This window comes from Antechinus flavipes, chromosome 2 (genome assembly GCF_016432865.1).
Source record: "Antechinus flavipes isolate AdamAnt ecotype Samford, QLD, Australia chromosome 2, AdamAnt_v2, whole genome shotgun sequence".
NCBI lineage: Eukaryota > Metazoa > Chordata > Mammalia > Dasyuromorphia > Dasyuridae > Antechinus > Antechinus flavipes.
The window spans coordinates 213,459,305-213,663,528 of NC_067399.1; the positions used below are offsets into that span (position 1 = coordinate 213,459,305).

The window sequence follows — 204,224 nt, forward strand, 5'->3', positions numbered from 1 at the left end:
GAGAACTACTGTCCTGGAGTCTAATTTATGCTTATTTTCCCATCTCCTGACCCCCTTTTCACTCTATTCAATATTGTTGCTTCTACCTAAAGCTACTAATGACTAAGGAGCATTAGGCGACAGCTTTATGGCCTAGTCATTCAATGATTCTAAATTAGTGTGAAACATTTCACTAGTCAGTGAGCTTAGTTGTCACATTGATTAAATCACAAAGTCGATAGTAACTCTCTTTTAATGGGATGCCTTTCTTCAACTATAAGTATTTGACCATCCACTATACTGGCAATATTTAATTCATTAATCATCAAAGAAATGTCTGATGTTTTCAAGATACTGTTAGACACTAAGAGAGATACAAAACCAAATAAGATGTGCCTAAATGTAGTGTCAGCTACTACAATCTAGTAACCATGAGTGGGAAATGGCAAGCCACTTTGTTATTTTTGTAAAGAAAACTCTAAATGGGTTATGAAGAACTGTACACACAGCAATAACAGTCATATAGACAGACTTATTCAGATGGGGATAACTGAGATAAAACCATAAGTGTTCAGATTTAATTATGGCTTTTTTTCTAGAAAAATACAATTCTTTATTAAGATCACTTTGTATACTAACAGCACTACAAGAGTAGTATAAATAATATGAAATAAGATTCACCTGAATTCTTAAGTACAACTGCCAGCTTTCTCACATTAAACTTCATTATATAAAAGGACAGTACAGACAACACTGTAATAGAGCCAAAGACTTAGATGTGAGAGGAGTTAGAGAGTATCTAACCAAATTAATTCATTCAAGTCTCTGAGCTTCAACAAATTACATTCCAGAAATGGAAGATATATTTTCAAAGTCACTGTCAATAACCTTTAATAAAATAGAATTCTAGATATAGGCAGATGTTGTTTTTTAAAAGTATGGAAGGGAGACAGGTAGTAAATGGATTCCAGAAACTACAATTAAGAAAAAAAAATCTGGAACATATTAGGAAACAGATAGTACTAGAAGACAACACAGGTTCATGAAGAATGTCACTTTAAATTAAATTTCATAAGGTTGCTCATTCAACAGATAACATTCAGAGACATGATGTATATTGATTTTAGCAAAGCATTTGATAAAATCTCTAATAAATATGCTCATATAAGTGAAACATATAAACAAGAACTAGATATTAAACTAGCCTTATAGTTAAGTCAGTTCAAGAAGCATTTAGGATAAGATATAAAGGATATGGAAAAAAAAAAAAAAACAGTCCCTGTTCTCAAACAGCTTATAATCTAATGGGGGAAAGGAAGGAGAGATAATATCAACTGTGTACAAACAAGGTACACACAGTATACTGGAGATCGCCTCAGAAGGAAAACTCTAGCATTGTGAAGGATTAGGGAAGTATTCTTGCAGAGAATGGGATTGTAGCTTAACTATGAAATATGGAAGCCAGGGGAGAAAGAAAGAAAAATCCAGCCCCGAGGGACATCAGTGAAAATGCTCAAAGTTGGAAGATGTTGTGTCTTATGCAAAGAACATCAAGAAAGCCAGTCTCCTTGGACAACTGAAAGCGTGGAGGGGAGAAAGGTTAGAGGTGGCCAGTTTGTGAAGGACTTTGAAAGCCTAAGAGAATTTTATATTTGACCCGAGGGCTCATAAGGATCCGCTGGAGTTTATTGAGTAGAGGCCTGACATGGCTAGACTTATACTTAAGAAAGATCATGTTGAGAGTTGAGTGACATACAGACGGAGTAAAGAAATAGCTAGGGTGAAGAGAGGCTTGAGAAGGAGAGAATAACTGGAAGGCTGTTGTGTAAGGCCAGTGTGCAGGGTGCTAGCATCAGAACAGACCAAGGACATATACAAAAGGAACTTGGCAAGATATTTAATATGAGGTGATTGTGGGAGAGGGAAGAGTCAAAAATGATATCCATAGCTGTCTGACTGGAAAGATAGTGGTACCCTTAATAATAATAAGGAAATTAAGAGAGGAAGAGGCTTTGGGATAAAAGATAATGAGATCTCTTTTGGGATATCAGTTTGCAATGTTCACATAACATCCACTTTGAGATGTCTACAATAGATAGTTGGAGATACAAGACTGAAAGTCAAGAGAGAAGTTAAGACTAGGTAAGAATAATCTACATACAAATCCCTAAGAGCTGAAGAGCTTACCAAGTCTAATAGTTTTGAAGGAGAAAAAGAAGACTCCAAAAGACCCTTAAAGATAGTGAGCATGACCTAGCTGGGCCAAGGAGACTGAGGAGTGGTGTCCTCAATCTGACAGGTAGGCAGAGAACTAAAAAGCACTCTTTTTCTTTTTCTCTTTTTCTCCCTTTTTCTGTCTGTCCTTCTCTTCCTCCCTCCTTATTCCCCCCCTTTCATTCTCTTTCTCTCTCCTCCTCTTTTTCTTTTTTCATTCTTTCTTCCTTCTTTCCTTCCTCCCTGCCTCCCTCTCTGTCTTTTTTTCATTTTCTCTTTCTCTCTCTCTTTCTCACTCTCTCACCTTCCCTCTCTTTTTCTTCCTCCCTCCCTCTTTCCCTCTCTTTGTCTCTCTCCTCTCCCTCTCTCCCTCCTCCCTATCGCTCTCTCTTTCTCCCTTTCTTTCTTTTTCCCTTTCTCTTTTTCATTTTCTCTTTTTCTCTCTCAATCCCTCTCTCCTTTCTCTTTTTCATTCTCTCTTTCTTTCCCCCTCCTCTCTCCATCCCTCTCTTTCTTTTTCATTCTCTTTCTCTCCTTCCCTCCCTCTCTCTTTTTCTTTTTCATTCTTTCTTCCTTCTTTCCTTCCCCCCTGCCTCCCTCTCTGTCTTTTTTTCATTTTCTCTTTCTCTCTCTCTTTCTCATTCTCTCTCTCACCTTCCCTCTCTTTTTCTTCCTCCCTCCCTCTTTCCCTCTCTTTGTCTCTCTCCTCTCCCTCTCTCCCTCCTCCCTATCGCTCTCTCTTTCTCCCTTTCTTTCTTTTTCCCTTTCTCTTTTTCATTTTCTCTTTTTCTCTCTCAATCCCTCTCTCCTTCTTTCTCTTTTTCATTCTCTCTTTCTCTTTCCCCCTCCTCTCTCCATCCTTCTTTCTTTTTCATTCTCTTTCTCTCCTTCCCTCCCTCTCTTTCTTTTTCATTCTCTCTCCCCCTCCCTCCTTCCTTTCTTCTCTCTCTTTTTCATTTCCTCTCCTTCTTTCTTTTTCTTTCTCATTCTTTCTCTCTCTTTCTTATTCTTTCTCTCCCTCTTTCCTTCTCTTTCTCCCTCCCTCCTCACCTCTTCCCCCCTCTCTCCTCTCCCTCTCCCTTCTCTCCCTCCTTCTCTTTCCCTTCCTCTCTCTCCCTTCCTCCTTCCTCCCCCTCCCCCCATTAAATGATAAACACTGTAATAGGCTTCAGAAATGTCAAGGAAGATAAAGACTCAGAAAAAAACAATTAAAAGATCATGGAGGTGAAAAGGAAAGGGGGATCCAAGATGATGGAAAAAAGGCAATGACTTGCTGGAGAATTCCCCCAAACCCCACCTTTAAATAATGTCATAAAATATCCACAAAGGAACATGGTGAAATAATTTTCCAGTCACAGCCAACTTAGAAGGTCAGTAGGAAAGGTCTGTCATTCCTGGGTGAGAGTGGAGCACAGGCCAAACCAGCACAAACCCAGTCCCAGCAAGCCAGGAGCAGGTTTTGGGAGCCACTGAATCAGCAGTAGCAGCAAATGCTTCCAGAGCTCTCAGCACACCGACAGTAAGGGGGGGGAGGGAGGGGTTGAACAACTGATTAGAAGAAATTACAGGGCTATCTTTGCTAGCACTGAGGCAGGACTCTGCTTTTCCATACTCGGATTCAGGTCAGAGTGCTGGGTGGCAGTCCCAAGTGAGGAGGAGTATTACTGATAAGATCTAGATTTGGGGGTTCCTGGTCAGGGGACCAAATGATGAGATTAGGGTTCCTGGTCAGGGAGTTAAATGATGAGGTTAGTGGCAGGTTTGGGGTTCAGGGAACCAAATGAAGAGGTTTGGCTCCCCTAAATCCCCTTTAGGATTCAGCACATGGGTAGGGAATTGTGGGAACCCCCTTCTGCAGCACAGAGATCCTTTGTAAAGGAATTTATGAACCCGAAAAACTGGACTGATAAAAAGAAGTTTATTATTGCCATTGGGAAGTCAGCCTTTGCTATGCATGAATAGAAAGACTGAACTCCCTGGTGGCAAGGTCCCTGCAGAGAAGTAAAGTTTCTAGAACAGAAATCCCAACAGAGAGGCATAAAGTCTCATTAGGAAAATAGGTGAGGGAGATAAAGAGAGGGTAACGCTGAAAGAGAATATCATTTCAGTGGGCAGAATTTGCTGCTATGCCAGGGATAGCAAATTAGGTCCTCTGCAAGGACTGGGTTTAAAATTGTCTCTCTTATAGTAGAAGCCTTGGCTACAAGCCAAGGCCTGCTCCCGATAGGGGCTGGTGGGTAAAGTTTGAGCTGGAATTGAATAGAAAATCTTCAATTAAATAGGGTTGGAGTCTCCAGCTCAGGACTCAACAAATCCCACCTAAATAACAGAATGAAGCTGTTTGTCCTCGGGTGGGGTCTTTACAATGGCAGGATTCAAGGAGAAAGCCTCCTTGAAGGAGCTTCTCAAGTGCTCTACCTCATGACTCATTCCCAAAGTCAGAGAGAGAGAGAAAGAGAAAGAGTTTTGGGGACTCCCCTCATCATTAGCACAGTAGAGTTTGTGGCTGCAGCGGAGGAAGGACCCTTGTCACAGTTCCAAAATAGAAAAGGGTGCTTGTGGTTGCTCACAGACCAGAGCACAGGCCAGGAGAGCACACTTCTCCTTAGATCATACCACCATGGAAGAAGTGAAAAATTACAGGTCCCTAGAAATATCCCTGAAAACAGCTGTACAAAACTTTGAAACGAGGGATAGTGGATTGTCCCTACCCCATCCCAGAGTAGAGCCCTACTTTAACAAAGAGTTAAAAGTTAAGAAATAGACTGGGAAAATGAGCAAACAATAGAAAAAATTCTGACCACAGAAAGTTACTATGGTAACAAGAAAAATCAAAACACACACTTGAAAAAAAAGATTAAAAAGTCAAAGCTCCTACATCCAAAGTCTCCAATAAAAATATGAATTGATCTTAGGCCATGGAAAAATTAGAAAGGAATTTTGAAAATCAAGTAAGAGAGCTAGAAAAAAAATGGAAATATAAATAAGAATGATTCAAGAAAATCATACACACACAAAATCAGCAGCTTGGTGGTAAAGGAAACACAAAAAATGCTGAAGAAAATAATACTTTAAAAAACAAACTAGACCAAATGGTAAAAGAGGTGCAAAAAGCTGAGAAGAAGAAAAGTGGCTCAAAAAACAGAATTGGCCAAATGGAAAAGAAGGCATAGAAATTCACTGAAGGAAAAAAAAAAAAAAAAACAACTCCTTAAAAATAGAATGAGCCAAATGGAAAAGAAAATACAAAAGCTCACTCAATAAAATAATTTCTTAAAAATTAGAATTGAACAAATGGAAGCCAATGACTTTATGAGAAATCAAGGACCAAAAATCCCCCCAAAGAATGAAAGGATATGAATTATCTCACTGGAAAAACAACTGACCTGGGAAACAGATCCAGGAGGGATAATTTAACAATTATTGCACCATCTAAGTCATAATCAAAAAAAGAACGTAGACTTCATCTTTCAAGAAATTATCAAGGAAAACTGCCTTGATATTCAAGAAAAGGAAAAAGAGAGATAGAATGGGATAAGTTATCTCTAAAAAAGCAAGAAATATATTTTACTAAAGAGGATAAGAAGGGGGAGTTAATGGGTAATTAGTGAACCTCACTCATCAGAACTGGCTCAAAGATGGGATGACATACACATTCAATTTGGTATAAAAATCTATCTTTATCTTTCAGGAAAATAGGAGGAAAAAGGGAGTAAGAGAAGGGGGATGGAAGTGATATGGAAGGGAGGGCAGATTGGGAGAGGGAATAGTCAGAAGCAAAATACTTTTGAGGAAGGACAGGATAAAATGAGAGAGAAAATAGAACACATGGGGTGAGGAAATAGGATGGAGGAAAATACAGTTAGTAATAATAAGTGTGAAAAAAATTTTGAAGCAAGTTTCTCTGATAAAGGCCTCATTTCTCAAACACATAGAGAATTTGTAAACACATGAGCCATTCCCCAACTGACAAATGATCAAAAGATATGAACGGTTTCTGGATGAATTAATCAAAGATATTTATAGTCATAAGAAAAACATGCTCATTATTGATAGAAGAAGTGAAAATTTAAAAATTCTGAGGTACTATCTTATAACTATTAGATTTGCTAATAGAACAGAAAAGGGAAATGACAAATATTGAAGGGAATGTGGGAAAAATTAGACATTAATGCATTGTTGGAATTGTGAGCTGATTCCACCATTCTGCATAGCAATTTGGAACTACATTCAAAGGGCTATAAAACCATGCATACTTTTGACCTAGTAATATTACTACTAGACCTATAGAGATGAAAAACAATCAAAAAAAGAAAAGTACCTAAATGTACAAAAATATTTGCCCTTTTCTGATGGCAAAGAATTTGAAATCAAGTTTTATTCAAGAGAAGAGCTAAGAAGAACTATCAAAGTGATATGACAACTAAAAAAGCTAATTTATACAAGTCATCATCTGTATCATAGATTATCCAATCACAGGAAGAAACAGTTTCACTGTACTTTGTGCATAGTCAAATTATATCTGTATTATTTGTGCTCAATTCTTAGAGATACACCTTAAGAAACCATTTAATTAAAATCAGATAATGATGATATGATTATAAAGGTCCTGGAAAACATATCATGAGAAGGACTGTTGAAGGAACTGGAGATACTTATTTTGCACAAGGAAAGGAAAAAAGGAGCACAATAAATATCTTTAAATAATTGAAGCCTTGTTCACATTGAAGGGGTAAGAGGATTTGTTCTGTTTAGTTCCAGAGAAGTTCTAGAACATAGCTTTAAAGAGACTAGACCCAAAATCAGTGGGTAGATTCCAGAAAAAAATAGCTCCATCTAATGTATAGCATATATTTTGGAGTTATGCACTCATATCTTAACTTATAACATCAGGTTAGGTCATGGTAGATGGCTTCTGCTTCTCCTCTCAAGGTTATAGAACTCCTGAGGGCCTGGGACTAGTTTTCTAATACTGTAGCTCACAAGCCCTCATTGGTGTGCTTCCCCAAATATTACCAGTTAATAATCTTTGAGCCAACCAGATTTAGGTAGCTTTTAGGAATAAATACTTATTAAGGTAAGATAATAAAAATATTTGGGCATAAAACATCTTCCCAAACTGGGGCACACTCTATTATAGATACATACAGAGCACAAGGAAAAGCAGGTTCAAGTTTGGAAAAAAGAGTTACTCAGAGTTCCTAAAATTTCTTTTGATGGAAGTCCTTTTTTCCTCTTTGTAGGACTTTCTTGAGGTTCCCTTCAGCCAGGTATAGTTTTCTTTTGGGCTTCTTGTAGAGTCCTAAAGTTCTTTCCTCAAAGTATTTGGTTTGTGCTCAAGTTTAGATTCAAAGACTATCACCAACTGTTCCAGAGACACTGTTTGGATGACCATGGGAAGTCCAAAATCTTCAACCTTTTGAAGTCCAAAAGGTGTGGGGAAAGAGAAAGGCTCTTCTCCTCTTCCCCCACCAAGAAATTCTCTTTCAAGCGCTTGCCTGGAATTACTCTTTCTCTTTGCTTGCCACTGATATATTGGAATCTGAACTGATTTTCTATGTTAATGCAATACTGAGCCTCCTCAACTCAACCTACTACACTTCCTGTGAGTATCCTTTCATTAAATCCAATAACCTCCTTCTCAACTTGATTAACTACATTGTTCCCACTGAGTTCAACACCCTTGGCTGAATGATTTAGTCACTGGTAAAGATATGTTGTCATCTTATAAAGATATCTTACTGTCCACATCTTCATTTGGGATGGGAGCAATTGATTCAATTGATTTTCCCTTCCCTTATATAAGGAAGGTTTTCAAGTAATTGTACAACAATGGAATGGATTACCTTGAAAAGTAGTGAAGTCCTTATCACTGACAATACTCAAGCAGGCGCTGGATGACCATGTTAGAATATCATAGAAAGGATTCTTAAATTAGGTGAGAGGTGATTAAATTATCATTAAAGTTACTTCCAGATCCAATCTGAGAGGGGGCAGAGAACAATTTTTCTTCTTCATGGGTACAACAAAGTTAAAGTGATCACAAAAACTGTATTGGTCAAACTTTATGAGACATTAACATCTATGACAATTTTGTGGAAAAGGAAAACCAAAAACTATTCATTGACTTGAACATTTTTGATTATCTGTGAATTTCCATGATTGGTGCTATGCCATTTATAGTATCATGGGATTTTCAGCTGGAAGGATTCCAATTCACAAAAGATCAATTAGTGCAATCTCTTCTTTTTATTGATTAAGAAACAGACCCAGAGAAGGGAAATGACTTCCCCTAAACTGGAATAGACAATTAGCACTGGTTGGGATTTGAACCCCAGTCTTCTGGTCCTTCCACTGTACTATGATCATCTTTCTTTCTGTATTAGATGAATTTTAGAGAAGTGGTGTGCAAAGCAAAAATTCCGCAATAGAAAAAAAAATGCCACTACCAGATAATAAAGGTTACACATAAAATGTGAAATTTAACTTCATCGTGGGAGTATTTAGCATTTCTCCATATGAAACTTAGATTCATTTAATTCTCCTACATGACCAATGCAAAATAAATTAGTCATGGAAAAAAATAAATCTTCCTGATCTTTACTTGGGGGTTTAAAAGCATTCATTTGAAACCTCACACTCAGTCTGCTCCAGTTACTCTGGGTGTTCTCACTGACTCAGTACTTTAACAAGTCTATCTTCTACATTCAGATTATTTTCCTCTTGCCTTAGGCAATCAGCAGAGTTGACTCACTAAAGTTGCCAAGTAAAGAAGGGATTTTGGCCAAAACTCACTGGGTTCTGTAGGTTCCCTCTGCTAGATGATGCACTATCATCTCATTATTTTTTAACAGATTTTTAGACACCTTCTACTAGTCTTTCTTAAAATCTATTTATGTATTTATTTTTAATTGGCATTTTAATTTTCCCCCCACATACATTGCAATGAAATTTTTATCATTTATTCTATTTTATTTTACAATTTTTTATTAAAGCTTTTTATTTATAAAATATATGCATGGATAATTTTTCAACACTGACCCTTTCTAAACCTTGTGTTCCAAATTTTCTCCTTCCCCCTACCTCCTCCCTAGTTGGCAGATAATCCAATACATGTTAAATATATCATTTATTTTTACAAGGTTTGAGTTCCAAATTTTTCTCCTTTCTTCCATGCTCTAAATCAGTGATTCTCAAACTTTTGTTCTCAGTATTTTCATGTTGTTAAAAAAACTATCGAGGATCTTTTAAAAAAAGTTTTTGTTCACATGGATTAAATGTATAGGTATTTACTATATTAGAAATAAAAAATAGTTTTGAATTTGTGGACCCTCTGAAAGGGTTTCAGAGACCCAACAATTCTTTGGACTACACTTTGAGGACCACTGCTCTAAATAGTAGGCAATTTTTTTTTATTATAGCTTTTTATTTACAAGATATATGCATGGGTAGTCTTTCAGCATTGACAGTTGCAAAACCTTTTGTCCAATTTTTCTCATCCTTCCCCCATCCCCTCCCCCAGATGGCAGGTAGACCAATACATGTTAAATATGTTAAAGTATATGTTAAATACAATATATGTATACATATCCATACAGTTGTTTTGCTGCACAAGAAAAATCGAACTTTGAAATAGAATGGTAAGCAATTTAATATAGGTTGTACATGTGTTATCATGTAGAATATTTTTATATATTTCCATATTAATCATAGTTGTGAAAGAAGAAAAAGATCAAAAAGAAAAAAATACATGAACAAAGTAAGTAGGAAAAAAGTGGGCTTTGATTTGTATTTAGAGTCTAGCATTTTCCTTAATTTGGATAGCATTTTCCTTAATGAATTCTTTGTACTTGTCATAAATCACTTTATTACTGAGAACAGCTAATCATTCATGGTTGATCATCCCAGCATGTTGCTGATACTGTGTATAATATTTACCTGGTTCTGTTCATTTCACTTTGCATCTGTTCATATACAAGTCTTTCTAGGTTTTTCCTGAAATCTGCCTCTTCATTATTTCTTATTGCACAATAGTATTCCATTTCAGGGGTGGAGCCAAGATGGCGGAGAGTAGACAAGACTTTGCCTGAGCTCTTCCTGGCTTCTTTCAGAATGAATATTAGATCAAGCCTCTGAATATATTTTATAATGACAGAACCCACAAATAATTGGAGTGTAGCAAATTTCCAGGAGAAGATATCTTCAAAGGACTTCAGCACAGGTCTGTCTCAATTGGTCAGGGAAAGATGCAGCCCAGCACAAGTACAGTGCAGGGAGGCCAGGGTGTAAAAGTTTCACATGGAGAATATATTGGGAGGCTCTTAGCCAAAATATAGCCACGTTGGCTATTCTGTCCTGGTTCAGAAGGCCAGTGAATGAGCAGACTAGCTGTGAGACCTCCAACCCAACTACAGAAGGCAAATAGTGAGCTCCTGAATCCCAGCATAATAGGCAGGACTTGAAAAGGTCCACCCAGTGCAGGGAGGAAGCCTGCAACTACAGTAGCCTCAGTGCAGCAGCTTGAAGCCCCTGTCAACCTGTAAAGGAAGCTCAGGATACTCTCCCCTATGGCCTCAGAGCAGACCTCAACCTTTAAAAATGAGCAAAAAACAAACAAACAAACAAAAAGAGCTCTGACCATAGATAGCTATTATGAGGCCAAGGAAGAAAAGAACTCAACCCTGAGGACACTAAAGGCAAAATGCCTCCAGATGAAACTTCAAACCAAAATAGTGGTTTCCATCTCAAAAGGCTCTCTTGGAAGAATTCAAATAGAATCTTAAAAGTGAGTCAGAAGAAAAATGGGAAAAGGTAATGAGAGTTTTACAGGAAATTTTGGAAAATGAAACAAAAAAATTGAAGAAAACCTCTTCTTAAAAAACAGGTTTGGTGAAATGGAAAAAGAAAACAACTTCTTGAAAAATAGAATTGGTAAAATGAAAAAAGAGAACAATTCCTTAAAAAACAGAATTGTGAAATGAAAAAAAAGAGAGAATTCCTTAAAAAAAAAATAGAGTTGGTGAAATGAGAAAAATGAACAAAACAACTCCTTTAAAAGTATAATTGGTCCAATGCAAAAGAAGGTAAAAAAAGCTAACTGAAGAAAATAATTCACCAAAAATTAGAACTGGACAAATGAAAGTGAATGACTCAATGAGACATCAAGAATCAGTCAAACAGGGAGGGAGGGAAAAAAAATTGGAACAGAAACGAGTGTCAATATAAAGTAATTATTAAATAAAAATTAAAAAAAAAAGAATCAGTCAAACAAAACAAAAACAAAAGAAAGAAAGAAAAAAGAAAGAAAGAAAGAAAATATAGAAGAAAATATAAAATACCTCATTTATATCTAGAAGTAATAATCTAAGAATTAGTGGACTACCTGAAAGCCACAATGAAAAAAGAGCATGGACAACATCTTTCAAGAAATCATCAAGAAAAACTGTACTGATATCCTAGAACCAGACAGTAAAATAACCATTGAAAGAATACACCAATCACTGCCTAAAAGAGACTCAAAAATGAAAACTCCAAGAAATACTGTAGCTAAGTTCCAGAATTATTAGATTAGGAGAACACACTGCAAACAGCCAGAAAAAAACAATTCAAAAATCGAGGAGCCACAATAAGAATTACCCAGGACCTACCAGCTTCTATTTTAAAGAATTGAAGGGTCTGGAAGGCAAAGGAGCTTGGACTGCAGCTGACAATCAACTATGCAACAAAACTAAGCATTATCTTTCAAGGAAAAAGATGGACATTAAAATGAAATAGGAGATTTTGAATTGTTTCTGATGAAAAGATCAAAACTGGATAGAAAATTTGATCTTAAAATATAGAACTCAAGAGAAGCATAAGAAAGTAAAAAGGAAAGGGGAAAAAAGCTATTAAAAAAATAAGAGCTTTTTATTTTAAAAATATATGCAAAGATAGCTTGTTTAGAATTTTTTTGTTTGTTTTTTTTTTTTTTGTTGTTGTTGTTGTTTTTTGCTGAGACAATTGAGGTTAAATGACTTGCCCAGAGTCACACAGGCAGGAAGTGTTAAGTGTCTGAGACCAAATTTGAACTCAGATCCTCCTGATTTCAGGGCTGGTGCTCCATCCACTGCACCAACTACCTGCCCCACAAAATATAGTTTTCAACACTCATCTTTGCAAAACCTTGTGTTCCAAATATTTTCCCTTTCTCTTCCTCCCACCCCCTTCCCTAGACAGCAAGTAATCTATGTTAAACATGTGTAATTCTTAAAAGCTATGTTTTTTAAAGATTAAAATGTTTACATATCTATATGAGAAGATGATATGTATATCTCTTGAAAACTGTATCTTTGATACCTTTTTTAGAAGGTATAGGTATAAGTTGATATTTAAAAAAAAAACTAGAGATGAAAAAGGGATTGTACTGAAAGAAGAAGAAAGGGGAGGTAAAATGAATTAAATTCCATCACATGAAAAAAGCACAAGAAACCTGTTACAGTTGATGGAAAGAAGAGAGGAGGATGAATATTATTTGAACCTTATTCTCATCTTATTTGGCTCAAAGAGGGAATGTCATATGTATTTAGTTTCATATAGAAACCTGTTTCATTTATTAGGGAAATAGGAGGGAGAAAAGGAAAGGAAAGAAAGAGGCTAATAAAAAGGAAGGAAGAGGCCAAAGGGGAAAAGGATAAGAAAGGGGAGAAGGGCTGTAAAAGAGAAGGGCAAATTGGGGAGATGGTAGTCAGAAGCATAACACTGGTAAGGAGGGAAAGGAGAAGAGGAAAAGGAGAAGTATAACTTGGGAAAAACAGGATGACAGGATAATACAGAGTTAGTAATTTTAATTATCAATGTGAATGGGATGAATTCTCTTTTAAAACAGAAATGGATAGCAGACTAGATTAAAAGCCAGAATACTACAATATGCTTTTTACAAGAAACACATTTGAAGCAGAGAGATATATACAGAATAAAGGTAAAAGGTTGGGGCAAAATCTATTATGCTTCAGCTGAAGTTAAAAAAAAAAAAAAGGCAGAGACAGTGATCCTGATCTTGGATCAAGCAAAAGCAAAAATAGATTTAATTAAACGAGATAAGGAAGGAAACTACAGCTTGCAAAAGGGTACCATAGATAATGAAGTCATATCAATACTAAACATATATGCACCAAGTGGTATAGCATCCAAATTTCTAGAGAAGAAGTTAAGAGAGTTGCAAGAAGAAATAGCAACTATATACTAGTGAGGGATCTCAATCTCCTTGTATCAGAACTAGATAAATAAAACTATAAAATAAAAAAGTTAAGGCGGTAAATAGAATTTTGAAAACATTAGGTATGATAGACCTTTGGAGAAAATTGAATGGGGATAGAAAGGAATTTACTTTCTTTTCAGCAGTACAGGGAACCTACACAAAAATTGACCACATGTATTACAGCATTAAAAAAAACTCTCACAATCATATGTAGAATGGCAGAAATAGTAAATTCATCTTTTCCTGATTATGATGCATTAAAAATTACCTATAATAAAAAGCCATGGAAAAATAGGCCAAAAATTAATTGGAAACTAAATAATCTAATTCTAAGGAATAAGCGGGTGAAACAACAAACAATATAAACAATAATTTCATCCAAGAAAATGATAATAGAAAAATTTATGGGCTGCAGCCAAAGCAATTCTTAGGGAAAATTTTTATCTCTAAATGCTTACATGAAAAAAAAAAAAAAAGAAAGAGAAGATCAATGAACTGGGCATGCACCTAAAAAAGCTAGAAATTAAAACAACAGCAATAAGCTCATCCCTTAGGTTATCTTCAAAGTGCCATTCTGTTGTACTGATCTAAGATGTGTAGATACATAAGCAGGATGACCATTTTGAAGTTACAACCCTTTCATGATTTTTCATGCAAGAGGGTTTATGGGAATTTGGAGATGGGAGGGAACAGAGTCAAGATGCAATTGAAATTATTAATAATCATTTTCTTATCTTGATCATTACAAGGGATCTCAGAACCTTGTGCTAAAATATGGTATTTAGATAAAACCTATTTATTACTGAAATTAGAATATATCAGCAAAACCTCAGTTGAAAAGGGAGATGAAAAGTCTCCTGGTGGAAGACAAGAGAAATTTCATGTTTTGTATTCATTTGTTTTCAATTTGACAAGCATTTATTAAGCACCCATTATAAGTAAGGCACTGTATGGCATTCTATTTAGAATACAGAGACACACTCAAGAAGCTTACATTTTACTGCAATAGCCTTCTCTCCATCTGCATGAGTTTTGTGAATCTAAGGCTATTACCATTCCATATGAAATATTGGAAGAAGACATACAAAATTACAAAGGTTATATTGATTCATATCCTATTTGCACACATATGGTATAATGAGAGTTACTTAAGCCTGTTAAATTGACTAAATTGTGTGTGTGTGTGTGTGTGTGTGTGTGTGTGTGTGTGAAATAATGCCATGAGAAGATCACTGCATTTTTGAATTAAGGACCAGAGGAATTCCAATTAATTTCAATCATGTCAATACAAGTAGAAGTAATTGTATTGTTACCCCAAATATAAACTGCACATTTTCACCAGCAGGCATCTATGAATTTTATATAGCAATACTTTACTTCTGTGCATTAAATAAGAAAATCAATGCTAATTTAAAAGCATAAGGAAAATTTCCCAATTAGGAACTATTTAAGGAACATGAGCAAATAGTCTTGAAAAAAATAAATACAATTAGGAACCACCTTAAAAATGTTCAAAGTCACTAAAATTAAGAGAACTATCCATTTAAACAATCTTGACATATCATCTTATACCTATTTAAGCTAGCAGAGCTCCTTTAAGATGGAAAGGCTTATAGTTGGGAGGCCTATGAGAAGATAGACATGTTAATTCATCGCTTTTGGAGCTGTATATATTAGTTCAGTAATTATTAAAAACAATTTAGAATTAGTGCTAATAATAATAGCTAACATTTACATAGTGCCTACTATATGCTAGACACTGTACTAAGTACTTTATAAATATTATCAGTTACTAAATTGTTCATATACTTTGACCCAGAGGTCCTATTATTGAGATTATTTCCAAAAAAATATAGTGACAGCAAGAAAAATCCTAAATGTAGAAAAATGCTGATCATAGCATTATTTATAAAGATTAATAGCTATAAATAAAATATGGGTGTACTGGATGACTGAACAAAGTATTACATATGAATAAAATGGAATATTACTGCATGATTAAAAAAGATTTATATAAAGAATTATATAATTAAGAAAATGCATTCATTTTACAAATGGAAAAACTGGAAAAAGTAGGGAAAATAGAACCCAAAATCTTCACCACTAACTCCTAAACTGAGCTTTTCTTGCTAGCAAAGAAAAATAGTTAAATAAAATCAGCTCGTCTGTGTTGGGGAAAGAGGGAGTGTAGTATGGTGGTGGTAGGCTCTTCTGTAAGCCCTCTTCTGAACTACAAGTTCTATGATGCTGTTGGGATAAGCATCTAGTCACATCTATAGCTCATGAGTCCCCATTGTTGCTTCTTTGACAAGATCAGATAAAATAATCATTAATTCAAAGCAAAGACTATTGACTAAAACAAATAACTAGAAAAAGTTGGGAATTGAATCAGACTTTAAATATTCTTACACTTATTCCAAATAACTGTTGTCCTCATGTGTATTCATCTCAACTTTGTATTTGTCTTATTTCTCACAAGAAGAGGGAGATATATCACCTATTAATCAATGAAAATTATTTGGGAAACTCACTGCAGCATGAGCAACAGATCACTGAAACCAAGACAAATTTGGAGAACATTATTTCTTGGAATAGGAACTCAGTGAGGTGCAGGAGCTTTTCCAATGTTTACCCACTTAATTTCTCAGTTTCTTTAATTCTATTTCTCATCCTTTGTGAGATTTTCTGTCTAGGTCCAAACATATGGAAGACTTGACTAAAGTGACACAGAGTGAAGAAGTAAGTAAAAAAATGATCTATCCAAACAATTATTACAACAATGTGCATAAAGTCATCATAAAGAGGCCATAGAAGCCTGACCAAAAGCAATGGTCAGTGTTACCATAATTCCAGTTAAAAGTCACATCCCTCCTTTGTGTTAATAAACAACTTTTTCTGAACCTATGATTTTACTTAAAAAATAAAAAATATAAAAGGAATTTCTGATGAGGAAATTCCTTCTACCAATTCAAATTCAAAGCTGTTTGCGATTGGTAATATTAGAGGGAGCACTAAAAGGTTGTGACTCACTCAGCTTGGAAGCAATATTTGTCAGAGATAAGACTTGAACTCAGAACTTCTTATGTCCGAAGACAGTTATCTTCCGTATCCAGCTGACAGAAACTTGGTTCTCTTCAGAAAAAGTTACATTCCTACCAAAATTCTCTAGGACCCAATTCTCCTCTCATCTCCCTACTCCATGAATGAATGAGAAAACTCTATCCCATGAATTAATGGGGAAAAACCTCCTCATCCCATTAATTAATTAATGAAAAAGGTAATGTAATAAGTGCTTACCATATGCCAGACAGTGTATTAAGAGCTGGATATACATAAAATGACAGTTCCCACCCTTAAGGAGTTTACAGTTTTGTTTTGGGTTTTTTTTTTTTTTTTTTTGGTATTTCCATGGGAAGTTTTTATTTTATTTTTTCTTTTTTATTTAAATAGCATTTACTTTTTTTCTAATTACATGTAAAAAATTAACATTCATTGTTATAATAAAGATAGTTTTCAACATTCATCCTCCCAAAACTTTGTATTCCAAATTTTTCTTCCTCTCTCCGTTCTCCCCTAGAGAGCAAGTAATTCAATATAGGTTAAACATGTGCAATTCTTCTAAATATATTTCCACATTTATCATGCTGCACAAGAAAAATCAGATCAAAGGGAAAATTAAGGGGAAAAAACAAGCAAGCAAACAATGACAATAATAACAAAGGTGAAAGTACTATATTGTGATCCATATTCAATCCCTGTAGTCCTCTCTCTGAATACAAATGGCTTTCTCCATCACAAATCTATAGGAATTGGCCTGAATTATCTTATTGTTGAAAAGAAGCAAGAAGGAACTTACATTTCAATAAGGTGAAACAACACAGAAAGGAGCTGTAACTATGAAAGGGAGTGTGTGGGGGTGGTGAGAAGAATGGGGAATTGAGTGGGTGAGAAGAAGGGAGGGCTCAATCTTTTAATATTAAAATTAACAGATTACAGCAATGCTAATATATTACCGAGGCAGCTAGGTGGTGTAGAGTACTGTTCGTGGAATCTGGAAAACTCATCTTCCTATATTCAAATGTGGTCTCAGGTACTTATTAGCTGTGTGACCCTAAGTAAAGTCACTTAACCCTATTTGCCTCAGTTTTCTTATCTGTAAAATGAGCTGGAGAAGAAAATGGCAAACTCTTCCAGCATCTTTGCCACGAAAACTAAATGGGGTCACAAAGGGTCAGACAAAATGGAACAACAGCATATCCATGTCTTATTCTTATTGTAAATATGATCCAGAACGCTAAAATCCTTTACTATTGTCGTGGGAGAATGTTTTTATGCTGTGTGTACTTTGTACTATGGGTACTCTGCACCCCACCCCTGCCCCTGACTTCAATAGCACTTTCCTTTCCTAGTTATTTTTCTACTTTGTTTACTGCTCCTGGGTATCCTCTGATAGATCATCATCTCCCTTCTGTCCTGGAAGGATATATATTTTCCAGAGATTTGTCCCAAGCATTCATCTTTTTAATCTCTACAGAGATCTAATCTAATTCCTATGACTTCAAGTATTGTTTTTCACATGACTAAAAAGCTCCATATTGAGCCCTGATCACCATCCTAAATGCAAGTCTATTTCCCCAGTCCTCTGCCCACTTATTCTATCTCCATGTGTACCTCATCAAATCCCAGTTCTGGTTTATCCTAACCAGGTCTTTTCCCAATCACCTGCACTGATGAATGATACCAGAAGAAAGAACATGAGTATGTCAGCTGGGTTCATTATACACCTAATAATAGCATCTACCTGTCAAGGTTGTTGTGAAGATAAAGTGAGATAATATTTATGAAGTGCTTTGTAAATTGTATAAAGCCAACTATTATTATCTATAGATAGCTATTGTTTTCTTTCTCTCTCTGTAGTAGTTGATCAGCTTCTTTTTCCTGCTATTACCTTCTCCTTGGGTTTTTATGCTTCTACTCTCTCTTGGCTCTCTTCCTACCTGTCTGACTATTCCTTTTCAGTATCATTTGATATATCAGAGTTCATAATTCCCCTCTAACCAAGTGTATCCATTAGGTTTGTTCCTGGCACTTCACTCCTTATTCTCTCTCATAGATCTCATTACCTCCTATAGGTTATCTACTCTATGGAGATGATACTTATATGTATCTAGTTTTAATCTCCCCTTTGAGCTCCAGAGAGGTTGAACCTACCTGCACACCATCTTTTAAATCTATTCCCTTCTCTCCATTCACTCAGCCATTATCTTAGTTCAGGACCTTTAACTCGCACAATTCTAAAAGCTTCCAAGGACTTCAGCTTTCAGTCTTTTTCCTCTCCAGTATAGTGTCCACACAGCTACCAAAATTATCTTCCTAAAGTTCAAATTTAACCACTGTACTTCTTATTTGAGAATCTTCAGTGTACTTCTCCATAGCCCCTAGGATAAAATGCAAATCCCTCATCTTGAAATTTAAAGTCCTTCCCAGTCTAATTGTAGCCTACCTTTCTAAGATTATTTCATATTTACTCTTCTTTAAGCACACTTCGTTCTAACCAAATGAGCCCACTCACTGATCCTACATTTGGCATTCCATCTCCCACCTGCATACCTTTTTGTTCAAGCTGTCCTCCTGCCTGGTATGACATCTCTCATCTCTGACTTGTCTTTTTTTTCCCACTATTCATCATTATACATATCATCTCCCACATGAAGCCTTTTCTGATCTCTCAAGTTATTAGTGCTTTCTCCTTCAAATTAGCTATCTATATGTTGAAATGCTCCTAATAAAACATAAGCTCAAGCTCATTAAAGTCAGGGTCTGGTTTTCATTTTATCTTTGTATTCCCAGCACACAGCATAGTGCCTTGCAAGTAGTAAAAACAATCAATCAACCACTAAGCATTTATGAAGCACTTAGTATTGTGCTAAATGCTGAGGATACAAAGAAAAATACTAACTGTCCTATCTTCAACAATCCTCATATTCCAACAGAGAAGACAAATAGAAATATAAAAGTACATACAAGACACATACAGAGAAGAAGGGAAGCTTTTGTAGCTGGAAGGGTGAGAGAAGAGGGGGGAAAGACCAAGAAAAGCTTTCACCTAATTATTTCATCTATATATATATTTTTTATCTATCTACATAGATTATGAGGTAAGTGACTAAGGATTCTTCTTTTTCAGTAAGGTTACCTTACACTAGTACAAGACACATAGTAAACACTAAGTGTTTACTGAAGTTAATATGATAGTTTTAGGCAGATTCTGGAAAAAAAACAGTTGGAAAATGAGTATTCAGCAATTGGGGAGGTGAAAAAAATCTCTATTTTCATTAATTTTTGATACTAATCTACTCAAAGAATGGATTTCTTCCTTAGAAACTGCCTATTCATATTATTTTACCAATTTTCAAATAAGGAATACCTCTTATTTATTTATACATTTGAATCAATTTAGTTCCTTATGTTTTGAAAATGAGACTCTTTTCAGAAAAAACAGCAACAAAGATTTTTATTTTTCCATTTACCTCCTGTCCTTCTAATTTTAACTACATTGATTTTCATTTGTACAAAAAAAATTCAATCAAAATTATCCATTTTATCTTCTGTGACTCTTTGTCCCTTATTGGTTCATAACACTTGCCTTACTTATCTTAATTTAGCTTGTCCTTGCTCCTCTTAATTTAGCATGTCATTTTGGATTCAATTGGAATTCATCTTGGTATGTGATGTTAAATGTTGGTAAAATGTTGACCCATAAAGTATTTCCTTTCCCCACAACCTTTTAGAAGACCTTTGATTTAATTTGCTGCTTTTCTCATATAAAAGTGATGCTGTTTAATAGAAAAAGTCACTAAACTGTACATATTCTCAATACTACTACCAAACACATGCCTTAAGGTCAAAATTAGAGGGAAAAGTCCCATAAATACAAGGATGTTTATAATAATCTTTTTAATAGTAGCAAAGAAGGAAAAGAGTGTTCATCCATCATAGAAAGGCTGAAAAATTTGTGACATATAAATATAATAGAAAATTGTTATGTTACAAAAAATGTCAAATATGAAGAAATTCCTGAAACTTGGGGAGAGATATATAATATGATGCTAAGCAAAATAAACAGAATAGGGGGAATAACTTACATAACTATCATGGCAATTTAAAAGAAAAAAACTTTGAGAGATTTCAGAAGTGTGATCAATGAAGTGACCAATAGTAACATCAAAGGGCTGATGATGAAACATTCCTCTCATTTTTTGAAAGAGAGATAGTGGGCCATAAGGGCAGAATTACATATATTTTCAGACATAGCTAATGTGTTTTTTTTATTTTGTTTTGTTTTGTTTGACTATGCTCATTTATTAAAGGGGCAATTTTATAGGAATGGGGAGTTTGGGAAGTGATAGCAATATTTTTTTAAAGAAAGAGCATTAATAAAACACAGAATGGAAAGAAAAGGATAGAAGACAACTCTAGTGAACAATTTTCAGTAGGCTCATGACTTAGAGCTGGAGAAGTCCTAAGAGATTATGTAGTCCATCACCTATGTTTAAATGCAAAGACACAGAGAGGAAAATGTCTTTCGAAAAGTTACATAGACAATAAGAGTTAGATTTCACACCTAGCTCCTCTTGTTCTCAGTCGACAGGTCTCAATGTTCTTTTCACTGAAGGCTACCCTTTGAGTTATTTTTCTAATGATAGCAATAGGTCTGGCTACTCTCAAAATAAATGCAGATATTTCATGATAGAGCAGAATCATTACAGGACACATAAAATGTATTTAAGTGTGTATGGATAGATTGAGGGGAAATATGGAATTTTAGTCAAGAATCTGGTACCTTTAAATGCTTTGAGGTAGTTGTGACATCCAATGATATTCTTAGCTCCATTTCCTATAAGTCTTCAAACAACTGGTCAATCAACAAGCATTTATCAAATTCTGGGTTATGCACTAGGGATAAAGAGACAAAAATGGAATACTCCCTATCCATAAGGACATACATTCTCTCAGGGAAAAATATGTACATATATAGTCAATGTAAAAATAGGTACACAGGTGTTAAAAGGAAGGAGGACATTCACAAGTAGGGAAGTTTAGAAAGGCTTCATGCAGAAGGTGGTCCTTGATTAAAGTTTTGAAAATCATTAGAGATTTTAAAAGATAAGAAGGTAGTGCCTGTCAGGCTTGGGCAAGGGCATGCAAAGACCCCAAAATTAGAGATGCAATTATGCATGAGAAACAAGACAGTTATTTTGGCTGGGTTACAAAGTGAGAGAAAGGGAAAAATATGTAATGTGACTGGAAAATAAATCAAAGCTAAGTTGCAAAAGATGCTCAATTCCAAAAGAATGAATTTTATTTTTGATCCTCACAGTAATGAGAAGCTACTGAAGTTTATCAAAGAAGGACTTGAGATGACTTGACATGCTTTAGGAGAATCACTTTGACAATCATGGAGGATGAATTGAAGAGGGGGAGAGATTTGAGATAGGGAAATTAAGTAGGAAGCAGATGTAAAAGTCCATTTGAAAGGCAATAAGGGCCTTAACTAGGATAATGGCTATGGAGTAAAAAGAAGATAAAGAAGAAAGAGTCATTGTGGGGATAGAAATAACAAGACTTGTTAATATATGGCTATATCATGTGAGTGAGAGGTAAGAGCAAGCAATTTCATCAAAGTCTTAAGTCCCAATGATTTAAAGTCTTGACAATTATAGGAAAATTAAAAAGAAGGGTGATTTGAGTAGGAAATAATTAATTCTATTTTGAAAATGTAACCTTTGAAACACTATAGGATATTCAGTTCAAAATGTCTACTGAGCAGTTTGTGATGTGGGACTAGAGCTCACAAATTATATATAAATCTAGGAGTGTATAAAGATGATAATTAAATCCATGGGAGGTTATTGAGAGGGAAAGGACCAGAATAGTGCCTTAAAAGACATTAAGTTGGTATAGCATGGATGATAATCCAGAAAAAATGAAATTGAGAACAAATAAGAGAACAAAAGAGAACAGTATAAAAAAAATCCAGTGAGAAGAGAATATCCAAAAGGGGAAGGTAGTCAACAATATCAAATGCTGCATGGAGAGATCAAGAAGGATAAGGATTGAGAAAAGATTATTAGTACTGGCAAGTAAAAAAAAAATTACATAGCTTTGGAGGAAGCAGGTTTAGTTGTGAGAAAATGTTGGAAGTCAGGTTGCAAGAGGTTAGAATGAAAATGAGTAAGAGAAGTGGTGAGAAAGGATAGAAATGTTTTTTCTAAGATTTTTTCTTGACTGATATTAAAAGAGAATAGGGATGATGTGCACAAGGTTATAGGTAGTAGAAAAGGAATGGGTAGATAGAAAAGATTAGAAATTAGAGAGAGAAAAAGGGCATCATAATGGGGACAATCTTCAGGGTAAAATGAAAGGGGATAAGATTTCTTATAGACAGAGAGAGAGAAGTTATCATAGGAGCTGATTTCTCTGGCCTCCCTCAGAACAGCTCTTTTGAATTTTGGCAAGTTAATCTCCTGTAATTAAAGACACAACTACAACCTAAGTGATTAAGATTCAGACTAAAAAAATAAAGTAAAAACGAATTCATTATATAGGAATAAATTCTTCACCTGAACCAATAAGAAAATTAGAATAGTGACATTCATTCAGTTCACCAAGTATAGACATTCTCAAGTAGCTCTTTGAGACTAAATGATATGATAGCAGAAGACAAGTGCCCTACAGTCTGCTAGAGACTGTGCTTGCAAAATGAGCATGTATTCAACAGTTTTCTGAATTTTGCCCCATGTGCTACTGGAGAAAGCTACTGACCACCAAATGCGTCTCCTTTCAGTTGGGCATCAATAATTTAGAGATGTTGTTTGTTTATGCCTATAGGCAGTTTTAAAAAAAGATATTCCATTGTCTCAGGGATACAGATGCTGTGCCTTTGGAACCCATTCCTGCTATCTCTAGTATAAAATGCCATATTCAGGCAGTAGAGGAAAACAAACAAGACCAAAGGCCACAATTTAAATGAAGGCTGAGATTTAAAACAAATAAAAAATTTTAATGAGAATTAACATTGGACATCCTCATCCTTCCCTTGCACACATTTTTAGGCTACAATCTGTGAGCCACCCACATAAACAAGAAATACATTTGGCTTGGCAGGACAGCCTTCCTTTCCCATCCAGCTGTGTGGTTCTTTCATTGCCTTTCCAACAACCATTTGGGCAAAAAGAACAGAGCAGAGCTTACTCAGGTAAACAGCAAAGTGGAACCTGGCAATTCTCAAGGAAGGACCAACAAAGAGCTCTCACAGGGCACCCAAATGCAGAATCTCTCCAAGCAGCACAAATGAGACAAACTCAGGCCAGAAGCAACACAACTGGACCTTACCCTCTCTAACTACAAATGCTTTAGGGTATTAATGAGAATCTTGTTTTGTTTTATTTTTAACCAGACTCACCTACAGACTTTCCTTTAATCTCAGTGAGGAAAGGGCTTTGAGATCATCAGTGGGAGTGAAGGCAACCTTTTGAAGGCAAAGGACTGGGTTGAACAAGGACTTGTCTAAAAGTGAAAAACCACAGTGGCAATGAGTGTCTAAGACACGCACCAAGGAAAATAAATGAGAAGACAGAATTTTCTTGAAAGAGCAACGAGTCACAGAATTTTGTTTTTGCCCAAGAAAATGCTTCCATTGAGTTTAGGGAACAAACTGCAAAGGGAAAAGAGCTGGGATTATTTCCAGCTCTGATGACCTAAATGTAAGGCCTTGGAACTCCCATAGAACTTCTTTGACCTTTCAATTAAAGAACATTTCAGCCAAAAGAAAAATAGCACCACATAATCAGTCCTTTCATTGAAGGGACAGCTTCACTGGGCAGTGAGTACTATTTGTAAAGATCTCAGGAAACAAGAATAATTCTGACAGTGTTACTTTTGTCAAGCTAGGATGTCAACACTTGTTTACTTAAATAGGCCATCTCCTTCTTTGGATAACATCACTTTACAAGTAAACCTTGAAAGATAAAATCAGAATATTCCAATAATAATTTATATCATGCAGCCTACTAGGCTAAAGACACTTTGCTGGGATAATAAACAATGTTAAAATATTTTAGGGAAAACACTGATAAACTCGAAAGTGTCCAGAGGAAGCTGATTAAGATGGGGAAAACCCTTGGATCCATGCCTAGGGAGTCTGGATTGAAAGCCTTGAGGAAAAAAAAACTTTGGGGGAAGGGATCATGATAACTGTCTTCAAGTATTTAGAAGTATATATCAAAGAAGGATTCACCCAAAAGTCTGATTGATGTAAGACCAATGAGAGGAAATCACAACTGGTCAGATTAATAATAACATCAACAAGAGCTAGCATTTAAATTTACAAAATGTTTTACAAGTATTTCATTTGGTCCTCACAAAAATCCTGAAAGGTAGGTGCAATTATTATCACCAGTTTTATAGCCAGAAAAAGTGGGACAGGCAAAAATTAATTGACTTGCTCAGAGTTTAGCAAATAGTTTTAAGTCTGAGGCTGGTCTTGAATGCAGGCTTTCTCATCACTCTTGTATACCAATTTCATATTTGGCTTTATTAGATTGGAAAACTGTCATGATGATCAAAATGTGATTTCAGTTTCTTCTTGTCTCTTTTTGTTACATGATTATATCACAATGATTCACAAATCCAGATGATGTTAATCAATTTGCTTAGTGCATCAGAAAACAGTTTCAAACAATTTATAGATTGGGCTGTACTTTATAATGACTTGTATTTATATAACAGTGTTATCATTTACAAAGCATTTTTCTCACCAAATATTGGGTAATCCGTTTAAATTTTATCTCCTCCATTTTACAAATAAGGAACATAAAGACCTGAGGAATTAAATAATTTGGTCAAAATCATACAGTTAGCAAATGTTAAGGTCAGTAATCAAAAAAAAAATATCTAAGTCAAAAGCATTTTCCCATCACATAAATGCTGCTATTAAAAAGCATGGATGGTTACTGGGAGAGGAGCAAAGTGACAAGTTATTATTATATAAATTAAATTTGTCATTTTACAAATTCTTAGTTCTGTTCACTTTGTTCCATATCAGTTCATAGTTATTTCCATTATCTCAAAATTTCATAATTTCTTATGGCACAATTACTTTCCATTATAGACCATAATTTATTAGCTATTCAACGGGTGAATACTCTTTTAGTTTCCAGTTTTTTGACTAGTAATAAAAGATCTGATACACAAAATACTTTTCGTAAGACAAAGATCTGTCCATGTTACTTCATTGCTCAAAAACCTTCTGAGGCTCCCCATTGCCTCTAAATTGAAAGGCAAACTTTATAGTCCGGCATTTAAAACTTTTCCCAATCTAGTGTTAAACTTTTTTTAGAATTTACCTTACATTCCTCCCCTTCATATTCTCTTAGCATATTTGTCCTGGGACTCAGCAGTCTACCTCCAGTTTCCATGTGTTTGGATAACCTATTGTCACTTCCTGTGCTTGCAATGCTAATCTGAAATGCTTTCTGCCCACCAGACTGAGACCTGATCTGATCTACGAAGGCTTCTCTGATGTCCTCAGTAATGAATGCGTTTTCATACTTCAGATTTTCTTAGAATACTATCATCTCTTTCTTGCCCCTTTCACTTTATACTTTGTATTATACCTTAAGTTCCTTGAGATCAGAAGCTGTTTTGTTTTTGTCTTTTTGCTCCTGTTATGTAGAATAATGCTGGCATATAATAGTCATTCAAGAATTCAGAATAAGATTCAATATAGGAAACTATGCATGCTTAGCTATAGGAGAAATATAAGAGCTCTGTTCAAGTATTTCAAGAGGGGAAGGAGGAGAGGATTAGAGATTTCTACTTAGCCAGAAAAAGCATAACTAGCGGCAATGGGTGGAAGTCACAAAGGGGCAAACTTAGGTTTAACCAAATTTGGGTATAAATAAACAGATCTTGTGGTTACAGCTAAGCCAGAGTGGAATATGCTTTCTTAGTGTGTGGTAGGTTCAGTCTTCCAGCAGATGCTGTATATTACTTGCAATAGATATTAAAGAAGGGATTCTTGTACAAGGTATGGGATGAACTAGATGGTCTCTTAGGTCTCATTTGATTCTGTAATTTGTCTCAACCATTTAGAATAAAATGATTTTTCATTTTCCCTTTTGTAAATGGAAGATGAACTGCTCTATTTCTGTTGAGGACCCCACCATTCTGTCAGTCTCCCAGGCTTACAATCTTTCCATTTATCCTAGATTCCCCACTCTATTAATCAGTTGCCAAATTTTGTCATGTCTATTCCCCAAATCTCTCTTGCTTCTGACTCATACAATCATCACTTTAATCAACAAGCATTCATTGAATACTCACTTAAAAGCCAATAGCTATGCTACATTCTGATCACAAGAAGTTTAATGGGGGAAGACAATATATAGGACATAGATAGGTATAAATACAATGCATATAGGGCAGCCAAGTGGTGCAGTGAAGAAAGCAAAATCTGGCCGCAGGCATTTTCTGGCTGTGTGACTCCCAACAAAGCATTTAGCCTCTCTTTGCCCGAGTTTTCTCATTTGTAAAATGGAGACAATAATACTCAAAAGATTGTTGTAAGGATCAAATGAAATCGGCATGTAGTCGGCCCTATATAAGTGTTATTATCATTTATTACAAATGTAAAGTATTGCTTCTTTAAGGTTCTGTCAGTTTGGTGAGATCTAGGGAGAGAAACAGGACTTTCACATAAAGAAAATTAAATCAATTAGAAAAGGGAAAAGCATAGACTCTTTGATAGATGAATACTTGGGTATCTGGAAGGAGAAGAAAAAGAACTTTGGTTTAATGGATATAGTGAAAAATCTGTGTTTAAGACATACTTTTTAGACAGGCTATAAACAGTGTAATTGCAAAGGAGAAAGAAAATGAACTGTAGTATAACTATAATACCTTAAATCACCTTGTAAAGCTTGGGACTTTTGTACACAAACAGTTTTATGGTGCAAAAAGGAAGAGAACATTTTACTTATTAAAGTACTGAAATTAAAATATTTTAAAATGGCAATCAAAAATACAGTGAAAGTCTATACTGAAGTCTATGTTGGAACTTATTAACTCATTTGTATGTAACTGTTTTAATATTTAAGATAAAATAATAATATTAAAGATAATATAATTAGATGGAAGAGATGGAAATATTAGATGTAAAATGTGGATAACACAGTTCTCTCAAAAGGTCTAGAGTTTTACATTGTAAGTGAAAGATGAGTCTAAGTTTGAAGATACTCTGGTTTGAGCCATTTTAAGTAGTATCAAAGAAGCTTGTAATTGCATACTGAAACTGAAGAAACAGTAAAGAGTTTTAAAAGTTTTTTAAATTTTAAAAAGTTTAAAAGAGATACTTCTGTTCAATAAAAGCAGGAGTACCTGGAACAGTTAGCTTAAAAAAGGTTTCTTCATTTGCTAAAGAGAGACTGGAATTCATTGGGCAAAAGCTTTGAAATTAACTAATGCCCCTCAGGGACATCTAGAGTTTGAGATGAAGTCTCTCAGAATTGTACATTGTTCTCTGTTGTCACTCCTGATTTAAGGGGACAGTGGGAAGCAGAAAGGTAAAATAGCTTTTGAAGCTCTTTTTTCTGAGAGTTTTGTTTGTTACAAGTTGATTGGCCAGCATAGCAACCTACTTGAGTGACAAGCTTGTCTGTATTTGTAGTTTTTTGACTTAAAAGGGACTGCTAGTTAAATTAAGACTGTAATATTTTCACAGTACTCATCTCAGAAGTTGAAAGAAAGATGATTTGTCCATATAGGGAATGCTGAGAAAATGAAGGGGTGCAGACTGGGAGCAGAGCAGTTTTGTATGGTGTGGTTCAAGGCATTAAAGCTTACAGTATAGAGTTGTGAGATAGCATGAATACACAGATTTTCTTCACTCACATGTTTTCTTGCCACATTTCATTAAGTGTGTGCCTAATAATTTGGAACTATGCTCAAAAAGTTATCAAACTGTGCATGTTTGTGGCAAGTCTCTTTGTAGTGGCTAGAAACTGGAAACTGAGAGGATGCCCATCAATTGGAGAATGGCTGAATAAATTGTGGTATATGAATGTTATGGAATATTATTGTTCTGTAAGAAATGACCAGCAGGATGATTTCAGAGAGGCCTGGAGAGACTTACATGAACTCATGCAGGACCAGAAGATAATTATATACTTCAACAACAATACTATATGATGATCAATTCTGATGGATGTGGCCATCTGCAGCAATGAGATGAACCAAATCAGTTCCATTTGTTCAATAATGAATAGAACCAGCTACACCCAGCGAAAGAACTCTGGGAGATGAATGTGAACCATTACATAGAATTCTCAATCCCTATATTTTTGTCCGCCTGCATTTTTGATTTCCTTCACAGGTTAATTGTACGCTATTTGAAAGTTTGATTCTTCTTGTGCAGCAAAATAACTGTTAGGACATGTATACTTATATTGCATTTAATTTAAACTTTAACACATTTAACATGTATTAGTTAACCTACCATCAGGGGGAGGAGATGGGGAAAAAGAGGGGAAAAATTGGAACAAAAGGTTTGGCAATTGTCAATGCTGTAAACTTACCCATGCATATAACTTGCAAATAAAAAAAAAAAGTGTGTGCCTATTCCCTTCATAAAATCTGAGTACATTGATGGTAGAATATATGTGGTTTACACATGGATTGTAAAGAACTTATTATTCCTGGATTTGCTTTACTATATGAGTACTTGAGATATTATTATGATTTCTTTCCCATATTGTTAACTAACTGGTTATGTTTAGAATCTAATAGTGACATCATTATAAGCACCCAATTTGTGTAAATGTAAGGGTACTGATGAGGATTCTCAAGACTTAAAATGGTGGAGAGTATATTTCCTCTTACATGATTATCCTTAGAGAATTTGAGTATAATTGGTGGTGATCCTTCTTTCAGAAATTAGATTGCATCTATCCTATATATAATATTTATGCATGTTATCTTTCCCATGCTTTTTGAAAGCAGGGACTTGTTACATTTATGTTTTCATATATATAACATCTAACACAGGCTCTTCTTAGGCACTTGAGTATTCATTAAGTAGCCCTCTTACTTACAACTAAAAGGCCATCTCCTTTAACTTCTATTAATAGAAGAAATAAATGAGGGAATTAAGGGGTTATCCTGTGCCAGTCACTGAGCTAAATGCTAGTATAGAAATACAAAAGCAGAAATTGTCTTACCTTCAAGGAACTTACATTATTAATAGGGGGATACAACACAGATTGAAGACTGATAGTCATAATGGATACTTTGGCCCAATAGAACAAGACAAAAGACTTCTTTATAAAGTCTACATTGATCTTTCCCACCATAAGTGATCCTTCTTCTTGGCCAAATCTATTTCCCCTACACACTCAGGAAATTCTAGTGTGTATTAAGTTCATTTTTGTAAGCTTCATAATTTAACACTCATTTTTCCCTCAAGAGACTGTAATCCTTGATGGTAAGGTCATTCATTCAGAAGGCTTACACAGTATTCTATAAATAATTTTGTTCATGAAAAAATGAAATGCTCAACTATATTAAATCATTAGTGTTTTGAGAACAGGACAGTCTTATTCATATTTTTATCTCCTCTAATACATAAAAAAGGGTTTTTTAAATGAATGATAAAAATGAATAGAATGCAAATTTAGTATTAAGAAAGATGCACCTTGAGAATTTTGAAAGTACTTTACTTTCTTAATCTTTCACAATTATACACTGCCAAAGAATCTTTTCAAGAAAGATTTTAATCTTGTGATGATGAGAACCATCTACAACTAGAGAGAGGACTGTGGGAACTGAGTGTGAATCATAACATAGCATTTTCACTTCTTTTGTTGTTGTTTGCTTGAATTTTATTTTAATTTTTTCTCTTTTTGATCTGATTCTTCTTGTGCAACAAGATAATTGTATTAATATATATGCCTTTATTGAATTTACATATTTATTTTTTACCATATTTAACATATATTGGATTACTTGCTATCTAGGAGAGGGGGCTGGAGAAAGGTGGGGAAATTGGAACACAAGGTATTGCAAGGGTCAATGGTGAAAAATTATCTTTGCATGTTTTGAAAATAAAAAGCTTCAATAAAAAAGAAATTTCTTCAACCTTCAAAAAAAAAAAACCTTTACTTTCTGAACAGTCAGAAATAAAAACATGCCCTTTTTTAAGAGCCTATGAAAAAGAGGTTTAAATGGTCACAACCTACCAATATGGAGACTCATAATCCTCTGGTGTTGCACTTTGTATTTGAAGTGCATTGAAGCCAATCTGGTGAGTTTTTTGTCCATAGACTGCCAAGTGTTTGCAGTTATAAAACATTGCTATAGCATTAACCATGATAAAGAAGGATTTCAACTAAACTGAAAAAAGTTTTATCAATTCCTTATTGAGCCTATTGGTGGATTGCTGGGAAGGTTTGTGTGAGATACGAACTGTAACTTATCTTTGGCTTCTTCCCAATAACCTTTGGTATTATCAATCTACATGAAATCACTTGCTGTTAGAGTGGGCTAGATATTAGATATTGCTGATGTTATAATCGAAGGAAGAATACTGGAAAGCTGGAACTGTGCTCAGAGCATGACAACCAGAATAATGGAAGGACCTGAAATGTCATCATAGCAAAATAAGTTGGAGGGCTAGCTATAGTTAATCTGAAGAAGAAATTTAAGGAAACAATGAATACTATTTTCAATTATTTGAAAAACTGTCATGGAGAAGAGGGAATGCGACATATTCTTTTTGGCCAAAGACAGAGGCAGACACTATCATCTCATTTAGACTTTGTGGAAAATATGAGAAGTGGGGATTCCAGGCATTGTTTTCGTGTTATAGATTGCCCATGCTCATACATGATTGGTGTCAGAGATGGGATATAAAGTTGGACATCAAGAAATACTTTCAGCCAGAGCAGTCCTAAAAAGGTGAGTGGTAGGGGAGAAGAGGAAGGGAATAAGCACTTTTATACCTAAGTGGTATCAGTCTGTTTGCTAAGTGCTTTACAATTAAGTGCTTTTAATTCCCACAACCCTGTGAAGTAGCATTATTTTACAACTGAAGAAATTGCAGCAGAGATTGTGACTTGCCCAGGGTTACAGATTGTGTCTGAGTGTGGATTTGAACACCGCTCTTCCTGACTTCAAGCACAATTTACCACCTAGTTGCCTCTAGGAAGTACAGGAGTCAAATAGCAAAAACTTTAGTGTTTTATTTCATTTCATTCTCACAAAACCCCTGGGAGATAAATATTATCCCTATTTTATAGTTGAGGAAACTGACACACAGATTTGTCCATAATAGATAATTGCTTATTATTGTAGATCTTTAAGAAGTGGTTCAAAGGCAATTTGCTGGGGCTCTCAAGGGAGAGAGGAAGGGAACAAACAATTATTAAATTATTTAATTATTAAATCCCTTCTATGTACCTGGCAGTTATGTGTACTAAGTCCTTTACAACTGATACTTTTAAGTATTGAAGTAAATAGAAAAATTGGAGCTGGGGTGAGGAGGAACGACTTCAAATCTGACCCCTGATCATTAGCTATGTGACAATGATCAAGTCACTTACGATTTTAGATTCCTCAATTCTAAAATGGATATAATAATAGTACCTGCTTCCCAGGGTGGGAGTGAGAATTAAATGACATTTGTAAAGTGCTTAGCACAGTGCCTGATCCAGCTGAAGTATAAAACCAGATGTGTTTCCTTCTTGTATGAGGTAGATGACTTCCACCTCCGACTTTGGAAATTTGTGATTTAGTTTTGTTTTGAAAACCACAGGCATAAAATGTTTGTAGCAGCCCTGTTTGTAGTGGCTAGAAACTGGAAAATGAATGGATGCCCATCAATTGGAGAATGGCTGGGTAAATTGTGGTATATGAATGTTATGGAATATTATTGCTCTGTAAGGAATGACCAGCAGGATGAATACAGAGAGGCTTGGAGAGACCTACATGGACTGATGCTAAGTGAGATGAGCAGAACCAGGAGATCATTATACACTTCGACAACGATATTGTATGAGGATGTATTCTGATGGAAGTGGATTTCTCTGACAAAGAGACTTAACTGAGTTTCATTGGATAAATGATGGACAGAAACAGCTACACCCAAAGAAGGAATACTGGGAAATGAATGTGAACTATTTGATTTTTGATTTTCTTCCCGAGTTATTTTTACCTTCTGAATTCAACTCTCCCTGTGCAGTGGGAGAACTGTTCGGTTCTGCAAATATGTATTGTATCTAGGATATACTGCTACATATTTAACATATATAGGACTGCTTGCCATCTTGGGGGGGGGAGGAGGGAGGGAGGAGAAAAAACGAAACATAAGTGATTGCAAGGGATAATGCTGTGTAAAAATTATCCTGGCATGGATTCTGTCAATACAAAGTTATTATTAAATAAAAAAAAAAAAAAAAAGAAAACCACAGGCATACCTAAATGATTGTGAACAATTTTCTCAATGACCATAAAAGTAAATTCATAACTTTGCATTAGCTTCCATGGTGGTTTCAAGTCTAGTAATGAGGTCCCACATCAAGTCTCAATTTTTATTAGTGATGCTTTTATAATCTGAGAAAATGTCTTATTAGATTTAGGATGATGGTAGCTTCTGCTGAATGACATTCCCTAAGTTGTTTTCCTCAAACTTTGGTGACTAGAGCTGCTCATGGCATTTTAATACCTCTGAAATGTGTCTGGAATCCTTGGTAGTTAGTAATGCACAAGGCAGGGGACTGCACTAGCTGGAACCATGAGTTTTGCAGGTTCTATAACTAAACAAATCCTTAGAAAGAAAGGTAATGGCACAGGGGAGAGAATGGGCTCTAACTAACTCTATAAACAAACCCTCTTATATGAGAGTATCATTTCTGTTCTTTATACATCTTTAAATAAATGTCCTGGTAATTTTCAGCAGCAGTAGAACATGGGACAGCAGCAGACTGGAAAGATGTCTATGGTTGTATTTCACTTAAGTTCAGTATTTTTAGGCTGTAAGGTGCCTCTGACATTTTAGATATGAATCTCAATGTAACTACCATATTTATAACTTCTATGGGTCTGGAAAAATCAGGTCCTTTCTGGCCTTCTCAATGGCAGCAGAGATTCTAAATTCTATGAGACTCTCAAAGCCCTCTTATGATAATGAAGATGACCTACAAAGCATCTGATGATTCATTATTTTTAATCATAGCAAACCTGTACCAAAAGAAATGGCCCATTTTTTAAACCCAGAAAATTACATTTGGATAGCTCATTTTGTTGGATCTCCAGATTAGACCAAGGAGTGTAGTGGATTTAAGGGATCACCTTTTAAAAGGGTTCATGAGCTTGAGATGCATGTATGGGGTTGGTAGGTAGATAGAGAATAGAACACTTTTGATTATTCTAAAACAGCAAAATGTGGAAGAAAATCCAATATCCTGAGTGAAAGATAGGAGTGTAGAGGAAGTTAAGTTTATTTTTAAGTCTATACCAAAATCAATGGATTTAACTTGAAAACAGCTTATGTTAAACACTTGAATGATCCAATTTTAAAACTATTTAGCTTAACATTCACAAAATTTAATATTTATCAGCAGGGGTAAAATGTCTCCAAAAAGTAGCACGTGCCTAACTTAACAAAATATTTTAATTCTCACTGGCTTTCCAGAGAACATATCCTCTCCATAATAAATCTTTCATCTTTCCCTGAGTACAACTAGCACTTAGGGCCACTTACAAGTCTGTGCAATACATGGTTACATTCAGCTAATTTTTTTACTCCTTTTTTTCTATTCCCACAAAATAAAATAGTATATTTTACACCCACTGATAATTCCACTGTTAGAGTCTGGTCTGACATAATTCTATAACAATTCTTGGCACACCTATACCATGGACTCTATGTGCTTACACTTTATTTTTTAAAAAGAGTACATTTAGAGCCACCCAAAATGGGTTTCTTAATTAACTTGCCCATACCCTGAATTTACAGAAGAAAATATTTTCATCATGAAAATGAACATTTGGATAAATTTATAGATAATCTGACTAAATAAAAAATACCTGAAAATCAATCAATTACTTCAGAGCTAACTGATAGGAGGAGAGGATGAAGGATGAACATTTTTTGATATGGAAATCTCAATGAAGAGTTAAGGACCCTGAAAAATCTGTATAGTTTAGAAAACATCTACATACATACATATATATTAGTGATACAAAGAAGCAGCCTTTTCTAACATGGCTCAGATATCACTGACAAACCAAACAAAAAAGATTAATCTATTTTTAACTAGAGGAAAAAAACTAAAAAACAGGAAACTTTTTCCCTAGCCCCAATTTAGGACAAGTTCCAGAGGAAAAAAACTAAAAAACAGGAAACTTTTTCCCTAGCCCCAATTTAGGACAGGTTCCAGATAGGCACTGATGAAATAAAATAGAAAAATGTAGTAGGCTTGGGAACTATGTGGAGATCAAGGCATGAGGAGATGGTGAAATGCAGAATACAAGTATTCATTGATTTTCAATTACTAAAAATTGAAAAAGTAGCACTGTCAACTTAGCAGCTCCTTATAGACAAATCAACTATTCTATTTTTAGAGAGGAAAGGGCAACCAACAGAGACTCATTCCATCTATATCAACAAGGCACTATGGGTTAACTCACTGGTGAACAACAAGAACGAATCCAAGTCAGCATGGGTAGTCAGCAAACATGACACCCAAGTGGTCCCAGAAAAATTCACATCAAAAGCTTGACTACCAAAAATCCAGGAAATCCTTGATTTAAAAAAAAAAAAATTTAAGATGCATAAAAAATTTATTTATTTCTCATTCATTTTGATTCAATTCAGTAATCATGTAATTAAGAGCTTACTGTCTACTATATACAAATCACTGTGCTAAGCAGTGAGTGAAGTCAAATGCAAGAATTGTTAGTAAAATCACTAAAACCTGGTAACTATATACAGGCAGTAAAAGAAAAAAAAGTCAAGAATGGTACCCAGACTGTAAATCTGTATGATCTCCTTTGGTGAAGATTAAAGTTTGAAGGAGTGGGTTTTGGACTATGTTGAATCTGAAATTCAAGTAGAGATTTTTATTTTATCATTTATTTGTATCTTTGCTATTTCCTCCATTAGACTGAGCAGCGACTTTCCCGTTCTTTTTGCATCCCTAGCATTAAGCATAGTGTCTGTCTGACACATAGTGTGCACTTAATAAATGCTAACTGACTGATAATCAGCTAGCCAGTAATATAGGGCTGGAGTTCAGGAGTAACAACAGGACTGCAAACTCAAGTCTGGGAATTATCTGCATAGAAATAATTGACTCACAGCAATTAAGATGGGGGGGGGGGCAGTCAAAAGGAAGATAAGGGCCAGGTTATAGTCTTGAAGGTTGTTCATGCTTAATGGGTAGGAGATAGATAATAATGTAGCAACTACATTCAGGATCTCATAGAACCAAGACAGCAGCAGCATTAAAGTCTAGGTAGAAAACTATATTGAAACCTAGACATGGACTACAAAGTTGCAGAAATGAACACTGGATTTAGCAGTAAAGAAATCAATGATAACCTTGCAGAGGAAAGTTTCACTGATCCTGAATTTAAGCTAAGTGGTAGTTAGTTAGTAGCTAAGTGAGATAATGAAAATAGAAAATAAGAAAATAGAAAATAGAAAATAGAAAATAGAAAATACAGAGTCCCTTCTGGGAAATTGCCTACAAAAAAGCAAAAAGATACAAGCTTTTTAAGGATGGGGAGACCTGGCATGAGTGTAAAAAGCAGGAAGAATCTAATAGCTATGGAGAGACTGAATATAAGAGGAAATGATCAATGACATAACTTTCTGCAGGAGAATGGAGGAAACAAGATCAAATGCACAAACAGAAGAACTATATAACACAAGAAGGGTCAACCAAAAATAAAGAGGGAGGGGGTCACTTTTTCCTTAGAGACTGGTACAAAGGAGTAAAAGAATGGAGGATGATGTGGAAGGATAATGAATAGGAAAGAGATTATGATGGATAGTTTTTTTCCCCCCATTCAATAAAGGAGACAAGATACACAGCTGAAAGGAAAGGAAGGGTTTGAGGAGAGAAGAGATTCAAAGTTACTGTGGAGAATATGATAGTCACTCAAGAATAAAAAGATTTGCTTTATCAATAAAGGTCCAGTTGTGTTAAAGGAGAAATTTGTGTTGGATCTAATTTGCACCAACGTGAAATTTCCAGTGACATTCAGTAATATGTGAATAGGAGTGTATGCATCAAATGGTGGGAGTGATGTGAAGCTGGGATTTGGCTAGGCATGTGTAGTGGTATAAGAGAACAGAGGATTCAAAGACAGAGGAAAGAGAGCTAATTGAACTCATTAAGATCACAAAGGGAATAAAATGAAGTTAGAGCACAGGTAAACTGGGAAAGAAAAGGCATGGAAAAACTAATAGTCTTGCTTAAGACAATGAATGAAGTAGTTGAAAGACAGGTACTTAAGAACCAGAGGGAAGTTAGGGATTATGGAAAAAGAAGGCAGTAGTTATGTGTAAGTACTATTAGATCAAAGGTATGACTGTCCACACTACTGGTGTTGGTGAATGAAGATGAGGATCATGGGAACTGAACTGACATTATTAGGATAAGCATAGGTATAAAATAAGGAAGACTGAAACAGGTTTTGAACTTTTTTTAAAAGGAGGAATAACTTGTACAGTGCCTCACACACAGTAGACACTTTAAATATTATCTGCTGAATGATTATGGATTGAATAGGATTTAGAAACTGGCAGATAAACACAACAAAGGTATGGATTAGGAGACAATAAATGAATGAAACAAACCTCAAAGGAAAAGGGGTTGCTGAGTAATACTGGAAAAAGACAAATTTAGATGTAGAAACAAAGAGCAAAGTATATGTCAATTCCTGATCTTAAGATGTATGAGAGGAGATAGCCATGGAGGTAGTTTCTTCTGGGAGTCAAGTCCAACACAGCATTTGCATACAAAGAAATCAGGGTACTTGAAAAGTGTCACAGAAGAAAAGTGCAAAGACATAAGAAAGATCAGTTAAATGCTTTAACCTTTTCATCTTTCTGTCAAAATGCCACCTATCATATAGAAAAGGACAAACAAGTGGAAAACAAAAACAAGAACTTTTAATGGTTAAGTCAAAATTAGCAAAATAGTATATAATTTTTTTTTAATCAGGCAGATTTCTAGATCCTTTTTCTTAATGAACTTTAGTAATAATCAAGAGATTAAGGCCAAATCATAACAATAAGTTTCTATGAGTTATAATTTGTGGCAATCTCAATTCCACAGAAAACATTTAATAAGATTACAAAAAATGTCTTAACATAGGTGCCATTAGTAATAGCTGTAATCAAAATCAGATATTTGTAAATTATTAAAATAATCTGATTAAATTTCTCTGGAAAGCTCTTTTCAATGATCCTTTTGATACATTAGTTCAGCTTCAACCTTTGGTAAATTTATAGTAGTAATTCTCAAAGGGCAATGGAAAAACATATGGTAAGTACAAGTAGGATATAACATATTACCAAGAATGATTTGAAAGGAAGTAGTAATGGGAATGGCATCATTGATCACATTTATGACCAAGAAAGCAAGTGGGCTAACAGATTTCAGCACACTAGGTAGATTGACTACAGAAGATTTACACATTGCCATGGATAAGAATTATACTAGATAAGAAGATATGAAGAGGCTATGATCTATACTGGTGGAGGGAAGAATATGGAATGGTCATGGATCCATCAGAGTAATGACACTTAAAACTAAGTGAGAAACTTGGTGACTAAGATCTCATACTCATCAACTAAAGACTTATTAACTCTAGTCATTCACAAGCCACAATGAACAAAAGAATTCTAAATCTAAAATTTTATTTGGGAAATCTAGACTGCGTGTAACTTAAATGACAAAATTTTTAGCACCAAAATATATTTGTAGACTGTATAAACCTTCATTTCAGACATAACAAGATTTTCCTTTAAAGAAAAATATGGAGATAGTGATAGAGAGGTAGGTATGGAAGATGCTGTTTAAATGCTTTAAAACTTTCTTAGGATGGGATTTTTAACTTGTCCAGAACTATATGATCTAAAAATAACATTTTGCTAGTTGAAACATATTATCTCCAGTGAAAATTAAAAAAAAAAAAGATAAAATACATGAAGCTTTTAAAAAAGGAACCTTTCAAGAGACATAGTTACCCAAATTAAATAAGGTTCCATCATTTTGTGGACATGCACTTTTTCTTATATAAATTCTAATACAAATATAAAAAAATGAATAGCATAGCCTTTCCTCCATTGAAATTTCTAATTTCTCATAAATATTCTAAAAAAGTGTTATGTAGTACTCAGAAGAGCACAGAGATGGGCTCACACATAATACCCTGAAGACCCACAAATTTAATAAATACAGTAAGGAAACATTAAGGACCACAGTTCACATGTGTGTGTATATATATACACACAATACATATCCAGTATACACATGTATACGTGCATGTATACACACACACAAACATACAAAATACACACTCTTCCCATCATCCTCATTATAAGGCTATATTGTTTTGTGTTTTAAAAGGCACCTCTCCTTCCTTAACTATTACCTTCAATAAAAGATCTATTCATTAAAAAGCCTAAATGTTTAATGTAATATTTTAGAATAGAATTTTTTCAATTCACATTTGAATAGCCAGTTTTTCTTACATATAAATTTTAATAAACTAGGATGACAATCTTTCCAACAAACATGCTGGCCTATAGTGTATATAATATATACAGTAGTTAAAACATTTAAAACTATGTATTACATAAGCAAATAGTACAACACTCATGTCATACTCATATCTTAACCTTTGCAAAAACTACCCCAAAGAACTCAATACATAAAACAGCAAAATGCACCTATGGTTTAATAGATATAGTCTATGTCTATGTGTATATATATGTATGTGTGTGTATATATGTATGTATGTATGTGTGTATATATACACACACACACACATACACTATATATATATAGTCTATATATGTGTGTTTCTAGTAATATATATATTTATAAAATATACATAACTTTTAGGTGTTTTCAAATAAATCTTTTTAACTGCTTCCAAAAGAAATATAACAAGAGTACTAAAGGAATGAAAGTCAAATCCAAGGGAAATTTCTCATGTAAAATACATTACTCAGTGATGCAGCCCATTTTTACCCCCCACCTTTTAAAACAATTATAATGTATTATAAAAGCTAAATACTTTGCATAACGTATTACCTATTAATGGCAAAAAAAAAAATCCTAACCTTGGTCAATAGAAAAATACTGAAGATAATCATATCACTGATGTTAAAATATCTGTTTATGGTCTGGTCAGAATATAGCAAATAAATTCTTATGACATTTCAGTACTGAGAAGGGTGCTGCAAGCTCCAAGAGCACATCTGTGTTCATATCTCATGTGAACAAGGTAGGAGCCTGTCTTTCCTTACCATACTCTATTTTAAGGATAAAGTTCATGAAAAAAACACTCACAAATCAAAAACTATAAAAGCATTTTTATCATTGGGCTGGAATCTTTAGTGCACATTTGCTGAATTCAAGCTAAAGTTGACTGAGACTTACACTGTATTAACTACTTTCTTCAATGTCCACAATGAAGCCTCATAATACTGGAAGAGAATGTCACATGTGTAATCACTCATGGCATGTAATACCAGCTCCCAAATGGATTTTCATCAGTCACTGTTCACACTTGTATACATACCTCAGTTATACTACTTGTGCAAATACAAATATTTTATAGGAGTAATAAGTAAGATGATAGGTGGCTTGGGCTTGAGAATTTCAATGAAATAGGCAAGGGAAACTGAAGACATTAAAAGCAGGAACAGAAGAACAGGAGCTAGAGCATCTCAAATCAGTGATTCTTGCCTGAATTTGCCAACTTGTCTCAATAAAAGTCAGGTAAGCGAGTCACCATTTTCACATCATGAAGAATGTGAGAAGAGAATTTATAGAATACAATTTATCATTCTATTTCTTGGCATCATAAATTCATTGGTACTTTACCACTACAGGCAACAGTTGAAGTCCAATTCATTTGCCAACACAGACTAGACCTGTTAATAAAAATGCTGATGATGTACAAGATGAAAGTACAGATGAGTGAAGAGGGTAATTGTGTCAAAATTAAGATGCTAGCAACTATATAGCATATAGCAATACAGTAGCATACACACACATCTAGCTATGGAAATCAGCATAGGCCATTAGTTTGTATCTAACATGAAATCAAGATACCACAGGAGCCAAGATTGGAAGATATTGTCAGAAGGCTGCACCTTGATTTGTATGCCCCCAGAGTTAGTCACCACCTTCAAATTTCATCCCAAATGTTTTTTTTCTGCAGCCAACCATTCAATGCAGTATCATAGAAGTTTGCTTCACTTTCGCTGCCTAGAACCCAAAGCAAAAGACTTCCATAAATATGATCCATTGATTTATTTAGCCACCTTAAGGCCAGCAAAGTCAATGGGGAGGGAATTCTCTTGTCCTATGCCTGTTTTTTTCAATCTCCAGTAGCACCAGTGTAATTTTATTTGGCCTTGACTCCTAATTCTACAGAATTAGATTCAGCAATGAAGTTACTTTCTATAAGGAAGCCTTAGCTTCTCATCTAATCAGCTAGAATGGGGGAGGAGGGAAGGAAAAGAAAGACCCAGCTTATCTTAAGCTCTTTGGGAACATTAGCACAAAAATATAAGATCACTGGTGAGACTTTCTGAAATAGTTCCAATAGAGATTTCTGGTCCTTCTATTGACTGGAGAGTATCCTTAAGAGCCCCTATAGAACCCTTATTGCAGTTTTAGCTTACCTATTTTGAAGGCTTCCAAAAGAGAAACTTAGGCATCTTTAGAATCCAGTTACCACAAATTCAACATTACTTGGTAGAATGGCTCATTTTATGGTGTTTAGATTTGAGAACAGAATAAGCTCACAGAAAGAGCCTCTGGATTCCTCATGACCAGAACAGTGACCTAGAAGCCAACATGTTCAAATTTCCCCATTTAAGACAATGCCCATCACAATCATTAATGTTATCAAAGGTACCAGCATCCTAGATACCTAGACTAATAATATCCAGGTAACTAATAACTATAATTTCTTATTTCCTAGCCAGATATCTAGATTCAGAGTCCCAGCAGACAAGTGAACAGTAATCTGGAAAAGACAGTAAGCAACAAGCATCCACAGGGCAGTGATATTCCCAGTATCTCTTGCAGAAAGGAATGACATCAGAGCTCAGCTAAAGGTCATGCTGTATTCTCTATTTTTAAGGAAGAGCTGTATGATTTCTTTTTTTTAAATAGCCCATGATCTCTCCACAAAAAGAATAGATGGCATCACCTGGGATCAAGGATTGAGGAAGTATCTGGATCTTTGTTGTTCTAGCATACAAAATAGGGTCTGCAGAGAATCCTGTTCCTCATCTCATACTAACTAGTGACCATATCCCATTTACCCCATAGCAAATTTAAATTAAAACATTAGAATGTTATTTTATTATATATTTTACATACTTAGTTTAATCATAAAATGTAACCCATACCAACTATTCTTCTTCAGATCACTGATGATCACCACAATCAGAAACACCATTGCTTTGACACTGATAAGTTGCATTGATAAGTTTTCAGAAGAGCAAAAGGTTTTATTATGGCCTGTTACTTTTTTTTTCAGACTTGAGAGGCTACTAAAAGCAAAGTTGTCATATTCAGTGATTTATAATTGTTTTCAGTTGGTACCTGATTTAGGTGTCCAAGAAAAGGGATGGTATAGGAGGCAAAACAGCTTTCACTTAGGCAGTAAGAGCAAGGTACTAGAAATCTGAAAAGTATAAAGTTGAGTAGAGGCAGCCAATACACTTGTTTCAGAAAGAAATCAATTCTCAGTCATAGGTTCCAGAACCAACAATTAAACTCATTGCTCTTTACAGAAAAAAAAAAAAAAAAGATATTGCTTTTTCACCCAGATGTCCTCCCTCCTAGCAGAGCTAAAAGGGGTTTTTGAAGGTATACTGCTTGTGCTTTGGTTAGCTTTTTTTTTTTTTTTAATACAAAAAGCAATAGGATGAACCTAATACAACCTTAGCAGATTGCATTTGGGTCATTTTTTTTAAACCAACACAAAGTATGATAGTATTATTGAAGGCTATCAGATAGCCCAACCTGAGGTTTAGGGAAGAAAGGAAGTATACGTAATCTGAAGCATGGTTATGTGAATATAAATAAATGAGACTCTCTCTAAACTTTTTTTTTTTTTTTTTGCTTTGCATCTATCCAGTTGTGAGTTCTTCGATAAGAATGGTTAACCATTTCAATATTATAAACATCACAAGAATAAAACTGAATTTTAACAATAATACAGGTTATTTGTGTCAGAGATCTGTGCTAGTGACTTTCTTTGAACAATAAAGACCCAAAATTGAATGTTTGAATAAGTTAAATCACTTAGTAAGTGCAGATTGTATGAAACATTCTCTTTAAAGTTGAATATCTAATAACTAAACTCTCAGTCACTTGGTAACAACTCTATTTTCAAAAATGTAATATAATATATAATTTTTCCTGCAAACTAAGTATCTGATTGGCATTATTGAATAATATATGTAACATATTATTGCATTCTTTTTTTTTTAATAGGTAAAATGTTTTCCCAGTCACTTTATGTATAAAGCTCATAGACACACTAAACTAAATTTCTTTCAGAACTGCCTGGTTATCATTCACAAAAGGGTTAGTCTAGTGGACATATTAAAAGCCACTGTTTTGACTACCTAACGTGCATATGTTTGACAAAATTTCTCAAATGAAAAACATGCTTAAGTTCCCCTGCTCCCTCCACCCCTCCCCAATAAATCATGTTATTGATGTATCTCTCCCTTAAGAGCACCCCAATTCCTCCATAAGGACTAAATGAACCTTGTTTCAGGTTTGCCAGGCCTGCCTGGTGAATAACCCCCTCACAAATAAAAGCATAAACTTTCGGGAATAATTTGAAACAGTTTTCAGGTTCACAGAACCAGCTGAGCTTGTAGCAACCTGAATAAACCCTGGTATTAGAAAATAGTACATTGACCGCAAAAACTATATTTTAACAAATGTTCTCTGTGCTCCATTGGCAGAATGAAAGGGCAAGAAAAGGTGACTTTCTCCTTTGTCTTCTGTTATCTCTTATGTGCAGCTGATTATACAGAAAAAGTGAAAAGCTGAAAGGGAGGTGTCATGTCATACGAAGACTTTGGCCAGGGCATCTGCTCCAGCACTGGCAATATAACATTTAGAGGGATGGAATGCCACATCATGAATCGATTCTCCAAACTTTTTTCGATGAGCTGTGAATTCTTGGATACACGTCTTGCTTTCTAGGTTCCATAAACGTATTGAACAGTCATGACCTAAATACCAAAGAAGGTGAAATTTAAAAAAATAAATTCGATTATATAAAATCAGAAAGAATATTTAGATTTATGTTTGATGTACTTACTGCCAGACATCAAGTATAGGCCATTAGGATCAACTGCTAAACTTGTAACAGCTTCTAAGTGGGCAACCATTGAATGGATCAGTTTTCCTTTGAAAGAAGAAATTATTATTCATTATTTTTCTCAGTCTGGACAAAGCAAACTCATACTTAACTTTGGGTGGACTATCTAGAAGATTATCTTTGTGGCAGAAGGATCCAAAGTAATTCCCTAAATCATTGATAGTCAAAACTGCTTTCCTTTGTCATTTCCTCCCCTTTCATTTACTTAAACATATATTATAGTGGTTTTCTCAAAACAGCCATGCATATGTGTCTCATTTTCACAAAAAATGTAAGTTTTAAAAAGTGCCACACAATTATTGTCTCTGAAAGGAACAGATATTGGAATTGCCTGTAACTAAAGAATTATGACTTCTTTACTTTTGCAAATCATTTTTGGGTAAAACATCACATGTTGCTTCAAAGGTAATCTACTTTTATGTAGAATTTTTCTTTATAACACCATTTTCCAAAAAGGTTTCAGTGTAGTGGAAAGAGACATGAATTTGGAGTAAAAGAACCTGGCTTTGCCCTTACTTGCTATAAGGACCTCTAACAAGTCACAACTCCAGTTTCCACATCAATAAAATAAGGGGGCTGGCCTAGATAACCTCTAAGTCCTCTTCCAACTCTAAATTTATGATACATAAGGCATTATGTGAAAAGATATTATATTAACAAGGGTGAAAGCTTCTGTGGGTTGTGGGTTGCATATTAAGTCATACTCAGAACTCTACAAGACTTTGCTCTTATCTAGGCCTAAAAGACTGACCCTATATGGGATGAACTATCCTCTTCCAAAATTTAGGACCTCCCCTGTACTTGTTTAAATTTTTTGCTAGGTCAAAAGGAAAAGAACTGCAATTGACTGTAGATTATTTTTTCTTACAAAAAGGAAGAATGGAGGTCCCCAAATAAGAAGAAGTTACTTAAATATACTAGGAAAATTCATAAAACAAAAGGTAGAAATACTCAGTAAATCATAGCAATCAATTTAGCATATCTAGGTCTCTTGTCTATCTTTTCAACTGTTTTACTAAAATTTGTGGATGCCTCCAATGGTCAAGTCATTTAAAATTAGCTGGTATAAAATATTTAGTGACATGTAAGAGAATAAATTGAAGGGCCAGAGTTTGGTGGGGGACTTTTTCTCCTTTCCTCATTTTTAAGTCTGAGGAACAGAAAAACAGTGATGAGGAATAGTTTTACAAAAACAAAGGATTTAGAGTCTAAGGACCTAAAGTTCCAATCCCATCACTGTTCCTCATTACCTAAATGATCTTACGCACATCTCTCTGGGTTTCAGATTCCTAATAAGCAAAAGGATAGGGCTTGATGAAATGACCTCTAAGGGTCTTCAAAGCTCTGTGGTATTACCAGAATCTAACTTAAAATGATTTGTCAGAACAATATGAACACTCTCATTTATATTCATATAACCATGGACCTACAGCCCATTATTTCTATTCAGAAAAATACTGGTCACTGGAAACTCTGTACAACTAAGTTAATTCTTGATTGATCTTGATTAGTTACTAAACTGTAGCCAAAATTGAGGGGGTGGAGGAACACTAGTTGGCACAGTAGAAAAAACTCTAGAGACTAGACTCAGGAAGACCTGAGTTCAAATCCAGACTCTGATACTTCCTAGCTGTGTGACCCCTGAGCAAGTCACTTAATCACATTTGTCTCAGTTTCCTCATCTGTAAAATGAACTGAAGAAGGAAATGGCAAAGAACTTCATTATTGTTGCCTAGAAAACCTCAAATGGGGTCACAAAGAATTGGATACAGGATGAAATGAATGATAACAAGAACAACAAGCCAAAATGAGAAAGTATTTCATCTTTAATCACTATTCTCTGTCCTTTTAAAGAAACCAACGAAGAACATATTAGATAAAAGTTATTTTAGTTTGTTTACTTTCCCAAAAAGAATTAATGTGGAATAATATCTTACCTGTGTTATTATCATAGAATTTAATGTGTCTGTCTTCATGAGCAGTAATACTAATTGGAAGTGTTGGATGGCTGATGACTCTATTTATTTGGCATGACATGTTAGAGGCTAAGGGGGAAAAAAACCAAGAAACAGAAATTAGTTATTAGCATTTTCACAAAGTGCATATTCACTATGTAAATCCTAAAAATCCTTTAATTTGTCATAGTTAAGTCATATGAATGTTTCCCCAGTTTTAAAAAGAAAAAAAAAAGATAGTTAAAATATACTAAGAATTAGAATTATGTCTTGTCATCTATCGTCTACAGATTTGCATTTGGACTTAGGATTTCTGGCATTTCTTTTCCTAGAGCTGAGACCTTAGACATTGTCTCTACTTTACTAATTTCTACTCTCACCACTAACTAGATAACTTTCAAACAAACAACTTAATTCCTTTTAGTCTGATCTCCTAAGCAATAATAATTATTTGAATGGCATTTTCTCTGAACAATATATCAAAGGAGGTACAAGTCCTATTACTATTAAAAAAGTAAACATGTAAAAACTTATTTCTGACTCTATAACTAAGGCTTTGCTTTTATCTAATCCCACTCTCACTTTTAGGTAGCACCACTCTCAGAATAGAGCTCCATTCTGGAATACTGTTGCATTCATCATAATAAAGGCACTTATTATCATTTGATCTTCATAATAATATCGATAGAGAGGTTTAGGGCACAAGCATTATTAATCCCATTTTTCAAATAAAGAAATAAACGAGGAATTGAAGTTCCTAAATTTTGTATTCCTTAGGATGTAAGGTTAGTTGAGTGACAAAAACAGAACAAATTCCAGGAGCTTGTGGCTTATGGTGTAGTACTTTTCTCTCTTTGCCATCCTAGTGGATTACGAAATTCTGATGCCTCCACTGCCAGGAATACCCTAGTCTCCTTATCAGGGATGTCCCTAACACTATCAACCAAGAAAAATGAGATTTAAAAGATTTTTTAAAATGGACTTTAAATATTTAAACCTCTTTCTTTAAATATTGGTTGTTTAATTTAAAAAAGCAAAAAGTTTACATTAGTCCTTAAATTTTATGTTATGGTATAACTAGTTTAAGCTCCAAACTATCTATAATTCAAGATTCTATCTTCCTTTTTGAAAAATAGGTGACAAGTCATGGACTGATTGCATTACACATTTAATTAGAGAAGGGAAATTGAAAACCAAAGAAGGGAATGAGAAATTTTCTAGCCACTATGGAAAGCAATTTAGAAGTAGACTTCCAAATCAATAAACTCTGCAAATTTTTTGGACTCTGTGATATTAGTAATAAAATTAAACATTAAGGAGATAAAAAAAAAGAAAAGGTCCCCTATGTACAAAAAAATTTATAATAAATCTTTTTGTAGTGTCAAAGAATTGAAAATTAAGGAAGTGACCATTAAGTGAGGAATGGCTGAACAAATTATGGTATATGAATAAGTGGAATATTAATGAGCACTACAAAATGAAAAGAATAATTTCACAGAATTATGGGAAGAACTGAATGAACTGCTACAGAGTGAAAAGAACCAGCAGAACAATTTATACAACATTGTAAAGAGAAACAAAATGCAAAAATTTAATATTATGTGTTTAATGTATTGACCAACCATAATTCCAGAGGATCAATAATCAAATAAGAGGTGACAGACTCAAGGAGAACAAGACACTTTTTTTTTTTTTTTGACATAGACACCAGGAATCTGTTTTCTTTGACTTGGCCTATTTCTTGCAAAGGTTTTATTTTCTTTTTATTCACTGGAGGTGGAGAGGGTATCTAAAGGAAGGAAGACAGGAAGAAAAGAAAGAAAGAAAGGAAAAGAAGGAAGGAAGACAGGAAGGAAAGAAAGAAATAAAGGAAAAGAACCAAAGGAAGGAAGGAAGGAAAGAAGGAAGGAAGGAAGGAAGGAAAGAAGGAAAGAAGGAAAGAAGGAAAGAAGGAAGGAAGGAAGGAAGGAAGGAAGGAAGGAAAGAAAGAAAGAAAGAAGGAGAGAGGAAGGGAAGGAGGGAGGGAGGAGGGGAAGTTATCACTAACATAGCTTTATTTTTAATGTATAGAAGAGAACAGAAGGAAGACCAGAAAGTCAGAGACAAGCAAGCAGGACAGTTTAGAAAACTATGTGTTGGATTTGTTATATATCTAAAAAAAAACCCAATTTATATATAACAAAGATTTGCAGCTTCATTCATATACAATCTTCTTTTTTTCTCTTCTACTATGTTTATAGAAACATTATTTTATTTGGTATTTAAATTCAGAATGAAAAAATTCTAAAAAAAATTTTAGGAGGAAGAATATTCAAAAGTCAAAAAATATTCATAATCAGTACCCAATGGCTTGTTTCAGCTTACAATTTTCCATAAGACATCATAGAATTTATTTAAACTGGTACACATACTTGTATCTAGGTTGGCTTCTAAAGTGAGAATGCGCTGTTGTGTTTCCATGTTAAAGATGCTAGTATATCCATTGCTGAATGAAGCTACCATATGGCTTGGATCACTGCTCACTAGATCCACAGAGGCAGGAATTCCCAGTTCTATACCAGTCAAAACATTTTCAAAGAAAACAATGATTAGAATTTTTATTTAAGCAAAATTAAGATGAAAATAATTACTTCATAGAAAAATAAATAATATGATTTCTTAAAGAAACAAAGTTTGTCATTAGGGTTAAAAAAAAAATCCATCAACAATCTCATCAAGTCCCTATTAGAGATCAAGTACTATGCTAGATGTTGGGAATACAAAATTTAAAAATGAAATAATTCTTTCACTCAAAGAGCTTATTATTTGATCAAGAGAGATAGCATGTATATGCACTGGAAACATATAGTGAAAAAATGTAAAAAAAAAAATTAAAACTTTTATTTTATCTTCTTTTTAAAAAGTAAACTATGTCTTGAAGGAAGTAAGGGATTCTTTAAGGCAAAGGAGAGAAATACATTCTAGGGCCGGGGAAAATCATTGCAAAGGAGATATGGGAGATGGAGCATCATGGGTGAGGAACAGAAAGGCTAATTTAGCCAGATCATAAAGTGAAGTAGGAGAGTAATATACAGTGAAGGTGGAAAAAAACAAGTAGGGGTCAATTGTAAAGGATTTTAAAAGCCAAACAGAAATGGTTACATTTTATCCAAGATGTGATAGTCAATGGAATTTATCGGATAGGGAATAGCATGATTAGCTCTACACTCTTTTGGCAGCAGTGTGGAGGACAAATTGGAGAAGGATGTATCAGGAAGAACTCTAGATGGCTACTGAGATTGTCCAGGTGAGAGGTGATAAGGTCTTGAACTAAAGTGATAGTTATAAATAGAGGGGTCAGATGTGACAAATCATGAAGAGAGGGCAAGGTCAAGATGTAGAATATATTAGCTATATGTAGCAAAAAAGATTGCAGAATTGCACACAAATAGCACTATGGTTATGAATCTGAATAATTGGATAAATGGTGGAGTCCTAGACAGAAATAGGGAAGTATGGAAGAGCAAGTTCTGATAGAAAAATAGTGAATTCTGTTTTAGACAAATTATATTGAGATAACTAAGAAACATACAGTTTAACATGTTCAATATGCTGTTGTTGATGCAGAACTGGTGCATGAGAGATTCAAACTGGATATAAATATTTATGGATTTATCTACACAGAGATGAGAATTACAATCACAGGAGTGAATGAGGTTAACAATGAATCAATAAGCATTTATTATATACTACAATTTCTATATTACTATGATACTAAGATACTATACTAAATCCCAAGAATAGAAAGACAAAAATGAAACAATCTCTGTCCTAAGAAGCTTACATTCTATCAAGATTAAGTGTAGAAAAGAGGGTCCAGGACAGAGTCAGTTAGGTGATATGATATGGATGATGAATCAGCAAAGGAAATTATAAAGGAACAGCCAAAGGGATAGGAAAGAGAAAGAGAGAGAGAGAGTAGGGTCACAAAAACATAGAGGGGAAAAAAAATATTCAGGAATGGGTGGTTAATAGTGTCAAATGGTTCAGAGCGGTAAGAAGGATGAATGAAAAAATACTTTTAAATTTTCAAATTAAGAAATCACCTATAATTTTGGAGAGAGAAGTTTCAGAATAGTGAAAATGACTTACCAAAAGTCAGGGTGATAATAAGAAACAAAAACAAGATTCTAACCCAGACTGATCCAAACCAAGTGCTTTTTCTATCTCAATACATTGCCTCTGTCTCCCATTAAGTACCTCATGCTTTAAACCTCTAAAGCTTCCCAAGAAGATACTGCCTTCAACTCTATATAAACAAAATCCACTCCAACCAGCGGTGGTAGTGTGCAATGTACTTTTCTAAATCCCAGGAGTAAGGAATGTTCTCCCTTTATATAATATATCGATTTAGTTTATCCACTGAATTACTAATTCATTAGAACTCAAGTACTCCATATAAACACTATCTCCCTGAGTTCTTGCCAGTCTTTATTTTAGTAACCAGATCAGTTTCCCACTTCTACATTAGTCTATAGACTACTTCCTTAGGCCCTTAAATAGGCCTGGGGAATATCTGGTAGTTGGGTACCCAACAGCCTTAGGTATGTACTTGCTCCTATAACATCCTCAATCCCTGACTAGTGTATTTTATGATTTATTAATGTAAAAGTCTACACAAATGGACAAATCATATTTTTCATAAGCTATAAAATCTCACTATTGAAACATGACAGCTAAATGACATGGGGTCAAGAAAATCTGAGTCCAAATCCCACTTTAGACATTTACAAGTTGTGGGATCCTAGATAACTTATTTAAGTTCTGTCTGCCTCTATGTGTCCATCTGTAAACTGGAGATAACAGCACCCACCTCCCAGTATTGTTGTAAAGACAAAATGAGATAATAGTTAGTTGTAAAGCTCTTTGCAAACTTTAAAGTATTATATAAATAGGACAGTTAAATGGCACAGCAGACAGAGTACTGGCTCTGGAGTCAGAAGGATTTGAGGTCAAATCCAGCCTCAGAACTTAACACTAGCTCTGTGACCTTGAATAAGTCATTTAACCCAATTGTCTCATAAAAAATAGAATCATATAGCTGCTAGTTGCTATTATTATTAAGACTGTATCATTAATGTTCTTAAAACACAAGTTCATATAATACTCCTACTAAAAAACCTTCAATATATCTCCATCATCTCAGAATGAAATACAATTGCATTTTTTAGGTCTCTCAAACCAAAGCTTATTTTTCCATTATTTTTCTTCAAATAATCTTTGCCTCTGATTGGAACACCTGATTTCTAAGTTCTGTATTCCAAGTTCTGTATTCCATCTCTCCTCTTTTTGCCTTTGCACAATAAGTCCTATACTTGGAATTTCTCATCTCCACCTAGAATCCATCATTTCTTTCTAGGCTCAGGTCACACAGCACTAAAAAGTTTTCTAGAAGAAACCTTCCCTGATCACTTCAGCAGATAATCAATTTCTTTTTCTTTATATAATCATTTATATTCTACATTTTTATATGTTTTATATGTTTACATTTTATATTCTACCAGTATAAGAGGCATATTAAATAAAGGATCAGCCTTAAGATTAGGAAGGCCTGGATTCAAGACTTGCCTTTATAAGAGCTATGTAACCATGGTAAATAACAACCTCTTAATGCCTCAAGTAAATCCCTAATGCTACAATATATAGAAGGTGCAAACTTTTATTAGTGAAGGGAGTTTATAAACTCCCTTTGTAGTTTCACCTACAAAAAGATGAAAGAGGGAAAAAAAGAAAGGATGGAAAGGAAATAGGAAGGGGGAAGGGGAGTGAGGGAAGGAAGGGAACTCAGAATATATTGGAATAATCAGAATAATATCAGAATATCTCCTTGAAGGCAGAAACTGGTTTTGTTTTGTCCTTGTATTCCCATTGCCTACTATTAGTGACTTTTATACAGTAGGAGCTTAATAAATACTTGTTGGACTATAATTTTTAAATTACACACATTAAATTATAATTTAAGAAGTACAAAGAATAACTACTTCCTAGGCTTAAAAATCGGTAACTCAAATTTCTGTTTAAGATTTCAAAACCTTGTTTCATGTCTAGGACTGCATGCTTTACAAAAATAATCCATTTTAAGAAACAACAAAAACAAAAATAGCATACCTTGATTATCATTAAATACACTTAGGGCTGGAGATATTTCAGTTGTATTCCATAAACGAAGAGTGCCATCTGCTGAACAGGACAATAAACGTTGATGTGCTCCACTATAAGCCAAACCCCAAACTGCATCTGTGTGGCCCATAAGCGCACCTCTTAAAACAGAAGGGTCTAAAAAGAAACAAAATACAAGATAAACATGCAAATTTAAGAAGAAAGACAAGTTCAACAAGTCATAATAATTACCTAAATTCTAAAGAAAAGAAAACAAATGTAAACAGAATAATCAAAAACACAATTTCTAAATTCTATCACTCTTATGACAAATCCTTGGAAACAAGATTAACAAGTCTCAGAAGTATAGAAAAGAAGATCTTCAAAATTCTGCTTTTATGCTTTGTGTTTGATAAGTTTATCCGTATAGGTAAAATTTTAATTCAAATGTATCCCATCTAATCCTTATCATTCCTATAAGTGAGATAATTTGATATTTTACTTCTGCTTTTAAAGTCTACAAATAATACCAACTTGGTAATATTTGTTTAAGTACTAAGTTTGTTCTGTGTTTCTTGAATTACTTGAGACTCAAGTTAGTTTCAGTATAATTCTAAAATAATTTTCTACTTATTGTAAATATGATAGATGCATTTTTAAAAGCACACTTTTCCCTAATTTAGGGGTGGAAACATAGAGCTGGCTTCTAAGTAACCATTGTTACATGAATCTATAGTTAACAGCTAGTGACAGAAAGAATTAAGATTTCATGGTCTTATATACAAACTAAAAGGAACTTTTAAAAAGTCTACTGGGCTTTTAAGTATTTTTTGTGACATGAACTTTTAAAAATAAGATTTAAATGACCACCTAGACACAGGAGCCATACTATTCCTATTCATTCCTTCTTTGCTTTCACAGTACACTATTCAATAATGGAATCAGAAAACTAAGAAAACATAAAAAAAAACTCTGAAAGTAATCCACAGGAGCTTTAGGGAATGTGGGAATGACAACACTAATTGGCTGGTGAAATATACAAGAAAGAACTATGAAGTGTGAATATAGGTTAACTGGTATATTCTCAAATAGTACTTGATATAAATGACTGTTAGTTTAACATTTGTAATCAATAAAACTAGAAGAAGAATCTGTGTTCTCAAGATAATATTCCTCCTTAAAACATTTAGATGCCCTAAGCTCCTAAATTCAGAACAAATTAAAGATAAACTTGTTCACATTCACACAGGTCCACTATGCATTTTAAAGGGTAATTACAGAAGTTCATATTTTCAAATTATATATATTTTGAGTTAATTTAGGGTAGGTCAGAAAAGAGGCATTCAAAGAACATACCATAAGAGTCATAGGGATCGATGTTTGGGTTTGTTGTATTCCAGCCTTGAATAAGGCCATCTGTCCCTCCACTATAACACTGTTCACCATTGCTGCTCATTACTACACAGAGAACTGGACCTCTGGGAGAGTGGAAGAAAATAAATTTATATTCTACTCATGAACAAATCACATCGATAATAATCCTTTTCAAGGGAAAATGTTTCATGATTCATGTGATAGTCTATTTCTATTTTTAATATGAAATAAAGAATATGTCAAAATTTCCCCTAACTGAATAAATCAATAGTATGAACAAATTCTTTAAGATAAAACGGAAGAAATCTTAAGTGTAACCTTTGAATCAAAAGAAAATCAGTTCCAAATTTTACCCAGATTATTTTGAGGATAAGATGATTTGGGAAAATTTATGCTTTAATCCTTCTTTTTGTTTCAGTATTCAAATATTGAAATTCCACATTTAAATAAATGCAATATAATAAAAATACTGTGTACTAATGTAATGCAAATAAAATATTACTATAATAAATGCCTATACTTTGCAATAGTAAACCTGTTTAAAATATATGTTTTCAGCTTAATTATTTTGTTTACATTTGTAACTAAGTATAAATGAAATTATATATATTCTATATATTTTAATTTACAATTATATAGCATCCAAAAGCACATACTTACTTATGAGCTCTGAATGTATAAATAGGCTCCACATCAAGAGAAGTACTCCTAGATTTTTTTAAAGAAAAAAAAAATTATTTCTTGTGTTACTATATTCCACAACTGTTATTACAAAAACACCTTATGAAACGTTTTAAGTATCAAAAAATGCTAGGGAGAAACTCTTATAAAGGGAATTTTAAGAGATTCATTCACAGTGTGGCACAATATGGAGTGCTAGAAGTGCAGTCAGGATAAACTGGGTTCAAATCACAGCTCAGACAAATAAACTCTCTGAGCTTATTTCCTTAAAAGTAATAATAGGATTATTAAATCTTAGTTTCCACCAAATAGAATTCTTATGAGACTTGAACCAGATAAGGATAGAAGTAGTTTATGCTACACTGGGGCCAAAGTCAGAAAGACTAACTGTATAACTTTGGGCAAGTCACTTAACTTCATTTGCCTCAGCTTCCTCAACTATAAAATGGGGGTAAACAATAGCACACACTTTCCTGAATTATGGGAAGGATCAAGTGAAATAAGATTTGTAATAGTACTTAACACAGTACCTGACACATTGTAGTAATTATATAATTTGCCATCTTAAAAGCAAGTTATAGGATGAGAGGACTAGAACTGGAAAGGACAGAAGCTAGTCAAACCTCCTCATTTTATAAATGGAGAAACGGAGGCCAAGGAAGGTTAATCGACTTGCCAAAATCAGACAAGTAGTAAGGATCAGAATGGAGATTAGAACCTAAATATTCTGACAGCAAAAATACTCCTTCTATAGCACATTCTTCCCCAGAGCTAAGAGCTTTCTACCTCTAACATCTACTGACTGTGTAGACATATGCACAATCTCAGTGTTATAAAGTAATGAAGACAAGAGGTTAATCTATAACCTGCTGATATCAACTGGTGAAAGGAGATCTCCTTCTAGAGTTTTGTATACTGAGGGAATAAAAGATCTACACATATAAACATAAATAAATGGGTAAATAAAACTCCATTTTTATAATTTTTTCAGATTTCTTTTCCCTTCTTTTATTTGAATTTAAATACAATAGGAAAAGAAAAAAAAAATTCCACATGCACCACAGAGCATAAGAGAGGATTCAAAACATAAAGTAATAAATTTGCATTTCAAGGAAGGCTATGTAATAAATATTACATGTTATAGTCAGAGTTGTCCATCTTTTCTTTGCTTTTGTAGGTTTTTTTTTTTGGGGGGGGGTAATCTGCTGTGCCCTTTTTAGTTTATTCTTTCTTATTACAAAACATATATGAATAGCTTCAAACAAAGATATTAATGGATTAACCTATTAATCTCTGAATAATAATCCATTTAAATAAAATTTCTTTATCTTTAAAAAAATACAATCAACCCAGAATACAGAAGTTTTACAGTATCAAATATGAGTAAAGACTGATATTACATTTAACTTCCATTCAAACACTATCAAATCCCTATTTAATTTAGATTTAATCCCTATTTAATATAGATGAAAAAAGTTGCATACATATCAGTATATATACATACATACATACATACATACATATACATATCTTAGAATTCCAAGTTCTTTTCAAAGTACTTCATCTCCTTCCACTTACTTCCCAATTTAACTAATACTAATTTTACATAGTTTGTATATATTCAAGTACACGTTGCTTCCCTAATAAAAAGTAAACCCCTTGAAAGCTGGGACTTTTTCATTTGTTTTTCAAAATTTCTGACATGTTTATTGACTAAATGATACTACTGAATTAAACAGTAATCTTAAAACAGATCCACTTCACTTTAAAAAAGAACAATCGTCATCAAACTTAGATAGGGTTGATCAGATTACAAAGTCCAGTTGACAGTCAATATATATGGTAATATAATATAAATAGATGATAACGACTGACATTTAAATAACATCTCAAGGTATCCAAGGTACTTTATATTGTATGCAAGTTTTTTATTTCTTTAGCTGTTAGTATTTTCCTCCTAAAATTATCTTGTAATTATTTTGTACATGTAACATACATATATCCACATAGGTCTCCTTAGGGCAGGCTATAAACTTTTTGCAGTGAGGGATTATTTCCTTTTGTCTTTGTATCAGTATTACCTAGCACTAAGATTGACATATAAGTAGGTATATAAGAAAGACTTCTTGAATGAATGATTATTCCAGCTGCTACTGTTTCCTTCTCCCCACAAATCACCCAAAATCTATTTGTTATACACCTATATTTGTTCATTTTATGATACATTTAAAAATCGGCATTAGTAACTCTACTTTGCTTTTATCCACCATTTTGTGGAGTTAAGCTTCAATTCCACTTAAGTCATCTGATTTAGGAGTATTCCCTGTCATTCCTGTTACCTAACTTAAAGAATGTCACAAGAATATCCCTTTCTCTCTGACCTCAATGTCTCTTAAATACTCTTCCTCACTAAGAAAACTGATAGCTCAAGCCCTATAATTCTGTGTTTCCTATTTTTCATTCCTTCCAAATTATATATTAACTGACAAATTATATTTTTGGGTCCTCAGCAATTCAGAATTTTGGACCTAGTTTGTTTTTCAGCCTAATGTTACCTGGATGTAATTACTCAATTTTTTTATTCCACCACAACCTTTTGGAGATCAGGAAGGGACTGAGACTTGTGAGACTCCATGTGACCCAGGAATACTTAACTGAAGTAATACTCTTAAGCAGTTTTACTTTGCACTTAAGCTCTTATATTTTGTCCTTAAGTACTGTAAAATTTCTACCCATGGACTACCCATCAGTAGATCTCCATGTGTTACTGAATCAACATTCACACAGCTAAGTACCTGATAAAGGAGACATGGTAACCAGCTTTAGTAAGCCAATAGATATCTTCTTCAGGAAGTCTAGCCTAGAAACAGGGGAAACTTCTCTTTCAGAAGGAGATGACTAAGAACAAAGCTCTCATTTTACATAAAGATTGGTCTAAAATATATAAAAATCTTAATGGGTTCCAAATTTGGTCTGAAGAAGGGACTTTCAATTACTGCATATTAAAGGTTTCGAGATTGCTCTTAGAAAATTTTATATACTGATTCTGTGATTAAACTTTCTTTATTATGTCTCTCTTACGGTTTCCATATTTTTTATGTGGGACAATGTAAAATGAAATCTTTCTGATCAACTTTTCTGAAGTTTAGAAAAAAAGAGTTTCCTCTTTGTCTTCCTAATAGAGAGACAAAAAGAGACAAAGAATGGAATCTTTGTGCTCAGTCTGCAGGAATTTATGGCATTATAAAACTAATGAGAGAATAAATTGATTAAATGGACACTGAGGACACTGATTTAGGTTTCAGAATACTCTCCTGCCCTTCTTCAAGATCCCATTCTTAGCAAAGGCACTAGAATGGTTTGCCATTTTCTTTTCTAACTCATTTCACTGATGAGGAAACCAAGGTAAACAGGGGTAAGAGATTTCCCAAGGATTACAGAGGTAATGGCTGAGGCCATATTTGAACTCAGGAAGAGGAATCTTCTTAATTCTATTTCCAGCACTCTATATACTGTTATGTATCCTCCTTAGCTGTTTCATCAACTATAAAGTAAAAATAATAACAGCATCAATCATTCAGGGTTGCTGTGAGATTTAAATGAGATAATTGTTTTAAGTGCTTGACAGAATGTCTATGATATAAGTACTATATAAATGCTTCTTAGTTTTTTCCTCCCCCTCCCCCCCCAATGTCTAACTCATAATGGTTTTTGTTTGTTTTTTTATTATAGCTTTTTATTTACAAAACATATGCATGGGTAATTTTTCAACACTGACCCTTGCAAAACTTTCTGTTCCAAATTCTCCCCTCCCCCCCCATGGCAAGTATTCCAATAGATATTAAAATATATGTTAAATCCAATATATGTATCTATATCCATACAGTTATCTTGCTGCACAAGAAAAATCGGATCTAAAAAGAAAAAAAATACTGAGAAGGAAAACAAAAATGCAAGCAAACAACATCATTAAGAGTGAAAATGCTATGTTGTAGTCCACACTTAGTTCCTACAGTTCTCTCCCTGGGTGTAGATGGCTCTCTTCATTACTGAACAATTGAAACTGATCTGAATCAATTCTCACTATGGATGTTTAATAAATACTGGATGACTGAATGATTGATTAATCAAGAATATTGGTCCTTTTAAACAATTATACAATATTCAAAATGAAATCAGAATTAGTTAAGTAATCAATAAGCTAAAAATTAGCTAAGTCTCTTAAGTCCTCTGAGTTTCCTTTGGAAATATCAAGTGTCCAAAAGAAATCTCCAACTAATTTGGCCCTAACCCTTTCAATATATCTATACGAATCACTTTAAGTTACTTGTTTAGTAGTCTCTCCTACCTATACACATTACGCACTAATAATTGCATTTAAATGTTATTACTATATTATTATTGTATTATTATATTATTATTTACATATTTCCTCATTTTGGTTTAAGTATTTTAATCAGTGATATTTCCTTACCTGGTCTAATCCTCATTATAACTCAAAAACAAACTGGAGAAATAATCAAAGACACTATTCCTGGCTCTTCATGAAAAAAAAAAAATTCTCTCTGTCAAAATAAACTGGATTAGATGAAGTTAAAAAACCACAGCATTTTATGCATCCAACTCAAGATACTATCCTTGCCTACAAAACAAATCTGGCAGCAGATTTCAGTGAAATTTTCCTTAACCTCTTTATCTTATCATTTTAGTATCTTCAAGGAAGAAAATGATCTATTTTAATTCAGTTTGTCTCTAACTGTCTATATACAACAGATCTTAAGTATACTCTTGCTGAAAGAAAAAATTATTTGAAGTGCTTAGAAACAAAATTTTTCAATAAATGTTAACCTGTATTCCTAAGATTCTGAATGTATTCAAGTCAAAACTTTCTAAAAAGTGGGCACAATATTAAGAAAAATAATGAGTTTACCAGATGTTCAACAAACTGATAAAGTGATTTTTTTTTCTGTGGGAAGAATGAACTCTTTTAATATACTCTTACAGGTTTCTATGGCCCTCATTCAAGAAAATCGTGAGGAGTTTCACTCTATACTAATTCTCTCTTAGAAAGTGACAGAGAATGGGAAGAAGGCAAATAACATTTTGAACTGAAGATTTTATTTCACTTGATGTTGCAAACATGAGCTTTTATTTTCATTTCTGGGCATGCAAATATAAACTCATGAATTAATCTCTAAGAATTTTCTTTTGAGTGCTGAGTATCTGATATCAGCCATGCTGTACCTAAAAGTTCCAAGTCTTGGCTGACAACAAATGGTAAGCAACCCCAGTAAGACTTTCAAGAATGAAAATGATACTTTTTCTTTTGTCAAAATCATTACTTGAAGAGACTGGCACAATTATGCACAGCATAATTCTATGGTAAATATCATAATCACAGAAATGCTAATAGTGATTACATTTTAAGTAGAAAGTATAAAAACACAATAAAGACAGATGAGAAAGGGCTAGCTAGTACCAAATGCAGGATGAATGAATAACCAAAAAGAAAATGGAATATGATTCAGATAATTAAGCCTTCAAACCTGATAATCATAATTTCCTTCCCAGCTACCATTTACTTTTTCATTGTGCTATTTATTACAATGCCACTATCAAAAGAACACAAACCCACAAAAAGGTAAAAGTAAGGATTATGTTAAAAGGAACATGTGATTTAAATGTTCAAATAAAAATGAAATAGAATGTTCTCACTTTTTTGCTGGGGCTGTTTTTTGCAAATTCCACATTTTCAATGTATGGTCTTCAGATGCTGTTATCAAAACTGGCTCAACTGGATGGAAAGCAAGTGCTCGAATTCCATCAAAGTGACTTCTTAATGTAAACTTTGGATTCCAGGTTTTCCTCAAAGCATCTTTGTTGTTTGCTATCTGTCAAACAAAAAAAGAAAATATATAATAAAGTTGAGAGTATCAAAGAAATATTTTGTTTTGTTTCATCACAAAACACACTGAACAATTTTCTTTTAAAATTTTTATTTCATTAAATATTTCCCAATTTTTTGAAATAATTTTTAAAAAATTTTGAGCTGCCAATTCTCTTCCTCCCACACTTCCCTCCTCCTCTAGATAGACTTTGATTTCCATTACACACATAAGGTCATGCCATTATTAACCATGTTGCAAAACAAAATAAAACAATAAAAATAAAGTTTTAAAAATTAAAAAAAAAACTGCACTCGAAGTTTATCTGTTCTATCTCTGGAGATGGATAACATTTTTCACAATGGGATCTTTGGAACGGTCTTGAATCACTGAGCTACTGAGAATAGCTAAGTCTTTCACAGTTCATCATCCTTAAAATACTGCTATCACTGTACACAAAGTTCTCCTGATTCTGCTCACTTCACTTTCCATGAGTTTATATGTCTTCCAGGTTTTTCTGAAATCATTCTACTCATGATTTCTTATAGCATAATAGTATTCCATCACAATTCATATACTTTATTCACAACTTATTCAATCATTCCCCAATTTCAAATTCTCTCTCAATTTCCAATTCTTTGCCACTACAAAAAAAAGTTGTTATAAAATTTTTATATAAATAGATTCATTTCCCTTTTAAAAAAAAATCTCTTTGGGATACAGACCTAGTAGTGATATTGCTTGGTCAAAGAGAATACACAATTTTATATCCCTTTGGGCACAGTTCTAAATTATTATCTGGAATGGCTGGACTAGTTAAAAAAAATCTACCAACAGTGCAATATTGCTCCATTTTTTTCATATACTCTCTAGCATATATCAATTTCTTTTTCTATCCTACGAGCCAGGGGCAGCTAAGTAACACAGGGGACAGAGTACCAAAACTGGAGTCAGGAAACTCATCTTCCCGAGGTCAAATCTAGCCTCAGACACTTAGCAGCTGTATATTTTTGGGCAAGTCTCTTAACCCTATTTGCCTCAATTTCCTCATCTGTAAAATGAATTTTGCTAAGAAAAACCCCAAAGAAGTTGTGACACAACTGAAACAACTGAACAATGTTAGCCAATATGACAGACATGAGATAGTTATTTTAATTTGAATTTCTTTAACCAATAGTGATGCAAAGTAATTTTTCATGTTTGATAGTTTTGATTTCTTGTCCTAAAAACTACTGGTCAATATCCCTTGATCATTTATTAACTGGGGAATAGTGCTTATTTTTGTATATTTGGTTTACTTCCCCATGTATTTGAGAAATAAAGCCTTTATCAGATTGGTGCAAAATTTCTCCTTGGTTTCCTGCTTAACTTCTAATTTGGGCTATATTCGTTTTTTTTTTTTTTGAATAAAAGCATTTTTATTTCATATAATCAAATTAATTGTTTTTCACTTCTTCTCATTTGATCTTACCTTAGATATACAAATCTAATAAGTACATTTTCCCATGCCCCAGTTTACTTATGATATCTCCCTTTACAAGGAAATCATTTATCCATTTTGACTTTATCTTGGGATTATATGAAATAAAATACAAAGGGAAGTAAATCAATTTGGTAACAATATTCCTGGGAGTTTTTATTTGGGGATATCTTTCACATTGCAATTTGTAGATTCTTTTGATTTTTAAAAATATCCTTTGGTTCTAGGATATTGAGGCAGCTTTCCTTAATAATTTATTGAAATATGACATATAGGTTCTTTCTTTGGTGATGGCTTTCAAGTAATCCAAATAATTCTTAAATTCTGTCTCCTTGTTCTATTTTTTGGGTCATTTGTCTTTCCAAAAGAGGTATTTCACATTTTCTTCTACTTTTTTTTTTTCATTCTCAAGTTTATTTGATTGTTCCTTGATGTTTGATGGAGTCATTAGGTTCTACTTGTCCATTCTTATTTTTAAGGAATTATTTTCTTCAGTAAACTTTTGCAATTCTTTTTTCCATTTGGTCAATTCTGTTTTTTAAGGAGTTATTTTTATCAGTGAATTTCTGTACCACTTTTTCTATTTGGCCAGTTTTGTTTTTTAAGGTATTAGTTTCTTCAGTATTTTTGGTGCCTCCTTTTCATAAATTTTTCATTTGCTTTCATTTCTTGTATCTGTTTTTTTTTTCCCTCTACCACTCTTATTTGATTTTTTAAATTATTTTTTAGGGTTTCCAGAAATTCATATTTCTGCCTGAGATATTTTTAAGGTCTTTGAGAGGAGGGACTTTTCTTAAATCCAAGTGTTAAGTATATTTCCTGTAATCTGGCAGATAATAAATTCTTGCCAGTTGATTGATTTAAAATATAAACACAGCATCAAATTTTTTTTTTTTAAGTTTTTTTATTTTCAAAACATATGCATGGATAATTTTTCAATATTGACCCTTACAAAACCTTATGTTCCAATTTTTCCCCTTTTCCCCCACTCCCTCCTCTAGATGGCAAGTAATCCAATATATGTTAAACATGTTAAAAATTTATGTTAAATCCAATATATGTATATATATTTATACAATTATTTTACTGCACAAAAAAATCATATCAAAAAAGAAAAAGTGAGAAAGAAAACAACATAGCATCAAATTTTTTATGACAAATTATAACTAAAGAAATTAAAATGAAAAAACAGTAGAATTTAGCTGAAATTTTTAGTTGACCAGGTTAAGTACTTGGTACTTACTTGGTAAGTAAGTAAAAAATCATAAAGATTTTTAAAACTTTCCTATTTACCAAAAATGATAAGAATTTCTTCATATATTTATCTTTTGATTTTTTCTATCTTTTCTATCCTGTCTTATATAATAAAAGGAATTAAACATTTAAACTTTTTATCCATACATAACCCTTGTTCATAACTAGAAAAATGAAAAAATTAGAAACATTAGAAAAAAGAACCCAACATTAACTTAAATATGTCATGATTTTTGAAACCTATTCCTATCAATAATATTTAGGAGAATATCTAAATCACTAAGATGGGAGAGATTCATTTAAGTATTTTATTAAAGGTATTAATATTAGTCAATGAAAAAAAGTGAAGTTACTTGGTATAGGAATTAATGTGCTGAGACCAGTTTTGTCTCATGGCATAAAAACAGAAAAGACACCTTGGACAAATAACAGAAACAACAAGAAAAGAGTAATTAAAATCCCTACTTTCACAAATTCTTCCTTCCTTCCTTTTTTTTGGGGGGGGGAGGGGAGGGCGGACTTTCTGGATGATTTTTTTTTTCTTTTTAATAGATTTTATTTTTCCAATTATGTGCAAAAATAGCTTTCAACATTCATTTTTGTAAGATTTTGAGTTCCAAATTTTCTTTTCTCTCTCTCTTACTTTCCCTCTCCCCAAGACAGCAAGTAATCTAATACAGGTTATACATGTACAATGATTTTAAATGTTTTCATACACAAAATATTTTCATAAACTGAAAAAGCACCCTACCAAAATATTTTAATGAGACAAATATATTCTCAATAATTAAATTAGAAAAAGAATACAACACTGAAAGAAAACTAGAGATCAACAGTATTAGTGAATACTGACTCAAAAATTTTATACAAAACCCTGACAGACATTTTTTCCTCACAATTTAGTCATTATAAAGTGATTATGTTTATCTTTCACTTTAGATGACACAAAAGTCACAAGAGAAATAATCTTAGGACATTTGAAAGCATATGCAGATATGATAGCCAATAACAACATTGAGAAACCTTTTTCAAAAACAATACAAAGTATATTTTATAGTTGTACCTCTTGTAATTGCAAAAAGAGAAAGGGAAAGGATGAAATAAGCATTTATATATGCTACTATCTTCTGGCACTGTGTTAAGTCATTTGATTTTCATAATAACCCTATGAAGTGTATGTTGTTGTTATCCCCATTTTACAACTGAAGAAACCTAGCAGAAGTTAAGTGACTCACTTGGCAACATACATCTATTATGTGTCAAATTTGATTTCAAATCCTTCCTGATTCTAGGCCCAGTGCTCTAATTGTTGTATTACCAGTTGCCTACACTGTGCCACCAAAAAAACACAAAACAACAACAACAACAACAACAAAAACCCTCTGGAAGTAAATAAAGTGGATGTCCATCACTTAACTAATGGTTAAACAAGTTGTGATACATGAATGTAATGGAATCTACTTCACTAAAAGAAATGATCAACATAATGAATACAAATTGGCATGGGAAAACATGTGTACTGATGCAAAGTGAAATCATTTGAACTAGAAAAATACTATATAAGGCTCCAACAATGTAAATGGAGAGAACAACAACAATAAAACTAAAAAAAATGAATGCTAAAAAAAATCATAATAACCAAACTAGTACTAAAGCAAAGATAAAAGAATTCATCTTCCCCTTTTCATTGTAGAGATAAAAGACTATGGAAATGAAATACTCATATAAAGCTACACTCTTTCTAGCATTATGCTGATTAATTTTGCTCAACTTTCCCCTTCTTTTTTTATTCTTTCTTACAAAAGATATCTTTCTGGAAGAAAAAGAGACAAAGGAAGATATTTTGAGAAACATGAATGACTAAAAAAAATTATGAGAAAATGGAAATGGTACTAATTAAAACAAAGATGGGATGAGCAATTGTTTTTGTTCAGTAATTTTCAATCATGTCTGACTCTGTGACCCTCTTTTAAATTTTCTTAGCAAAAATACTGGAGGGATTTGGGATTTCCATTTCCAATTCATTTTACAGAAGGGGAAACTGAAACAAACAGGATTAAATGTCCAGGTCTCACAGCTAGGAAATGTCTAAAGCCAGATTTGAACTAAAGATGAGTTTTCCTAACTTCAGGACCAGCACTCTACCTACTGCTCCACTAGCTACCCAAGAGCATATTTACCAAATCAAATACATAGAGAAGGTTCACTTAAAAGCAACAAAATATAGAAGCACTGAAAGTTTAATTTATAAAATATCTATAGAAGGGGAAAATACTAAAGAATTAGTATTTTCCCCAAAAAACTGTTTAGGACAATATCAATAGCTACTAATCTATACCTTTTCTTTATATAGAGAATTTTCTTTTCTTTTTTTTTATTATAGCTTTTTATTGACAAGATATATGCATGGGTAATTTTTTAGCACTGACCCTTGCAAAACCTTCTGTTCCAACTTTTCCCTTCCTTCCCCTCACGCCCTCCTCTAGATGGCAGGTCGACTAATACATGTTAAACATGTTAAAGTATATGTAAAATACAATATATGTATACATATCCATACAGTTATTTTGCTGCACAAGAAAAATCAGACTTAGAAATAAGATAAAAATAAGCTGAGAAGGAAATCAAAAATGCAAGTAGACAAAAATAGAGGGATTGGAAATGCTATGTAGTGGTTCACACTCATTTCTCAAAGTTCTTTCGCTGGGTGTAGCTGGTTCTATTCATTATTGAACAAATGGAACCGATTTGGTTCATCTCATTGTTGAAGAGAGCCACGTCCATCAGAATAGATCATCATATAGTATTGTTGTTGAAGTATATAATGATCTCATAGTTCTGCTCATTTTACTCAGCATCAGTTCATGTAAGTCTCTCCAGGCCTCCCTGAACTCATCCTGCTGGTCATTTCTTATAGAATAATAATATTCCATAACATTCATATACCACAACTTATTCAGCCATTCTCCAATTGATGGGCATCCATTCAATTACCAGTTTCTAGCCACCACAAAAAGGGCTGCCACAAATATTCTGGCACATACAGGTCCCTTTCCCTTCTATAGAGGATTTTCTTTTTCTTTTTTCTTTTTTTTTAATTGTTAACAGCTTTTTATTTACAAGTTATATGCAAGGGTAATTTTACAGCATTGACAAATGCCAAACCTTTTGCTGCAATTTTTCCCCCTCTTTCCCCCACTCCCTCCCCAGATGGAAGGATGAACAATACATGTTAAATATATTAAAGTATAAATTAAATACAAAATAAGTATACATGTCCAAACCATTATTTTGCTGTACAAAAAGAATCAAACTCTGAAATATTATACAATTAGCCTGTGAAGAAAATAAAAAATGCAGGCAGGCAAAAATATAGGGATTGGGAATTCTGTGTAATGGTTCATAGTCATCTCCCAAATTCTTTCACTGGCTGTAGCTGGTTCAGTTCATTACTGCTCTATTGGAGCTGATTTGGTTCATCTCATTGCTGAAGATGGCCAGGTCCATTAGAACTGATCATCATATAGTATTGTTGTTGAAGTATATACTCAGCATCAGTTCATGTAAGTCTCTCCAGGCCTTTCTGAAATCATCCTGCTGGTCATTTCTTACCGAACAATAATATTCCATAATATTCATATACCACAATTTATTCAGCCATTCTCCAATTGATGGGCATCCATTCAATTTCCAGTTTTTAGTCACCACAAAAAGGGCTGTCACAAACATTATGGCACATACAGGTCCCTTTTCCTTCTATAGAGAATTTTCAAGATCGATCAATACACAAGATAGTCTTAATGAAAATGAAAATAGATTTTCACTAACACTTTTCCATGGAAGACCACATTGTTACAATCACAATTGAAAGGCATAGAGAATACAAGATCATACTGCATTTATTGCTTGTCAGTTACATAAAAGAACTTAATCCAATATAGCAAAAAACAATCTTAAAAGTTCTTCTCTGTCAACGTATCTCTCATGGATATGGTGAGGTAATTCAAGATAACCTAATAATTTTAAGCACAAAAATAACTTTGTTCAATAATCCTCTATCAATCTTAAATGAGTCATACAACACAAGAAGGAATATGTTTGCCCACTGTCATAGAAGATAATGTGCATAAAATCTGAATGGAAAAGAGATTCCCAATATATGATGCAGTTCTTTAGAATCTTCTATTTACAAAACACACTTTGATGCCTGCATGAAACTACAGCACAGAAATGAACCTTCTTGGAAAAGGACCCATATGTGCAAAAATGTTTGTGGCAGCCCTTTTCGTGGTGGCTACAAACTGAAAATTGAATGGATACCAATTGGATAATGGCTGAATAAATTGTGGTATATGAATGTTATGGAATATTATTGTTCTATAAGAAATGACCAGTAGGATGAATACAGAGAGGCTTGGAGAGACTTACACGAACTGAGGCTAAGTGAAATGAGCACAACCAGGAGATCATTATATACTTCAACAACAATACTATATGAGGATCAATTCTGATGGACATGGCTCTCTTCAACAATGAGAGGATCCAAATCAGTTCCAATTGATCTATTAGGAACAGAACCAGCTACACCCAGAGAAAGAACACTGGGAAATGAGTATAGACTACAATATAACATTTCCATTCTTTCTGTTATTGTTTGCTTGCATTTTTGTTTTCTCAGAGTATTTTTACCTTCTTTCTAAATCCGATCTTTCTTGTGCTACAAGAGAATTGTATAAATATGTATACATATATTTTATTTAACATATACTTTAACATATTTAACATGTATAGGACTACCTGCCATCTAGGGGAGGAGGTGATGGGAAGGAGGGGAAAAGGTGAAACAGAAGTTTTTGCAAGGGTCAATGTTGAAAAATTACCCATGCATATGTTTTGTATATAAAAAACTATAATAAAATTTAAAAAAAAGAAAGAAAAAAGAGAAATGGACTTTCTTTAAAAAGTCTCATAAGAGACTGAATTTAGCAATTCACAGAGGGAGGAAGGAGAAGGAATCAAACAGATGCAGAATATTTATTGTCCAAACATGCATGAGCAGTCAGTTCACTAAGTAAGGCTTTTTATTTTGGAAAGATACTTCATGTATAAATGCATAGATTTATTAAGTATCCATATGCCAGGCACTCTGCTTGGATCTGGGAATGCAAAGACAAAAATATCAATAAAACAAAAATTACTTATAAAAGATTATTTATCTACCAGGGACTAGGGATACAAAGGCAAAAATGAAACAATCCCTGTTCTCAAACAGTTCTATCCTGAGGGAAAAAAAAAATACATGTAGAAATATATGCAAAATACACACCCCTTCCTATTTGCAGTATCCCTAGATTAATCTGTATGAATGAAATATATGAAGCCGCCTTAATGGATGAGCAATGTTCCTGAAGAAAAATTGAATTTTATTTAAAAAATATTTGGGTTGATGCAAGGCAAGCTATTCCTTGTTTCAGTGTTATAAATCTAATTCAAATCAGGATCATTTCTAATTTATCATGAGCATTTACTAAAGGCAACTTACTGGGTACTAGAAGAAAAGAGGGAAGTTATCCAGGAAAGAGGATATAAACTGAGATAGATTAAAAAGGGGAATATTCGTGAACAATTTAAAAGTCTGTCACTCTGTTAGCTGTGTACAAGGCATCAAGTCAAAAAATAAATAAATAAAATGATAGAAATGGTTCAAAGGGGCTTCCATTCACCTAGAAGAATATAGTATGTTCACAGATAAATGAATACAAAGTAATTTCAGGAAAGAGAACACTAACTACTGGTAGAATAAGGTACAATCTTGGAAAAAAATAATATTCTAAGATCCTAAGAGATAATGAAGAAAAAGTTCATTCTAGTTATGGCAGTATGGGCACAAAAGAAAGTAGATGAGTTTGGAGAATAGCTAAGAGGAAGCTATTTTGGCTAGTTCACCAAGATAGGAAGGGAATAAAATGGAATATAAACTTGGAAAAATAGGTTAAAACTTATTCCAGATTATAAAGATTATTAAATGGTAAGCTAAGTTTTATTTTTATTTGAGATTACAAGCAATAGGGAACCACAGGAAAATTATCAGAATTGAATGGTGAGACCTATCCCTTAATTAGATTACTAAATACTATATAAAATGGACTGGGAAAAGGAGAGACTAGAAGCAGGGAAACCAGAGAAGCTTTAAGTTAGAATTTAAGAGCTACTGCTGTTATGTTTCAATTGCACTCCCATATCTGTATTTTACTTACTTGCTGACAAGAATTCAAGCCAAACAATCCAAACTATTCCCAATCCCTAATCACAATGAGTTTTGGTACGTTCATGTAAGCATACTTTTCTATCAATTTAATTTTATAATTTTCACACTGACACAAACACAATACAACTACTACTTACATCATAAGTCAATGAATCAGCCTCATTGGCAACTGTAAGGCCTGCCAATTCACCAAGACCAAGCTCATTTTCAAGGGCTTCATCTGCTCCCATGATAAATGACTTCCCTGATGTAGGAGGAAATGTTAATGCTTCCACTGTAATAGGAAAAAAAAAAAAGAGAGAGAGGAATGGGAAATCCAAAAAATTAAATTTCATTTATTTGCTATACAAGAAATCTTCTGTAATGAGATTGACAATTTGCTTGATTATTTTGTTTAAATACTTTATTAACTCAAGTATAGCAGATAGAAAATTCTAAGATTTGATTACTTTTCTTCACATACTACTTCACTAAATTTCCCAACTGTTTAAAAAAATCTATCTCAAAATGATTTCTTCATTTGTTTTTGGAGGGAAGAACTTAAACAAATCACAAGACAACTGAAACTTGCTGCTCATTTATTTAAATATATCTAGTAATATTAAGCACTATCCATTCATTAGCAGTGCTGTTGCTTTTAGACTTCATTTGGAGTAAACATATCACTCTAGAACTTGTACCAATGTTACCTTAATCCTTGACATTTTAAAAAGTATTTTGCTAGAAATTTAATATTAACTATCAAAAGACAACTGGTATGGCAACTATTTAGAATAAAATTAATTTTAACACATTAACTATTAAAATGAGAAATAGAATGGCATAAGAGATAATTAACCAGAGACAAGAAGACTTGAGGTCAAGTCCTACCCTCCTACCCACCTACAATCTGTGATGGTGACCAAGTACTTAAATTGCTCTATGCTCCAGGAATAACAGATTGAGTAGATAAGAAAAAGCCACAGTAAGAAATTTTTCCAGCCCAGGTCAATATATGAGGCCTGTGACCTCTAAGAAGGCATCAAACCAGTAAAGGGAAGAGCTTTCAGCCCCGAGACCCCAATGAGGCCTACAGGTTGTGTATATAGGCTATATACTATACAAAGAGCAGGATGAAAAGTTGCTGATAGCTGTGTCCTCTGCCCCTGGAGTTGGGTCACAGATGCAACATCTCTAAATGAAAATTTCTGAAGTTGAAAGGACCATGTCTAAAGTGATGTACTGAACAAAGAACAAGAACAGAAGCCAGAAGTTACTGTGTGGTCTCCTAACCTCATCTGTAATTATGAATTAAGTCTAAAGACCTAGGTTAGGGCCTGCAGCTGAAGAAGCAGGGCAAAAAGTTCAGAACAAGAATGAGCCTGCAATTCTGTAACTCTGAACTTGCAGAGCATTAGACAGATAATAAATGATAAAGTCAGTAGTAGATAAATGGAAGTTCAACTCTGGCTAAATCTGCACTTATGTCATGGAAAATCTCAAATCAGGGAGAAGGGAAGGTAGAAGTTTCAACCAGAAAGGCAATGATTAGACTTCATTCTACATGACTTTTTTGGAGCAAGTGAAAATTGAAAGGTTCTGAGCTATATCTGAGATCCTGTAAAAACACAGCACTTATTCATGTCAGGATCAAAAAAAAAAAAAAAAAAAAAAAAGTATGGATATTCCTTCCATAAAAACCTAGGCCCTAAGACAAAATTTATTAAACAAAGTACACATGGACTTGCCACATAAAACACAAACACGCTACTAAGGATCAAAGACATAAATCCAGATAATACAATACATATACACATACAGATAATTTAATACATACAAAGCATCAAAGAAACATTCAGGCTAGTCATAAGAAATGGAAGAATTAAAATGATATTATAAATGAAATGAAATCTCTAATCAGAATTGGAAAAGAAATGAGAGAAAAGGAGTTCTGAAAGAAAGAACTGGGAAAAAGTTAACCTGTATAAAAGGAACAACACCTTACCCAAATAAGACACTCCCAGAAAATGAGAATGGACCAAAGAGAAGAGACTACAAGGAATATTAAGATAAAGACAAAAGACTTATTAGAGAAAATACAAGGTACTTCATATAAAAAATAACTGACATCAAAAACAAGAAATAAAAAAGCCTAAAAATCACTGGACTACCTTAAAGTCATAACTAAAAAATAAGCCTAAAGAATCATATTTAAAAAAAAAAAAGAATACAAGCTGTCCATACCCATTAGAATTTGCAAACAAAATGAAAATAGATTTTCCCTAAAATGTCTTCCTAAAAGAAATCACAAAATAAAAACCATCATAGCCAAAAGCCTAGGTTTCCAAGTTAAAGAAAAAATAGTATAAACACAAAGAAGAGTAGAACTAAGAAGCCATTGTCACGAATACTCTGGATTTGGCAGCTGCAAGTATCTGAAAGGAAAGATGTTTGGAATATAAAATAAAGAATAAGATCTAGACTTACAACCAAGTAAACCAATAAAAAATTAAGTATATAATCTTACAGGGGTAAAAAATGAATGCTTAATGAAATAGAGAATTTTCGAGATGAAAAAGTCAGAGGTAAATAGAGAATGAAATGCAAACCCCAGAAACAAGAGAAACAAAAACTTTTACATTTTAGCAACTGAAAGGCAAGACAAGACAGTTAAAATATCTACATTCCAATAGTAAAGGGAAAAAACAAGTAATCCACAATCCCAACTCCAGCAGAACCCAGAAGTCATCAAGGAATATAAAGCAATTTAAAAAGACAAAGGACCTAAGAGTGATTTTAATGACGTTAAAAGGAAAAAATGGGTGAAGAAAAATACACCAGAGAAGAAGGAGGGAGAAAAGGTAGGGATTATTAACTCATATAAATTGGGGTACACAAATAGAAGACTATAGAAACTAGGAGTTTTGAAAGAGACAGGGAGACAAAGGAAGGAGTAGGCACTGCTCCAACCATTCAGCTGCCAAAGTGATCTCCCTAAAGCATAAATCTATGTCACCACCATTTTCCCGTTTCAGTAAACAGTGGCTCCCTGCTATCTCTAAGATCAAATATAAAATGCTGTGTAGCTTTTATGTAGTTACCTTTACATTCTCCTTCTTCCTTATCCCCTTACACTATATGTAGTATAGTGACAATGGCCTCCTTGCTGTTCCTCAAGCTATTTTCACTGCTTATCTCCCATGAGTACATGGTCTTTCTCATCTTTGCCTTTGGGTATCCTCAGTCTCAGTTAAAATCCCATCTCCTGAAAGAAGTCTTTTGCAGTCTGCCTTAAAAAGATTTTTTTTTTTCTGAAATTATCTCTAATTTACAGTCTGTCTATCCATCGGTTACATACGTATTTAGACGTCTCCTTTAGAATATGAGTTCCTTGAGAACAAGGCTTATTTTTGCTTTTCTTTGAATCTCTAGATTAGTAAGTACTTAATAAATGCTTCCTGATTGACTAAAATGAAATATATTTCAAATACTGTACCAAGATCTTTCATTCTATATTATACTTTCATGCTACTAGGTTTTAAATGTCTTTTGCATGTAGCTAAACTTGAATGTCAAACAAGTTCCGAAAATTTCTCAGATTGATGCGGGGAAAGATTCCTTTCTAGATTCCCATCCTCTCCTAGTTAATAATGTAAATTACCCCTTAACTCACAAATCCTGGTCCCTTTGAATTCCAATAGAAGATCTGGACCTGTCCCAGCCCCACCCGGATCTGAGCCAACTTTGGGGATATACCCAAAAGCCCCTTGAGCTAAATCTCCCATTATAAAAGGGAGACACTGGGACCCCCTCTTTGCAGAGATTCCAAACAGGGTAGCCATGTGAGGACCCTCTGTCCACTAGACCCTTTGTCCAGTGCCCTCCTTATCTCTATCTTCACCTATCTCCTTACTTCCAAACCTAATAATAAACCTCTTATCAATCTAGCTCTCTGGGCCAATAAATGCTTTTATTAGGAATTTGCTCTGCTACTAGACCCCATTTACCGCCGTATCCTTGCGCTGAATCCAAGGGGATTGCAGAGGAGCTTTGCTTGACTCCCTGTACCCCAAACCTGACACTAGACCTTAACTAAACCCTAATCTCATTTAGGTACCCCAAATCTAGACCTCAACAAGATTAATGTATTTGAGGCAGTTAATTTACAGACTACATACACATTAGCTGTAGTTAAATTCAAAGAAACTTTCTTCTGAAATTTGAAAAAAAAAATCAGTAACTTATCAGAGAATAATATTTTCTGTTGGTATCAATTTTAAACTATAAAGTTATTTGTGATGAAAATATGAATTTTAATATAGTGTTTTTATTTTAGATTTTAAATTCTGTACTCTAGTAAAGCAATTAAATGTCTCAATTCAACCATTTATTAAGCATTATGCAAATCCCAATTTTCCCATTATTTAATGATTATTATAGGGGACTTTGTAGAGCTCAGCCATTTTATTATTTTTTTTTTAGCCAAAATCAAAATTTATTAAACAAGTATTTTTAAAAATTTAAAAGCACTTATTAGTATTTTATGTTTTTCCAAGTATATGTAAAGTTTTAAAACTTGTTTTTGCTCATTTGCCTCCTTCCTTGCCAAGACAGCAAACAATCCAATATAGGTTATATATGTATAATATGTTAAACATATTTCTATATGACTAATATAGTTTGATAATTTTAGTTTATGATAGTTTGAGTTTGATAATTTTAAAGAATTAATGATGACTATGTTTAAACAACATGTATGAAATCCCAAAGTAGTTAACCTTTATCCTTTTTCAAATAGAAAACTTTTTGGTACTGGATTGTAGAATTGGAAGGCCTGCATTTGAATAGCACCTCTGCCATTTGTCAAATGAGTGATTTTAGGCAAGATATCTAACTCTTCTATAGGCATCAACTTCCTTATCCATAAAATTAAGATGAATCAGATGACCTTTATGGTTCCTTCCAACTCTAGATATATGATCCTATCAGCTGATTATATTTGTATACACTTCAGTACTATATGCCTTTTAATTCAAATTGATGGGAAAATGCATTCGCTAAATTTGAAATATTTGACTTCTTTGATATAACACTTAAAGTATCATAATTTCCAAGTATCTATGTAGAAGTTTCTTCTTGCTTTAATAAGTGGTCTAAATGAACAGGTATCTGAACAAACTTAAGCCTGATTCTTTTTCTACTCCTCAGTGGCTTAAATACTTGCCTTCATCTGTTCTGTTAATTTCATGCTCATTAAGCCTTGAACTGCTCGGTCTAGAAGGTGATCCCAAAGATGGTTGCAAGGAGGGAAGTTCATCAACATCTCTCAAGTTAGCAAGCATATCTTGTAATTTTGACCTGTTGGGCCCTAGCCAAGAAAAATCAAAATAGAATTGGAATTATACAATTACATCAAAATATGACCATAGGGCTGATCACATAAAAGGTATTTACCAACGTGGGCTTATACCTTTGAAAATAACACTATTATATGCAAATTAACAAGCAGTATGCATTCCAGAAGCGACAACTTTCTGGAATAAAATTAATTTCTTGAAATAAAATCTCATTGTGAATATTTTATTTATACTATGATGTTACTTTTACATAAATGTAAGAATACTGAGATGAAACTTATGCCATCAAAGGTAATATTAAATTCCTTTTACCAAAGAATTAGAAACATTTATAAATTATACTTTAAATTGCAGATTTATGTGACATTCTTTGTAGGGCTAATTTTTACTAATTTACTACTAACAATAGCAGCTATTAAAAAAAAAATCAACTGAGTTTACTGGCTTACATCCTGAAGCTATAGTACACAGGTGAAGTCTCATGCCCTGCTGTACACTTACCTGGGCTTTGATCCATCATTCTCCCACATCCCTGTTTTGACTGTTTTATATAGGATAGAGGCTGAAACAGATCTTCGGTAGTTTTTCCTGTTATAAGTTTAATTAAGAATGGGAAAATATCTTACCCATAGTCCATTATGGTTTTTCCTATACCAGCAAAGAATACAACTATTTTTAAGCAATTTAAACTAAATTGAAGAACTATATTTCAAGACAATATAATTTTGGTACACAATTTGACTGGAAATGTTTGTAAGAGACTTCAATTAAAACATCAAATTTCTGATAAATAACAACTCAATTCAAAAATATTTATTGTGGTTTTAAAACAAATGCTTCTAGCTAAAAGAAACCCTGTGGGCTTTTTGTTTTCCCCACATATTTCCCTGAAATTTTGATTATTTTTTGTTTCTTTTTGATTAATGAATAAAGTTCTTTCAGAACTTTGGCTTCAATAAACTAATATAAAATTTCTAACTCAAAGAAAACTTCCACTAGATTCAAGCTGAAATTTTCTGAAAAAATTACACCATGGTATATGTGTGAATATGATTATAATCCCCACCTAAAAAAAAGATAAATCATTTCTCCCATTTAGGAACACTTACAGTCAAATAGTGCAATTTGCAACATTAAGCACTAGGTTCCAATTATTGCTATACCTTTGTATTAAATAAACTAAAATTTTATCACAATAAACATAAATAAAATCTACACAATTCCTAACTAAAATCTAAAATACCACAAAAGTTTCATGTTTTGAAACATTAATTTCCTGGTAGAAAAACTGCCTAATAAAGTACGTGTTTTATTTAAACCCTACATTTTAAACATTAGAAAAGTTTTAAAATCTCTGGTCTTATGTTCTCATTTATAACTGTACAAATGCTTTCTTCACATAAATTAATTTCTCCCAATCACTTCTTTTTAATACTATAGATAAAAGGAGATACAAGACCAATTACTTAGAAGTCTGTATTTTTTATAAAAGATATTTGGACAGAAAATTTTTAAATGTGGTAGATGAATTTTTCACCTCTTACTAATATCTTAACTGACTCTGAAGTAACTTGCCTTGAGAAAGCAACAATGGATGTTATTTTTAATTGTTCCATTTATATTTTGTCTGCATGAAAACTGGCTACAATGCTTATCTTCACTAAATATTCTCTAAATATAACAAAGTTCAAACAACTTTACATGAAGAGTAGTAAATGTTATAACATTTTCAAGCATCTATCTTGTAAGAAGACTATAATATAAAAAAAGCAACAGGTCTTTCAGAAGAATAAATTTCATTACACAACTAAAGAAAGATAAAGCAGTATCTTTCAACTTTAAAGTTTTCCACTAAGCTAAATTCTGAGCTTGCTTCCCAGTTTCACAAAGTGTCTCGAAGCATGAACCTGAAAGTGAGTAAGGTGGGAACTTGGCCTCTTTTTCCTGGAAAACATTTAATATGTTTTAGCCTTTTTGTTTCAGTTTTAGACAGCTAGCTCTGACAGTTCACTATTGCTTTTTGAGCAGGTCCATAATGGATCTGTCTTGTTTCTAACATATACATGATGCACAGGGCTAGAAATCTCATTCCTGATTTTGTTGTTGACACGCCTTGAATTATAAAAAGCCATTTGACAATATTTTTAAAGTACAAATGGCAAACAGTACTGAATTAGAAAGATTTTTTAGTGTCTTATTTTGCACTTTGTGCCCTGCATAGCATGGTGATGATGAATGAACTGTGTGCTATGAATGCAAAGAAAACTCAGGGGTAGAAATTAACTCAGTTTCTAGCACCTAAAAGGAAAAAAAAAATTGCCAAAAGTGAGCTCATAACCAAAGGAACTTAATATATTCAAATTTTCATTACAGGAAGTTTTTAAAATTGATAATGCAATTTAAAAACTTGTAAGCAATAAGCTTTTGCATATCCACACATTACCATATGATTAATAATGCTCAGTATTGATATAGATTCCAATTTTTTTTCAGCTATAGGCTAGAAATATTATAATTTCAAAATCAGTGATTTATTATTTTCACAAGTAAATGGCATTAATTTCAACCCCTGAGAACAGGCAAATAGGAAAGAGGTCAGGAATAGCAAAGTAAAAGAGTAAGTAATTTTAGGAAAACATTGAAAGAAAAATTTTGAAGGCATGAAATAGGCAAGATTTATGGTTTGAAGATACAATGTTTTCCACTTACTCTTCACCGCCTTTTTCCCCTTTCTCTCCTTTTTGTATTGCTCCTTGAGTTTGGTAATTACTCCCTGGTCCACATTCCAGGCTTCAGGCATGAGACACTGGTCTTCCTTTTCTAAATAAAGTAAAACAAACGAAAGACAACTTTTTTCAATAAAATACTGAACACCATAAGCAATTTTGTCTGAATGACATAGCAATGGCCAAACTCTTCCATCTTACCACTTTCATTTTTAAAATCGGAACTTGTCATAAAGAATGTAAAAGTCATTTAACATGTTTCTTGAGAAACAATGTTCAGATTAATTTCTGGTGTAGTAAGATTACCTTTTTAAAAGAAACCTAGATAGAAAATTTAGATAACTGAATTTTAAAAAGAACAATACTAAGTATTCTTAGTATTACTTCTTGGCAAATTAATCATGAAAAAGAAGCTACAATTCATTTCACTTACAAAATACATGAAATGATATATAATTCTTATAACACTGTTCATTTTTATAATCTACCGTATATACTCTAGTATAAGCCGTTTTTCTGCCCAATTTTTGGGCAGAAAATCCCCTCCTCGGCTTATACTCGAGTCACTAGATAAAACTAGTAAATATCCCTTTGAATGCCCCCCTGCTATGTAGTATACAGCGCGATTTTTGGGTTAAAATTAGGGGCTTCGGCTTATATTCAGGTCTGCTTATACTTGAGTATATACGGTATATAGACCTATAAGAGGTGCAAATAATCTTCAATTTCATAAATGAAGGATTCTGAGGACTGAGAAATATCAATAACAAATATAAGTTTTTTGGCATAAAGAATGGTATGGTAATGATATAAATTAGGCTTTAAAGAATAATTAAAAGAAGATCACAACCCTTTGAAAAGGTAACTCTAAAAACTGGTGTGACTTAAAAAAAAAAAAAAGTGGTGCATGTTATCTAGCTAGTCAGTTTTTAAGCCTTTCCAAACTTAGTAAAACTTCTAGAATTTGTGTTTCCCTGACACAAATTATGAGAACCTGGAATCACTTCCACAACATACTACAAAATAGAAGTATGACTTTAATCGAGCAAACAAATCTTTAAGATTTTAAAAACACAAAAAACACTGATTTTTAATACATGAAATTCCAAAAGGAAATATGTAATCTTTTTGTTTTTATATAAACACAGTATTCAATTTTTGTGTGTTAAATTCAGATTAAAAAATTCAAAGGAAAAAATGGAATTCAGAAATGAAAGATAAATAAGTGATTTCAAATAGGAATGAAACTGAAGTCTTTTCATTTTTCAAAGTAAATAAAATGCAAAGAATAGAAGCTATAAAAATCAAGTAGAATTTTAAGATACTTAAATTTTATTTAGTTGTCTGATGAGTAACAATATTTAAGAATGAGACTTTACACTAGGATTATGGTATACAAGTTAAAATATGTAAAAAAAAGGGCTAAAATGTTTATAAAAGAAAAGTTTATTTTAAAATAAAGCAGAATGATAATAATTAACTCTATATAGCAGATGAAACTGGTCTGTTAGAACAGGAAAAGCTTTCATAAAAATGCTTTATCTTCAAATTCTTCTAACATAAAATATTCATTATCAGAATCATATTAGTTAACTTCTACTATCAAAAAGGAAGGAGATCCACTCAACCCAAATTATAAGTCAAATTAACTCATCTACTAATCAGAAGCAAGCAAATTTTTCAATGTGATTGAGTTCACTATTCTTTGAAATAATCAAAACAAAATTTATCCTACCACCACAATTAAGCTTTAATATTTTGATTATATTGAAATAGCAACATGTAATAGCACACATGTAAGAGCAACAATAACTAGCATTTTTTGCTGGTTGACTTTAAGGAGTTGTGATGATTTATATTTCAAAACCCATCATATTACATTCTAAGGGAAAAAAGATTGCTGATTAAATAAACTACAGATTTAAAAATATACTGGTTATAGACACACATCTAATAGATCAGCATTTCTGAAGCATCAAACCAGTAAGTATCTCATGGGACCCAAAGTAAAAAGAAGCTTAGTAGCCACTAGGTGGCGGAATGGGCAAAGTGATGAACTTGGGAGTCAGGCAGAACCCATACAAACTTTATCTCATGCAAATCACTTAACCTCTCTCAGGCTGTTTATTTTTTTTCTTATGGGGATAACAATATTACATAGAAACAGGCCAGACCACATTAACAATGACTACTTGTATACAAACCATTGGCAAACAATTTGGGAATTTGTTTTGCTTGATTGAAGATTTATAACAAGAATTTTGTTTTTTAGTGTCAGGGATGGAAGAAGTTACAAATTTTTGTTAACTAAAAATATAAATTGAAAACAAGGTATAAAATATAATCAAGTGGACCTATGATTTGATTTAGAAGATCTCTCTGATGAGGTAGATAGCAAGCACCGTAGGGATCACTAAGAACCCCAGAAAGGCTAGGCTAGTTTTTCTTAAAGGTAATGAAACCATCCTTGACATTTAATTGAACAACGGAAATAAGGTTTATCCCATTGATATAACTTCCTGGCAGCCAAAAAAGAAGTCTTGAGAAAGGAGCCAGTTTGGCCCTTATTCTTTTTATTTTTTTAATTTAAAAAAAATTTTTCCCCCAATTATACATAAAAACAATGTTGGGTTTTTGTGACTTTTAAAATGCTTGGCTTAAATACAAAATAGAAAAAAATACGCTGACATTACACAGCCAACTAAAAGAGAATTCAATATAAAATAATAAACCTGCATTTCAAGAAAACCTATATAATAAAAACTATACATTGTTTTCAAAGCTGCCTAAGTTTCTTTGCTTTCTTTTGGTTTTCTTTTGTTCTCTGCTATATGCTTCTTAGTTTGTCCCTGCCCCACTTTCCACCTACCCAAAGAAGACTATAATTAAATATGGAGATACACACACACACACACACACAGAGATCTATAAACCACCATATATATATACACACACATATACATAAATATACATATACACTCATACACAAAAATTTAAGATCATACTTTGCTTATTTCCTTCTTTCATGTTTCTCTGAACATAGCATCTTTTTTCATAAGACCAAATCTTTCCATGTTTTTCTAAATCAAAAATTCATCATTTCTTATACCACAGCAATATTACAACCCAATCATATCCTACCTGAGAGACTGCATATGAAAGCTTTTTAACAATTTTCTGCATTTCTTCTGATTTTGGCTATAGAAGTTTATTTTAATCAAAATTATCCTCCTTAAACTTCAACAATGCTTTCCATCTTCTAAGTTAAGGTCTAACACTGCTGAATCTACTTCCTTTACATCTTTTTTCTCTGGTTTCTTTGAAGTAAAAATAATAATAGTTGCTGACACATAATATGTCACTTTTTCTTAATCTAGTTTAATTTTGTCTGAAATCATGATTACTACTTTTTTTCATACTAAATCTTACTCCTAACCTTTTTAAAATCTTTGTATATTTTTATGCTTCCTGAAAACAAAATAGTCTTAGATTCAAATTTTTAATCTGTTTCTATTTTATGGGCAAAATTGTCCCATTCACATTCTAAGCTACAAGTATTTTTCTCCTTCCTATTTTTTCTCATTATCTTCAACCCTATTTATCTTATCTATCCTCACTTCTCTGCTTTTCTCCTACCTGCTACCTTGCCCTTCTATTTCTTAACCTACTACCCTTCTAAAAGTTCCTCTCTTATGCTCTCACCTTGTTCTCTTTCTTTTTGAATTCCAGATAGATTAGATAGATAGATCTATACACATATTTAAAGATCTAGATATAGTTCCCTCTTTAACTCATTCCTGATGAGAGTAAGGTTCCAGCACCATTTGCCCTCCCTTCACTATCTTCTTCTGTGTCAACTTTTCCTTTTATGCCTCATTTGTAAGAGATAATTATTCCTTTTTATCTTTTCCTACAGTTTTATTTTCTTAGAATTGTCCCATTTTGCTCAGCTCAGCTTAAGCCTTTCTTTCAAACTACCAGAATAATGATGATAATCATAGGAGTACTGCTATTATTTTTACATATATAAAATTTAAAGAAATTTGACCTTATCAGTCTTTAATTTTTACCTTACATTTCTCCTGGATGTTACATGTCAAATTTTTCCTTAAATTCTGGGGATTTTGTCACAAAAACTTGAGAAAGTTTTTGAATTGGCTAAATAAGTCTTTTTTTCCCCCATTTAGGATAATACTTACCTCTGCTGGGTAAATTAGCCTTGGTCATAACCACAGATCTTTTGCTCTTCAGAAAATAGTATTCTAAGACCTACGGTCCTTCAGCATACTAGCTGCTAGGTCTTGTATAATCTGGTCCTCACTCCTGAAAGACACCATGACTGCATGCTATCATGGCAAAAGTGACAGCTGTACCCCAAATGAACTAATATTATATACTTACTGACTTTTCATACTACTAAATTTCTTTCCAAGATGTTAGATAACATATAAATATATAATTTTGTTCCAATAGTGAACATGAAATACCAGACCCAGGACTAGTTTAGAATGACCTTATGGATGAAGTGGTGGAACAGCAATATAAAGAAAGCAGAACCCTGAGAGAAAGCAAATCCTGCTGACAAATAAAAAAAAACTTGTATTCATAGACACTGTGTTTTTTTAATGGTATTTCTGATCACTTTTCTTGAATCCTATCAATAAGACAGGCATAAGATCCCACTAACCCACTAACAAATAAATTGTTTATAGCACTCATAAACTAGAAAAAGATACGTAAGTATTCTGGGTCATTGAGTTCTGTGCCTTGAAGATGACAAATGTAAATTGCTGCTTATTGAATTTGTATACTTTTTTATTTGGAAATACTTGTAATCTCTATATCCACTAGCTATATTAGTCCTAAGGATCTCACTGAAACCTGTGATTATGGCTATCATCTAGGAAGTATGCTGAATGTATTCTCTGAGTTAAATATTTGGACGTCCCCAGAAGCCAGTCTTTTTCAAAATTGGGTATGTGAACATATGCGCTAAATGCATTCCAGTTCATTTGCTGAGGCCATGGATTGTTGCACCAATTTCAAGAGGCAACAATTTCTACTAGTGTTCCAGAACTGTAACTTTCTTTATCAATGGAATTTCCAATAAGGTGTCAGTGAGGCCCTGACAGATTCCACTCCAGCGCAGGTTATAGGTACTTCTCCTTTTACCCTAGTAGAAAAGATGACTGCTCAAAAAAAGCAGTTGAAGTACATATCCTACTTCTGTCTCTGGCTAGCTCCTAGGCTTTGCATCTATTTCTCTTCCTGAGTATAGACAGGCAAACAACAATTCTGAAATGGATATTTCTTAGCTTTGGCAGCAGGCACCATGAGTCCCAGAGACATGGCCAGTTCAGGAAAACTCCTCCTAATCCTTTGTTTCCTATAATCTCAAAGTGAAAAGCTTCCCTTCACTATTCCCAATACATTCCCAAATCATCAATTCCTCTCTATCTATGGACCAAAGGGTATAACTTTTGAGAGATATTTCCCCCCCCCAATGACAGAGAGGAGATGAAACTGTACAATGCCTAAGTACCCATATAAGAAGGGTCAGGACCATTAGGAGAAATTTTTTAAAAAAATAAAAAGAAAAGAAAAGAAAAGAAAAGAAAAAAAAAGAAAAGAAAAGAAAAGGAAAAAAAAAAAAAGGCTTGTTAAACTCCTGACTGTGAGGCTTTTAGAGACTGGCCTCTTGCTAAGTCTTGGCATGACCCTAGCACCAGAAAAGGTTGCATGCAATATCCTTTAGACTACCTTACTACAGATACTCTTAGCTGGTGATGAATGTCAATGCCTGCTAGAAATATTATCGTCTAACTCTGCTCCTGCTGCTTAGTCACATCACTGCTTTCCATTTCCACAAATGATAGCTACTATGTCCATGGCCTTTCACAATCAGAAGCTTGCTGGGGGCTGCAATCCCATAACACGAGTACTGTGTTACTGAACTCTGAACTATTGGTGCCTTTGGGCAGCAGGGTAGCAGCTCTTTGAAAGGTCAGTGCTGGAGTAGGTAACACTTTAATGGCACAGAACTGCCAGTGCTAGCCCAGAGAACTAAGGAACAGAGAGAACAGAATAGGACACCGAGAGAGAAGAAAATTGGGGAGAGCAAGAGTTGGGGCTAAGGTGAGCACAGGGCTGGGGGATGGTTGGATAGCATTCCACTAAGTCTAAGACAAAGAATGCAACATTCAGCTGGGGTTACTTCTAACGAATAATCATCCAAAAGTCATTTGGGGCAGAGACCTAGGCTAATGAACCCTTAACTGCTCAGCACAAGAAAAAGCGGTGAAGTGTTGATACCCAACTGCCAAGGAAACCACCATGAGGTAAGAGGGCAGAGAGAAAGAAAATTAATAAGAGAAAATCAGGAGTGAGGGTGGTATATGGCTTCTGGGGGAGACAGCAATAATTTTTTTTTTAACCTTTAAATAACTTCTTATTGACAGAACCCATGCCAGGGTAATTTTTTACAGCATTATCCCTTGCACTCACTTCTGTTCCGATTTTTCCCCTCCCTCCCTCCAACCCCTCCTCCAGATGGCAAGCAGTCCTTTACATGTTGGATAGGTTATAGTATATCCTACATACAACATATGTGTGCAGAACCGAACAGTTTTCTTGTTGCACAGGGAGAATTGGATTCAGAAGGTATAAATAACCGGAGAAGAAAAACAAAAAGACAGCAATAATTTTAAGGTCTCCTGACCTTAGGGAGCTTTTGTTCTAACAATCTATCAGTGATTTTAAATCTTCTGGCTTTGGAGTCTGTGATCCTGAAGCCCTCTGATCTAAGAATGATACTGTTCTGTCAATGATTATAAAAGTCCTCTGGCCTAGGAATATAATTATATTTCTCCCCTTAGATTTTAAGGAAGATCTATTAGTTATCCTGAGACTCTCTAACCTTAGAATACTATTGTTCTGACAAACTTGTCTGTCAATGATTCTAAAGTCTTCTGGTCAGTGATAACCAAATTCCTGAAGTCACTACTCAGTTCTACATCTAGGCCATGAAGAACTGTATAACGGTGTCTCCTAGCTTCTACCTCTGCTAAATTCTTCAGGACTTTAGCCTGCTTGAATTGGCATTACAATTACAATAAACTTTCCTCTTGACTTGGGAGATGGGTGCAAGCCTGAAAATTCTCGAGACATCTAGCAAACACTGATCTGCAACCCCCAACTTTTAGGGTCCCTTTCCAACCTCAACATCTGGTGGCCCAGAGAATCTGGCTTCCCCCTGCCTTGATTTCTTCCTTGTCAAGGTAAGCGTCCCTCCCCCCCATTTTTTTCTCCCACAATCCTATAGCTGGGATACCACAAACCACTGGGAGAAGGCTTATCTGAGCCATTGTGAACTCCACGCTCAACAAGTTTTCCTTGACTGGGATCAACCAGACTTGGAAATTCTTGTAATTTTCAGCAAAGTTCCTAGGGAGATTTTATCACCTTTTCACCTTCTCTGGGTGCTACAAGATGGTTTTTGGCAAAGATGGACTAGACCTCTTTCATGTCATTTTGCCTGTGTCTGTGCAGAACGTCTATGAGCTAGATTTTGCTATCTGGTAAGATTTAAAACACAACCACCAAGAAAAAACCTCTATGTTGTAGTTAGAATGCTGGGAAAATTTCTTAAAAACCGTAACTTCTTTTTTTATTTTTATTTTTTATTATAGCTTTTTATTTACAAGTTATATGCATGAGTAATTTTACAGCATTGACAATCGCCAAACCTTTTGTTCCAAATTTCCCCCTCCTTCTTTCCATCCCCTCCCCCAGATGGCAGGTTGACCAATACATGTTAAATATGTTAAAGTATAAATTAAATACGATATAAGTATACAGGTCCTAACAATTATTTTGCTGTACAAAAAAAATCGGACTTTGAAATAGTGTACTATTAGCCTGTGAAGGAAATAAAAAATGCAGGCAGACAAAAATATAGGGATTGGGAATTCTATGTAATGTTTCATAGTCATCTCCCAGAATTCTTTCACTGGGTGCAGTTGGTTCAATTCATTACTGCTCTATTGGAACTGATTTGGTTCATCTCATTGCTGGAGATGGCCAGGTCCATCAGAATTGATCATCATATAGTATTGTTGTTGAAGTACATAATGATCTCCTGGTTCTGCTCATTTTACTCAGCATCATCTCAGGTGAGTCTCTGCAGGCCTTTCTGAAATCATCCTGCTGGTCATTTCTTACCGAACAATAATATTCCATAATATTCACATACCACAATTTATTCAGCCATTCTCCAATTGATAGGCATCCACTCAGTTTCCAGTTTCTGGCCACTACAAAGAGGGCTGCCACAAATATTCATGCACATACAAGTCTCTTTCCCTTAAGATTTCTTTGGGATATAAACCTTAACTTCGTTCTATAGACTTCAGCTCTGGCTAAGCTAAGGGCTACACAAAAAAGTTAGCTGATTAAAATTAAAATTGCATCTTAGCAGATTCTCAAAGTTTTGAGAGGAATGATAAAGAAGTTTGGCAATTAGTCGTTTTAAGATGGCAAGAAAAACTCCTGAAACATTGGAGACAATTACAGGAATTTACCCCATTCTGAAAGAAAACAAACTAGGTAAATAGCAACTTTTTGCTAACCCTTCCTTGACTCATATCTTGTCTGGAGTCCCCTTCTGCTCCTTTGAAAAAGAATCCCAGAAAATATTAAGGGATCCTCTGTTACTGTCTCCCAGTCTCTTTGTATTGTTATCATCCTCTCACAATAGATCCCTTCTATTCTGCTGGTAAGAATTAGATCCCCAGCCACTAGCAGGTGGCTCCGTAACAATCTTTTCCACTACCCAGAGTCCTGAGTGTATCTCAGTTGTGGTGATTGCTACCAAGATCAATATAGCCCAAGTCCCTCTGTTTATGAGCCAGAACTTGAAACAAGGTGTTAAGTCACTAGAATTGATAGAAACAATGCTTAAGTTTACACCTTTGAAAGTTCACACATTAGCTCACATATAGGAATTTACAAGTTTGGGAGATTCACAACTCAGAAGCCCACAATCCCACTCTCTCAGAGGAGGAATCAACCTTTGGGTTCACACCTTTAAGAGATCATATATAAGGAGCTCCTGGAGTCAGAAATTAAGTTAGTTGAAGAAACTGAAAGCTAGAAGTCAGTTAGTCAGGGAGATTGAAAAGCCCTCCCCCAGCAGGATCAAAGAATGTTGTGTTTAGGTTGCGGTCTGTTAAGAGTATTGTAATACCGGCTGCTAAAACTGGCAGAGATAGGAGAAGTACTACTGCTGTAATTATCACGGATCAGACAAATAATGGTGGTCTGACACTGGGATATTGCAATTGGGCAGAATCAAGATTCAGAGAGAGCTGGAGGCTGAAGCTGGCAGACAAGCTGTAAGAGCTCTTGGAACCAAGGAGGGAGATAGGCCTCTAAGAAAACTAACCAGGCTATTTTGAAGGAGACAATAAAGAATTTAAACTTTTAACATCTGGCTGCATTTGAGGTGATTATTACTCTGAACCAAAACTAAAGCTGCCTCCAGAACCTCCCCAAGAAATCTGTTCCCAGAGAGAACGATCATATTTTAGAGAAAAAAAGAACACTACATCTCTGTTCACTAACTCCAGTCATTTCAGTTTAAGAAAAAAGAATGCTAAAGTACTGTAGGGAAACTCAAATTCTGCCTCACCTGTTGAAATAGGAAAAGTAGCCCTAGGGACCCATACAACCTTGCCCAAACACCTCACCAACCCAGCTTGGGGGATGGAGTGGCGGTCAGGCTTAATGTATCATTCCCTGAGTCCTGGCACCTGAAACTATCACCAAAGGGAGATCCTGACACCAGTCACCTCAGCCTTCATCAAGATCTGTCCAGCAACTACCTGGGAAGAATCTGGGTACCCCTGGCAATACCCAACATGGCAGCATGAGGTGAGAAAAACAGTCAGCCTCTGCATTTGGTAAGACCACCATTCTCTGTTTCAGTTATGGATATGTATTAGCATATGACAAATGATTTAAAATCTGCCCACTTTTCTGATTTGTAAAAAGAAATACCATGATTACAAAAGTGCTTAGCAAAAAACATGCTATAATAATGTTCACTGCTTTATTGGATAAAATTGCTTCATATTTGATAATTTTGTGGGTTTTTAGATATGACCAGATAATGCCAATGTTGATATAAATGATTTCTCATTTATTATTTGAGATGATAGAAAAAGTGGTTTTAAAGATGCTCTAATCAAAATTCACTAAAGGGATATGTGAATTGTGACCTATTTGCACTGATAGTGTTAACACAAGATTTAAGAGTTTGGGAACTGTAGGAAAACAGAAAAGCAGTTTGCTACCAGTTTAAAAATTCTAGTTATTTAGAGTCAGACTTCTGAGGGCTCTGTCAGTAAAAACTTGTACCTTAACACTTTTCCTGACTCACAAATGAGAAATGATTTGTGTGAGTTGGGAAATAACCAAAGGGCAATTCAGTTTGTCCACAACATTTAATCATAATTTCGGGAATTTCATTAATATTAAGTCAATTTTAAAATCTGTTCTATCTTAATTTTAAGAATTGTCTTGTTCTCTCCCTAAAAGAAAAGGGAAACTTATTTAAAGGAATAGAAATTATAACTAAGACTATTTAGCTATTGCTAAGGAAAATACTACAATTGTTAATTAAGTTATTTGGAATTATTATCATCATGTTAAATCCAAAATTGGTAACTATTGTGTGTACAACAAGAGGAATGAGGCAAAAGCCTTATCAGTTCACCTTCAAGTATGAGATGTGCAATACTTCTTCCCTCTTCACAGAGCAGGGGGAGGTGTCAAACAGCCAGCCCAAGAAAGCACTAAGAATAGCTGGGGTGGGCAACAGCAGGCCCTTCCTGGTGTCTCTGTTGACTCCCTTTAATTTGTAAGCTTGCCAGTTTTCTTTAAACTATCAGGGTAAGCAAGGTCATCAGCCCTGAAAAATGAGCCTATTTAGGATTTATAGATTCTAAAAAAGGAATGTGTTTACTAAGAATCTATAAACTTGTTTAATGATTGATCCTTTGCACAAGGATAAGTTTAAAAATATAAAACATGTCAAACAAAATCTCCTATGTGTATTAAGTCCTGATAAACTTTTAAAATAAGGTATCTCACCATAAGCTGCAATTAGTAGAATTTGCTATTACAGATAAAATCTCTTGGCACTGAAATTGATGTTCTTTTGAGTTCTGAATTTGATTGCCTGATCATTAAGTTAGTAGCCCACCCTTTGAGAGAAATGCCATAAGTTTCTAAGTGGAAGTCTTATCTGGGCATGAGCTAGGATGATAACCACTAGGCAGGGGGCAGCTCTACACTCCTTATCAGCATGAAGCAGCTCCAGAAGATGAGATCTACATCCCTTTGTCCCAAATGAATCTGAGGTACAAACTGCTTGAGAGGGGAAATGATGTAATATACCTTTCTAGAGGAGACAGCAATAATTTTAAGGTTTCCTGACCTTAAAGGGCTTTTGTTCTAACAATCTGTCAGTGATTCTAAATCTTTTGGCTTTGGAGTCTGTGATCCTGAGGCCCTCTGATCTAAGAATGATATTGTTCTTCTGTGATTATAAAAGTCCTCTGGCCTAAGAATATAATAATATTTTTTCCCTTAGACTTTAAGTCTCAGTTTTTGGGATAAGAACGCATTATTTGACAAAAATTGCTGGGAAAATTGGAAATTAGTATGGCAGAAACAAGGCATTGACCCACACTTAACACCATACACCAAGATAAGGTGAAAATGGGTTCATGACCTAGGCATATAGAATGAGATTATAAATAAATTGGAAGAGCATAGGATAGTTTACCTCTCAGACCTGTGGAAGAGGGAGGAATTTATGACCAAAGAAGAACTAGAGATCACTGTTGACCATAAAATAGAAAATTTTGATTATATCAAATTGAAAAGTTTTTGTACAAACAAAACAAATGCAGACAAGATTAGAAGGGAAACAATAAACTGGGAAAACATTTTTACAGTCAAAGGTTATGATAAAGGCCTCATTTCCAAAATATATAGAAAACTGACTCTAATTTATAAGAAATCAAACCATTCTCCAATTGATAAATGGTCAAAGGATATGAACAGACAATTCTCAGATGAAGAAATTGAAACTATTTATAGACATATGAAAACATGCTCCAAATCATTATTAATCAGAGAAATGCAAATTAAGACAACTCTGAGATACCACTATACACCTGTCAGATTGGCTAGAGTGACAGGGAAAGGTAATGCGGAATATTGGAGGGGATGTGGGAAAACAAGGACACTGATACATTGTTGGTGGAATTGTGAACACATCCAGCCATTCTGGAGAGCAATTTGGAACTATGCTCAAAAAGTTATCAAACTGTGCATACCCTTTGATCCAGCAGTGTTTCTACTGGCTTATACCCCAAAGAGATACTAAAGAAGAGAAAGGGAACTGTATGTGCCAAAATGTTTGTGGCAGCCCTGTTTGTAGTGGCTAGAAGCTGGAAAATGAATGGATACCCATCAATTGGAGAATGGTATATGAACGTTATGGAATATTATTGTTCTGTAAGGAATGACCAGCAGGATGAATACAGAGAGGACTGGCGAGACTTACATGAACTGATGCTGAGTGAAATGAATAGAACCAGGAGATCATTATATACCTCAACAACGATACTGTTTGAGGATATATTCTGATGGAAGTGGATCTCTTCGATAAAGAGAGCTAATTCAGTTTCAATTGATCAAGGATGGACAGAAGCAGCTACACCCAAAGAAAGAACACTGGGAAATGAATATAAACTGCTCTCATTTTTGTTTTTCTTCCCGGGTTATTTATACTTTCTGAATCCAATTCTCCCTGTGCAACAAGAGAACTGTTTGGTTTTGCACACATATATTGTATCTAGGATATACTGTAACCTATTCAACATGTAAAGGACTACTTGCCATCTGGGGGAGGGGGTGGAGGGAGGGAGGGGAAAAATCGGAACAGAAGTGAGTGCAAGGGATAATGCTGTAAAAAATTACACTGGCATGGGTTCTGTCAATAAAAAGTTATTAAAAAAAAAGACTTTAAGGAAAATATATTAGTGATCCTGAGACTCTCTAATCTTAGGATACTATTGTTCTGGCGATCTTGTCCTTCAATGATTCTAAAGTCTTCTGGTCTTAGGTCTGCTGAGGCCTGAGATCACTCAGGGGGGAGAGAATCATAATATATAAACATACATTAATAAAATAAAAAAGACTAACTTAAATATGCATTTTTAAAATGAGAGAGCAAACAACTAAACCTAAAATAAGCAAAAAGGAGATATTAAAAGTTAGAAGGAAAACATATTGGAAATAAAGAAACCCACAGAAATAATTTTTTAACCACTACAAGCTAGTTCTTTGAAAAGGCAAATGAAACTGATAAACTCTTAGCTAAACAGAATCAAAGAATAGAATCAAATTCAATCAAATTAAAAAGAGAGCAGAATCTCAAATCAATAAAATAGTAAATAATGAGCAAAGTAAAATCACAGAAAAACCAGAAAAAATAAAAGGAATAAACAGAACATATTATGAATTATATATATTAGCAAAACTAAGTATACAAAGAAATAAAAAATGCTTTCTAAAAAATAAAATACCCAAACTATCAGAAGACTACATAGAGATTTTAAATAAACCAAACCCCAGAAAAGGATAGAAATCTAGCAATAAATGAATTGCCAAATAAAAACCTCTTGGTCCTTGACAGATTCATAGAATTCTAATGAACATTTAAGCAATGGTTATTACCCATACTTCACAAATTATTCTTGAAAACACAATACCAGAATCTTTAATGGGACAAACATAGTTGTAATAGTAATACCTAAACCATAAAAAATTATAAGAACACTGACTCCAAAAATGAAAAAAAAAATTCTGTCAAAGAGACTGCAAAATTTACAAATTAATACAGGAAATCATTCATTATGATCAAGTGAGATTTGTACCAGAGAGGCAAGTATGATTCAACATAAGAAAACAATTAATCACATTAAAAACCAAATCTTGGAATCCCAAACCACATGAACAACTCAATAGATATAGAAAAAAGCCTTCAACAAAGTATAATTTTGAATGCTAAAAACTATACAAAGTATAGGCACAGATGGACATCTTTTAATATCATGGAAAGCATCTATCTACTAAAACCAAATGGGGATAAACTAGAACCTTTCCTAATAAATCATAGAAGTGAAACAAGGATCCCCACTCTCTTCACTATCATTTGATATATTCTGGAAATACAGCAATAGCAATAGAATAAGAGAAAGAAATGAAAGAAATAAAGAGGAGATAAAGCTATCTATTTGCTGATGATAATTTACTTGGAAAATCCTAGTGAAACCAGCAGATACTTTAGATAATTAATAGCTTCCAATTATGGAAAGGTAAATATTCTAAATATCTAAAAAATGAGTAAAATATGAGAGTTCTGACCTACCAAATCTACCAAAACACATACAAATCCACACAAAACATACAAATTCAATTATAAAGTCCTTTAAAAAATAAAAAAAAACAATTTAAATGACTGGAGGAGCGTTCAGTGCTTATGGCTTGCCACCAATGCAACAAAAATGAAAATACTATCAAAATTAATTTATACTTTTAATGCTGTAATAAATTACCAGGAGAATATTTTTTAGAACTTAATAAAGAATTCATTTGGAAAAGCAAAAGATCTAAAATGTCAAGGGAAATGATGAAAAGAACAGAGATGAAAGGGAATTATCACTTCTAGATCACAAATTATAAAGTATCAGTTATCAAAACTATTTAGTAGTGGTTTAAAAAAAGTGATATATCAATGGAACTAGATAAGGAAGAATCAGAAATAACAATACAATAACAGTGTTTGATAGAGGAAAAAAAATAAATTATCAGGAAAAAATCTCATTTGATAAACATTTCTGGGAAAATTGGAAAGTTGTACAGCAAAAATTATTCTTAAACCAATACCCTATATTCCATAATTACATTCTAACTGAATGCATAACCATAATATTCTATTATAATCAGAAAAGAAACAGATCATAAATTTCTTTCTTACAGTTATGGATAGAAGATTAAATACTAACCAAATAAAAGATAAAAATAATTACAAAAAAAAAAGATAATTATGATTACATGAAACTGAAAAACTTTTATGCAAACAAAATTAAATATACCAATCATAAAGGGTTCAGTATCTGAGATATACACACCCATATATACATGTATACACATGCATGGATGTATGTAGATTTTCCCCTATCAGAAATATTTGGATATATAAAGATATGTGTACATATAGAGAAAACTATGCATATATAAAAGCACGTACAAATGCCTGTTTATACATGTTTATATGTACACATGTATTATATACATGTGTGCATACATAGGTGGTTTTTTACATGTATACACACATATAAGTTCCCTAATAGGTAAGTTTCAAAGTATAAGAATCAAAAGAAAAGTTGCAAAGTATTTACAACCACATGAAAGAATGCTCCAAATCACTCAGAGAAATGCAAATTAAAACAAATCTGAATCATACCCTTTAAAACAGTAAAAATGACAACAAGTATATGTAGAAAGGATTGTGGAAAAATAAGTACATTACACATTGTGGTTGGACATATATTGCCCAATAAATTTGCATTTATTATGCAAATAAAATTACTAAAATGTCTATGCTTTTTGAACCAGAGACTTCATTACTAAATTATACCCCTAGAACCAAGTGATGAGAAGAAAGTCTGTCTGGTATACCATAATATTTATAGCAGCACTTTGTGTGACAGTTAAGAATTAAAAATAAAGTAGATGCCCATCAGTTGGTGAATGGCTAAAAGAAATGTGGTATACGAACGTAACTGGATATTACTGTACGGTAAGAAATTATGTGGGGGCAGTTAAATGGCTTAGTGGATAGATCACAAGTCCTGAAGTCAGGAGGATCTGAGTTCAAATCTTGGTCTCAGACACTTAGCACTTCCTAGCTGTGTGACCCTGGGCAAGTCACTTAATCCCAATTGCCTAAGCAAAAACATATAAATAAATAAATAAACGAATAGATGGATGGATAAATGGATATATAAATAAATAAATGATTAGGTAATTAAATAAATGATATGTATAATGAATATAGAAAAGCACAGAAAGATCTATATGAACAGATGTAAAATGAAACAGAACCAAGAAAACAACATACATAATTAACAACAAAGCAAAAGAAAAGAACATTAACCACAAAAATTCAAAAGAAAATATAACAAAATTATAAAGCTCAAGCAAAACTCAAAGAAATATATAGGATACCCCAACACACTTCTTTGTGGAGGTAGGAGGTCCACAGATCTTATATTTTCAGACTTTTCCCAACATATCAATAAGTTGTCTATCTCCAAAAATTTACCATTTGTTCTTTGGGATGGTTCTCTGGATGGCAGAAGAGAAAGAATAAATGGGACAACTAAGAAGATATAAGAAATAGAAAGAGAAGATATCAATAAAAACTTATTTTTAATAAAAAAGATCTTTATGATGTCACCAAAGGATGGAATGTGTAGGGAGCAACATCTATCCTATAAATGCTAACCTAGCTTTTCCCAAAAAAGTAATAAAAACTGTTCAGTAGTCCAGGACACTAAGACTTGAACTATTAATGTATTTTCCAAACAAGTGAGTTAAAAAGCAGAGCCAAAATGTGAAGTCAAATTGATCCTCAGGCATGAAAAACACTGCTGGCTGGGATGGAATCATAGGGGGCATGGAGAAGAGCATGGAAAATACAACCAACTGAATCAAGACTGCGTCTTTGTTGAACAAAGCCTTTGCATGCTATTATCAAGTAAACTTTTTTTTTTTATTGTACACTTAAATGAAACAATGAAGCATTCTTGTTGGATAGCCTTTCTATGCTACTGTCAAGTAAATTTTTTGTTGTGTATTAGCTGATTGATGGACACCTCTATTTCAAACCCAAATTTCAACTACCAGATCAGCTTGAATCCAGCCAGGTACAAAGTAGTAACCCATTGCTTTCTCTCAAAATTCGTCAGAGATGGTCCACTGTAAGTGATGAAGGACTTCCTTACTATTTTCTAATGATTTATAACAACAGGATGTTATAACAACAGAATAATCTGGCTTTCTACCTGTGTGATCCCTTTCTCCTGACATGAAATCTGTCCACCTTCCCTTCCTATTGTACACTTCTTTGATAACATCATTTTCTCTAATTCCTTAAAGTTCACCATTGGTTATGTGTTACAGTCTCTTCAGACCTAATTTTTTACTCTGTGATTTGACTTTTAATCCTTTTGGATTGTTTTCTAAGTCTGTAAAATGTAGAGATATAGTTCCTTAATGAAAATACCTTGGCACATAGTTATTCAAGATCAAGGGAATATTTACAGTCAATTACTGCTGTCAAATTAACAGTACATATGTACAAAAATATGATTCTGGACTCAGGAGTTAATAGTGTGTGGAGAAAGAGTCAACAATGGCTGAGAAAACACGGTTAAATATTCAAGATACTTACTGATGAAAAAGGAATGATAATATGCTTAGATATGGTTCCTCATGGAAAGTTAGTTAATATATTGGCTATATCATAGCCTAAAAATTTTAAGTGAATCAAAAGTTGATCAGGAAGGCTAAAAGAAGAGAAGACTGTTAAGACAATCAGGTATAATCTTTTTTTTTTTTAGTAGATATACAATTAAAATAGGCTAGTTAGGTAGCACAGTGGATTGACTATGGCCCCTGGAGTCAGAAGTCCTGAGTTTAAATGTGGCCTTAGACACTTACTAGCTGTGTGGCCCTGGGCAAGTCACTTAACCTTGTTTGCCTCAAGGAAATAGCAAATCACTCCAGTATTTTTGCAACTGAACTAGTTAGAAATGACTGAAAACCTGATGCAGAGTTGGACATGACTAAAAATGAAAATAACAAGATTATAAGACAGTTTATACAAAAAGGTTAAGATCATGTACAGTAGATATCAGATTCCTTAATGTATTTATATATTACAGAGCATAAGAGAGTAGAAGAATGACTACATGTGTCTGTATCAGGAAAAAACAGATTTGTTTGCTTAAATGGAAGTCTAATTCTATTTATTCTAAGCCAAATGAGTAATATCAAACAATCAGTAAAACATTTATCAGACAATCTCTCAAATAAAATAAATAAACTAAACTTAGAATCAGCAAAAAATACACCAAAAAGAGTAGTCCTACCTCCCCCCCCCCCAAAAAAAAGTGATGAAAATATCCAACAAAAGTCCTTAAGTATCATAAACATATAGTTCCAGCAGCATAACTGACTGACTAGAAATAAACTTTCTAGAAACCTGGCAATTCTGGAATATCTTAAATAACATAAGTGGGACATGTATTTTTCTTTGAATTTTAAAAATTACTTTTATTTATCAAGATATGGCTTAAAAATATGTCTATTTTCACTTCAAAATCAACATTCTCTTAATCAAAATTTTTCTTTGCTTAATAAATAAAATAGTGAAATGGAAAAACATGTTTCTCAAATTTTTCTTGTTGAGTGGAAAAGGAAAAGTGGATTATTTTTGCTTCAGAATTTTTCTCCAAAAATGTTATCACATAGAAGATTATTAGTGTTTAGACCAAAGTTTCTATTAGGACTTATTTTTAAAAAACCTTCAGTTTTTTAATCTTACAAAAACAAAGTCTACAATTCTGTATAGAACTAATACTCAGCTATAGCCTATTATATCACATTTTTAATAAATAAAATTGTGTTACAATAGACAAACTAATAGTAAGCTTCATAATTCTAAATACCTAAATGACCTTTATCACTTTGTGCTCCCGGTTCTTCATATGCCAAATAAAAGGTTTAAATTAGATGATTTCCAAGGTCCTAACCAATGCTAATGATGTTATTGTACAAACAAGGATAAAATACTTATTATTTGAAGGGTATTTTTAGTGTGAACTTTAACCCTATATTAAAAAAATAAAGGTAAAATGAGTTAGATTTTTTAAAAAATGAGTGAAGGCTTAGAAAATAAGGCAGTTTAGCAAAAATTGGCTGCCAAAGCAACAGCCAGATCATCCAGAGCCCACATTGTTGTCCAGTTCTTTGCCACTACACAAAGGGCTGATATAAACATTTTGGGAAATGTGGGTCCTTATCCTTATTTTATGATATCTTTGGGATATAGGCCCAGTAGAAACATTGCGAGATCAAAGGGTATTGCACAGAAAAACTATTTTTTAAAGGTTTATATCCCTACATGGGAAGATAATATTTGGAACTTTTGAGAACTGTATATTTTGTCAGGGCAGTTAGAAAGTATATACAAAGATGGAGGATATGAATATAAGTTGACTTTGATGTGATAACATAAAAAAGAAAAGAAAGGATGGGAAAAGGCTTGGATTGAGAGAAGGGGAAATTATATCACATGAAGAGGCACAAAAGGCTTATTACAATATAGGGAAAGAAGGGAAGAGAATGAGCATTGTTTGAACCTCAATCTCATTGAATTTAACTCCAAGAGGTAATAACATACACTTAGTTTGGCACAGAAGGAAAGGGGAAAGATAAGGAGGAGGCTAATAGAAGGCAGGACAAAAGTAGAAAGGAAAAGGACTAAAAAAAGGGGTGGAATTGATAAAAGGGAGGGCAGATTGAGTGAGGTGGTGGTTAGAAGCAAAAATATTGGTGAGGAAAGAGAAAAGTACAAATGGACAAAAGCAAGATGGCAGGAAATACACTTAGTAATCTTAACTGGGAATGGGAATGGGGTAAACTCTCCCATAACATGGAAATGGATAGCAGAGTAAATTAAAAGCCAAAATCCTACATTATGTTGCTTAGAAGATTTGAAGCAGAAAGAGTAAAAAGTAAAAGGCTGGAGCAGAATCTATTATGTTTCAGGAGAAGGTAAAAAAATTAGGAGCAGCAATCCTGAACTCAGACAAAGCAAAAGCAAAAATTGTTCTAATTAAAAGAGATAAGGAAGGAAATTACAGCTTCCTAAAGGGTACCACAGACAATAAAATAATATCAATACTTAACATATATGCACCAATTTGCATAGCATCCAAATTCTAAGATGAGAAGATAAATGAGTAGCAGGAAGAAATAGGCAGAAAAATTATACTAATGGGGGATTTCACTCTCTCTCTCTCTCTCTCTCTCTCTCTCTCTCTCTCTCTCTCTCTCTGGCCTAAATAAACTTAAACAAAAAATAAAAAAGAAAAAAAGTTTAGTGAATAGAATTTTAGAAGAGTTAGATAGGACAGATCTCTAAAGAAAATTGAATGGGAATAGAAAGGAATGTAACTTTTTCTCAGCAGTGCATTGCACCTACACAAAAACTGACCAGATATTAAGCATAAAAACCTCAAAACCAAATGCAGAAAGGCAGATATTAAATGCATCCTTTTCAGATAATGATGAAATAAAAATTACAAGTAATAAAGGGCCATGGAAAAATAGACCAAAAATTATTTGCAGACTAAATAATCTAATCCTAAAAAATGGGTCAATAAAACAAATCAATAAAAATAACCAGTAATTTCACAAAAAGAATGATAATAATGAGACAATAAAAATTTACAGAATGCAGCCAAAGCAGTTCTTAGGGGAATTTTATATTCCAGACATTTACATGAATAAAATAAAAAAGATCAATGATTTGCTAGAAAAAGAACAAATTTTAAAACTCCAATTAAAAACCAAATTAGAAATTCTGAAAATAAAAGGAGAGGTTAATAAAATGAAAGAAAACTATTGAACTAATAAATAAAACTAAGTTGGTTTTATGGAAAAAAAACTAAAAAATGGATAAATCTTTGGTTAATTTGATTAGAAAAAGTAAAGAAAACCAAATAACCAATATCAAAAATGAAAAGGGGAATTTATCACCAAGAAAGAGGAAATCAAAGCAATGAAAAGGAGCTATTTTGCCCAACTGTATGCCAATAAATCTAACAATGTAAGTGAAATGGATGAATATTTACAAAAACTCCAGCCTGCACAGATTTAACAGAAGAAGAAATAAAATACTTAAAAATGTTCAAAGTCTAATGGATTTATAAGTGAATTCTACCAAACATTTAAAGAACAATTCAAATACTACATAAACTATATGGAAAAACAGGTGAAGAAGTCCAGCCAAAATTCCTTTTATGACACATATATGGTGCTGATACCTAAATCAGGAAAGATCAAAACAGAGAAAGACAACTATGGACCAATTTTCCTAATGAATATTGATACAAAAATCTTATGTAAAATATTAGCAAAGAGATTACACAGCAATTTATCACCAAGATAATATACTCTGACCAAGTAACATTTATACCAGGAATGCAGGGCTGATTCAAATATAAGGAAAACTATTAGCATAATTGATCATACCAATAACTAAACTAAAAGAAATAATAAAACTATCTCAATTAATGCAGAAAAAGTATATGACAAAATACAATATCCTTTCCTAATAAAATATATATGTGTGTATATATATATATATATATATATATATTACACAGGAATAAATGGATGAGTAGCCAACATTATATGCTAGAAGCATTCCCAATAAGATCAGAAGTTAAACAAGTTACCCACTATTATTCAATAATACCATTAGAACTACTGTACTAGAAATGTTAGCTTTAGCAGTAAAAGAAGGAAAATAAATTGAAGAATCAGAGTAGGTAATGAGAAAACAAAAGTATCACTATTTATAGATGATATGACATTGTACTTAGAATCCTTGAGAATCAACTAAAAAAATACTAGAAACAATTAACAACTTTAGAAAAGTTGTAGGATATAAAATAAATTCACATAAATTATCAGTATTGCTATGTTAACAACAAAACCCTACAGCAAGAGATAGAAATTCCATTTAAAATAACTGCAGACATCTACCTGCTAAGACAAAACCAGGAACTATATGAATACAATTACAAAACACTTTTCACAAGTCACATCTAAACAAGTGGAAAAATATCAACTGCTCACGGATATGCTGAGCTAATATGATAAAAATTACAATTCTACCTAAATTAGTCTATTTATTCACTGCCATAGCAATCAAACCACCAAGAAACTAGGTTATAGAGATGAAAAAAAAAGTTTATCTGGAACAACAAAAAGTTTAAAATATCAAGGGAATTAATGAAAAACAAATGTAAAAGAAGTCGGCCCAAATCTAAACTATAGTATAAGGCAGTGGTCAACAAACCCATTTGGTACTAGCTAATAAATAGAGTAGTAAATCAGTGAAATAGGTTAGATATTCAAGACACAATAATGAATGACTAAAGTAATCTAGTGCTTAATAAACCCAAAGGCTCCAGTTTCTGGCATAAGAACTTACTATCTGACAAAAACTGCTGGGACAATTATAAAATAGCATAGCAGAAATTAGGCACTGACCAACTTCTAACACCCTATACCAAAATGAGAGAAATGTGTTCATGGTTTAGACAGAAAGGGTGACAGTATAAGCAAATTGGTAGAGCAAGGAATAGTCTATTTGTCAGATCTGTGAAGAAGAGTACAATTATGTCCAAAGAATTAAAGAATATTATGAAATGCGAAGATTTTGATTATGTTAAATTAAAAAGGGTTTTTTGCACAAACAAAACCAATGCAGCCAAGATTAGAAGTAGAAAACTGAAAAAAAAAAATTGGAGCCAGTGGTTCTGATATATGGATAACTAAGTCAAATTTATGACTATAATTACCCAAATGATAAATGGTCAAAGAATATGAACAATTTTCAGATGAAGAAATATATATAAAAGTCATTTCTAGTCATATTGAATAGAGAAATACAAATTAAGACAATTCTGAGGTACTATGTCATACTTCTCAGATTGAATAAGTGACAGAGAGGAAAAGATGGTGATAAATGTTGGAAAGGATATGGGAAAACTAGGACACCAATGTATTGTTGGTGGGGTTGTGAACTGACCCAACAATTCTGGAGAGCAATCTGGAACTATGCCCAGGGGCTACAAAACTGTGCATATCCTTTGATCCAGTAGTGCCTCTACTGAGTCAGTATCACAAAGAGATAATAAAAGAGGGAAAAGGACCCAAATGTGCAAAAAGTGTTTGTAGCAGCTTTTTCTGTGGTGACAAGAATATGGAAATGGAGTGGATCACATCATTTGAAGAATGGCTGAATAAGTTCTGGTATATGAATGAAATGGAACATTACTGTTTTTTAAGAAATGATAGGCAGCCTGATTTCAGAAAAGTCTGGAAAGACTTACATGAACTGATGCTTAGTGAAATGAGCAGAACCAGCAAAACACTGCACATAGTATAGGCAAGATTACTGTGATAAGACTTGATTCTTCTCAGCAATACAGTGATTCAACACAATACCAATACTCTTAGGATAAAAAAAAAATGCCATCCACATCCAGAGAGAAAACCATGAATGATGGATTTATGTGGATTGAAACAAGCCATTTTCACCTTTTTTTGGTTGGCTGGTTTGCCTTTTCTCCCCTTTGGTCTGATTTTTTTTTTTTTTTTGCATAACATGACAATTATGGAAATGTTTTAAAGGACTGTACATATTTAACCTATATTAGATTGCTTGGTCTCTTGAGAAGGGGACAGGAGAGAAGGAAGGAAGGAAGAGAAGAAATCTGGAACACAAAGTCTTACAAAAATAAATAATGAAAATTATCTTTACATGTATTTGAAAAAATAAACTACTAAGGAGGAATTTTAAAAAAAGAAAACATTGTGTGATGATTACCTGTGAATGACTTGGCTCTTCTCCAAGAAAGCACTGACCAACTTATCCAAGACAAGTACAAAGGACTCAAAGAAAAGTGCTATCCTCATACAGATAAAGAAGTGATAGACTCTGATTACATATCAAAGCACATTTTTTCTACTTACTTTGTTCTTTTTTGTGTTTTTTCCCCTTTTGATCTGTTTCTTCTTTTTTAACTGTGACTATATAATAGCATATGTACAATCTATACTAAATTGTCTTAACATTTTCTGAAGAAAGTGGGAGAGGGAGAAAAATTTGGAACTCAAAATCTTGTAAAAATGAATGCTAAAAATTATCTTGAGATATAATTGGGGAAAAAAATAAATACTATTTAAAAAATAAAAATAAGTAAAAACACTGAATTTTTTAAAAAATCATTTTAAATCTAAAGAATACCCAAAATAAGCAAGTAATTCTTTAACAACTGTAAAAAGAGACTCAAGAAAAAAAATTAATTTTTCAAAAGGATTTCATGAATACCTAGAAGAAATGAAACAATTGCTATAAATGAAAATGCTGGAAGAAAGAACCGGAAGGAGAATAAATAAATAGCTTAGAAAAGAAAGTGGTAAAACTTACCCAAGAAACAGATTCCCTAAAAAAAAAAAAAAAATAGAAGAGACAAAATCTATGATTCCATAGGACAGCAAAAAAAATTAGAACAAAATGAAAAGACTGAAAAAAAATGTTAAGAGCATAAAGGATATCTGATAAAAAAAAATCAACCTCAAAAAATTTGATGTGAAAATTAAATCAGAGATGATTTAACCAGATTCCCTGAAAACCATGACAACAACAAAAAACACATACACTGTATTTCAAAAAGTCACAATTAAAAACTTCTCAGACAATATTCAGACAGAAAGAACCACTGTTATCTGATGAAAGAAAAGCCCAAAACTAGGAAAACCATGACTAAAATTCAGAGCTCCCAAGTAAAATTAGTTAAATGTTCAGTTGACAAGCATTTAAGTACACATTTTGTCCCAGTCACTGTAAACACAGGACAGAGAAGGGGAGGGATACACATATAAATGAAAAGAAAGACAGTTCCTATTCTCAAGGAGCTTCTGAAGAGGGTAGGAGGAAGTATCTCCATGGGAATATGGTGGCAAAGGTAGCAGAGGATTTTTCCTCAAAACAGAAGTTTTTAAGAAGAATTCTCCCATGGAAAAAGGGAGCTGCAGCTAGACAGAAGTAGTTCAAGTACTAAGTGACAATAGTCACCCAAATAGGCTCAAACAAGACCTGACAACTTCTACCATAGAAGAGAAGATTCTGAAATACAGTATTGCTAAAGGTAAAAAACATAGGTTTATAAACAAAAAGAACTTACCCTGCAATGCCAAATATAATCCTACAAGGAGGAAAAATGTAAATTTAATGGAACATAGGCCTTTCAAACATTTCTGCTGAAAATACTAGAGCCTATTTTAATTTTTAATTGAAGCAGTTACTTAACCAAAATGGAAAATAATGTTTTGTAATAAAAATTCCCAATATAAACTTATCTAAATCAATAAACTATTAATGCAAATAATGCTTTATTTACTGCATTTGACTTGTAACTAGATCTTCAATACCTCTCAAATAGTCATACTGCTTTCTCTAACCGCAAAATTAATATTTGAAAAAAACAAATTACTATTCAAACAAGTTCTCAATTTTGGTAAGTTTCTGAAAATTAAAACCAAGGTTCAGTATTTAATGTAGTTTTCAATTCTGTCACTCCAAATTGAAAATTAGAGGAAGATTTTTTTCCACTTTGATATATTTGCATATTCACATATGACCAGTTATTTTAGGTGTGTACATGACTATAAACATAGAATACCAATGCACTTTATTCATATGCAAATAAGCAAATGTTCTACAATATGTTCTTTATTGATACTCTCTTGAGAATTCATGATTTGGCAAATTGTTTTTTGCATAGTTATAAATAGACTACAGAAAAAGCTTCAAGAATAATGACAATTTAAAATTACCTTTTAAATATTCCCAAAGTTTAATCCTATAGGGCTTAAGTCATTTTAGGAAATGGAAAATTTGCATGATACTTATATATTAAGGACTCAAGTTTTATTTCTTATTGACTGAAGTTCATCAACTAAAATTTTAATGGCAAAAACCTATATTCCACAAAACTAAAAATTAAAGATTTGTTAATAAGTAATTAAATTAATATGAACAGTAATTATTCTTCCAGTATTCAATCTTGTATCTCCAACTGTCTTTCAAACATCTCAAATTAAATGTCCAAGAGACAACTGAAACTCAATGTGTTGAAAACAGAACATATTTCATCTCCCCCTATCTCATAACTATTGTCAAGAATAGTTCCTCCAGCTAATAATGTAGGTATTATCCTTAGTCTTTACATCTCTCCTCCATAGCCAATCTTTTTTTCAAGAGCTATCAATTTTACTTTTTTTTACTTCTATTTATTTCCATAAAAAAACTATACAAATATTTTAAAAGAATAAGCACCTTCCTGATATATTTAACCTTGCAAAGTGAAGATATCTATTTCCTTCAGCCAATCCTAAAACAGGTTTTCAAGTTCCCTTGTAACCCTTAGTCACTCTCCTCTCAACAACTTCTAGCTTGTCATCTTGAATTACACTGTACAGAACTGAACTGCTTTATAATTTATTTTTATTTTTTTGCTGAGGCAATTGGGATTAAATGACTTCCTCAGGGTCATATAGCTAGTTAGTGGTAAGTGTCTAAGGACAGATTTGAACTCAAGTTCTCCTGACATCAGGGCTGGTGCTCTATCTACTATAGCAACAAGCTGCCATGTGGTTTTTAAAATTTAATTAAAACTCTTCACCAGAAATTCTGAAAAACAATTTTACATTAAATTTTCTGGACCTAGGATATGTCTAATAAAAAAAAAAATCATCTTTCTTACCTGAATCCTTTCTTCTCTTCTGACTATAAACATATTCTTCTCTTCAACTTTAATAAAAATAAAACTTGACTATATACTAAAACTAGCTCTAGTAATTGTCCTATATTAAACTAAGAAGCAAATACTCTTATCATTGGTTTCCACTAATCATCTTCTTCTATACCTCTTATTCCCAGAAACTGTAAAATCTCTTACCTTTGTTCCCAAACATCTACCCCAGTAGCATAGGAGATAATGAATTTATTGATATGAAAACCATAATGTCAATAAAACCTCTCTGAATAAAGCCATGTGGGTTTTCATCTTCATTATCTAGATATGACCATGTAAACTCATCAACAAAGTAATGCTTCTTAGAAGTCAAAAGCTCAGGATGCTAGGATTAGGTAACCTTCATCTACCTGAGAATTTCTCCACATTTCTCTTTCCAATCTTTCCCTGCCATTTTTTTTTAAATAATCCACTTTGTGCTCACTTGTCTTCCTATAAGTTTATCCCCAGTACTTCCAAAATTCCTGCATTGGGAACATTTATCATCCACCATATGGGGACATGTTAAGCCTGAATATGGCCCTCTGCTAGAGAAGTTATTTTAAAAATATAACAATCACTTGTAAGGCAAATGGTGAGTGTGAAAGGGACGCCATACATTATTAAGCAAGGAAATTAGAAGAAGCACCAAAGAACAGGATATCATGAAGAAAAATCTAGGGGAAGACATAGGGTAAATTATACCAGATAGTCAACTATGATTGTATGGCTAAAAGCAACATTCATATAAACAAGATCACAAATCCATTTCAACATCTGAGTTAGGGAAAATTCTCAGGATCAAGGATTGTTGTTATCTTTCTAAGTTATCCACATCTTTGTAAGATCTAGCCTGATGGTCAGGACTACAGTCCCTTTTTTATTTCAGCTGAAGCACAATAGATTCTGTGCCAGCCTCTTAATTTAACTTTATTTCTGTTTCAAGTGTGTTTCTTGCAAAATATATTTTTTTGATTTTGGTATCTAATTTCTTTTTCTATCTGCTTCTGTTTTATGGGCAAGTTCATCCTATTCATATTCACAGTTACAATTACTAACTATGCATTTCAATTCATCCTGTTTTCTTCTATTTGTTCTTCTTTCTCAATCTTGACTCTCCTCTAAAGTTTGTTTTGCTTATGATTATTGCCTTCTTTTATCTACCTTCCCATTTATTATCCCCTCTTTGAACCAATCTAGATATGAGATTCAAGTATTGTTGCCTGTTATCCACCCATTTTCTCTTCCATTGTAAAAACTCTTCTTAGTAAGCTTCTTTTATGTAAGATAATTTTTCCCATTCTTCCTTTCCCCTACTCATCTCCTAGGGAATCCCCCTTTCTTACCAGTTTAAAAATTTTTTTTTACATCATTTCAATATAATTAATTCACTCCTGCACCCTCTATATGGAATTCTTCTAACTACCCTAATTGTGATAAAGTTCTTAGACGATACATATAAGTATACCCTGAGAAATAACTGATGGGTGTCTGAATACAGAGTGAAGTATACTTTTTTTTTTATTCAGGGTTTTTTGGGTGGGTTTTTTTTTTGGGAGGGGGAGGTCTATGTTTTCTTTTATACTTGAGTACTATGGAAATGTTTTGCATGACTACACATGTATAATCTATACCAAATTGATTATATTTTCATTGAGTTGGGGAAGTGGGGAGGAAGAAGGAAAGAAGAGAATCTGGAACTCAAAGCTTTAAAAAGAACATTAAACAAATATTGGATTATTTGCTGAATGGGAAGGGGGTGAGGGAAAGGAAGAAGAAAAAATTTGGAACACAAGGTTTTGCAAGAGTGAAAGTTGAAAACTATCTGCATATATTTTGAAAACAAAAAAAAACTTATTTTTTCAAAGGAATGTTAAAAAAAATTTTGGGAAAAAAGGTTCATTTATCATTTTGAAAGGTTCACAATTTCACTTTAATAAATTCTTTAAGATTTTTCTTTCATGTTTGCCTTTTTATGCTTCTCCTGAATCTTGTGTGAGAATATCAGATATTCTATTCAGTCTTTTTGATCAAAAATGCCTAAAATTCCTCAATTTCATTAAATGCCTATTTTTTCCCCTAAAAAGATTATATTTACTTTTGCTGATTAGGTTATTCTTGGCTGTAATCCTAGATATTTTGTCTTCCAGAATTCTACCTTTAAATTTTGTTATTCCTTTATTATGGTAGTTGCTAAATCTTGTACGATCTTGATTGTAGTTCCACAGTATCTGAATGGTTTCTTTCTTGATAATTGAAGTGTTTTCTCTTTAATCTGGGAGTTTTGGAATTTAGCTATAATATTCCTAGAAGTTTTCATTTAGAGGTCTCTTTAAGATGGTGATTGATAGATTCTTTCAATTTCTATTTTACCTTCTGGCTCTAGGATATTAAGGCAATTTTCCTTGATTAAGTTCTTGAAATATGATATATAAGTTCCTTCTTTGATTTTGACTTTCAGGTAACCCAATAATTCTTTTGGATCTCTTCATTCTATTTTTCAGGTCAGTTATTTTTCCAGTAAGATATTTTACATTTTCTTCTATCTCTTCATTCTTCTGATATTGTTTAATTGTTTCTTGATGTTTCATGGAGTCATTAACTTTTACTTGCCCAATTCTAATTGTCAGAGAATTGTTTTCTTCAGTGAGCTAATTTTTACATTGTTATTTTCTTCAGTATTTTTTGTGCCTCTTTTTACCAAGAGATTTGTCTTTTCTTAAATTTCTTCCTTTGCTATCATTTCTTTACCTATTTTGTTTTTACTTAACTACTCTTATTTGATTTTGGAAATTCTTTTTGAATGTTTCTAGAAATTTTTGTTGAGCTTATGTCCAATTCACATTTTTCTTTGAGGCTTTGCTTGTAGTTGTTATTTCACTGTCTTCTGAGTTTGTACACCTTGATCTTCCCTCTTACTATATTAGTTTTTGGTTATCAGACTCCTGTTTTGGATTTGCTCATTTTTCCATTCTATTTTTTTTTTTTTTGGAGTGGGGAGACTTTATATTAATATTTAACTCTATTGGTGGCAAGGGAGAGGAGAGGGGGAAGTATCATCATAATCTCAAATGTCAGGCTTTTTCCATGCAGTTGTTTGAAGAACTAGTTCTGGGGACTTTGAGATTTGAGGAAGGGTGTAGTCATTGCTTACTTACTCTGTCCTTGGGTCTTTAACTAGAAAGAACACCTGATCCTCTGAAATTGCAATTTTTACTGCTCCTTAGCCTCTTGTTGCCCTGGGGTCAGGAACATAGCTGTTTCCCAATGTTCTTGTTCCCGTGGGCTGGAAGTGATACTGCCCTTCAGGAATTTCACTCCCTCTGGACCAAAAGAAGTCCTCCATACCCTTGAACTACAACCAAGAAGTGAGCATAGACAAATAATTTTGTCAAACAGTTTTCCCTTAGGGCTCTCATTTCTTCTAAACCAAAAATGTTCTTTTCCATCCTTAAACTATGACCCAGAAATAGATATAGGCAATGGAATTGACAAACAACATCTGATCCTGTATCCAAGACTACCAGGGGGCTTCGATAATTTCTTTCTAACCACTCCAGTTTTCTTGCCCTTTCCACCTGAAGAACTCCTGAAGCTACTGCTTAAGTCACACTACTGATGTTTCATCTTTTTGAGCTTCAGGCCAGCCTCCTCCCCTGACATACACAAATCTCTTTTGACATCCTAAATTATCTTGGTCTGGAAGAATGCCTCAACTCTGACCTTTTGTTAGCTCTGCCACTGCATAATTTGATTTGAGGAGTTATTTTAAAGTTGTTTGAAGGAAAATATTGAGAAAGCTAAGTTGAGCACTTTTTTCTACTCCATGATCTTGGAGAAGGGGAGAGAGATGAGAAATTTGGAACACAAAGTTTTACAGTGGTAAAAACTACCTTTGCATGATTTTGAAAATAAAAACCTATTATTAACAATGTGATTGATTTTATGTTTCTATTTGACTTATTAAAATATTTATATCAGTTAAGATAAAGCTACAAGAATAGTTCTATATTTTCAATTTAAAGTCATAGATCTGAATAGAAAAGATGAGTAGCTATAGCTTTCTGACTTACATTTCTTTCTTCAAACAAGGGCAAAAGACAACTCTAAAATTCCCTACTATGTTTTTATACTCAAATGATACAAAATCTTTATCCACTGAAAGGAAATTTTTTTAAAATTTTGTAGTTTAAATTAATTTTCCCCCAATATTTATCACTTACATTTTAAATAAAGATTAAAGCAAGATTTTTAAAAAGCTCTGAATATAGAAAGTTAATAGTAAAAAGATCATAAATTATCAAGACAATAAGAGTCATTGAGAAATTTTGAATTCTAGACAAAATATCCCTTTGATTGATAATTCAGGTTTCCCAATGGGAACCATCAAACTTCCTTACCCCATTCTGTTCCATCGCCTATGCTTCTAGATTCTCCATCTCCTTCATCTGATGCAACCAAGAAATCAAATTCCTTTAGAGCTTCTTTTGTTTCTCGATCTTCACTGCTATCAGATAACACCCTTTTCCTAACAATCTAATGAAAAAACATTAAATTAAAATACTAATAAGGTGTACATGCTTAAAATTAAGTACATAAAATCCTAATTTAAATTGCTAGTTGGGAAAATTCAATAACCCCCCTTAAAAATGTACATTTTAATTGTTTATTATAGACTGAACATAGTAGTCAACTCAAAGAGAAGGAATTTTATTTATAAAAATGTAGGTACAATAAATTTTTAAAAAATCATTTAAGTTTATTTTTCATTAGATTTTGCAGCTACATGAGAAAACTTGGACTCAGTAGAAGATGAATCATTTTTAATTTAACAGATTAATAGAAATTTGGGAGATATTTTAGCTATATTATATTAGAATTGAAATGCAATGTGGTATAGTGGATAAAACAGCTTGCCTCAAAAATAAGACTAGCGTTCAAGTGCAAGTCCAGTCACTGACAAATAATATGTATGATTCTTGCTAAGACATTTAACTTCTCACTGCTCTAGATCAGACCTGTCAAACTCAAAGAGAAATATAATTCTGCAGACTACATACTGACTAAAAAAAAAAATCTACAAATTAATGTTCTCTATGTTGTACAGTATTTTTATTTTGTTAAACATTTTCAAATTATATTTTAATCTGGTTCTTACTATTCTCTTGAGTCTTGCTGGGCCAGTAAACTTGACACCTGTATTCTAGGCAACTATCCAAGACTATAAAATTGCATGTTCTCATCTGTCAAACGCTATGCCAATGAAAATCCAGCTCCAGTATCTACCACTATACTTATATTAGAATAATTGGGCCTTGTATTTCATTCTTGACTAGTTTTGCATTTTACACAGGAAAATTTTATCCACAGTTAGAAACTTCATAAAATAGTCTCTGTTTTTCATAGTCTTGTTAATAACATAGCTTTATTTCTAAATTTTCTTATGATTTCAATTGAATAGAAATTCATATATTTAGGAATTCATCCCTGTAGACTTATGGAATTTCATACTTAAAAATTTTTACTTATTTCTATTACTTCTCTCTCATCTTACATTTCTTTCCAGATTCTCCCTATTTCTATTTAGCTACCCTATTTACAACTTTTCTATTCATTTAGCTTCTTAAATATTTGAACTCTGAGAAAGAGACTTGGAGACTGGCAAGTCTAATAAAATGCATATTATTTCTTTGCTAAACCCTATTAAAATCCTTTGTGGAGATCCAAATCTAGTTGAAAGAATGAAACTAAACAATGTTTTATGTTGAAATGTTAACCAAAAAAAAATTTTTTTTGAATTACTGACAACCACTAGTTAAGATGGAATTAAGAAAATCACAATTTCTCTAGGCTTCAGGAATTCCAAACTAAAAGAGATAAGAACAAACATGCTCAATTTATATCACAAGTCTGCTATGCAGCTTAAAATGCAATATAAAATAAATGTTCAAGTCTACTGAAAAAGTAAAACAATACTATCCAAATATGAGATGACTTTATAATAGGAAATGCAATAGTAGATAAATTAGTGGGATACTTTCTGGAAGGACATGGATGTCCTACTTGACATCATTCAAATAGTAATAATTTGACCTCCCATAAACTCATATACTTTGAATATGAGAAAAAAATCTATTTTACTTCCAATTAATTCTTAACATGGCTACAGAGCTTCTGTTTAAAGGTTTTCAATTATAAGAACTCTTTTATAATACAACTCATTCCTTTTGTCAGGTTTAATCATTACAAAATTGCTACAAAGCAAACTAACTTCCCAGTGAATTCACCCATTGTTCTAGTTCTGGTATCTTGAGAATTACAGAACAATTTAATCTTCTTGATTTTTAATATGTCCAAAACTTAATTACCATCTTTAGTAGTCTACATCATACTATAGTTTCATCTTGAGTTAATGATCAATTTAAAACTCCCAAATTTTATTTTTTAAATGTGAACTATCAATCCACTTTTCCTTATTCTATAAGTGTATAGTTTATCTTTGGGTTCTAAATATATAACTAATATAAGAATAATGGATAAAATTTATGAGGCTCAATTCGGCCATGTAATCTATAACTTATCCCTCACACCCTTATGTCAAAGGGATATTTCTACATTCCTATCTAACTCACTATTATGGAGACAGAATTGTTTTGCTCTTCATCGTATGAGACAAATTGTTGAAGTTGGGTGTTAAGTCAGTTGACAAGAAAGCTGCTTGGGGCTCTCAAGGCCATAGAATCTACAGTTAGTCCAAAACTAACTGAACATTATGTACATTTCCACCCCAGTGATGGAAAAAGGGTCTCAGAAAAGTGAATAAATAAATAAAAGAAAAAGGATCTCAGAAGTATTTGTCTCAATTAGCCATATTAGTTTGAAAGTTAAAAAAACAAATTAACTATTACAATGTATCATCAGAACTTCAAGAAGAAAATGTTTTATCCATGATGTTTCAGGGCAGTTTAAAATTTTTAATTTACAAAATCAGAAATTTTTAATAGAACCAACCTGAGCAAAATTCTATCAGAATGTTGAGACCACTAAATCAAAATTGTATGTGGGGGGAAAAAAAAGAAGACAACACTAAAAGCACTGTAGAATGACTACAAACTTTCCTCCACTATGACAAGGATTTATTAATCAATACTCCCTGAACTGGTTAGTCATTTCAGTTTAACTAATTTTTAATAATATGATAACAATCTTGATTCTGACATTCAAGGTATTCCACAATTTGTCTCTAATCCATCTCTTTCACTGTATCACATACTATTTCCTTTCACATGGGCTTCATTTTTGATCAGACAAGCTTTTCCTCCACTTTTCATGTGATAGTCTTTTGTCTTCACACTTTTCCTTATACCACTCTCCACACCTAAAGAGATTCCTTTTCAACTCTCTTCCTTTTGATTTTTCACTTACAAAAAAATTCTTCTTTTCTACAGGGCCTAACTCAGGTTTCAGGTATTCAATAAAGTTGTTTTATACCTCAGCAACAAAAGACAAGCGATCACTTTCTTTTGAAATTTCTCAAAGTACTTGCTCTGGGTCTCTCTTATATTTATATTCTCCCCTGTGTCACAAGTTACTTTGTATTCCACTATTGCTTCTCTTTACCCATTAAAATAATTACTTAAGGAGGCTAATAAATAAGGTCCATATATATAAGCTTTATTTATATAACCTAAACATAATTTATTTAAGTGCCTATTATATATATAAAGGCACTTAGGAAAACAAAAACAAACCAGTCCCTACTTTCAAAGGTAACTTACTCAAAATAAATACAATGCTTTTTCTTTGTACTTGTAACCATGCTAGCACATGCCTGGAACATAGCGGATACTTCATAAACATTTTTGATTGATTCAAGAGTTTATTGCTTAGTAAACTTAATTAAATGTACCTATTATTCTAACAATAAAATTTCTTTGATTTTTATTTGGATAAATGACTTTACCAGCTCAATTTTGGGGTAATAAGTTCCCTGTGCTTACTTAGGGTCTTCAAGAAAAGCCTAGAAAAATCATTTATCAGAATGCTGTGATGATATTATTTGTCAAGATAGGAAGGATATTCTATATGTTAAGATGCTTTTCAACTATGAAATTCTGTGCTTCTGTAATAATATAGATACTGAAATCCAATTATGAATATGGAAAAGTGAGATAAATAAAAGTCTTACAAAGATATTTTCGGACTTCAAGGAATTTATAATCTAGTTAGAGAAAAAAGAAACAAACAAAAGAGAATAAATAATTTTATGTTATGTATGTAACCACATAGAATCAATCAACACTCTGAAATTAAGAGTAACCCATAAAATATCAACCTTCATCCAGTGAGAGCTCTGATCAATGCCAAATTTTATATATACTCCATTGCTAGGATCATTCTCTCTGTTGATGACACTGTCATTTGACTCTACACTAAAACCAGGAAAATGGCAAAGGCTGCACTAAGCAAGAACTACAAAAAAACATTTTAGCAATCCTCAAACTTCTGACTGAGGCCCTTAAAATATTTTGTACAATGGATTCCCTTTTAGTCTGATGAAGCCTACTGACTCCTCAGAATGCTTTTAGGCAAATAAAGGTTATGCCGATTTTCAGCTAGTGGTTAGTGAAAATTTTTTTTTATTTCCGCATTGAAGTTCACAAACTCTCTGAAATCAATGTCTATATAATTCAAGGAAAGAACCATTGCTTTAAAGTTAATTCAAGAGAGGGAAGGTTCCTTATTAAAGATATATTATATATGGGTTTACACTTGACCAGATAATATTTACCTCTATCAGGTAGCACAGTATCTGCTATGTGATACAACACTATCACAATAATTTAATATTTAACATTAGTTATCTAGGAATGGTCAGGTGTTGAGTTGATATTGAACTGAATATTAGATGACTGATAATAGTGAAACAAACTAAAATTTTCAAAGGAAAGTTACTATACTGAATTTAAGAGTTATACTAGTTAAAATAATTTCAGAGGGATTTTTAAAAAATAGTTTACAGAAAAAATTTAAGGGCCAAAAAGTGTCACGGATTAATGATTCTTACTTTTCATTTATTTGATTATCTGGATACTTTTATATTTTTTCACTTATATGACCCACCGTTGAAGTATCAATGATGGTTTTCTCTCTCCCATCAATATCATCTTCATCATCTTCATCACTGAAGTCTGCATTTTCAAGGAATTTGAAAGTATCCAGTACAGAGGCAGAATCAGTTAACTCTGGTTTCCTAGTTTAAAGTATACACATCTTAGGTAATTAGCAGAAAGTAAACTTCAATGAAAGCATTAATCCATGACATTTCAAGTGCTCATTCTATTTTTGCTTGCAATGATTCCACAATCCAAATTATAGACTAAAGAGTTCCCTATACAAATCAACAACTTCCAGGAGCTATGGGTTTGGGAAAGTGCAACTACTTCAGACTACTATATTTTCCAATTATTTTGAGATCACATTTCTTAATAACAAAGGCATATTGATGTATGACATTTGCCGGAACCACCATTATATGTTAAAGCAAAGCATAAACTCTAACAAATGGCTCATCACATAAGATTCAAATATAATCATCTAATTACAAAATTAAGCATCTCCTAAAGCAATATTTTTTTTTCCTTGCAGGACCAATATGCCCCAATATTGAGGCCCAGGGAGAAGGAGAAACATACTTGTAGTCTTCTGAAATGAGGGCAATTTTTTCATTCATTACTACCTTAATGCAATTTTAATGCTTTACTTTTTTTTCAATAATTTTCCCATTTTCTCCTGTATAAAAGGAGGAACAAAGTTGGTGTATTCTATGAGAGGAAAAAAAGAAGCAAAGGTAAAACTAAAAAGACAAGCAGCAAAATCCAACCTCCAGCTTGTGAATCCTTTTCCTTCTAAATAATAAATACAAATGTATTTAGAGGTAATGAACTGATATTACCTATGGCTTGAATCTGGGAAGAAAATCATTATCTTTTTGGAAATAAATGAACTCTAAGATACTAGACTCGCTTTCTGTTCAGGAATTTATTATATGGCCTGCAAACAGAAAGGATGCAACTTGTTGAGCAAATTTTAAAATTTAGATGTAAAATAGGTTTCATTCTTATTAAAGTAGTTAGCTACTGATAGACTAAATCTCAGAGATCAAGTAAATCTCATCAGAACACTGTGTTAATTAAAATTTCTATCATTAGTAAAAATATGGACTGATTTGTAAACATCAGTTTACAACTAGAATGGCACTTTCATCCTGGTCAAGTCTGAAGAGAAAGGATAAGCATGAAAAGTCTATATCTAGTCAGACGCCCTCCTTTGGAGGTTTCCATAATAATCTGATTCTATTCTTCTAAATTAAAGATAAAATGAGGAATGAATATGAGTAAAAATAAAACCTTGTAATAACTACAAGGATCTATGGATAAAAAGACAATATATATCCTCAGGTCTGACACTATTCTTTGAAAACATGTTAACATTCTTTAATATGCTCTTTCTGAAAGGAAAGTGAAGGCTCAGGAAACAGAGTTTTGAAGTGTTACTTCTAAGAGAATTAAATATAACTAAGTCCTCAGTACAATTTCTTATGTGAAGACCAACTTTGGTCTTCTTTGAAGGCATAGAAATTATAATTAAAAATATAACTTCATTGATTTGTACCTTTTGATTTTAATTCTAGATCATAGTATTAATTTTTCAATAAAGAATGAAATATAATAATTTTATATATAATTAAAACATAAATTTGGAGTAAATGCTCCAAAAGGAACGTCATGTTAAAATAGGTAGCTTATTTTTATGTAAATATAAAATAGCCATTTTAACCATAAAAGATTTTATTAGAAACAAAAAATGGATTTTCAAACTAGACATTAATTTTATTATTTCAATTATTGTATATAATTTCTGAGTTACAATGAAATTTAATTCTTCCATCATTTGAACTGAATTTCAATGTATTGAGAAGTTAAAATACAATTTTTCTATTAAGGTTTCAGTAATACATAAGCTTGTTTCAATATACTGAAGCCTATATTTAATATTCAAATTTTAAGCAATGTAAAGAAATCTAAATGGAAATCTACAATAATCACTTGAGCAAATTTTAACACTAACAGCATTCTTAAAGCAAACAGATAAAAATAATCAATTTCAATCTCTTCAAACTTAATCAGAAAAGACTGAAATTCAATTCTTCAACAAAAGAGAACTTTAAAGTTCTTTCTATTACACAGTTTAAATCCAAAATTATCCTTAAAGTCAAGCAAAAATATAATTAAAAGATGACTATTTTAATATGAACTAAATATTTTCCCAGGAAAAAAACTTACCCAATCATCACTGTTTCCTTATGAACTTCAGCTTCTGCTCCATTTATAACTGACTCCTGATTTTTCTCATTTTCCCTCTCGGTGACATCACTTGCAAAGCCCAACAAAGCTCGTACCCGTTTTGATTTTACATCTAGTATGGTATCCGTGTAACCAACCTCCTGCAGATACCTGTGTAGAAAGGATTCTTACAATTATTCATATGCTTTCAATATTGTAATTTAATCCTTAAATTCATTGCCTGTACTAAACCCAACACAGTATAGTACTATACTAACAAAACATTCTAATAAACCATCATCCAGCTGCAGATGGGGCTGGTTCTTATAGTACCAGCCTCTAGGGTCACTGAGAAAATCAAAGAACCTAGTAGAATATGTACAATACACTATTCATTATGTTGATCATAACAAGACTTTGTTCCTTTATATACCTAATAGCTCCATTTACCACTGCAATGAGGACAGGGAAGATGGCAGGTAACTTCTTGTTGCTGTAGTTTATCCTATTTTTATTAGAATTATATAATACACACACACACACACACACATATGTGTGTGTTATATAATATATACATGTTATATTAGAATAAGCCACATTTTTCTGTCAAGAGATGTAGGCTGAAATTCTTTCTTCAATAATAATTTTATAATGACATGGATTTCTTATATTATTTAATCTCCTTCACCTTCAACTTTTTCATTTGTAAAATGGGAACATCACCTTGTATTACTTCTCCCACAGGGTTGTTATTATTAAAAGGCTTTATAAATCTTAAAAGTGCTATAAAAACATAGCCATTATTTTCCTGCACTATTGTCTTTAAGACCTGAGGTAAGGATGTAAACATCAATAATTCTCTGCATAATTCCAGTGTGAAGCATTGATTGAGGTCTCTAAAAGGCAAGAGACATAAGAATAGGAACAAGCCCTCAAGAAGTTTCTTATACACAATGATATTTAAGTGGTTGTCTGAACAAAAGGTAGGTCACACTATATGAAATGAAATAATAATCAAGAAATCCAAAGAATACTAACTCCAAAGTATAATAAATGACTGTCTACTCCAGAAATGCACAAGTCTATTCCAAAAGCAATGAAAAAGGGAACCCACCAGCACAAGTATAGAGTAGCCTTCCAATTCAAACAGAGACTACTAGAAACATGTATTGTGTCAGGCTTGGGTTATAGAGGCAGAAAGAGTGAAGGATAGTCACAAGAAAAAGCCAAAGGTAGAGAGACCTTAGAAGCTACAGAGATGTGGCAGAGAAATAAGCAGCACACAATGCAGCACTGATAAAACAGGATATCTCAGTCCCAAAAGCTTCTAGGTCCTAGTACCCTGTTTTGTTATTAACATAGAAAGCCCTAAAAACCCAACAATAATACAAACCCTCAAAAATCCAAGTGGACCTATCCTTAGACATAGAGATCAGCACAGGAACCAAAGAGACTAAGCAGGGCTAACTATCACACCCAAAAGCACAGTAGTAAGGTTGTGTCCTGCTTTCTAGAGTCCCCAAGTTGGGGTGACAAAACATACTGATGCTTTCTAGATCCCCCGCGCCAGGGTGATTAAAATATCGCTTCCTAGTGGAGAAGTGATGAGGCAGGACTCCTGAGGATGGTAGAAAAATAGAGTCCATTTATTTCAAGAACTTTCTGCTTTATATACTGTAACAAAAACAACACTGTGCATATGGGATCTGGTATCACTCTTCCACCTGGTATCACTCTGCTTCAATCTCAACACAGGTTGTCACCACCCCCTGACTTCTCAAGAAGGCCAAGAGTCCTTAGAGTAGATGGGGAGCCGAACCAGACATTGTCAGCAGGTTCCCACTGGGCTGAAGGTCTTATACCTTACCCAGAGTTTCCCCACTGACTATGACTCTCTACAGTAAGGGGCAAAGCTTTCCTTCAGAAGGAAGGAAAGAAGAAAGGGAGGGAAGGGAGGAAATAACAGGCAGTATAAAAATTTATTACAAATCTAAATATTTCCCCCAAAAAGGGGGCAAGTAATTCTGCAATGACAAAACGCAGAGATCCAGAAGAAAGAATAGATTGTTCCAAAAGGACTGCATGAATACTTAAAAGAAATGAAGCAAAAGTCAACAAATAAATGAATGAATGAATCAAACCTTTAAATGGTCTAGAGAACAAAACCTTACTGAAATAAATCCCTAAAAAATAGAATGCACCATACACAAACCATCAAGTAATATTAAGACAAAAAATTTTAAAATTGAATAAAATCTAAGAAATATGATAATAAAAACAAATGACTGAAAAATAGGTCACGGAGAAATAATTTAAGTCACTAGACCCCTTGAAAACCATAGTTTTAAAAACTCTGGACACTATTTTTAAAAGTCATATACATAAAATTGCCCAGATCTATTAGAACCTAAGAACAAAGTAAAGATTGAAAAAAAAAAAAAAACAAACAAACCACAATTATTTCATGAAAAGAACTACAAAAGTAAATTCACAGGAATGTCATAGCCAAAATCTAGAGCTTCCAGATTAAAGGGAAAAAAAATGTTACACATAATTGAAAGGAACTAGTTCAAGAATTAAGAGACCACAGTCATAATTACACAAGATATGGAAACTTCTATATAACAAATGAGAAAAGAAACTGGAATATATGATATTGCAAGAGACAAAAGATATTGGTTCACAACCAAGAATAACTTGGCCTGAAAAGTTGACTATGAGATTACAAGGATGGGAAATGGATTTTTAATGAAACAGAGGACTCTCAAGAATTTATGGTTTAACTAAAGAAGAGAAAGGGACCTGTATGTGCCAAAATGTTTGTGGCAGCCCTGTTTGTAGTGGCTAGAAACTGGAAAATGAAAGGCTGCCCATCAACTGGAGAATGGTTAGGTAAATTGTGGTATATGAAAGTTATGGATTATTATTGTTCTGTAAGAAATGACCAGCAGGATGAATACAGAGAGGCTTGGAGAGACTTATATGAACTGATGTTAAGTGAAATGAGCAGAACCAGGAGACCATTATATACTTCAACAATACTATATGATGATCAATTCTGATGGACGTGGCCATCTCCAGCAATGAGATGAACCAAATCAGTTCCAATAGAGCAGTAATGAATTGAACCAGCTATACACAGTGAAAGAACTTGGGAGATGACTATAAATCATTACACAGAATTCCCAATCCCTATATTTTTGTCCACTTGCCTTTTTGATTTCCTTCACAGGCTAATTGTACACTATTTCAAAGTCTGATTCTTTTTGTACAGCAAAATAACTGTTAGGACATGTATACTTATATTGCATTTAATTTATACTTTAACATATTTAACATGTATTGACCAACCTGCCATCGTGGGGGAGGAGATGGGGAAAAGGGGAGGGGAAAAATTGGAACAAAAGGTTTGGTAATTGTCAATGCTGTAAAATTACCCATGTATATAACTTGTAAATAAAAAGCTATAATTAAAAAAGAAAAAAAAAAAGAAAAAACAGAAATAAGTAGAACCTTTAAAATACAAATATAAGTTTTTAAAAAAGGCAAATTTATTTAAGCAATTAGAAAGCGCTCTATGATGATGTGCTAACATTCTAGTGGGAAAAAAAAAACAAAAGTTCCTTCAACACCTCAATGTCTTCAAATGATATTGAAGCAGCTAAATTTTTAACTCCTAGAAGTGATCCTGGGGAGATTATTAAGATGAAGAGGTTCTGTTCTGAGGATGTAATGATGGAAAAAGATAGACGTGAAGAGAAGAAAACACTTCTGAAGAAAAGAGAGGAGAAAAGTGATATAACTTGCTAATTCTCATAATTACAGAATAAGATTCCTTCCCACTATCCTGTGATGGCTCAATGATTGGTGTATATAGAGGACTGTAGCAGGGACTAGGGAGTGGAGGAAGACGAGCCAGAGTTACTCTTTGTGGTAGAAGAGGAAGAAGGCGGTCACGGAGATTCTGCTTCCATCCTGTTCAATCCTGCATCTAAAGACCAAGAATAAAGACTAAGGACTTTTGCTTATCCTGACTCCGGATGATTCTGGGGTATCCTGGGTGCTAGTGCGGTCATTACAGCCACAGGCCTAGGTATTTTGATTGATGATATGTAATATTTTAGGGTCTGCAGTCTTTTATCACACTTGCTGATAAATCCTGTATTCTAATTGTAGCTTCAGCATATTTGAATTGGGTGGTTTATTTTGTTTTTGCAAACTTTTTTCTTTGATCTGGGGGTTTTGAAATTTAGTGAATGGAAGTTCCTATGTGTTTTCCTCGTGGGATCTCTATGAGGTTATAATTGCTGGATTTTTTGTTTCTACTTTCTCTTCTTCTATCAATTCAGGACAATTTTCTTTAATTATTTCTTGCATTATTGGGTCAAGGCTCTTTTATTTGGTCAGCGCTTTCAAATAGTCCAATTATTTTTATATTTTTTTCTTCTTGATCTATTCTCCAGATCTGTTGTTGTTTTTCTTATAAGACCTCTCACATTTTGTTCTTTTTCATTCTTTATATTTTGTTTTATTCTTTCTTGGTCTCTTATAACTTCACTGCCTTTCCCTTGCCCAATTCTAATTTTCAAAAAATTATTTTCTTCTTTAGGACTCTGGATCTGCTTTTCTAGCTGACTGACTTTATTTTCACAATCTTCTTGTTTTTCTTGGAGGTTCTTTCTATTTTTCTTTTTAGTTTTTCCTCAATCTCTCATTTGATTTTTAAAGTATTTCTTGAGTTCTTTTAGAAATTCTTTCTGGAAAGATTGACATTTAACATTACCCTTTGAAGTGGGAGATGCTTTTTTTTTACTTCAATGTCCTCCTCTGAAGATGAACTTCAGTCTTCCCTTATTCCCATAGTAGGCTTCTATGGTTGAGTTTTTTCTCGTTTGCCTGCTCTTTTTTTTAAATGAGAATTTATTAGTGTGAACACTTCTAATTCTGGGATGGGAACAATGGTACGGCTTCACTTTAGCTCTCTCCTCTGGCCTGGAACTCAAAACCAAAAATCCCACCATCTTGCAAGTGTCAGCCAGCAGTATCCCAGGTCTACTGCTTCTACACTAACTGGATGTGCTGATCCCTTCTTGACCAGGGCCCTGGCCTGGTTTTCCTAATCAGCTGAAGTTCCTTCAATCTTCCCAGACTGAGAGATGAAGATTCTGATACTTCTGGCTGAGGCTTCCTCCAAATCTAGCTAGCCCCAAGGCTCCCCACTTGCTGTTTCTGTGGAGCTACCCTGGAAATGTTTATACTTCACACCACCTGGACCTGAGTCTTTCTCTGGGGTGTTTCTTCTGTCTTCTTGCATTGTCCCAAGAGGCCAACTATTCTGCCCAGCTATGTTCACACTGAGGAATAATTTTCTTTTGTTTGTAGGGAAAATCTGGAGAGCTTAGAATTTTCTGACCTACTCTGCTATCTTCCCAGAATCCTCCCCTCAAAAGCCAATATACTCTAAAACTAAATTATACTTTTCTCAACTTTTTCTCCTCCATCCTCTACTTATTAGTTCTTTCCCTCAATATAATCTACAAATCTTAAATTTTACTAAAAATTCTAATTTTTTTCTCTTCTGAATGTGACCTCAGAAAGATGTTTCAAATTTCTGTGAAAGAATTGGTGCATAATATACTTTAATGGTTTATGATAAAAGTTTAAGCAAACAAAAATGTACAATGTTAATAGTTAAATCTTAAAAAAGACTTCAAACCTACATTATAACATTTTACCCTTTATCTTCCCTTTTCCTACTGAATCATTTCAAAACTTCCTCCCTTTTCATTTCTTTTTTTAGACGATTATTCCAAATTCTCAAAAATCAAGCATTATCAATGAAAGACAAAGGGAAAAAAGTATTTAAAAAGAATATGAAAAATTGTCTTTACTGGAACTTCAAATAAGAACAGTTTGTTCAAGGGGTAGAAAGGGATTATAGAATGAAGTATCCAAACAGGAATATAAGTATTGCATTTACTAAGAATTCAGTATATAGAAAAAAGGAAGTGCAATAAATAATAAGAAAAAGGTACAAACACAGAGGCAAAAATCAAAAAGTCTGAAAATTTGAAAACCAATTTAAAGTTTTAATTGAAGGAAAAAGAAAAATCTACTTCTTTTAAAAGTAAAAAGAATAACTTTTCAGTAAAGAATTGGAGATTTACAAAATTAGATCAAAATTTGAAACTACATAAGCAAAAATCATTCATAAAAAAGAATAGTGGGTTTTACAAGATTTTTTAGTTTTTTAAAAATGAGAAGAGAACAAAACATAAATGCAAAGAGAGCCTCCTATTAAATTCTGGACCCAAGATATTGTACATTTGCTTCACCATTCTAAGATAAACATACTGATGGTCTATCCAAATATATAACAATATGGACAAGAAGCATCTTTCTCAAAACAGAATTTTAGATCTGAAAGAAATTTTAGCAGCCATTCACCCTAATCCATACCAAGAAATATAATCCACGTTACACAATTTCCAACAAGATTATTATTTAACCTCTGCCTAATAAGAAGAAAGCCATTAATTACTGAGGCAATACACTTATTCACTTAGTTTTTGCTTTGTGGACAAACAAAACTTTTACATGATTTTAGATCTCATTTAGGAGGCTCTGCAGTTTTGAAGGTCTTTAAACAATCAACACAATGTCATCCACAAATAAGAACATCTGGAAGACCTCACTATGGATAAGGAATTCTGTTTGTTCCCCTCTCTCATACCTTTGTAATAAATACTCTCAATGTGTGTATAAATTATTATTATAAAATTATGTACAGGAAAAATTGTTAAACTGTTAATTAGTTGTTTTGTTTTGAGGAATTTTTGTGGGTTTCTTTGCAAGGTAATCAGGGTTAAGTGACTGAGGATGGATTTGAATTCCTAATTCTAAGGACAGTATTCTATCATTATTAGTTTTTATTAATACTCTCTTGTTAACAATTTTTAGTCATCAAAATCCAAAATTTTTGCTATGTTTTTGATATCTTCCCCTTCCAGATACTTAGAGAAGCAATTATTCAACACATTCAAAACTCTTTCTTTGTATATGTTATAGTTCACTTATTCTTCTCACATTTGTTTTCTTTTATACTATTAATGCTTCCCCATGCATTACATCTGGCAAACTCCTTGAGAGCAGGGACTGACTGTCTTTTATTTCTTTTTTATATCCTCAGTACTAAGCATAATGTCTCTAACATAGAAAATGCTTAATAAATGTTTACCTACTGACTGATGTTAAGGACTCAATGTCCTTGATAGTTTAAAAAAAAAAAAGGTGCTATGAAAAAATTTTACATTATTTTATCTTTCATCTATTTGTTGTACTCTTGCCAGTTTTTTCTTTAAAAGTCATGGGGATAATTTTACTTCATTGTGGTTTGCATCCATGAAAGCTTTCTTTCAATGTGTGTGTTATTTTCATTCTTGCTATTTTATAAAATGATAATACTCATAATCTTCCACTATCCTCTTCTTTAAAATCTGAAGGATGAGTTTATATCCTAAATCAATGCTGCTCTTTAGTGATCATCTCCTTGTTAAAGGAGGTGCTCAAGTTTTTTTAGAGTTTTCCTTTCTGATGGTATCTTTCATCTACTCTGAATGTGTATGTACCTATCAATTCACATATTGTCTCCTCTCAAAATAATGTCATTTCTTTGAGTTCAGGGGCTATGTTTGTCTTTCTTTGTATCTTAAGATTGCTACAATGCCTGGGAAACAGTTAAAAGTGGTTACTCAAAATTTGTTGATTTATCCATTAGGCCAGTCAATTTCCAAAGTCTTGTGTCCTTTTTATAACAATAGTCTGGCAATATATTTTTTCCATTACCAATTTTTAAGATCAATAGTATCTTTAAATAAGTCAGCTTATTTTGATTATACAGACATATAGTTTCATATTTAGAGTACAAAAAACTAAGCCAATATTTACAAATGCTGTAAAAATTGTGCACTTTGTAGCATTCTGAAAGAAAGGACAAGAAATGAACATGAGATACTAGAAATGTAGATCTAACAAAAAGTGACAGATGATTAAAAATAAGAAATAAGGAAGATTAAAGAAATCAAAGATTAATCCAATTTGGAAATGTTAGATTTCAGCAGCTAGAAGGAAATCAGTTTAGAAAACATCTATAGACAGAAATCTAAAGCTTGGAAAAGAACCTCTGGCTAAGAGAGAACTCTGTTCATCTTCTGCATAAAGTTGACATTTGAAGCAATGAGGGAAACTAAATTGTCAATGAAGACTTCTTATAGAGAAAAGCAGATGCAAAAACTTTGAGAAGAGAATCTAAGGAAGATAACAAAACCAAGAGGATGACTCAGAAACCAAGAGAGAAGACACTATCTACTATTTAGAGATGATAATCAAAAAAGTTAAAAGTTGTAGAGAATTTAAAAAAAGATGAGCAGTGCAATCAAGTAAATGGATTCATAAAATGGTTACTATCAACCCATAAAAAATAAAAGCTGTTTCAGTAAAACTGGGAAAGAACATAGATTTAAAAGGGCTTTTGTTTTTCAAGGGAGGTTGGGGGGAAAAGGGAACGGTTACTTCAACAAGAACAAGGAACCCTGTAACACTGAATTTCAGCAAAACATATGATACTAACTTTGAGAAATGATAATATAAATGTAACTTCCTAAAGGATCAGACACAGAAAAACAATAATATATTGTTGTCAAAAGGTTTCATGTCATTTACTCCTTTCTAAGTTCTAAGTTTCTAAGTTCAAGTACCAACTCCTAAAGGAAGTCTTTCTTGAATTATCCTTCTTATTCTCCCCTTTTTAAAATTATTATGTATTTACTTGTATGCTAACTTGAAAAATAAGTGCACTAAGAACAGAAGTTGTTTTCTATTTTTGTCTTTGTATCCCTAGTACCTTTTGAAGTGCCTTATAAATAATATGTACTTAATAAACATTTTTCAGTTGGAGATAGGCCTCTAGTGGAATTTTTGAGGGTTCTGTACTTCTTTGTTTAACATATTTATTAATTACTTACATGAAAGCATAGATGGTATGCTAATCAAATCAATAGATAACATAAAACTGCAAAGCATAATTAACAGATAACAAAATCAAACTAAAAGTACATGGATGAATTTGAATAAGAGTAAATGTAAATTTTAGAGTAAATATAAATTTTACTACTGGATTTTAAACAAAGCAAATATCTTACGTTTATAATAGGGTATATATTCATGTAAACAATATTTTATTATCATTAGTCCATTTTGTTATATTCATTTTGACTAGTATTTTATCTATAGTTTCACTGATAATTCTTTCTAATCATTTCAACCACCTGCCATAATTATTTTCTAAGTATAATTTATTTTGGCACACAAGTATAAAGTATTTTCCTAAATGTAGTCAACACCCACAAAATTGTAGGTCTTTGAAATACTAACACTGTTTATTTGTATATTGTTTGTATATACTTGACTGCTGTATTTTAAGTCTTACTTCTATAAGAAACAGTGGGTTTCAGTCTTTCACTGCCACAGATTAATCATCTAGTCTTGATAAACCCACAAATTTGTAATATTTAACAACTTAGTCGATAGGAACATAATTCCAAATGGCTAGGTGACCAACAATTCTATGAAATTTCAATGAAATATTATGTCTAGTAAATTATACATCATAATATCTAACATTAGCATTACTAAAAAAATCATTCAAAGGATATAGTCATTATTAGGATCTTCACAGATGAAAGATACAGTGAATAGTTATAATTACTATTATTTTTATTAAAATAGTAATTTTAGTTCAAAAGCAATTTTACTCATCTATTATTAAGCCTTTGTTTTTTAAACTTGACAGAGCAAAAACTTTTGAAATACAAATAACAAAGATGATAATAATACCTAAACTAATCTATTTATTTAGTGCTATACCATCACACTCCCAAGAAACTATTTTACTGACCTAGAAAAAATAACAACAAAATTCATCTGGAAGAACAAAACATCAAGAATTTCAAGGGAATTAATGAAAAAAAAAAAAAAAAAAGCAATTAAGGTGGCCTAGCTGTATCAGATCTAAAACTATATTATAAAGCAGCAGTCATCAAAACCATTTGAAACTAGCTAAGAAATAAATTAGTTGATATGGGGAATAGGTTAGGGTCACAGGACAAAATAGTTAATAATTACAGCAATCTAGTGTTTGACAAACCCAAAGACCCCAGATTTTGGGATAAGAATTCACTATTTGACAAAAACTGCTGGGAAAATTGGAAACTAGTGTGGCAGAGATGAGACATTGACCCACACTTAACATCATACACCAACATAAGGTCAAAATGGGTTCATGAACTAGGCATAAAGAATGAGGTTATAAATAAATTAGAAGAACATAGGATAGTTTATCTCTCAGACCTGTGGAGGAGGAAGGAATTTGTGACCAAATAAGAATTAGAGATCATTATTGAACACAAAATAGAAAATTTTGACTATATCAAGTTAAAAAGGGTTTGTTGGAATCCTTACTAACTGCTAAGTAATTAGAGTTGATCTAATCTTACAAGAAGATGTTTTGGGCAGAACCTGAAACAAGGTACTAAGTAGAACTACCCATAATCCCTCTCTCTGGAAGGAGCATAAATAGGCCAATGGGCCAGTCAGAGACTTCTTCGGAGAGGAAGACGCTACAAGTCGAGATTTCACCGGAATGACATGAAGAGTTGGAGCTGGCTGGAGGCTGAAGAAAGCAGAGGCAGAGGCTGAAGGACCAGACCTTTGGATTTAAAGACATTTGGAGAGAGCTCTTGGAACCAAGCAGAGAGATAGGCCTCTAAGCTAACCGGGCTATATTGGAGATAATAAAAGATCTGAACTTTTATCACCTGGCTGCTTTTTGAGAAGAAAAAGATCACAACATTTTGGCGCCCGAACAGGGACCGACAAAATCCTGATTCCAGGGAAGGCACCCAGAGAGAACTTTTATAATATTTTATAGAAGAACAAGAACCCCGCATTTGAACTCACAACATTTTGGCGCCCTGAACGTGGGACAAACAGATCCCTCAGTGGATTTCAGTGGAAAAGCTCCGATCCTGATTCAAGTGGAAAAGCCTCTGATCCTGATCCAGTGGAAAAAACTTCAACCCAGAAATTAGGGTGAGTGCAACAAAGAAATTTTGTTAGAAGAGTTAAAGTAGAATTTCATCTAAGATGGGACAGATATTTAGAAAACAGTCTGTTTCTGTTCAAGGAAAATGTTTAGAGAGCATTGTCAAAATTATGGAAAGCCAAGGTTTAATTATAAGTTTACAGCAAATCACTGAACTTTTACAAACTGTAAAGGACATATGTCCTTGTTTCTCTCTTGATAAGGAATTAGATCTAAATGAATGGAAATTGGTTGGAGAGGATCTTTGTCAATTCTATGACAAAAATGGGCCTAACTCAATAATTAATACATATAATGTAATACAATTGGCTATAAGAAGTTATTTAAGTGATAGAATGATGAAAAGAAAAGTACAGGAGGAAGAAATGCCAACTTTACTAGGTGAAAAGGAGGACGAATCAGATGAGAATGGAGTTAATTACAATTCTGAGTGTGATACTTCACAGCAGGAGGAATTAGATGATTCCACATCTCATGACCCTCCCCCTGCAATTAACCCTTCATGTGTGGAACAAGGGGGAGGGAGAGAGACAGAAACACAGTCAGCTTCTCCTGTAAAGCAGAATTTGACAAGATTAGAAAAAGCATTAATTAAAGCAAAAAATGAAGGAGAAGATATATCTGATTTTATAAATACATATCCTGTGATTGAAGAGCTCAACTCCTCAGGTCAAAAAGGGAGAAGATACACTCCTTTTAATTTGGAAAAAATTAAAGATTTGAAAAAGGGTTGCACTCTTTATGGGGCTACATCATCTTATGTGAAGATGTTACTGGATAATTTGTCTTATAAAATCTTAACCCCGAATGACTGGAAATCCATCGCTAAAACATGTCTTGAACCGGGACAAAATTTATTGTGGCTTTCAGAGTTTCATGAATTATGTAGGATTCAAGCCCAACGCAATGGGCAAACAGGAACTATTGGACAAATCACTTTTGACCAACTAGCTGGTCAAGGTCAGTATGCAGAGAGTTCAGAACAGATTTATTATCCCATAACAGTGTATGAGCAAATTTCTAAGGCTGCAATAAAAGCTTGGAATTCTCTCCCTGAACAGAAAGATGGAAATAATGCTTTCACAAAAATAGAGCAAGGTCCCAACGAACCTTTTGCAGATTTTGTGGGACGTTTACAAACAGCTGTAATAAGAACCACTGGAGACAATGCAGCAACAGAAATAATGACTAGACATTTGGCTAAGGAAAATGCCAATGAGATTTGCAAGAGAATTATATGGGGGCTAGACAAAAATGCTTCTTTAGAGGAGATCATTAGACGCTGTGCCACAGTGGGCACAAATGCTTATTATGCCCAGACTATGATGAACATGGAAAGACAAGGTCCTTCTTGGCAGAGGAATTCTAGAGAAACTCGTCGATGTTTTCATTGCAGAAAAGTTGGACATTTGAGAGCTCATTGTAGATATGGAGATAGAGTGAGAAGACAGGGTGAGAGAAAACCCAAAACCCCATGTCCAAAATGTAACCGAGGCTTTCACTGGGCCTCTAAATGTATATTGACCCAGAGGAATGAGAGGCAGGGCCCAGCTCTAAAGTATCAATCAAATGACAGGTGGGGCATGATAGCAGCTGAGGTTACACCCAGAGAGACTTTAGAAATTCAGAACTCTGATGTCATCAACCAACAGAAAAGCAATCAGGATTACAGTTGGGAAGAATACAGGCCTTTTAAGACAACAAGACAATATCCAATGCAAACAGCTCCAATGTAATTACCAGATGATGAGGAGAAATCCCAAAAGTGGTAAATAGAAGAGAATTAGATTAACTGCTTGGGGAAGAGGATCTGCTTATATTTCCACAGTTGGAAAAGGAATCAGATGGCTAACAATGAGACTGTCAAAAGAACTTTAAAATCTTCAGCTTTCAGTTCCTGAAAAACCAGCAAGAATCACTGGATTCCCTGAGATGAAAAATTGTTGATGAGACTTTTGCAGTACTTCAGGGCTTACAGGAACTATTGGATTCCTGGCACATGAACTAATGGACAATGGAATCCTATTGGACTGTTTCTAGGACTTATGGACATGTGTAAATTTTTAGGTTGATTCATGTTGTTACATTACTACTAGCCTGTGTTATATTGCTATGTACTTATGTAAATTATGTATAATGCCTCCCATATTGATGGATTTATGTATACCATGTATATCTGTTACAAAGTTCTGGCCCATATTGATGGATTTATGTGTACCCCTTCAGAAACCCCCTATGTTTTAAAACAAAAGAAAGGGGGAGATGTTGGAATCCTTACTAACTGCTAAGTAATTAGAGTTGATCTAATCTTACAAGAAGATGTTTTGGGCAGAACCTGAAACAAGGTACTAAGTAGAACTACCCATAATCCCTCTCTCTGGAAGGAGCATAAATAGGCCAATGGGCCAGTCGGAGACTTCTTCGGAGAGGAAGACGCTACAAGTCGAGATTTCACCGGAATGACATGAAGAGTTGGAGCTGGCTGGAGGCTGAAGAAAGCAGAGGCAGAGGCTGAAGGACCAGACCTTTGGATTTAAAGACATTTGGAGAGAGCTCTTGGAACCAAGCAGAGAGATAGGCCTCTAAGCTAACCGGGCTATATTGGAGATAATAAAAGATCTGAACTTTTATCACCTGGCTGCTTTTTGAGAAGAAAAAGATCACAACAAGGGTTTGTACAAACACAACTAAAGCAGCCAAGATTAGAAGGGAAGCAATAAACTGCGAAAACATGTTTACAGTTAAAGGTTCTTATAAAGGCCTCATTTCTAAAAATATATAGAGAACTGACTCAAATTTATAAGAAATCAAGCCATTCTCCAATTGATAAATGGTCAAAGGATATGACCAAATAATTTTCAGACAAAGAAATTGAAACTATTTCTAGTCATATGAAAGGGTGCTCCAAATCACTATTGATCAGAGAAATGCAAATTAAGACAACTCTGAGATAACCACTATAAACCTGTCAGATTGGCTAAGACAACAGAAAAAGATAAGAATGTTGGAGGGAATGTGGGAAAACTGGGACACTGATGCATTGTTGGTGGAACTGTGAACTGATCCAAAGTATTCTGGAGAGCAATCTGGAACTGTGTATACCCTCTGACCCAGTAGGGTTACTACTGGACTTATATCCCAAAGAGATCTTAAAGGAGGGAAGGGACCCACATGTGCAAAAATGTTTGTGGCAGCCCTTTTGTAGTGGCAAGAAACTGGAAACTGAGTGGATGCCCATTAATTGGAAAATGGCTAAATAAATTGTGGTATATGAATGTTATGGAATATTATTGTTCTGTAAGAAACGACCAGCAGGATGAATACAAAGAGGTTTGGGGAGACTTACATGGACTGACGCTAAGTGAAATGAGCAGAACCAAGAGATCATTGTACACAGCAACAAGAAGACTATATGACAATAAGTTCTGATAGATGTGTCTCTCTTCAACATTGAGATGATTCAAACCAGTTCCAATTGTCCAGTAATGAAGAAAGTCAGCTATACCCAAAGAAAGGACTATGGGAACTGAGTGTGGACCAAAACATAATTTTCACTTGTTTGCTTGCATTTTTGTTTTTCTTCTCAGGTTTTTTTTTTCTTTCTAGATCCAATTTTTCTTGTGCATCAAGATAACTGCATAGACATATATGCAAATATTAGATTTAACATATTTAACATGTATTGGACTACCTACCATCTAGGGGCAGCGAGGAGGAAGGAGAGAAAAATTTGAAAGGGAAGGTTTTGCAAGGATCAATGCTGAAAAAAATTACCTATGCATGTATTTTATAAATAAAAAGATATAATAAAAAAAATTTTAAATATAAATAACAAATTAAGTTGTTAATAACTAATACATTATTAAATTCAAATTTCAATCCAAATAACATACATAGGAGGATCTCAAGAAATTTTTTAAATGCTTTCTTTTCTTTCTCAATTTATAACACTAAACATGGAATACTTACTGCCTAAGCAGCTGTCTTCCTTGTTTCCACATTAACTGGCTATTTTGTTGTGGTTGTACCTCTGTTTCATTGCCTTCATCTGGAAAACATTAAATCATCATAAAATTAACATTTTACATGTGAGAGAACATCTCAGTTTATTAAAAAAAACAGTAAATTTTATAAGATTAAGAATATAAAGCAGCAGTGATAAAGATACACTTAAAAAGACAGATGTAAAATCATTTTAACACTTGATTTCTATCACTCAACTCTAATATAAAGTTTATTATTATTCAACTCTCCTAACAGCACCAGAATTGCTAAAGAGATTTCTTCTCTAACTTACACTGAATTAAGAGATTTTCTTTTCCAAGATGAACACTTAACCAAAACAAATTATATGAATTATAGCAAAAATGCTTGGTGAATCTCACAATCTACTATCAACAAGATGAAAATCACCAAATTAAAAGTCTACCTAAAAAATTGGGTAGACAACCCAATGTGGAAAACAGATTAGGAAAAAAATGACCTATTTAACATCTATTAGATTACCTGCCACTTAGGGGAGGGGATGGGAGCATGGAGGGGAAAATTTGGAACCTATGATTTGGAAGGATCAATGTTGAAAAATTATCATGCACATGTTTTGTAAATATAAAGATTTAATTAAAAAGAAAAAAGATGACCAATATTACACGCTTTCAAACCAAACGTATTATGTTTATAAACCATCAATTTGAAATCAAAAGTATCACACTTTGAAAATGATCCTTGAAGAAACATTTATCCTCTTCAGAACCTGCATTCAATAGTAGGCAACAACTACTACTTTAAGAAAAATTTATTTTTTATTATGAAGGCAATCATTAACAAATATAAAATACAAAGAATGTAAAAGAGGCTTATATGAATATCTGAATTTGTTTACTGTTGTTTTTGTTCTGAAGTTCTGTAGTCACATCTGACTCTTCAAGACCCTTTTTGAGATTGTCTTGGCAACAATACTGAAATGGCATGCCATTTCTTTCTTCAGTTCATTTTACATGTTGGTAACTGTCGAAGGCTAGATTTGAACATAGGAAGAAGAGTCTTCCGGGTTGTAGGCCCAGCACTTTATCTACTGTATTACATAACTGCTCAAACACCCACAAACTTTTGTTACATACAATTTTTAAAAGCTAACAAGTTAATAATAACTTTAACAAGATAGTAGCAAAACTCTGTTTTGGTTTCTCTGATTGCATTTTTTCCTTTTGTTTTTAATCTTTAAAAAAAGGTTTTATTGAAATGTTTTTCTTTTTTTAATATAGGCATACATATCTATCACTATCCACTAGTCTACCATCCACTATGCGCACGCCCCTCCCCGCCCCAAACACATACCCTTTCACTACATAGAGGACAGAACTTTCTTCTCAAAACTTTGTGTATAGTTCAATAAAACAAATTAATACAAATGTCATCTATTAGAATGCATTACTGGAGTTAGGAGGGGAGGGAGAGAAAAAAGAAGCACTTTTCCATAGTGTTTCTGGAGGTTTTGTACTCTAACATAGTTCTCAAACTATGTCATAGAATGAAAGTGAACGCATTTTTTCCTAAGCAGTTCTTAACAAAGCAATCTGAAACCATTAACCTTAATTGTTTCAGTCAGTCAAATGAGTAAGGAACAAGAAAAAAAATTAATTTTTGAAGTTCAATCAATGTATCACTATATTCTAAATAGGAATTAATATACAAATACATCTTTATATTTAAAAATTAATAATGATTATTTTTAACATTTTCATCAGGAAAATAATAAAGAACAGATAAAGTTGGCCAGTTAAACAAAATAGCTATATAATATACAGAAGTAAATAAACATAGAATATTGTTTGACAGACTGCAGCTGCTGGAGTTAAGGAGTCAGTAAAACAAAAATTGCTAGGAAAATAGAAAATACTTTGACAGAAATTAGGCTTTTATGAGGTAGTATCCACCTTTTTTGATGTCATGGACCCCTTTGGTAATCTGATGAAACTTATGCCTCTTTTTGGTAACTTATTTTAAGTATGCAAAATAAAATGTACAGGCAAAAATGCAAAGAAAATAAATTATATTTAAATTGAATTATTAAAAATATTTTTTAAAGATCTTAGATTCCATGGATAAAGGAAAACAATTTGCTTAGAGGTAGTAGGGGATGGGAATCTTCATGCCATGTTTCTGTGATAAAAATCTCATTTCCAAAAATAGGTAAGGAATTGATTCACGTTCATTAAAGAAAAAAAAAAAAAGCCATTCCCCAATTGATTAACTTATCAAAAAGTAATTTTCAAAGGAAGAAATCCAAGGTATCACTACCCATATGAGAAAAAAGTCCCAAATCACTAATAGAGAAATGCAAATCACAGTATAAAATAGGAGATAAATGAAGTTATATCAATATTTATATTTTCAATGAATGAAACAGCACCAAACAGCTGAAAGGCACCACTAAAATAATTTCAAATGAAAAAAAAAGTTTGATTCTTAATTTGAATGAGGTTGTAAACTTAGGTTACAGGAAATGTAGTGATAATAATAGTGAGTAAGAGAGAAAGAGAACGAAAAGGAGAAGACAAATAACCACCAAGGAAATTATGATTTCTTTCAGCATAATTCAGTTTCCCAACTTATCTCTTTTACTTTCTATTTTTATTGCAGCCTTGTCCAAAATTATGATTGCTGCCCTTCTTTTTTTTGTTTACTTGAATTATAATAATCTGTGCAAGCCCTTCATTTTAAATACATAAGAATCTTTATTTTTCAAGTATGTTTCTTACAAACAACATATTGTCAGATATTGCTCATTTATTTTGATCATCCTTTTTGTGGATATATCCATTTCATTGAGATTCAGATGTGAAGGAAACAATGTTTTTTTTTTAAATGTGAAAAAATGTTTGCTATATTTTAAACTAACCCTTTATTACCTATATGCATCTGAGCAAATCACTTTATTTTTCTGGGCTTCAGTATCCCTTCTGCAAAATGAAAGAAATGGGCATGGAGCCAAGCTGGCAGAGAATAGACAGGACTTTGTCTGAGCTCTTCCTGGTTTCCCTTAGAATTAACACCAGATCAAATCTCTGAACAATTTTGGAATGAGAGACCCCACGAATATTTGGAATGTAAAAATTTTCCAGGACAAAATATCTTGGAAGGACTGTAGGAAATGTCTGTCTCTATTTGGCAAGGGGTGAGGGGGAACGTGGCCCAGCCCAGGTGCAACAAAGTCATCCCACAATGAAGAGCCACGCCCTAGAATCTACAGGGAGGATCGTAATCAAAATACAGCACCATTGGCTATTCTATCCCTGGTTCTGAAGGCCAATGAATCAGCAGACTAGCTGTGAAACTTCCAATGCAACTACAGAAGGCAAATAGTGAGTCCCTGAATCCCAGCATAACAAGTGGGATTTGGCTAGGACCACCTAACATAGTGAAAAAGCCTGCATCATCACTGTCCCTATTAGAAATTTTCCTTCTGAGAACTGCCATGTATGCCATGTCAGCTGGTAGGGTGGACCCAGAAGATAAAAAGAGGCTTGGCCTCTGAAGCAGGAGGCTGTGTCTTACAGTTGTTTCCTTGAGATGGTGAGGGATGTGTCCTCTTGCTAGATCTTTTCTTAGGTCATAGCACTAACTCCAGGTGTCTCCCTTCTGTGGATCCACCTACACAGTGCTGAATGAGATAGGCATGGGATAATACCAGAGAAGAGTAAATATAAATAACCAGCTTTGCCACAGGCAGAAGAAGGATGCAGAGAGAATTAGAGAGAGGAAGAGATGTAGAGAGATTCAGGGATGCGCAGAGAGAGAGAGATGCAGAGACATACATACACTTGCTCTAGCTTCCTGCTAATCCCTGCTGAGATTATCAATAAAGGCAGGATGTTTGGCACTTTAACATTGCATAGCCCTGGCAATCAGTAACCTCAGAGGTTATAAATGGCACCCAAAGGACAGGGATGGGATTGGCTAGGGATCTCATGAGTTCAGCTGGTCCGATCATAGGAAGGGAGATGACACCCCAAGACTGATAAAGCAAGCCAAAAGTAGGTGTCATCACAGGAAGAGGCAATGGTGAAAGCAGGAAGTAGACAGAATTAGTTAGAATTAGGATGTATGTTACAGAAGGTAGCAAACGAAGGGAATTAGGAAGCAAGAATTTGGTGTGTTTGATAGTCCCCAGGAAAGAACATGGGCCCTTCAATTGAAGTGGAAGAAATTTAAGGAATTGAAGGAGGCAGTTAACACTTACAGGGTTGACTCTCTATATGTTAAGGAGCTGCTGGCTCTCCTAGCTTCCAGCAGTATAACCTTTCCCTGATTTTGTGGCTCACCTACAGATAGCTGCTGAATGGTTATTAGGTAAAGGAGAAGCAGCTGGTCTTCTTATCAGGAAATTAGCTAGAGAGAACACTAATGCCATTGCTAGAAATCCATGTCCTCCTTAGATAAGAACACAAGCCTTGAGATGATAAAAAGATATGAGAATACTGGCTCCAGTGTCTTTCAAACTTGAGTTCGCAAGTTCCTGTGTCCTAGTGCTCTGTTGAACAAGAACCATTACTTCATGAGGCAGTGGCCCGAGACGTCTGAAAACCTGGGATTAGGCATGCTGAAAATCAGTAATCTCTGAGGGAGAAGTTACAAGTGAGGATTGCCAGACCCCGCAAGGGAAGGTTCAACAGCCTCATTGAGAGACAGGAAGGTAGGAATGCATAATGGGTCAGGGTATAAGTTTGCCCATGATCATATTCAGTGGCTATAGTATATAAGTTAGAGAGCCAGATGGGTAGAATAGAAGTTAAGAGACTTGCAAGAAGAAATAGAAAGCAAAATTATTGCATGGGGGATCTCACCCTCTCTCTGTCAAAACTAAATAAATCAAACCACAAAATAAACAAGAAAGGAGGTAAATAGAATATTAGAAAAATTAGGTGTGACAGAATGAATGGGGATAGAAAGGAATATGCTTTTTTTCTCAGCAGCATATGGGATCTACACAAAAACTGACCATGTATTAGGGCATAAAAATTTCACAATCAAATACAGAAAGGCAAAAATAGTAAATTCATCCTTTTCAGATCATTATGCAATAAAAATTACATAATAAAGGGCCATGGGAAAATAAACCAAAAATTAATTTGAAACTAAGTAAACTAATCCCACAGAATGAGTGGGTGAAATAACAAACCAAAGAAATAATAGATTATTTCATCCAAGAGAATGGCAATAACGAGATAACATACCAAAATTTATGGGATAAAGCCAAATAAGTTCTTAGGGGAAAGCTTATATCTCTAGATGGTTACATGAATAAAATAGAGAAAGAAAATTTCAATGAATTGGGCAACTAAAAAAGCTAAAAAGAACAAATTAAAAGCCCTCAACTAAATACCAAATTAGAAATTCTGAAAATAAAAGAAGAGATTAATAAAGCTGAAAGAAAACTATTGAATTAATAAACAAAAGTAAGAATTGGTTTCATGAAAAACAACAACAGATAAAACCTTTGGTTAATTTGATTAGAAAAAGGAAAGAAGAAAACCAAATTACCAATATCAAAAAGTAAAAGGGGAACTTAACAACAATGAAGAAGAAATCAAAGCAATAAGTAGGAGCTATTTTACCTAACTGTATGCCAGTAAATCTGACAATCTAAGTGAAATGGATGAATATTTACAAAAATATAGCTTGCATAGATTTAAGAGGAGAAAATAAAATATATAAAGTCTCATTAAAAAAAAAAATTGAGCAAGCAATTAATGAACTCCCTAAGAAAAAATCTCCAGGATTTACAAATGTATTCTATCGAACATTAAAAAACAAGTAATTCTAATACTATATAAACTATGTGGGAAAAGAGATAAAAAAGGAGTTCTACCAAATTTCTTTTATGACATATAAATGGTACTGATACCTAAACCAGGAAGGGTTAAAACAGAGAAAGTAAATTAAACAGAGAAAGAAAATTCTAGACCAATTTCCCTAATGAATATTGATACATTTCTTGTGTCTTTAAACTTCCCTTCCTTTCACATTACTAACTTCAGGTCCTTATACCTGCAAAAGCCACATAAGTGATTTTCCTTTTCTAATCTTTTCCATGTTCACATAAGAATCAAATTAATACTACTAAAGCACTACCCTGGTTTTGATGCTTCCTTTTTGCAGCTAGAAAACACAAATTTCCTTATTTTTAGCTTCAAAGTCTTTTACAATTTGATTCTAACTTCTCTTCATTATTAGGTTTCAATCATAATGGTCCTCTTGCTGTTTTCCAACATCATCAATCCATCTCCCAGTTTTTGCACCGACTATCTTGTTTCTGAATGCTTCGCACAGAATGTGGAATTCTTACTACCTCTCATTTTCAGCTGTCTTCTTTTCAGTTCAAGTTTTGGAGGTACCTACTCCCTGAATCCTATCCTGCCCGCCACCCCCCTTTATTAGTATTCTCTCTTCTCCTTAAGTAATATGGCATTTATTCATTCATATACACTGAATCCCAAAGAAAATTTAAGTTCTTTGATAACAGGAACTTTTTTATTAGTATCTTTGCATCCCTAGTACAATGTCACATACATAAATTTTTTTTTAAATCTGTTGAATGAAGAAAAGATTACACTATTGAAACTTTGATAGAGCCTTCCAGAATGATTCATACAAACAATGCAATAGGAAGATCCTGATATAAAATTAACTTTCAAAAATTCATGTTGGAGGTAGAACTAAAATTACTGAATAAAAAAGGCAGGAAACTTGTCTGGGCTCTCCCCCAAACCCCTCCAAATACCTTTAAATAATGACTAAACAAAATTCTAGAGAAATAGAACCCACAAAAACAAAGAATGAAACAATTTTCCAGCCCGAAATAACTTAGAAGATTGGCTGGAAAAAATCTATTACACCAGGGTGACAAAGGAGTGCAATTCAGTACAGACCCCAACCAGCACAGAATGGGACCCAGCGAACCATGAACAGGCCTTGGAGTGACTGAATCAGAGGAAACAATGCCGCTTTCCAGATCTCTCAGCCCACAGGCGGCAAAGGGAGAGAAGAATGGGTCAGGAGACTAATAGGGTCCTTTTGCTGGCACCAGGACTCTGTATTATTGCTTATACTTGGATCTGTATCACACAACTCGATTGCGTTGAGTCCCAGTACAAGAAGGAGCACTGACACAGCAAAATATGCAACCAAAGAGAAGGGACCCCGGCACTGGCAATAATTTCAGGGTTGAAAAAAGTGTTTGTGGTCACTCACAAAGCAGTACACAGTATAAAAGAGGAGTTAACCCATCTGTCCTTAGATTATATCACCCTGGAAAAGCCAAAAACTTATATAAGTCACCAAAATTAATATGGAAAATAGCTGCCAAAAAAATCTGAAGGGGACTGTGTCCCCTCTACTTGGAAAGTAGAGCCATAATTTAACATAGAGTTAAAAAGTCAAGAATAGGCTGAGAAAATGAGCAAACAAGAGAAAAAAAATTTCTGACCACAAAAAGTTACTACAGTGACAAAAAAGATGAAAACACACACTCAGGAGATAAAACAAAGTCAATATTCCTGCATCCAAAGCCTCATAGAAAAATATAAATTAATTTCAGGCTATGGAAGAATTCAAAAAGGATTTTAAAATCAAATAAGAGAGGTAGAAAAAATTGGAAAGAAAAATAAGAATGATCAAGAAAATCATGAGAAAAGAGGCAATAGTTTGTTAGAGGGGGCACAAAAAAATACTGAAGAAAATAACATCTTAAAAAACAAAATAGGCTAATTGGTAAAAGAGGCACAAAAATCCAATGAAGAGAAGAATGCCTTATAAAGTAGAATTGGCCAAAGGAAAAATATATGCATAAAATTTCACAGATGAGAACTTCTTAAAAAGTAGGATTGGCCAAAATAGAAAAGGAGGTACTTAAAAGTTAGAATCTTAGTCTCATCAAGTTAAATCAAAAGAAGAAATACTATTCATATTCAATTGGATGTAGAAATAAATATATTTTGCCACATAGGAAAGTAGGAAGAGATGGGGACTAAAAAAGGGAGAAGAGAGAGCAAGAGCTGATAGAAGGGAAAGCAATTTGGGGGGAGGAAAAAAATTAAAAGCATTTTGAGAATGAACAGGGTGAAAGGAGAAACAGTAGGACAAATGAAGAAAATGGAATGGAGGGAAATACATAGTTGGCAACCACTACTGTGAATTATTTTTTTTTGTAGTGAGTTTGATAAATTCATAAAGATAATTTTTGAAACAGAAAACTGAGTCAAATTTATAAAATTAAGAGCTATTGATAAATGGTCAAAAGATATGAGGAGATAGTTTTCAGATAAAATTAAGGCTATTTATAGTCATATAAAAATGCTATGATTCAGTGCAGATGAGAAAAATGCAAATTAAAACAATTCTGACCTATTCCCTCATATCTGTCAGATTGGCTAATATGACAGAAGAGGAAAGTGACAAATGTGGGAAAATTTTAACACTAATGTACACCTAGTGAAGTTGTATACAGATTCAGCCATTCTACAGAGCAATTTAGAACTATGCCCCCAAAGCAATAAAAACATGCATATCATTTCACCAAGCAATACTACTTCTAGGTCCGTATTCCAGAGATAAAAAAAACATAAACAAAAAGGACTTATCTGGACAAAAATATTTATAGTAACTCTTTTAGTGGTGGCAAAGAATTGGGAACTGAGGCGAGTCCATTAATTGGAGAATCATGTTATGTGATTGTGATAGATTACTATTGTAATTTTTAAAAAATGATGAATAGAAAAACATGGAAAGACTAACATGAACTGAAGCAAAATAATACGAGCAGAACTAGAACGCTATACATGCTAACAGCAATATTATATGATGATCTTCTATAAATCATTTAGCTATCCTCAGCAATACAATGATGCCAAGATAATTCTATAAGACTCAGGATGAAAAGTATGTACAAAGAAACAACTGATAGAGCCTGAAAACAGATCAAAGATATTTTTCCTTTACTGGTTTTATTTTTCTTGGATTTTTTTCTCTTATTTTCTTCCACAGAATAACTTACATGGAAATATGTCTTGCATGAATTTCCATGTGTAACATGTCAAATTACTGGCTTTCTCAATGGGGGAAGGGAGAAAAGAGTAGAGAGAGAATGTGGAACTCAAAATTTGAAAAAAAAAATTTTAAATTGTTTTTACATCTAATTGGAAAAATATGCAATATTACATAATTTTTTTTAAATTTAAATTTTATTTTATTTAATAATAACTTTGTATTGACAGATCCATGCCAGGGTAATTTTTTACAACATTATCCCTTGCACTCGCTTATGTTTCGTTTTTTCCCCTCCCGCCCTCCACCCCCCCCCAAGATGGCAAGCAGTCCTATATATGTTAAATATGTTGCAGTATATCCTAGATACAATATATGTTTGCAGAACTGAACAGTTCTCTTGTTGCACAGGGAGAATTGGATTCAGAAGGTAAAAATAACTCGGGAAGAAAATCAAAAATGCAAATAATTCACATTCATTTCCCAGTGTTCCTTCTTTGGGTGTAGCTGTTTCTGTCCATCATTTATCCATTGAAACTCAGTTAGGTCTCTTTGTCATAGAAATCCATTTCCATCAGAATACATCCTCATACGATATCGTTGTCGAAGTGTATAATGATCTCCTGGTTCTGCTCATCTCACTTAGCATCAGTCCATGTAGGTCTCTCCAAGCCTCTCTGTATTCATCCTGCTGGTCATTCCTTACAGAGCAATAATATTCCATAACATTCATATACCACAATTTACCCAGCCATTCTCCAATTGATGGGCATCCATTCATTTTCCAGTTTCTAGCCACTACAAACAGGGCTACTACAAACATTTTGGCACATACAGGTCCCTTTCCCTTTTTTAGTATCTCTTTGGGGTATAAGCCCAATAGAAACACGGCTGGATCAAAGGGTATGCACAGTTTGATAACTTTTTGGGCATAATTCCAGATTGCTCTCCAGAATGGTTGGATTCGTTCACAACTCACAACCAACACCATCAGTGTCCCCGTTTTCCCGTATCCCCTCCAACATTCATCATTATTTTTTCCTGTCGTCTGAGCTAATCTGACAGGTGTGTAGTGATATCTCAGAGTTGTCTTAATTTGCATTTCTCTAATCAATAGTGATTTGGAACACTCTTTCATGTGAGTGGTAATAGTTTCAATTTCATCATCTGAAAATTGTCTGTTCATATCCTTTGACCATTTATCAATAGGAGAATGGCTTAGTTTCTTATAAATTAGAGTCAGTTCTCTATATATTTTGGAAATGAGGCCTTTATCAGAACCTTTAATTGTTAAGATGTTTTCCCAGTTTGTTGCTTCCCTACTAATCTTGTTTGCATTCGTTCTGTTTGTACAAAGGCTTTTTAATTTGATATAATCAAAATTTTCTATTTTGTGATCAGTAATGGTCTCTAGTTCATCTTTGGTCACAAATTTCTTTCTCCTCCACAAGTCTGAGAGATAAACTATCCTATGTTCCTCTAATTTATTTATAATCTCGTTCTTTATGCCTAGATCATGGACCCATTTTGATCTTATCTTGGTATATGGTGTTAAGTGTGGGTCCTTGCCTAATTTCTGCCATACTAATTTCCAGTTATCTCAGCAGTTTTTATCAAATAATGAAATCTTATCCCAAAAGTTAGAATCTTTGGGTTTGTCAAACACTAGATTGCTATAGTTGACTATTCTGTCTTGTGAACCTAACCTTTTCCACTGATCAACTAATCTATTTCTTAGCCAATACCAAATGGTTTTGGTGACTGCTGCTTTATAATATAATTTTATATTAGGTACAGCTAGAGCACCTTCATTTGATTTTTTTTTCATTAATTCCCTTGAGATTCTCAACTTTTTATTGTTCCATATGAATTTTGTTGTTATTTTTTCTAAATCATTAAAATATTTTCTTGGAAGTCTGATTGGTATAGCACTAAATAAATAGATTAGTTTAGGGAGTATTGTCATCTTTATTATATTCGCTCGGCCTATCCAAGAGCACTCAATATTTTTCCAATTATTTAATTGTGACTTTATTTGTGTGGAAACTTTTTTGTAATTTTGCTCAAATAATTCCTGACTTTCCTTTGGTAGGTAGATTCCCAAATATTTTATGCTATCAACAGCTATTTTGAATGGAATTTCTCTTTGTATCTCTTGCTCTTGGATTTTGTTGGTGGTGTATAAAAATGCTGAGGATTTATGGGGATTTATTTTGTATCCTGCTACTTTGCTAAAATTATGAATTATTTCTAATAGCTTTTTAGTAGAATCTCTGGGGTTCTCTAGGTATACCATCATATCATCTGCAAAGAGTGATAATTTGGTTTCCTCATTGCCTACTCTAATTCCTTTAATCTCTTTCTCAACTCTTATTGCTGAGGCTAGTGTTTCTAATACAATATTGAATAATAATGGTGATAGTGGGCAACCTTGCTTCACTCCAGATCTTACTGGGAAAGGTTCCAGTTTTTCCCCATTGCATATGATGCTTACTGAAGGTTTTAAATATATGCTCCTGACTATTTTAAGGAAAAGTCCTTTTATTCCTGTGCTCTCAAGTGTTTTTATTAGGAATGGCTGTTGGACTTTATCAAATGCTTTTTCTGCATCTATTGAGATGATCATATGGTTTTTGTTTGGTTGGTTATTGATATAGTCAATTATGTTAATAGTTTTCCTAATATTGAACCAGCCCTGCATTCCTGGTATAAATCCTACTTGGTCATAGTATATTATCCTGGGGATGATTTTCTGTAATCTTTTTGCTAATATTTTATTTAAGATTTTAGCATCAATATTCATTAGGGAGATTGGTCTATAATTTTCTTTCTCTGTTTTCAGCCTACCTAGTTTAGGTATCAGTACCATGTCTGTGTCATAAAAGGAGTTTGGTAGGACTCCTTCAATCCCGACTTTTTCAAATAGTTTATTTAGCATTGGAGTTAACTGATTTTTAAATGTTTGATAGAATTCACATGTAAATCCATCTGGTCCTGGGGATTTTTTCTTAGGGAGTTGATTGACAGTTTGTTCTATTTCTTTTTTCTGAGATGGGAGTGTTTAGGATATTTACTTCTTCCTCTGTTAGTTTAGGGAAGCTATATTTTTGGAGGTATTCTTCTATTTCATTTAAGTTGTCGAATTTATTGGCGTAAAGTTGGGCAAAGTAACTCCTAATTATTGCTCTAATTTCCTCTTCGTTAGTGGTGAGTTCTCCCTTTTCATTTTTAAGACTAACAATTTGATTTTCCTCTTTCCTTTTTTTAATCAGATTTACTAAGGGTTTGTCTATTTTGTTGGTTTTTTCATAGAACCAACTCTTAGTTTTATTAATTAATTCAATAGTTTTTTTACTTTCAATTTTATTGATCTCTCCTTTTATTTTTAGAATTTCAAGTTTAGTGTTTGACTGGGGGTTTTAATTTGTTCCTTTTCTAGCATTTTTAGTTGCAAGCCCAATTCATTGACCTTCTCTTTCTCTATTTTATATAAATAGGCCTCTAGAGATATGAGATTCCCCTTATTACCGCTTTGGCTGCATCCCATACATTTTGGTATGATGTCTCATTATTATCGTTTTCTTGGATGAAATTATTAATTATGTCTATAATTTGCTGTTTCATCCAATCATTCTTTAGTATGAGATTATTTAGTTTCCAATTATTTTTTGGTCTACTTTCCCGTGGCTTTTTATTGAATGTAATTTTCAATGCATTGTGGTCTGAAAAGGATACATTCATTATTTCTGCCTTACTGCATTTGAGTTTGAGGTTTTTATGTCCTAATATATGGTCAATTTTTGTATAAGTTCCATGAACTGCTGAAAAGATGATGTACTCCTTTCTGTCCCCATTACATTTTCTCCAGAGATCTATCATATCTAATTTTTCTAGTATTCTATTTATCTCTTTGACTTCTTTCTTATTTATTTTGTGGTTTGATTTATCTAATTCTGAGAATGCAAGGTTGAGATCTCCCACTATTATAGTTTTACTGTCTATTTCTTCTTGCAGCTCTCTTAATTTCTCTTTTAAGAATTTGGATGCTACACCACTTGGTGCATATATATTTAATATAGATACTGTTTCATTATTCATTCTACCCTTTAGCAAGATATAGTGCCCTTCCTTATCTCTTTTGATTAGATCAATTTTTGCTTAAGCTTGATCTGAGATCAGGGTGGCTACCCCTGCTTTTTTGACTTCACCTGAAGCATAGTAGATTTTGCTCCAACCTTTTACCTCTAACCTACATGTATCTCCCTCCTTCAGGTGTGTTTCCTGTAAACAACATATTGTAGGATTCTGGCTTTTAATCCATTCTGCTAACCGCTTCCTCTTTATGGAGGAGTTTACCCCGTTCACATTTATGGTTAAAATGACCATTTCTGTATTACTTGCCATCTTGTTAACCCCGGTTTATGCTTTTCTCCCTTCTTACCCCCTTACCCCCCTTCCCAGTATTAAGCTTGTGAGCACCACTTGCTTCTCACAGCCTTCCCTTTTTAGTATCCCTCCCCCCGCCTTAGAGTTCCTCCCCCTATCTTACCCCTTTCCCTCCCAGTTACCGTATTCCCTTCCACTTAGCTTATTCCTTCCCTTTTCACTTTTCCCTTCTCACTTTTCAATGAGGTGGGAGAAGTTTCACCATAGAATATGTCTAAAATTTTCCCTTAAAGCCAATTCTGAAAGCAGTAAAATACTCACTATATTCATCCCTCTCCATTCTTTCTCTCAGATATAATAGGTTTTCTATGCCTCTTCATGAGATGTAATACCCCCACTTTACCCTTTTTCTGGTACAATGTCCTTTCCACATCTAGTTTCTAGAACAAGGTATATATGTATTCTTTATACATCTTTATAGCCAAAATATGGTTCCCAAGATTAATCTTTACCTTTTTAGATTTCTCTTGAGTTCTGTACTTGTAGATCAAATTTTTTGTTAAGTTCTGGCTTTTTCATCAAAAATAGGTGAAATTCGCTTACTTCGTTGAATGTCCATCTTCTTCCCTGGAAAAAGATGCTCATTCTCGCTGGGTAAGTTATTTTTGGTTGCATACCAAGTTCCTTAGCCTTTCGGAATATCATATTCCAGGCCCTTCGATCCTTTAATGTGGATGCTGCTAGATCCTGGGTGATCCTTATTGTGGCTCCTCGATACTTGAATTGGATTTTTCTAGCTGCTTGCAATATTTTTTCCTTCGTCTGAGGGTTCTGGCATTTGGCCACTATATTTCTTGGTGTTTTGATTTTAGGATCCCTTTCATTAGGGGATCGATGAATTCTTTCAATGTCTATTTTACCCTCTGTTTCTATGACTTCTGGGCAGTTCTCTTTGATAATTTCCTGGAAAATAGTGTCCAGACTCTTTTTTTCATCATACTTTTCTGGGAGTCCGATGATTCTCAGATTGTCTCTCCTGGATCTGTTTTCCAGGTCTGTTGTCTTCCCCAGAAGGTATTTCACATTCTTTTCCATTGTTTGATTTTTTTGGATTTGCTTGACTGATTCTTCTTGTCTCCTCGAGTCATTCAATTCCATTTGTTCGACCCTGATTTTCAGTGAAGTATTTTCTTCACTCACTTTTTAAAGATCTTTTTCTAATTGTCCAATTGAGTTCTTTTGTTCTATGGAATTTTTTTCCATTTCGCCAATTTTGTTTTCCAGTTCACCAATCCTATTTTTCAACAATTTGATTTCTTTATCCACTCTCTCTTTAACTGAGTGGGATGACTTCTCCAGGCTCTTTTGCCAAGCCTCCCTCTCCTTTTGCCAAGTCTCCCTCTCCTTTTGCAAAACCTCCCTCTCCTTTTCCCAAGCTTCCCTCTACTTTTGCCAAGCCTCCCTCTCCTTTTCCCATTTTTCTTCTAGCTCCCTTGTGAGAGCCTTTTTAATTTCCTCCATGAGATTCATCTGTGCTGAGGAACAGATGATCTCCTCCTTTGGGGATTCACCTGGGGACTGTTTGTTTTTAGTCTCCTCAGGATTTGGAGTCTGCTCTTTATCTGTATAGAAGCTGTCAAGGGTTAAAGTCTTTTTCAGTTTCTTGCTCATTCTGTCTAATAATCAAAGACAAATTATCAAAGAAACAGAAGAAAAAAACCCTTGAATGGAGGCTGCTTTCTTTGGGGGAGGGGCAGGGTAGCTGTGAGGCACTGGCCCTACTGTGCTGCGCCTGTGCTCTGAGACCCAAGAGTGTGCTGAGACACTGTGGGGGAGGGGTGGCCAGGTCCCGAGAGACTCCAGCTGTTTGAGGTTGTATTCTTCACCCCCGGTGTTTTTAGCTTCTCTGCTGGGCTGCTGACTTGCTGCCGGAGCAAAGTATCTAATCCTGTAGCAAAGCTCTCCCCGCAGAGACTGCTGCGATCACACCCCACCCCCTCTCCACTCTGCTCGGCTCTGAGCCGCCTTCCGTGCTCTCGCTGCCGCTGCTGTCCTCAGCCTGCTTCCGATCTAATAATCGTCCCCGCCCTTGCGCAAAAACAGACCTTTCTTGACGAGTCTCAAGGATGGTTTCTCTTGGTAACTAATTGTATGTTTTTTTTCAGTCGAGCATTAATTCAGAGGCATGAAATGAAATGGATAGTGAGAGAAAAACGCGGAGGTTACACAGCAGTGTGCCTCCTCTCCGCCATCTTGGCCGGAAGTCTCTACATAAAATTTTTAAAAAGAAAGAAAATTAAAGGCTTCTGAAAAATTCAGTGAAGTTTTGTCAAACATTTCTTGCCAAATGGTTCAGACATAACAACTGTTTTTGAGATTAACTATGATTTTGCTTTCAAACACAAAATATAGAGACAACTCCACTACAAAATGGAAAAATTTTGTTACTCAACTTATGTTATAGTACATTCAGAAACAAAAATATGATGATAGTCCTTCTACTAGTTTATGAAACAAGCATCAATTTATGATTCAATATTTCAACAATACTTTTCATTGTTACAGAATAACAAATATAGGTGTATTGGTTCAGAAATACAGTATGGGATTATGCCAAACATAGCAATGTGGCAAGTCCCTGGATACTAGTCTCAATATTCATTTTACTTCTCTTTGACTGTTTAAAATTCTCCCATCTTCTATAGCAAAAAGAAACAAATCTGTAAGATATTCTTAGTAGCATTTTTTGTAGTATCAAAGAATAGAAAACAAATGAGGGCACACTGATTTGGGAATGGCTGAATAAACTGTGGCATTGCAATATAACATAATTGTTTTTTGCCCTATAAGACATGAGATTGCTAAAGTAACAAAAGTTCAAAAAGTGAAATTACTAAAACTGCAAAAACCACTAATAGCAATGTCTCAGAAAAGGAGACTAATTTAACCAAGTTTAATAGTATCAAATTTTTAGTCAATGAGTTTTCTAACTTTTTGCTGAAATGAGAGCTTTCTTTTTAGTTTTAGAAATAATAAATGGTAAATAATACTTTTAAAAAATGATACTAATAGGTTTTTTATTGTGAGAATCATCACTGTCCACAGTGTGATGCAATCAATAAAAGGTCAGCTTAGATATCAGGAAGACCTGGATTCAAATTCTACCCCTGATACCTAACAATAACATTTAATAGCCAATATTTATATGGAACTTTAAGCACTGCAAAAAAAAAAAAAAAAACCATATATATATATCTTTTAACCCTCAAAACAACTTTGTGACAAGTGCTCTTATTATCAACATTTTTCGAAGGAGGAAAATGAGACCAAGAGAGGTCCAGTAATTTGACCACAATTATACAAAGTAAGCATTTGAAGAGGGTTTCAAAATCCACATTATCATTGCCCCAAGTGAGGTGCTTTAAGACACTAGGACATGCTGTGTGACCATGGAAATGTCACTTAACCTTCCACTGCACCAGGCAACTTTGTAAGCTAAGTTAGAAATGAATTGGTGAGCATATCTAAACAGCATCTTCTTCATTAGGAGTTCACAACACTAACGAAACCAGGTCTAAGCAAATAATTTTTTTCCCACTGTTTGCAAGGTGAAACTAGGTGGTTCAGTGGACAGAGCACTAGGCTTGGAAATTAGGAAGACTCTCTTTATGAGTTCAAATCTGGCCTCAACACAAAGTGTGTAACCCTCAGCAAGTCACCTTGTGTGCTTCAGTTCCTCTATAAATGAGTTGGAGAAGGAAATACTACAGCACTATCTTTCCCAAGAAAACCCCAAATGGGGTTATGATGTACCAGATACAACTGTTCAACAAAGAAAAGAACATGTGCAATCTTCTTATATACGAGAAAAACCAGCATGTATATATGTATGTCTCTCTATTTGCCTATAGGAAAAAAAAAGGTCTACATATTTTCATATATATTTATATATGCATAAATATATATAAAAGACTGACTTCATTTGTAATGAAAGAGAACAATTAGTATATTTGTCAATATCTACATGCTTTTAAATTTAATATGCCAAACATAATACTTTATGAATAAAATCAAAATTTTATGATCCTCTACTAACAAAGTGATTTTAAACCTATAAAACCTATAAAAACTTACAAAATATAATCCCATGTTAAATAAACTATCAAACTTTGATCTCCACATACACACAAAATCTGCAATTTATATTTTTCTAGTTATAACTTCAGACACTGAAAAGACTTTTCAAGCAATTAAAAATGTTAATAACTTATTTCCTATAGTATTTATGTAATCCCCTTCACAAAGAAATGATGCTCTAAGTCATCAGCAATCCTATTCCTACTCAGCAGGGATAAGATTGTAACAATTATAAAAAACAAACTTTGCACATATATAAAATTACTTTTTTTTGATGCCAAATTACCTAGACATTACATAGACATAGCTTTTTAAAAGTTTTGTTACTATTTTTTCATTGTATAAGATATTTTAAATTATTTATAACAAGAAAACTATTTCATAAATTGGAAAATCCGTTTAGTAATGGTTTAAAATATTCTGTTCCAAGTTTTTCAAAAACATATAACCTGTGCACTTACCATTTGCTGGATTTTATTTTTTTAAAGAAAAAAAACTAATAGTACCTAATCATTTTTTAATATGGGAGGCAGCTGGTATAAAAGGAAGGGTACTGGGTTTCTTACCAGACGACTTTTGCCACTAACTGCCTGGATAATCTTAATCAATTCAGTTAAGCTCTCTGGGCCTCACTTTCTTCATCTATAATAAGGAGGGGCTTATCCTTCCATCTCTAATATAGGATCCTACAAATATAATGACTTTAAAACATCCAGGTTCATGGGTGCAGTTTTGTCCAACCAACACTTAACAAAGAAACTCATTACACACTTCTGATGGGTGACTACACTTGATAATCATTGCTTCTACCTTCCCTCTCATCTAGACTGAAAGTTACATGGTTTGGTGCAAAAAGGAGAAAAGCACAGGAAGGAATATGGCAAATGTGAAACTATCTGAGTGTCAAGATTTCACTGCAAAACTAACAAGCATACCTGAAATACATATTGCAATGTGTCCCTTTAAAGATAACCTTCTGTCTCAATGAAGATAAATAGAAAACAGACAATTTTCTTTACACTACTACTTTCTATGATGACCACCACTAACTGGCATTTGTATAGAGTTTGAAGGTCTGCAAAGACCTTTACGTGTTATCTGTTTTGGTTTACTACAAAAGGAAAAATCTCATTTCAATATTTTCTTCTCTCTCTTTTAAGATTTCAATGACAGAATGCTTTAAAGTGTGCATCTTAAAATTCCTCTCTCTGACAGACATCTTGATCATAGATGGATGTCTGTGCTATTTGCTACATATTTGTGCTTGCTTTGCCCAATTAAGGTGCACTAAAACTGTTGTTAAAGATAATATTTAAGAAAATAAAGAGCGAAAAGGAAGAAATGCAAAGAAATAAATATAGTAAATGTGTATCAGGAAGGAAGCAAAAAGAAAAAAAAGAAAAAAATAGTGGAGAGAAATACTAAAGAAAGTATCCAGGATGAAGTATATAGTCATTAGCATCCAAATAGTGAAAACATGACTATACTTCAGACAAATATTTGTTTGTTATTTGTTGTGGGAATAAAGGATCAGTATGATAAATAACAAAACTGTTTTAATTTCTTACCAGAATCGTAACTTGGAGGCTTCATATCTCCCTGATTCAACTCTGTTCCATACTTCAATTTATGATATTTGGCTCTAACAGAGAAATGAGAAAATATAAACCATCTTAAAATATATTTAAATGAATGAGCATGCAATAGCTCTGATTAAACTCTAATGAAACTTAGGAAAAAATTATATCTATCCCAAAGGATTTCTTGGTGCTAAAACCTAGCTAGGGAAGTAAACATGAATAAGACTTGCTTTCCAATCTCTACTTAAAATCTAGTAGGAAAGTTATGGCATGAATATAAATAATTATAATACAAAATCAGAATATGAGAAATGCATGAGGGGTATAGGTATAGTGTTAAGGAGAGTGGATTCAGAAAAGGCTGACAAAAAAGACTGCATCTGAGCTAGACTATTAATGTTTGCAAATAAGGAGGGGAGGAATACATTTCATGACCAAAAACATAATATCCAAGTCTTTTGTTAAGAGAAGCTGCATGGTTTAATATAAAGAACACTAGACATGGAATTTAAAGATCATAAATATTTATTAGATTAGAAACCAAAAAAAACAAACAAACAAACAAAAAAAAAAAACCTAGTCATCCAGTCTAATCCCCTCAGCTTGAAGATGAAGAAACTGAGGGCTTGAAAAATGAAGTGCATTGTCCAAAGGCACAAACATTAGTAAATGGCAGGCTAGAATTTGAATCCAGGTTATCTGACTTCAAATCCACGTCTATTTACCATGCTCCACTTTCTATTGAATTTAGGTTCCCATTCTGCCTTTTAGAACTGTGTTGTTGGGAAAGTCACTTGACATCACAAGCATCTGTTTCCTCCAACTAAAAAATGGAAATAATGACATTTTGTATTATATAACTAGATAGTTGTGAGGAAAGAGATCTATACATCATCAAGTGCTTTTAAAATGTGGGCTACTTGTTAAGGCTAAGTCATCCAGCTGCCTAAAATAAAGGAAAAGATTATATACCATAAACTTATTTCCTGCAATTATTGATGAAAGAAGAACCATGCAAACCATTAACATTAATTTGACTAATCTTATAGTGGAAGGAGAAAAGTTAAACTTCTTCTGCTGGTCAAAATTGTAGAGAAGCCACATCAACTACTTGAAGATTTCTCCAAGCTAAACATTTCCTATAACTCAAATTCATGATATATAAAATGAAGACTTTTACCAGCCATTGCTTCCCGACCCTCTTTATCTTATCCATGGCATTCCTAAAATTAACACCCAAAACTGAACATATTACTCCATTTGTAATCTGACCAGGGCAGATCAACTTTTTAACTTCTACAGGACTGCACACTATGCCTCTCTTAATACAATCTGCTATTATGTTTGTTTGGCTGCCACATAATGATGACTTATAGTAAATTTAGAGTCCAACAAAACTCCTAGATCTATTTTGGATGAACTACTATATGGCCATACTTCTCCCAATTTACATTCCTGCAGCTGACTATTTATTTAATTTTTTTGCTGGGGCAATTTGGGTTAAGTGATTTGCCCGGGATCACATAGATAGGAAGTATTAAGTGTCTCAGACCAGATTTGAACTCAGGTCCTCCCGACTTCAAGACTGGTACTCTTATCCACTGCACCATGTAGCTGCCCCTGCAGTTCACTTTTAACCCAATTATAAAATCTTATCCTTCCACACTTGTACAATATAATTATTTGCACATATCCACATTTATCTCTTCTTGACAGAAAACTCGAAAAGCAAACAGTTTTTGAGCTGAAAGAACAATTTTAAATTAATGTTGTTCACTTAAACATAAAGCACCTAAACTATGTAAATGTCAATAAATTTGAGATGTTTTAAAATTTCATTTTAAAAAAAAATCAGCATTTCCTTCTAATTTTTAACCTAATTTACTATAAAATCTAGTAAGCCAAATGGTGTGATTTTGACAAGATAATTCATGTTGATTAAAAGAATGAATTTCCAAGAATAAATCCCCAAGTTTCTTGATGAGTTACGATCATGGCTATACTAACATGATACAATAATACCAGTTATGTTTCTCCTTGTACCCACAAACCACATACATTTTTTTGGGTCCCATAACATTAACATTATTAGTCATGCTGAAAGAGTATGCATTTTTCTTCTAATATCTATAATCTCAATCTGTTGAAATTAAAAAATGTATATAATGCTTTTCAGGAAGGGTTTTATACAATCAGTTCAACTATTTGAGACATGGCTAAGAACTAAGACAAAAAAGCAGCACTTAAGTAGATAAAATTATTATCACAAAAGTTCATTTGCTTTACTGAGACTCCAAATTTATTTTATTTTAAATAATTTTAGTCAACTTTAATATAGTTTCTTAAGTATATAAAATTATTATCACAAAAGTTCATTTGCTTTACTGAGACTCCAAATTTATTTTATTTTAAATAATTTTAATCAACTTTAATATAGTTTCTTAACCCATAGCAGATCAGAAGCCTTTTTAATCTATAAGCAGATCAAAATTAGAGGGGAAAGGAACTCCTAAGGAAGATACAGAAACAGGACCAGGACCAGGACCAAGACCAGGACCAGGAAGTGAAAATAAAGTTGAAAATAAAGAAAAGGATAGAACAAATGACAAAAAGATTTTCAAGTCAGTTAACCAGAAAAAATTTCCCCCCAGAATTTTTTTTGATTTTATGAAAGATGATGGGAAAAAAGAGGATTCCATTTATTTAATTTTAAATTTCCTTTACTAAAATATGGATTTATTAAAATCATAAAATTTTAGAACCATGAAGAACCACTAGAGACTAACTCTAAGTGACTTCTCCAAAATTAAACTAAATCCTAAGAGTCTTAAGTGACTCATGCTTTATCTCATTCATAGTATTTTGTCATACCGACTTATACCTAGTAGGAATCCAATAAATATCTATTAAATTAATGAACCTAAATCAGGTCTTTTGATTCCCAATTCAATTCTCTTTCCAACACACCAGTCAAAATTTCTTAAAATGCTCCTAAATGTATAAAATTAGAGATATCAATATTTCTTTTATTAGTCAGTCTTAATTAGTCAGTCAATTCTTAATCCAAGACATTTTAAAAATTAATTTTGGGGAAATTCAGGTATCTATGAATATAGGATTTATCTGGAAAATACCTTTGAGGTCAACTAGTCCATTTAACTCTTTTCATTTTATAAATGAGGAAACAATTCAAAGATGTTACATGATTTGTCTAAGCTCAGACAATAATTGACAAGGCCAGAATTCTCATGCAGGTCTATGAACCACTTTATGCTTATTTCCCTAATCTGTACCACCTGGATATTTTATTTTTTGAAGCTACTTAGGTTAAAAATTTTAAATAATAATTTATCCATCTAAATTGGAGAAAACTAAGTATTCCCAGTCAAATCCTTTTAGGTACAATAAAATAAGACTCAAATATCTTTCAAAAATTTTTTTTGCTCTTTTCTTTGATATAAAGTATTCCAAAGTGAGAAACTCCCTTCTGACAATAAAATTTAGCAAGTGTTCTTATAAGTTGCATGGAGGAGTTCAGTGACTGACTAATCAGCCAGAATACATAGGAGGCAGGACTTGCAGGTCTTCCTAAATTAGAGGTTAACTCTGTAAACACTAAATAATACTGCTTCTCAAAATTAAATATTTAAACAAATCTTCTGAATTTACGTGAATTTAGAATTCTAAAACTTATCATCTGGGAAGTGACAAAAAAGTACTCTTGAAGTAACTGAAGAAACTTAAAACATTCTCTTCTGTTTTAGCGAAGTACCTTTCCTGTTTAAGAGCATATTCCAGCATTTTGATCCTCCTTACTAGATCTTTCTTCAGATTTTCTTGTCCTTTCCTTTCTCCTTGAAGGAATGCAATCTGGGCCTGAAAAAGATTAAGCTCAATTTAGATAAAAATGAATTGAAAAAAAATGCAATTAGGAAAATATAGATTCACAATACTAGTTAGGAAAACAATTATAAATGAATAAGCTTGACCCTGAAGATAAAATGTGAGAATGCACATTCTTCGCTTCTTTGCAAAAGGAGAACTGGGAAGGGATAAAAGATCCTAGAACACTTCATATGCAGTAAAACTTGACAGATGCCAGGATTAGTTTTGCTGATCTGATTTTTCTTTTTCATTATTAATCTTGAAGGGATGGCTCTATGGTTACAAAAAGAAGAGATTGATGACATAAAAACAAAATATAAATAAAAATTAAAGATTTATTAGTATTCTTCATGCTTATCTTACAAAAGATATGAGACTTGAAACACAGAAGAATCATTATCAAAAAATTTGAATCACAGAATTTTTTTAAACTTGGAAGCAAACAAGCTATTCATTTGTCACTAAGACAAAATGATTAAAAAACCATAACCAAGGTCCTTTTAAAATTTAAAACATCAAGAATAAATGATGTAGATAACCATACTGCTAACAGATATAGATGAACATGCGCACGCATACATGTGCATACACACAGACACAGACAAACAAGAATACCATATCTGAAAGCACAAAATAGGTAGTTTTTGCTACTTTCAAGCATTGGAGTAAAAGACATCACTCTTCCTATAAGGTTGGTATCTATTAATACTGCTTTATGGTGTAACTAACCCAGTTGTACAATTAAATTTCAAAATGAAGTCCTAATTGTATAATGAACTAACTTTAACCTGGATTTATTTGAAATGTGTATTATAACAATTAAAATATTTTTCTCCACCTCTTCACTTCCAATTTTCTATAATCTAGTGGGTAAAGGGCAAACACAGAATAGTTTACATACATAAAGAATTACTTTTAAATGGCCCCTAATATAAATTCCTTTCTTCCATCTTTCCCCTTATTTTTACAAAGTATTCAAGTAAGGAACGGGGGGAATATAAGTCATTCTACCAAGCAGTTTACAAATATTATTTCATTTGATCCTTACAATAACCCTACAACATAGTTGCAGTGATATTCTGTTTTACAGTTGAAGAGATAAAAAGCAAAAAGAGGTTAAGTGATTTGCTCAGGATCACACAACTTCTGAGACTAAATTTGAACTCAAATCTTCCAAACTACAATCTACTGCATCACCTGTTTGCCATCAGCTTGTAATACTTCTAAAACATTAAATCATCAAGTCTACATGGTTCTAGAATTAAACAAATTTAGAATTTGAATTAAAACAAAACTCATTTTAAATCATTCTGTGATGTTCTGAAAAACAGATCATTCAACTGATAGAAAAACTAACGAGCTAATTCAATATGTAAGCAATAGTACTTTGTATATCATGTCACATGTGACAACATTTAAAAGTGTATTTTATTTAAGAGAAAATTAAAGTGAATTTTTTTCATCAACAAAATTACCAAAAGCAACCTGTCACTTAAAAAATAGCAAGAAGAGGACAAGAAGGCCCACAAATCATCAACTACAGATAGTAAACACAAGTTCTTGAATAAGTGTATTCAGAATTACACCCTGGGAGATGTGGATCCAATATGGCAAAGAAGAAGCCTGAACTCTCCTAAATACTCCTTCAAACAACTTTAAATTACTCCTCAAAATGAATTCTAGAATAGCAGAACTCACAAAAGAATGAAGTAAAGAAATTGTCCAATCCAAGACAACTTAGAAGGTCAGGAGGAAGGTCTATAAAATTGGAATGAGAGTGGAGTGCAGGGCTGAGGCCCAGTGAACCAGCAGGCATTGGGGGCACCTGACTCAGCAAATCAGCTTTGGCTTCCAGAATTTTCAAGTCAGAGATAGTTGGGGGCGGACAACTGGTCAGAAGGAAATTACAAGAGTCCCTTTGCTGGCACTGGATAAAGGATTCTCTTACGTTGTCCAAATACGGATCTAGGTCATAGTCCCAGGATGAAAAGGCACACTAGCAAACAAGAGGCTTGCGGCTACAGGGGAGGTATTTTCAGAAGGAATTAGTGATACAACTGTATCAGAATTATATGTGATCTACATTAAGGGTTCCTTCTGAGGCAGGCAAGGAGAAGCCCCGCAGTGAGTTAGGGCGATCAAATTCCCTCAAAACCTGCCTCAGATACTTCTTTCTTAACTGTGACTTTAGACAAATCATATCACCTCACACAGCCTTCCTTTCCCCATCTGTACAAAAGGGGCAATAATAGTATCTAACCTCCCAAAATTGCTATGAAGATCAAATGAGATTACATATGTGTTTTGAAAACTTAAAGAACTACATAAATGCTATTTATTGTTATTATTCTTTAGTAGTTTGCCTTCTTCCAAAATTACTAATATTATTTCAAAATCTTTTTACCAACATGTAATTAACCATTAAAATATAATAATTTTCCCACTTTTAACTGACAATTTTTATATCAACATAATTTGTCTAAATGAATACGTAACAATGCTCTATATCTTAATCTGATAAATGCCATTGATATTTAATGATCATTTCAAATCCATCACTGGTATATTTTCAAAATTTAGTTCTCTTTGTTCTTCCTATCAATTCACATACTTTCAGTCAGCAAGCATGTTTAAGTGCCTACCAGTGCCAGATCCTGTGCTGAGGGCTGAAAATACAAAGACAAAAAGCAAGTCTCAAGAAATTTAAATTCTACTAGAGGTATGCATTGTGAACACAAATAACCAAATATAAGATAGGTACAAAATAAAAATGTACCCAGGATGTAAACTAACTGGGGAAATCAGGAAAGGTTTCTTAGAAGGTAAAACTTCAATTGAACCTTCAAGGTATCGTGATAGAAAGACCTTTGACTAATTGGAATGCTGTAAAGGGACAGATTGGAGAATACAGGAAGGTGAGTCAAGTGTAATCAACTTGGAAATGTAAAGTGGAGCCAGGTTTTTACTCTACCATGAAAAGAGCTTTATGTACCAAACAGAAGAATTAATAATTTAACCTAGAAGCAATGGAACCAAATGAAGCTTAGAGAAAACTGTCATTATGCTTGGTTTTTGCTCAGTCTATTTTTTTTATACTCAGAAACTATGAACATTGTGAACTATTGTAATCTCTATACCCTTCAGTCACATGACTTTGAAGATATAATTCACAACAGAAAATAATCTATATAAACCCTGTGACTCCCTTTTCATACATCACCAAGGATATCCCCAATGTATGTTCAGAATATTTTTATACAATTTTATAAAAATGAGAATAGAAGAACATGTGTCAGCAGTTACTAAAGTACTTTTTAATCACTTTTTGGTGCAAGTACATGTTTCTTCCACTCATGCAGATATCTTCCCCCTTTTTATATATCTGGAAAAGTACGCCTCTATGCTTTCTCAAAGCTATGTCTTCAATATGGATTTCTTCTGTGTACAATTGTCTAAATAGGCTATTCTTTTGTCTCACAAATATTACCCATTCCAGTGCACATCCATCACTACTATTAACAACAAAAAGCAAATGTGTAATAACATAGCCACAAATATGTTTAAGTTATGCACCTGATAAAACAAATGAGTGATGATCACAAATAAGTTAACAGGTAAACATAGCGTACTGATAGTTACAGTATGATATATCAAGTGGACATTGTCATTATATTGGTTAGTATTTGTATAGCACTTTAAAATTTGCAAAGCACTTAACAAATATCTCATTTTATCATCACAAGAATCCTAGGAGGAAATTGCTATTATTTCAATTTTATAAATGAGAAAAATAAAAGAAAAGAGGTTAAGTGACTTGCTCAGGTTCACCCAGCTAATGTCTGAAGCTGGATTTAACCTGAGGGCTTTTTGACTCAGAGGTTTAGGCACTCACTAAATATTCTTGATTCCCCAGTAAAAGACTTCTTGCCAAATAACTGTAGTCAAATACATTCCTCTCATTCAATATGTAACAAAGATTTAAATGTCTAAGATACCCATGAAGAGGCACTAAAGACCACTTCCTCAATGTGGTCATACATTTTCGCTACTATCACTTCTCTCAGGTCCTCTCAAAGAAATACAGGAAAAAAAAAATGATTATGCAGGTTCCTAGAATTTTTCCTTACACATAAAGCCTGATCAAGGGGTAAAATCTGATATTAACCTTCCCAATAAACTTCACAAAAAATACAACTGGAAAAATGGTTACTTCTGTTTCTACACAAAGCACATCTAATGCTAAGGGAAGAAAAGAAGAAAATTAATTAATTTAACAATATCATTTTCTATTTTATTATGTTTTGTTTCTTAAAGTGTCATATATAAAACTAATTCTATTCCTCAAGCATTTACTAATTGTCTACTATTGTGTTTGTTGGCTTAACTTATCACAATCAAATACAAGGTAGATTTTATAGTATAAATGTACAGTGGTGAATAGAGAACAGATCTCTTCTCCATTTCTCTTACATTTGTTTTGTATTTATATATAAGTATACACTTTATGGACAAACTATAAACTCTGTGAGGTCAGGGAATATTTCATTTTGGCATTTGAATTCTAAGTATTCAGTACGGTACCTAACAGAGCTGCTAGTTGTGAGGGAGTGCAGGGCTTGGACACAGGAAGGCCTATATTCAAATCTGGTCTTAAATATTTACTAGCAGAGTTCCTAGCCAAGTCATTTAACTACCATTTGCTTCATTTTCCCCATTTATAAAATGGAGATAAATCCCAAGATTTCTTATGAAAGGATCAAATGAGAAAACAGTTATAACTTCATGCAGTGTCTTACATATAGCAGGTACTATAAAATATTAATTATTATTGTCATTATTATTTACTAATTAACATTTAATAAATGCTTTTTAAATTTTTTTCCCATTCATGACATCTAAAATTGCTTCTGCAACATATATGAATCAATTTAATTGAAATATTTTTCATTTATATTTTAAAATTCTCTACTTCTGTATAAATTTATTAATCTAATTTATCACTTGATTAACAAATGAAATGTAAAACTGTAAATGCTTCAAGTGAAAAAAATTTGGTGGATTTTTAGTGGATAATTAAAAGTACATTGACCATATTCCAACAAAAACTTAAAAATATTTTCAGTTGTTTAACTTTTTCACTTTTTTCAGTCAAAAATAAAAATCTATTTTATAGTTTTAAAATCTTCCATTTTGCTGAAAAAGTACTTGTGCTTTTCAGTTTCAGTACTGTGTGTCTGTTCAGTTAAATATAAATCTTATTTAGACAAGGCTGTTACTAAATGAAATGTAATAAACTTTACCATTCCTTTAAGTACCTTCATAAGCAAATAACAAATATGAAAAACAAATATATTTAAAACCTGAAATAAAAAATTAACAAAAACAATAAACTAACAGAAAAGTAAACTAATTTAAGGTTCTCTCATCTGTAAGCCTTAGTAAAGCTAAGTTTTAAACCAGAATCACAGTTATCAGAAAACTAGGGTTCAGATTTCAGCTACCACATAATCAGATGCTCAAGATTACATAATTTGCCCAATGCCAAACAGTATGAAGCCACAGAGCCAAATTCCTAACGATTCCCAAGTTCAACTTTCCAAGTTCATTGCTCCTGCTATTGGTCACAAAAACCCTTCCACTTACATGTGACTCAATTATGAAGTTACAAAAATGGCCATTAAAATATGAATAATGCAACCATTTTACCTTAGAGTTTCTTCTGTTTTTTTTTTCTTTAACCTAACATACTACTCTTTTCTCTTACACCTTTATCTCTCCCCCCCCCACCAAAAAAAAAAAAAAAAAAAACCCTCTGATAACACCCTTCATTCTTTCTATTTTATTCTAATCTCTACTAAAGAAGTGGCCCTTCTCTTTATCATAACCTCTATGGTTATGGAACCCTGATCCCATCCCAGATTTATCCCAGAGAATGTAAATTCCATGAGGCCAGACACTGTTATTATACAACCTTATTATAGAACTTCCCCAATACATTGCAGGGGTCCTCAAACTTTTAAAATAAGGGACAGTTCACTGTCCCTCAGACTGTTGGAGGGCCGAACTATAGTAAAAACAAAAACTCTGTTTTGTGGAAAGAAACTTCATAGCCCTGGGTGAGGGGGATAATCGTCCTCAGCTGCTGTATCTGGCCCTGCATTGGAGGTTAAATAAATACTAAATGTTAGATATAACTTTTAAATACATTTCCATATTTGTCATGTTGTACAAGAAAAATTAGACCAAAAAGGGGAAAAAAACCACAAGAAAAAAACCAAAAAAATGTGAAAATACTATGCTTTGAACCATATTCAGTCTCTACAATTCTCTCTTTGGATACAGATGGCATTTTCTAAAACAAGTCTACTGGAATTATCTTGAATCGCCACACTGCTGAGAAGAGCCAAATCCATTACACTGATTATCACATAATCTTGTTACTGTATACAATGATCTCCTGGGCCCTACTCATTCACTCAGCATCAGTTCATATAAATCTTTCCAGGCTTTTCTGAAATCAGCCAGCTCATCATTTCTTATAGAACAATAATACTTCATCACACACACACACACACACACACACACACACACACACACACACACACTCTATAATTTATTCAACCATTCCCCAACTGATGGACATCCACTCCATTTCCAATTTCTTGCCACTAAAAATATTTTTGTACCTGTGGATTATTTTCCCTCTTTTATGATCTCTTTGTGAGACTGCAAATCAAAGGGTATGCACAGTTTTATATCCCTTTGGGCACAGTTCCAAATTGCCCTCCAGAATTCTTGGATCATTTCCCAAATCCATCAACTATGCATTAAGATCCCATTTTCCCACATCCCTTCAAACATTTATCATTATCTTAGTCAATCTGAAAGGGGCAAGCCACTGACTTTCTTAATCAATTTAGCTGTTTTTTTCCTGCCATATAATCATTGCTGTTAGTCCTTCCTCATTTTAAACATGTTAACACATTCCCATTTATTAGCATCTTCCAAAATCTAGTAACACTCCAATAAAATTTGGGAATTTGATTTCTAGGACCCTACTATCCAAAAGTCAGTTCAGAAGAGAGGTAAATGGGAAAAGCCCAAATTACTGAAAAAAGAAAACTCTCATGAAGTTCATGCAATTAACTTCCGAGGCAAAATGTAAAGGTACTTTCAAACCTTTACCTATAAAACTGCTATACATACAGCTTTTGATGATTCGTTTTTAAATTTCTTATATGTAAATGTAGTCTGCTGCCAACAATTCTGAGGTAAATCTACATATATTTACTATTCCTTGAACCTTCAGCTATATAAAAAGAATTTAGCTTGAAATCTAGCTGGAAACAAAAATAGCCAAAATTAAATTAGGCTATACATAATATTACACAGTGATTATTTCCAATTTATCCTGTATATAACTGTTTTCATGCTGTCCTCTTAATTAGACTGTAAGAGCTCCTTTGGAATAGAAATATCTTTTATCCAAACGCTCAGCATTTAATGCAGTCAATACCTGGAACACAGTAAGTGTTTAATCAAATTACTTGTTGTTCAATTGTGTTTGATTCTTTGTGACCTATGGACCACAGCACACTAATGCTATCCATAAGGTTTTCTTGTCAAAGGTATTAAAGTAGTTTTCAATTTCCTTCTCCAGCTTATTTTACAGCTGAGGAAACTGAGACAAATAAGAGTTAAGTGGCTTGTCCAAAGTAACACAACTAGGAAGTGTCTGAGATTGGATTTGAATTTGGATCTTCCTGATTCCTGTTGAGAGATCTAGGTGCCTCTTAATCAAGGTATACATATTATATTTTCACATGCATGGTATAATCAAATTATACATACTCCAATAATATGGTAATACATTTTAACTACACCTCACTATAAAATTACAAAATCTTGTTATGTCACCATTTACAATCCATTTATAATATAGGCTTTTCCAGAACAATCAATGCTACTACTACAAAATGCTACTAGGTAGAGTATGTTTGCAATGTGATTTAAAATACAAGTACAATTAGGATTCTGATGCAGGAGAAAGTACTAGAAGTCAGAGCAGTCTAAGAACATATCATATAACAGGTTAGGCTTTTAAACCAGACTCTTCATTGTCAAAGAGTAAATAGCATTTGTATGCAGAGAACAATATACACAAAGAAAAGGGAAGTGTCCTTCAGCCTAAGTATTTGTGAAGTCTATTGATATGTGAAATGTCTGTTGATTATCACTGGCTGTTATTATTTCCTATTTATCTGGAACATATGCCAGTTATGTGATTGTAAACGTGTCTTCTGAATATATTTAGTCAGATGCTTATCATTTTTCTTAGAATACTATGGTACCTTCTTTATAAAGTATGTTAAAGTACCTAGGAGATTGAATTAAAATGTGATAGTTGCATTTTCCTTTTCAACAAAAGATAATATAACACTACAGAAATGGGAGTACATTCCCATTTTACATCTATTTTTTCTGTCCTTTTCCAGCTCTAGATTATCCATTTAGGCTGGTTCTCATGCCAAGTTCAGGGAAAATTTGCTTCCTCTTATAATGTTTTGAAAGAGATAAAATGTTCATAATTCTTCATTCTTCTCTTACATAAGTCTTACAAAAATAAAGATTTTTATCCTAAATACACATTGTCTGAGGCTCCTGTGTCTGTCTGATTGGTATAGACATTCTGTGGTATCTAGCTGAAGTGGTTTCTGGGTTCTTTCAGGCTCCTTGTAGTAATTAACTTTTATTTCAAACTTCTCTAAAAACAGAGATAAAGTCAATGTATTTAACTTCTGACCACTGCCAAATTTGAAAAGTCAATAGTTAAAAGCAGTTAAGATAGGCGTTAAATCACATTCAATGAATTCTCAACTTCATCTTTTCTTCTAATTTAACAATGATTTTGACCTAAGTTTTAATCTCAGCCAATTCTAGAATAACTTTCTCTTCAGCAACTATTTCCTGTCTTAAAGTATGATTAATTCTATCTTTTATAAAAATGTTCAATAATTGCTAATATCTTCTGATTCTCTTCTTGAAAAATTTTTAATTCCTGAACTATATTTTCCCCACAAAGTTTTCCAAAATCAATTCACTGAATAAATTAAGTAGCAAGTTTAAATTACTAGTTGTAGAGAGTCTTATATAATTATGACTCTTACATCCTATGATCCTTTATTCCTATTCCAATACTACTACTCAATGTAGATGTGGAAAGAAATCATTTTATATTGTTATGTTTTGTAGATAAACATAATTTTTAAAAACACATCACCCCAGGAACAATTTTTTGGTAATGAGATTCTTCATACTTCAGGTAGGCTGATCCTTGAAGAGAAGAATATGTCACCTAGCCTAAAATGTCTGAAGATTTTTCAGCTTGGTATGACTTGCCACAGCTTTCATTGCACTGGCCTACTACAAGAACTCAAGGTTATCTACAACCCACAATAAGGCAAAGCAAAACTTTTATGGACACTGCTCTTTTTGGTCAAAGCAAGATTTTTGTCTTCATAAAACATTCATAATTTGATTTCTATTTATGGCTGGATAAGAAACATAAAAATTTACAAGCATGAAACTTTTTCTTTTTTTCTGAGACAATTGGAGTTAAGTGACTTGCCCAGAGTCACACAGCTAGTAAGTGTTAAGTATCTGAAACCACATTTGAAGTCAGGTCCTCCTGACTTCAGGGCTGATGTGCTATCCAATGCACCACCTAGCTGCCCCAACCATGAAACTTTCAAAGAAAAAACTGCCAATTATGATCCTGTTGAAACCATTGTGGATTAAAGAACTTTTAAAAGCTTATCAAGACCAAATGCCTTCTTAAGTGGCATAAATTACTTGATAACTCTCTCTACTCCATTCTTTCCTTCTCTCTGCCTCTCTCTATTTCTCTTTCACATACACACACACACACATACACAATCAAAGTACATGCTATATTGCCAAAATCTTAGTGGTATCCACAAACAAATATAACTAATACCTAGAGAAAAAGTTAAACAATGACTCAAAAATTCAACAAAGGGGCCCAAGCTCTGCTTCCTAAGCCAGGACACATGCAACCTGTTGCCCACAATATGCCTTATATCAGAACTAGCTTAAATAGATATAGTGACTAGCCATCCCAGTTTTTCCAGGGAAGTCATGTTTTTATATATCCTGCCCTGCTATCACTTCCAAAATGTTTAATTTTTCAAGAAATTCCAGCATTTTGATAAATGGTAATCAAATCTAATCAAGGAACAAAAAACAACCAAAAAATATGTGACAGATCACTGTCATATAAAATGAGAATCACTGAATAAATATCACTATTATTTTTTTTAAAAACCATCATATGGCCTTATCATGTAGCCACACATATATGTACACAGCATATATGTATATTGTACATGCAGGAATACAGGTTGACTCAGTAGGAGCTACTTTCCTGCTATCATAGGATTATACATTTAGACCTAGAAACTCCATAACTCTAAAAAGGTCTTCTATACCAATGTCCTCAATGAGGAAATGAGAAAAGTAAAACCCAAAAAACTAAATAATTTCAGTGACAAAGAAAATTCAAATTTTATATACAGAACCCTTTCCTCCAATGTATCATGATACCTTCCTTCTAAAAGTTCAATATAAGGCCACATATACAAAAATTTTAAATTATTGAAAAAAAAAAAAAAACTTTCCAATGGTAGTAACAACAACAAAAAACAACCCCTCTCCCAAAAAAAAAAAAAAAAAAAAAAAAAAAAAAAAAAAAACCACCCTTTCCAATGGTAGTAAAAGGACTACATTCAACAGGAAAATGATATTGAAAATGTGCAAATTCATCCTCTCACTAGTATTTAGGAAGGATGTTTGAAGCAGGTTGTGGTCCCTTTAAGAAACTAATTTATGACTTCCGGCCAAGATGGCAGAGAGGAGGCACACATCTGTGTAACCTCTGCGTTTTTTCTCTCATTATCCATTTCATTTCATGCCTCTGAATTAATGCTCGACTGAAAAAAAAACCTACAATTAGTTATCAAGAGAAACCATCCTTGAGACTCGTCAGGAAAGGTCTGTTTTTGCACGAGGGCGGGGACGGTTATTAGATCAGAAGCAGACTGTGGGCAGACAGCTGCAGCGAGAGCACGGAAGGTGGCTCAGAGCCGAGCAGAGCGGAGAGGGGGTGGGGCGTGATCGCAGCAGTCTCTGTGGGGAGAGCTTTGCTACAGGATTAGATACTTTGCTCCAGCAGCTCAGCAGAGAAGCTAAAAACACCATGGGTGAAGAATACAACCCCAAACAGCTGGAGTCTCTCAGGACCTGACCACCCCTCCCCCACAGTGTCTCAGCACGCTCTGGGATTTCAGAGCGCAGGCAGCGCAGCACAGTTATCGCTGTCCTGGTAGGGCCTTCACTACTGCCCCGGTAACATCACCCAGCCCCAAAGAAAGCAGCCTCCATTCAAGCATTTTTAATTCTGTTTCTTTGATAGTTTGTCTTTGATTATTAGACAGAATGAGCAAGAAACTGAAAAGGACTTTAACCCTTGACAGCTTCTATATGGATAGAGAGCAGACTCTAAATCCTGAGGAGACTAAAAACAAACACTCTCCAGGTGAATCCCCAAAGGAGGAGATCATCTGTTCCTCAGCACAGATGAATCTCATAAAAGAAATTAAAAAGACTCTCACAAGAGAGCTAGAAGAAAAATGGGAAAAGGAGAGGGAGGCTTGGCAAAAGAGTCAGGAGAAGTCATCCCACTCAGTTAAAGAGAGAGTGGATAAAGAAATCAAATCCTTTGAAAACTAGGATTAGTGACCTGGAAACAGAAAATAGCTCTCTAAAAAACAAAATTGGCGAAATGGGAAAAAATTCCATAGAACAAAAGAACTCAATTGGACAATTAGAAAAAGATCTTTAAAAAGTGAGTGAAGAAAATACTTCACTGAAAATCAGGGTCGAACAAATGGAATTGAATGACTCGAGGAGACAAGAAGAATCAGTCAAGCAAATCCAAAAAAAAATCAAACAATGGAAAAGAATGTGAAATACCTTCTGGGGAAGACAACAGACCTGGAAAACAGATCCAGGAGAGACAACCTGAGAATCATCGGACTCCCAGAAAAGTATGATGAAAAAAAGAGCCTGGACACTATTTTCCAGGAAATTATCAAAGAGAACTGCCCAGAAGTCATAGAAACAGAGGGTAAAATAGACATTGAAAGAATTCATCGATCCCCTAATGAAAGGGATCCTAAAATCAAAACACCAAGAAATATAGTGGCCAAATGCCAGAACCCTCAGACGAAGGAAAAAATACTGCAAGCAGCTAGAAAAACCCAATTCAAGTATCAAGGAGCCACAATAAGAATCACCCAGGATCTAGCAGCATCCACATTAAAGGATCGAAGGGCCTGGAATATGATATTCCGAAAGGCTAAGGAACTTGGTATGCAACCAAAAATAACTTACCCAGCGAGAATGAGCATCTTTTTCCAGGGAAGAAGATGGACATTCAACGAAGTAAGCGAATTTCACCTATTTTTGATGAAAAAGCCAGAACTTAACAAAAAGTTTGATCTACAAGTACAGAACTCAAGAGAAATCTAAAAAGGTAAAGATTAATCTTGGGAACCATATTTTGGCTATAAAGATGTATAAAGAATACATATATACCTTGTTCTAGAAACTAGATGTGGAAAGGACATTGTACCAGAAAAAGGGTAAAGTGGGGGTATTACATCTCATGAAGAGGCAAAGAAAACCTATTATATCTGAGAGAAAGAATGGAGAGGGATGAATATAGTGAGTATTTTACTGCTTTCAGAATTGGCTTTAAGAGAAAAATTTTAGACATATTCTATGGTGAAACTTCTCCCACCTCATTGAAAAGTGAGAAGGGAAAAGTGAAAAGGGAAGGAATAAGCTAAGTGGAAGGGAATACGGTAACTGGGAGGGAAAGGGGTAAGATAGGGGGAGGAACTCTAAGGCGGGGAGAGGGATACTAAAAAGGGAAGGCTGTGAGAAGCAAGTGGTGCTCACAAGCTTAATACTGGGAAGGGGGGTAAGGGGGTAAGAAGGGAGAAAAGCATAAACCGGGGTTAACAAGATAGCAAGTAATACAGAATTGGTCATTTTAACCATAAATGTGAACGGGGTAAACTCCTCCATAAAGAGGAAGCGATTAGCAGAATGGATTAAAAGCCAGAGTCCTACAATATGTTGTTTACAGGAAACACACCTGAAGCGGGGAGATACATGCAGGTTAAAGGTAAAAGGTTGGAGTAAAATCTACTATGCTTCAGGTAAAGTCAAAAAAGCAGAGGTAGCCATCCTGATCTCAGATCAAGCTAAAGCAAAAATTGATCTATCAAAAGAGATAAGGAAGGGCACTATATCTTGCAAAAGGGTAGAATGAATAATGAAGCAGTATCTATATTAAACATATATGCACCAAGTGGTGTAGCATCTAAATTCTTAAAAGAGAAATTAAGAGAGCTGCAAGAAGAAATAGACAGCAAAACTATAATAGTGGGAGATCTCAACCTTGTACTCTCAGAATTAGATAAATCAAACCGCAAAATAAATAAGAAAGAAGTCAAAGAGATAAATAAAATACTAGAAAAATTAGATATGATAGATCTCTGGAGAAAATGTAATGGGGACAGAAAGGAGTACACCTTCTTTTCAGCAGTTCATGGAACTTATACAAAAATTGACCATATATTAGGACATAAAAACCTCAAACTCAAATGCAGTAAGGCAGAAATAGTAAATGCATCCTTTTCAGACCACGATGCATTGAAAATTACATTCAATAAAAAGCCACGGGAAAGTAGACCAAAAAATAATTGGAAACTAAATAATCTCATACTAAAGAATGATTGGGTGAAACAGCAAATTATAGACATAATTAATAACTTCACCCAAGAAAACGATAATAATTAGACATCATACCAAAATGTATGGGATGCAGCCAAAGCGGTAATATGGGGAAATCTCATATCTCTAGAGGCCTATTTATATAAAATAGAGAAAGAGAAGGTCAATGAATTGGGCTTGCAACTAAAAATGCTAGAAAAGGAACAAATTAAAAAACTCCAGTCAAACACTAAACTTGAAATTCTAAAAATAAAAGGAGAGATCAATAAAATTGAAAGTAAAAAATCTATTGAATTAATTAATAAAACTAAGAGTTGGTTCTATGAAAAAACCAACAAAATAGATAAACCCTTAGTAAATCTGATTTAAAAAAGGAAAGAGGAAAATCAAATTGTTAATCTTAAAAATGAAAAGGGAGCACTCACCACTAACGAAGAGGAAATTAGAGCAATAATTAGGAGTTACTTTGCCCAACTTTACGCCAATAAATTCGACAACTTAAATGAAATAGAAGAATACCTCCAAAAATATAGCTTCCCTAAACTAACAGAGGAAGAAGTAAATATCCTAAACACTCCCATCTCAGAAAAAGAAATAGAACAAACTATCAATCAACTCCCTAAGAAAAAATCCCCAGGACCAGATGGATTTACATGTGAATTCTATCAAACATTTAAAGATCAATTAACTCCAATGCTAAATAAACTATTTGAAAAAGTAGGGATTGAAGGAGTCCTACCAAACTCCTTTTATGACACAGACATGGTACTGATACCTAAACCAGGTAGGCTGAAAACAGAGAAAGAAAATTATAGACCAATCTCCCTAATGAATATTGATGCTAAAATCTTAAATAAAATATTAGCAAAAAGATTACAGAAAATCATCCCCAGGATAATACACTATGACCAAGTAGGATTTATACCAGGAATGCAGGGCTGGTTCAATATTAGGAAAACTATTAACATAATTGACTATATCAATAACCAACCAAACAAAAACCATATGATCATCTCAATAGATGCAGAAAAAGCATTTGATAAAATCCAACAGCCATTCCTAATAAAAACACTTGAGAGCACAGGAATAAAAGGACTTTTCCTTAAAATAGTCAGGAGCATATATTTAAATCCATCAGTAAGCATCATATGCAATGGGAAAAAACTGGAACCTTTCCCAGTAAGATCTGGAGTGAAGCAAGGTTGCCCACTATCACCATTATTATTCAATATTGTATTAGAAACACTAGCCTCGGCAATAAGAGTCAAGAAAGAGATTAAAGGAATTAGAGTAGGCAATGAGGAAACCAAACTATCTTTGCAGATGATATGATGGTATACCTAGAGAACCCCAGAGATTCTACTAAAAAGCTATTAGAAATAATTCATAATTTTAGCAAAGTAGCAGGATACAAAATAAATCCCCATAAATCCTCAGCATTTTTATACACCACCAACAAAATCCAAGAGCAAGAGATACAAAGAGAAATTCCATTCAAAATAGCTGTTGATAGCATAAAATATTTGGGAATCTACCTACCAAAGGAAAGTCAGGAATTATTTGAGCAAAATTACAAAAAAGTTTCCACACAAATAAAGTCACAATTAAATAATTGGAAAAATATTAAGTGCTCTTGGATAGGCCGAGCGAATATAATAAAGATGACAATACTCCCTAAACTAATCTATTTATTTAGTGCTATACCAATCAGACTTCCAAGAAAATATTTTAATGATTTAGAAAAAATAACAACAAAATTCATGTGGAACAATAAAAAGTCAAGAATCTCAAGGGAATTAATGAAAAAAAAAATCAAATGAAGGTGCTCTAGCTGTACCTGATCTAAAATTATATTATAAAGCAGCAGTCACCAAAACCATTTGGTATTGGCTAAGAAATAGATTAGTTGATCAGTGGAAAAGGTTAGGTTCACAAGACAGAATAGTCAACTATAGCAATCTAGTGTTTGACAAACCCAAAGATTCTAACTTTTGGGATAAGATTTCATTATTTGATAAAAACTGCTGGGATAACTGGAAATTAGTATGGCAGAAATTAGGCAAGGACCCACACTTAACACCATATACCAAGATAAGATCAAAATGGGTCCATGATCTAGGCATAAAGAACGAGATTATAAATAAATTAGAGGAACATAGGATAGTTTATCTCTCAGACTTGTGGAGGAGAAAGAAATTTGTGACCAAAGATGAACTAGAGACCATTACTGATCACAAAATAGAAAATTTTGATTATATCAAATTAAAAAGCCTTTGTACAAACAGAACGAATGCAAACAAGATTAGTAGGGAAGCAACAAACTGGGAAAACATCTTTACAATTAAAGGTTCTGATAAAGGCCTCATTTCCAAAATATATAGAGAACTGACTCTAATTTATAAGAAACCAAGCCATTCTCCAATTGATAAATGGTCAAAGGATATGAACAGACAATTTTCAGATGATGAAATTGAAACTATTACCACTCACATGAAAGAGTGTTCCAAATCACTATTGATTAGAGAAATGCAAATTAAGACAACTCTGAGATATCACTACACACCTGTCAGATTGGCTAAGATGACAGGAAAAAATAATGATGAATGTTGGAGGGGATGCGGGAAAACGGGGACACTGATGCATTGTTGGTGGAGTTGTGTACGAATCCAACCATGCTGGAGAGCAATCTGGAATTATGCCCAAAAAGTTATCAAACTGTGCATACCCTTTGATCCAGCCGTGTTTCTATTGGGCTTATACCCCAAAGAGATACTAAAAAAGGGAAAGGGACCTGTATGTGCCAAAATGTTTGTAGTAGCCCTGTTTGTAGTGGCTAGAAACTGGAAAATGAATGGATGCCCATCAATTGGAGAATGGCTGGGTAAATTGTGGTATATGAATGTTATGGAATATTATTGCTCTGTAAGGAATGACCAGCAGGATGAATACAGAGAGGCTTGGAGAGATCTACATGGACTGATGCTAAGTGAGATGAGCAGAACCAGGAGATCATTATACACTTCGACAACGATATCGTATGAGGATGTATTCTGATGGAAGTTGATTTCTATGACAAAGAGACCTAACTGAGTTTCAATGGATAAATGATGGACAGAAACAGCTACACCCAAAGAAGGAACACTGGGAAATGAATGTGAACTATTTGCATTTTTGAGTTTCTTCCCGAGTTATTTTTGACCTTCTGAATCCAATTCTCCCTGTGCAACAGGAGAACTGTTCGGTTCTGCAAATATGTATTGTATCTAGGATATACTGCAACATATCTAACATATATAGGGCTGCTTGCCATCTTGGGGAGGGGATGGAGGGAGGGAGGGGAAAAATCGAAACATAAGCGAGTGCAAGGGATAATGTTGTAAAAAATTACCCTGGCATGGATTCTGTCAACATAAAGTTATTATTAAATTAAATTAAATTAAAATTAAAAAAAAAAAGAAACTGATTTGTGATCCTTTCTGATTGATTTGTGATTCAGATTACTCCTATCCCTTCCTGGCTGATGTATTATCAGTTCAGGAAGCGTGCACCTTTGATTCACAAATCCTGGTCAAAAGCACCCCTTTGAAAGTCAATAAGAGATCTGGGCTTGTCCCAGCCCCTATCAGATCTGAGTCAAATTGGACTCTCACAATCCCCATTGGATCTGAGCCAACTTGGGATTCCACCCACGGTCCCCCTTTAGTTAAAAATCTCTCATTATAAAAAGAGCCAAACTAAAATCCTCTCTGCAGAGGTTCCAAACATGCCAGTCCCACGCTTGGCACGCCAAAAGTCTCTGCCCACTGGAATATTGTTTCCAGTGCCTCTTTACTCTCACCTATTTCCTTAACTAGACTTTAACCTTACTTCCAATCTCTATAATAAACCTCTTTTATCTATCTAGGTTTTCGGGTCTATACATTCCTTTACAGAGAACCTCTGCGCCGCCAGAAAGGGAATCCTCCCTTGCATCACCACTAGACCTTATTTAACTCCCTGATCACCAGAAACCCCATTTGGGTTTGGGTGCCCCAAATCTAAATCTCATCATGTTTATTTTCATTCACAACTTCTGGAGATCAGAACTTTAAATAGTCAGTGAAATTATAAAATCTCTCTTGATTAGTTACATGGGTTCCTCAGAGACTTGCCAAGAAAAGCTTAAAAAAGAATTTAAAAAGAAAATTGAATAACAAATTTAACAAGAGACCATCAATTCTAACAATAAATGATGAAAATAGCAAAATTTTATATTAACATATTAGCTGACTTGTTTCTTTTCATTAAAATTAAACTTTCAACTAAAGTGATTCATTAAAAGTATAATGAAATAAACTAATTGTATGCTTTTACAAAGAAAATCTTTTTTTTTTATCAGATCATAAATCACCAAATTTTTTTTATTTAAAAAATGGCAATTTTAATTAAGGGCAAGCCACATTTACTGACTACTATTCTAAGTAGTAAGAATACAAAGAAATACCCTAATATTTCCTGATTCTAAAGAATTTACATCCAGTTGAGAGTTACAAATACCGTGTTTCCCCAATAATAAGACCTATCCCGAAAATAAGCCCTCCTTTTAATGTGTAAGGTTCTTTTAAATAAGCCCTCCCCCGAAAATAAGCCCTATTGAGATTGCTACTGTAGTGAAGGTGATCCCCTGCGCTACATGCTACATTATGGTACCCTCTGTATGCACCATTTCCCCCCACCCCTCCTCCCGGTGAAACGCACGCCGCGCTCCGAGCTGCATCCAATCAGAGTTGCAGCCATGAGCGCGTCATCCTGTTCTTCCCCAGTGATTTGCTTGCTGGCGCCATTGAGAGCAGTGCCGCGGAGGAGAGCTGAGGCAGGACAACATAAAAACCCAGTATGTAAGCAGGAGTGAGGGGGCATGATGGAGGATAAAAGGGGCATGATGGAGGATAAAAGAAGAACTCAGCCATCACTCACCGCGCTAAAGAAATGAAGAACTTCCTTGCAGAGAGAAGAATAGATCAAGTAATGATTCCTGCAGGAATGACTGCTTATCTCCAGACCCTTGATATTGCAATAAACAAGCCATTCAAGGACCATCTGCGCATGGAAGTCAATGACTACATTGAAAATAGAATGGAAAGAAATCAGCGTGGAAACTTTGTGAACCCTGTCTGCAAGAAGTCGTGACTTGGGTGAAGAAGTCATGGAATAAAATTACTGACAGCTGTGTCGCCGAGGCACTACGAGCAGGTTACCTGGACAAGACATGTTCATTTAAAGAGAGCTATATTGCTGGACATGACAGATTGAGTCCACTTCTTCTGAAGGAAATAGAGGCATAAGACATCCAGGACGGAATTCAGGGTATGGACACTTATGACGATGTTGTTGAAGAAGATGCCATGATCATTATTGAATAAAGGTACTTTTTTTGGTTCATATTTACCTGTTTATTAAAATTGCTGTCAATGTTCATTAAAATAAGCCCTCCCCTGAAAATAAGCCCTCTGGTGGTTTTTCTGTCCAAAAAAATAAGTGTCTTATTATCGGGGAAACACGGTAGTAAATATAATCCTAAAAGTGAACTCCACTTTCTAACAAGAGACAGAAACATAACCAATCCACAGGGATAAATCACATTTCATTCCCAGACTCTGTTTTGGTTCTGTATTCCCTCTACACAACCAAGCCTATCATCGTTCATACATATTTCAGGAGAATAAGAGAAAGGAAATAGGGTAAAGAAACAGGAGAAAATAAGTTAAATTGCTAGGAACATAGAGGGGGTAAAATATTTTTCTTTCTCATCTCCCATTACCAGTACAATGGTACAGTTTTGGTTTCAATAATTACAATTATCCCAATTTTCAGATTCTTTCCCTATTCTCTTCTTTCAATTTTAAATTTGAGAACTGGAGCAGATTTTAGTAATATCTTTAATTCTATAGCTTTTACACTATGCTTGGCACTCTCAGTTAAGAATTATAAATAAAAGAGCAAGAAAACAAGTTCCAAACTAGCATATAATTACCACCAGGTAATATTGTTACTATTATTCTCTGTGGAACTGTACATTAATGTTTAGTCCTTTCACAACCTGATATACTGGTATTGAATCCAACTTTTCTTGTATGCAAATGAATTTTAATGAAGGCTATAAGTGACTAAGTGAGACACTAGCCTCAGGCTTTTCTTTGATTTGTTAGCACAAATGCTGGAATGCCAAGAGGCCAACACACCTCAAATATCCACTCCACCCAGTACTCCCAACTATTTTCAAAATAGCTCACTTAATTCCAGGTTCCCTTCAAGTCAATAAGCATTTATTAAGTGCCTACCAAGGGAGCAGGTACTGTACTAAGCTCTGGAGATAAAATTTTCCCTAATCTTTTTTTCTCATTCTCCTTCCCCACAGTTCTCTTCCCCTTACTTTCTATTCTTCTCTTAAGGTCATCAAAACAGAGTTATTCCCAAATCTTCTCTCCTTGATCTCTTTTTATCTCTACTCTGCTTTCTGGTACCAAGCAATCCAAAAGAAAAAGTAGAAACAGAAAGAAAAAAATGGCTGATCAAAAATAAAAATGATACAGATTTTTAACAGAAGCAGAAGAGATTAAGAGGTGGCAAGAATACACAAAAGAAGTGTACAAGAAAGATCTTTAAATTATCAATAATCATGATACTGTGGTTATAGAACTACGGTCAGACATCCTGGAGAAGGAAGTCAAGTGGGTTAGGAAGCATTGGTAATAATAAGGCTGATAAATTTTAGATTTAGGGAACCAAAATGAGGTTAGGATTTCTGGTGGTCAGGGAGTTAAATAATAGGGTCTAGTGGCAGGTTCGGGGTTCAGGGAACCAAATGAAGAGATTTGGCTCCCCTGCAACCCCTTGGGATTTGGCACAAGGGTAGGGAGTTTTGAGGACTCCCTTCTGGCGGCACAGAGGTTCTCTGTAAAAGATTTTACAGATCCGAAAACTGAGATTGATAAAAGAGGTTTATTATGGGGATTGGGAAGTAAGATTAGAAATCCTGACAGAGAGGCATAAAGTCTGGTTAGGAAATAGGTGAGGATAAAGAGAGGATTGCTCTGGTAAGAATATTCCAGTGGACAGAGGCCCTTGGCATCCCAACTATGACATAGCATGGTATGTTTGGAACTTCTGCAAAGAGAGGGTTTAATTTGGCTCTTTTATAATGGGATCTTTGGCTATAAGCTGAAGGGGCTCGTGGGTGGAGTCCCAAGAAACTCCTAGCTGGGTTTTGACTTGGAGCTAGAATTTGAATTGAATTCAATTAGTTTCAGGACTGAGCCGACACCATCCAGATAACAAGGATGAAACTGTTTGTCCCTCAGGGAAGGGTCCCCCTCACTGAGGCAGAGTTGAAGGAGATTTTCTCCTTTAAGGATTTTTAGAGTTTCAGGGTACCCTCTTCAAGGCTAGTAGAGGTGATGTAATTCCAGCTCAGCTACTGAAAATTAAAAGATGATTAAAATTGTTAAAGTACTAGACTCAATATCCCTGCAAATTTAGAAAATACAACTGTGGCCAATGAATTGGAAAAGATCCGTTTACATGCCAGTCTTAAAAAGGGCAATGTCAGGGAATGTTCAAATTAGTGAGCAAATGCCCTCCTTTAATAAACTATTAAAATTATGCTTAAGATTCTGCAAGCTAGGGGTAAAATATTTTTTAGTCCTTTTTTCTAAATTCTTGCTTTATCTCTTCAAGGAATTTTGTGCCTAAGCTGTCCCTTTCTCTGATGCTTTGTAGATGTCTTAGAATTATTCTAATTCTGTGTCTTGCAGGACAACTCAGACTGAGTATCTGAAAGCTTTTGGTGCTCCTGAAGTGCCCTTTATGCAGGGCAGAGTCTGATTGCTGTCCCCTTTGTCTAACCCTCTGCCTTCCCTGACCTGAGTTTGTATCTGAGATATAGCAAATTGCTGTGGAACTTAGGCCCTATCAATCAGATAGGGAAAACCTGTTAGTTCAGTGACAGAATTGCAAAATTCCCTTAGCTGTATGATTCTTATATTGGTTTTTCCTCTGCAGGTCTTAGGCTTAGCTAGAAGCTGAAACTGAGACTCTGCTCCTGAGGTCTGACCTACATAGCTACTGTTTACTTCTAAACTTGTCCCTTTTCTGAATAAATTGTGGTATATGAATGTTATAGAATATTATTGTTCTGTAAGTAATGACCAGCAGGATGAATACAGAGAGGACTGGCGAGACTTACATGAACTGATGCTGAGTGAAATGAGCAGAACCAGATCATTATATACTTCAACAACAATACTATATGATAATCAATTCTGATGGACGCGGCTCTCTTCAACAATGAGATGAACCAAATCAGTTCCATTTGTTCAATAGTGAACAGAACCAGCTACACCCAGTGAAAGAACTCTGGGAAACAAGTGTGAACCACTACATAGCATTTTTAATCTCTCTATTTTTGTCCACCTGTATTTTTGTTTTCCTTCACAGACTTCATTACTTCAAAGTCCGATTCTTCTTGTGCAGCAAAATAACCATATGGACATGTATACATATATTGTATTTAACATATACTTTAACATGTACTAGTCTACCTGCCATATGCGAGAAGGGTTGGGGGGAAGGAGGAGAAAAATTGGAATAAAAGGTTTTGTAATTGTCAAAATAATAAATAAAAAATAATAAATAAATGAACTTGCCCCTTTTTAGTATACTGCTCAGAGCCTTCCACTGTTCCTAATATCTAGGAACAAATATCCCCTTCTCAGTTCACCTTGATTTCTAATCTAAAAGGTACTGGACAATAAAGCTATTACTTAGCATCTGTGTCCATTATGATAACAAGGTATAACTAGAGATGCTCCATATGGGTCTGGGACCTACACTTAAATTCATTGCATGGCATCTCTTTGCTTATTAGAGTGCTTGCTACTGCACAGATCTTGTCATTAGTAACCACAGACCTCTGTCTCCACCTCCTTATCTTGGCTGGAAAGTCAACTCTAAGATTTTATGTGGATTTCCCATCAGAATTCTGTCTGGTGCATTTTCTAGATCTCTTTGGGGAGAGAATTCACTGTGTTTACATTCTGCTATTCTACCATCTTGGCTCCACCATTCAAAATACCACATCTAATATTAGTTATATTTTTACTACCAGAAGGTATAAGAACTAAAAAGTAGTCAAATAGGCTCCAAGACTACCCTCTCAACCTTTCCTCTCTTCTTCCAGTACTTTTATCACCACCCCAAAGAATTTTTTACCTCCAAGGCTGCCTTCACTATTCCATTCAGAGCAAGCTTTGAGAAGTTGTTAATAGTTAACTAAGCAACATTTCAAAAGCATACTACTACTGACAACTATGAATTAATCAAAGTAAGTTTAATAAGAACTGTTTATTCCAATCTTATTAAGTTTCCTTTTAATGAATGTTTTATGGATGCTCAGAACCTAAATATCTCTTTTGGTCTCTGTAAGTAACACAATACCTGATGCATCTTGTATGCCTAAGAAATGCTTGCCAAGCCCTCTTTGTAGTGGCCAGAAACTGGAAATTGAGTGGATGCCTGTCAATGAGAGAATGGCTGAATAAATTGTGGTATATGAACATTATGGAATATTACTGTTCTGTAAGAAATGACCAGCAGGATTATTTCACAAAGGCCTGGACAGACATACATGAACTGATGTTGAATGAAATGACCAGGACTAGGAGATCATTATATACTTCAACAACACTCTATGGTGATCAATTCTGATGGACGTGGCCCTCTTCAACAATGAGATGAAATAAATCAGCTCCAATAGGACAGTATTGAATTGAACCAGTTACACCCAGCAAAAGAACTCAGGGAAATGAGTGTGAACCACTACACAGAATTCCCAATCCCTCTATTTTTGTCTGCCTGCATTTTTGTTTTCCTCCACAGGTTAATTGTATACAATTTCAAAGTCCGATTCTTTTTGTGCAGCAAAATAACTGTATGGACATGTATACATATATTGTATTTAACATATACTTTAACATGTATTGGTGGGGGAGGGGAAAAATTGGAATAAAAGGTTTTGCAACTGTCAATGCTGAAAAATTACTCATGCATATATCTTGTAAATAAAAAGCTTTTAAAAAAAAGAAAGAAATGCTTGCCAAGAACAAGGAAAACAATATATGCAATAACTACAACAGTGTAAATTGGAGGGAAAAAAAAAAAAAACATCAAAGCTAAATATTATGCAATTATACTTACCTTGCTGGGGGAGAAGAGTTGAGAAATATACCCTCCCTCTTTTCTTTGCAGAAGTGGAGAACTATGTTGAGGGAGGAGGGGAAGAAAATGTGTCCAAACTGAACCAATAGAGATAAATTAGTTCATTTTGTTGAACCGTTTTCCCTTTTTCTTTTTTAAATATTAAAAAGGAATAGCTCACTTAGTAGGGGAAGAATATATTTGGAAATGAAGGTAATTTAACCAAAAAATTGATAGAAAGAAAAAAAAATTACCAAATTAGATTCAGTATTTCAATATCCCAATAAATCTCTGGTTATCATTAGTATAGCTATGAGCAACAAGGTGGTTGAGTAAGGAAGATTCATCTTCCTAAGTTCAAATCTAGCCTCAGATAGCAGCTGTGTAACTCTGGCAAGTGAATTAATGCTGTTTTCCCTCCATTTCCCTCATTTATAAAATGAGTTGGAGAAAGAAATGGGAAACCACGCCAATATTTGTGCTAAGACTCAAATAGAGTCATGAAGAGTCAGATACAACTAAAAAATGACTGAATAACAACAAAGTACGAATATTCCTTCCTCAGGTGTAAATAATACAACCTATCCATACTCCTAATCCTATGTCAAATCTTATTTATAAATCTTTCTCTTTACTCCTTTATAGAAAAAGGATGTTTCTTACATGCAGAGACTTTCCTCTGGTTCTTTTAGTATTTTATGTAAACCAGTGTAGTATTGAATGGAATTATTCAAACATGACCATCTGGTCATCTTTAGCATCAGAAGTTAAGATTCAGATATGGAAAAGACCTTAAAGATCATCTAATCCAATCTAATCTCATTTTACAGATAAAAAAACTGAGACCTAGAGAAATTAAGAAATTTTTTCCAAGGTCACAAAGTTAGTATACAGCAAAAACTGGAATTCAAATGAAATCTCCAAATCCAAAGTTTTTTTTGGTTATATCAAAGTTCTTAACCTTTTTAGTATCATGGAGTCTTTTAGAAGTCTTGTGAAGCCAAATGACCTCTTCTTAGAAAAATAATGTTCTTAGATAATAGAAGGAATTGAAAAAATTTCAGTTAAATTTTAGTGAAAATAAAGATTTTTTCCCCTCCCATTCAAGTTCATGGACCCCCCGCATCCATCCAGAGGTCCCTGTACCCCCGGGTAAGAACTGCTATGCCAAATGATGATACTTTTCATATATACATTAAATACTTACATAACAATGGTATCATAGAAAGTACTCATAATCTTTCTACAATTTCCTTATATTTTAAGAAATGTATGTTGTAATGGGCTGAGGCTTGAGTTGATGCACTGAGGTCCCAAGCACATGAGGCTAAATAGTAATTGGACCATACTCTATTAATATATAAGCTTGGAGAAAGAATGGCCCCCGCCCACTCTTTGTGCAAGTCCTGATGTGTTGTATAGGAAATGATGATTTTGGAGGGTGGAGGCAGGGGAGTGGAAAAGGAAGGGGAAGGAAGGGGAGGAGATGGCTCAGTGGGTAGAGCATCAGCCCTGAAGTCAGGAGGACCTGAGTTCAAATCCAGCCTCAGACACTTAACAATTCCTGGTTGTGTGACTATGGGCAAGTCACTTACCCCCAACTGCCTCAGCAAAAAAGCAAAAAGAAGAAGTTCAGTACACTCAGCAGAACGAATTATATGCAATCATATAAGCTCTTACTTATTACCCAGGAGACATAAATATAATATCTGATTCAGCCTATTCAGTAGGTGTGGTACAAAGAATTGCCACAGCCCAAATAAAATTTGTAGCTTCTAATATATATCAGCTCTTTAAGGAACTTCAGGAGCAAGTGAGAAAACATCCAGGTAAGATTTATATCTTGCATGTCCATTCACATAGTGGACTTCCAGGCCCTATTTTTGATGGGAATTCAAAGGCAGATAGCCTTTCAACTGTTAGCCAGTACGCCTTTATTTCAGGAGGCCCAGGAATCCCATTCTAAATACCATCAGGCTGCTTGAGCTTTGCATTTACAATTTGGGATTACAAAAGAGGAAGCTAGGAGCATAGTAAAAAGCTGTACAGCTTGCCTTCCTTTCCACGCTCCTACACTGCCTCTAGGGAAGAACCCTTGTGGTTTGAGACCCAATGAAATCTGGCAAATGGATGTGACCCATTATAAATCTTTCGGTCGTCTATCTTTTATCCATGTTGTGGTAGACATCTTTTCAGGATTCACTTTTACCATACCAGCAGCAAAAGAGACAGCCCGAGTGGTCACTGAATTCCTCACACAAGCATTTGCCATTATGGGTATGCCACAAGCAATAAAAACAGACAATGGTCCTGCATACACCTCCAAACATTTTGCCCACTTTTGTGCACAGTATAAGATTTTACACACCACTGGCATACCCTTTAATCCTCAAGGACAGGCAATAGTAGAGAGGAGAAACAGAGACATTAAGATGCTGCTCCAAAAACAAAAGAAAGGGGGAGCCACAGGTAACCCTAGAGAACTACTAAATCTAGCACTTTATACTATTAACTTCTTGATTTTTGACAAAGATGCACTGGCTCGGGCAGACAGGTTTTATAACCCACCAGAAGGGCAGTGTCCAGTGCGAACAGCTCCACTCTCTTTAGATAATCGCCAGATGATGTGGAGAGACCCAGAAAGTGGTGAATGGAAGGGATCAGATAGGCTAACTGCTTGGGGGAGAGGGTTTGCTTGTATCTCTACAGGTGGAAAAGGAATCAGATGGGTGCCAACGAGCCGTATTCGCCTTGTCCATCGCAGAGAGATGGAGCAGACCCTTGAAACGAAGGAGAAGACCCAAGAAACATCAGGTGGTTCTGTTGCTGATTGTGCTCACCATTGAAAGAGCGTGGCAGTTATGGCGTTTGACTCATGGACATAGAAAATCATTGGACTTCAAAACCCTCAGAAATCATTGGATTCTCTGAGACATTAGATTGTTGTAGGATTTTAAATCCCTCAGGAATCATTGGATTCTTTGAGACATAAGATTTGAAAGCCCTCAGGAATCATTGGATTCTCTGAGACATTAGATTGTTGTAGGACTTTAAATCCCTTGGGAATCAAAGGATTCTTTGATATGTAAGACTTGAAAGCCCTCAGGAATCATTGCATTTTCTGAGAAATGATAAGACTGTTACAGGACTTCAAAATCTGCTGGAATCATTGGATTCCCTAAGACATAAAAAGACTTTTGCTGGACTTCAAAAACTTGGGGGGATCATTGGATTCCCTGATATGTGAAGCAATGGACAATAGATTGGTTTTGGACTACCTCTTGGCTGCTGAAGAAGGTGTATGTGTGACTGCTGTTTATATACTCTCCTTCTAGGACTTCTGGCAATCTTTTACAACACAATGTTGATTTATATTGTTTGTTATACTGTTACTTGGGTGTATAATTCATGTTTGTTACACCACATCAAGCCTGCACTGACTGTGGGGAGAGTCATCACTAATAGCCTCTGCATTGTTGCTATGTGCTTGTGTAATACTTCCCATGCTGATGGGTTTGTGCATAATAAGACCCTTCAGCCCAGAAACCTGCTAGTAAACCCCACTTCCCTTTGGTGCTTTTCTTCTGATGTCAGGGAGGGCGTGATTATCTCTTTTTTAGTGCTTTCACCTCCTGAGAAGTCAGGGGGATTGTGATCACCTGCTTTTCGGTGCTTTTACCTCCTTTCCTGAGAAGTCAGGGAGGGTGTGATCACCTCTCCTTGGGGGCTCTGACCTCCCTGAGGAGTCAGGAATGGCATGACCACCTGTGTTCTAAAACAAAAGAAAGCGGGATATGTAATGGGCTGAGACTTGAGTTGATGCACTGAGGTCCCAAGCACATGAGGCTAAATAGTAACTGGACCATACTCTATTAATATATAACTTTGGAGAAAGAATTGCCCCCGCCCACTCTTTGTGCAAGTCTTGATGTGTTGTATAGGAAATGACGATTTTGGTGGGTGGAGGCAGGGGAGTGGAAAAGGAAGGGGAAGGAGAGACTGCTAGCATTTTGCGATTGCGATTGCGATTGTGATGGCTTTTCAGCTCAGGTCTCTCTCTCTCTGCTAGCTGGCTTCCTGTCGCAGCTGCCCATATTGCTATCGCAATCTTTCTTGCCCATATTGCTATCGCAATCCTTATTCACCTCTTCACTTCATTAAAGATTGAAGATTTTTCCTTTAATCGGAATTCCGGCTGATTTTAAATATGCAGTCATTACAGTATGTAATAAATTAGATTGCTTCTATAATCTCATCCAGGACTCAGTGCCAAAATAAGTGATACAGACAGTAAGTATTACATTATTTAGAAAAAGGTAAGTCAGTGGTAGCTAGAAAAATTAATAGGAATAAGGCTTTAGGCAGGATGGCAATTAAATTCTCATTCATTTTTGGTCCTTATTTTTCCTCCAGGGTTCATATAAAAACATATTTCATTTCTTCTCCAAGTATTGTCTCCTCCCTTTTCTACCCCAATCACAAACATAGCTGATATGCCCTTTCTTCCATCTCTCAGAACAAACTTGAATTCTCAGTCAGCAGCAAGGGTACATTTCGGGGCAAAGAGAAGTGAAGCAATAATTACTAGCAGATGGATCCCTTAAATTGGTTCTTGGCTCCTAACATAAGATAAAAATTATACAATCACATTTAATTTGGCTACAGAAATATGTCATAACTAAGAGCTTTTTAATTTAAAATAGGGTGTCTCAAAAGTCTTAATAAGTTAAAACTACACTAAGACTGGGAGATACTGCAATTTCTCTTAAAGGCTAATTAAATGTTATGGGTACTACATTTTTTAAGTTGATAAATTTTTCTGTCAAACTGACAAACAAGGTAAAAAGTTATAAATAATAGTTTTCAATTCAACCTTTAATTATCCAAGGTTCAAGCTTAGAATCAACTAATACACTTTTGGCTTAAAAACAAAACAAAATAAAACAAAAAACAAAACCATAGGGGACACTAAAGAGATAAACAGATAAACAAGAAGCATTGGTTAGATTTTAATAAAGCCTTTAATGGCTAGTATCCATAAAGTGTTTTTAGATTAGCAAAGATATTTACAAATGTTATTTAATTTTATCCTCACAAATACCCTGAGGTGGTAGGGGAAAGTAATGTATTTTATCAATTTTACAGATGAGGAAATTGAGTTTGAGAAATGAAGTTATTTGCCCAAGGCATATAGCTAATACTGACTAGAGCAGCACTTGAAACCAGGTCTTCATGACTCCAAGGACAATACTCTATCCCTTGGCTATCTCTGCCAAGTTATATATTAAAAGTTCTTAAAAACACACACATACACACACACACACACACACACACACACACACACACATTCAAAAGCCGATGAATTTGATGGCACTGTTTCCCCAGGGATACACAACTGAATTACTAGAAAATAAAAAGTGACTCCTTTCTTCTGCAAAATGTGGGGTTTAAAAATAGATGACTTCTAAGATTTTTGATGCTTTAAAATTACATATTCTATCCTATAAAAGACTATCTCTGGAAGAAGCAGCATAATAATGGGGTCCTTTCAGGGGACTGGTCTTAATTGCATTTTTTTTTCCTAAATGACCTACAAAAGGGAAAAACATTGAAAACATTGATCTGCAAATGACTAATCTTTTCTGAGTATTAAAATGTCAAACAGGCAAGAGTAAACTATATGATCAAAATACAAAGCTGTTGAGTGAACAGAAAATATGTAAATGAATGTTAACATTTGCCTACTTCATAAGTTTGAAAAACTTAATACATAAACTTCACAGATTATTGATCTTAAGTTATTCAAGAAGCTTCAGGGACTCTCAATCACCTTTAAAATAAAATTAAAACTCCTCTATTTAGCATTTAAAATTCTACTTAAAATAACTCCACCCTACTTTTCAAGCCTATTGTATATTATTTTCTCCACTTTACACATACATGACTTTCATCTCATACATCATAGCCTAGAATTCCCTCTCTCTTCACCTTCACCTAATGATTCTTTCAGAACTCAACTCAAGTTATCCCCTACTACAAGAAGCCCTTCTTTTTTTCCCCAATTATTAGTAACACCACTCATATTAAACTTATAAATATTATACACTGACTTATGGATATGTTGTTGCTTCCCAATAAAAGTTCCTTGAAATGAAAATTTCATTTTTTAAATACCTACAAGTCCTCAAATATAAACTGGTACACAGATACTAAAAATAAATAAATGGAGATGACTTATATTTAGGGTAAACTAATCCTCACATAAATGTTTGTGGACAAAGGGACTGATAACATGCCAAGTATCATTAAGAGTATATATAATAAAAAGTGAAAAAAACTTATCCCACACTTGTACACATAAAAAGTAAAGCACAGTTCTTCTCATCACCAATCCTCAAGCTCAATACAATCAGAAAAGAGTAATTAAAATGATTAACAGAGTAAAGAATATTCTATACAAAAAGTCTGGATTAAATTCTATAAAGGCACAGAAAAGATGTTCATAATCTGGGGTCAGTGAACTTATTTTCCTTTCTTTTTAAAAAAAAATCTAATATATGTATACATATTTATAGTTATCTTGCTATACAAGAAAAATCGGATCTAGAAAGAAAGAAAAAAAAATATGAGAAGGAAAAGCAAACAATAACAGAAAGAGTTGAAATGCTATGTTATGGTCTATACTCATTTTCCATAGTTCTTTCTCTGGGTGTAGCTGATTATCTTCATTACTGAATAATTGGAACTGGTTTGAGTCATCTCATTGTTGAAGAGAGGCACGTCCATCAGAATTATTTATCATATAGTCTTGTTGTTGCCATGTATAATGATCTCCTGGTTCTGCACATTTCACTTAGCATCAGTTCACGTAAGTCTCTTTAGGTCTTTCTGAAATCATCCTGCTGGTCATTTCTTACAGAACAATAATATTCCATAACATTCATATACCACAATTTATTTAGCCATTCTCCAATTGATGGGCAGCCATTCAATTTCCAGTTTCTAATCATTACAAAAAGGACTGCAACAAACATTTTTGTACATGTGGGTCCCTTTCCCTCCTTTAAGATCTCTTTGGGATATAAGCCCAGTAGAAACACTGCTGGGTCAAAGGGTATGCACAGTTTGATAACTTTTTGAGCATAGTTCCAAAGTGCTCTTCAGAATGTCTGGATGTAGTCATAATTCCACCAACAATGTATCAGTGTCCCAGTTTTCTCACATCCCCTCCAACATTCATCATAGTCTTTTCCTGTCTCTTAGCCAATCTGAAATGAGTGTAGTGGTATCTCAGAGTTATCTTAATTTGCATTTCTCTGATCAATAGTGATTTAGAGCACCTTTTCATGTGACTAGAAAGTTTCAATTTCTTCATCTAAAAATTGTCTGAGTGAATTTATTTTCGTTAATATTTTAGTAACTACATTTCAACAAAATTGGTTTCCTTTGCAATCCTGTCTATTATTTTATGCACTTAAACATTATTTTGAATATCCATCAGTTGGGCAATGGTTGAATAAATTATGGTATATGTATGTAATGGAATATTATTGTTCTATAAGAAATGATAAGCAGTTATTTCAGAAAAGCCTGGAAGGACTTACATGAATTGATGCAGAGTCAAGGGAGCAGAACTAGGAGAATACTGCATATGGCAACAAGAAGATTATATGATGATCAACTGTGATGGACTTGGCTTTTTTCAACAATTTATGGCAATTCCAATAGACGATGAAAAGTGCCATCCATAGCCAGAGAGATAACTATGGAGACTGAAGGTGGACCAAAGCATAGTATTTTCACCTTCTTGTGCTTTTTTTCCTCATGGGTTTTTTCCCCCTTTTGATTAGATGGATTTTTCTCACACAGCATGACAAATATGGAAATGTATTTAGAAGAATTGTACATGTTTTAGCTATATCAAATTGCTTGCTACCTTAAGGAGGAGACAGGGAGAAAGTAAAAAGAAAATTCTGGAACACAAGATTTTGCAAATGTGAATGTTGAAGAGGTAGTTACCTCTGCATGTATTTGGAAAAATAAAATACTAATGAAAAAAATTACTTTGAGAATAGCTACAGAGGATTCACCAGAATGCTAAAGGGATCCAAGACACAAAAAAAGAGTGAAGAAGCCCTGCTACAGAGAGAATAGAAGTTCAGCTTGTACAAGTTATAAAAGTGTCTATGAACTTATTTGTTTATCAAAGTCTAGACTATCAGAATTTCATTCCCTTATATTTAACTAGAGTTATTCCAATAAACAAGGAGTTTTATTTTAATGCAAGTAGTTTATAAAACTTGTTACATAAGGAGAGAAGTTGAAAATTGATACTTTCATAAAAGGATTAAATAAATTCATAAAAGATAATTACAGGAAACTAGAGCTATCTGAGGCATGGCATGCCCATGCCTCCACCTTGGTTCTTGTCCTCAGTGGGGAGATTGCTATTTCAGAAGGGGTTTCAGCCATACTCATCTTCACTCTCACTTCTTTGTCAATTCACTCCATTCCCCTTGTAGATATCTCCTCCTCACCATACTTTGTCCAATTCCCCTTTATGTCTATTAGAACATAAGCTCCTCAAAAGTACCATGTTATTTGTTTGTATTCCTATCTCCAGAGCAAAGTGCTTAATATATGCTTTAGCGCTCTCTCTTTCTCTACATGCCTTTTGAGATAAACACAGATTTTTACCAATAAACATGATCTTTTATATTTAGGCTAACCTAGAAAAAGCCAAAATGAAATATTATGTTGTTAATAAAATGTCCCTAAATGATTGTACTTTTCCTGGAGCATAAAGAGCTTAAGAATGTGAACAAAATTTAGTAGCACGCTATTTATTTCCTGTACCTGTTAGCTAATATTCTGAAGAGAACAGAAGCATACTGATTCATAATGATTTTTCCACACACATGTCCTTGGCACTACTGGGTGAGTACCAAAAAAATCTAGGGTATTCTGTAGATGCTCTAAGTATTGAAGGATAAGATACAAATGAACAATGAATGCTATAAAAGTGTTTGGGGCAGAATGCTAAGGACTGGAAAGACAGTATATGAATGAAGATGCATTTATTGGCATCAAGCTTTAAGAAATAAAGTACTTCTCTGATGGATAATATTTCATATTAACATTTTGGCTTCCCTGAAGACTATTTATTTTAGGCACAAGGCATCTATGGAGCTCTGGCTTATTAACATATTTTTCAAACTCTCATTCAAAATCCACCATTCATGAACCTCTTTAAATATATGCACATAACCACACTTAGGTTTCATTCCCTCTTCAATCTTATTCTCTATATTCTTAGATTCTAAGAAATTTAAAGAAATAATCATTCTGATTTTTCTGCATTATATTTATGCTGTCTTCTAAACTAAATTAAAACATGTTAATTAAGAGATACCAGGTCACCTTTCTGCGCCTAAGGAATTTCATCACAATATCTGGTTAAGACACACTTATTCAAAACTAAAGGCTTCTTTTTACAGATGAACAAAGTGAGGGGTAAAAAATGTGTGGTGATTTTCCTCAGTCACAGTCATAGCAAAGTTGAAATGAGAAATCAGATTTTCTTAATCCAAATCTGATAGTTTTTGTATTATAGCAAATTCATGTTATACTATTACAACAACTTGAGAAATATGGCGTATTTAATGCTATCACTTGCTAAAAGCAGCAGGCAAACCAACTTTGATGCATCTAGACATGTTTGACTGCCACTGTATCTGCAGAGGGGAGGCATATAAAATGTAATGGAAGGAAAAAGGTTTCCTAATTATCAGAGCCTTCTCTTGTCCAGTTGGTGGATGGAGAAAGTATCTTAGATTGTATGTGCTCGATTACTTTGAGATTTAAAGAGATCTTTCCTCATGCCCTCCTTGACTCTCAAATTCTAAGTCTTTACCCAAAATTGGAAATCAATGCTCTATAAAAACAGAGCTTCTTAATCTTCTTCCACTAGCAATTCTGAGCAAATAAATATGATAGATATACAAATCAAAAGTTTACTAATAACATCATAAATTTATTTTAAAGCAATTCTTTGTATACATATAATTTTACCATTTATTAAAGATGAAAGCAAATTTGCATACTAATGAGATGGATGTGCTTAGGTTTTTTTATATAAAAAATTAAATCTTGTCAATTCTGATAGACCTGGCTCTTTTCAACAATGAGATGAATCAAATCAGTTCCAATTGTTCAATAATGAAGAGAACCAGCTACACCTAGTGAAAGAACTGTGGGAAATGAGTATAGACCACAACATAACATTTCTACTCCTGGTTTTTGTTCATTTACATTTTTGTTTTCCTTCTCAGGTTATTTTTACCCTATTCCTAAATCCGATCTTTCTTGTGCTGCAAGATAACTGTATAAATATGTATACATATATTTAATATGTACTTTAACATATTTACCATGTGTTGGTCTACTTGCCACCTAGGGGAGGAAAGAGGGAGAAAGGGAAAAGTTGGAACAGAAGGTTTTGCAAGGGTCAATGCTGAAAAATTACCCATACATATGTCTTGTAAATAAAAAGCTATTTTTAAAAAAAGCATTAAATCTTGTGAGCAGACTGATTTCAAAAAAGCCTATAAAGACTTGCATGAACTGATGCTAAGTAGAGTAGAACCAAGAGAACACTGTACACAACAAGATTACATGATGATCAATTGGCTCTCTTCAACAATGAAGAGATTCGAGGCAATTCCAACAGACTTGTGATAGTCATCTACCTGCATCCAGAAGAGAAGTATGGAGACTAAATGTGGATCAAAACATAATATTTTCATCTTTTTTGTTATTCTAATTACTTTTTTCTTTCTCTTTTTTTTCCTTTTGATCTGATTTTTCTTCTGCAACATTATAATGTGGAAATATATATATTTATTATTATAGCTTTTTTTATTTACAAAACATATGCATGGGTAATTTTTCAACACTGACCCTTGCAAAACCTTTTGTTCCAAATTTTCCCCTTCTCCCCATTCCCTCCCCTAGATAGCAGGTAGTGCAATACATGTTAAATGTTAAAATATGTTAAATCCAATATATGTATGTATGTATGTATATATATATATATTTACATATTTATATAGTTATCTTGATGCACAAGAAAAAGTGGATCTAGAAAGAAAAAAAAGATCTGAGAAGGAAAACAAAAATGCAAGCAAACAATAACAGAAAGAGTGAAAATGCTATGTTGTGGTCCACACTCATTTTGTGGAAATATATTTAGAAGGGTAGCTAGGTGGCGCAATGGACAGAGCACTAGCTCTGAATTCAGGAAGACTTGAGTTCAAATTTGACCTCTGACACTTAACATTTTCTAGCTGTGAGACCCTGGGCAAGTCACTTAATCCCAATTGCCTCAGCAAAAAAAAAAAAAAAAAAAAAAAAATGAAATATATTTATAAGAATTGCACAAGTTTAACCTATATTGGATTACTTTCTATCTTAGGGGAGGGGAGAAAAGAGGGGAAAAAATTTGAAACATAAGGTGCAAGGGTGAATGTTGAAAATTATCATTGCATGTATTTTGAAAACAAAAAGCTTTTTATAAAGAATTAAATCTTGTTTCAGAAAGGCCTGGAGAGGCTTACACGAACTGATGCTGAGTGAAACGAGCAGGGCCAGGAGATCATTATATACTTCAACAACAATACTATATGATGACTAATTCTGATGGACCTGGCCATCCTGTGCAATGAGATGAACCAAATCAGTTTCAATGGAGCAGTAATAAACTGAACTAGCTACGCCCAGTGAAAGAATTTGGGAGATGACTAAGAACCATTACACTGAATTCCCAATCCCTATATTTTTGCACACCTGCATTTTTGAATTCCTTCACAGGCTAATCATACAATATTACAGAGTCCGATTCTTTTTGTACAGCAAAATAATGGTTTGGTCATGTATACTTATTGTGTATCTAATTTATATTTTAATATATTTAACATCTACTGGTGATCCTGCCATCTGGAGGAAGGGATGGGGGGAAGGAGGGGAAAAATTGAAACAAGAGGTTTGGCGATTGTCAATGCTATAAAGTTACCCATACATATAACCTATAAATAAAAGGCTATTAAAATAAAAAATATTTTTAAAAAAGAATTAAAAATTGGCAGAAAATTTGATACTGTTGCCAAATTTTTGCACCCCCTCCCCCCTCCCTTCCTCTTACCCCCCATTCAGTTATGTGACCCCAAATGGTTTAAAAAGCTTCACTCTATGACAAAAGACTGCTTCTGTCCATATTCTTTCCTTTAATTTATATGATACAACTGGTTCCTAAATTAAGGAGCTGTTCCTACAATTTTGGAGAACAAGGTTAAAAGATGTGCCCAGCACCACAAGTACCTAACAAAATTTCTACAGGTAGAAATCCAATTCAACAAGTATTTATTAAGTTCCTATTAACTGTCTGACTTTGTCTTGGTATTAAGAACAGAAAGAACAACAACAAGAAAAAAAATTGCTTAAGAAGCTCATAGAGGAGACAGGGAAACCTGGGGAAAATAATATATACATAGAACTAGCACAACACAAAGCAAACAATTAATAAATGCTCTATCTATTTTCAAAGATAAACAAATGCAATTAGTTTTGAGGAGAGAGGATCAAAAAAAGGCTCTTAATGGAGTCACTCCAGGTGACTTATGAATGAAGCTACTGGTTTTAAGGCAATCATGTCAACCTCAAAGAAGATCACCAAACAGACATAAGAATTTCTGTGGGCTGCATACTTAGTTTTAAAATGTAACATTAATTATGTTTTAATATATTTTTATTTATTTTGTTAAATACTTCCCAATTACATTTTAATTATACTGCAACTGCATAAGGGAGTGTAATAGGCAGTATGGGGTATTTGACAGCTTTGGTTTTAAGGAAAAGAGATGAAAAGGAAGTTTTCCAAACAATGGGACCAGAGCCTGTGCAAAGGTGCAGAGTCTGAAAGTGAATTGTCATGTCTGGGGGAAAAATACAGCAGGGTAAATAAGGAAGGGTAAAGTACAATCAACCAGGAAAGATAAACTGGACCTAGATTGTGAAGGATATTAAATGTTAACAGAAGAATGTTAACTAACTACAGTTAATAGCAAAAACAAGCCACTGAAGCTTATTGAGCAGAGGAATGACATGGTCAGAGGTTATTTGTGTTTTAGGTTCAACAGGCTCATCAATGTTGAGTTGGGCAAGATCGAAGGGACTACCTAATCCAAAGCCCTCTTTTGATAAATAAGCAAAACTGAAGTGCAAGGAGACAAAATTGTTTGTTCAATGTCACACAGGCAATAAGCATCCAAAGTCCATGCTATATACCCTGAGCCATGTTTCTGCTCCAATTAAGACTTTGGGGAGAATTTTGATCTTATCTTCCCCATCAAATTCAGTTATTCTGCAAACCAAAAGTAGCCAGAAGTTCGTGAATAACTAAAATAGAAGAAAAAAAATAATAAAGACAATTTCAGCATAGCATACTCTACTCCCTAAGGCTGCATGAAGAAGGAAGGAATATGATGGCACTTTGCACCTGGTAGATTCAACAGCTAATTCAGCACTTCTACTTTGCCATGGCAACTTGAAAAAGGAAGATAGACAGATTCCAAAAAAAACAATTAGCCTTAATCTGAAAGTTTTTTTTTTTTTTTTTTTTTTTTACTACTTTGGAGAATGACTTCTAAGAAAGTAAAAGCTTAAAAATAAAAGATACCAAATGACCTCAATACCATAACATATAGGTGTTTTCCAATGTTTTTCAAAGGAAAAATCCAAAACATTATAAATACAAGATGAAAATTTTATAGATTTTTAAAGAATGATATAGCTTACACTTAATTATACATGATAATAGAAAAACTAGTTATATATTCAGTCCCTTATATAGCTTGATGGCACATATAATTTTTAAAAACATTTATTTTACTAAGAATAATATCAAAATTGACTTTTATTGTTTAACTGAAACCAGTGGACTCTAGAATATAAACCAAGACGAAGGGTCTCAACCTAAATTTTAAATTTGTTATAGATAATCCACAAGATTGATCTATGCTCAGAGCATACTTGTTTTCAAGTATGATTACAGGTAAACCAGGAAAGAAAAGTAGTATTAGATAATCAGTTGATTTCTACTCCAAACTACCTTGTTTATATTGATGCAATCACCATCCTTCCAGTGACCCAAGTTGGAAAATGTTGTTTGTCTTTCCTCTTTCTTAACTCCTATATCTAATTAGTTACTTAGCTGTTGATTCTACTTTACCACATCTCTCTTATTCTGATAAGAACATAGATTTAGAAAGCCTAACACCCTTTTTACAAATGAGTACAAATGAGGTGCATAGATTTCTTTAAATGACTTGCCCAGTCACACAGCTAGTTAAGCATCTGAGCTAAGACATCAACTGTTCCTTAGGACTTCCTAGAATAAAATATAAACTCTTCATCTGCGTATTTAAAAGTCCAATACAATCCAGCTCCTAACTACCTTGTCAGTCTTTCACATTACCATCTTAATCCCTTTATATACTCTCCGTGTCAAAATAGCACAATACACATTCATAACACATGACATTTTACCTCCCACTTCCATGCCTTTGCATAAGTAGTCCGCCATGATTAGAATGCATTTTCTCTCTCCCCTCAGCATCATCTCTTACAATCTGAAGCTTCCTTCAAAGCACAGTTCAAATGTCACTTCCTATATCATACTTTTACTTTTTCATCCAACTGTAAGCACTCTCCCTTTGAAAGAATTTTGTATTTATAAAGGCAATATGGGATAATGGGTAGAAATCTTACCACACCAATGAAACCATAATACCAGACCAAAAAAATTAAACCTCACTTCTGTATGTATACTCTGATTTCCAACTCATCTTCCATTCTCCAATGAAAATATAAGCTCCTTAAAGGCAAGAAGCTTCATTATTAGAGGTCAGGCCAGGTGTCTTCTGTTTGCACAGGGAATCTTGCACTTCCTGCTGCTGCTTTACAGCCAGACTCCTCAAGTGAGAAGTCCTCAGACCATGTGCTAGCACCTGTGCCTTCCATCATCTCCTGCTTAGCACAATATGTTCCCTGAGGAAAGCCTGCTAAGAGTCAAGCCACCCCAAAGCAACCATTTCTATCTGTACCAGCTCAAGTCATCTTACTGCTTGCCACCTTCTGCCAACAGAGCAATTTCCCAATTTGGATATAAAGAGTCCTCAATGTAAAGATGAATAACCTCTTCCCTTTGACTTCAGGCTTTCCATTTCCTGTACCTGTCCTTTGAAGATAGAAGACTGGGCTCCCTCCATTCAAAGATGAACATTCTCCCCCTTCTACTATCACTCAGTAAGCTCTTTTTTTTTGAGGTTCATGCTACTTATTTCTATCACCCTCAAAATGTGAATCACTATTGTTTGCACACAGGTCACTCCCTTTCCTTTCTCAATAAATTAAATGTTTGGCTTGCAATTTTTCTTTTCTCCCCAACTCTTGTCCTCACATTAGGGAACTTCAATATAGATATAGATAGGTAAGTAGGTAGAGAGATAAGATAGTGATTCTATTCCAAAAACTCTAACCAGTATCTCCCAAGAACTATTCCTTGATCCTAATAAAAGCTATACAAAAAAGATGGTCATATTCTGGATATTCCATCACCTACAAATGTACCATCTCTATGTTCATCTCTGAAATCCCTTTATTCAATCATAATCTTTAGGCTTATGTGTCTCCTTTTTACTTCCCTTATATAATCCTACTCTTCATCCTCATCATAACCCCTCATTTCTCTCCTAAGGCCATCTCCCCTGCACTAGACATTCTCTTCTCTTCTACCCATCTTGACTCCTTGGTAAACCAACTCAACTCTTCACTTTCCTCTCTTCTTTAACTCTAACCCCCTTATTATATTGCAGATTATGCCCAGCAAAAGCTTCAGCTGAGGACCACTTTCGGATTTGTTGCCTTCACACCTACACATGTTTTTGAATTAAAAAGGAGAAAAATCATATCACCATTTTGACTGGGTCTAATACATATTTATGCTACATAACCTCCAAACAAGCCCTTACTGTTTGCTGAGCAATTCCACTATACTTCCCTAATCAACCCACAATCATATTCTGCTACAAAGACTTCTTAACTTTTTCATCCCCCCTCAAATCTTCCATGATTCCTCTTTCCCTACTTTCAGATGAGAACTTTGTCTCATATTTTATTTTAAAAATTGAGTGTATTAACCATGATCTCTTTTCTCTCCTCTTTCTCATCTCTAACATTCTGATGCCTTTTATGATTATCTCCTTCACTTATATCACATGATATACTCGACTCACTCTTTACCAAATTTAACTTCTCTGAACCTAACTCCTCCAACAGATTGTCTATTCCCTTTCTCATGCCTCTTTCACTTATTTTCAATCTCTCCTCTTCTACCGGTTCTTTTTCTTCTGCTTTACGAACCTGTCCATGACTCCCCTACCCTGAAAAAAAAAGGCAAACCTCATCTGACCTTTCCAGCCTTACTAATTATCTTCTTTTCTGTGCTTTGTAACTAAAATGTTCAAAAAGCCATCCACAATGTGCTTCCACTTTCTCTCTTTTCACTCATTTAACTTCTTACAATCTAAGTTCTAACCATATTATCCCATCAAAACTACAATGCCCAGTTTGACATTTAAAGCCCTTCACCATCTAGTCCCTTTCTGCCTTTTCAGTCTTCTTATACCCTACTTCCCAACAAAAACTCTTCAATCTTATAACACTGGCCTTCTGGCTGTTCACTCAATGAAACACTTCTCTCAGCTGTGGCACTCTCTCCCTGGCTATTCCTGTCCCTAGAATACTTTCTTTCGTCCACTTTAATTACTAACCTCCCTAACCTCCAAGTTTCAACTAAAATTCCATGTTCTTCAAGAGTAAGCACACCCCTTAATTCCAGTGCTTACCTCCCCCCCCCCTTTTTTTTTTTTAACAATTTTCTATTTATTCTGCAATACAGCTTGCTTCATATATATGTTTACATGCTTTCTTCCTCTTTAGATTGTAAGCTCTCTGGAAGAAGGGACTGTCTTCTGCCTCTTTGCATCCCCAGTACTTAGCACATTGCTCAGCATAAAGGAGGCACTTAATGTTTACTGAATTATGTTATTGAATCTTCTGTACCAAGCATTTACCTAAAATGTTTTTCCTTGTTCAGGCTCATCTGATTCTTTGTGATCTTGTGGACCAACTATTTATGTGGGGCTTTTTGTTTTTGTTTTCTACAAACATATTGTAGTAGTTTTACATTTATTTCTCCAGTTTTTGGGTAGGGATTAAGTGACTTGACCAGGTCACCCAAGTAGTGTCCCAGGCAGGATTTGAACTCAGGTCTTCCTGACTATCCACTGTACCACCTAACTGCCCTATCTGAAACACTGTAGGCTTTTAATATATATTTTTAAATTAAATTAGTGTTTACAAAATATATCTCTTTATGCTTTTTTATCCAACAAATGCAAATTTTGAGATTTTTATTAACAAATATTAATTACAAAGAATTATGAAGATCAAGTCCTCAAACTAGAAACTAAAATCTAATAAGATAAATCTTGTGCTTTTTCCCCCTCCCCAATTTCTATAAAGATAAACAAACCCTTTTCAAAACTTAGAAAACCTAGAAATGCATAGATTCTTTTAAATATTATTTGCCACAGAACATGATATGGCAAATTCAAAATCCCTGTTACCGGGGAGGCTGAAGCTGTTGGATTTTTAGAGCATGGGAACACTTGAGTTGCAATATGGCTACCCAATCAGGTATCCATACTAATTGCAGAACCAAAAGGGAAGCTCTTTGGAGCAGGGGACCACTAAGCCATTTAAAATGGAATTAACCAAGGCTGGAAACAAAGCAGATAAAAGGTTCTACTCAATTCATTCAGTAGGAGGGATCTAGCCAATGAGTGGCTACTATCCTTCTAAAGGGTGGGGGAGGGGAGGAATAAGAAAAGTAGGGAGATTATCTCCAAAAAAAGTCATATCAAAAGGTGAAAGGATTAACACTGAATAATCAATAAGCTAGCTCAATTACTTCCAACTAAAGTGCAAATATCTAAACAGAAGTTACAGAGTTAAGTGATCACATAGCTTTAACAACCATCAGGTGGGTCGGGGAATGAGATATTATTTAGAAGCAGCGATGGGGAGCACTTCAACTATTACTTATAATGGAGATCACCAAGGAAAAGTTGTCTTGAAAGAAACATGAAACGGTTATAGTTGGCGATTCCTTAGATAATTCAATAAACAAGCACTTATAAATCATCTATGTGTCAGGATGGCCTAGAAGCTACTAAGTCAAAAAATGAGACAGGCTGTATGCATTCAAGGAACTTATTATCAAGGAAATAACTTGTATATGTTGGATCATAGATTTAGAGCTGTAAGAGAAGACAGATCATTTAATCTCCACACACCCCATTTTCAAGTTGAATAAATAAAGCTCAGAGAAGTCGTGACTTGCCCATAACAAGACAGGAAATAAGAGAGACAGGATTCGAACAGAGGTCTGGTGCCCTCAAAACATGTCCTGTTTCCCCTGTACTAATGTGCTTTTCCCACGTAAGCAAATACACTATCTTCAAGGAATCACAGACTAAGACACAGCAGGCATAAAGAGGACCAAATCGCATTTTCTTCAACAGGCCTTTCTCATTCCCCTGCTACCTTTATTCCTGCCTTCTCTGGAGTTATTTTATCTTTTCTATAATTATTAGTATATTTTTCTCCTATTAAAATGAGCTGAGAGCAAGAATCTTTTTTTCTCCTCTTTATATCTAAAATACAGTCCCCAATTCCTGACTCGACCACTTATAGTTATTAAAGCTCTTTCTAAAATCTCAGAACTTAAGACACAATAAAGAAATTCACCATGTGAAAAGCCTGTAAACACTTAACATTTCATTTTTAAATTCTGTGGATCTTCAGTTATCTCAAAACAAGTCTTTGCGCTATATACCCAGTAACATGACTAACTTTTAACAGACCTCAACTTCCTTCTATTAAAAACTCAATCTGGAAAAAATATTTTCGCAAAAACTTGTTTATGTTTTGTTGGATGGAGAGGTTATTTTGCCACAAAGAATGTTTGTGTGTTTTTGTTTTTAAATCTTAACAATATCAGTGCTCCCTTAAGTAACGCAGTAGACTAGAGATATTACATTCAAAAACCTCGGATCTAAAAACAGCGGGTGAAACGCACTGCGGCAGAAGACATAAATTGGAAGATCTAAGAATTTTCTATTTCTGAAAATACCACTTTTTTTTTTCTCTTTTCAGTTCCCTACCTCTGGTCACAGCCTAATACAATTTCATCTGCCCGTTCAATTCCTTTCTTTCACGAAGAGAATCTACCGGAAAAATCAACCAACCAACTTAAAAAAAAAATACCCACAAAACAAAATCCGCTGACCCTTCAACTCTACTGAAAACAGCTCTGTCGTTTGCCCCCAGAAGCGGGGCGTGACCCCCTTAGAAACAGAGCGGTCCCATAGGCTGCACCAGGCTTCCTTGCCTAACTGCAACTGAAAAGGAAAGACTAGAGCTAGAAGTTGGACGAGGAGGCGGGAGATTAATGTTAGGAAGATGCTTGGGGAGGAGGAGGGAGGGAAAAGACATCTACTAGATGCCAGGCACCGAGCCCAGCGCTCTACAAACATTATCTCATTTGATTAGGCGGGAGGAGCAACCAGGGATAAGAGCAGGTAGAGTCAAGGTGGGTGGGGCGAGGTGAAGGGGTTCTCTGGGCGGGATGGGCGGGAACCGAGGGAAGGGGGAGGGGACAGGCGGGAGGTTGGGAGGAAGAAGCCGGGGCGGGGCGAGAGAGGAGGGAGTAAAGAGGCGGGAGGAGGAGGGCCAGGCCGGGAGGGTCTCTACCTGCAGCTCCGCCCGCTCCACCTCCCACTGGGCGCGCTCCACCTCGAAGCGGGCCCACTCGTGCTGCAGGAAGTGCAGGATCCCTGGGAGGCTGTACTGGGCTCGGGCCGCCCCCGCAGGCGCCGCAGCCGCCGCAGTCGCCCCGTCGCCCGCGGCCGCTGCCTCAGCCAGCGGCCCGAGCCCCTTGACACCCGCGGCTGCCGCTGGGTGACTGTTGCTGAAGAAGACGCCGGGCCCCGCCTGTTCGTCCATGGCGGCGTTGGCGGCAGCCTGCTGCGGACCAGTGCCGGCTCTCGCAGCTGCCGAGGCAAACGGCAGCAACGGCGCCTCCTCCTCTTCCCTCCGCCCTCCTCTCCCCGCCCACACTCCGAGTCAGCAGGGAGCGGCCGCCTGGGCGCTTGGGCCGGCCCCCCTAGCTGCTGACGGGCCGGGAAATGGGTCAATTGTAGAGCGCGAGCGCCCCAAGAGCTTGCTGGGAAATGTAGTCTCGGGTGATGGAGTTAGCAGGAAGGGGGTTGGGGGACTGAAGAATTCTTTAGGAAGTGGTGCTGCCTAGGTGTGGTCGAGACCTCTTACCTCTCTTTTCCACTTTATGCCTAGGAAAGCCGGGTGCGGGTTAGGGTGTAAGGTCTTTATCAGGAGAGACACACACCCACGGAAGGAAGTTCTTGGGCAGTTCTCTCTTCTACATACATACCCACACCCGCGGAAGTTCTCAGGCACTGCTCTCTCTCGCATTGACACTCACTCACCCCAAGGAAGTTCTGGGTGACAGCGCTCTTTCTAGCACTGTCGCACACATGCACCCATAGATCTGCGGGAATAAATATCATCGCATCCATCTAGGGCACATTTTTTGAACACCATCCCATCTTCCCTCAGGAGGTTTTTTTTTTTTTTGTTTTTTTTTTTTTTATGTGGATTATATCTAATCTGTTCTTGGGCTTGCCCTCTTTCTACGCAAAAGTTCCTCTTGAGAATTTGGCTTAGGACCAATTCCTCTATACCCTGCTCCACAAATTTCAATTAAAAAACAAAACCATGGTCATGAGTTTTGTTTTGTTTCCCCATCGCTGAGCTGACTTTTTTTGTTGTCTTGTTTTATGTAGTCTTCCAAGCCACCCCTCACCAAATAAGTATCTCCCCCCAAAACACAACAAAATTTTCTTTAAATTTCCTCTCTCTCTCCCCATATCTCAACACCATCAAAACTTTCTAAGTCCTCTGATCAGTTTAGTTGTTCTCTAAGTATGGTTCAGGAACCCTGTGGGGATCCTTTCAGGGAATGAGTGAAATCAAAACTAATTTCATAATAAATCACAATTTATATTATAGTAAATATCAGTAGATATAACTCACATTAACCCCAAAGAGGAGGTGGTCTTCAAAAATTTAAGACTAGTGATTCCAAAAACATTTGACAACTGCTGATCTAAGTTATGAGATTTAGATATGGAAAAGAACTTCCAGGTCATCTTGTCAACCCGCTTAATTTGATAGTTGAAGAAATCGAAGGTATAAGAACAATTGACTTGTTCAAGACAATCATGTGTACAGAACTGAGATTTGAACACAAGTCCTAGGTTGAAATATGTACAACTGGAATTATCTCACTTGAAACAAATCTTTGTCATATTGGAAAGATGGGAGTATAAATCATCTTTAGGGACCTTTCCAGCTGAAAACCTGCATGAACTTAGGAAATCCTTTTCTTCCTATCTAAAAACTAAAGTGATTTCTTTACTTGGTTTTCTGAAAAGCTAGCACAGTTCCCTGTTTCTCATTGTTTTTCCAAATCCTAGTTTGGTGGCACATCTTTTTGACAACTTCATAAAGTAATCCTTCAAAAAGCCCTAGGTTATGTAAGTAAGGAATATTTCTTTCGTGAATGGTCCCTTGGTAGAATGTTTTAGGTGATTGGCTGATACAATCTCCCCATGAAAAAGAGATCATTTTCAATTGTTTCTTTAACTAAAACCAGGCTACTTTAAAATGACCTGAGTCAGCCTCATCCTACTCTCTTCTGACAATGTATTTAACACCATTGCTTCTGATTGGTCTCAGATGATAGTGGTCTATAAGAACAGTATAAAATGATGCAGTGAATAGAGTACTCTGAAAGCCCTGAGTTCACATCTAGTCTAGAGGTTTGGCTGTGCAACCTTACACAAATTATCAATGATCTCTTAATTTGTTTGCCTCAGTTTTCTCAAATGCAAAAATAGGTATAATAATAGGACCTATGCTAACATAAAATGCTTAATATAAATGACATAAATTATTATTAAGAGGGCTTTAACCTCCTTAGTAACATCAACATGTAACTAGTTAAAATGGGCCAAAGTCTTTGGCCTCTGAGCTTGTTCTCCATTTTAAGTGGAGAGATTGGAAACTAGGCACCTTGGCATCCCAACACCCCAATAGCCAGCTCAACATTTAGGTCCTGAAATCCTGAGGAGCAAAGTGACCTTTTGGGACCTAACCTAGCAAAAACTAAGACTAGGATTTATCTAGTAGGAATGCTAGAATATAAAACAGCCTTTATAATAAGATGCCAGATTTTTTTTTTTTGCAAGTCTTTAAGTCTTTCCCTCAAGATGCTCAAAATTGTGTCACCTACAGCTTAGACTTTCTGTGTATATTACTTGGTCTATTTCACATAAAAATAATAATAGATAACATTTATATAGCACCTACTATTTCCCAGCACTATGCTAAGTACTTCACAATTATCTCATTTGATCTCATAATTCTGATATCCAGATGTGCCAGAGACCATGTTCTAGAGGACATGTCAGAGACCATGTCCTTGAAGACTGCCGGAGACCATGTCCTTGGAGACAGGAGACAAAGAGCTAAGAAGAGTAGCAAACACCCTAAATTCCTGAGATTAGATAATGTGTGTCCCAAGAAATCTCCGCCCAGGATCTAGATAACAGTATACCCCAGGATTTCTGCCACACCTATGGTCCGACATTCTTCTCATTGCAACCCCCCACTCAGAAATCATATTTAATTAAACCCTCTTCATTCATTAAACAGAGACATTCACCAACCTAAACCTTGAGTTGCCTCTCTGTCTCTCCGATCCTGTTCCCAGGCACATGTGCCTTCCCAGACTGTTGTCTTCCTGAGCCTTTGCTCCCCCTCGGCCCCGGTTCCCCTCGATGACCCACTGTTGATGTCCTGCTGGACAGGACACAGATGCACTTGTTGTTCCTATTTAAACAGGTGAGGAAATTGAGGCAAGCAGGAGTTATGTGATTTGCCCAGGGTGACACAGCTAGGTAACTGAGGTTGGATTTAAATTTAGGAAAATGAGTCTTCTTGACTCTCTACACTCAGCACTCTTATCCACTCTGCCACCTAGTTGCTCTTCGTTAAGTTGCATTTTTCATTTTTATATATTTAGTGCCATTTGTATTTGTATGTATATAGAAGACTGTGATATGGAGTCCAAATGTTGTCACCTCACTGTCATTGATATAGAAAATAGTTTATTATAGAAATCTTGATAGATTTTTCCAATCTTCATCTGCTAGTTGTGCCCTTTCCAATTTTGTCCTTAAATGTACTTTTGATGATTTAGCCTGAATCAGTTTTCCATAAATCTGATTTTTTTCATTCCACTGATTCTTCTTCTTTTGATGAGAAACTATGCACAATATTTCACCTCAGTCCCCTATGTTATAAACGAGTTATGCTCTCAGTATAGTTTTTGCATCCTCTAACCTAAATTCATACAAATGGAGTAGTGTATATTAATAGATCTTCTTTTATTCATTTCAAATTTTTAGGAATAAATCGCTTCATTTGTAAGCCATAATAAACAAGTTGTTTCATTTGTAAGCCATATCACAAGCATTCCCTTTGTGTCTCTATTCAAGATCTCCTGTTCTCTGCTTCCTATAAAAATGCCTGGTTTCTCCATTCTAAAAAAATAAAACCTTCATGTGAACCTACAATTCCTTCATCACAGTCCTTCAGGGAGAAGTTTATTCCTATGCACATTGCCTTTTATCCTAGGTCCCTTTCTCTTCTCATTATATTCTTTCCTCTCACTCTTGTAATCTGGCTTCAACTGAAACTGATTACTACAAAGTTACAATGAGCTCTTAATTGATAGATATGATGACCCAATGTAAAACCTTTTTTTTCTTTACAGCATTTGACACCAGATCACTTTTTTCTCCTGGATAGTCTTCTCTTCTTTCTCCTGAGCTACAGTTCCACAACATCAATAACCTTTTGGATATTTTGAACAGAGATCTACTAGGAACCTAAAAGTCAACATACCCACAACAAAACTCATTATTTTTCTCCCCATATTCATACTTCTTCCTAACTTCTGTTAAGACAGACCTGTGTCACCTCTAAGATTGGCTATGAAGACAGGAAAAGATAATGCTGATGTTGGAGGGGATGTGGGAAAGCTGGGAAACTGATACATTGTTGGTGGAATTAATTATTTCAAAAAGGCCTGGAGAGACATGAACTGATGCTGAGTGAAATGAGCAGGACCAGGAGATCATTATATACCTCAACAATACTATATGATGATCTATTTAACATATATAGGACTGCTTGCCATCTAGGGGAGGGGGTGGAGAGAGGGAGGGGAAAAATCGGAACAGAAGTGAGTGCAAGGGATAATGTTGTAAAAAATTATCCTGGCATGGATTCTGTCAATAAAAAGTTATAAAATTAAAAAAAATACTATATGATGATCAATTCTGATGGACGTGGCTCTCTTCAACAATGAGATGAACCAAATCAGTTCCATTTGTTCAATAGTGAACAAGATCTCCTTTTCTCCCGGCGGAAAATACTCTGGGAAATGAGTGTGACCCACAACATAGCATTTCCACTCCCTCTGTTTTTGTCCACTTGCATTTTTGATTTCCTTCTCAGCTTATTTTTATTTTATTTCTAAGTCCGATTTTTCTTGTGCAGCAAAATAACTATTGATATGTATACGCATATTATATTTAACATATACTTTAACACATTTAACAAGTATTGGTCTACCTACCATCGAAGGGAGAGGGAAGGAGGGGAAAAGTTGGAACAGAAGGTTTTACAAGGGTCAATGCTGAAAAATTAGCCATGTATATATTATGTAAATAAAAAGCTATTTAAAAAAAGACATGTGTCTTTTGATTGCTCATTCTCCTTTACTCTGCATAGCTATTAATTTGCCAGCTCTTCCTAACTATATTTGCTCATCACTCATACCTATCATCTTCTTTCAATTCACATAGCAATCACTTTCATTCAGGTTTTCACCACCTTTTAACTGAATTAGAAGAATCTCTTCATTGGTTTCCCTGTATCCAACATCTTTCCTCTCCAATAGTCCACACAGAGGACAAAAATGATCATCTTAAAGCATGTATGACCATGTCACTTCCTTTTTTAATAAATTGTAGCTGCTCTGTCTTATCTCTAGGATCAAATATAAATTTTCTCATTTAAATAAGCTACCTTTATTTTTTATGTATTTCTCCCCTTTGTATATTCGATGATTCAACCAAATTGGCTTTCTTGCCATTTCTCATGCACAATATTTCATATGTCCCCACGCCTGAAATATACTCTCTCTTCACTTCTGCATCTTAAAATCCCTGTCTCCTAGAGGAGCCTTTTCCTGATCTCCCCAGCTGCTAATATTTTTCCTCAAAAAAAAAATTTGTATTTATGTTATATATACTTACATATGTACATATTACCTCTTACAAATAACAGTGGAACTTTGCATTTTTATAGCCAATTACAAAATTGCAAATATTTCATTTACTACTAAATATCACTAGTGAAAATTCTCTTGATATTCAGTGTATGTGTATTCTTATGAACATTTTGTACAACTTTTATAGATTATTTCATCCATTATTTATCACAAAGCTTATTAACTATCTTTCAAGTGGGGTCTTAGGATTACCAGGGGACTGTTTGTCTCTCTAGTAGAACTAGAGTTGTATTCTTTGCCTGTTACAAATTTTGCAGAGATGGGAAAAAGGGTGTATGAATTGTCAAGATATTAGGAGACACTTTTTTTCAAAGATAAGGCCCACCAAAAGGGCCATATTCTGAACTTGACATAACAACAAACCTTTGTACTCACCCTCTGGATGATCTCACTTTCTGGCAAAATATATTGCTTTGACAAGCACCAGGTGTCTGAGGACTTTATGATTTTCATAATAATATCATATCAAATACCTCTCCTTATACTCTTAACAATTCCTATACTATGATCACTAAGTGAACCGAACTAGATGCTGCGCTCCTGTTAGTTTCTACCATGCTGATTCTTATTCCTGTTACATTAAATCGGGTTCTGTATCCCACTGAACTATCACAAGGCTCAAATGATCCTTAGAGCTTTACAGTTGAGACAATTAAAAGACTCAATGATTCTGATGACTTGGGAGTTGTTTGCATAGGACCCAAGAATGCCTGTATTATCCTAAGAAAAGATGGCTGTGGAAACTGTTTATTCACGATGCAAGGAAAGCTATATTGCAGTCCCATCCTTTGTGATTTTTCTTGTGTAAAAGCTCTATGTAAGTTCTCCAATTTGTGGAGAGGGG

The 204,224-nt window shown here is 34.1% G+C and overlaps 1 protein-coding gene across 2 annotated transcripts; it reads right to left on the reverse strand.

The window, feature by feature from the left end:
• Positions 1-33,963: 33,963 nt before the first annotated feature.
• Positions 33,964-197,991, reverse strand: STRN (striatin). Of its 2 annotated transcripts, XM_051976149.1 has the most exons (19): positions 197,632-197,991; positions 153,473-153,576; positions 149,689-149,762; positions 130,523-130,601; positions 115,393-115,563; positions 113,171-113,300; positions 108,448-108,583; positions 77,230-77,340; positions 75,022-75,108; positions 74,388-74,531; positions 69,322-69,458; positions 60,013-60,188; positions 54,277-54,324; positions 53,599-53,720; positions 52,252-52,419; positions 48,516-48,656; positions 46,087-46,194; positions 44,090-44,176; positions 33,964-44,000 (listed from the first exon to the last, which is right to left on the reverse strand). In XM_051976149.1, the coding sequence occupies exons 1-19, from the start codon at positions 197,881-197,883 to the stop codon at positions 43,831-43,833; spliced, it is 2,445 nt and encodes an 814-aa protein (XP_051832109.1). In that variant the 5' UTR covers positions 197,884-197,991; the 3' UTR covers positions 33,964-43,830. The 2 variants fall into 2 exon arrangements, with proteins under 2 accessions (XP_051832109.1, XP_051832110.1); XM_051976150.1 differs by lacking the exon at positions 75,022-75,108 and having other exon boundaries at positions 197,632-197,990.
• Positions 197,992-204,224: the final 6,233 nt, after the last annotated feature.

What these genes read in the sequence shown, in the direction of transcription:
- STRN (XM_051976149.1), bottom strand. Translation starts at nt 197,883, where the DNA reads ATGGACGAACAGGCGGGGCCCGGCGTCTTCTTCAGCAACAGTCACCCA. An exon ending in AAAACAGCCCCAGCAAAAAA is followed by an intron (nt 54,325 to 60,012) that starts GTGAGAACATTC and finishes AAAAAAATCTAG; the next exon opens with GAGTACTTCTCTTGATGTGG. An exon ending in CGATCCCTATGACTCTTATG is followed by an intron (nt 52,420 to 53,598) that starts GTATGTTCTTTG and finishes GTTTCTTTTTAG; the next exon opens with ACCCTTCTGTTTTAAGAGGT.